This window comes from Phyllobates terribilis, unplaced genomic scaffold (assembly GCF_046119375.1).
Source record: "Phyllobates terribilis strain yellow unplaced genomic scaffold, ASM4611937v1 Scaffold_9__5_contigs__length_417890890, whole genome shotgun sequence".
In the NCBI taxonomy this organism is placed as follows: Eukaryota; Metazoa; Chordata; class Amphibia; order Anura; family Dendrobatidae; genus Phyllobates; species Phyllobates terribilis.
In genome coordinates, this window is record NW_027362769.1 from 240,237,896 (window position 1) to 240,526,253 (window position 288,358).

Below are 288,358 nucleotides of genomic sequence, written 5' to 3' on the forward strand. Positions count from 1 at the left end.
TGCATACCAGGATTGGGGATGAGGGGTGCCATGCATACCAGGATTGGGGATGAGGGGGCCATGCATACCAGGATAGGGATGAGGGGTGCCATGCATACCAGGATAGTGATGAGGGGTGCCATGCATACCAGGATCAGGGGATGAGGGGTGCCATGCATACCAGGATCAGGGGTGCCATGCATACCAGGATTGGGGATGAGGGGTGCCATGCATACCAGGATTGGGGATGAGGGGTGCCATGCATATCAGGATTGGGGATGAGGGGTGCCATGCATACCAGGATCAGGGGATGAGGGGTGCCATGCATACCAGGATTGGGGATGGAGGGTGCCATGCATACCAGGATTGGGGATGAGGGGTGCCATGCATACCAGGATTGGGGATGAGGGGGCCATGCATACCAGGATAGGGATGAGGGGTGCCATGCATACCAGGATCAGGGGATGAGGGGTGCCATGCATACCAGGATTGGGGATGGAGGGTGCCATGCATACCAGGATTGGGGATGAGGGGTGCCATGCATACCAGGATTGGGGATGAGGGGGCCATGCATACCAGGATAGGGATGAGGGGTGCCATGCATACCAGGATAGTGATGAGGGGTGCCATGCATACCAGGATCAGGGGATGAGGGGTGCCATGCATACCAGGATCAGGGGTGCCATGCATACCAGGATTGGGGATGAGGGGTGCCATGCATACCAGAATTGGGGATGAGAAGTGCCATGCATACCAGGATTGGTGATGAGGGGTGCCATGCATACCAGGATTAGGGGATGAGGGGTGCCATGCATACCAGGATTATGGGATGAGGGGTGCCATGCATACCAGGATTAAGGGATGAGGGGTGCCATGCATACCAGGATTGGGGATGAGGGGGCCATGCATACCAGGATAGGGATGAGGGGTGCCATGCATACCAGGATAGTGATGAGAGGTACCATGCATACCAGGATCAGGGGATGAGGGGTGCCATGCATACCAGGATTGGGGATGGAGGGTGCAATGCATACCAGGATTGGGGATGAGGGGTGCCATGCATACCAGGATTGGGGATGAGGGGGCCATGCATACCAGGATAGGGATGAGGGGTGCCATGCATACCAGGATAGTGATGAGGGGTGCCATGCATACCAGGATCAGGGGATGAGGGGTGCCATGCATACCAGGATCAGGGGTGCCATGCATACCAGGATTGGGGATGAGGGGTGCCATGCATACCAGGATTGGGGATGAGGGGTGCCATGCATATCAGGATTGGGGATGAGGGGTGCCATGCATACCAGGATCAGGGGATGAGGGGTGCCATGCATACCAGGATTGGGGATGAGGGGTGCCATGCATACCAGGATCAGGGGATGAGGGGTGCCATGCATACCAGGATTGGGGATGGAGGGTGCCATGCATACCAGGATTGGGGATGAGGGGTGCCATGCATACCAGGATTGGGGATGAGGGGTGCCATGCATACCAGGATCAGGGGATGAGGGGTGCCATGCATACCAGGATTGGGGATGAGGGGTGCCATGCATACCAGGATCAGGGGATGAGGGGTGCCATGCATACCAGGATTGGGGATGAGGGGTGCCATGCATACCAGGATCAGGGGATGAGGGGTGCCATGCATACCAGGATTGGGGATGGAGGGTGCCATGCATATCAGGATTGGGGATGAGGGGTGCCATGCATACTAGGATTGGGGATGAGGGGTGCCATGCATACTAGGATTGGGGATGAGGGGTGCCATGCATACCAGGATAGGGATAAGGGGTGCCATACATACCAGGATAGGGATGAGGGCAGTCTGCTGAATGCCCCTCATTACCAGCGCCTCTCTGACAACTCCTCCTGTCAGGCGAGAAAGAAATGGTAAATTGAGGTGGATTGGGGTGTGATCAGGGGCGTGGCCAAAGTTTGTAGCGCTACCTCTCTCTTCAAAAGTTGGGAGGTATGGGCATTTATGGGCAGGACAAGACTGCCATTGTGCAGTAATATAGAAAAGTGCATGTGAGGAGACTTCCCTGCCCCATACAGCGACCATAAGCCGCAGACGTGTGAGCTGAGTGTAAGGCCATTAGTTGTATAAGTTTTTCCTCTGCTTTTCACTGGTCCCTTCATTCGGATAAGGCTGTCTGGTGTGCGCACAATGCGGCCGTGCAGTCAGGGCTGCTATCTGCCACCTCAGCAGTTTCCCGCCTCCTGCACCTCAGACACTTCCCGCTGTGCCCGGCTGCTGCTGCTAAGTCTATGGCTGGAGCATCAGAGGATGTGGGAGCCGCTGCGGGAGGGGCCGTCACCATACCGCCCGGCAGAGGAGGGAGTGAGCGGCCATGATGACAGGAGGCTGGAATGCTGATGTCACAGGGGGAGGAGGACAGGAAAAGCCCGGAGGACACTTTTCTAGTGAGACAGTTTCTTCACTGGCTGCGATTTGTGTCTCTGTGCTCTGCCCTCAGGTGAGTGACGTGTCTCTGCCCTCAGGTACTGAGTGACTGATGTCGCTGCGGCATCTGCGTCCTGTGTAAGTTCTCTCAGACTTTGAGGTCGGCGCTGTAGTCCGGCCACTGCTGGTACATGGTGGCAGTGTGTGCTCTGGAGGAGCCGATACTGAAGTCCTGTGCGCCTGCAGCCACCTCTAAGGCTATGTGCCCACGTTGCATTTATGCAGCAGAAAATTTCTGCTGCATAAATGCAAGTCCTCTCCCGGAAAAACGCATGCGGAATTCCGCACGCGTTTATCGCGCATTTTTCGCGCGTTTATCACGCGTTTTCCACATGCGGAATTGCCTTGCGTTCTTTATGCATTGGACAAAGGCAATTCCGCTTGCGGAAACGCAAAATTAAATGACATGCTGCGGATTTTTGAACGCGGCATAAACGCTGCGGAAAAATCCCCAGCATGTGCATAGAAGTTGCGGAATCCCATTGGGGACCATGGGGTGCGGATATACATGCGTTTTTCAAGCGTTTACGCTGCGGAAATTCCGCAGCATATACGCTTGAAAAATGCTACGTGGGCACACAGCCTTATAGTTGTGTGAAGGGCGGACATGCCCCTGTGGCCTCTTCTGGTACAGGTGCTGCCGTATGCGATATGGGGGAGACTGCCACCGCCACTCTGCGCTCCGTTCCTCGCGCCCTGTTCCTCGCGCCCCGTTCCGCACGCCCCGTTCCGCGCTCTGTTCCTCGCGCCCCGTTCCTCGCTCTGCTCCTCGCGCCCCGTTCCGCGCTGTTCTTCGCGCCCCGTTCCGCGCTCCCCGTTCCTCGCACCCCATTCCGCGCTCTGTTCCTCGCGCCCCATTCCTCGCGCCCCGTTCCGCGAGCCCCGTTCCGCGCTCTGTTCCTCGCTCTGTTCCTCGCGCCCCGTTCCGCGCTATTCCTCGCTCTGTTCCGCGCTCCCCGTTCCTCGCCCCGTTCCTCGCGCCCCGTTCTCTCCTGCCATCTCCTTTGCTTGTAGTATGGGACAGTCCACAAGTAACTTTATTTTGGTGTCAGTCTATAATACCATATTTCTGAGTGTGGCGCAGATTGTTGTGTGTCTGAAGTGACGTGTACGGCCGGCACACCGCGGCGGCCACATGCACCATTCTGTAGGTAACACCTGTGAAGTCTTGCTCCTGTTGGCTGCCACGTGCAGGCGTAGTTTTAGCCATTTGTGAACACCACAGGTCTTGTGTGGTGACCCCGGGGGCAGTGGTTAGTACTTACTAAGAGTGGTCTGTGGGAATCGATTCTCAGGCTCCCGTGCCGATCAGTAATCTGTGGTCGCTGGACGTAGAGCCCCCTCTCACCTGACAGCACCCCGGCTCCACTCTTTGATTGTCCGGCCTGGTGTGACGTCATCGTTGTGGCGGTTGCACTAGCCCAACTAACAAAAAGCTATGGATGCCTGGAGGTAGGAGGTGGTGGCTCTCAGGGTTCCCACCCAGTAGCCATAGATCACTGATGTGGCTGATGGACGGGCTCCTGCGAATTGACTCACTAATTCTAGTTACCAGTGAATTGACGACCGGCAAAAATGCCCCGGGCTTGTGTGTACATGGAGAAGAAGGTCTGGCCTGTCTGACCACACAGAAGAGCTACTGTAACCCAAATTACTGCTCCCGTAAAGGTGTAAAGGTGTTAGCAGGTGTTAGTATTGATGCCTGCGGACTACGGGGCTCAGTATTCCCAGACCATTCGGAGAGTCCATGTGTTCCCCTGTCCACCGCCAAAAATGTGTACAGTGGGCACATAAACATCAGAACTGGATCATGGAGTAATGGAAGAAGGTCAGCTGGTCTGATGAACCACATTTCATGATGATGCCCATGGACATGTGACACTCCTTCCCAGAAAGGACATGTACCAGGTGGGCGGCGGAGGAAGCTTCATTCTCTGGGAAATGTTCTGCGAGGAAACCTTGGACCCTGGCAATGTCTACGGATGGTTCTGTGACAAGTAACGTGTACCTAAACTTTATTCCAGATCAAGAACCCTTCTAATGACAGCGGCCTTTTTCGGCAAGATAATGCCCCTGCTGCACTGCAGAACATATGCACAACTGGTGTAAGGAAATTGATAAAGAGTTCCAAGTGTTGACTCCAAGTTCCCCTGATGTTATTGTGATGGAGCATTTGTGGGAAGTGCTGGGAAACAACTCCAATCCGTGGAGCCGCACCTCACAATGTACTGGACGTGAAGGATCTGCTGCTTACGTCTTGGCAACGGTACCACAGGATCTTCAGAGGTCTTGTGTAGCCAATGTCTCAGCAAGGCTAAGCTGTTTTGGGGGTGCAAGAAGGAGCTGCATAATAATAGGCTGGTGATTTTAATGTTATGGTTTCTAGATGTAATTCTCAGTTATGGCTCGCTTCCGTACAGAAAACTAAGCGAACCTGCAAGAGACATTGACATGCTGCGCATTTGAAACACGCTCCGCAGGTGAGCTTATGTTGGGTAAGACACTCCTTTTTGACACATTAAAAAGATGCAATGTCAAAAAACACACCAAAAGATGAGTTTGGCAGCGGTTCGACACCCGGGATCTCCAACGATCAGCTGATATATTCTTTGGCAGGGCTTGTTTACACATGTTTTTAATGTGTTTTCAAGAGTGAAAAATACTGCACTTTACAGTACCAGCAAAATGAATGAGATTTCTGAAATCTCCTGCCCATGCTGCTTTTTTCCTTGTAGATTTGATGCAGTTTTATATCTGCAGCATGTCAGGTCTTTCAGCTGTTTTGCAGCGTTTTTAAAAAATTCCAATGAAAGGTAAAAAAAAAAAGCATCACAGCTTATTTCCTGCCAACACTATGGTTTTTGGTGCAGAAAAATCTGTTACAAACACTAGCTGTGCACATACCCTAAGCAGTGTGCAGGGCTGAGCAAAGCAGCTCCGTACATTTAGTGGCTGCGGTATCCTACTGCAGTTTATCCTCCTGCTCACCAGCCCACTGATCTCATAATGACCTAACCTATGGATAGATCATTGTTAATTTAGTCCCTGACAATCCCCTTATCATGGATGTCTCATGAGGACAACCCCTTTCCTAAATGCAGACCTGCTAGAGTTCAGCTGATTGTGGTGGGTTTGACAGCTGAAACCCCCAGGGCAGCTACAGTTCATCCCGATCTAATCGTATTGGTGACCGTATGTTTCCTGTAGTCAGCAAGTCACTTCTCTCCATCTGAGCTCAAGCCAGGAAAATCCAGTCTTGCAGAAGGAGGCACAAAGGACATTGGGACAAGGATAACACACTGCGTTATCGCAGGGCTCTGGAGGAGTCACATACCATCCTGATTTGTGTTATAACAGGACTGAACTTTCTTATTTGCATGCTGCAGCCCTTCAGCCCCAGCATTGAGATCTCGGGGAGATGTTTATGCTGTATATGACCATGGACCTGCTACAAACTGCAGAGTCTATGTTCCCCCTTGAGCTTTTGAGTTTTTGATGTTGCAGAATTTCTGCACCTATTATTTTCATTAGCTTACTTGCGAATTTCAATTGCGTATTTGTGTGCAATTTTTTTTTACATGCATTTTTATCGCGTTTTGGTCTCTTTATTGGTGTGCTATGCTTTAAATAAAGCTGCTTTGTTTTTGATACTTCCTGGTATTTGGCTTTGACAAAACTTGATTGACTTACTTAGGTACAGATTACATGCGTTTTCGCTACGGAAACATACTAAAACCGCATGTGCATTTTTTACCTGCGGAATTTCTGCACCTAATGTAAGTCTATGGGTAAATTCAGTACAGAAAACTCAGCGAACCCGCAAGAGAAATTGACATGTTGCTGACTTGAAACACGCACCGCAGGTCAGTTTACGCTACGTTAAAAAGAAGCACAGTGGGCAGGAGATTTCTATAAATCCTATGCACTTTGCTGGAACTGTAAGTCACTGCGTTTTTGCCGCAGCAAAAGTACGCAGCGTCAAATATGCACCAAAAAATCTTGGGAACGTAGCCTAAGAGATTCATTTTACAACTTAAAGGAAAGCTGATAACATGTCATTTGTATAATGCATGTTCATAGTACCCTGGACATTTGCCTAGCAAGCAAGAGTAGTGATACACTTGGTAGACTTCTCATTGAGGCTCAGTAATGTCTTGGACAATTTATGTAGCAGTCAGGAGCCTACCAGGGAAAAAAACAGCGTCCCTTCTTGAATACTGAAGATGGCAGACATTTTCCAACTTGTTTGAGATTCTTGTGGTCTATTGATGTTGAAATCGCTCATTGGATGTTGTTTTTACATAGCGCAAGAAGAACTCCCCCCATCCTATATCTAAATTCAAGAGCAAGTGGGCACAACTTTAACACTAAGGTCTGATTCATCAAAGCTTTCACTCCAAAATTCTGGCGTAAAAGCTTTAAAAAGTCGCAAAATTTAGGCGCGACTTGAAATTGTCCCTAAATGATGTAACTTTTGGTGTTTTCACTCAAGGTTCTCCGAGCTCCGCTAAAATGGGCGGAGTGGGGGTGGGATGGTAACCTGACGGTAGTGTGACACCACATCTTGTCTAATTCATGATGAGCTGTGGCATTCCAGGACTGGAGTGAGATTTCTGGCATAACTCACAGAGGCCCAACAACACTCGTCAGACAATCCATATCTATGAAGAGGGGTGCACCCCTTCATGGATCAGGAGCGTCTGACTCCAGCACTCTTCCTCATCAAGAACGGCGTGAACAATGCCGGTTTTGATGATTTTGGCCCTAACTCCATGATTGCATGTCAGTTATGATGAAAGGTATACTGAATTAAAATTCAATAAAGGGAACCTGACCGCCTATACTTGCTGCCTGTGTTTAGGGCATCAGGCACTGGCTATATGATTTTAGCCATATATGTTTGACTCTGAAACGTTGCGACGTTTCAGAGAGAAACATGCTTTAGAAGCTGGCAGAGACCGAGCTGCACAGGACACTAGTCGGACAATCGGGTCCCCAACGACTTCTTCCTGCCCACTGCCCTGGTGTTACAGGTCTCTCCATCCACGTGTGTATGGTGTGTCACTGGCATCGGGCGGGGAGTAGCTGCTGGGGACCCGCCTGTCACTGGCAACGGGCCGCCTGGGACCTGCCTTTCCAACTAGTCTCCTGGACAGCTCTGTCCCCAGTGATTTTTGTATGTTTTTCTTTGAAACGACAAAATGTTTGAGAGTTAAACATACCTGGCTAAAATCATTCAGCCACTGCTTGATGCATGCTGCTCGTGGATCGGGCAGAATGTATTCGCTGTCAGGTTCTCATTAAGATGCTTTTGACTGATCTTGAGGAGCCGGGGAGAATGAGCCGCTCCAGCGAGCGGGGCCGGGAGCTGCGCTGAGCTCAGTAGCGGTGTCCTGTCACTCAGTGAGCTCCGCTCAGTGCAGGGCCCCGCTCGCTCTCCCCGGCTCCTCGGCATCAGCTGTCAGAGGATTACAGCAGGGGACTTCTCCGGACAGGTGAGTATAAGGATTTTATCATTTTAATTCTTATGTTTACACAGGGACACTGCAGGAGCAGACTACTACTCCCAACGTTGTCTCTTGCTCGTGCTGATCACAGCGCAAGCAAGGAACAATGATGAGGGCAGCGTACAGCACCCCACGCTTGGGAACAGCGCTGATTCCCAGGCGCCGGTCCGTGTCACACTGATGCCACGCAGATGTCATCCGTGTGTGTTCAGCATGAGACATTTTGCGGACCGTGCATCCGGAAAAAAATGAACATGTCAGCGTGTGGAGCACACGGACACATGGTCCGTGGAAACACACTGACATGTGCGCAGACCCATAGATTTGAGAGATACATATGAAGTTGCTTATATTCATGTGTACTTTTGATTTATGGGAAAAATGAAAATGATTTACTCTTTCATCGGGCTATTGTGACATAGATTGTAGAGCCGGGACGGCGGCTCATAAGCAGGATTGTGCTCCGTTAGTACTACACATACACTGTATTCTGCAGTAATCATTGAGTTATCTCCTGCTATTTACTCTGCATCTATTGGTGATCAACCTGTGCTTTATTACAAGCTTCCATTTTAAAGGTACATAACCTGTGTGTGGATATATTTTGAAATTCTTCTTCCATATTTCTATTGGGTGTAAATCAAATAAAACATTTATTGAAAAATACTGAATGAAACCCTTTCTGCGACTGCTGACTTCTCTGTACTAAGCCTACGGTCAATGGCAGTATCCAAGGAAGGGGCAACCGAACACATACAAAGTGTACCCATACGTGTCCTCTTCCACGATTTTATCCTATATTCTGTAGTGCTTGCATATATGCAGGAGTGAGGCGTAGTGTATCAGTATGTTGTAAGCAGTGTTTGCCCAGCAGTCAGCACATTGATTATTGCTTGCCCCTGCCTCATGTAAAAAACCCATCTGCCTGGATTATGTCTTGTCGTGGATGGCTGCTCTGGCCTCTATACACAGCTGTTTACAAGAGCATGGATGACGTACCTGTATATAGTCTGCAAGGTTGTAGAGGGCGCAGAGAGGGTCCTTGGAGTGATTGTTGTCAATGAGTGACATAATTACTTGTCATCCACGACATTTACAGAGAATGTCATCCTCCTTTGTACTGCAAAGGGTTTTTTACTTCTCTGCATGGCATTGATGGTTGACAAACTATACCATTTGCGAGCGATTAAATGTAACTTTTTGCAGGTTATGACCTTCCTTGTTTGTATGGTGACGATGAAGTGTCAAGATGTGCTCTTTAATCCTGCGTACTTGCTAACATTTCTGCAGTGTGGGGCTTTATAGCTAATGATGTGCAGCACAAGTTTTTTGTATTGCAGCACTATAGGGAAGACTCAGGCAGAGCTTTGAGGCATAGCCTTATGTTACTTTGCTATATTAAAGGCAACTTGTCATCTGAGACCCAAACCACAGGCAGCACGACTCGGCGCGTGGCTGCATGATTGCTCCAGCACTTTAAAGAATATATACTTTTTAAAGATCTGGACTATAGCCAGAAACAAGACTAGTCTGGCGAAGCTTCCAGCCAGTTCTTCCCTGAGCTGCTTGAGATGGTATACATAGGGAGAGACCTGTCAATCACCACTATCAGCACTGGGAAGAGCTGGCCACTGGATTATTCTTATCTCCAGATATGGTCCCGTACAGATCTTTTTTAAAATGAAAATTTTTATTGAAATTCTAAAGATGATACATAATAGATGTACAACAAGATATGACAATATAAACAATTAAATGGAAACAAAGAACAGGGAGCAATAGGGGGGAATACAGGGAGTGAGAGGAGAAGCCTGAGGGGGAAGGTCAGATCTTTTGAAGAAAAGTTTGAGGGAAGTCCGGAATGGTGGAAGCCTGTCGCATAGTGGTGGTGTGGCGAAGGGGATGTGGTTGATATATTCTGACCAGGGTAACCAATTTTATATCCGAATTTATGCACTTTATCTGTAAGTATAGCAGACAGTTTATCATTGATCATATACCAAGAGATTCGTGTCTTGCCTGAGAAATCTTGTCCTGTTTTTTTTTTCCAGGCTGAGGCAAAGGTTAGTTTGGCTGCTAGGAATATGAAGGAGATAAGGGTTTGGGAGTGTTTGGGGATATTGTGGATACGTTTGTTAAGCAAGACTTCCCAGGGATCTTTTTTTAGGTTCTGATATGTAACTGATAAAATGAGAAAATATACCCTGATCCGGAGCCGGCTTGCTTTAGGACAGAGCCACCATATGTGTTACATGTCACCAGTGGATTGGCAACCTCTAAAGCATTGGGGTGAATAGTTAGGAACAGCTTTAGCAATTCTGCCTGGGGTCAGGGACCATCGCATCATAACTTTATAGTTTATTTTAACATCTACTGTAAGTATTAAGTATACCGCGGTGGAGGAGCAGATCTGGGTCCATTCTGTCGGTTAAGATGCCACTAATATCTGATTACCAACGAGAGGTGTACGTTAGGTTTCATCTATGTGTAGTATGATTTAAATGAGAGTAAAGAAGTGGGATGGTACCTGAAGCATGAGGGTGTCCCCGGCCAAATCTTTAAATCATAATTTCTCTGAAATGCCAGATTGTTTCAGCAAAAGATATACCTGGATGTAATCACGCAGCATGAATCGGATGAAAGGTTCCCTTTAAGTTATTTAAGTCCTCTTGTATTTCTTTTATTTAAAGGTATCTGCCACCATCTTTATCCTGCCCTCTCTGAAGGCAACATAAGGTAGTCACAGACATTCTAAATTAAAAAAAATAATGGAGTAACACGAGGCAGCTGATGAGGAATAGGAAGAATAGGTTTAGATCATTTATTGCTGCATGGATCCCAGGATTTGATCTGATTGGAGGAAAGCAGGCAATAATTTGTTAGGTTAAAGAGAACCTGTCAGTACGATTTTGTAATGTAAAGTAAAGACATGGCTGGAATAACGCTGTAACACTGATTACATTGATACCTTTGGTGAATAAATTCGCTTTGTCGTTGTTCTGTAATCACCATTTGAAGTTTTCTGCTAATTAGATTTCTTTGCACAGGGGCTGGATTGTGCGCTGGGTCTTCTCCTCCCAGTCTGTGATTACCCTGCCCCTCTGTCTGTCTCTAGTCTGTCCACTGCATATTAAAGTACTGTTAGCAATTACACTATTTTTCGCATTGTAAGACGCACTTTTTCCCCAAAATTTTTTGTGTATCTTATAATCCGAATGTAGCTTACCGGGGAAACAGCTGTGGTGGAGCGGGGTCCCAGGAGGCAGGGTCGCTGCTGCAGGAAGCTGGCGGCGGCAGTAGTGGGGTCATACGGCAGGGCGCCCCGGGCTGGGAGGAGGGGGTGTTCTGCGGTGTGAGGCTGCAGCGGGCCCCTGGCTCTCACAAAATTGTCGTCAGAGTCCCCGCCCTTCCTATCTTTTTCACTGCGGTGGAGTTTGGGAAAATGGCTGCAGGAGACTGGGCATGCACAGATTGAGATCTCAGCTCCCGGGATCTCAATCTGCGCATGTGTTGCCTCTGGCATCCATTTTCCTGAAGTCCACCGCAGTGAAAAGGATTGGAAGGGCGGCGATTCCGCCTACATTTTGCGAAAGCCAGGGGCCCGCTGCAGCCTCGCACCGGCGAACTCCCCCTCCTCCCAGCCTGGGGCCAGCATTAATGGTGCTCTAAAAATAAATATAATCTGCGTATAGCAGGCAGCTCCCACACCCATCCCCTATGCGGATGAGCACACGAGCCAGTGACCAAAAACAGTGCAAAAATTACAGTACAAAATTGGCTGTAATAGATGGTGAACGCCATGTCGCATTTGCAGAGCCCCTGATCTACATAAACTGTGGACAAGCCACAAACAAACATTATTCAGCCCCCTGTGTTGGTAGTGTGGATGCAAGTACATACATATTATAGCACAGGGCTCGACAAACCCAGGCGCCTGGTCGCCAGTGGCGCCTAGAAAATGTTGTCTGGCGCCTAGAAAATGTTGCCTGGTGCTTGAGGAGTTGAGGAGTTGAGAAGAAAAAAAAATACTCTCAATCCAATCCCACCTCCTGCACGGAGTCATCCAATCGAAGGAAGCAGGGACAGTATTGCTCAGGCCGCCTTCTCCACTTTGCTCCGCCCCCCTTATGCTCCGGGACTGGACAGGGAGAGTTGGGTTACGGGGGAAGGATCGCTGTGGCCGGGGGCCCGTTCTCATCTCCCGCTACCTGTGTAAGTACATACAAAGGCCATGCTCCCCGGGGAGACGCCGTGTGTGAGGGGGTCTATATGTACAGTTTGTCAACTGTGGACCAATGGTACTTCAGCTCTAAAATCACAAGGCATGTTCATGGCCACAAAAAGCAAAGTGAAAAACACTAGAATGTTGCCTAAAATCTAAAATATCAAAATATAATATTTATTATCTTTAAAAGTAAAATGTTGTTTATAACGTTTGTAATGTTTTTTTTGTTAAATTAAAAACCAAGTTTGTTTAAAAAAAATTCTGGCTCCTAAATTTTTTGGCTGGCTCCTAGATTCTGAACAACTTTGTCGACCCCTGTTATAGCATACCCTTTCATGGTGATGTAGGGTGGGTTATAATTTGAGATCCTCAGATATGGATATATATTACCATTGATTTGTAGGGACATTGGTTGGGGAACCATTTAATTCTGTGCTGTCTCATACTTTCCAGGATTTAGTGGGTCACAGCTACTCAAATTACAACTATAGCAGTAACCCAATATACTTCCTCAATTGGATGTATGTTCTATTAGGTATTTTAAAAGTGACACACCAGCTCTGGCACGTCAAGGTAAGGAGGCTTATTCACCATGCAATGCTCCTCTGGAAAGTTTAATATGCAAATTGCCTCTTCAGAGAAAAAGAGGACTTGTACTCTATAGCGCCACCTATTCGAAGTAACAATCCTACAAGTCACAATAAACCCTTTAACGAGTCGTGCAATATGACTTAGGATAATAGCCAAATCAGAATCTCAATTTGCAGACAGGAGCATTGCATGGCGAATAAGCCTCCTTACCTTGACATGCCAGAGCTGGTGTGTCACTCTCCATAAGGAGAAACGAATGTTGTAAAATTGATAAGGTAGCTTTATTCTTTGGGTCAGTACGATTTTTTGCGGGACAAGATGACATTGTCAGCGATACCATTTTCATGTACATTTGTCTTTTTGATCGAGTTTTAGCAGACTTTTTTCCAGCGGTATGATAAAAACCCATAATTTTATGCCACTTTTTTTTTTTTTTTTTTTTTTACGGTGTTCACTGTAGAGGTTAACTAGTGTGACAGTTTTATAGATTAGGACATTCCGGACGCAGCGATGTTAAATATGTGAAGTATTTTTTGTTTTTGTTTTTACATAAATACTTGTATTTTTTAAGTAATATTTTTGGTTATAAATTTTGTATTTTTTTTTTTTCAATCATCTTCTTAGCTTTTATTATTCTTTTACTTAGTCCCTGTATGGGAAATTAACTTTTATTAGTCTGATCACTGGTCTCATGCATTGCAATGCACCAGCACTGCAATGCATGAAACTTGTCATATTACACATGCAGATTGCCTGTTAGACCGTGCCAATGGCTGAATCTAACAGGCCACCATACCTGGCACACCAAGAGGTCATTGTTTGACCTCTGCCAGCGACAGCTGTTGGCATGGAGCTGTCACAGTGTGTTTTCACACAGTGACAGCTTAAAGTCATGAATGACATAGCACTTTATGAAGTGGGAACTGCAAAGGGGTTAAATAAGTTACTGCCTTAAAAACAAAACTCCGATAACAATGATGGAAAGTAGCAATGATTTTTTTTCCTGTTTTTCATTGTGTGATAGAATCAATGATGAAATTCAAAGCTACAACTTATCTTGCAAAAAAAAAAGCCCTCATACGACTGTCAGCAGAAAATACAAAAAGTGATGGCACAGGGGAGAAAAAAAAACAAAATTGCAAAATGAAAATTGGCTGCGATTATTTTTATATATATATATATATATATATATATATATAATTACATTACATGGTCCACAGCAGGACACACCTGAGAGGTGTATTTTATTGCATTGGCGGACTCAGACAGAAAAGGGCCCCTGTACAAACACAGTGTATAGGCCAAAACCTAAGCTAAAAACAAAGTGAGCAGATACCCTGCAGTAAATAAATAAATAGTGCATGAAAATAACATAGGTAATATCATTTTGATAGGGTCAAGGTGACCCTATCCGGGACGGTCCTAACCTCTAGTATTAAAACCTTACCATATGTCAAATGACATAAATGTGAATAAGGGCCGAGCAGGACTGAGATCCCTAGCCATTGGGAGCTATATAACACTAATGTCCAGCTTAAACAAAAAGGAGGCCACACCCTTATTGGTACAGGTGGACATTATGTTTATATAGCTCCCCATGGCTGGGTGTCCATTATGGAGTCAAAAAATCCCCCCTCTGTAATGCTGAAATGCAGATGGAAATATCAAAATGTTTTTTCCATTCTGCGCTGGAAAATTTCCTTGCTAATGTATATATCTCATAATTTACAACTGAAAGCAGAAAATGTAAATCCGGAGATCTATTTTTTGTACATTCATGTGTTTTTTCTTGATGATATATACCAGGATCACCATTCTGTGTCTGTTAGCTCTGTGCAGTATTTACATGATGGGTGAATTTGCTGAATATCTAGAAAGTTATCAGAAGCAGAATGTACTGGTAAAGGTAAAAGCCATGTACGCAGCATGTATTATTCACTCCAGCCTTCTGTTTCACTTACACCAGGATAATTTACTCCACTACAGTCCCAATGGTCTTGGTATCCTGGCAGCTCAAGTTATATTTTGTCCCTCTGTCTCTAGCTGATGTAACCTTATCACCATTAATAGTAAAACAACACCAGGGGATGAGACTCATTACTATAATCCCTTGGGCCACTATTGTTATAGACTAAACAGGTAACATGCTTTCATCCCAAAGACTTGCCTAGGGATTTCACAGCTTTGCACTACCTTGTGTTTCCTTTTTTTTATGTAAAATGTTGTGAATCGGGATCCATACCATGTTTGCACTAAAATCTGAAATTTTCTTCAGTACTTACACTTATCAAATTCGGGGTTTCGGAGCACCCTTGGTGTGGCCAAGAGTCCAGTGCACAGTTATGCTTCCTCATATGCATATTGAGGGCTTTTTCCCGCTTCTAATTGACAGGTCTCGCCACACTATACACTATTATGATTAGTAGCAGTGGGGATAATCACCTATTTGACGGAGTAAACTCAGGAGGTGTACGTATTTGCTCTCAGCCCTCTCCTTTTCTCTGAAGTCACTCTCTACACTTCTCTGGTCTATTAGTGCAGTGAATGGCATCAGCAGAAAGAAGCCGGTGTGTGCACCCACGCCTGGGCACATTACAATAGTGCTCACTCTAGGGAAGCACTGTCAATCTGAGGCGGGGAAAGGCCTTCAATATGCAAATGAGAAGGCGAAATGGTGGACTGAACTCTTGGCCACACCACCAACCCCTCATTTACATACAAAATAAGTTATTTTGTCAGGCACTGTACCAGATACAGTGCTAGTAAGAATTGTATAGGGGCCAAGTCCCCTATGTTACTGTTTAACTTATTTGCAATGCATTTTGGGGGTGACACACTCCCTTTAAGGCCGGTTTCACATGTCCGCATATCTCTGGTACCGGAAAAAACGGTACCGGAGATATCCGTGTCCCGTGTGCTAAACGTTTGGCAACCGTGTGCCGCATGAGTGCCAAATCAGGATCACATGGACGGCGCCTGGGAATCAGCAGTACAGTTAGCACTGTTCCCAAGCGCCGGTGCTGAACACTACCCTCATCATGGTTCCTGCCGGCGCTGTGATCGTCACCAGCAGGGACAGTGATGAGGGTAGTGGTAGTCTGATCCCGCAGTGTCCCCACCTGTAAAAATAAGAGTAAAATAATAAAATCCATGTACTCGCCTCTTCTAGGTGTCCCCAGCTGTAATCCATGCGACCGCTGCTGCAGAGGAGTCGGGGAGAATGAGCCGGAGCTGCAGCTCAGGAGCAGTGTCCTGTCAGTCACTGAGCGCAGCTCCGGCTCATTCTCCCCATCTTCTCTGCAGCAGTGGTCGCATGGATTACAGCGGGGGAAACTTACGAGAGGTGAGTACATGGTTTTTATTATTTTATTCTTATTTTTACACAGGTAGGCACTGCGGGAGCAGACTGCCACTACTCTCATCACTGCCCTGCTGGTGCTGATCACAGCGCTGGCAGGAACCATGATGAGGGCAGTGTTCAGCACCTGGCGCCTGGGAACAGTGATAACTGTACACTGATTCCCAGGCGCCGGTACGTGTCACATGGATGACACACGGAAGACATCCGTGTGGGACGTTTCGCGGACCGTGTATCCACAAAAAAACAGACTTGTCTCCGTGTGGAGCACACGGACACACGGTCCGTGAAAACACACTGAGATGTGTATCAGTGTCTCCGGTACGTGTGGAAACTGTCACCACTTGTATCGGAGACACTGACGTGTGAAAGAGCCCTAACATGGAGAGAAGGGAGTTCATATCACGCTCAGTATTTGGTCAGTGTTTTACATCAGTATTTGTATTTCAATAATTTTTATTGAATTTTTAACTATTTGTAAGCAAAAACCAGGAGTGGACAATCAGAAGAAAAGTATAATAGAAACACGTCACCACTTCTGCATATTTCACCTACTTCTGGTTTCAGTTTACGAATACTGATGTAAAATAGTGAAATTAAAGGGATCAAGGCACAAGGTAATATAAGATGCACACACACACCGCATATACAGTGGGGAAAATAAGTATTTCATACTCTGCCGATTATTACAAGTTTTCCCACCTACAAAGAATGGAGAGATCTGTAATTTTTATTGTAGGTACACTTCAACTGTGAGAGACAGAATCTAAAAATAAAAAACAGAAAATCACATTGTATGATTTTTAAATAATTAAATTGCATTTTATTGCATGAAATAAGTATTTGATCACCTACCAACCAGCAAGAATTCTGTCTCTCATAGACCTGTTAGTTTTTCTTTAAGAAACCCTCCTACGCTGCACTCATTGCCTGTACTAATTGCACCTGTTTAAACTTGTTATCTGTATAAAGACAGCTGCCCTCACACTCAATCAATCACACTCCAACCTCTCCACCATGGCCAAGACCAAAGAGCTGTCTAAGTACACCAGGAACAAAATTGTACACCTGCACAAGGCTGGTAAGGGCTACAGGACAATAGGCAAGCGGCTTGGTGAGAAGGCAACAACTGTTGGCACAATTACAACCCCTGGCAAAAATTATGGAATCACCGGGCTCGAAGGATGTTCATTCAGTTGTTTAATGTTGTTGAAAAAAAGCAGATCACTGACATGGCACAAAAGTAAAGTCATTTCAAATGGCAACTTTAGGGCTTTAAGAAACACTAAAAGAAATCAAGATAAAAAATGTGGTACTCAGTAAGGGTAAATCTTTTCAGACCACGTAGAGGGAAAAAATTATGGAATCATGAAAAACAAACACATAAAAGAACACTCCAATACATCACTAGTATTTTGTTGCACCACCTCTGGCTTTAATAACAGCTTGCAGTCTCTGAGGCATGGACTTAATGAGTGACAAACAGTACTCTTCATCAATCTGGCTCCAACTTTCTCTGATTGCTGTTGCCAGATCAGCTTTGCAGATTGGAGCCTTGTCATGGACCATTTTCTTCAACTTCCACCAAAGATTTTCAATTGGATTGAGATCCGGGCTATTTTCAGGCCATGACTGACCTTATGTGTCTTCTTTCAAGGAATGTTTTCACAGTTTTTGCTCTATGGCAGGATGCAATATCATCTTGAAAAATGATGTCATCATCCCCAAACATCCTTTCAATTGATGGGATAAGAAAACTGTCCAAAATATCAATGTAAACTTGGGCATTTATTGAAGATGTAATGACAGCCATCTCCCCAGTGCCTTTACCTGACATGCAGCCCCGTATCATCAATGACTGTGGAGATTTGCATGTTCTCTTCATGCAGTCATCTTTATAAATCTCATTGGAACGGCACCAAACAAAAGTTCCAGCATCATCACCTTGCCCAATGCAGATTCGCGATTCATCACTGAATATGACTTTCATCCTGTCATCCACAGTCCACGATTGCTTTTCCTTAGCCCATTGTAACCTTGTTTTTTTCTGTTTAGGTGTTAATGATGGCTTTTGTTTAGCTTTTCTGTATGTAAATCCCATTTCCTTTAGGCGGTTTCTTACAGCTTAGTCACAGACATTGACTCCAGTTTCCTCCCATTCGTTCCTCATTTGTTTTGTTGTGCATTTCCTGTTTTGGAGACATATTGCTTTAACTTTCCGGTCTTGACGCTTTGATCCTTTGGTCTACCAGTATGTTTGCCTTTAACAACCTTCCCATGTTTGTATTTTGTCCAGATTTTAGACACAGCTGACTGTGAACAACCAACATCTTTTGCAACATTGCATGATGATTTACCTTCTTTTAACAGTTTGATAATCCTCTCCTTTGTTTCAATTGACATCTCTCGTGTTGGAGCCATGATTCATGTCAGTCCACTTGGTGCAACAGCTCTCCAAGGTGTGATCACTCTTTTTTAGATGCAGACTAACGAGCAGATCTAATTTGATGCAGGTGTTAGTTTTGGAAATGAAAATTTACAGGATGATTCCATAATTTTTTCCCTCTACTTGGTCTGAAAAGATTTACCCTAACGGAGTACCACATTTTTTATCTTGATTTCTTTTAGCGTTTCTTAAAGCCCTAAAGTTGCCATTTGAAATGACTTTAGTTTTGTGCCATGTCTGTGATCTGCTTTTTTTCAACAACATTAAACAACTGAATGAACATCCTCCAAGCCCGATGATTCCATAATTTTTGCCAGAAACACAAGATGACTGTCAATCTTCCTCGGTCTGCGGTTCCATGCAGGTCCTCGGCTCGTGGGGTCAGGAATCAGCCCAGAACTACACAAGAAGACCTGGCTAATGACCTGAAGAGAGCTGGGCCCACAGTCTCAAACATTATTGTTAGTAACACACTGCGCGATCATGGATTAAATTCTGCAGTGCACACAATGTCCCCCTGCTCACGCCAGCTCATGTCCAGGCCTGTTTGAAGTTCACCAATGACCATCTGGATGATCCATAGGAGAAGATCATGTGGTCAAATGAGACCAAAATAGAACTTTTTGGTATCAACTCCACTCGCCGTGTTTGGGGGAAGAAGGATGAGTACAACCCCAAGAACACCATCCCAACTTTTAAGCATTGTGCGGGAAACCTCATACTTTGGGGGTGCTTTACTGCCAAGGGGACAGGACTACCATCATATTGAAGGAAGGATGCATGGGGTCTTGTTTTGTGAGATTTTGGCCTCCTTTCCTCAGTAAGAGCATTGAAGATGGGTTGTGGCTGGATCTTCCAGCATGACAATGACGTGAAACACAGCCAGAGCAACTAAGAAGTGGCTCCGTAAGAAGCATTTCAAGGTCCTGGAGTGGCCTAGCCTATCTCCAGACCTGAAAATCTTTGGAGGGAGCTGAATCTCAAAGTTACCCAGTGACAGCCCCAAAACCTGAAAAATGTGTATGGAGGAGTGGGCCAAAATCCCTGCTGCAGAGTGTGCAAGTCAAGTGGTCAAGAACTGCAGGAAACGTCTGACCTCTGTAATTGCAAACAAAGGTTTCTGTACCAAATATTAAGTTCGGTTTTACTATTGTATCCAATACTTATGTTATGCAATAAAATGCAAATTAATTATGTAAAAATCATACAATGTAATTTTCTGGATTTTTTTCTTCTTAAGATTATGTCTCCACAGTTGAAGTGTACCTACGTTAAAAATTACAGACCTCTCCATTAGTGTTGAGCGAGCGTGTGTTGGTAACCCTTTAATCGAGCACGCTTGGGTGTTTGCGGCGTGCTCGGCATCTGTTAGTGATGCGGCGGCTGCATGTGTCACGGCTGTTAAACACCTGTGACACATGCAGGGATTGCCTTTATGTGGCGTCTCAACTTTTCCCTGTTGCCAGAAAGGAAAGAAGGGTCGCCTATTTTGGATTTCAGCATATCTGAGCTTTTGGTTTTTAAGGGTGAAGTTTCTGGCAGTGGTTTACTCTCCTTTCAATAATGGGAAAAAAAACGCACTTTCTTAGCCGTGTCACTTACTCAAGCCTGTTCAGACCATTGTGTAATAACAGAAGACATGGTGTGTAGGGGAGTGCGTCCGGCCTTTATAATGCGGTTTTCCACCATTACTTCTACATTTGCTACCAAAAGGATGGTGGTTGTGTCACAGCCCTGGATTGTATGTTTTGGGTGGGTTTCCCTACTGCAGTTTACACGTAAGTACGATGCATTTGCATAGAGTTTATATTTCAGCCATGCAGCAAACTCCATCTGCTGCTGATTGTTATAAAGATTGGAACAGATTTCACTCATTGAAAACCTGTTTTAAAGGGGTTGTTACATCTGGGACAGTTAAGGCTTATCTTATTTATATGCCATAAATGTCGCAGAATGGAACGCCTCTTCAAATCTGTAAAGGGAAGAGAATAAACTACCTCAATAATTGCTCCATATTCCAGGTGGTAACTTGTGATAAGATATGAACTGTACAAAGTTCGCTTACCTTATTCTGCAGCTGTAAACGTATGTTACACTCTAGCAGCAAGAGTGATTAATCTGATTCCCAATAAAATTCCTGATTTACCTTTTTATTTTATTAGGCCACATGCTGAAAGTAAAGTACGGTAACTGCTTTTACTGGAGGTGCTAAGATTGGTGTATGAGATTTAGGATAAAATCGTACACTGGGGATTTTGTTGCGGAAGATAATGCAACTGTCCCATATATCTGAAACTACGTCATTCAGCTGGATGGAACTGATTGTCAGTCGCTGAAATTTCTGCCATAGAATCTGCAGCAAGGGAATTAACCCTTAGGCTGCGGTCAGACGGCTGTAGATTCTCTCATGCGAGATGTCAGAGTCGGAGCCACACCTTAGTGTCATCCGATTCTCTTGCATGAGAGAATAGTTTTGCAGGTGTGGAGAAGACGTAGAATGTAATTTCTCCATCTCCTCCATTGTCTGAGTCCACAGATGTCAGGCTACTGTCCGATGTTTCACACTCGCCCATAGACTTGTATGGGTGTGCTTGATCTGAATTCTGGAGCCACTTGCAGCAGGCTGCAATTCATTTTGACAAATTAGCATGAGAAAAAAATAGCAGATCTGGACTGCCCCATAGTATAGCATTGGTCCGACCGAGTGCTATCCGATGTTTAATCGGATAGCACTCGGCCGTGTTATACTCTCATATAAGCGAGCCCTTAAAGGTATTGTCCACTATTAGGCAACTGATGCTTAATCAGTAAAATCAATGTACACTCACTTCCTGCAGTGGCACCATTCGAGTGATGTTGGCAGGGGACGTGACACTATTGTGTCACATGCCCTCTGTACACAATCGTCGGCCACTGATTGGCTGCAGCCTTTCTGTTTCATCTGATCAATGATCCGCTCTGAAGAAATAGTAAACTCTACAGCCGGTCAGTGGTGGCTGATTGTCTGCAGCGGTTACGTGACAAAACCGTGTCAAATCACCTGCAAACATTACTGGAATGGTGGCACAAAAAGTTGGGACAAAATTTTTCTCTGCCAAAAGAAAGCTCTGGGTTAACTTTGAGTCTGTTTTAGGCTTCGAGAGTCTGCATCAGGATGATGGCTGCCCCAGCTTACAAGTTTGTCTCCAGGATGATGCAGATTAAAATGACCGTACAAGTGTCTGCCTCATGTCTGACAGGTATTAAAATATTGAGAGAAAGAGGGGTCGCTTCACTGTATCAAACTTCAGGGTGCTCTGAAGAAATGGGTCATTAAAATATCCGAAGAACTTCGGCACTCCAATATAGATGCGAAAATTGATTTTATTTAAAGATACCCCACAGAGGATAAGCAGGCCAACGTTTCGACCTTACATGGTCTTTCTCAGGGCCTTTGCTGTAGTAGAGGGGATTGTGAGAACCACGGTAAAACGCCGTGTCAGGTATTAAAATATCTACGTATGGGGAGTTGGTAGGTGAAGGACAGTGCATACATTGTGTATACATTGCAATGCAACTGCAATTATTGAAATGTTCTCTCCAGGACAGAGTTCAGTGGATATGTAATACATTTTTATAGACTGGGACACCCTTCTAATATGTAGAGCAAAACCTGAATGAGTCACGTCTGATATACACATTTCAATATGGTAAATCCAGTTCATGCCTAATTTTTAATAAATATTTTAAATTTTAAAGTGCCATTGATTCCATGCTGTTGTACATGGGTTTACATGCAAAATATAAATTACACTGAGCAAACTAACAATGACAAACTGGTACATAGGAGGAGAGGGCCCTGATCTCATGGGCTTACAATCTACATGGTAATGGGAAAGGAGACAGTAGGTTGTGGGGTTGCAGTAGCTCCAATATTAATGAGGTGGCAGCAGAGTTATTCCAAGCTGTATGCTTTCCTGTAGAGGAGTTTTCAGGTTGCATCTGAAGGTATCAAATATGGGAGATAATTGGACAAGCTGAGGCAATGAGCTACAGTGGATGAGGGATGTTCGGGAAGGATCTTGGAGATGATTCGTTGAGGAACGTATGAGAGAGGAGAAAACAAGGAGGTCTTGTGAGTACCAGAGAATACCTATGGGAAGGTACCAGAGATTAGTTTGGAGATGTATGGAGGAGATAGGTTATGGGTGGCCTTGTAAGTCATTGTTGGTAGTTTAAACTGGATTTGCTGGGGAATTGGAAGGCAGTTAAGGAATTGGTAGAGTAGTAGCGAGGGGAGGGGTGGGGTAATAATCAGGCAGCGGAGTTGAGGAAGGACTGGAGGGGTGTGATAGTCAGGAGGCCACAGAGGAGGATATTGCAGTAGTTGAGGCGGGAGATGATAGTGAACGCCATCATTTTAGTTGATGATGAGGATGATCTTTTCTAGTTGCATAGTCAGCCTGGTCCTAGATACAATAACTGTGACAAGTGCAGGAAAGAAAGGTAATAAACATCACAAAGACGCTGCATTTCTTAGTTGTTGCCTTCAATGTCTAAATAAAATGGAATAGGTATGTATTAAAAGAAATCTGTCGGTAAGATCAACCTTCTCCACCACATAACATGTATATATGGGCAAGCCTGGGAAACAGAACATGTAAAGGTGTCAATGGAGTTACGGTACATTTCACAGACCTGAAAAAACATGTTATGCATGTTGGGGAGGAGGGGGGGTTTAATCCAATTGACAAATTCCCTTTACGTATTTTTGAAGTCTAATTGTAATGTAAGAATAGCAAGATCATGTCAAACTAGCGGCAGAGTACACGCTGGACATAATGTGTATCTGAGTGAAATACAATTTGTAGATTTTATATGTGGAAACTCAATCAGGAAGCATTATACAGAGAGAAGCAATAACTTGTATGATGACCGCACAAACATTTTCCTCTTCCACATGAAAAGAAATACAGAAGCTTTGATGGTAAAAGATGAGGCACGTGGTGGTGAAGGGGTTAATCAACTGCACAATTAAAGTGCTACTTTTTTTCTTCTAATTTTTAAAAAAATGTGGAACCCAAAATAAATAGGCATTTTGCAATATTAGGCTATGTGCCCACAATCAGGAATAGGAACGTTTTGGACTCAGCGTATTTTCGCTGCGTCCAAAACGCGATTTAATCACGCTGTTAAACCCACATGTGTTTAGTGAACCAAGCGGATTTACTGCATCTAATGACATTCAATTGTAGAAACTTCTGTAGCGGAGACATGCTGCAGCTCATAAACCCACACTGTGGGTGAGTTAACGCAGCGTTAAATAGAAGTACAGTGGGCATGGGATTTCTATAAATCCCATCCACTGTGCCTGTAAATGTAGAACACAGCGTTTTGGACGCAGTGTAAATGCAGTGCATCCAAAACGCTGCTCTTCCTGATCATGGGCATGTAGCCATAGTCCAATAAGCGGTCAAGCAGTTGTATGGTATAAGGTGCGCTGTCACCGGACTTTGCCTGTCTATCAGTCTGCTGAAGAGTCTTAGTTTAGCAGATGCTTTGAGTTTTCCACTTCTAGGACAACCCCTTCTTATTCCATATGTTTGGCACTGTTAAAATAAAACCACTTCTACTTTCCTCCGGCACCGTTCCAGCGGTGTCAACACTCGCATTTCCCAGGACTCACATGAGGTTGTTATGAAACGTGAGCCCGGTGCCCAATCAGCGCTGGCATCACTGTCCCCACCTTTGGGCGTATACAAAATCAAGAGAAAATGAGTGAACAGCCGCAGCTCACCACCTCTTGGTTACTTATACGTCTGAAGATGGGGACAGTGGCGTCAGCGGTGATTGGGCGCAGGGCTCACGTAAGTCCCAGGAACGCGAGTGCCGACACCGCTGGAATGGCGCTGGTACCGGAAGTGAGTATGTGTTTTTATTTTAATGGTGTCAAACATGAGGAATGAGAAGTGGTTGTACAAGTAGTGGACAACCTCTTTATAATTGTACCTACCGAAATGAATAGTGCTTACTGTAAAAATGTTGATGGAGGAGGGATAATCATATAGGGCTGTTATTCAGGGTCTTGGCTAGACCTCTTAATTTCAGTGAAAGGTAATGTTAACGTCTACAGCATATATAGACCTTTCAGACTATTGTTTGCTTTCTGCTTTGACTGTTTTTTTACAGCATGATCGCCCCTGGCAATGACCCTGAGCACAAGTGGGGTCTATAAAGACATTGTCTGACAGATAATGGTGTACAGGAACTGGAGGGGCCTGCACGAGATCTGCCCGCAGCCCAATCGAACACCTTTGAAATGAGTAAGAGCACAGACGCGATGAGAAGTTCTGGCTTATAAAGTCTGTCACTGCCTTCCCAAATGAACCACATCTAGTGTACACTGTCTGTGCAGACACTGAACCAGCAAGGAATGTAGAGCACATTTTAGGTCTAAGCCTTGAATATTGGACATTTGGTACACAGGCTGGAGAAGGATTTTAGAAGATTTGCCATTCCCTAGAAATAAAGCTCCATCTACCCTTCCTCCTCCACCCTGAGCTTTTTGCATCTGAATACAAAGCTGTTGTTGCTATGTGAGCATCATGTGTAGCTTATTCTAGAGTAAACCCGTAAGGGTGCCATAGGGCTGGTGTACCAAACATGGCTTCTTATAGTACTAAATTTGTACCTGTAATGTGGCGCGAGGTTGTAGCCGTAGGCAAGGTACTCATCTCTTATGCCCTGGCACGTTACATGAAGATGGGGGTCCTGGCTGGGTGTGTGGACTTTGTCTAGAGGAGCCCTATGCCCTTATAGGCCTCTTGATGCCGGTTACTTCGACTGGCCAGGACCAGAAGTTGGGAAGTTCAATGAGAGAGACCACCACTCAAAAATAAACGGTCTTTTACTCAAGATTAACTTGGTGGGAACGATGTACAATAGATAGCAGGTGGATAACTTCACAAACGTTTCTTTCACAGTACTGACCATCTTCATACATGGTCTCTCTACCCTTCAAGTTTACTTGTTCCTGTCTCAAGTTTCTCTGTCTTCACCACCACCTAGCACAGTATTACAGTCCAGTTAATGAGTCCTGTCCTCAACCCTTGGTTCCACGTCCTCTTCCCTCTTAAGGTAACTAGTTTGTAAGTATGGCCAGTACTTGGCTTCTAAGCTTGCTGACTCCTTGGAACTCCCACCCGGGGCACTCTCTTCATCTCACATTCTCTGTTCCGTCCTGGCCCGTTACCTTTCTGAGTTATAAACGTGGGGCCATACTGCTGGGCGTCTTGTCTCAGGACACGTCTCCAGTACTTTACTCTGTTCTTTCGTCACGTCTCCCTCTTTCTCTGCTCAGGATCTTGCTATCCACTGCCTCAGTCTTCACGTGTCGGGGATACCCACGTCAAGCAACTCTTCTTAGTACTCAGACCATAGGTCTGCTCTAGATGCAAGCTAGGCCTGAATGGACCTTCTAACAGGACGCTGTCTCTGTCCCTTCACTTTAGTCCCTCCCACTCTGGGCTAGTCCCAATTATTAACATTGCCCCCCCCCCCCCCCCCCCCCCTGTTAACTACCTGTTGTTGGGCAGAGCACAACTCTTTCACTAACAGCACATGTCACAATACTCATTATACACCATAACAATACTCGTGTCTTCAAGGGGGAACGTGAGCAGTATGTCCATCTCCTTACATAACGAACATGCTTTAAAAATCTGTTGACTCCCAGTGTTCACATGACACGAAGTAACGTGAGCACTGCAGCCCTTCAGCGGCCTTTCTTCAGATGGAGTTTTGTATTTTAATAAAATATTCAGGATAATTAGGCTTAACAAGGCAAGATGATAAATTTAAAACATGAATAAAATAAGTGAGTAAAATAAAAATGTTGAAGTTAAATTTTTATTCTGAATATACAGTTCACTGCTATAAAGAAATCCTTCTTTTCCTCATGCCTGAAGACACCAACGTTGCCCTGAAAGTTTGCTCTTTGCCATCTCTTCAGTAAGCCATTAAAAGGTATCAGTTGATAGTAACATGCACCAGTTGGTGCCCAGAATGCACGTTCCAGCGATTTCTACTGATAAAATATGGTCGTGGCGGATACAGTAATGTGAGATCCAAATACCTGAGTAACAAAATTGGGAAAAACGTCAACAATTTGCTAATGGTACGTCTACACACCAGATTTGGGAGTACTCATCTTCAGTATTCATGAGCGTGCTGCTCCCCATCCTTCCGGTTTCCTGTTTGCCTTGTGGTGCTGTGCTCCTCATGATTGACAGTTCAGGCTGGAGGCATGGTTGAGCCGCTTATCTGAGCTCTTTTCTTCGATGCTGCAAGCAGTAGCCACATTTGAGCAACACCGGGGGCACTGAAGATGGCGGATCCAGGTATCTTGCCTGCTTCAGCGCAGAGCATGCAGACTTTTAAGCAAAGTGTTTGCAAGCATATGCTCATTGTCTAAGAAACCGGCCACTCATAGACTGTAGGGTGGCCGGTAACCTGGGCAACAAGCTGTAACTACAGAATTAAAAATCTCTCTGTTCTTGCACATAGAGTATTTTTTAATGGGCTGTAAATTACACAGTTGCTTGTTACAATAGCAATTTTACCCATTTAACAACATGACACTTCTCCTTTAAGCATACTGTGGTATAGATTTTAACACATCATTGGCTACAAACACCTGTAATGAAAATGAGAATTGCAAATATTGTTTGTAGTAACTGCTGTGGGAGAAATGTGATTCAGTGAGATTTATCTGAATGAGTCAATAGCAAATGCTCTACTCGCAGGATACATTTACGTGGCTTGCCGTTAATTGGCCGGCGATCAGCTACATGTTTTATGATTTGTCTGTTGTTTAATAGACTGTTTAAACCGGCCGACTTGATCAATTCTTGTTTGGTTTTTAAGAAAACCTTTCTCACTGTGCTGCACACCAGTTAGATAGGGAAGCATGACAGTCAACAGGGTTCACGTTCAATTAATTTTTTTTTCCCTGGCTGCAGTTTGCTATAAAAAAAAAACCCCACAAAAAAAACCCACCTCTCTGTACTCTCCTTCCCAGAGTCCACTGATAAGTCTCAGCCGCTGTTCCCGATATCTGGCATTGACTGCAGCACTATTGTCATATTGACAATGGCAGCCAATCAGTGAGCTCAGTGGCTCCAGCAGGGTGTTACTGTGTAGTTACTGAATCACTGAGCTCGCTGATTGGCTGCTGCACTGTTGATGTGACCTTAGTGCTGCAGCCAATATATACAGTGGTTTGCGAAAGTATTCACCTCCTTGGCTTTTTACCCATTTGGTTACATGAAAACCTGTGTTTTAAATATTTTTGTTATCCGATTTGTGAGTGATGCATCAGCAGTAAATAGTCTTAAGTTGGTGAAGGAAAGTGAGAAAAATATACGTTTCAATTTATGGGATCAAATAACTAAAAATTGCCATGTGCATATGTATTCAACCCCCTAAAGTCTGTATTTTGTAAAGCCTCAATTTGTGGCGATTACAGCTGCAAGTCCCTTTGGATAAGTCTCTATGAACTTTCCACATCTCGCCACTGGCATTTTTGCCCGTTCCTCAAGGTAAAACTGCTCGAGCTCCTTCAAGTTAGATGGTTTCTTCTGGTGAACAGCAATCTTCAAATCTGACCACGGATTCTCAATTCTATTAAGGTCTGAGCTTTGACCAGGCCACTCCAAAACATTTACACATTTCCCCTTAAACCACTCGAGTGTTGCTTTAGCAGTATGCTTTGGGTCCTTGTATTTTTTGGAAGGTGAACCTCCGTCCCAGTGTCAAATCACCGACAACAGGTTTTGCTCAAAAATATCCCTGTATTTCGCACAATCCATCTTCCCCTCGACTCGGACTGTTTTCTCTCTCCCTGCTGCCGAGAAAAATCCCCACAGCATGATGCTGCCTCCACAATGTTTCACTGTGGGGATAGTGTTATTGGGGTGTGGAGCTGTGTTGGTTTGGCACCAGACATAGCGTTTACATTGGTGTCCAAAAAGTAAAATTTTGATCTCATCTGACCACAGTACCTTCCTCCATACATTTGGAGAGTCTCCCACATGTCTTTTAGCAAACTCAAAAGGAGCCTTACAATTTTTGTATGTAAGTAAAGGCTTTTTTCTGCCCACTTTTCTATAAAGGCCATCTCTATGGAGTGTATGGCTTATTGTGGTCAAATGGACAGATACTCCAATCTCTGTGTGGGAACTCTGCACCTCCTTCAGGGTTACCTTTGGTCTCTGTGCTGCCTCTCTGATTAATGCCCTCCTTATCCGGGCTGAGAGTTTTGGTGGGCGGCCCCCTCTTGGCAGGTTTGTTGCGGGTTTTGTCCGTGTTTTGTTCATTTGACGATAATGGATTTGATGCTGCTCTGGGAATCATCAGACATTGAGATATTTCCTTATAACCTAACGCTCCAGTCTCAGAATCACTTTTTAGGGTGAACCTCCTGTAGGACCTCGCTCCTTATTATGTGATAAGACTCTGATCCCATGTGGCTTCTCCATGAAAATACAGGCAGATTACTGTATGTTTTCCACCTGCCAGTCTCCTAAAAGTATATACTTTGTTCTTCACTTGCTGGAACTAGAAACTTAGGGAGCCACTTGCTTTTCATCTGTTCGTCCCAGTCACAATCTCTACTTGTTGCCACTTTAGTCTGGACTTCAACAATGGACTCTAACCTCCAGTGCAGTCCATCCTCTCCATCTAGCTGAGGGGGTACATTGCTATTTCTAGGTACATTGTAAGGCACGCCAAATAGTATATCGTGATGTCAGCTTTTATATAATGGTGCGATGTCACAATAGCTACTTTCTTACTAGAGGACCTGGTATCCAGGAACGATTCTCCCAGATGCTGTGTGACCTGCTATAGAGACATCACACCAGTAATGAGAGTGAAAGGAGCGGCACGTCTTACAGAATAAAAGGTCTTTTCATCTAAATCTTTTTAATTCCCGTAACATTATTGCAGCCCGCGTCAATTAAACTGGGATGAGTTAAGTTAAATTGTCTAAATTTGATTATGAATGCTCGGATTCACACTAATGCAGGAAGCGCTCTGTTGAAAACTTTGATTATTTTTGGCGTTTCTGTGTTAATGAGTGGCAACAATCAATGTTATGACCTCAACTAAAAGCTGGTAATGGGCCCTGTTTATGTACGCTTTAGTAACCAGAACACTTCCACTTCCTCTTACAGATTGTTTCCTTTCGGTCCCATAATTTCAGCCTGAATTATTATAAATGATACAAGTATATTGATGGTTTTGAAATAATAGGATGCACTTTTTAGCACAAAATAAAAAAAAGTCCTTAGTAAAGTCTTATGGGGGCAGAGCGCATATAAAGGGAAGAGTACAGCAATTCATTTTCTGGAGTCTAGGGATGTACCGTAAGTAAATAGGATCCCCAGTGCAATAATGGGCTTCTGCATGTGTGCGGTCATTATTATCGACCACTTGTAAGGAATCAAGTGTCATCAGACTTTTGTAAATCTCTATATGACTCTGTTCACGTGAGTGTCATCTGTGGAAGAAACTGATATCACATGGACAGCACTTGGACCAATGTAATTCAATGTGGCTCTCCAGTAGACAGTTTGCAGCATTCAGTAGTCTTTTCCGTATTTCAGAAGATACTTGCCTATTCAGTGCTATAGGTGTACAAAAAAAAATGGATCCCATGCAGATTATCCGTGAAGCATCTGACTTTTCTGGATACATTGCAGTTTTTAAGGGTACGTGCCACGATCCGTAACAGCAGTTATACAGTAGAAGCACAGTGGATGGGATTTATAGAAATCCCATGCCCACTGTGCTTCTGTTTGACGCTGGGTAAACTCACCTGCGATGCAGCTTTATGAGCCACAGCAGCTCAATTTCTGTTGTGGAGACGCTAGTATAGGGTATAGGGTGCGGTAACTCCGCATGTGTTCAATTACTGTTATTGTGAACAGTTAAGCAAGTTGAAGATAAAATGATCTGTAAAACTCCCAAAGTTAAAGATGACACATTTTAAAAATTACAAAAGGAAAATGGGCCATTGCAAAGGTTTGGACACTCTTGGAAATTTGTGTGCTCAGATAACTTTGACCAAGGTTTCAGACCTTAATTAACCTGTGTCCTGCGTCCTCACCATAAAATTCAGCATCATAAGTATGCAAAAGAACATCTAAACAAGAATGATGCATTCTGGAAACAAGTCCTGTTAAAATCGAACTCTTTGGCCACAATGATCAAAGGTACGTGTGAAGAAAAAAGGGCACATCATTTCAGGAAAAGAACATCTCACCAGCTAATAAGCTTGGGTGGATGAATCATGCTTTGGGGTTGTGTTGCAGCCAATGGCACGGGGAACATTTCACGGGTACAGGGAAGAATGGATTCAATGAAATTTCAACAAATTCTTGATGCAAACATAACACTATTAGTAAAAAAGCTGAAATTGAAAAGAGGATGGCTTGTACAAATGGATAATGATCCTAAACGCATGTCAAAATCCACACTAGACTACCTCAAAAGGCGAAAGCTGAAGGTTTTCAAATGGCCCTCACTGTCCCCCGATCTGAATATCATTGAAAATCTGTGGCTAGTCCTCAAAATAGCAGTTCATGCAAGACAACACAGGAATCTCACATAACTGGAAGAATTTTCCAAGGAAAAATGGATGAAAATCCCTCCAACAAGAATTGAAAGATTCTTGTCTGGCTACAAAAAGCGTTTACTAGCTTTCAAAAGGGGGTGCTACTAGACACTAACCATGCAGGATGCCCAAACTTTTGCATTGGCCCATTTTCCTTCTTGTAATTAATATTTTGCCTAAAATACAAAGGAAATCTTTAACTTTAGGCCTTTTAGACATTATTTCATCTTTAACTTGCTTAACTGTTCATAATAACAGTAATTTTGATCAGGGGTGCGCAAACTTTTACATGCCACTGTACATGTCATACGCTCGTGGGTAATTGGCCTTAGGCTATGTGCCCACGATACAGAAATGCTCAGGACTTTTTCCTGAGCGTTTCTGCATCTCCCTGGCAGAAAAAAACTGATGCGGATTGTACATGCGTTTTTTCCTGCCAGGGACATGCGGATGTGAAGCGTTCTTCACTTGCATTTCCACATGCGGGTTGACAAGCGCTTTCCAAGCGATTTTAGCATCACTTGGAAAGTGCTTGTCAACTTGGTCACACTATATAAATCCATGCAAGCAGCATGGATTTATATAGTGTGACCCGAGAGAATGTCAAAAAATAAAAAAATAAATATACAGTGGTGGCCAAAAGTATTGGCACCCCTGCAATTCTGTCAGATAATACTCAGTTTCTTCCTGAAAATGATTGCAATCACAAATTCTTTGGTATTATCTTCATTTAATTTGCTTGCAAGGAAAAAACACAAAAGAGAATGAAGCAAAAATCAAATCATTGATCATTTCACACAAAACTCCAAAAATGGGCCAGACAAAAGTATTGGCACCCTCAGCCTAATACTTGGTTGAACAACCGCTTCCGGTAACCATCAATGAGTTTCTTACAATGCTCTGCTGGAATTGTAGACCATTCTTCTTTGGCAAACTGCTCCTGGTCCCTGATATTTGAAGGGTGCCTTCTCCAACCTGCCATTTTGAGATCTCTCCACAGGTGTTCTATGGGATTCAGGTCTGGACTCATTGCTGGCCACCTTAGAAGTCTCCAGTGCTTTCTCTCAAACCATTTTATAGTGCTTTTGGAAGTGTGTTTTGGGTCATTGTCCTGCTGGAAGACCCATGACCTCTGAGGGAGACCCAGCTTTCTCACACTGGGCCCTACATTATGCTGCAAAATTTGTTGGTAGTCTTCAGACTTCATAGTGCCATGCACACGGTCAAGCAGTCCAGTGCCAGAGGCAGCAAAGCAACCCCAAAACATCAGGGAACCTCCGCCATGTTTGACTGTAGGGACCGTGTTCTTCCCTTTGAATGCCTCTTTTTTTTCCTGTACACTCTATGTTGATGCTTTTTGCCAAAAAACTCTACTTTTGTCTCATCTGACCATTCTTCCAAAACGTTTTAGGCTTTCTCAGGTAAGTTTTGGAAAACTCCAGCCTGGCTTTTTTATGTCTCGGGGTAAGAAGTGGGGTCTTCCTGGGTATCCTACCATACAGTCCCATTTCATTCAGACGCCGACGGATAGTACGGGTTGACACTCTTGTACCCTCGGACTGCAGGGCAGCTTGAACTTGTTTGGATGTTAGTCGAGGTTCTTTATCCACCATCCGCACAATCTTGCGTTGAAATCTCTCGTCAATTTTTCTTTTCCGTCCACATCTAGGGAGGTTAGCCACAGTGCCATGGGCTTTAAACTTCTTGATGACACTGCGCACGGAAGACACAGGAACATTCAGGTCTTTGGAGATGGACTTGTAGCCTTGAGATTGCTCATGCTTCCTCACAATTTGGTTTCTCAAGTCCTCAGACAGTTCTTTGGTCTTCTTTCTTTTCTCCATGCTCAATGTGGTACACACAAGGACACAGGACAGAGGTTGAGTCAACGTTAATCCATGTTAACTGGCTGCAAGTGTGATTTATTTATTGCCAACACCTGTTAGGTGCCACAGGTAAGTTACAGGTGCTGTTAATTACACGAATTAGAGAAACATCACATGATTTTTCAAACAGTGCCAATACTTTTGTCCACCCCCTTTTTTAGGTTTGGTGTGGAATTGTATCCAATTTGGCTTTAGGACAATTCTTTTTGTGTTTTTTCATTGAAGACAAATTAAATGAAGATAGTAATACCAAAGAATTTGTGATTACAATCATTTTCAGGAAGAAACTGAGTATTATCTGACAGAATTGCAGGGGTGCCAATACTTTTGGCCACCACTGTATACTTACCCTCCGATGGCCCGCGCTGTCTTGCTTCGCTCGGTTCCGGCTGCCGGCAGCGGTAGACTGAAGGACCTGCCGACGTCAGCGTCGTGTGACCCGTCACATGACTCTGACGTCAGCGCAGGTCCTTCATTCCATTGCGAAGTGCCGGGAAGCAAGGAGGAGCGGGCCCCTAGAAGGTAAGTATACATTTATTTTTTATTTTATTCTTTTTTTACAGCTTTTTTAATGGTACCTGGGTCCGGAGGAGAGTCTCCTGTCCTCCACACCCAGGTACCATCCACACATTAGAACGCGCCAATTGCGCAAGTACAGATGCAGTCTTGCAGAATTGGCGCGTTCTAATGCAAGTCAATGGCGGCGAAAACGCAGCACTTCCGCAAAATAATTGGTAGTGCTGCGTTTTTTTCCGCAATGATAATCCGCAGCGGAAATTTCCGCAGCATGTGCACAGCACATGCTGATTATCATTGGGGGACATGGCAGGCCTTCTACCATGCGTTTTTTAAGCGTTTCTGTAGCGTTTTTGCCGCTGCGGAAACGCTTAAAAAACGCATCGTGGGCACACAGCCTTACAGAGGATTCACGTGCCATGGATTTTGTTGCAGAAATTCTCTAACTCTACCATTCATATTGGAATTTGCATAAATCTATGTGTTTACTCCAAAACAACATTTTAATGGACAAATGGATTTGATTTTTTAGATTTACAAACTTCTGCAACAAAATCTTCTTTATGTAAACCTCTATTTTAAGATGCCATCCCACTAACTTTTTTTTTTAATCAGTAAATGGATATGTACATGAATGTAACATTGTGTGAGTGTATTAATATACTCATCTACCCCTGCTCTCTCCGGTGTCCAGCATTGTTCTTCTCCGCTTCTCTGTGACGTCACCGATCTGCAGATTGGCCGGGTCACACTGCGCTCGTCAAGACCCTGGAGTCAATTTTACAATGTAAGCCTATGAAGCGTCAGAACAAGTCTCCATGTCCAAGTCAGAACAAGGCTCATGCATAGTGCATAGAACAAGCCGTCTAGTCACAATTGCGGTGACGTCACTCAGAAGCGGAGAAGATCTAGTTGGAGAGGTCCATAGTTTGGAGTTGAAAAATGATACTTTTCTCAGAGGCACCATCGTGCTGAGTGGAGCTTTACTTTGTGGTCAGGCGCTCTACCAAAGACTTTGGACCTTCTATTCTGGAAATAGGTTGAGGATGCAGCTCTTAGTCCTTTTTTTACTTCTTTTTGAAATATATAAAAACTCAAGTTAGGGTTAATTTTTCTCCTATAGTCTGTAGGTGCACATTCAGATTTAGACAAAAAATGAACCTGCTGATTTTGGCATGACCAGCTGAGTATTTCATGTCTGTGAGGGTGTCACGACTGTTTGTCCAACAGCTATCTTCTTATGGATCATCATGTCCAACACTAGATTACCATTGAATATTAAGCCTTTCTATATACCCTAGGCCACTTGGGGAAAATTGAACCAAACCCCACTTTTACTCTAGACCACCATGGTAAAAAATATGAGATTAGAAACAATTGAGTTCATCAGCTCAGCAATTTCAGGGTAATGACTAGGTGGGTGCGGTGCATGGACAAGGCGGTTCCCAAATAATGGATGAAGTAAAGATCAAAAGTAATTGCAAGGCCCTTTTGGGCTTGAAACGCGTAGGTCAAGTGTTATCTTGTAATTTCACATCTCTCATTTGAGCAACTTATCCATATATGATGTTTTAAAATTAGTTTTTCCAGATGCTGGAACCATTTACTTTCTGTAAAATATCAATCCCATTTTCTACTTTTGATCCCCAAGAAAGGAGGCCCCATCTGAGACCACCAAAGTTAGTGGGATTAATCCTCCACTTTACCAATAGGAAGTCCTTTTCCTTTTTCTGCTGTCTAAACCTGCGTCTTGTAGTATGATGCTTCTTCCAATTTGAAAACTACTGTAAGGATATAACCATGTCACGTTTTACTGCAAAGAAAGCAGCATTTTACTGTCCTAGGAAAGTGAATGAGATTTCGGAAATCTTATGTAGATGTTGCTTATTTTTTCCTTGCAGCTTTGAAGATTCATGTGTGCAGTGTCCACAAAAAATGAAGCCTGCCAACACTCACTAAGATGGGCGTTCGTTCAAAGCTCCAAGGAGCCCACTTGGAGGATTAACAGCAGAGAGGCAAACACACCGCGTCCAGTCCAGGGTGATGCACTTCAAGAGTTGAAGTTTATTCCGCCATCATATGGACTGGACGCTGTGTGTTTGCCTCTATCATATGTGCAGCATGTCAATTCTTACAGCGTTTTTGCAGCATTATTCCCCCATTCTAATGATTAACGCATAAAAAAGCATTGAAGACGTGTGATTTCTATGCAGTGATTTTCCTGCCAATACATGTTTTTGATTTATAAATGTCTGCAGCAAATACTTAAAGGGGTATTCACATCTCCAAAATCCTATCCCAATATGTAGTAGGTGTAATAATAATTATATTAGCAAATATCTCCAATTAGAAATGTAGTAATTTGTTAATATTATTATTACACTTACTACATATTGGGATAGGATCTTGGAGATGGGAATACTCCTTTAACATGTGTGCATGCCCTAATTCTGTATTGTAAACGGAAATGAAATGTGCCGCTTCATAATCCTATTTTGCTTCTCCAGTCTTTCCTCTAAAACATATATATAGTTTTAAAAAAATAATAGTATTGGGATGGGTATAAAATGTGCAGTTGAACTGTAGTACTGAAGTTCCTTTTTATAAGGACTGTTTTCTGGATTTCCTTGTATTGCTGCATTGGTGACATAATTGGAAAGCCTTGTGTATAGGACAGAGGCAAATAGGACCAGTTAATTATTTTGTCATTGTTGTTCCCCCTTTATGATTATTGTTGTGGGTCTGCTAAAACATCAGCCTAGTAGTGAATGTCCAGATGTTGTTCCATCGTTTTCCCCTTAAGGGAATCTGCCAGGAGGTTTTTGCTATGTAATCTGAGAGCACCATAATGTCAGAGGAGAGGCCCTGACTACAGGGATGTGTCACTTACAGGGCTGTGTTTTGCTCTTTCAATACAGTCAGTGTTTTATCAGCAGGAGATTATCACTACAGGACAACTGGCCTTGTGCGTCCTGTTCCAACCTCACCTCCAGCACTGATTAGCAGCAGGAAAGAAAACTGTGACTCTATCATAACTGCTGCACCCAGTGAACTAAGTGACACACATCCCTGGTATCAGGGTCTCTGTCTCTACCTCATGCTGCTCAGATGGCAAAAAGCTGCTGATGGCTTCCCTTTAATTCTGTGTGTGTGAGGGGCATATGGGGATGTGGAGCAGCGCAGCAGGGTTACAACACCTGAAAAATTGGTTTATACAATGAATCAGCGCATAATGTCCATGTTCTGGTCATACAGCATTTAGTGGAGTTTGTTACCATTGTTTCCTTTTATAAAATCATGGTAATTTCTGTGTGCAGTGCATACAGGAATGCATGGAAGGTCATAGACCTGCAAAATGGCAGCATGATAAATGGCTGATAAGCCAATATATTATTCTAAAGTTATCATTTTGCACAGATCTTTTCTATATAATTCTGTTATTAGTCTGAGGAAGATGAACACACACCAGAGGTGTATCTGTCCGCCTCTAGCTGTCTGCACACCTGGTTGTGGTTACTTTGTGCTAAATCTGGAACTTAAGCCCAAACCGCCTTGTTTGTGGCCTTCATCCCTCCTAATGTAATGCTTGTACTCCTGCCTTCAGAGCAGTAAGAGACGCTCTGTGCCACATACTACAATGTAGCATAACATTTCACCAAGATATCTTCAGGACCCGCATATTGTAAGGTTATTTACAGCTACATTTATGTCACTTACACTATATATCTGCTGCTTTACAGAACTAAATCAGTAAAATCCCCGTATAGAGAATCTCCTGCCATGTGTGCTTTGTACTTTTTCCTCCCGGCTTTGCACTTTCTATTGCAATGTAGCGCCCTGCAGAAGAGACACTTTATTTGTTGTGTTGGATCCAATAATCCGCAGTCATTAGTTTAATTGACCAGCGAACCTTACCGGCATTCATGAAATCTGCCAATCAGCATTTATCTCGGTTGGTCTAGTTTTACATTTTGGGCAGGGCTACTGTAACTTCATAGAGAATTAAGCCGACTTTTGTTATGGAAAATCTCCCATTTCCACCACCCACTCTCCATGTGATGATTAATGCCTTCCATTTCAGCAAATGCCCGGTGATCAGCTATTTATGAGCAGGCTTTCCATGCCAAAAATATACGCTGGACCAGTAACTGTTCGGACTATATTAGATATGAAATGGAGCTTGCAAAATATGACCATGTTTCATTCCCCTTACATACAGAACTGTGGAGCCTGTAAGCCAAACCTCCGACTCCTTAATTTCCACGACTCCGACTCCCTCATACATGGCTGATGTTTAAGTGATAAATTTACTGTAGCGCAGATTCATCTCAGCTAAAAGTCTAGACCCTTAGATCAGGAATAGGACAGACATTTATAGGACATTTCAGAACTTTCCCAAATTCTTATGAAAAAATATTCCCCACAAACTGAATTGAACTACTGTACCCAATTTATTATATATTTTAGGAATCGGCGTTGGTCCATTTTATACCGACTCCGACTCCACAGCCCGGATTACATATATACTGTATATTTTTTCCCCTGGTTTTTCCTCTGGCTGCTTTACTCTAATTTAGGATCATTCCCATTGTTAATTATTTTATTAAGAATATATGAGCGAATTTCTGTTTTAAAGAAACTCGCTCATACATGTAAAGCCACTGTTATAAGCTCAGATAAGGGGGTGGTTATTTTTGGCTAGGACCACGTGTTGTAAATCTTGCAGCATTGTAGATGTACATCAGCCTGAGAGTCCAGCACCGAGATGAATTCCTGATAAAATCCTTGATTTATTTGTTTCGAACATAAAAATCCATTACATAGAACCCGTTCAACCAGTTTATGAGTTTTACAAGAGTCGAAGTCATTGTAAATTAATGGCCGCAGGTTTAGTGCTCTCGCAATCTAGTTGGGAGCAGGTTTGGTGCCGGCTGGCAGAGACCGCCGGGGACATAGTTACATAGTTACATAGTTAGTAAAGCCGAATAAAGACTTGCGTCCATCAAGTTCGACCTGTTAGTTCTGTAATTGCTAAAGTTGATCCAGAGGAGGGCAAAAACCCCAAATGGTTTAGCCAATCTTCACCTGAGGAAAAATTCCCTCCCGACTCTGAAACCAGCAGTCAGAATAAATCCCTGTATCAACCTACTATTTTATTCTATTTTTAAGTATATGCTGAAATCTGCCTGGTATCTAGAAATGCATCCAGTCCCCGCTTGAACTGGTTTAGTGAATCCGACATTACCGTCTCCTCACTCAGTGAATTCCATATTCTCACTGCTCTTACCGTAAAGAACCCCTTCCTATGCTGGTGCTGAAACCTTTTCTCTTCCAGTCTTAGTGAATGCCCTCTTGTTACCGTAATATCCCTCCTTTTGAACAAATCCCGGGCAAGGTCTCTATACTGTCCCCTAACATATTTGTACACATTTATTATGTCCCCCCTCAACCTTCTCTTTTCCAGGCTGAATAGTCCTAATTTTGCCAACCTCTCTGGGTATTGCAGTCCCTCCATTCCCCTTATTAATTTTGTTGCCCTCCTTTGTACCTTTTCAAGCTCATTTATATCCTTTCTATATATTGGGGCCCATAACTGAGCACAGTATTCCAAGTGTGGTCTGACCAGTGCTTTGTACAGTGGAAGAACAATGTTCTCATCCTTTACAGCTATACCTCTTCTGATACATCCCATTACCCTGTTTGCCCTTACAGCAGCGGCCTGACTTTGGGCACTCCAATTTAGTTTGCTATCAATCAAGATGCCCAAGTCCTTCTCCATCTCTGAATTCCCCAATGATTTCCCATTCAGTGAGTACTGGTGACTTCCATTTTTCCTTCCCATATGTACATTTCTCCTCGTTAAACCTCATTTGCCATTTAATGCTCCACCTACCCAGCTTATCCAAATCCCTCTGAAGGTCTTCACTATCCTCTTTTGTATTAATTATTTTACATAACTTTGTGTCATCTGCAAATATTGATATTTTACTATTTATCCCGTTGACTATGTCGTTAATAAAGATATTAAATAACAATGGGCCTAGTACAGACCCCTGTGGTACCCCACTAGTGACGCTTACCCAATCTGAGTATATTCCATTTATAACCACCCTCTGCCTTCTATCCTTTAGCCAGTTAGCTACCCACTTGCAGACATTAGCTACCCCTAAGACAGGAGAGAAGCAGTTAAAATCAGTTCCCACTGTTGGACATGGAGATTGTGAAACGACAGGTATGAAAAATTGCTGGGCCTTAGCAGTCCTAGAGCACTGTGTGATAATGTCACTTTGAGCAGATTTCCCTGGAAACTGTAGTTTTATACCAAATCAATCTATAGGGAAAATTCATCAAGGCTAGCGATTCTTACTCCAGACAGATTTTCATCAAAACTGTTGTAAGATTGGCTAAATTCATTAAGAGTAACCACACATACATATGTGTGTATATATTAAATATAACCTCTTTGCAAATCACATTATTAGGAAATTTTGTTTTCATTCCTGTAAAATAAAAAAACATGCTTCCAACTCTCTCTGCTTTTCCACCAGTCTGCCTGCCTTTAGCTGCATTGATATCAGAATGTAGTTTGGAGTACAGGTGATGGCAGTGATGGGTCAGCTCAGCACCTGTGTCGTACTAAGGCCGGGGTCCCACTAGCGTATGGCATCTGATGCGAGAGCATCGGCTGCGATATGCTAATGACATTCGGCTGCTGCTCTGCGGCAAGCCAGAGCCGAGTGTCAGTTCTCCGTGCTCCAATCCTCTCGCACAGAATATCACAGCACAGCTGCGGAGGGGACGGAGAAAGTAATTTCTCCATCTCCTCTGTTGCTGGCATTGGCGGGAATCGCACTGCACTCGGGTTATATCCAAGTGCCGTGCGATGTTTCACACGCATCCATAGGCTTATATGGATGTGTTCGATCCGAATGCAGCATGCTGCGATTTTTTTTCAGCCCAATCACAAACCGATCGGCGCTGGAAAAAAAAGGCCACTGAGCACATCATCATAGGATGAAATTGGTCCGAATGCAATCCGATTTTTTTATTGGATTGCATTTGTCTTATTTATTCGCAAGTGAGAGGTAACTCTGAGGATAAGCTGCTGCAGGAGATTGTTCTGCTAAGCACAACACTCAGAGGAACAGACCAGGGCTGACCCATCACTGCCATGAGCTGTACTCCAAACTACATTCTGATATCAGTGCAGCTGAAGGCAGGCAAATACGCTATGGAAACAGCAGTGGCTTAGAAACCAACTGCATGCAATTTTTGCAGAAATTAAGACACATTACCTAATAAAGTGTTTTGGTAAGTGTCATCACTTTTCAGGTAGAACAAATTTAATTACAAAAATGTAATCAAAAGTTTTTAGTTTTTCTGTAATTAATTTTGTGCATCTTTTGACTGTCCAGAATCAGAAATATACTGTAGCTGTGAACAGATTTCTATGTACCCTATTCCTCTTTCCAGTGCAAATTATAGTGAATTTGGTGGACTGTGGTTGTCCCTGGCTCTCATAATTTTCACCCAGTCTCTCTCTCTCTCTTTTTTTTTTTCGACTTTTTTTTTCTCTCGCTCTCTTCTTTTTTTTCTCGTTTTTTTTTTCTCTCACACTTCTTTTTTTTTCTCTTTTTTTTCCTCTCGCTCTTTTTTTCTCTCGCTTTTTTTTCTTCTCTTTTTTTTTTTTTTTCTCGCTCTTTTTTTTCTTCTCTTTTTTTATTTTTTTCTCGCTCTCTCTTTTTTTTTCGACTTTTTTTTTCTCTCGCTCTCCTTTTTTTTCTCGCTCTTTTTTTCTCACACTTCTTTTTTTTTCTCTTTTTTTCCTCTCGCTCTTTTTTTTCTTCTCTTTTTTTTTTTCTCGCTCTCTCTTTTTTTTTCTCTCGCTCTTTTTTTTCTTCTCTCTCTTTTTTTTTTTTTTCTCGCTCGCTCTTTTTTTCCCTCTTCCCCCCCACCCCACCCTCCCCCGGAAATCCAAACACTAAAAAGAACTCCCGGGAGAAGTCTGTGTTCGGAGTTCAGGTACAAGCCCTGAACTTTACAGTTCGGGTTCACTCACCTCTACTTGATCATAGAGTAGGACCGGCTACTTGATTTTGAGCTTGAACATTGGGCAGACCAATAAATGACAACTTGCACAGAATAATTTCCTACAAAACTGAATATTTAGCTGCTCCTCGTGCCAGCGATCCCATGGTCATAACTTCATCATCTCGCCGTGCTTGAGATTACCTGGGTAGCACATGACGAGAAGCGCTGCACCCATACAAAGAGCATGCACCCGTCTTATAATCATAAATAGCTACAATAAATGTTTGTAGAAAAGTGCAGTGTATAATATCCAGAGCAGTTATTGAACAGTCAAGTAATCACTTTGTATCTATATTTTTTTCGGTTATATTTTCTTGTGTTTCTGCAGATCCTCTATGAATGATGCATGTAATAGTCAGAAATGTTTATTTCATTAGCTCATGCTGGCAGGGAATAATACGGGATGGATCATTTGTACGTATAACCTTTCGGAAAATTTAGAATAAAGCTCATGCACATATTTTGTCTTTGTTCTGTGCCTTTCAGATAAGAAACAGAAATGTCATCTGACTCCACCTCCCCTGTTACTGGCACATCCAGCGAGTCGCCAGTATCTCCCCAATCTCCGGAGTCTCCAAAGACCCTTAATTTACCAGGCCCTCGACGAATAAGAGATCGCTCTCCTTCTCCTATGAGACACCTCATACCCAGTCCGCTCCCAACCAGACGTACAAGAACATTTTCTGCGTGAGTCTATTTATCTTTTTTTTTTCACTTTTTAGGTCTATAACAGGTTATCATTTGTATATGGTGGCAGCTTCTTGATCTAGGTAAATGGCAAAATGAATTTGGTATTGTTCCATAACTGGTCATATTTAACATGGTATATAAAAGGAATCTGTCACCAGATTTTCGCTACCCCATCTGAGAGCACCATAGGGGCAGAGACCCTGATCCCAGCAATGTGTCACTTACTGGGCTGCTTGCTGCAGTTTTGATAAAATCTCTGTTTTATCTTCTGAATGCTGTATAACCTGTCCATACCACTGATTGACAGCTTTCTGTGTACACTGTGCATAGGCAGAAACCTGCCAATCTGTGGTGCTGGAGGGGTTATTCAGAGCTCATGAATATGGAGGACTACACGGCAGCAGCTTTACTAGTCCTCTAGTGATAATCCCCTATTAATAAACAGTGATTTTTATCAAAGCTACAGCAAGCAGCCCAGTAAGTGACAAATTGCTTGGATCAGGGTCTCTATCTCTGCATTATGCTGGTGACCGTTTCCCTTTAAAATAAAAAAAAAAAACATAACATGTCAGTGTTGCAAAATAAACAGTATTAGAAGATAAAAAAAACGAGAATCTACATTTTTCATCCTGCAGCATTGATCCAGAGTAATCTCTATAGTTATCATTCTTGTCTTGCATTCAAAGCAGATCTGCCAGCAGATTACACAATGAAAACTGCATTAAATAGATCTTGGACCTTAGGTGGCCGGTAGACTTGCTTTGAAAATCCAAGCTGGATCTGGTCTTCTAAATTGCTCAATTTATTATCAGGTGGTAAAACATTTAAAAAGGTCTTATTTTAACAATATAATGCAGCCTGGATAGGTCCCAACAGAGTGCAAGCCTGCCTACAAAATAATAATAAACTGTTAGTTCTACCAGGGAAGGACCCTATGTTTCCAAAGTCATACCATCCCATATCACTTATTCACAAGGACAGAAAAATATACAAAACTATGGCAGATTGTCAATCTTCTTAAATTGATAGGCTTCTGTCAGGTGGGTTCTGCAGCTTTTAATTTTTCCGTTGGTTTTGGATGTGGGCCACGCCATCCATCGGGTGAGTGGGGGGCCACCTATCGTTGCAGTCAGGAAAAGGAGACCATTAGCATGTATGCCACTTTTTCATTGTAGTTGAATGAAGATGACCATACTCTCATATGGCCACTTGTGCACATTGTCTACTCTTCTCCGTGTCCACAAAATGCACAATTAGTATCCATTTTTGCTTCCAAGCCATTCTTCTCTGGCATGAAAAATAAATGTAAGCAGTCACCAGCATATCTGAATGGCATCCTGGGTCACACGTGGCCCCCAAGCTGCAGGTTGTGCACCCCGTACTTTAGAGGTTAGATAATGGTGGAGCAGGAAGCCAAGTTTATCCCCTTGGATGGTTTGGTTGTAACTAGATCTAAAGAGAACCTGTCAGCAGGATTCAGCAATATAAAGTATGGGCATGGCCATAATGCCGCTGTTACACTGATTAAACTTGGTGAAGGAATCTGAAATCTGGTTCTTGTTTAATTTGCCTCTATAGTTTTCATCTAATGATCTCTCTGTGCATCAGGGTGGTACTGAGGGTAGGGTCGTCTTCAGCTCCTCTGCCTGCCTCCTGGGTTTCTATGGTTACTGATTGTTCAGTCTCCTTTTTGAACTTCCGCTCCACCGCCGTCCCTGGGGTGGGCAGCACGTGCGCAGTGCGATTCCACGACTGGTCTTCAATCAGCTGGCACTGGATGTGGCACACGCACAGATCGAGATTTTGGCTTAATGAAGATGACATTAATCCGTGATCTTGATCTGTGCATGCGCCACCTCTGGCGCCATTGTATTGAAGACCGGTCGTGGAATCCTAGTGTGCACGTGCTGCCCACCCCAGGGACGGCGGTGGAGCGGAACTTCAAAAAGGAGACTGAACAATCAGTAACCATAGAAACCCAGGAGGCAGGCATAGGAGCTGAAGACGACCCTACCCTCAGTACCACCCTGATGCACAGAGAGATCATTAGATGAAAAGTTTAGAGGCTGATAATCCGAAATCTGGTTCTTCTTGTTTAATCAGTAAAGCAGCATTATGGCCCTGTCCTTACTTTATATTGCTAAATCCTGCTGACAGGTTGTCTTTAACTGATGTGGTATTTTGTCAGTGACTAGTGGGAACCACATATTGCTGAAAAAGCATCTGTAAAAATGTGAGGACAATAAATAAAGATAATAGTATAAAATACACTTATTTATTTTAGCGAGGGAAAGGTGCCATGCCAGTACTCTAAATAGTACCAAAAATAATGCTGTGATGCGAACAACTGGAGAAATAACTCAACGGATTCCTGACATCCGTCATATAACAGGAGGCGTTGGAAGGATTTGTTTGGGCAAGATCAGGAGCTGACCATGCTTTATATGTGGCAAGGGATGACTTTTTAGGGTATGGGCACATAACACCTTTCTGAGGCGGTTTCCGTCTGAAAAAGCACTAAAAAAGTTAAAGAATGAACATCTGCATAGCACTATAGTGACTAAAGTGACTAGCGGTGTACAGGTCGCTTCTAACCGCTTCAGGCTATAAAAGCCGGAAAGCCGTTAAAAGATGAAGTATAGTCATTGTTTGGCTAGTTTCCGCATAGAAGCCTCTCACTATTTAACCCCTTTACGCCGCGGCCAATTTCCATTTTTGCATTTTTGTTTTTTTCTCCCCTTCTCAGAGCCATAACCCTTTTATTTTTCTATCCACTTAGACATATGAGGGCTTGTTTTTAGTGGGACAAGTTGTATTTTTCATTGACACCATTAAGTTTACCACATATTGTACTGGAAAACAGGGAAAAAATTCTAAGTGTGGAAAAATTGTGCAAAAATTAGAAGTTTGCATAAAAAAAATAAACTGGGTTTTGTCGCCATTTTCAGAGATCTGTAACTTTTTCATTTTTTGGTTGATGGAGCTGTGTGAGTGCTTATTTTTTACAGGGCAAGATGACGTTTTTATTGGTACCATTTTGGAATAAATGTGACATTTTGATAGTTTCTAATGTAGCACCCTGAGGATTCGGCTGCTACAGGGGTATTGCACCTCAACCCAGAGGTGTGATATTCCACTCCCGGGTAAGGATGGAGTGTGGAACTGAGCTCAGTTAGCTGCATGCACTACACACATCCCATTTCCGAGGAACAGACCGATGGTACTCCCACTAGAGAAATGTGCAGGTACGACAGTGTCTGTTCCTGGCTGGAGTGGGAGGGGGGTGGAACATCCCAGTAGTGTAGGGGCAGATAGGGGGAGCAGCCTGGGTAAAGCTAGGAGCTCATTGGGTGCTGGTCACCTGAGCTCACACATAGAGGGAGTATTTAAGGTGGGCACCATCTTAGATCAGGGTCAGTCAGTCTGAGAACCTGAGAAGCAGAGCAGAGGAGAAGAGCAGCTCCAAGGCCCAGAGAGAGAGAGGAGAAAGAAAGACCCAGAGGGGGAGAAAGAAGGAACTCCAAGAGCCCAAATTAGACCAGAGGGTGAAGAGTTGGCAACAGGGTACCGGATCCCAAGCTGGCAGAGGCTACAGCACACCTTAGCCAGGAACCGGAGGTCGTGGGCAGGATCGATCTGCCACGATCACCCACTAAATCCACCCGGAAGGCAGACCAGGAATAGGGTCAGGGAACCCAGAGACAAGGGTTTACCACCAAGAGGCCCGAGGGAGCCGGACATAGGTGGATCCCTGGTGGGGAAGGCCAGAGAAGAGGACAAGACAGAAAGGGAGCTCAGGACCACGCTCCAGAATCACCTGGGGGTTGGCCGAGTCCAGGACCTGGTGGACGCAGCACGGCTCGGGTGGTCACTCAAGGCCGGAGTGACCAGAACAACTGCAGTAAGTAAACAAACCCTGAACTGCACAGCCCGATTCTGAGTCTCATTTCCATCCCCGCTGCACCACCACAACCCCCATCCTCTGCAACTGACCCCCTGAGGCTATACCCCTCCCGTTGGGGGTTATACTACCTAAGCTGCACACACATCACCAGCCTCAGTGGACCCTGCTGCAGCGGCGGCCGTATTGACCGCAATTCAACGGGTGGCGTAGTCGACACAAAAGAACATCTAGTAACATCATAAGGACTGCCACACACTGAGTTTGACACCCTGGGCACGGACCGGGTCACAGCCACTCGGAGACTACAACCCCCATCTGATCCGGCTCCGGGTATCCCCAACAACACTGGCCCAGGGGGCGCGTCACTTACAGCGACCAAAAAAACGTAATTTTGGCATTCTTTAATTTTTTATTTTACTTATGGTGTTTACCGATTGAGTTAATTATTTTTATATTTTGAAAGATCAGACTTTTGTGATTGAGGCAGCACCTCATGGGTATTTTTTTATTTTTAGTAGGGAAAAATTAGCATGATTTGAGCATTTTATGTTTTTTTTTTTTTTTTTTAAACATTTTTTTTTAACTTTTTTCACTTTTCTTACAGAGTACATAGGAGACTTGAAGCTGCGATCGTCTGATCGCTTGTGCTATATACAGCAATTCCATAGCATCGCTGTATATAGCAGAAATCACAGTCTCCTTTGAAGCTCAGTCACTGGCAGGGTTTCACAGGAGCAGTGTAATAACAAGCACCGGGGTCTTCAGCAGACCACCAGTTGTTAAAGCAACCCATCAGAGCCTTGGGATCACGTCACAGATGCGCCGATGGGCGCATGGAATGATGCTTCCTTATGCTGACGCATGTTAAATGCTGCTGTCAAGCTTACAGCGGTATTTAACAGGTTAACAATCCTCTCCAACCGCAATTGTTAGAGGCAGGTCCTGGCTGTAACACGCACCCTGTGAGCCCGCTCCATACACGCTTCCGACTTGCATTGTACATGTACGGCGCATGTCATTGAGGGGTTAAAGTTTAAATGACATAAAAAAGACGTCGGCATCACTGCACAAATTCTGGTAAAAACGCCAATGAATACACTTCATCACTGACTGCGTTTTACTGGAGTGTCTTTGCCTTGGAAAACTCAGTGGGTTCGTCGGTATCTAAGAGATGCAGTGTGTACATAGCCTTATACTGACATCTACCTGCAACTGATGAGGTTGGACATGGCTCCATACTCAGCAGGTCAGCTGTGTCCATTACATCTACCTGGTTAGGGTGGGGGTCCCTCCACGATTTACCATGTCAGTCCACAGGCCCCTGCCATAATAGGAATTCATTAGGATGTTCAGTAGTACAATTATCAGAATACAATAGCTGCCTTTTGGTCATATTGCCTCCCTAAAAAAAAAAATGATCAAAATCTCTTATGAAATCCAAAATCCCAAAATAAAGCAAGAGGTTACACAGTCTCATTAGTACAATGGAATTGGTTTATGGCAACCAAAAAAACAAATTTATTGGTCTTGAAAAATTTGTTTTGTAAATTTATCGTCGACATCAGACCGGCACTCAGAATAAAGAGCGTCATTCTTACTGCACATAAAGAAAACCTATTTCCCATTCTTCTATTCTACCTTAAATACTCTTTTTATTGCCATCATTTAATTTACCATAGATTGTACTGAAAAATGACAAAAAACAAAACCACTATTTTGTCAGAAAACTAAAAAGCTTATGGCTCTTGTACATTCGGGATGAAAAACTAAAGGCAGAAAGCTGTCCATGAGGTTAAACTTCCCCTGACCTCATTCCCTTCCTCTACTGTTGCATCGATCTCTTGAGGGACTTTGCTTTCTGCTGCCGATCAGACGTGACTGCTGTTGTTGCTGCCACATTTTTGGTTCTTGTTTTGCTTTTGATTGACAAGACTAATATATCACCAGCAAATGAGTTCCCATCCATTCTCCTTGTCTGATCTGGTCTTCTGCCATATCTTTTCTGAGTAAACCATGGCTCAGTGGTTACACTGTTGTCCTTGTTCGGGTCAGGACCCCAGCCACAACATCTGCCTCAGGTTGTACATTCTCCCCGTGTTTGTGTGGGTTTCCTCCGGGTTCTCCAGTTTCCTCCCACACTCCGAAAACAAACTTTTAGGAAATTTAGATTGTGAGCCTCTATGGCGTTATGGAATATGTTAGCGCTATATAGGCAAGAGAAATAACTCAAGTGTTTAAGAGCTTTTGGTTGAAGACGTATTTTCCCAGCTTCTTGTAATGAAATGTTTGACTCCCCTGTTGTGGCTATAGGTTGATCTATGGGGGAGGATAGATTCATTGCTTGCACACTCAGAAAAGGTGCAATGCTGCATTTTGGTGATGTGTTGGTGAATGTGCCCCTCGTAATACAGTAAAATATTGCTTTCTATGTATTGGGGAGTGGGCCTGGATGATTGTGTACTGACGGGTCACTTCTATGTGTAATTGAAGCACTAAGATCTTGTGGCTACTAAGCATCACAGATGACTGTAACCATGACCGTGTCACTGTTTCTGACCATATGGGGAACAAATGAGATGTTTTTTGGTGCCTCAGGTAATAGGCTTGATTTTAGGCATATTCAGCCCTCTCAATCACAATGTCATTCTTTTTTTGTAGCAGTTCTCCTTTTTGAGATAATGTACAGTTGCCCACATAAGAATTTGGGATTTTTTGCTATATTCCTGGGTATATCACGTCATTAATGGAAAAAAATAAGGGCAGATTTTAAATCAACGACTGAAACTGACATAAAACAGGTTAAATATCTCCTTCAGCGTTTACCCTGACATGGGGGATAACAGTCTGTGAGCCGCCTCTAATGAGCAGGAATGTGCTGGGACTCGGACAAAGATCTCCTGTAGTAAATGAGTAGTCCTGCTGGTCTCTCACACTGGATATGTCCAACCTTGACTACCAGGTCTGTTTTTTTTTTATTCTAAGCATCTACAAAAATATGACTTTAACCAGGAATCTTTTATAGCTGTCAGAGATCCATTTTCTGCTCTATATACAGAATATACAATTCTGCCTGTACTAGGATTAGATCCTCAATCTTAAACCACCACTTGTTTCCAGGGAACCCCTAATGGCAGTTTCCATGTCATTACATATCATGTAACACAGATACATTGCTGTACTGAAAGGACCTTCCTTGCTTAAAGGGAGTCCATCACCCCTAAAATGCATTTTCAATGGCCTATACAGTGTTGTAGGGGATTTAGTCCCTATAACACCCATACTAGCACTGTACCCGTTACTGAAACGGCGCCTCAGAATGTAACATTATAACTTTTAATTCATATGCAAATGAGCACTCTCGGCATGGCCAAGTTTCATGCACAGTCATGCCTCCTTCTTTGTATATTGGGGCCCTTCCCCCACTTCTGATTGACAGTGTTCATGACTCACCCCCTGGGCCTAGCGTACACGTGTAGTGGGTTACCCGGAGCCGGGTCTCTGGGGGGTTGTAGTCTCCGTGGCAGTGACCCGGTCCCATGGCTCAGGGTGGTCAGGCCAATGGCGGTATTTTGTAGGTTTTAGGTTAATTGTCCGACTACGCCACCCGTGGATTGCGGTCAGTGCGGACCGCCGCTGCATGGCAGACCGCTGGGGCTGATGGTGTATGCAGCTGAGGTAGTGTGACTCCCCACGGGAAGAGTGCAGCCCCAGGGCAGAGAATGTGGATGATGGGAGTGATGGTGCGCGGGCGTCCCAGCACTAGTAGTGCTGGTGCGGCGATGAAGCACAGAGACGTGGGGTTGCAGTTCAAGTTCTTTACTCACAGTTCTTTATGTCCCAAGTCATTCCGCGGGCAATGACTGCCCAAGCCATGCTGCGTCCACCAGGCAGGGGGCTCGGTCAATCCCCAGGCAATTCCAGAGTGTGTCACAGGACTCCCTTCTACTCCTTTCTCTGGCCGTGCCCCACCAGTGACACTACGTCTGTCCAGCTCCCGCGGGCCTTCTCTTGGGAGGGCTTCGCGCTCACCTCCCTGACCCTATGTGGTGTGCCTTTCTAGTAGGTGTAGTGAGGGGTCGCACCAAGATATGATCGCGACCGCCGGTACTTGGCTGAGGATTAGTCGCCTCCACCAACTTGGGATCCGGTACCCTGTCCTGCCAACCCGTCACCCGCAATCTCCTGGGCCTTTAGGGTTCCTTCTGCCCTCGTGTCTCTGGGCCTCTCTGGGTGTTCTGTTCCTTCCTTCCTTTCAGTATCTGTCCTCCCTGCTGGTTCTGGCCTGCACTCCAGGCCTGCCTCGTGGAGCTGGGCCCAGACTGAGCCACAGCTCCCTGTCAGCCCTCTCTGGCCGAACTTTCTCTTCTCCAACTCTTTGCACTGACTTCTTCTCTTTCAGTGCTGGCTGGGCCTCACAGGCTAGGCCCGCCTCCGGAGCAGAGCCCCATGCAGAGGCCCTTACTCTGTCACTTCCTCTCTCAGACTGAACACTGATCTAAGATGGTGCCCACCTTATATACCTCCCTCTCTGTGTATGAGCCCAGGTGACTTTCAACCAATGGGCTCCTACCTATGCCCAGAAACCCTCCCCTCCTGCTCCTACATCACTGGGTTTTCCTCCCCCTCCCCACTCCAGCCAGGGACAGATTCTGTCGTACCTGCATTACTGTCTAATGGGACCACCGTAGAGCTGTCCCTCGGAAATGGGGTGTATGTGATGCATGCAGCTAAACGAGCCCTGGTCCACACTCCATCCTTACCCGGGAGTGGAATATCACACCTCTGGCAGAGGTGCAATACCCCTGTAGCAGCCGAGCCCTCGGGGCGCTACATTCACTTCTCAGAGCGAGCAGTGTCTGAACGGTGCCGGCGGGTGTGTGTGGCCGCACGCGTTCTCCCTGTCTCCTTTCTTCTGACGCTGCTCACTGCACTTCCAGGTGCTGCACACATGCCGGCACCATTCAGACACTGCTCGCTCTGTCAAACACTTGTCAATCAGAAGCGGGAGAAGGGACCCAATATGCTGATGAGTAGGTGTAAGGGTGCAGTGAAATCTCATCATTTGCATATGAATTACGTTATTTTCTCAGGCACTGCACCAGTAACAGGTACAGTGCTAGTATGGTTGTAATAGAGGCTAGGTCCCCTATATACTCCTGCCAAGAGACGTAGAAATGTCTGCAACAAATACATCAAAAATATAACTTATGCACATATCCTAAGTGTCTCCCATTTACATTAGTCATGCCCCCTCTGCTGGTGTCCCTCAAGGGTCTGTCATGGGACCTCTATTTTTCATCTATACCTTTTTGGCCTCGGACAGTGCATAAAATGTTATTACCTTCAGTACCAGATCTATACATATAATGCTCAAAACTCACTCTCTGCCCCGGATGATACTCTGCTACCCAGCATGTCTATTATATGTGTACTGCATTTCTCCTCTCTCTTTCTAAAACTCATCAGGAAAATAAAAGTAATTATCTTTCCATCATCTTGCTCAGCCCCACTAGAACTATCCATCACAATTAACTGCTCCCCGCTTTCCGGAGTGTGACAAGTCTGTTGCCTGAGGGTAACCTGCTACCTTCTCCAGCTTGAAAACGTTTCTCAAATCTACTATTTCAACTTTTAATAAACAAAAAATATTTGTACGAGCCCTCATCATTTCCCTCCTAGACTTCTGCAACACCCTTCTCTGTGGCCCCCATATAACAGTTTTTGCTGCAGCAAACCACTCTGAATTCTGCTGATTAATCCACCTTTCCTATTATTCCCCTGCCTGTGATCATAGACAATGATTGTTACCATTGCCCAGATAATTCAGTCCAAAATGCTGATCACATGGCTGCCCATAACCTGCCCCCCCCCCCCATACTTGTCTACCGTAATTTCCCGGTATCTCCCCACACAAGTTCTCTGGTCTTCACAAGATCTTTGCCCACTTCTTGTCTGCCCCTCACACAGTAGTCTCCAATGTATCCCATGCTTCCTCCATTATCTGGAATGCTTTACCCCGGCTGGTTAATCTCCTTCCCACCTCAACATTTTTAAAATCAACCTGAAAACTCAGTATTTCGGAAAAGCCCATGACCTTCAGTCACTACATGTGCTGTATGAGCAGCATCTACCCCAGTACCCATAGTGGTGCTTATTGTCCTTGTTTTCTACTCTATGTTCTATATTGTTACATGTATGTTATGTATTGTTAGCCCTGGAATAAAGGATCATTTACATGGCTGCCATCCTTCATTTCCCACAGAACTGTCCGAGCTTCTGAAGGACCGTTGTACAAAGGAGTTTGTAAATTCTTCTCCCGTTCTAAAGGACACGGCTTCATAACACCTGAAGATGGAGGGCCAGATATTTTTGTCCACATTTCGGAGTAAGTGTAATAACGTTCTGCTAGAAGTAAATCAGGACATGGATGATCTGAGCATACTGTGTTGTACTCGACACCCTCATGGTTCGTCTTTCATTGTGTAAAAGAATCATGGGAAACTTTGATTTTAAGGCTCGTTCCACTTCAGTGCCAGTTATTGCATTACCATTCATTATTAGCTGTGGGCTTACTGACTACTCGAAGATTGATAGCCCCACTTTAATGCCTGTGGGGCCGGGAAGCAGGCCATTATAGTTGATGATGGATCCACATCAATTATTTATAAGGTCATAAACCTCCACTTGTTTTATTAGTAACTGTCAACATTTTTCAAGTTTTATTTTTTTCTTAATTCTTATGTGGTTTGTTTTATTCCATATATGAATAGGTCAGAATAGCAGGTACTTAATGGTATAAACTGATCAGTTTATAATTTTTTTTTTTTAGTGGCACAAAAGACCCCAAAAATGGATTTACTCCTAACGTTATCCATTGTGAAATCATGTAGCATTCCTTTACTGATGAACCTCACTTTGTATATATGGAAATATATTGGGCTAATTTTATAATGCATTTTAGCATCCATCCAGCTGCAAACCATGCCTTTAGTCTACTTTCTTGATCCCACATACACCATACATGTGTAATAGGTGCGAGTCCCAAATATGGAAGAATCGGCCACATCTTTGCAGCTTCTGCAGAAATTTCGGAAAGCTACCCTAAGGATATGCCATTAATGTGTCATCAGAATACTGCTTTAATTTGCTATTACTCTATCACTGCAGGTATAAACTATAAGGAAATTACTGGCAGATATTCAAGAGTATTTTGATTACAGAAACCTTTTTTTTTCACCTTGACAGTATTGAAGGCGAATATGTCCCTGTAGAAGGGGATGAAGTCACTTACAAAGTTTGCACCATTCCTCCGAAGAATGAGAAGAAGCAGGCTGTGGACGTTGTGATCACCCATCTAACTCCGGGAACAAAGCACGAGACGTGGTCTGGACATATCATCTCCTCTTAGATCTAAATCACAACCACCTTTTATTATTTTTTTTTAACCGTTGTTAATAACATACATTGTGTGCTACTGCATAAAGTGATCACCGACAAACATTCCCACCATGGATGCACTGGACTCTATATTTTATGGTTTCACAACATGCTGCCTTATATTCCATAGCTCATAATACAAAATTAATGTCTAGGAGCAGAACTCTCCGATCTCTGATGCTGTGTCCTCAGATACTGTGCTTTATTGTATAGTTCAATCCAGACAGAACGGAGTACCGCTCTCTTGTAGCTTGTCACATGTTTATTTTCCTTTTCCACTTTTATTATGTACAAAAAAAAATGAAGGCTGCACATCAATGACTTCCAGCATGTGCTATTCCGATAGTGACTGACATAGGAGTAGCTAACTATTTTACAATGTTTTGCCTCCAATAAATTACACTTTATGAAATAAATGTCTACAAAGACTTTGAGTTTGAGATTTCATTTAGTTGAAAATAAAAAGTCTATTTTGGACATGTGCCTTAACATGTTGGACACCAACAAATATATTCTCTTGGATGTCACTGGTAGCGACAAAACAGCTGAGCAATGTTTAGCACACAGATAGTATAGATCATTTTTATGCCAAATCCTTCCTGTCTGGCAAGGAAAAAAAAACTTATAATGGACTGTATGTTATGTGTATGTAGTTACTGCAGAGAAGATAGCCTTTCATTACTTGGTATTAACTTTGCATTATGAGAAATATCTACTGTATTTTTGAACTTTAGTGCATCTTATAGTCTAGAGGTGGTTGCTTTTGATTGAGGTGATTGCTGGCACCGCATCCTTCATGATCACTGAAAGAAGTATGCAGCGGTACACAACTCTCTCCTCCAGCCCTCTACTGAGCAGCCTGATCGGTGCAGGGCAGGAGACAAAGAAGGGCGGACCAGCTCATCACTAAAGCTGCAAGGATGCTGAAGGACCTTTCATATGTCATGATCAGTCACATAAATGGAAGGAATTTCAAAATGTGGGTGTGGTGAGCTGTGTGCATGATTGTGTGTTGATGTAGCTGAGCTGTGTGCATCGTGTGTTGATGTAGATGAGCTGTGTGTATGATTTGTGTGATGATGTAGCCAAGCTGTATGCATGATTGTGTGTTGATGTAGCTGAGCATTTTGTGTGCACGCGCTGCAGAGTGTAAGTAATACCCATGATGCTGAGAAACACTAAGGCCTCGTTCACATATCAGTATTTGTATGCCAAAACCAGGAATGTCTCCAAAACACAAAACAGGTGTCAATCTTTCAATTATAGTTTCTTTCTGTATGCCAAAACCAGGAGTTGAATTTACAAACACTGATGCAAAATACTGACGTGTGAATGTGGCCTAACATGATATCTACACTGCTCAAAAAAATAAAAGGAATACTCAAATAACACATCCTACATCTGAATGAATGAAATATTCTCATTGAACACTTTGTTCTGTACAAAGTTGAATGTGCTGATAACAAAATCACACAAAAATCATCAATGGAAATCAAATTTATTAACCAATGGAGGCCTGGATTTGGAGTCACCCCCAAAATTAAAAAGTGGAAAAACACACTACAGGCTGATCCAACTTTGATGTAATGTCCTTAAAACAAGTCAAAATGAGGCTCAGTATTGTGTGTGGCCTCCACGTGCCTGTATGACCTCCCTACAACGCCTGGGCATGCTCCTGATGAGGTTACGGATGGTCTCCTGTGGGATCTCCTCCCAGACCTGGACTAAAGCATCTGCCAACTCCTGGACAGTCTGTGGTGGATGGAGCGAGACATGATGTCCCAGATGTGCTCAATCGGATTCAGATCTGGGGAACGGGCGGGCCAGTCCATAGCTTCAATGCCTTCATCTTGCAGGAACTACTGACACACTCCAGCCACATGAGGTCTGGCATTGTCCTGCATTAGGAGGAACCCAGGGCCAACCGCACCAGCATATTGTCTCACAAGGGGTCTGAGGATCTCATCTCGGTACCTAATGGCAGTCAGGATACCTCTGGCGAGCACATGGAGGGCTGTGCGGCCCTCCAAAGAAATGCCACCCCACACCATTACTGACCCACTACCAAACCGGTCATGCTGAAGGATGTTGCAGGCAGATCACTCTCCACGGCGTCTCCAGACTCTGTCACGTCTGTCACATGTGCTCAGTGTGAACCTGCTTTCATCTGTGAAGAGCACAGGGCGTCAGTGGCGACTTTGCCAGTCCTGGTGTTCTGTGGCAAATGCCAAGCGTCCTGCACGGTGTTGGGCTGTGAGCACAACTCCCATCTGTGGACGTCGGGCCCTCATACCACCCTCATGGAGTCGGTTTCTAACCGTTTGTGCAGACACATGCACATTTGTGGCCTGCTGGAGGTCATTTTGCAGGGCTCTGGCAGTGCTCCTCCTGTTCCTCCTTGTACAAAGGCGGAAGTAGCGGTCCTGCTGCCGGGTTGTTGCTCTCCTACAACCCCCTCCACGTCTCCTGGTGTACTGGCCTGTCTCCTGGTAGCACCTCCACCCTCTGGACACTACGCTGACAGACACAGCAAACCTTCTTGCCACATCTCGCATTGATGTGCCATCCTGGATAAGCTACACTACCTGAGCAACTTCTGTGGGTTGTAGAGTCCGTCTCATGCTACCACGAGTGTGAAAGCACAACCAACATTCAAAAGTGATCAAAACATCAGCCCGAAAGCATTGGTACTGAGATGTGGTCTGTGGTCCCCACCTGCAGAACTACTCCTTTATTGAGGGTGTCTTGATAATTGCCAATAATTTCCATCTATTGTCTATTCCATTTGCACAAAAGCATGTGAAATTGATTGTCAATCAGTGTTGCTTCCTAAGTGGACAGTTTGATTTCACAGAAGTTTGATTTACTTGGAGTTATATTCTGTTGTATAAGTGTTCCCAAAGTCTCCCTGGTTCTCTAACAAAAGTGAAGAAATCTGCAAAACCAATGACAGAATTGATATTCATCCGATGGAGCACAGGCGGCTGATTTGTCTTGGCAGATAATGTCTTATTGTTTCTACCAACAAAATGAATCAAAAGCTGACGCACAATGCCGGCACTTAGCTCCAAGACTTAGGAATGGAAGCTCAGTATTTGCACGTATTCACCAGCTGAGTTTAGATTACAGAGAAAACAGTTTCATGACTACAAGGAAATACACTTATGAAGTGGCATGTACAACCATTTGTCATTTCTTTAAACTGCCAATTTAATCTAATACCCCAACATACAGCACGTGACATAATACCACCTAGAATTTGGCCAACTCGGATGTCCACAATTTCTTGGTTCCTCCTTGGCACGTCATGAAAATAAACATTTACATTTTTGGAACAAGTTATTAAAAGTCAAAACACTTGTGTACAACAAGAAGGTAACCATTCAAATATTTTATTTAGCTGTTGGTGTGGGTGGGTAAGACATAACTTGTATCCATATCCACTATTTTTTTTAGTTTGTGCATTCCAAGTCACTTGACATGTAAAATCTAGAGCATATGTATTCTGTAATGATCCAGACATCACTTCAGAGCTGTATTCAAAATTCTGCTGGGTTCTCAATCTCATTGCGAGCACCGTCCAATAGGTTACCTTCTATAGTTTGTATTCCAAATTACAGGACTGTGCTTGGTCTAACTTCCCAGAAAGTACATGACCAGCGGAGGCTATCAAATAAGGCCACTCTGAACAGTAATACAGGCTGGAACTTGGGATCAGAATAAGGTAATAAAATGTTAAGCAAAGGTGAATTCATCCTTGAAGACATTTGTATGAGATTAGAAAAACATTTATGTATGGCTGGCTTTCCTGACCATGATCTGACTTCTCTATCCTCATCTCTTAGACATTTGAAAGACTATAAAGGCACCTTCTTAAAGCAAATCTTATTTGTTAAATAGGTGTTCTTACAAGGTGTGTAGGGAATATCCTTAGCTGTGTTCCTCACCCTAATATATAGAACATGACCCATTCCTCATCTATGCCACCACTTCTGGCTTATGCTTAAAACTGCAATGGGAGTTATTGCCTCATGGTCAATCGCTAAGCCAGCCCCCTTAGTCTATGCATTGGCTGTAACAGAAGGGCCTTTGTCTTAGCTATGGAAATTAATGTCAGCCCCCTTCGCACACCGACCTGATGACTATCCAACATGTGCATGTCACTTGTGCCAAATACAGACTGGATCAGAGCTGTGCGCACCGAGGCTGATGGCTGAAGAACAACACAACTTTGAAAATAAGAAGATAACAGAAATTTCTATACATTTACATTAGGTATACAGCTAAGGATTTCTATTTTTTTCAACTGCACAACCTCTGTAACTAACCGGTATCTGATAATCATTTCCTTACTAGTGTATAGGATGTGGCCAATATGGTTTCCTTAGCGTCTAGCCAGAAGCAGCCATCTATGGTGTTAGAAACATAATACAATATCTTCTGTGAGAAATTGCTTCATTGCCTTTATAAAGATCAATTCGTCAAACCTGTAGCCTGCGGACCCATGATGTGTGGCTCGTGGTGGCCTGCCAGCTGAGAGCGTTTGCAACTAACCACACAGAGAAGGTCTTCAGAGGGTGTCTACTGCGAGTAGCCTGCACAGAAGAGCAGATCTGGATGTGCGTATACTGGTGGGGAAGACATAGTGAACTGGAGACGAGATGATACCGCCACTAAGAGGGAGGATTATGCTGGTGCGACAGTGTGTGGAATGTGCTCCATGCGAGAATACCAAAGGTGGGAACCCCTGGCTGTACGTATGCTGCCTATAAGGGAGGAGGGCACAAGGTTTCAGTGTGCTTCCTAGGGACGCCTTGACTGTCCTTACAGGACTATGGGGCTCCTGTCACCATGGTGTAAGTGGTAGGGTTCCTGCTGAATGTGACTCATGACCGTCTTATCAGAGCTGAATGTGTCTCTCAAGGTAAGAAGGGTTGGGGGCCACTGGTGTAGAGGATTGTAGCTGGGATTAGCCGCTGTCTTATCTGAAGCATAACAGATATGATCGGGAGGTACCTGGATATTTCCATAGGAATATCCCCAAAATGGTAACAATTCCTGCAAATGAACTTGGGTGACCGTAGATACATTGACCATGTAACCATTCACACCATCATACCGGATATTCTATCGCCTACCACTCATTATAGGATACATGTAACAATATTGCCACTGAATCAGTAATAGAGTTTCGTCAAAAAGTTATCCTCATCAATCCCTATTTAATCTGTGTGGGCGGTCTTTGTACAAAAAAAATACATACATTGTTTGACTAACCCCCCCCCCTTTCTGCCGCCAGGACAGCGTTTATACTTTTTACATATTCAAAATGTGAATTAGGGTGAAAACACACATGCAGAATACTGAGCCAAGGGAGCGGTGGCTTCAGCAAGGATGGAGGCAGGACAGGCTTTGTACATGGTGAAGGACAATTGCTGGGGATGGTTCTCCTAGGTGCCCACATTGGATTTTATCATTGTTCCTTCATTGAGGTCAGTTAGGAAACTAGATGCAGAACTGTGGCCCATAACCGGGCTTAGTATGATATCAACAGAAAGTGTAACCCCAGGCCTTCCCTCCTAGCGCTCTGCATACAGGTAAATGAGCAGGTGGTCTTCCCTACATTCAGGTGTATCTGAGCCCTTCTCTCAGGACACACAGATGCAGTTATGTCCATCTAGCACTCAGAGAGCGGACCCAAGTGAGATGTCAAAAAGTATGTGGGTGTATATTCCAGACTAAACTCGTAAATTTACAATGACTGTAACGTTCTGTCTCCAAGTATTGCAGAAAAAATGCTGCTGTAACAAATCAAAAACTGGAGGTTTTATTCCGCTTGAGGAAATTGTATTCCAGAGCTGAATCCACAGCTGGAGCGGTGAGGACCTTGTGCGGGCGATGTCCAGAAGCCATATGGTGTCCTCACACACTCCGCTCATTGACCATGTAGATGAAGGTAGTAAGGTGCCAGGGTGCAGTGACTTATACCAATGACTTCTCACACAGTGTAGTAACCGTGCAGTAATAACAAGTAGCATTCACTAAAAGACACAATAACTAGAAAATAATGAATCCGTCACCATTCATTAAACCACTAAAAGGGACGACTTCCAATCAACTCTCCCGGTATCGTCATTATCCTTCAAGTAGACTTGTTTACTGCAAGAACAGCTCTGTGCAAAGTGTCTGAGTGTCCGCAGGCGACGTCACAGAATGACCAATTGTTCTGGAGTCTGTGAAGATTTCATAGTCATTACCACCCTGAAGACAAAGCCAGAGAGGGGTTAGCGCTACCACCAGTCACAATGGTAATTCATGACTATGCTTCATCTGTGGTATGGGGTTATAACTTGCATTACCTGCTAGCTGTACAATAATTGATTATGGGACTATTATATTTCTGTGTATGTGAGGATTACAGATGGGAATGTGTCAGCAGAAAATCACTTATGACATGATCTTTATTAGAAAAAAAAAAAAAAAAATGTAATCTTGCAATTTTCACACTGGGCATTGAAGCTTGTCTTAAAACGCTCTGTCCTTTTAGGAAGAGTTTTCAGCAGACTCCTTACCATCCGAGGCAAGATTACAATAACAGGTAACACCGCTCTACACAGCTGATATCACCTATTCTGAATGATGGATCCTGTGTTATCACAACTGACCCCCCCTCCCATTGCTTCACAGACTCAATCTAAAGCCACAGCCCCGCTATCAGTATTTGGTCAGTATTTTATCTCAGGAGTGGAGGCCAAAACCAGGTGAGGAACAATCAGAGAAAAGGTATAATAGAAACAAGTCACCAATTCTGCATTTATCACCCACTCCTGGTTTTGGCTCCCACTCCTGAGAAAAAAAACTGAGAAAAAATACTGACCAAATACTGATAGTGGGGCTGTGAACTAAGAAGCAGAAACAGAATTGATCAAAATACTGACTAAATAGTGACCAAATACTGATAGTGGGGCCGTGGACTTAAAGATTGCATCAGGATCCGACCATTGTGGCTATGTACATGTGTTGTTTCCTGAAACAACAGGATGCTAGACTTTCAAATAGCCCCAGTGGCCAGTAAGAAAATTGTAAGATTTCTAATTTTAATATAGATTGTGACAAATATAAAAAAAAAAAAATTACCAAAAATATAAAAACACAAGAATCTGATATAAATAATGGGTTATTTTCTAATGAAACCTCTTGCTAATAAGGACCCTGAACCACCGCACTATAATGTGATGGGGAGGAACCATTATCACTCACAGTGCCATAGGGTTAAGCAATAGGATATGAGATTCAGATATTCAATCATGGAAGAGAATTTTTAGGATATGTTCTCTTGGGTGGGTACATTTCAGATTTTTCAAGTAGAAAAAATCTGCAGTTTATCATAGAGGATTTTACCAAATACACATGCTCTGTAAAAAAATATATGTACAACATCTACACGGAAATTGACCTTAAAGCGTGTACATTTATACTGTGGCTTTTCCCTGCACTTGATGAATTCTGCAACAAAATAAAGGAGTGTCCATCTTTCGTCACCAGGTTGTTTTAGGTGCAGCCACCACTAGAGGGAGCAGTTATTAATGACTAGTGTTGAGCCACTCCCGTAGTGTTCGGTTCGGTTCGGTTCGTCGAACACCGGGATGTTCGAGGAACTGTTCGTCGAACACCTTAGAACACCGTCGAACACCGTTAAAACCAATGGCAGGCAAACAAAAACACATAGGAACACATAGAAAACACCTTCAAAGGTGTCCAAAAGCTGACAAACTGCTCAGAAGACGCTTTCTTTAAAAAAGCCGGCCGGCAATTCAGCAGCAGCATACACCGGTACCCGACAATTTAGACATGAAGGAATAGAGCATCACACATAGATTAGATAGATAGAAACATGTCAGTCACATATATATGAAGTACAGTGACAGTGTTGCTTACTGTACTTGTCATTTAGTGTAAAGGATTTATTAAAAAAAATAATAGTGTTTTCATGCACCGTCTCTTTAAGAAAGCCGGCCGGCAATTCAGCATCTGTACCCAACAATTTATAACAGACAGAATAGAGCTTCACACATAGATTAGATAGATAGAAACATGTCAGTCACATATATATGAAGTACAGTGATAGTGTTGGTTACTGTACTTGTCATTTAGTATTAAAATAAAGGATTTATTATTAAAAAAAATTGGCGTGGGGTTCCCCTTAATTTTAGTCTCTAGCGGAGGTTAAGCAGACAGCTGGGGCAGATGTTTGAAGCCTGGGAAGGGGGGTAATACCCACGGAGCTTCCCAGGCTACTAATATCAGCCCCCAGCTGAATACCTAGCCTTTACTAGCTATTAAAATGGGGGACCCCCCCAAAAAAATGACGTGGGGTCCCCCCTAATTTAATAGCTAGCAAAGGCTAGGCAGACAGCTGGGGGCTGATATTAATAGCCCAGGAAGGGTGCCATGAATATTGGCCCCCTCCCAGGCTAGGAACACCAGCCATCAGCCGCCCCAGAAATGGCGCATTCATAGGATGCGCCAATTCTGGCACTTAGCCTCGCTCTTCCACGCTGCCCTGTAGCGGTGGCAGGGGGTAATAGGGCTGGGGTTGATGTCATCTTATAATGCCAGCTGACATCAAGCCCAGGTTAGTAATGGAGAGGCGTCTATAAGACACCCCCATTACTAACCCCATAGTCAAAGTTAAAAAAAAACACAACACCCAGAATAAAGCCCTTTAATTGAAATAAACACACAATCCTTTATTGTTCTAAATTAAACCATACTTACCGTCACGCCCATTCCAGCTGAAGCCAACGATCTCCTGCAATAAAAGAAAAATAATAAAGCAACATCATCCTTACCTTTCCATGGTTCCCACGACAGCTTCAGCTCTGCTACATCGAGATGACAGGCTGGACCGCAGCAGAAAGCTGCCATCCAGCCTGTCATCCCGCAGACACTGAGAAGCGCAGGCTTGCTTGCGCTCTGCAGTGTCTGGCTGTGACGGCATAAAGATGAGACGAGTTCATGTCCAATGAACTCGGCTCACCTCATGCACGTCACTGACAGCGTGGGAAAATTCTCATGCTGAAGCGCTGAGTGCAGGAGAATTCTCCCACGCTGTCAGTGACGTGCATAAGGTGAGCTCATGTCCAATGAACTCAGCTCACCTCCTGCACGTCACTGACAGCGTGGGAGAATTCTCCTGCACTCAGCGCTTCAGTGTGAGAATTCTCCTACGCTGAAGCGCTGAGTGCAGGAGAATTTTCCCACGCTGTCAGTGACGTGCATGAGGTGAGCCGAGTTCATTGGACATGAACTCGGCTCATCTGGATGCCCTCACAGATAGACACTGTGGAGCGCAAGCAAGCCTGCGCTTCTCAGTGTCTGCGGGATGACAGGCTGGATGGCAGCGTTCTGCTGCGGTCCAGCCTGTCATCTCGATGTAGCAGAGCTGAAGCTGTCATGGGAACCATGGAAAGGTAAGGATGATGTTGCTTTATTATTTTTCTTTTATTTCAGGAGATCGTTGGCTTCAGCTGGAATGGGTGTGACGGTAAGTATGGTTTAATTTAGAACAATAAAGAATTGTGTGTTTATTTCAATTAAAGGACTTTATTCTGGGTGTTGTGTTTTTTTTAAATACTTTACTAGAAATTCATGGTGGTCATGTCTAATATTGGAGTGACCCCATGAATTTTGGGCTTAGGGCCAGCTGATAATGCCAAGCTGGCCCTAACCCCTTTATTACCCAGTGAGCCACCGCATCAGGGCCCTGGATGAGTTGGGTACAGCGCCAGAAGATGGCGCTTCTATGAACGCGCCATTTTCCGGGGTGGCTGCGGACTGCAATTTGCAGCGGGGGTGGCCCAGAAAGCTTGGGCCTCCCTGCGCTGCGGATTCCAGCCCCCAGCTGCCTAGTTGTACCTGGCTGGACGCAAAAACAGGACGAAGCCCCACGTCAATTTTCTTTAAATTATTTCATGAAATAATTAAGAAAAAAAGGGCTTCCCTATATTGTTGTGTCCGGCCAGGTACAAATAGGCAGCTGGTGGTTGGGGGCAGCCCGTTCCTGCCTGCTGTACCTGACTGGACACAAATATAGTGCGAAGCCCCACGTCAATTTTTTTTTAATTATTTCATGAATTTCCTGAAATAATTTAAAAAAATTTAAGTGGGGCTTCGCACTATATTTGTGTCCAGCCAGGTACAGCAGGCAGGAACGGGCTGCCCCCAACCACCAGCTGACTATTTGTACCTGGCCGGACACAACAATATAGGGAAGGCCTTTTTTTTCTTAATTATTTCATGAATTTCATGAAATAATTAAAAAAAAAAATACGTGGGGCTTCGCCCTATTTTTGTGTCCAGCCAGGTACAACTAGGCAGCTGGGGGCTGGAATCTGCAGCGCAGGGAGGCCCAAGCTTTCTGGCCCCCCCCCCGCTGCAAATTGCAGTCCGCAGCCACCCCGGAAAATGGCGCGTTCATAGAAGCGCCATCTTCTGGCGCTGTACCCAACTCATCCAGGGCCCTGGTGCGGTGGCTCACTGGGTAATAAAGGGGTTAGGGCCAGCTTGGTATTATCAGCTGGCCCCAAGCCCAAAATTCATGGGGTCACGCCAGTATTAGACATGACCACCATGAATTTCTAGTAAAGTATTTAAAAAAAACACAACACCCAGAATAAAGTCCTTTAATTGAAATAAACACACAATTCTTTATTGTTCTAAATTAAACTATACTTACCATCACGCCCATTCCAGCTGAAGCCAACGATCTCCTGCAATAAAAGAAAAATAATAAACCAACCTCATCCTTACCTTTCCATGGTTCCCACGACAGCTTCAGCTCTGCTACATCGAGATGACAGGCTGGACTGCAGCAGAACGCTGCCATCCAGCCTGTCATCCCGCAGACACTGAGAAGAGCAGGCTTGCTTGCGCTCCACATTGTCTCTCTGTGACGGCATAAAGATGAGCCGAGGTCATGTCCAATGAACTCGGCTCACCTCATGCACGTCAATGACAGCGTGGGAAAATTCTCACGCTGAAGTGCTGAGTGCAGGAGAATTCTCCCACGCTGTCAGTGACATGCATGAGGTGAGCCGAGTTCATTGGACATGACCTCGGCTCATCTTTATGCCGTCACAGAGAGACAATGTGGAGCGCAAGCAAGCCTGCTCTTCTCAGTGTCTGCGGGATGACAGGCTGGATGGCAGCGTTCTGCTGCGGTCCAGCCTGTCATCTCGATGTAGCAGAGCTGAAGCTGTCGTGGGAACCATGGAAAGGTAAGGATGAGGTTGCTTTATTATTTTATTTTTATTACAGGAGATCGTTGGCTTCAGCTGGAATGGGCGTGACGGTAAGTATGGTTTAATTTAGAACAATAAAGAATTGTGTCTTTATTTCAATTAAAGGACTTTATTCTGGGTGTTTGTGTTTTTTTTAACTTTGACTATGGGGTTAGTAATGGGGGTGTCTTATAGACGCCTCTCCATTACTAACCTGGGCTTGATGTCAGCTGGCATTATAAGCTGACATCAACCCCAGCCCTATTACCACCTGCCACCGCACCAGGGCAGCGTGGAAGAGCGAGGCTAAGTGCCAGAATTGGCGCATCCTATGAATGCGCCATTTCTGGGGCGGCTGACGGCTGGTGTTTCTAGCCTGGGAGGGGGCCAATATTCATGGCTCCCTTCCTGGGCTATTAATATCAGCCCCCAGCTGTCTGCCTAGCCTTTGCTAGCTATTAAATTAGGGGGGACCCCACGTCATTTTTTGGGGGGGTCCCCCATTTTAATAGCTAGTAAAGGCTATGTATTCAGCTGGGGGCTGATATTAGTAGCCTGGGAAGCTCCGTGGGTATTACCCCCTTCCCAGGCTTCAAACATCTGCCCCAGCTGTCTGCTTAACCTCCGCTAGAGCCTAAAATTAAGGGGAACCCCACGCCAATTTTTTTAATAATAAATCCTTTATTTTAATACTAAATGACAAGTACAGTAACCAACACTGTCACTGTACTTCGTATATATGTGGCTGACATGTTTCTATCTATCTAATCTATGTGTGAAGCTCTATTCTGTCTGTTATAAATTGTCGGGTACTGCTGCTGAATTGCCGGCCGGCTTTCTTAAAGAGACGGTACATGAAAACACTATTATTTTTTTTAATAAATCCTTTACGCTAAATGACAAGTACAGTAAGCAGCACTGTCACTGTACTTCGTATATATGTGGCTGACATGTTTATATCTATCTAATCTATGTGTGATGCTCTATTCTTTCGGTTCTAAATTGTCGGGTACCGGTGTATGCCGCTGCTGAATTGCCGGCTTTTCATGTTTCACTGTTGGCACTGTTCCCATCGATTTGGGCAACCACTGTAATGCCACAACCACCATGGCTGTGGCATTACAGTGAGTGGCAGACAATCCCTGCATGATTGGTGCTCTAAATAGCGCCAGACATGCAGGACACGCTTTTGGTGCACGAACAGTTATCGAACATAACCTCGAACAGCCGAATTTTTTGCAAATCGTTCGGGTTCGTCGAACAACTCGAACACCGCCCAAAACAGCTCGAATTTGAGATTGGCGAACAGTTCTAGTCGAACACCACTCATCTCTATTAATGACGTCAGTATATACAATATGCAGTAAGTTCTGACACTCCCTCTAGTGGCCACTGCAGGTAACCCATATTAGCTTCCAAATCTAACACTGGAATGTTTCATGGCTCATACACACAGGCTGCGATGCCCAGACCGGTCACGTGGCTGCTGACCTCAACAAACAGACTTCTATATGCCTTTGAGGCTGTTAGTTTGGGTTAGGAGACACACGGTCCGTCAGGACGTCTGAATTCGCTCTACAGTGGGGATTTGCTGTTCTGTACTTAGAAATTAAAGAGCTAGTAAAAAATATTTTAATTATATATAATTTTAATTACAAATATACAAACCCTCACCAGTAGCTTAAGAAAGGAGCCTGGTGAAGACCTCAAGCCGAGGTAGAAACGTGCTGCTCTTGTGTCAATAACGTCCATGTACTAATTTAGATTACTCATCCGGTGAATTGCGATGTCTATACCATTCAGTAAAAAAGGCTAGTTAGGAAGGCTATAAAGATAGCAATAAGTACATGGTGGCGGTCTGGGGGCCTGAGGATCCCTCAGATCCCTTTAAACATGCCTGTCATCAGCACAGCCAGCTATGAATGAGGGTAATCTCTGCAGACGGTGAGATTTCCACAGGGTATAAATGATCTAAAGCTTATATATCGCACGAAGGGGGAAGCGTTCTGCTCATGGACAGCCCACACCTGACTATGGTTTGGAGCCAAATATTATGATACGGTGGAGTAGATTATGAAGGATGGTCAGTCTCCCTTTCTCTTACCAAGCCTTAACTAAACGGGCTAGCCTCTTTTGGTAACATATTATTAATTTTTAAATACATATATTCGTAGTTAAATAACATTTTTGCAATTGGGTTTCATTAAAAGTTGGCTTTTACAAGCTCTTTTCTTCCCTGAACAGTCAACTTTGATATGGTCATTTATTACTGATCTCTCTATGAAGTGAGGTGACATAGATGAATGTACTGTATGAACAGACATTACCGTATTTTTTCGGACCATAAGACACACTTTCCCCCCCCCAAATTTGGGAGGAAAATGGGGGGGCGCATCTTATTGTCTGAACGCAACTTACCGATGGTGGTGGAGCGGGATCGCAGGGCGGCAGCGGAAGAAGAGGTGAGGCGAGCAGTTATCTGGCTGGGGGCTGGGCCTGGTCGGGTACCGGAGCCGGTGTCTGGATGGGAGGCAGAGCAGAGTGAGCAGCTTTCCGGTGGCAGCTGCCACGTTCCTGAAGCTGTGATCTATAGGAAAATAGCCTCCGGAGCCGGCACATGCACTCTGCCGCTCCGGTGACCATTTTCCTGTAGATTACAGCTTCAGAAAGATGGCCGCGGCCACCGTAAGCCGCTCACTCTGCTCTGCCACTCCGCTCACAGCAAGACACCAGGCCCCCAGCACCCCAGGTACAAGCATTCCTCCACTTCCACCGGCTTCCTGAAGGACCCTGCCTCCTGTGACCCCAGCTCCACCGCCCCCCCCAGGTAAGATACCTATTCAGACTATAAGACTGACTCCCATTTTATAAAAAATATTTTCCTATTTTCCAACCCAAAATTTGGGGTGCGTCTTATGGTCCGAAAAATACAGTATATAGTGTTAGAGCCTGAAATGGCTCCATTCAGACCACAAAAAAACTACACTGAATACTCACTGGCATCGTCTTATCTCCAAAGAAGTAGATTTGGGAAAAGGCCTCATTTTCAAGAATTCCTAGGCAGTACGTCTTGTCCCAGCCACTGGGGAACACATCAAAGCTGATCTGACCACCTATTAATAGCAAAAGAAAGGTTGGTTCAAGAAGAATAACCTCATTTACCAGTTAGGGCCCTTCCTACTTCGGACAGTGCAAGGACAATAATTCTGTACAGTTATGTCCTGCGGGGCCTGAGTGACAGCTTCATACGTTACCTATAGAAAACGTGAGACCTTTTCCAACAAACTCCTTACGCAAATCTGCAACAAACTTGTCTCGAAAATGTTCTTTCTAAGAAAGCAAAAAGAGAAGAACCTTCAAATCAATCTGCTGACATTAATCATCTTTAAAGGGGCTGTACACTTCTGGGACAGCCTCTTCTCAATCACTGTTCCCCCAAGGAAAATAATAGCAGCTATCATTTCCTCCCGTCTGGTACCCTTTTAATACTAGGAAAAATGGAGAAAAACTCCTAACCAAAACACGGCAGAAGATCAGACATGTGAAATCTCACGATGTATCTAGGTACAAAGACCTGAGGTTTTGCAAAGAGGTAGCTAAAAATGAATACCTAAGATAGAAGTGGTGTTAGGATGGCCTGGGGTGAGGTACAAACCCCTACATGCGTTTCGCCATAGCTTCTTCTGGGGGTTGACACATTTCTCAGGTCTGATTTTGAGCCGAGTTTTGGTTAATTTTTCTCCATTTATCTTACCACTGTTTGGTGTTACTATACACAGAATTCAGGCTGCAAATTGTGTCAGTCACTGGGTGAGTGGGGTTCTTTGTCTCACACTCCCATATATTTTATATAATTATTATATTCATTTTAATTGTCCTTTATATATGTCTAATAGAGATTACTATGATTTTTGGTTGTCTCCTTCCATATACTTTGGATTTATATTCCGTCAGAGCAGAAATCCGCTCTCATGAGATCGTAAAGGCTGCAGGTACAATCTGCAGCAGTCACGGGATTCCACAATGTCACGTCCTCTGCTGGGAACAGTAATGCTGCAGGTATGGGAGTAGAGATTGTTTTTTATTTACTATGGGGCTCTGAATTGTCCAGTAGTGGACAACCCCTTTAAGCTGAGAAATCACTAGATGTAGCAAAAAAATAAAAATGAACACTTCATCAGCCACTCAGATTGGTTACATTATAATTGTCCACTCTCCTAAAACTGGAGTGGAGTGATGTCAAAGGCTACCACTAGAGGGAGCTTGCTGTACATGTAGGTTTTGTGGAATAGGCTCCCTCTTGTGGCTACTATAGGCAACCAGAATCTTACAATTTGACAATGGCTATGTAAAATGCAGCACTCTGCTGTCACCCCAGTTTATATTACGCATAGAGAATGAAATCCTAATCAAGCATCCCTAAAACTTAATCATTAGCTTTAAAAAAAAAGAAGACCTTGCCTTAAAAATATTTGGCAGATTTATACCGCAGCATGTGTATAGGGTTTCATTCACATGCATTGCTCTATACTGTAATTTCAGATTCTGCACCAAAACGATCTACATTTAATCTATGTGCAAATAGGATCTAAAAGTTCTTTCCATTACGTCCATCCTGACGGCACTATGGAGGTCGTCCTTCCTATTCTTTACAGGGACAGGAAATGCGAGAGGTTAAAAGCCCCTCCCACCACCCTCTCAGTGTTTTTCCTGTCCCTGTAAAGGACAGGTGTGTGAGAGGAGAGCGCACGAAGAAAAAAGAAAACTCACTTGGGCCCAGGAGGATCGGGGGGTTCCGGCCTCTCCTTCCCCTGTGAAGAAGTCCGGAGGCCGACACCCCTCCCCACCTCAGCCATGTCCAAGTCGAGCAGAGGAGCTCCTGGGGTCTCGAGCCGCTTCCCCCGGAGTGTGGGCTCTCGACTCGCGCCGGACGGAGACACCGCTCATATGCACAGAGCGGCCGGCGGAAGTTAGGCGCACTTTCGGTGACGTCACCTGGGAGCGCGGACCATCCTCTTCCGGTCCCGGAGTGCGTTCCAGCGTGGAATGCAAGGCGGTTTGGAGGAGACATGAGGACCAAGGTAGGATAACAGCTACCTGGAGTCCGTAAAGGGGGGGAAAAATCCCAGAAAGCTGCACCATGGTCTGTGGCCCCAAAGGAACAGTCCCCGGTATCTGTGAGTAAAACACAGCGTATGAGGGGGCTGGGGGAGGGGAGAGTATTAGTATAGAGACTAATACGCCTATATTGATATTAGGACATGGCAACACCTACCCCATCCAAGGAGAAAGGATCAGTGAAGCCTAGGAGATGAGCTTTATGTAATAAGAAGCTTGGCGACCCCGGCAAGCCTCTATGTACAACCTGCACCTCAAAGATAGTTAGGGAAGAAAGATCTACCCTTCTAACCGAGATGAGATCCATGATTAGAGAGGAGGTGCAGGCTTCAGTTTCCAGCCTAATTCCCGCTCCTACAACTCAGCCGGGTCCCTGCGCCAAACGACCCAGGTGGGAGATGGAAGTGACGCGCCCCTGGGCCTGTGCTGAGTAGCGTTGCGCACGCGGGGGCCTACCCGTAGCCGGATCTGATAGGGGTAGTAGTTTCGTGGCGGTGACCCGGTCCGTGCCCAGGGAGTCAAACTAAGTGGCGGTGCTTGTCAGTAGATGTTATATTGCTCGACTACGCCACCCGTTGAATGCGGTTATGAGACCGCCGCTGCAGGGCAGACCGCTGAGGCCGGTGGTACAGTTGTGCAGCGTAGGTGGTATAACCCCCAACGGGAGGGGTATGGCCTCAGGGCAGCGGACGTGGATGATGAAACACTCAGACGGTGCGGTGCTGTTCAGGGTCTTTACTGGTGGCAAAGGGTAGACCCTCCCGGAGTACTGGCTAGCGAACGGGGCCTGGTCAGTCCGTGAGCAGATGGAATCTCCCCTGGCCAGGCGGAGTTGTAGGCCTCCCCAACTAATCGTACTCTTCTGGCTACCTTGCTAGAGGCGGGTAAAAGTAGCCCACGTCCCTGAGTGTACCGTGTGGTGCTCACCCGTATGGCCGGTGACTCGGGGCCTTCTGGTAGCTTCCGCTCCACGACGGCGGTGCTGGTCCCTTGCGTGTGACCGTGCCTTCGGGTTTCTTGGCCAGAGGACCTGAAATCCCCTGCCGGTCGGTTTCTGCTGCTGGGTAAGGATTCGTCCCCACAGCCTCGGACTCCGGGTCTGGTAAGAACTCTTCAATCAGGGCGAGCTCTACAGCTTCCAGCCCCTGATTCCTTTTAGCACTGCTCCTACTGAGCTCCTGATCTTTCTTTCCTATAGCCGCTCCTCTCCAGACCAGACTATGTCTCTGTCTGGGACTCCTCTTCTTCTCTTCTCCTCTAACCCTGCCTCAGCCCTAGTTTTATATAGGGGAAGTTCTTCCCCTCCCAGAACTGGGCAGGAGGTGTGGCATGCATAGGATTCCTGACCAGGAGACCTCCCACCTGCTCTCAGACGTAATATTGCTATTACTGTGGAAACCAGACCCCTGGGGTGCCACAGAAGCAAGTTCTGAAGATGTTCTGGCCCCTTCCTCGGATCCAGAGGAAGAAGGGGAGGTGGTGTCAGATACTCCAGAGATAGGGAAAAAGATACTTATTTTCGTCAGAACATACAGATAAACTCCTGAAGGCTGTAAGAAGTACCATGCAAGTTGAAGAAACCCAGAAGAATCAGTTGGTACAGGACGAGATGTTTGGCGGATTGCGGGTTCAGAGACAGAGTCTTTCCTGTAAACCACCATATCCAAGAGATTATCCTGGAGGAATGGGAAGAAGCAGAAAAAAGGCTGGTGGTGCCCCGAGATTTCAGGCTCAGACTCCCCTTTGAACCAGAGGACATCAGGACCTGGGACGAGGTTCCAAAAATTGATATTCCGGTGGCTAAGGTAGCCAAGAAGACATCCATTCCCTTTGAGGATTCATCAAGTCTAAAAGACTCGATGGATCGGAAGGCAGACGGACTACTTAAAAGAGCCAGGGAAGCGTGGGCGGCAACAATGAAGGCAAACATAGCTGCCACTTCAGTAGCGAGATCCATGTATCTGTGGATCGACCAACTGGAGGAACATATCAGAAATAAGACTCCTAGAGAGGACATAATAGATTCTCTACCATTGTTAAAATTGGCCATGGGGCTTATGGCGGACGCTTCCGCCGAGTCAGTCAGGTTCGCGGCTCTATGAAGACGTGGTCGGGGGATGTTCAATCTAAAAATAAATTATGTGCCATCCCATTTTCAGGTTTAAGGGTATTCAGGCCAATCCTAGATGATATCTTGGAAAAGGCTTCCGATAAGAAAAAGGGATTCCCTGAGGAAAAACCTAAAAGATTTCAGTCCTTTCAGAAATCCAACCCACCCCAGAGACAGGAGTATCGAGGGAAGGGAAAAACTGGTAGATGGAGCTACTCTAAATGAGGTACAGCCCCTCTCTTTGGTTCCAGATCTGAGTCCAAAAGGCAAAGACGCCATGAACCTGGGGGGGCGTCTCAGTTACTTCGCCAGAAGTTGGGCAGGGATAACTCGGGACCCATGGGCTCTAAAAACAAAATTTCCCAGGGTTATGCCCTAGAATTTATTCAACCGCCACCCGAAAGGTTCAGTCTAACAGACCTCCACTCCCATTCTTTAAATGGTCCCATGCAGACATAGATTCAGGACCTCCTGGATTTGGGAGTCATAGTGCCGGTTCCCTAACAGAAGATAGGTCGAGGGCATTATTCAACATTGTTTACAATAAAGAAACCCTCGGGAAAGTCACGCACGATAATAAATTTAAAACTCCTGAACCACTGGATAAGGTACAAGCGTTTCAGAATGGGAGTCGATAAAGACAACTATCCCGTTAATAGACAAAGATGCATTCATGTGTACAATAGACTTAAAGAATGCGTATTACCATGTTCCCATTCACCCCCCTTTGTCAAAAATTCCTCAGTTTTGCAGTAAGGGTTCAGGGAAGAACTTACCACTTTCAGTTTCAGTGCCTTCCTTTTGGCCTAGCGTCAGTGCCGAGAGTCTTCACGAAGCTGATTTCGGAGGTTGTTGCCTTCCTGAGGGAAAAGGACATCACCATAGTATCCTATCTAGACGACTTTCTTCTGATAGCCAGCTCAGAAAAAGAACTTCGGAGTCACCTGAACATAACCACCATGACTCTTCAGGACCTAGGCTGGATTATCAACTTGGAAAAATCGAATTTGATGCCAGGAACCAGGAATTTCTTCAGGGTTGTTGACCAACAGAAATCCAGGCATGCTCATCAAATTACAGAGAGCTACGTGCGATCTGGGAGGCGCTGAAGCGCACCCAAGCTCGGTTAAAGAATCAGCATGTGAAGATTTTGTCAGAAAACATGACTGCAGTTTCCTTCCTACGGCACCAGGGGGGCCCCAAGGCACCAAACGCTCCAGGACCTAGCCACAAGGATTTTTTCCTGGGTTGAAAGAACGATCTGGTCCATTTCGGCTGTACATCTAGGAACCAAAAACATAGCGGCAGACTATCTAAGCAGACAGAAGATCTTACCAACGGCTTGGGAGCTAAACAGCGAGGTGTTCCGGCAGTTGTGTGTCCGTTGGGGATTTCCCCAAATAGACCTTTTTGCAACAAGGAAAAATGCAAAGGTCAGGAGTTTTTTTTTCCCTAAATCCAGCAGACAGACCAGAGGGTGTGGACGCCTTGAATCACAGTTGGAGCCTGAGTCCAGCCTATGCATTTCCCACTATAGCATTAATATCACAGACTCTTCAGAAGATTCAGGAGAACCAAGCAAAAGTCCTCCTAATAGTACCCTACTGGCCGAAGAGGAGTTGGTTTTCCCTGCTGAGGAGGATGGCACAGGACGAACCCATTCTTTGGCCTTTGAGAGAGGACCTCCTCAACCAGGGCCCGGTATTTCATCAAGATCTAAAGAGATTCCAGCTATCAGCCTGGATCCTGAAAGGGAGATCCTAAAGGCTCGCAGTCTCTCGGACCAAGAAATATCCACGACGCAGGCAAGTAGAAAACCAGTCACCTCTGCAATCTATATGAAGATCTGGAGAAGGTTCTGTACTGAGAGTGGCAATGCAGAAATAGATTCTTCCCGCCCCAACATTCATAAAATATTAGATTTCCTTCAGGTGGGATTTAATAAGGGGTTGAGACCCAGTACGCTGAAGGTTCAGGTTTCGGCCCTAACGGTATTTTTTGACTATCCCTTAGCATCTCATCCGTGCGTGGTCAGATTCCTAAAAGCCATCCAGAGGCTAAGACCCGGAATTAAGAAATCTTTTGCTCCCTGGGATCTAAATTTAGTCCTTAATGCTCTATGTAAACACCCATATGAGCCAGCGGAAGATATTTCTATTGCAAATCTGTCCCTCAAACGGCTTTTCTAGTGGCGATAACTTCGGCGAAGAGAATAGGGGAAATACAGGCCCTCTCTATTCCGGAACCTTATCTTCGTATCTTAGATGACCGTATAGTGCTTAGCTTTAACCCAGCTTTTAGACCAAAGGTTGTCTCCACCAAAAATCTTAATCAGCAAGTAATTTTGCCCTCATTTTGTCAAAACCCTAGGAACCCCAAGGAACAGTCTCTCCATTCCTTGGATGTGTGACAGTCAGTAATTAATTACCTTCAGGCGACAAAGGGTTGGAGACAGGACCAAAATTTATTTCTCCAATATGGGGGTAAGAATAGGGGGAAGAAAGCTTCAAAACAGACTATAGCCAGATGGATTACTTCTACTATCTCGGGGGCTTATATTTCAGAAAATAGACCTCCCTCTAAGGAACTGAAGGCCCATTCCACCAGAGCAGTTTCCACCTCTTGGGCAGAGAGAGCAGGGGCTTCGGTGAAGCAAATCTGTAGTGCAGCCACATGGTCTAAAATAAGCACCTTTTGTAAACATTATAAGATGCTGTCTCAGGTCATCAGTTGGGGTTCGGCCGAAAAGTTTTACAGGCTGTGGTCGTGGTCCCTCCCTAGAGTTGCCATACTTTGGTATTCTCCATGGTGCCGTCAGGATGGACGTAATGGAAAACCGGAATTAGTCTTACTGGTAATTATGTTTCCAGGAGTCCATCCTGACGGCACAGTTAGTTCCCTCCCTTCTTGGTATATTGCAATGTACATCCTAAAATGTATAAAAATTAAAATAAACAAGATTTAGCATCCATCCAAGTGTGGTACTTGAAAAACCACTGAGAGGGTGGTGGGAGGGGCTTTTAACCTCTCACATTTCCTGTCCCTGTAAAGAATAGGAAGGACGACCTCCATAGTGCCGTCAGGATGGACTCCTGGAAACATAATTACCGGTAAGACTAATTCCGGTTTTTATATGGGCTGAATTTCAGCTGAACATACGTTCATTGGAATACACACACATATATACATATACGCATACACTACACACACTGCTCAAAAAAATAAAGGGAACACTTACACAATAGAATATAACTCCAAGTAAATCAAACCTCTGCGAATTCAAACTGTCCACTTAGGAAGCAACACTGATTGACAATCAATTTCACATGCTGTTGTGCAAATGGAATAGACAATAGATGGAAATTATTGCCAATTATCAAGACACTCAATAAAGGAGTGGTTCTGCAGGTGGGGACCACAGACCACATCTCAGTACCAATGCTTTCTGGCTGATGTTTTGGTCACTTTTGAATGTTGATTGTGCTTTCACACTCGTGGTAGCATGAGACAGACTCTACAACCCACAGAAGTTGCTCAGGTAGTGCAGCTCATCCAGGATGGCACATCAATGCGAGCTGTGGCAAGAAGGTTTGCAGTGTCTGTCAGCGTAGTGTCCAGAGGCTGGAGGCACTACCAGAAGACAGGCCAGTACACCAAGAGACGTGGAGGGGCCCGTAGGAGGGCAACAACCCAGCAGCAGGACCGCTACCTCCTCCTTTGTGCAAGGAGGAACACTGCCAGAGCCCTGCAAAATGACCTCCAGCAGGCCACAAATGTGCATGTGTCTGCACAAACGGCTAGAAACCGACTCCATGAGGGTGGTATGAGGGCCCGACGTCCACAGATGGGGGTTGTGCTCACAACCTAACACTGTGCAGGATGCTTTGCATTTGCCACAGAACACCAGGATTGGCAAAGTAGTCACTGGCGCCCTATGCTCTTTACAGATGAAAGCAGGTTCACACTGAGCACATGTGACAGACGTGATAGAGTCTGGAGACGCCGTGGAGAGCGATCTGCTGCCTCCAACATCCTTCAGCATGACCAGTTTGGCAGTGGGTCAGTAATGGTGTAGGGTGGCATTTCTTTGGAGGGCCGCACAGCCCTCCATGTGCTCGCCAGAGGTAGCCTGACTGCCATTAGGTACCAAGATGAGATCCTCAGACCCCTTGTGAGACCATATGCTGGTGCGGTTGGCCCTGGGTTCCTCCTAATGCAGGACAATGCCAGACCTCATGTGGCTGGAGGGTGTCAGCAGTTCCTGCAAGATGAAGGCATTGAAGCTATGGATTGGCCCGCCCATTCCCGAGACCTGAATCCAATAGAGCACATCTGGGACATCATGTCTCTCTCCATCCACCAACGTCACGTTGCACCACAGACTGTCCAGGAGTTGGCGGATGCTTTAGTCCAGGTCTGGGAGGAGATCCCACAGGAGACCATCCGCAACCTCATCAGGAGCATGCCCAGGCGTTGTAGGGAGGTCATACAGGCACGTGGAGGCCACACACAATACTGAGCCTCATTTTGACTTGTTTTAAGGACATTACATCAAAGTTGGATCAGCCTGTAGTGTGTTTTTCCACTTTTTAATTTTGGGGGTGACTCCAAATCCAGGTCTCCATTGGTTAATAAATTTGATTTCCATTGATGATTTTTGTGTGATTTTGTTGTCAGCACATTCAACTTTGTACAGAACAAAGTATTCAATGAGAATATTTCATTCATTCAGATCTAGGATGTGTTATTTCAGTGTTCCCTTTAGTTTTTTAAGCAGTGTATGTACATCCTTCTGGTTATATACACATGACAGATTTATTGCAGAAATACCAGATTTCTATACATGTGAATGGGGTTGCTTCTGGAGCATGTGCATGGGTTTCTTCAAACCCCATTCAGGTCAATGGGGTAGACTGCAAAAATTTTCAAAACAAAATCTCTCAGGTCTGAACTTACCCTTATAGTCAAGTATTAACCTGTGAAATCTGATTTTTTTTTTTCTTTTTTACAAATCTGGTGACTAGGGTCTGAATAATGCTGTTCATCTTCTTACAATGTTCCACTGACCTTGTCCAATTCATAGAACTCAATCCGTTCCTCCTGGGTGCAGTTCCTCCCAATGGGCGAGACATTCAGCATGCCATTCCGAAATTCAACAAATGTTCCCCTGAAATGACAAATCAGCAAGAAGTTCAGACTGTGTTATAAACATGGCTCTCCTAAGCGCTGACGCCGGGTCACAGCCCTGTTGGTTTGAAAGACCTCCCATATACAGGTTCATCATCACAAATGCTCCAGTAAAGCCAAGGCCAGAACAGTCCGGTCTCCTCGCTTGTGGCGACTGATAAAACACATGCACCAAAAGCCGATGGGCACAAATGTCAGGAAAAAACAAAACAAAACAAAAAAAAAAACCATATAGGAGGATGAAATACTATAAGAATGCATCAAAACTTCAGATAAACAGCACAAACAAAAACTGCATTGTATGGGGAACTCTTCATAATTCACTACAGACGGTCATGTAAATACCCGGCTCTAGGAGGTTTTTTTTTTCCTCTCTTCGAAAAATGCAACATTGTAATTGTACAATTATCACCAACCTTTTCTTTGGCAGCTTGAGCTTAGCAATATATGCCAGGCAGTAGTTGATGATTTCTTGTAACAAGTCCTCTCCCAGGTGGGCATGGATGCTCTGTGACAATGACATACATTAGTATGGTGATTAAATGAAAAGAACTTAGGAGTGGAGCTGAAAAATCAGTGTACGGCAGCGGTTTCCAACCTTGTGGCCCATCAATGCTGCAAAATAACTCACAGCATGCCCCAGCAAGCCGCACCTAACTGCATGCCAGGAGCTGTAGATCTGCAGGAGGGTCACAATGTACAGACACCAGAGACTGCAGCCGGATTCATCACTGGCACAATTTTCCAATATTAGGCATCTCGTCCTTTATTGGCCTTAACCCATTCACGACGTCCGCCATACATATACGGCGCAATTTGGAAGTGGGTGTATGGATGGAACGGGCTCACGCAGCGAACATGCCCCATACCTGGCCCGTCCGCGATTTTTAACCTGTTAAATGCCGCTGTCAATCTCTGACAGCGGCATTTAACAAGCGCCGACATATGCATGTGTCATTCTCTCTGCCCATCGGCGCTCCAGTGACGTGACACAGGTCGCTGATTTGTTGTCATGACAGCTGGGGGTCAGCTGATGACCCCTGTACTTGTCATTACGGAGCTCCTTAGAAACCCTACCTGTGGCCGAGCTCTGAAGGAGACTTTTTTCCTTTACGCAGCGACATCAATAGCACAAGTGATCAGACGATCACATCTTCAAGTCCCCTAAGGGGGCTAACAAGAACAGTGAAAAAGTAGTAAAAAGTTCAAATCACCTCCTTTTTCTCCCATTGAAAATAAAGATATTAACATTTAAAAAAAAAAAAATTACACATGTGGTATCATCGCATTCAGAAAAGTACGATCTGTCAAAATATAAAAACAATTAACCCGATCAGTAAACACCATGAACAAAAAAAAAAATTAAAAAAAAATCAAGAACGACAAAATTAAGGTTTTATGGTCACCACAATTCCACAAAAAGCAAGTGATCAAAAAGTCACATCTATCCTAAGATGGTATTAATAAGAACGTTGTCTCGGCCTGCAAAAAATAAGCTATCACCAAGCTCCATGATACAAAAAATAAAAATGTTACGGGTCTTGGAAAATGGTGACAACTTCCCCAATTTTGGATTTTTTTTTCCCATTACTAAAATATTAAAAAACTGGACATGTTAGATTTCACCATAATCATATTGATGAGCAGAATCATATTGTCTGGTCATTTTTACCACAAAATGTACACCGTAATAACAACGTCAGAATTGCGTTTTGCTTCTTTTACAAGTTCACAGCAGTTTTTTTTTTTTTCAGATTTTCCAGTACACTATGTAGTAAACTTAATGGTGTCATTCAAAAGTACAACTCGTCCCGCAAAAAACAAGCCCTCACATGGCCATATTGACGGAAAAATAAAAAAAAGTTATGTCTCTGGGAAGAAGGGGGGCAAAAAACAGAACCACAAAAACAGAAATTGGCCTCGTTGCGAAACGGTTAGAAAAAAAAAAAAAAACATAAAAAACCACACATTCCAAACTAAGTTACCGTCCATGTTTTCCGGGCTGATTTTTAACACTGATTACCATGTGTGTTCTGCACAAGAATCAGGGCGAATTCTCCCTCTTTATTAGGAAATAAAATAGAGAAAGTAAAAAATTGACATGTCCGTCCATGAGGTGGTTCCCAAAGGTATATTATGTTAATAAAGGAGTTTCCGTTTCAGAAAACTCCCGTGCCCAGACTGAAGTTTATTTAGAAAATCCTGGGGCAGCGGAGTGCACTGATTGCCAGTAGACATTAACCCCTCATGACCTTGCGATTTTCTGTTTTTTTGCACTTACGTTTTTTCCCCTTCTTCTTCCCAGAGCCAGAACTTTTTTATTTTTCCGTCAATATGGTCATGTGAGGGCTTGTTTTTTTGCAGGACAAGTTGTACTTTTGAGCGACACCATTGATTTTACCATATAGTGTACTGGAAAACAGGAAAAGAAAATCCAAGTGCGGTGAAATTGCAAAAAAAAAAAAAAAAAGTGCTTTTATTTTTTTTATTTACCATGTTAACTATATGCCAAAACTGACTTGCCATTAGAGGGACATGTGACGCGCTTCCAGCTGGCAAGTGTTAAATCCCAATGTCAGTGACTGACAGCGGCATTTAACTGGTTAACAGCTGCGGGTGGATCTCTGATCCAGGGGACAGTGTTTTTAAAAAATGGAAAAAAACCTCTTGAAGGCTATGAGTACGCCAACATGGAGTCTTTTTGTTACGTTTTTGTAGTATAAATTGAACGAAAACTAAAAGGCCTCAATTCATCAAATACATTTTGTCAGGATTCTGGCGTAAATTGCTTAGAAAAGTTGCAAAATTTATCTAAAAAAATTTAACGACTTTTGGCGTTTTCACATCAGTCTCTCTCTGCTCTGCCAAAATGGATGGAGCGGTGCTGAACGGGATCGTCCAATTCATGATGAGCTGCGATGTACCTTACGCCAGAAATCTAATTCCAGTCAGGGACTGCAGTAGGATACCTGGCGTGGTGCATGAAGGCGCCCGCCACTCGTCAGATGCTCCAGGTAAAGGCTGGTTTTGGCTTACAAATATTGATGTGAAATACTGACCACAATATTGCTGTGTGAACATAGCCTAATGAAGAGGCATGCTCATGAATCAGGAGCATCTGACTCCATCATGCCCTCTAGTCAACATCAGCAACAAAGTCCTGATGAATCAGGGACAACATTTTTCAAGAGTTTTGAGATTTAAGTTCTGTGGATTCTGCAAATCCACAGCAAAAATCAAAGCGTCACTCTCCAATTCCAGCCAAAGACTTTCTTTTGAATGAAAAGATCAGCCCCTTTCAGGCAGCAGTATTATTAGTATCAGGAGTTGTGACCAAAACTCAGAATAGCTGAAAACTGGATTAGAAATACTACTGCAAAATACATGAGTCTGAACGATGCCCAAAAGACGTGATACTAACTTGTTTGGAAAGGAACTTTCCATTCTTATACGCCACCAGGCCATTTTCAGGAAACACGAAGTCAAACTTCTCAATCACTGAAATCAAAATATGGAGAGGATAGAAAATTACTGAATATGTCTTTACAGGAGGGGGAGAGGCGCCCAGGCACAGAGGCGCACAGAGGCGCCCAGGCACAGAGGCGCCCAGGCACAGAGGCGCCCAGGCTCAGAGAGGCGCACAGAGGCGCCCAGGCTCAGAGAGGCGCACAGAGGCGCCCAGGCTCAGAGAGGCGCACAGAGGCGCCCAGGCTCAGAGGCGCCCAGGCTCAGAGGTGCACAGAGGCGCCCAGGCTCAGAGGTGCACAGACGCGGCCAGGCTCAGAGGCGCCCAGGCTCAGAGGTGCACAGAGGCGCCCAGGCTCAGAGGTGCACAGAGGCACCCAGGCTCAGAGAGGCGCACAGAGGCGGCCAGGCACAGAGGAGGCCAGGCACAGAGGCACACAGTGGCGGCCAGGCACAGAGGCGCACAGAGAGATATGCAGTTTGGGGTATTTTACCATCGTCTCCCAGCTGTTCTTTAATTTTCTCAAAATCGGACCCTCCGACAACTCCAACCTTCACTTTTTTTCGCAAATTCTGCAGGAACTCCGCCATGTCACTGGTGACTTTCTAAAACATAAAGCAGACTATGTTATCCGCCATTCTCAGAGCAGCTCACCTTCATAATCTTCCCATCACTGGCACATAAACCAAAAAAGACAGAAGAGAAAGTAACCACAGACAGGAAGAATCAGAAGGGGAGTCCAGGGCAGGGACTATAGCGCCCCCTACAGCACACACCCTACACACAGAACTGTCTGAGCCTGCCCGGCACACTCTGCCCTGCGGTACCAGTACCTGCCTAGCAGCTGTCAGTGTGCCGTCCACATCAAACAAGCAGAGCACCTCTCCCGCTCCGGCCATGGCTGCATCACTCAGTAGTCACTTATTTCCTTATGAATGGGATTGTCCTCACTCGGCTTCCGTCCTCCGGCCACATCACTACTTCCTGGTCACGTGAGAAGCGCTTCGAACTACGATTGCCATAAGCGTCGCGCTGCCTTCTGGGATTTGTAGTGACAGCAGCCTGTGTGGCCGGTGACAGGTAGGTGGTGTGTGGACCGTGCGCAGCGTGTCATGGTGACCTCTCAGCACTGCTGGGCGCCTGATCGCTGCCTGCCCTTCACAGGGAGGGGGAAAGTGCATCCAGCAGACAGGAAGGTGCCTGGGGTCCGGCGGGGTCTCTCAGGCAGGACAAGATCTGGAGACTAAAGTGTGACATTGTACCCCTCCCCCAGCACATCACCAGGAGGCCCCCCAGAAGCCCTGTATTTATGGAAGCAAGTCCGTCCCTGGGGTCTATTCTGGGGTCCGTCCCTGGGTCTATTCTGGGGTCCATAATAGAAATGGTTGGGGGAAGATGAGGTCCATACTGGATAGCAGAGCCGGTGTATATAATGATGCATCCATAGTATCCCAACAGGATTGTCTGAGCAGAATCCAGCAATGAATATATATATATATATACACAGTACAGACCAAAAGTTTGGACACACCTTCTCATTTAAAGATTTTTCTGTATTTTCATGACTTTGAAAATTGTACATTCACACTGAAGGCATCAAAACTGTGAATTAACACATGTGGAATTATATACTTAACAAAAAAGTGTGAAACAACTGAAAATATGTCTTATATTCTAGGTTCTTCAAAGTTGCCACCTTTTGCTTTGATGACTGCTTTGCACACTCTTGGCATTCTCTTGATGAGCTTCAAGAGGTAGTCACCGGAAATGGTCTTCCAACAATCTTGAAGGAGTTCCCAGAGATGCTTAGCACTTGTTGGCCCTTTTGCCTTCACTCTGCGGTCCAGCTCACCCCAAACCATCTCGATTGGGTTCAGGTCTGGTGACTGTGGAGGCCAGGTCATCTGGCGTAGCCCCCCATCACTCTCCTTCTTGGTCAAATAGCCCTTAGGCTGTGTGCCCACGATGTGTATTTCATGCGTGTTTGGTGCGGAAATTTCTGCAGCATAAACGCATGGTAAGCCTTCTGCCATGGTCCTCTACGCAATTCCGCACTTTCAATGCCCATGCTGCGCTCAAAAATTCGCAGCATGTCCATTAATTTTGCGGAAGCGCGGCGTAATCGCCGCCATTGACTTGCATTGAGACGCACATAATCCGTGTCAGTACATTTGTACTCACGGATTCTATGCGTTTCAATGTGCGGATGGTACCCAGTTCTGGAGGAGAGAAGACTCTCATCCAGACCTGGGTACCATTGTACCTGTAAAAAAAAGAACAAAATAAAAAATAAAGATTATATTCACCTTCTGACGGCCCCCGGTCTCCTTCCCTGTGCTTGCGGGCAGGACTGAAGGACCTGCGGTGACGTCACAGTCATGTGACCTCAGGTCTTTCAGTGCAGTGTCCCGCGATCAGCTGGCAGCCAGGAAGGAGCGCAGCTACACACCCCGGGCCATCGGAAGGTAAGTATATATATATTTTTTTATTTTTAACCATTTAAAGGTCACACTATATAAATCCATGCTGTTTGCATGGATTTATATAGTGTGACCTAGTTGTCAAGCACTTTCAAAGTGATGCTAAAATCGCTTTGAAAGCGCTTGTCAATCCGCATGCGGAAACGCATGTGAATCCGCATGTATTACGCAGGAAAAACGCACAATCCGCATGCGTTTTTATTCTGCCAGGGAGATGCAGAAATTTTGGGCTTCATTTCTGCATCGTGGGCACATAGCCTTACATAGCCTGGAGGTGTGTTTGGGGTCATTGTCCTGTTGAAAAATAAATGATGATCCAACTAAACGCAAACCGGATGGAATAGCATGCTGGTTCAGTATGCCTTCAATTTTGAAAAAATCCCCAACAGTGTCACCAGCAAAGCACCCCCACACCATCACACCTCCTCCTCCATGCTTCACGGTGGGAACCAGGCATGTAGAGTCCATCCGTTCACCTTTTCTGTGTCGCACAAAGACACGGTGGTTGGAACCAAAGATCTCAAATTTGGACTCATCAGACCAAAGCACAGATTTCCACTGGTGGTTTCCTAGCAGCTATTTGACCATGAAGGCCTGCTGCAGAAAGTCTCCTCTTAACAGTTGTTGTAGAGATGTGTCTGCTGCTAGAACTCTGTGTGGCATTGACCTGGTCTCTAATCTGAGCTGCTGTTAACCTGTGATTTCTGAGGCTGGTGACTCGGATAAACTTATCCTCAGAAGCAGAGGTGACTCTTGGTCTTCCTTTCCTAGGGGGGTCCTCATGTGAGCCAGTTTCTTTGTAGCGCTTGATGGTTTTTGCAACTGCACTTGGGGACACATTCAAAGTTTGCCCAATTTTTTTGGACTGACTGACCTTCATTTCTTAAAGTAATGATGGCCACTCGTTTTTCTTTACATAGCTGCTTTTTTCTTGCCATAATACAAATTCTAACTGTGTATCCACCTGACTTCTGCACAACACAACTGATGGTCCCAACCCCATTTATAAGGCAAGAAATCCCACTTATTAAACCTGACAGGGCACCCCCTGTGAAGTGAAAACCATTTCCGGTGACTACCTCTTGAAGCTCATCAAGAGAATGCCAAGAGTGTGCAAAGCAGTCATCAAAGCAAAAGGTGGCTACTTTGAAGAACCTAGAATATAAGACATATTTTCAGTTGTTTCACACTTTTTTGTTAACTATATAATTCCACATGTGTTAATTCATAGTTTTGATGCCTTCAGTGTGAATGTACAATTTTCAAAGTCATGAAAATACAGAAAAATCTTTAACCCCTTTCCAACCCTTGCCATATTAGTACGCACATTTGCGTACCCCCGGTTCAGTGAGGGCTGCTGCGCTGAGCCCTCACTGAACGGAGCACATGTCAGCTGATTCTTACAGCTGACATGTGCCCGCAACAGCCGCGGGTGGAATCGCGATCCACCCGTGGCTGTTAACATGTTAAATGCCGCTGTCAATCTCCGACAGCGGCATTTAACGCGCTCTTACGGGTTGCGCGTCATAAGCCCCGCCCATCGGCGACCCCGTCACGTGATCGCGGGTCACCGATGGTTGGGCATGACAACCCAGGGTCTGCAGCAGACGCCTGTGGTTGTCATGATCTGGTCGCTATGAGCGCCACCTAGTGGTCGGCGCTCATAGCACAGGACCATTTCTGCTATATGCAGGGGATCTGCTCGTCCCCTGTATGTAGCAGAGACGATCAGACAACTGCTGCTTCTAGTCTCCTATGGAGACTATAGAAGCATGCAGTAAGTGAAAAAAAAATGTTTTTAAAAATATAAAAAAAATATAAAAGTTTAAATCACCCCCCTTTCGCCCCATTCAAAATAAAATATAAAAAAAAAAACCCCACATAGACATATTTGGTATCGCCGCGTTCAGAATCGCCCCATCTATCAATATAAAAAAAGAATCCGATCGGTAAACGGTGTAACGAGAAAAAAATTCTAAACGCCAGAATTACGTTTTTTGGTCGCCGCAAAATTGCAATAAAATGCAATAACGGGTGATCAAAACATCGGATCTACCCCAAAATGTTATCAATAAAAACGTCAGCCCGGCATGCAAAAAATAAGCCCTCATCCAGCCCCGGATCACGAAAAATGGAGACGCTACGGGTCTCGGAAAATGGCGCTATTTTTTTTTTAGTTTTTTTTTACCAAATTTTGGATTTTTTTTTCACCACTTAAATATAAAATAACCTGTACATGTTTGGTGTCTACGAACTCGTAATGACCTGAAGAATAAGAATTGCAGGTCAGTTTTAGCATTCAGTGAACGTGGTAAAAAAATAAATAAAAAACAACTGTGGTATTGCACTTTTTTTGCAATTTTACCGCACTTGGAATTTTTTTCCCGTTTTCCCGTACATGATATGGTAAAACTAGTAATGGCGTTGAAAAGTACAACTTGTCCCGCAAAAAATAAGCCCTCACACGGCCATATTGAACAAAAAATAAAAACGCTATGGCTCTGGGAACAAGGGGAGCAAAAACGAAAAAGCAAAAACGACAAAACCCAAGGTTGCGAAGGGGTTAAATGAGAAGGTGTGTCCAAACTTTCGGTCTGTACTGCATATAGTGACGGCTGTCACGCTCGGGTCAGGAGAGCCGGCCGGCCGGTCCGAACATTGGGATGTCCGTTTTATACGGTCGTCTGATCGCGCCCTTACAGCGAGTTTTTGCTACGAGGTGGTTATGATCTTGACTCTGGATCATATATTTAATCCCGTGTATTACACATAATTAGCGTTTATTTGAATGAACTGTTATAGATTTTGTGGACATTGTCACTTTTCTGAATGTTTATGAGCCCTAGCTATAGTCTGAATGGTCGATATAATAGGTGGAGCAATGACATCGCTGCGGGATCACATGTAATACTTTTTCGATATTCCTCTTCAATTATGAATATTTTTCCACCTGAATGACCTCATTTATCTCATATTCCTATTTTTTAATTGCTAATTTTTTGCCATTTAATACCCTACCTGGGAAATACCATCCAGGCATCTGAGTCCAGCTCCCCCGTAGATACATTATGGCGGTATGGTTTTTGTTACGGTTTCTTTTTTTATAGAATTTCTGCCCCTTTCTACTTATCTGGATGGCGCAGCGTGCCTCCATTATACCCCTTGGTGGAGACTTGTGTGCCCAGCGTTACGTCTAGTGGGATTGGTACTGTCTGCTAGTATGTTATACCATACGGCATTGTTAGAAGGCACTGAGGTGCTGTGACTGTTATTACGTGCTATTGTCCCTAGTGACAAGAATATTAACCCTCTCTTATACCCTAGACCAAAGTTAGTGATGTTAACCTGCCGCAGAGGTGCTCTGTGCATGCTGGATAAATCCCCCAAATTTCCCTGTTCTATATACTGCAATAGCTTGTAATTCATATATTGGTGTAAAATAATGATCTCTTCCAGATAAGGGGGCAATTGGCGCACAGCCACTTAGCAACCTTGTGATTGAAAGAAACAACTTTGTGGTTAAAAAGCAGTGATCGGAGCCAGCTCTCGTTGCTGCTGTTAGTCAGGTGCTGGCTGTATAACACAGCTGGCACCTATCCTCTATGGACCAGTATCAGTTTCTGGGACCCAACATGTGATGTAAAGTAGGAGTTAAGGGAGTAAAAAAATAAATAAAATGTGCTCACCATAGGGGTGGGCTACAGGGCCCCATACTCATGAGATCCAGATCTAGTATACATTTATTGCACTACCTGTGTAGAGCGGACATCCCATCAAGATGTGCAATTCTGTTTCAATGTTCATTCCATTTAAAGGGAATCTGTCAGCAGGATTTTGCTACTTCATCTGAGAGCAGCATAATGTAAGAAAAGAGACCCTGATTCCTGCGAAGTGACAGATTACTAGGTGCAGCAGTTGTGACACAGAGTTTTTAGAAGCAGCATGTAGCAGAGCTTGAACAGCCGCCCCCGCCCAGACCAGGCTCTGTATATACAATGTCTATAGACAGTGAGCTGCTTATCACAGGAGGGGACGTGGTCCGTCTACCAGTCGTGTAAAGCTGTAGCCCGGACAGCTCATTGTAAGAAAACCGCACACTGGCAAACCAGTGACATATCCCTGATTTCTGTGTTCCAGCCTCTATCTCCTGCTGTGTTCAGATTACATAGCAGAACCTGCTGGCAGGTTACAACGTTTAAAGGGAATCCATCTATAACAGTTAGGGTTACACGACAGTTTTGACCGTAGCACAGGTCGTGTGGCCATAGTTGGCTACATTGCATCGCACTACAAGTAAGTAGGGTTGCATTGCGACCCCCTAGAGTACCATGACCACAACAAGCTAGTCGCAAACAATCCCACTGAGTCAAGTGTTTTACAACTTGCCTGTCACAGTGCCCTAAGGGACAAAGTAACAGTAACATATGGCAACTTTTCATCACGTGACATGTCGCGGCCAAATTTGCCATGTAGTCCAAGCCTTAAAGGGAATCTGTCAGTAGGATCAACCCTCCTAAGCTGTCTGTATGAGCATGTAGGTCATAGGAAGCTGAATAAAATGATACCTTGATAGCTGTGATCTGATGTCTTATTCCTGAGAAATCCACGTTTTTTCTTATATGTAAATGAGCTGTTCCAGGCTGTGGGGCGGACACTGATCTGCATGAGAATCCACCTCCGGAGATTATTTTACATGATGGGGGAGTTACCAGTGTGATGTGTAATGGCCGCTCTCTGCTCCACTGATCTCACTGCAGAGCTGTGTGTGATTATATCTGACATCTGCAGGTTCCTCTCAGCAGACAGGGAGTAATATGTTACAATGCAGCAGAGCTCAAGAGCTGCAACAAATGTGTTTGTAAGAAGACAAAGTTCAGTTCTGCTGTTCTGTGTTAGTTACATGTATCACACTGGTAACTCTCCCTTCATGTGTAATGAGCTCTGGAGGGGAGACCCATGCAGATCAATCATCCACCCATAGATCTCATCAGCTCATTTGCATATTAAGAAAAACATGGATATCCCCGGAATAAGACATCAGATCGCAGATATCAAGGTATCACTATATTCAGCTTCGTATTACCTACATGCCCATCTAGACTGCTTACAAGGGTTAATAGTACTGACAGATTCTCTTACACCTAGTAGCAGAATGGCTTAGTAGCCCAAAATCAAGTGCCAGATTTCCTTTAAGTTTTGGTTGCTATTCAGGAAGGGGAACAGACGCCCCTTCCTGAATCAGAATTAAGAGGATTGTCCAAGAAGACAACAATATGTCCACAGGTCGGCTGTGTGTATTATTGCAGCTCAGCCCTATTCATTTCAATAAAGCCATGCTGAAATCCCAGACACAATCCATGGACTCACATGGCACACTTTCTGGAAGAAAGAAGCCACCTCTTTCCAATCCTGGACACCATCTATAATGCAGATTTAGATTCCTGCTAGCGTTGGGTAGGGGTGTAGTCTACATCAGAGAAAACACAAAGTTCTCTTTGCTTGTTGTAGTGGTACCTGGTGAGGTGGGTGACTTCCATGTTCTTGTACTCCAGCAGGTCACATCTCTATGGCACAGCTCATCATTCGATCCTGGTGGCTCAGACCTTTATGCCAACAGTTGTGGAAATCTAATGTGCCTTACAGAACCTCCTGTATTGGATGTGGCAGAATTACTCACCCCTCACATAGAGAAATTTCCCAGTTATTGTCCTCTACAAATAAGAAGCAGTGGATAGAAACCACAAGTTTATTCCGAACAGCTTCACCTCTCAGCACAAAGACTGATGACTCCACCAAGTTTACACTGATCTACAAGTTTCCAGGAATCCGCTACTGTAGGGTGGTCTCCAGGCTGAAGCTTTTGCAGACCACAATGACCATATTGGTTCTTCCTCCCATTTATTATTTCTATTTGCAAGGACAACTCTCCCAGTTTTCTGCAGTTTACTGCACTGGAGCGGCTCTCTTTGCAGGTGTCATGCTGTATGGACTTAGCTATTACCTGCGTAGAATTATTGGGATGCTCTACGTGAACGACGACCTAACAACGGTGAAAGTTTCCTATATGACTTTTTGGGGAAACAGAAGAAATATTTTTGTTCCAATGAATGATGTAAAACCGCTTTCAGAAACAGGAGATAATAAGGGGGAGATTCTCCGTCAGTTTGCAAGATACAGCAATCCCGATATTCTGTATTTCACTACTCGGTATGGATTGGTTTTGGATAGAGAGAAGTTCTCTGCGGTTTTTGGAGAATAAAATATTAAATTGCCATTTCGACTGACTCAATTTGCAGACTTTATCCTATATTTGGTAAGCTCACACCGTAAGGCCTCTTTCACATGTACCAGAGACATTTACACAGGTAGACCCATTCAAATGGGCAAAACACGCTGACATGTCTGTTTTTTTGCACGCCACACAACGGCCAACACACGTGCACACTGCTGATACACACTTGACAGCCGTGTGTCATCAGGATCACACGTGCCGGTGCCTTGGATTCAGTGGTACAGTTCATGCTGTTCCCAAGCACCGTGTGCTGAAGGAATCTCTCATCATTGTCCCCTGCGATCAGCACGAGCAAGGGACAATGTTGAGAGTAGTATTCTGCTGCCGCGGTCTTCAAAAATAGTGTAAAAATAAGAATAAAATAAAAAAAATTATACTTGCCTGCCTTGACGCGACCGCCGAGGAGAATGACTGACTCGCTGCAGCGAGCTGGCCCCTGAACTGCGCTGTCACTCAGTAAGTTCAGCGCAGGTCACGGTCAATCTCCTCTGCTCCTCAGTGTGTGCGGTGGCCTCAAGCCAGGCAAGTAGGATTTTTATTTTATTCTTATTTTTACACATTTTGGAGACAGCGGCAGCAGAATACTACTCTCAACATTGTCCCTTGCTTACGCCAATCGCAGCGCAAGCAGGGAATAATGATGAGAGATTCCTTCAGCACCCGGCGCTTGGGAACGGCGATAACTGTACCAATGATTACCAGGGACCGGTACATGTGATCCTGATGCAGCACACGGTTGCCACACAGATATGGATATCTCCGGCACTGGTTTTTCCAGTACTGGAAATATCAGGACGTGTGAAACCTGCCTAAGACTCAGATTTAATTTCATATGTACACCTCCATTTACTCTAAAATGAGGAGTGCCCCATGCATTACCATTCCAGCATGCCTGTCCTTACACTGAACCAAAGGAATGCTATGCACTCAAGTAACGGGATCAGACCAGCTTCGGAGACACAGCAACAGTCTGATACAAGCAGTCCGGTTTCTGTATTCCGCGCTGTGGTCCTTACTTACCAGAACCCTGCTTTGACTAAAATAGGCTTAAAGGGTTAATCCCACATAATCAATCACAATCACATCTCAGGGGCCTAAAATTCTGAAATAAAGTTGTGAAATGCAAATGCTCCGGATATCGCCCCCTGAACACACAGAGGTCAGAGGCTTTTTCTTTCCTGGTTGTCTATAGATACCTACTGTAGTTATTTCTTGACCGGTCGCACCTGCTCCGTAGATACCGGCTATTCTCCCAGTTGGTATCCTCTACTGACTACACTGAGATGGCGCATGTGTACCTGCACGGGGTGGACATAGGTACTGTGCGCCAGCTCCCTCCTCTCCACCTGCGCTGCTCCTTGTGTGATTGATGGGACACCAAGTAAGAGCAGGAGCATCAGTCACTAAACTGGTTTTCCTCATTAAAAGCATGAATTTTTTTGTCCATATTTGTTATTATAGACGTATGCTACCTATAAATACAGCCGGGCTGAAATCTACACTGTCTAATACAGAAACGGTCTCTATTACTCAAAGCAACCAATCAGAGCTCAGCTTTCATTTTTTTAAACAGCAATAGTAAAATGAAAGCTATGCCTTGATTGGTTGCTATGTGCAATAAAGACAGGGTTTTGGAGGCAGGAGAGGGCACATGGAGGGAATATTTCTGAAACCCATACAGAACTGGAGGATTAGAAACCTTTATTCAGTGTGGAGAGATGACAATGATATGGATATAATATTAGAAACCGCACAGCAGCATGTCTCCGGTCAGCTCTACCCCGGGGGCCATTGGCAGATCACAGAGTGGTTAGCCAAGTAGCTAATGTTATCCGTGCAAGGAGCCTGGGAAAGAACATGGGTCTGTGAGAAATGTAGTTTACACTGGTGAAGGCATGGTGGAGTTACCTTAAAGGGGTTCTTTGCCTTTACAGAGTTTGAAAATAAATTTGGGAATTATCCTTTATTGTTGTAAGAGGAGCACTTGCATTGAATATGAAAGGAAATGAGTCAGACCTAAAGAAGGGATCCAAGAGATCTGCGGTACCAGAGTACCTAAGGGTACTTTCACATTGTGTTCTTGCCCACGTTCATTGGTCCCCCACAAAACGGGTTTCGGCCCTATGCGCCAACGGGGTCATAAACTATAATGGTGCCGACAGAGTCAAAGTGTGCTCTGGCTTCCATCATTGTCGGGCGTATACGCCTACTGGAGACGGACACCCAGATGCAGTCTACTACGTCGAAGTGTCCACCTTCCGTAGGCGTAGGTGCCTGAAAATGATGCACGACAGAGCACACATCGATTATAGTTTATGGCCCCGTCGGCACATACGCCCGAATCCCATTTTGCGGGAGGTTCGGATGCAAACCCCAACGGGGCCACTGAATGTGGGCAAAAACGCAATGTTTAGACAATCCTCGATTTTTATCTTGATTTTCAGTAGTGTTTTTTGTTAAAGAAAAATAAAAAAATTGTGCTGGAGGCAAGAGGATTATTCCATCAAGGTCATTGGGTTCCTTTGAAGATTGTTTGCTTTATTATTATTATGGACCGATCATGGAATATGTTGGCATTACGCAACAATTCTATATAGGCTATATCCTGTTCTAACACTACTACAAGAGAAGCCGGGCAAACAGAAGGCCAGATGTGTGTAGCCCTACTGGTCACCTCACATCATTACAAGAGGAGGCAAATAACCCTAAAAGCTGGTTGGTGCGTCAGTGTCTGCCATAATCTTCTACCAAAGAAGCCTGCCGAGTGAATACAGGGTGACAATCTGGTTTGTCCTGATGAAGTTCTATATTTCGAAACGCATTGATGAATAACTGATCTTCACTGTCCTTTTAAAGGAATAGAGGAATCCAAGTTATCTGTAAACAGAAAGATTGTGAGGGAATATTTAGCTAACATAAATGAGTTCAAGTCTCCAGGTCCAGATGAATTACACCCCAGAGTACTGAAGGAGATCGTAGAAGAAATTTTAGAACCACTCTCCATAATCTTTGAAAATTCTTGGAGAACAGGAGAAGTCCCAGAAGACTGGAGAAGAGCAAATGTTGTTCCTATCTTCAAAAAGGGGAAGAAGGTGGACCCAGGGAACTATAGGCCGGTGAGTCTGACTTCTATACCAGGAAAGATCTTTGAACAAATTATTAAACAACATGTATGTAAGTACATGGATAAGAATGAAGTGATTAACCAGAGTCAGCATGGGTTTGTAACTAACAAGTCATGTCAGACTAACTTAATTTCCTTCTATGACAGAATCACTGACTGGGTGGATCAGGGAAATGCTGTAGATATAGTATATCTTGACTTCAGCAAAGCATTTGACAAAGTATCTCACACCATCCTTATTGAAAAAATGACCAAGTATGCAATGGACCAGGCAACTGTTAGGTGGATTCATAACTGGCTTAGTGATCGGACTCAAAGGGTGGTTGTAAATGGCTTCACATCCAGCTGGATGAATGTCTCAAGTGGGGTACCACAGGGCTCCGTCCTGGGACCTGTATTGTTCAACATCTTTATCAATGATTTAGATGAAGGAATTGAGGGTAAACTGATTAAATTTGCTGATGACACAAAGCTAGGAGGGATAGCTAATACTAGAGAAGAGAGAGAGAGGATTCAAAAAGACCTAAATAAACTGGAGCAGTGGGCAGCAACCAACAGAATGGTTTTTAACAGGGAAAAATGCAAAGTACTACATCTGGGCAATAAAAATGAAAAAAGCATATACAGAATGGGAGGAATAGAGCTAAGCAACAGTACATGTGAAAAAGACTTAGGTATACTAATAGATCATAGACTGAACATGAGTCAACAGTGTGATGCAGCAGCAAAAAAGGCAAATACAATTCTGGGATGTATTAACAGAAGCATACAGTCTAGATCACGTGAAGTCATTATCGGTCTTTACTCCTCTTTGGTCAGACCTCATCTGGAATACTGTGTACAGTTTTGGGCACCACATTTTAAAAAAGACATAGACAAACTGGAGCAAGTTCAGAGAAGAGCGACCAGAATGGTGACTGGTCTGCAAACCATGTCCTATGAGGAACGGTTGCAGGATTTGGAAATGTTTAGCTTGCAAAAAAGAAGACTGAGAGGAGACTTAATAGCTGTCTACAAATATGTCAAGGGCTGTCACATTGTAGAAGGATCATCTTTATTCTCATTTGCACAAGGAAAGACTAGAAGCAATGGGATGAAACTAAATGGGAGGAGACACAGATTAGATATTAGAAAAAACTTTTTGACAGTTAGGGTGATTAATGAGTGGAACAGGCTGCCACGAGAGGTGGTGAGTTCCCCTTCAATGGACGTCTTCAAACAGAGGCTGGACAGACATCTGTCTGAGATGATCTAGTGAATCCTGCTTTGAGCAGGGGGTTGGACCAGATGACCCAGGAGGTCCCTTCCAACTCTACCATTCTATGATTCTATAAAACCACCTGAAATTGAATTGGCATCCTTCATCTTTTCTCCTTGGCAGTGCAGAATTACCCATTTGTTTTTCCAGTTCTATGCAAGACCAAGATTCAGGAACTGAGAAGGAGGCTGGCTTAACTAATAAACAGCCTAAATCCAGCACCCTTCATCACACGACTGGCGGTGATAACTCAGGAAGAGGGAGGGAGGTTCCAGCCTGTGTCATGTGGGAAAAGGACCAAACTTTCAGAATCAAGTTGGCGAGGACTGAAATCAGGAAATTTATGAAGCTTTGATAATCTATGCATATTTGTAAGTTATCTTTTATATTTGCTAAAGTAATTATTTTATTAGAAAATCTCTTTAATACTTACTCTGGTATGGATGTGTCCTGCTCTGCCCCCATCTATATTGAGGTCGGCTGACACAAGGTGAGGTTTTAATCAGGGCTGTGGAGTTGGTAAGCCAAACCTCCGACTCCTCAATTTCCATGACACCGACTCCAACTCCGACTCCCTCATACACGGCTCATGTTTAAGTGATAAATTTACGGTAGCAAAGATTCATCTCAGCTAAAAGTCTAGACCCTTAGGTCAGGAATAGGACAGACATTTATAGGACATTTCATAACTTTCCCAAATTCTTATGAAAAAAATATTCCCCACACTACTGTACCAATTTATTATATATTTTAGGAGTTGGAGTCGGTCCATTTTATACCGACTCAGATTCCGACCAAAAAGGACACAGACTCAGACTCCATAGCCCTGATTTTAATACAAGATAGGACTGTCCTGATTGGGTACACCTTGTCGTGGTGGAATAGCTTTTATGCTTTTTTGATCAAAATAGTGTTAACCAAGTACCCCATGTTATTTACATGTAGTATTACTATTTCTGACTACAGGGTATATGCTCATTTTGATTTTATCTCAGGTTTTGTCTGTTAAATTTCCACTGTGTGAACATGCTCCTACACATTGCATCTTTACCAACTTATGTCCTGACTCCTTTCCCTGATTTTACTCTGGTACTAGTCTGAAATAAAACTGCCGACCAGGATAATAAACTTACAAATACATTTTATTTCTTACCGATTAACACACAAAGCGGTTAAATCCACAGATTCCGGACATGAACACAGAAGTGCAGTTAGTCTCGACATGTTTGGCACTATTAGTACGCTGTAAACGGCTCGCTTGCTTTTATAAAGCACCTAGTGTAATCAGTCTTGTGTCAACTGGGTTAAAATTTCTTTTATATTTGGAGTACAGAAAAACATGGGCTCCTAAGTGTAAAAATGTTATATACATTAACGTCATCACCCCTCCAAAAAAAACAGCATAGTAATTACCGTACTTGTGTGGAAAGTCCACATTCATTACAAGCCTTGAACATGCCACATACACGTTAATCATGGTCAACAGAAGACTGCAGTTACTGGGGTCCTTACACTATTAGTATATCAAAAGTGGATTGTTTTAGGAAAAGCTCATTTTAGATAAGCGTAGATCTGCCATCAACTGAATGGAAAGTGCAGGAACTGTGGGCCATTACCATGAGACATGACATGCACCAGCCAAAAATTAAATGGCAAATGCAGCACTCTCATCCATTCGGATTCATCTCTATGGGCCTGTTAGGATGTGCCGCATACAATGTCTTGAGACGTATGGCTTACACTGCAGGGTTTGCAAAGACAAACACAAGATTCAGTTGATTTGTATTTGTGGCTTTTCTTTAAATGGCAATTTTAAGACATTAAAACATCCATGATCTCAGCAACTTAAATATTATGCAGATGGATTAAGCGCAAGACATTACATAACAGTGAATGGGACACACTGGCGCTCAACCCCATCATGATCGGGCTATTTTCCGATGATTTTTTGTTTTATTTTTTTTCTCCCCTTATTCAAAAAGCCATAAGTTTGTTATTTTTCAGTCCCCATAGCCATATGAGGGCTTTTTTGCAGGACAAGTCATACTTTTGAATAGCACCATTCATTGTATCATGTGATGTCCTGGAAAGCGGGGAAAAATTCCAAGTGCGTTGAAATTCCAAAATAAAAAAACTCCAATGTGGAATTGCTCTTATGTACCATGTTCACTATATGGTAAAAGTGACCTGATTCTCCAGGTCAATACGACTATGCAGATTCCAAATATGCTATAGTTTTTTTTAAGTGGTGAAAATAAAAAATTGGCAACAAAAGCAATTTTTTTTTTTCTTACAAATTTCCCATTTTCTGAGACCCGTAACGTTTTCAATTTTCAGGATAAAGAGTTGTGAGAGGCCTTATTTTTTGCGCCCTGAGCTGATGTTTTTACGGATACAATTTTGGGTTAGTTACAATGTTTTGATCGCCTCTTATTGCAATGTTGCATCGGACAAAAGAAAAATTCTGGCGTTTTGATTTTTTTTTTTTTAACACCATTTACCAATTGGATTAATTTACCTTATATTTTGATAGATCAGACTTTTCTGAACTTGGCGATACCAAATATGTATTTTTTTTATTTTATTTTTAATGGAGCAAAAGGGGGGTGATTTGAAATTTTGTATTTTATTTTTTTATATTTTTAAAAACTTTTTTTTTCTCACTTTTTACTTTGTTTGTTAGTTTCCTTAGGGGACTTGAAGCTGCAATCATCTGATCGCTTGTGCTGTACATAGCAGTGCTTCACCACTGCTATGTATAGCAGAAATCATGATCTATGACACAGGAGAATAGTCATGACAGGTACAGGGGTCTTAGCAGATCCCCGGCTGTCATGGCATCCCATCAGCACCCCACAATCACGTCACTAACACGCCGATGGAAGCATGGGATGACACGCATCCCTGCCGGCCTATGCGAAACACTGCTGTCAGAGATTGACAGTGGCATTTAACATATCAACAGCCGCGGGTGGAGCTGGGTTACAGGTAGATGATGGCTGAATACACTAAACCATCATCTGGCAGGAAAGATGTCAACTTGACTTGCGAGTCTGCCTTAAAGTCAGGGAATATGATGTACCGGTACGTCAAATGTCTGTAAGGGGTTCTCTGGTGAAAACAAGACATCAACTAGCCAAAGAATAGGTGATACTTATTGACCAGTGGGGGGTCCAACCCTTGGGACCTGCAAAGATGGGCAGAACAGGGAACTTAGAATGGAGTGGTAATGTGCAAGCCCAACTGCAGCTCTATTCAGTTCCTTTAGGTTTGCCGGAAAAAGTAGTACTCGGCAGCCCCGTAGGGAATGGATGGTGCTGCGGTTAAGTATGTGCACTGGCCCTCCATTCTAATGGGAATACAGGTTTTCAGTGTTAGTAGCAGATTTCTGCTCTGGCTCATGAAAGCGGTTGTGGAAATGCTGCCATAATGCCGGTCAATTTACACTACAGCGTCAAATCTCTAGAATACTGATCCTGTAATGCGCAGTAGATTTACCCTCTGAAAATGTAGACAGGAAAGTAAGATGCATATATGCACCAAGCGAACATGCCCTTATAACCTAGAGCGCAAGAAAAACAAAAGTGATCGCACAATGGCCACCTCTATTACATAGAAGTGACGTGTAATCCGGCTTTAAAGGGAAGCCGTTAGGTCCCCTGACTTTGCCCAGTTGTACAGATTCACATTTTTGGTTGAAGAATCAAACTTTGATGTGAAGCGTCACAGACACTAATGAAGCAGGACTAGTCCAGGAGGAGGGGCGTCTCTTCACCCGAACTAAACCTGTCTAAAATAACCACCCACCTCGAGAGCATGATTGACAGCCTACATACAATACTAGTTATTGTAGGACCATTATGCAGACTGTCAATTATGTCCAAGGGGGACAGGATTAGAAGACCTAAGACCGGTCTAGTCCTGGGGACACTGCAGGTGAAGAATTCTTGATTGATTCTTCAAACACTGCAGCTTTAGTAAATGAGCACCTATACTGCTATAGTAGCATTTGGGGACTCTCAGGCATCTGACAGGTTCATTTTAACAGCAGTTGACATTGAGGACAAATGACAATTTTTGACAATTAGAAATGTTCTCATTTCCTTCAATGTGTAATCTCCTGTCAATTCGCCAAACTGTGCAAATAAACTAAAATACTATCTAGATGTATCTGTATACATGGCTCAGTGTGATCTTTGTACAAAAAAGTGCTCCTTTAGAAGAAGTATACGGTATCACCTCTAGAAATATTTCTGATATTATACCTAAAAGCTACGAAATATCTATGTACAATATAACATGCAGAAAGCCATTATAGTCATAGCGGACCTGGGTTATCTTAAACATCAGGCTGTATGACGGTAGTAATTTATATTATCTTCTAACTATTGAAATCAAAGACTTGTAGGGAATTTCTCACAAAATGCTCACGTTGTAGCGACATTACCCGGGATAGGGCAGGCCCAAAAATTCCTTATTTAATTATTAATACAAGACAACACGAACACAGATCGGACATTATTTAAAGTATTAGTATTCATTTCACAGTCTGAGTGTTCCATAATTAACTTAATATTTCATATTCCATAACATCCCTGAACACAGCAAGGTGTACACTGAAAAAAAAAAAAAAAGTTAAATTTTCCTATGAAAATATATATATTGTGGCACATTAAAACTGCTTTTTATGGAGACACGGTTTTGGCTTGAGAGCAAAAAAACAATCTCCATCCGTTGTTGTGAGACCTGAACTGTGCGTATATAATAGTAGAGATTAATAGGCAGAACTTATTCCGTGACCTCTTCCTTCTTTTGGACTAAGGCAACAAAGCGGAATAGAAATCTACTTGAAATTCGCCAGGACGTCATTGAAGATGTTCAAGAACAAGTGTGCGTGGTGCTCCTTGAAAACCAGGCTTGGTCTGAACCGAATGGACCGATCGCCAGAACCTCCGAGCACAACACCTAAAAAGATAAAATATATCAGTAGGTTCACATAAGGTACACACAGAACCACGGATGGAGAGAAGCAGCAGAGTCCAGCAGTCACTGACTGTAGTAGAGCCGTGGTCACACACATGCAGTACTGCTCAATTCAAACCTTTCAGGAACCGGAGTTTATGACCCCTAATCCTAGTGACCGTGAGGGTCCCAGTGACAATAACTTTATTCCCTGTTCATGGCCCAATCCCTTTAAAGGGATTATCTGGTGCAAAGGCCGCTGTTCTCCTGAATCTTGTGTTGGTTTTTATTTTTTCATCTCATCACTCCTGAGCTATGGCTGCCTCTTTCCTGCATGTAAATCTAATCTTTTTTGTTCATCTGGGAGTGGCGTTCAAGATGATGCCCACGCCCACTTGGATAAACTACTCAGATTTATATACAAGGAAGTGAGGGCCATATCTCCGGACCGGAGAGGTGCAAGAACAAAATAAAAAAAATGACACGTTCAGGAGATCATGAACGTTTATACAAGGTAAAAAAAAATACAGTATTTTTCGGACTATAAGACGCACCCCAAATTTTGGGGAGGAAAATAGGAAAAAAAATGTATATTTTTTTATAAGATGGGGATCCGTCTTATAGAGTGAATTTAAGGTATCTTACCTAGGGGGTGGAGCGGGGTTACAGGAGTAATGGTCCCTTCCCCAGGAAGCCGGCGGCGGCAGCAGAAGTGGGGCAATGCCGCGGGCCCTGGGTGGGAGGAGGGGGTGTCCCAGCAATGAGATGCTGCGGGACCGGTGTCGGCGATGAGGTAGATCGGAGTGCATTGCTTTCCATGTGGTGGGCTTCAGGAAGATGGCAACCACTCACGGCACATGTGCAGATTGAGATTTCTGTTTAGCTGGGCAGAGTTCCCAATCTGCACATGCGCCGCCTCCGGTGACCACTGCTTCAGGAAAATGGCCCCCAGGAAATCAATGCACTCTGCACTGCTCACTGTCGACACCGGGCCCACAGCTGGCTTCCTGATGAAGAGACCCTGCCTCCTGTGATTCCGCTTCCACCACTGCCGCAACCCACCGGTAAGCTACATTCGGGCTATAAAACGCATCCCCCATTTTCCTCACAAATTTTGGGGGAAAAAGGTGCATTTTATAGTTCAAAAAATATGGTATTTATGGCAAGCGATTGATAGTCTTTAAAGGAAATTTGTCATCTTCATAAACACCATTTACCTGCAGATCTAGGAGTAATCTGGAGGTAAATAGCATTTAAATCATGGCGTGCTGACTTACTTGAGCAACTAAAAGGAGAAAGTGAAGTTCTATTCTCTGACACACATTGTCTAAGGGGTGAAGCTTCTCCTTATGGAGAGGGCCAAGATGGTGTAGGGAGACTTATAGGCCACGCAATGCTCTTCTAGGAGTTTAAATATGCAAATAGCCTCTTCAGGGTGGAAGAGAACAGAAACTATAGGAGGTAGCAATCCTAAAAGATCAATATAGGACTTTCTACTAGCTAAACAGAGACCAATATGCTCCATCAGAAGGTGCCATCTGGAATCCTACCCAAGTGCTGGATACACTTCCGCTTCCTGCACTCTATGATGCCACCATAGAGTCTGCGCACCTGACTTTGGGGCAGCCGGCATGTGTTTAGTCTACAGTCAGATACCAGGCTGTGTTACCTTGGTTTCTTGCTTGGGCTATCAACTTGGATCGAGTCGCATCATTTGGAGTGTCAAACGAACAGAATGTCCCTCTGCCCCTGGCTCTGCTCACAAGATGCGGATAGCGGGACTGTAAAGACACAGACGTTTCACATGGTTTTACACGACTTATTGAATAGGGTTCACCCCAAAAATATCATGGATTACAGTTCTGTACATCAAATTAAATTCATAAAGGAGAAAACTACATTTTAGGAGACTAGTTTGGACAGAATGAACAAAGTGTGAAAGCGATATTGGGGCAACATAAGAAGTATAATCACCATGTCTACACATAGCTCAGGTAGGTGGTGATCTACAGATCACAGGACAGAGGTGACCTATAAAAACATCACATCCTTGCTGCTTCAGAAACTTTTTGTGAACAGAAGTGGGGTCTTAATGTCAATCCATCTTCTTCCCTTATAAGAAGTTCTGTTATAGCTGGGGTATACAATTGTGCTGCTGAAGAACATCTTTTAACGAGAGACACAATTTTGCAGCCTACAACCAAAAGTATAAAGACCCACACGATTGCTCAAACCAAAGGATAGAAGCGCTCAGCTTACCTCCGGACCCAAAAGACTTTCAATTTAGACCATCTACCGCTCTGCGTAAAATTAAGCTGAGTGGTTCTGTCCCTAGGTTTGAGTAATTAGTGAGGGTCTCAATTCCTTTACTGATCAAAACTACTGAACAGAGGACAGAACATCAAAAATGTTTCAAAAGTTAGTCCACTTTTAGGATTTCACTGTATCGGGTGTCTGATTGGCACTGTCCAAGGCCTTTAAATAGTCACCTGCTGGCATAACGTTATTAGGACATCATACACATGCAAAATAAGTGTTGATAAAAATAAACTATCAATTAACAAAATGCAAATTGAATGAACAAAAGAGAAATCTAAATAAAATCAATATTTGTCGAGATCGCCCTTTGCCTGCTAAACAGCATCAATTCTAGGTACACTTGCACAAAGACAGATTTTTTAGGAATATAGTCCGGTGTATGAGCAGCTAATTATATCAAACATTTCATAATGATCGTCAGTTTCATATATAGGTTGAAACAGTTATTAACGAAAAGAGAGCTGTGACATAGGTTTAAAACTGGGTGAGGAACAGCCAAACTCTTCTACAAAAGTGAGGTTCTGGAAGACGGTATCATGTCACAGGTCATACACAAAGGCAAGGCTAAGCATGATAACAAGACACAAGGTAGTTATACTGCATCAGCAAGGTCTCCTTCAGGCAAAGATTTCAAAGCAGACTGCGGGATCAAGCTCTTTTGAAGACGCACCAAGAAATGGGCAATGTTAAGGACTGTAGGTATAGCAGTCTGCCACGGAAACTTAGTGCAGCAGATGAAAGACACGTGATTCTTACTTCCCTTCAAAACCGGAAGATGTCCAGCAGCGCCATCAGCTCAGAACTGACAGCAACCATTGGACCTAGTTACACCTATCTCATATTTGGAGAAGTCTGGCCAGAAGTGGAAGAATTGCAGCCACATGGAAACAAAGCCAAGCAACTCAACTATGCACGAAAACATAGTAACCGGAGTGCAGAAAAATGTAGCAGATGCTCTGGTCTGAGGAGTCAATACATGAAATATTTGGCTGTAACTGAAGGCAGTTTATTTGCATAAAGGCTGGAGAGCAGAATATTAATGAGCGTCTGCTGGCAACAGTGAAGGTTACTTGCAAGTCTTCATTTCAGTCCATGGAGTTGGGGATTTTGCAAAGATTAATGGTGTCCTCAGTGTTGAGAAATAGATATTATTCATCATGTAATACCATCAGAGAGGTGTATGATTGGTTCTAAAATTATTCTGCAGCAGGACAATGAACCCAAACACACAGCCAATGTCACTGACAACTATATTCAAAGTAAAGAACAACAAGGAGTCCTAGAAGTGATGATCTGACCCCCGCAGAGCCCTGTTCTCAACATTATCAAGTCTGTGTGGAATTGCATGAAGAGACAGAAGGATTTGCACAAGTCTGCATCCATGGCAAGAAGGCTGTTCCAAACATCTTGGAGGACTAACTACAGATCTTCTGAATTCCTTCAAAAAACTGTGTACCGACGCACCTAGTAGAATTTAAAGTTTTTGATGTTGTTTTGAAGACAAAAAGTGTTCACACCAAATATTGATTTGATTTAGATTTCTCCTTTTGTTAAGAATAGTATATTTTTACCAATTAACACTTTTTTTTTTTTTTACACACATTCCTACACTCCACACCTGGCTAAAACTTTTGCACAGTACTGTATATTATATATAATTTCTCTTCTCAGGTTGAAGAGGACAATCTGTAAACATGCCAATACGTCTAACTTACAGTATATTCCCTGGTACTATGCCACCTTGAAATTCATCCTTCATGGCAGACAGGGCAGCAGTGCATGTGCTTGTGTTTGGCACATAAAGGGAAGCCAACCATCGGATTATAAGTCGTATAATGCAGGGCCAGAATACACAAATCAATAAGCCATTATCTGACTGCAGCGTGTTTTTGCTACAGCTCAATGGACTATGAAGGGTTCAGAATGGAGTTAACAGGAACTGCGGAAGAGGCTGCACAAGGCACAATCACTTACTGCAGCAATAAATCTCAGCGAGAAGAAAACAGGGTCTTAAAAATACAACAAACACTGTTCTATGGCACAAACTGCAGAATGCGGATTAATCAGAGTCTTAACAGAGGATGAACATTGGATAACATGTCTAATAATTCTCTCCATTAACATTGCTAGTGGGATCATTCTTCATCATTATACCTATGTCATTAGTGCCACTACAGCGCAAATATTCCAGGAATACAGCAGAAAAACTAATATATAGTGTGTGGCAAAGTGTTATTCTGCCACATGGCCGCTCCTGCCTGGCCACGGCAATCATGTCTGTATCTGTGCCACTGTAGCGTTCGCGGTTGGTCGTATGTTGGTATAGTGCGCCATTGGTTCAGCAAGTTAAATGAAGGTAGGGTGAGATGCCTCCAACTCTGGAATTAACATTTTCCCTGCCAAACCAGAATTTTAGCTTTCAAATTAAAAAGGTAATCTGTCAGTAGGATCAACCCTCCTAAATAGTCTATATGTGCATGAAGGTCATAGAAAGCTGAATAACATGATATATTGATATCTGTGATATGATGTCTTATTACCAAGAAATACACATTTTTCTTATATATAAATGAGTTGAGATCTCTGGGCCGGATGTAGATCTCCCCGAGAAACGGCCTCCAGAGATTATTTTACTTTAAAGGGGGAGTTACCAGTGTGAGACATGTAATGACCAACAATCTGCTCTCATAATCACAGAGTTATATGTAGCTCATGAATATGAAAGGCTACATGGCAGTAAGTTTACAAGTCATTTAATCAATCTCCTGCTGATACAAGGATTTTATCAAAACTACAGCAATCATCCCAGTACATCAGGGTCTTGGTCTCTACATTATGCTGTTCTCAATAATTGCAGGATTTAAAAGTGAGTTTTTACAAATGTTGCCTAGAAGTTTATGGCAGATCTTTTATCCCTTCAAAAATGGATATTACATAATGGACAATCGGAATAGGGAATAATTAATATAAAGTGATGAGATTCTCCTTAAACATCACACTTAAAATAAGACAAATCTTTAAAATTAAATACATCTAAAAGAATAAATTAAAAGAATTCTCACCTGGAAATCTAGAAGTCCATCTAGAAGAGCTTTTCCTGCTTGGACAGCGTTGCTTAAGAGGTCTTCACGCTTAATGACATTTAGCACCTCAGCCAACAGGAGTGTTTTGGAGGGGTCCCCTAGCCAGGTGTTGAAAATTCGATATGGCTAATGGGATGTAAGAGACAAAATCCTGTGATTAACCAAATAGCAATCAATAAACCATATAATATTCACACACTGAAAGCCAAGCAGAAGAAGTGTGAGATAGAAATTAGACAGCTATGAACCACTCATGGTCCTCAGGCCGGCCATGGCTGTATGGTTCACCACTCAAATCCACCCTCCAGTAACCGGTTATAAAGGAGAAAACACCCTATAAAATGTATGAAGAAGGCTCTTGTATTTACAGCAAATTTCGGTGATTAGCGGGGGACTACACTCGCTTCTCCAAATAGGCTACAACATTCATAAAAATACTTGCCCAGACTGTGATACTTCTATAAATGATGTCCATCTGCTTCAGTCTTATAATTAACTGGTGAGATAACTTGCGTCTCCGGTGCTCGGACACCTCTGGTGGCCTCTACTTACTAATATACAGCAGAGCTCATGATTTATTAAGTGTTTTAGCCTCACACATACGTAAGTAATGCTGGATCTATGTCATCTTATCTGTTTGGATGTCACATGGACATTTGCTATTATGCCGGCTGCATTAATTTCCACCTCCAATGCGACCATCAAACAACCTTGGCGGGAAGGAGTAAGCGCCATCGAGTTCTCTACACCAAGGAATTATTTCACTTTCACCAGCTGCAGCCATAAGATAAGAAAATCATTGAGTCCTCACACAACGATCAATGCCTGAATCTCTCTTCAGGCTGAATGGTTTTTTTTGCAGAACGTTCAGCTAGGTTCACGTCACACTATTCATTTATGTTCCCTGTATATATACTGTGAATTCTCCGGCTTTATAGGCAGAACATAGTTCCTATTGTGAACGTCACGTGGCACAACCCCGTAATGAAAAAATGTGATAAATTATGGTCTTCAAAATAGAGACATCCCATAAAGAAACATATAGGGGCTTATATATAAATACGGTCTAATTTTTAGACAGTGCAAACTTAGTCTAGATCAGGGGTCTCAAACACACAGCCCGCATGCGGCCCCTCCGGCAGCTTTATGCGGCCCGCAGACACCATAGACCCCGATCGCGGCCTGGTCCAGAACCCGCCGACATCAGCTCTGTAGTGCAGTGTATTGCCGGCTCTCTGCACAGCAATACCAATGACAGCCGTCGGCCTATCAGAGGCTAGCAGCTGACATCTGCGTCCCAGCGCAGCGGTGTATGACGTCACTGACATGCGCAGATGTCAACTGCTGGCGTCTGATAGGCCGGCGGCTGGCACTGGTATTGCTGTGCAGAGAGCCGGTCTCTGCGCGGCAATACACTGCACTACAGTGCTGAGGTCGGCGGCTCCTGGACCGGGCCGCGATCATCAAGGGGTCTATGGTGCCTGCATGCTGCATGTGCAGAAGAACTCCGTGGGAACGGAGGACAGAATCTTTTTTTTTTTTCTCTGTTATGTGTACTATGGACACCTGGGTGGGGACGTATGGCCACCTGAGTGGGGACGTATGGCCACCTGGATGGGAACATTCCTACAATATGGGGACCTGGATGGGGGACGTTACGACAAGATGAGGACGAGGATGGGGCATTACGGCAAGATGAGGACCAGGATGGAGCATTGCTACAAGATGAGGACCAGGATGGGGCATTACTGCAAGATGAGGACCAGGATGAGGCATTACTGCAAGATGAGGACCAGGATGAGGCATTACTACAAGGTGAGGACCAGGATGGGTCATTACTGCAAGATGAGGACCAGGATGGGGCATTACTGCAAGATGAGGACTGACCAGGATGGGGCATTACTGCAAGATGAGGACTGACCAGGATGGGGCATTACTGCAAGATGAGGACTGACCAGGATGGGGCATTACTGCAAGATGAGGACTGACCAGGATGGGGCATTACTGCAAGATGAGGACTGACCAGGATGGGGCATTACTGCAAGATGAGGACTGACCAGGATGGGGCATTACTGCAAGATGAGGACTGACCAGGATGGGGCATTACTGCAAGATGAGGACTGACCAGGATGGGGCATTACTGCAAGATGAGGACTGACCAGGATGGGGCATTACTGCAAGATGAGGACTGACCAGGATGGGGCATTACTGCAAGATGAGGACTGACCAGGATGGGGCATTACTGCAAGATGAGGACTGACCAGGATGGGGCATTACTGCAAGATGAGGACTGACCAGGATGGGGCATTACTGCAAGATGAGGACTGACCAGGATGGGGCATTACTGCAAGATGAGGACTGACCAGGATGGGGCATTACTGCAAGATGAGGACTGACCAGGATGGGGCATTACTGCAAGATGAGGACCAGGATGGGCACATTACTACAAGATGGGCACATTACTACAATATGGGGACCAGGATGGGGCATTACTTCAAGGTGAGGACCAGCATGGGGCATTACGACAAGATGAGGACCAGGATGGGGCATTACGACAAGATGAGGACCAGGATGGGGCATTACGACAAGATGAGGACCAGGATGGGGCATTACGACAAGATGAGGACCAGGATGGGGCATTACTACAAGATGAGGACCAGGATGGGGCATTACTACAAGATGAGGACCAGGATGGGGCATTACTACAAGATGAGGACCAACATGGGGCATTGCTACAAGATGAGGACCAGGATGGAGCATTGCTACAAGATGAGGACCAGGATGGAGCATTGCTACAAGATGAGGACCAGGATGGAGCATTGCTACAAGATGAGGACCAGGATGGGACATTGCTACAAGATGAGGACCAGGATGGGACATTGCTACAAAATGAGGACCAGGATGGGGCATTGCTACAAGATGAGGACCAGGATGGGGCATTACTACAAGATGGGGGACCAGGATGGGGCATTACTTCAAGATGAGGACCAGGATGGGGCATTACTTCAAGATGAGGACCAGGATGGGGCATTACTACAAGATGACGACCAGTTCAAAAGCTGTATAGAAAAAAATGCTATCACTAAACATGTCACTTTGTCATGCAAAGAATGCGGTTCCCCAAATTCAATTTTTTTCCGTGTGCAGCCCATATACCCAGTTGAGTTTGAGACCCCTGGTCTAGATAGTCTTTAATTGCACCAAATTAATCAATATGGTCCAAGCCGTTTGATACATTTTCTTTAGACTGTCTAGTTGGCCAACCTTGTGCAAGAAAAGTGCACCAAAATTTTAACACAAATGCTGGAAGATGGGGTAAGTGTAAAGCCGAGATGCAAGAGATATGATATACAATAGGAAACCAAATGGAGTGTAAGGCTATGTGCCCACGATGCTGAAATGCTCCGGATTTTTCCTGAGTGTTTCTGCATCTCCCTGGCAGAAAAAACGCATGCGGATTGTACATGTGTTTTTCCTGCCAGGGACAAGCGGATATGAAGCGTTCTTCACATGCTTTTCCGCATGCGGGTTGATACGCGCTTTCCAAGCGATTTTAGCATCACTTGGAAAGTGCTTGACAATTTGGTCACACTATATAAATCCATGTAACCGGCATGGATTTATATAGTGTGACTGAAAGAATGGTTAAAAATAAATCTATACTTACCTTCCGATGGCCCCCGCAGTCTTGCTTTGCTCCGTCCTGGCTGCCGGCAGATCGCGGTACACTGAAGGACCTGTCGACGTCAGCGTCGCGTGACCCGTCACATGACTATGACGTCAGCGCAGGTCCTACAGTCCACCGCGATCTACCAGCAAAGGAGGACGAGTGCAGCGGGGGGCCATCAGAAGGTAAATATAACATTTATTTTTTATTTTATTCTTTTTTTCACAGGTTCTATTGTACCCGGGTCCGGAGGAGAGTCTCCTGTCCTCTAGACCCGGGTACCATCCGCACATTGGAACACATGGATTCCGCATCTACAGATGCAGTGATGCGGAATCCATGCGTTCCAATGCAAGTCAATGGCGGCGAAAACGCAGCGCTTCCGCAAAATAATTGGTATTGCGGCGTTTTTTCCCGTAATGATAATCCGCAATGGAAATTTCCGCAGCATCTGCACAGCAAATGCGGATTATCATTGGGGACCATGGCAGGCCTTCTACCAAGCGTTTTGTAAGCGTTTCTGCAGCGTTTTTGCCGCAAACCACAATAGAATACAGCTTGAAGAATCCGATAATATATGAACAATGCATTCAAAAAAGGAGGTGCGCAATAACGGACCTCTGTGGTCATATGACTAAACAAAGCACGTCATCGTATCAAATGCAACAAACATTTTGGCATACGGTGTCGCATTTAGACCATGTTCAAGCAAAAACAGTGTTTACCATATACCAGTGGTGAAACTAGAGTCCGTTGAGCCCTTATGCAAGATTTGGACCCCCCACATGGTGGTCAGATATAGGGTTTAGAACGCTATAAGTGTCTATACAAGGACAAACAAGTTGCATCTCCTCCCCTATTATGTAGTAATGTCCCCCATCTTGGGCTCCTGCCTGGTATATATGTCCCCCATCCTTGGCCCATCCTAGTATATATGTCTCTCATCCTGGTATATTTTTCCCTTATTTTGGGCCCCATACTGGTATATATCCCCCATCCTGGTATATATGTCCCCCATCCCGGTATATATGTCCTCCATCGTGAACCCATCCTGCTATATGTCCCCCATCCTGGTATATACGGTATATCCCTCATCCTGGCACTGGTATTTTCATTTTCTCTGATTTTTCTCTCTACAGGTATATTTTTGAGTAAAATATACATTGTTGTTTTATTCTATAAGCTACTGACAACGTGTCTCCGAAATTCAAAGCTAAAAATTTTGTATTTATCATTTGTTGTAAATAAAGCGTCAAAATACTAAAAAAAAGAAACAATGCTTTCAGACCTCAAATTACTTATGTTTTAACTGTGAAATCAATATTTGGCAATATTTGGTGGACTAACCATGATTTTTAATCCCAGCTTTCATGCGTCTTCCAATGCTTTCCACCAGTCTTTCCATGCTTTCCAATAGAAAACTGTTCAGTAGTCTCTTAATTTTTGCCAGAGCTATACATGTCCCTCATCTTGGTATATATGTCCCTCATCCTGGCCCCATCCTGGTATATTTTTTCCTTATCTTGGGCCCCTTCCTGGTATATATATCCCCCATCCTGCCGCTGTTTAATTCATAGAAAAAAAATTATTCTACTCACCTTCCCTCCACTCTCCTGCCGCGCAGCCTCCTCTTCTGAAGCCGGCAGCTGACTTTAGCTTGCAAAAGATGGGAGCTTAGGACGTTGGCCGGCAGCGTGTACTGCCATGCTCGGAGCCAGCGGGTCTCTGTGCCGCAATACACTTCAACTGAATGTGTGTCCGAGGATGTACATCCAGTTGAAGTTTGTGCTGCCGTTAGCGGGCCCCCTCACCTGCACGGGCCCTGTCGCGATTGTTATGCCCCTAAGTACCCTATGGTATTTATATGCACTATTGCTTTTACTAATTTAATTACAGCAGGGGATATGTTCATTTTCTTTCTGTCTTAGGGTTTGGATGTCTCCTTCCCGTTAGCCCACCTTTCTAGCAAAACCACTCATCTTTGTTGGAATAATTTCCAGAAATTGTCCAAAACACATAATAAACATGGTACAAGTCATGGAAGACAGTTTTCTGGCACGTGTAGCATAAGAAATCTCCCCTACTTTGTGTGTTATATCTTACCTTAAAGAGAACCTGTCATCAGGATCGTGTTAAGTAAACTACAGGCAGTGTCAGGTTGGCGCCATTACACTGATTAAAATGACAGGTCACTGATCCTTCATTGACCTGTCATTTTAATCACTGTAACGGCGCCAACCAGCCTCCTATTTTAAATACTGCACTTGCGCAATTCATATTGTAGTCTTTCTGCCTGTCTACAAGAAGAAATGTTAAGAAATGACCTGTCATTTAAGCCACAATGATGAATGCTAGAGCACCAAATAAAGCCCTGCCCAGAGGCCGCCCCGGAGAACGAGCATGTCATTATCTCCAAACTGAAAGTAAAGATTACACAATAACTACAGGACGGATTTCATCAACTAAGGTATCATTTTAATCAGTGTAATGTCGCCCACCTGACAGTGTATGTAGTTTACTGAGCACAATCCTGCTGACAGGTGCGCTTTAAGAACTTGACTGCTCAATGGCTTTGCACATCAGATCACTCCAATCAGGAAAAGCTTTTTCTCAGTCTTATTTCCGTCGGGGTTTATACACACAAGTCACACGCTCATTCATTGATCTCCTATCTATATTCACTTTCATTTCTATCTTATATTAACATCTATATCCATTTAACCTATTCTTTTAGGTTTTTCGGTGGCCTGTTGGTACGTTATAACCTTTCATTATTGCCATCTGTGTTTATGATGCTTTAGTAATAAATTTCTTGCGACTTCGGTTTATACCATATGGGTTATACCATATGGGTCACATGTTCATGATTGCTTTATTTGACATTTATACTTATATTTATTTGTCGAACGAGCACATTATTCTTATTGTCATTTAATTCTATTTTTTGTTATTGCCATCTTTTTACAATATTTGTAATATTTGGCTGTTACAATTTATATTCATGTTCAGCCTTATATATTGGCCTTAGGGAGTTTGTTTTAATCTTCATGTATATTACAATAGGGAAGATCAGATATTGTGCAAAAAAACCTTCTCCCCACTTGTTTTTTCCTTTTAATTTTTTTTAATGCCTTGTTGTTCACCACAATTATTTAATAAAATTCATCACTGATTTTCACATGCAGGCTGTCTCGTATTCTGATTTATTTTTGGGTTACTAGTGACTTTTTGTACACCCTTTCTTTGCCTTTCACGGTTTTGGGTGTACGGCACAGAACCCCAGGTTCAGGTTCATCAGCACTGCCGGTCTTCTTTTCCTCTTCCCTTACAGAAAGTGAAGATGCAAATGCATGTCAACTAGTGCACAGAAAAAATGGAGCAAGAACAGACATCACAGGGAACACCCACTGAGCTCTGAACTTGCCTGTCTACAACTGACATCACAGGAAACACCCACTGAGCTCTGAACTTGCCAGTCTACAACTAACATCACAGGGAACACCCACTGAGCTCTGAACTTGCCTGTCTACAACCAACATCACAGGGAACACCCACTGACCTCTGAACTTGCCTGTCTACAACCAACATCATAGGGAACACCCACCGAGCTCTGAACTTGCCTGACTACAACCGACATCACAGGAAACACCGACTGAGCTATGAACTTGCCTGTCTATAACAGACATCACAGGGAACACCCACTGAGCTCTGAACTTGCCTGTCTATAACAGACATCACAGGGAACACCCACTGAGCTCTGAACTTGCCTGTCTATAACAGACATCACAGGGAACACCCACTGAGCTCTGAACTTGCCTGTCTATAACAGACATCACAGGGAACACCCACTGAGCTCTGAACTTGCCTGTCTATAACAGACATCACAGGAAACACCCACTGAGCTCTGAACTTGCCTGTCTATAACAGACATCACAGGAAACACCCACTGAGCTCTGAACTTGCCTGTCTACAAGCAGGAACGTTAAGAAAAAGCAAATATATATAAAAAAAAAGACAATCAAAAAACCCACAGGCCACAAAGACATATCTAAAGAGATTTGTAAGGATATGTACATTAGCTTCCGCTTTCCTTCTATTGTTTCTAGGCTTAATAGAGGATTAGAAAATTAGATTACTTACTGCATCAGGCCTTAGTTCTTCCTTATGGAAAAAACCTCCTGTAATCATTTTCTTACTGAAGGAAACCACATCAGCTGGATCGTCCATGCCCCAGTGTTCATGGGCCCAGAATTTACCAGTTGCGCCACCTCCTGTTTGTACTTCATCCACCAAAAAAGCACATCCATGCTGGAAAACACATTTGTATTAGGAATGCCAACATAACACAAGAATTTACAGGTTTTCAGAATCATTCTCATTTAGGTTCTCTACTTAGTAAAAACATCAAGGATAAGGTACTTTTCCAAAGCTGACCTGTTCTGTTAACAAACATGCAAAAATGACATGGATTATAAAGAAAATCTCTTACTTTTCTGGCGATTACTCTCAATTTCCTGAAAAAGTCATCAGAAGCATGATTGTCACCCCCTTCTGACTGAACTGGCTCCACGACTATCCCAGCAACAGTCTTTTTCTTTTTCCTGTATTTTACAATCAGGTCCTCCACCTGTGAAGAAAACACTGAGCTTACATTGCCATTTGGATATTTGTTACATTTTTTTCCTGTGTTTTTTTACTCTTAATAAACTCCAAAGTTTAGATATTTTAAAAAAATACACTTTTCGCATTTATCAAACTGTGAACTTTATATCTCCGTTGCAAGGCACCTTGTCTTCAGCCTCTCTCATACTCCTTAAAACTTTTTCCTATGTCTTCACTGACCCAGAGTGTACTAGAGAAGAAGCCGGGTAGGAAAAAAAGCTGCTTCTGCAGAGTATCTTCAGTGTTCAATAAAATGACAGCAACTACCGTACATGTCAGTCACTGAAAATACTGTTTAAAGAAAATAAATATCTTGTATTGGGTTATTGTAAGTGATTAAGGGGTTGTCCGGCTTTGGGGTACAAGTCTGTAGCCAATTCTCAATGCGCATGCCCTGCATGCCTATGAGGATTCTCTAGTGGCGGCGCTGAGAGGTCATGTGACTGCAAGTATGTGATTTGCACACTGCCGGCCACATTCCAACTAGATGTGTCCGGTCTTGCTCAATACACTGGCATTGAGCAAGACCGCACAAGTCTAGTCTGCACATGACCGCATGTATGCAAATTGCAAACTTACGGTCACACGCCCGCTACTCTTGGCGACGGCACCAGAAAATCCTGACAGAGCGCAGTGCTCACACAAATTGCTTCGAAAAGTTGCACAATTTCTGCAAAGTTGTGGAAACATTTTGCAGCTTTTGGTGTTTTCACCCTAGCATCTAATAACTTAGCCAATATTGGAGGGACTGGGGCGTGACACAACAGCTCGAATAATTCATGACAATCTGTGGCATCCATTATGCCAGAAATCTGTACCTGACTGGAGTAAGATTTCTGACATTGGCCAGGGAGGTGCATGCAATTCGTCAGACACTCCTGATTCATGTAATGTAATCCATCAGCAGATATTGCTATATAATCTGACAGCAGCACGTGGTAGGGACAGAGATTCTGATTCCAGCGATGTGTCACTGAGATGACTGGATGCAGCAGTTATGATAGAGTCACAGTTTTTTCTCCCACAGATCGAGCAGAGCTCAGTTGTTGAGCTGTGTATAACCCGCCTACACTACAGCTTTCTCTGTATATTGTATAGTGACAGAGCGCTGCTAATCAGTGATTGGACCCGGAGGCACAAGGCCAGTTGTCCTTTAATGATCATCTCCTGTTGATAAAACACTGATCGTATTGAACCAGCAAAACTTAGCCCAGAAAGTGACACAGCCCTATAATCAGTGTCCCTGCTCCTACACTATGGTGCTCTCAGAATACATAGTAAAAACCTTGTGACAGATTCCCTTTAAGAGGCATGCAGGAACGTCTGATTCCACCATGCCCCCTCATCAAGGGCGCATGAAAATCATTGGTCTTGATGAATCGGGCAAATTGACAACGGGGAATTACCATTTCCCTTTACAAAGGGGCGTATCCTCACACCGTCCGATAAGGTCAGCATTGATTGAACAATATTGTGCGGGGACACACAGATTACCGGTAACACAACTCGTCAATTTATTAAAACGTAGGAATTGTGCCAATCTGTATATGACTGCTTCTAAGAATCGGTGCTCTGGAATATTTATTTTGATGATTCCTGAAGCAGACATGTCGGGAAAGTGGTCATTCCATCTTATGAGTTTTGTCATAAACGCTGTATAAATCCAATTTATGGAAAGGATTCTGAATGGATACCCCGATCCCTCCTGTAAATTGGATTTACACAGCTTTTACTACAATAAAACTGTAGAATGGAAACCCGGCCCTGATTTGGCCAAATTACCTCTTCCAAGCAGCGTGCCTCCTCGTCTTGGTTTTCCTTAACAAACTTCTCAAGTGGGTACTTTAGCCTTGGAAAGGGGGCAATCGGCCAGTCAAAGGACGGAATGTCTAATTTGTGTATCGCCTTAGAGTGCGTTGTAGCCAAGCAACCTAGAAGAATGACGATGAAAGACATTAGCAATAACTTATGATCGAAAGGCTAAAGGCCTCCCTTTATCATGTGGGAGAGCAGCATGCTCATATACACTGGCCGGCTAGCCACATGGGCCATTCTCCTTCTTTAGAGGAGACAAGTAGGAAGATTTGCTTAGAAGAATGAAGAAGGGGAGTCGGGGGCCACAGGGTAGGGACCTACCATCCACATGCAGCCATGGCCCACTAGGTGACAGCCACTGGTCTACACTCTTTGTTCCCTACTTTCTTCTCTAAGCTGAAGGATTTTTACAAACAACAGCAGGGAACGTGAAGCTTCCCGAAACCTCAACCACGATGTTCTAGCACATTTTATAGGATTTTTTTTTTTTTTACACAATAAATTGCATCAAACCATTGTTCAGCTGATCGTTTGGCCGGCAGCCATCTCTCCAGGCTCTCGCATATATGGGAATGCTCACCCTGTCCTCTATGAAAGAGCCGCTGCCAGACTTGTCTGGAGGCGGCTTATCTCGCAGACAAGAAAAGGATCCTGTATCCTTCTCTCTCCCAATATTAACTGTTAGAGGGGAGTCAGGAGGACCCATACACATTAGACTGTTGACCAGTCTAATATGACACCGATATGTGTAGGAGACTGAGAACAAAAAATTAGGCAGGTCTAAAACTGACTGTTCTCCTAATGGTGTAAATTTAGGCAGTTTTGAGAGATAGAAAAAAAAAAGTGTGTAAAATGCATAAAAAAAAATATGGCCTTAATTGTGGAGCATTCAGCTTAGTATATCATCCCGATGTTCTTACCCATTGTTCGTCCATGAAAACCTCCCATAAATGATAAAATGCTGTAGTCTGGACAACCTGGAGACTAAAACAAATTAATAAAATGTTAGGAAGAGGTAGAAAGCAGGGCCCCTCTAGAACATTTCAAAATCTCCATCATAGTGACCAGCAGCCATATTTAAAGAGAATCGGTCACCAGTTTTACGCTGGTGTGAGTGTATGTATGTGGAGGGGGGGGTGTTTGCAATTTTAATACACATTTTTCCCCATCTTCCAATACATTATATGATAAAATGAATGTCATCATTCAAATCTACAGCTCATTTTGTAAAAACACAAGACCTCATAGGTCTATATTGAAAAAAAAAAAAGATGGTTCTTGGGAAAGGAGGGAAAAAAAGGCAGAAAAAAAGTAAAATGCATGCAGAGTATGAATTTTTATTACAGTTTTCATTTAAGATGAATTTTTAGCTATTATACCTGATTCACCATGCAGGAGTCCAGTTCTTCCTTTGTTACATTGCTGTTTCCTCTTTCCTTGTTCTGAAAGACATTTAAGATAACACATAAAAAAACTGATTATTTTATGAATTATTAGTGTAAATGTAATTTATTATTAAGCCCCCTACTAAAGGGCCTGTTGAGGTGGATGACCCAACAAGTCTTTGGTTACATAGGCAGCACAATTCAAAGGAATTGAGCAATGCTTTATTTAGTGTATGATGTGGCTGCAGGGAACTGAAACATCTTGCGGGGTTCTGCCATAGACCCCAGCTGATGGCGGGTCTAACAGCAGTAAGACAGCCTATGATCAGCTTAATGTGAGAGGCCTTTCTAATAAATACAGAAAGCTTGGTAATGTTAAGAACTTCATGACATTTTTGACTATTTGTCAATAATGTTATAAACTCTGATATATTTATTTATTATATATTAGATTTTTTTGTTCATTTTAAATTAAGGGGGTGTCCAGGCTTGGGGCTCAAGTCTGCAGTCACTCTATGTGACTGCAGACTTGTGAATCCTCACAGCACGCACATTGCACGCTGTCAGGATTCGCCCCAGCCGGTGGTGGAAGCAGGTAGTCGTATAACTGCAACTATGCAATTCTGACAATATAAGTAAATTGAGTGAAGCTGTATACGTATAGAGCGAGGCCGTGCACTTCTAGTCGGCCTATGACCGCATGTATGCAAATTGCAGTCTTACGCCCACCCACTCCTGGCACCAAATAATCCTGACAGCGCACACTATGAGGATTCACAAGTTTGTGGTCACAGAGTGACTGCAGACTTTACCCTCAAGCCTGAATAACCCTTAAAGTGTGATCATTCTTTCCTCTACATTACTCTAAAGCTAATACTGTATATTATAACATTAATACACAGTTTTATTACATTAAAACTGTGTGACAGAAGCTGTGCAATTATTATCAGCAACTGTGATAGGAGTTTATGTCCCTCTTCTCATGGAGATCTTCTGTGGTATCATTTACGCAATTTCATGAAAAAATAACGTAATACTATATATTTATAAGAAAGGACTAATGACCGGTTGAATAAAAAAAAATAGAATGCTACTTTAGCTTGGTCAATAAAGAAATATGGTAGTTTGATACAAATTAAGTGATATTCCTTGGGATTCTCATGTAATTTTTTTTCTTTTTGCTTGAATGAGTACTGGATCCTACATTGCTTTATGCATATTTTAACTTACCCTATACCACATGAATATTAATTTAAATGCATTTTCATTGGAGCACGATCCACAAGACATGGTCATTATTTGGCTCAATCCTTTTGGTCCAACCTAAATAATAATAATAAAAAAACCCTCATAATACCAGGTTGTATCAACAATATCATTCTCTGTATTGATTACATGCCACACACAAATACTGGAGATTGCACAGCAAGGATTTGACTGATAATAAATGCTGGAAGCCACTTACAGATAACAAAGACTCCTCCAATTTCTCTGTGAAATTCTCAGGGGGCAGGATACCCAGGGCTGGTCTGTTGACGAATGCGCTCTAGGAAAAAATTCACACTTGTGAGTTTAACTGATAATGTCAATTAAGATCGTGATGTATTAAATGGGCATTGTTACCAGTACAGTGTGACTGTAATCACTATTAGGGGGCTGTTCTCATTACAATGTCAATTAAGATTGCTATGTATTCAATGTGCATTATTACCAGTACAGTGTGACTGTAATCACAGTTAGAGGGCTTTTCTCATTACAATGTCAATTAAGATTGCTATGTATTCAATGGGTATTATTACCAGTACAGTGTGACTGTAATCACTGTTAGAGGGCTATTCTCATTACATGAAATAGGTAAAATTGCAAAATACTTGGAAAAAAAATCAACTTTGAAATTTACATTTTATTAAAAATCCTCTCCATTCTTCAGAACAGAGGGATTTTATTGTTGACTCCTCATTGCCTAGGTTACCTGTCACCACTGCAGTTTATTAACAATGGCCGGTCTCCTAGGCAAGGAGCGCAGTGCTTACAAGCTCATTTCTATAGAGCTTGTAATCACTACTCTAAAGCTGGTGGTAGTGCACTATTAGCTTCTGATCCAGACAAATATAGTGTCATTCTCTTCAAATGCTTTAGAGGTAAAACTGCTGATCTGTACAGTCTGTGTCTTCAGATGGCTAGGTGGGTGGGTTGGTTAGGGGGTGCCATTTAAATTTTTGCTCCAGCCAGCAGAAAAGGTAAAATAGGTCCTGCACTGGAGGTATGCTTTAAATTGCACCCAATTCTTCATTAATTTTCATTGGCTTCTTCATAAGAGCGAGCTTTCCCAAGTCCTCTTGCTCCCTGTACTGTGCAATCATTCGTGTCCCTGCTCGGATACAAGGCTCTTGCAGTGGAGCATATATTAAAGACAAATGGCTGCCTGGTGTGACATGAATATGGATTTCTATTAGCGAGTCTCGGCTTTGTAAGAATATTTTGCACAGCATGACAAAATGATATAAAGTTCTCGCTTATTAAAAATTGTATTTGAAACGCGTGCATGTAATAGCTGCAGGGAAGTCAAGCGCAAAATCCTACAATGAATAAATATAATGAGGGACAACTTTGGGAGTTTATTTCACACTTTTCACAAGCTCTTAGGAAATAATTGGAAAAAAAAAACAAGTAAAATATTTCCTAACATCCTGACAATAATTAAAGGAAATCTTCATTGCAAAGTTATCCATTTAAAACGGGTTTTAAAATGTTTACGTGATCTATACACACAAAAAAAAAAAATCTTCAAAAGTGTTATTTTTTCACTTTGCCCAATCAAACTTATCTAGTTTTCGACAGCTTGCTTGTCAGCTTTTCTATACAGAATGGGTCAGAGTCTGCAGAGTCATCACATTAGCATAATCAAATTGAGAACTTTAATGACAGCTGTGTTGTACTGCAGGAAGCCTGGATAAGGCAAACCCTTTTATACTATACAGGCAGGCTTTGCATGTAGCTCCCGTGAACATCCCCGGTCATGAGTGGGATGTCCACCATCAATTACTGATAACTGGAGATGTCTATGAAATATTTCTACCATTTCAGATCCATAATCGCACACATCCCGCTATAAAGAAATCTCAGTATACAAGTGCATTTGTACAATCTGGTCACCTCAAAAGGACATTTTTAAAAATAAACCATATAAAAAAAAAAAGAACACATCTTCTGCTCTACATACTTAATAAAACCAAATTAAATACATGGGATGATCCCCTTAAATGCAGCTGGGTACTATTTTTATTCCTTGATTGCCTTATACGTTATAGGATTTTGTTGTATTACACTGCATCCAGTCCCACTATATCTCATTTATGTGTCACATAATGTGGAACATTATTATAAATCAGATGATAACCTTGATGCGAACCAAGATGATAATCATTCAATTAAGGCATTGTCAGAAAAGTGTTGAATATTTACCAGGTTTTGTGGCTGTTGCATAATTTTTATAAGGGCTGGATGGTTATAACCTGAAAAATACAATACACATAAAAATTAAGAACATTATAACCTATATACACATTATACATATGTTAGACAGGTATGGTAAAAATGCTGCAAAGATCAACATATGGTTTCCTTTGCCTTCAAAACAGCATTAAAAGGGGTTTTCCCATGAACAAAAGTTGATTTTAATCAATAGATCTTGGAATAAAAATAATTTCCACAATTGAATGTGTTTAAATAAAATGTTCCTGAGCTGAGATAATCTTATAAATGTGCCCCTGCTGTGTACTGTGTAATGGCTGTGTCTGACTGCAGGGACATGGTCTGATCATACCACATCTCCTGGGCAGGGGAGGAAGCAAAAGAGAGTATACAGACATTACAGCAGGGGATCACAGCTGCTGCTTTCTGTGAGGTAAAACATTTCCCTGCCTGTTTATAAGCAATGTTTTACCTCACAGAAAGAATCAGCTGTGATCCCCTGCTGTAATGTCTGTATACTCTCTTTTGCTTCCTCCTCTGCCCAGGAGATGTGGTATGATCAGACCATGTCCCTGCAGTCAGACACAGTCATTACACAGTACACAGCAGGGGCACATTTATACTATATCAGCACAGGGACGTTTTATTTAAACACATTCAATTGTGGAAATTATTATTCCAAGATCTATTGATTAAAATGAACTTTTGTTCGTGGGAAAACCCCTTTAACTCTTCCATGAACACTTGCACACAGTTTTTGAAAGGAACGCTGTTCTACAGCCAAATTGGTTAAGAGACAAAAACAATTGAACGTAACTAATTTTGTGGCACTGAAAACCAATATGATGCTTAAATTTGCTGATTGTCTTTAATTTTAAGATCCAGAGGAGGGTGTCATTACTTATGACATCTTTTATGCAGGCTTATAGAAAAATTGCGTCTTTATTATTTCATCATCATTATTGCACAGTAAATAAATGATGTAATAGACGAGCTACTAAGTCTATTGAGCCTTCAGTATTTTATCATCTTCGGGTGATCAATCAAAAAACACCAACTCAGCTCCAATGATGTAATCTTAATTGCAGTTGCATCACCTACTTTTATAAATGCACTCTGTGTAAGGTATTCAGTTTTAGGATTTCTTAGCTTAGTTTCTTAGCATATTGACATACTTTTATACATTTTTTCAGATATGCCTCGTTCTTGCATTAAAAATCGGATCGTTTTTGCTACATTTGTGGAGAAATCACCTTTGCGTCCCAAAGGCAAAACTTGACTACCATGATAAGGAAAGCCTACAACCTGTATTTTGGCTGCAGAATAGGGGATCAGGACAAGAGTTGGGCTCCACACACACATGCTGCAATACATGTGCATCACATTTTACTAAGTCGTTGCATGGAAAGAGGCAATCTATGTCTTTTGCAGTCCCAATGATCTGGAGAGAGACAACCAATCACATTACCAATTGCTATTTAATAATAATAATAATAATAATAATAACAATAATCTTTATTTTTATATAGCGCCAACATATTCCGCAGCGCTTTGCAAACATTTTTCATCGCTGTCCCCAATAGGGCTCACAATCTACATTCCCTATCAGTATGTCTTTGGAGTGTGGGAGGAAACCGGAGAACCCGGAGGAAACCCACACAAACACGGGGAGAACATACAAACTCCTTGCAGATGTTGTCCTTGGTGGGATTTGAAACCAGGACCCCAGCGCTGCAGTGCTAACCACTGAGCCACTGTGCTGCCCATATTTCTTCATGGAGCCCCCCATTAGGAAAGGAGTTTCAAGGAAGAAGAAGTGGACTTTACAGTATCCAAACATTCCATCTGCAATACATCCAGTACCACATACAGAAGAACTACCGGCTCCAAAAGCACCAGAAACATTTTCAGTCGAGTCAAGTGAGGAAGAAGAGGGCGCTTAGTGTCATGAAGCATCTTCCTCTCACAACCCAGACTTTGTCAGTAACCTCAACTGAAACACACCTTATACCACAAAGTGAACTGAACGATCTTGTTAGAGATTTGTATCTGCCCAAGAATAAGGTTGAGCTCTTAGGTTCCAGGCTACAGCAGTGGAATCTCCTAGTGGGCCATGTTCAGATTTCTTTGTTCCGCAACAGTGATAAAAATCTTGTCCAATACGGCATGGAGGGCGATCTTGTGGCAGGCAACAACATCAACAGTTTAATGGAAGCTCTGAAGAGAAGTCATAATCCATAGGAATGGAGACTCTTCATCGATTCATCCAAAACAAGCCTAATAGCCGCATTGCTGCATAATGGCAATGCGCTACCTTCAATTCCAGTTGTTTATGCAGTCTACATGCAAGAAACCTATGAGAACATGAAACAACTGTTGAGGTGCCTGGACTATGACCAACATTTATGGCCCCTCTGTGGTGACTCAAACGTGGTTGCCCTCATACTTGGTCTCCAGGGTGGATCCACAAAGTACTACTTGTGCGAGTGGGATAGTCATGCAAGTGAATATCACCACAATAAGAGACTGACCTCTCCGACATTCACTTCAGTCAGTGAGTAAAAATGTCCTGCATCCAGCACTTGTTGGCCCACATAAGATTTTGTTACCACCATTGGATATCATGTTGGGCCTAATGAAGAACTTTGTAAAGGCAATGGATAAAAATGCAAAAGCATTCAAGTATCTCATTGATACATTTAGAAGGTTCGCAATAGTGTTTAGACATGTTTTAGTTATCGGAATTGTTGCTAATTTTCCTCTAACTAAATATCAGAAAATTGGCATAACAAAATATTCTGCATCTTTAGATTTGCAAAACTAATAATTTTTCAAAGTACTGAAACTTTTGCATTAATTATATGTAGCAGCAAAAGGAAAACTCTTTGATATCATAGAAACAAGAGCCAACTAAAATTGTCATTGTCAGATTTGAATTCAGAAGGTCAAACTCATTAAGAAATGGCTGATTTCATAACTGAACCTGACATATTTTGAAAATATATAGAACAGTGAAATCGGCAGGAGGCAGTTCCAAACATCATTATCACCTGTTTAGTAGAATTGATTACTCATACCCCTGACTATAAGGCTATGTGCCCACGTAGCAGATTTGATGCAGAGCGTTTTTGCCTCTCTCTGGCAGAAAAAAACGCATGCAGATTTACATGCGTTTTTTCTGCCAGAGATAAGTGTTTTTTCAGCGTTTTTAGGCTACGTTCACACACTGCGTATTTCCTGCTTTTTTTTACGCACGGGTATTTTCTTGCAGTTTTTACCTGCGTTTTATTTCGCAGGTAAAAAAAAACACCTCCATTCACACACTGCGTTTTTTGCTGCGTTTTTTTTACACATGCATTTTTTTCTGCAGTGTACACTACAAAGACAGACATCATTTCTCCTGAACCTCCGTAAAAAAGCCCTGGAATTACGCAGTGTGCGAACACCGCTGCACAATTCCATCGCTTATAATGGGCACAATATGGGAGAAAGCGCAGGCTGCAGTGCGTAAAGAATTGACATGTCAATTCTTTCCGCAGCTGCGCTTTCGCGCTGCGTAAAATTACACAGTGTCTGAACGGCAAAGTGAATTTCCCATTCACTTTGCCGGCAGACACAAGGCACATTGCATATTTTGAAAAAGCGCGCGCAAAAAAGCGCGCAAAAATACGCAGTGTGTGAACGTAGCCTTACATGCGTTTTCGCATGCGTTTTTTTTCAAGTAGTTTTCCAAGCGATTTTGAGCATCACTTGGAAAAGTGCTTGACAAGGTGGTCACACTATATAAATCCATGCAACTGACATGGATTTATATAGTGTGACCAAGTAATAGTTAAAAAAAAGAATAAGAATGGTAAGAAATAAAAATAAAAAGATTATACTCACCTTCCGATGTCCTCCCGGTGTTTTGTCCACGCCGTCCGGTCTCTTGCAATGCTCGCGGTGGTGTGAAGGACCTGCGGTGACGTCATTGAGTCATGTGATGGGTCACATGACTCAGTGACGTCATGGCAGGTATACACTTTATTTTTTATTTTAAATTCTTTTTTTTACAGATTCTATGGTACCCAGGTCTGGATGAGAGTCTCCTCTCCTCCAGACTTAGGTACCATCCGCACATTAGAACGCGCCAATTACGCAAGTACAGATGCAGTCTTGCGGAATTGGCGCGTTCTAATGCAAGTCAATGGCGGCGAAAACGCTGCGTGTACGCAAAATCAATGGACATGCAGCGTATTTTTGAGCGCAGTATAAACGCTGCGGAAAAATACGCAGCATGGGCATTGAAAGTGCGGAATTGCATTGGAGACCATGGAGGGAAGGTTTACCAAGAGTTTCCCAAGCATTTACGCTGCGGAAATTCCGCAGCGTAAACGCTTGAAAAATGCATTGTGGGCACACAGCCTAACCCTACAACATCCCTGACCTTGTGCAGGTACCTAGAAGGAATGATGGCGATTTGAAGATAAAGGATAGTGATTTAGTTTGGATTTCTCTTTTGTTCATTGATAAAAATAAACTAGCTATTGAACCCGTTCTACGCCCAGGTGGCGAGGATTTTTATTGGTATATGGTCTCCCATGCTGGTATGTGCTGTCCCCCTCCTGCCATTTTTGCTGCTCCCATCCTGTCCCCACCATCCTATCCTGGTATGCATGGCACTCCTCATCCCCAATCCTGGTATGCATGGCACTCCTCATCCCCAATCCTGGTATGCATGGCCCCCTCAGCCTTATCCTGGTATGCATGGTACCCCATCCCTCATCCCTATACTGGTGTGTATGGTACCCCTCATCCTGGTATGCATGGCACCCCTCATCCCCAATCCTGGTATGCATGGCACCCCTCAACCCCAATCCTGGTATGCATGGCACCCCTCATCCCCAATCCTGGTATGCATGGCCCCCCTCATCCCCAATCCTGGTATGCATGGCCCCCTCAGCCTTATCCAGGTATGCATGGTACCCCATCCCTCATCCCTATCCTGGTGTGTATGGTACCCCTCATCCTGGTATGGATGGTACCCCTCATCCCTATCCTGGCATGCATGGCACCCCTCATCCCCAATCCTGGTATGCATGGCACCCCTCATCCCCAATCCTGGTATGCATGGCACCCCTCATCCTCAATCCTGGTATGCATGGCACCCCTTATCCCCAATCCTGGAATGCATGGCTCCCTTCATCCCCAATCCTAGTATGCATGGCACCCCTCATCCCCAATTTTGGTATGCATGGCCCCCCTCATCCCCAATCCTGGTATGCATGGCCCCCTCAGCCTTATCCTGGTATGCATGGTACCCCATCCCTCATCCCTATCCTGGTGTGTATGGTACCCCTCATCCTGGTATGGATGGTACCCCTCACCCCTATCCTGGCATGCATGACACCCCTCATCCCCAATCCTGGCAAGCATGGCACCCCTCATCCCCAATTCTGGTATGCATGGCACCCCTCATCCCCAATCCTGGAATGCATGGCACCCCTCATCCCCAATCCTGGTATGCATGGCACCCCTCATCCCCAATCCTGGTATGCATGGCACATCTCATTCCAAATCTGGTATACATTGCACCCCTCATCCTGGTATGCATGGCTCCCTCATCCCCAATCCTGGTATGCATGGCTCCCTCATCCCCAATCCTGGTATGTGTGCCCCCCTCATCCCTTATCCTGGTATGCATGGCACCCCTCACCCCCCAATCCTGGTATTCATGGTCCGCTCACCCCCCAATCCTGGTATGCATGGTCCCCTCACCCCCCAATCCTGGTATGCATGGAATCCCCTCATCCCCCAATCCTGTTATGCTTGGTACCCCTCATCCCCCAATCCTGGTATGTATGGTATCCCTCATCCCAATCCTGGTATGCATGGTACCCCTCATCCCCCAATCCTGGTATATGTGGCACCCCTCTCCGGCGAAGAGAGGTGCCGCGGTAACGCTCCTCCCGGTCAGGTAAGTATGCAAGTATGGCGCCGGAGATCGCGGTATGCGTTCAGTGTCTACGCATACCGTGATCTCCAGCGCCATACACACTCCTCTTACCTGTAACGGCTCGATGCGTTCTTCTATCTGGAGCCAGACTGCGCAGGTGTGTCGCGCTTGTGCAGTCTATAAAAGGCTTCAGACAGAGACACGCATCTCCGGTTATATTCTGGATGTGGTAGATCGGCTCACTCTGCTGTTCACAGAGGTAGACATGGGAACACTGTCTCTTTAAAATTCTTCCCTGGTTTATTATACAGTCATAAACCATGGTGAAGTAAAAATAAACAAGGCCCTTTGGGCAAAACAGGAGAACAAACGAAACAAAGTGGTCACACAAAGCACAGTCCTTGTGGTAGCCGGGATCCGCCCGCTGAGAGTTTAGCAACTTCACGTGGTTCAGGTTAGCTCAACACAAACGTCTCCTGTCTGGAGTTGCCTCTTCAGACCTACTGAACACTGAATACCTCAGCAGGCAGTCTATTTAAACTCCAGACCGCACCCTGGGGTGGAGATATGGTGAATGACCTCCCACCCACTATGGTCGTGCACAAAAACTTGCAACACAGTGTGTTGGGGAAACATACCTCCCCTCCAGCACTTTGCCAGTGACTTTGTCACAAATTATATGTATAGTACTATATATTATATATACATTCAAACAAACAATCTCCTGAGCAGAAAAGCAAATAACATCCAGAAATTGCATGTATATAGTCGCAGATAATAAATCATTTTGCTGAGCATTAGAGGAGGCCACTGACCTCCAACAAACTGAATTATGCTGTGTCAGATTTCATTTATTTACCAGGGAGAATCCATGATCATGGACAAATTTAACCCTGCAGAGGCAATTGTTTCAGTCCTAAATGTACAGGCACTTTTGAGAGATATTGTGGATACAGCAGATTAACAGCTTTAAATTTTATTTGTTAGATATCAAAAGTAATATTTGCACTGTTGTAATGGTGCTTTAATACCTATTTTAAAGAAATGATTTTTTTTTTGTTCGTTTGTTAACATCCAAGAGAGACATGTGTGCCAGGAACAAAATAATACACAAGTAAATGTTCATAAAAAATCTCAAATTTTATTTCAATACAATTTAAAAGAAAGACAAAAAAACATTTATGAACACAGGGAACAAGTAGATAAAATTTAGTGGGTGAGCTATGATAGGAAACCCCTTATGTGTGGTTAAATGTAATCACAAGTAAAATACATCATAAATAGAATATATACCTGTAATCATAAAAATATAAATACAAATATAGATAGGTACATACCATTGCACGCACACGTGTGCTTGAGAAATATACTGCTGGGAAAACCACTCTCAGGTAAATAATATAAAATACTGTAGGGAAAAATATTATGTAATGTATGGTAAGCACAGTATACAAAACCCTAGATAATGTCAGATATCAGAATTTCCAAAGTATGTGATATCAAAGGTAAAATACCAATATAAAAAAGCTCACCCGCCAAACACCCGACGCGCGTTTCACCAATGACGAAGCATAGTTTGTTAATAGTAAAGTGTGAAAAGTTTTTACATTTTTTTTTAGTCTGTATTTTAACTGTATTTTTTTCAGTTGCCAATCTAGTTTCCCCTATTTTGATCTGATCAAATTTAAGGGGTTGTCCAGACTTCGAGTGACTGCAGACTTGTGCCACGAGTGGGCGGTCCTGTGAACGCAAGTATATGATTTGCATATTTCTTGCCACATTCCGACTAGACGTCTCTGGCCTCGCTCAATATGCTTGAATTGAGCGAGGTTGCACTAGTAGGCATGTGATTGCAAGTATGCAAATCACATACTTGCAGTCACACGCCCGCTGCTTTCAGCACGGTACCGGAGGAGAATCCTCACAATGTGCAGTGTGCGATATGTGAGGATTCACAAGTCTGCAGTCACATAGCGTTTCTGTAGACTTGTAGCCTAAGGTCTTGCTCATAAGAGCGTATAACACGGCAGAGAGCTAGAAGATGTTTTATCAGATAGCACTCGTCCCAATGTTATACTGTGGGGCAGTGCTGAACAATGCTTTTTTTCTCATGGCGATTCGGCTGCAGGTGCATTCGATGATTGGACCATGCGCACCCATACTATGGGTGGATGTAAAACATCACACTGCACTTGGATGTCATAAGAGTGCAGTCCGATTTACGTGGACAATAGGGAAGATGGAAAAATTAAGTTCTCCGTCTTCTCTGCACCTGGGCTGAGACTTTCTTTCATGCGAGAGAATCAGATCACAGTAAGATGACACTTGACTCTTGACAGAGTTTGATCAGAGAGTCATTAGCATAATCGACCCAACTCTCGCACGAGAGAACATATGGCTGTCTGACCGCAGCCCTAAAAAAATATTACAACCATACAAAACATACAGGTTGAAGTCTCATTCATTCCGGCATATCTTGTGCAGTATATGTGAGCAAAGATCAGGAGGGAGTCAAAAGTATAGTAGATATGCAATTATACAAATACTAGATGGTGGCCCGATTCAAACGCATTGGGTATTCTAGAATATGTATGCGGTACACCGGGCGCAATCTGCACAGCGGTGTTTAAATTTGGCGCCAATATCGCTGATTGGTTGCGGCCGCCGGCAAATTGTGTTAGTGAGGACCGGGGAGCGGCGTTGCGTGAGATGACCGGCTGCGCCGCTTCCCGGTCCTCCCTTCACACTTGCCGTCGGGAGATCAGCGGCCGCTGATCTCCCGACGGTAGCCGCATGGAGGTCAGCCGGCGGCCACGACCAATCAGCGTCGTATTAGTGTGGGCCAGGGAGCGGCGCTGCTTGTGCGGGTACTTCCGCTGCGAGCAGCTGGGAGATGACCGGCTGCTCGCAGCAGAAGCATCCCGACCGGCGGTGCCGCTCCCCGGTCCTCCCTTCACACTTACCGTCGGGAGATCAGCGGTCCTAGCCGCTGATCTCTCGACGTTAGCCGCATGGAGGTCAGCGGCGCCGCCGGTCGGGGTAGTTCTGCTGCAATCAGCCGGGAGATGACCGGCTGGCGCCGGTCATCTCCCGGCTGCATCGCCGCTGACCTCCGTGCGGCAGATGAGCCGCTAACGGCTGCCATCTTTTTTCTGAAATCCCGCGTCGCTGATTGGCCGCGGCCGGACCAATCAGTGACGCGGGATTTCCTGGACAGAAGGACAGACAGACGGGATAAGACGATTATATATATTAGATATTTTGATACAACATTAGATCCACAATATTAGGAATATTCTACATTACAGTAATTAGGTGTGACCAGATGAGATTATGTTTTGCTTCTTCAAAATACAAACCAGAGATTCGAACCCCTATATCCGGATTTATGTAGAATGGGAGCGCATGGCTTCTTCTGCCGCATGTTACTGTCACCCTGAATCCTATCTCTCTGCAGCAGGCGGCTGCTTAATAATCTCATTTGATGGATGTATACAAGGTCTATGTAGCATTTATTAGCAACTGAATATAAAGCTAATGGAAAAGAGTACGACTATGAATAATGTACTATACGATGCTGTCCGCTCAGATCATCCAGAATGAGAAACCAAAGTTATTTCACCTAAATGGGTTTTCTACGCAGAAATGTTAAAAAAAAAAAAAATCTGATTAACATGGCAAAAAGAGACTGCGCAGAGTAAGTGGAGTACTGCCAAGCCTTTCCCTTCTGTGCAGATTAGCAGCAGAGAAATCAGGCACTTCCAATCTGCTTGTGTATTGGGCTGTGTACACACGTAGCGTAAATCCTGCGCTTTTTCAGCTCAGTTTTTTGCAGAGAATATCTGCTGCGTTTAACTGTCTGAGAAAAGTGGACAGAATTTAATGAAAACTCATGAACTGTGCATTTAAAGACGACATTGACCTGTGCGCATTTCGGAGCTTTTTTTTTCTCTATAGGGAGTCTGAAAAAAACAAAGTTGGGCTTTTTAAATGCAGAATCAAAGCTGAAAAAATGCATTAAATAATGTCGCTTCAAATCTTCATCAAAAAAAGCATCAAAGGGGTAAAACTCAGCAAAAAACACAATTATAAATACGGCATTTTTCTTCTGTTTTTTAGCCGCATGTTTTCTGCAGCTGTCCTCTCCATTACTCCTTATATTTGATGCGTTTTAAAAAGTTTTTAATACTTTTTTTTTTTTTAGTACAGAAGAAATTTCATTCTGCCCTTAAATAATGCAATGTATTTTTTTTTTAGGCTCCTTACAGAATCCTATACAGAAAGATGCTCCAAAATACGCACAGTTCAGTAGTGGGCAAAAGTTTTCATGAAACGCATCCACTTTACTTGGACAGTTAAATGCAGAAAATTTTCTGCACAAAAACAGTGGGGAAAAAATAAACGCAGCATTTATACTACATAGGAACTTGGCTTTATTGTGGATTTTTTTTGTTCACACCTGCAGAAAATATTAGGATAAAAAGCAGCAAAAAAACAAACAAAAAAAAAAAAACAGTAATTATGCTACATGTGGATACGGCCTTACACAGATTTTTATTTGAGAGTCTACGCATATCTGCATTGCAAACTTTTGGTGAGTGCTCTGTACGGGCAGGAACGGTTTTCTTTGCTGCAGATCTAGCAGTGCTCAGAATGCTGAGCTCTGTTTAACCCCGCCCACATCACTGATTGGCAGCTTTCAGTGTACACTGTGTATAGGCAGAAAGCTGCCAATCAGTGGTGGGAATGGATTTACACAGAGCAAGAGAACTACATGGCACGAGATACCTTGTCTTGTAGTGATAATCTCCTGCTGATAAAACACTGATTGTATTGAAACAGCAACACAAAGCCTAATAAGTGACACATCGCTAGGATCAGGCCCATAGCATATGATATGAAAGCATATGAAAACTACAAAAATTAGGCCCCACATACTGTGGAAAAAAAATACAATAATTATATGAATAGCCAAACAATAAAAAAATTTGACAGCTCTTTAAACCGCATGTAAAAAAAAATCATCAATACACTCTAGCATTGCTGCCTTTGCCAAAACAACATTATGTTTCTTCATTTACAACGCTATATTATTCATCCCCCTGTGCAGACTTTTAAAGTACATTGGAAATCAATTAATAAAATAGCAGGAAGGCACGCTGAGTTCTTACACCAACATCCTTATTAGAAGTGTTTGTTGTTCAAGTCTATGCAAATCAACTAATTTGTAAAATGCCAGGCAGACTGGATATGAATAGCTTTATTCCCATTCACCGGCTATTGACTTTGCCCTTATGTACAGTATAAAAGTTTTCATTTTATAAAGTGGCAGGATACACAGGCAAAATACACTCCTCAAATTTCAAATTGCAACACCATGAAAAAATATTCGTGGAATTATGGATTTCACAGGATGGATAGACAGGTTAACGCTGAATAAAATAGAAAACATCTCAATTTATTCAGCCTTGAGTATGAGCACCACATGCAGAAATACACTACAGGCTCCTACATGCCTGGGCTGCTATGAATGGATATTAATGGCTGTCTGAGAAATATTCTACCGAGATGAATGCACTTCGGCAAATCATCAAGATCCGCAGCTGGCAGCTCCTTGTGCAATTGCTGACAAATGGCATCCCAAATGTGCTTGATGGGAGACAAGTCCAGGGATGCTGTAGGCCATGGTGGCATGTTTAGGCCACTCACAGTAGCACAAGCAACATTAGGCCTGATGACGTTGGTGTTGAAAAATGGCTCCTGGGACACCTTTGAGAACTGGCCATACAGATGGTGGCACCACAAAATAAATGTAACGCCAAGCTGCTAGCGTACCTGGAATGAAGACTAAAGGGGTCCATCTACTGTACATTATGTAGCCGCACACCGCAATTCTGGGAGTAGGATTGGTGTGAGGATCCATCTTGAAGGCCTCCTTTTGGTGATGCCCGTGTGGTCTTGTCAGAATCGAAGAATGGATCACAGTGATCCAGTGTAGTGCAAGTGAAAAGAGACAACACATAACAAGCCCAAGGTGTAAAATAGTGTCTACACAAACCATCTAGAGGCGTTTGCATGACATGAGCTCTGCTTTTGCCTTGGATGCAATGATAGCCAGAGATTGGTCTGGAGACAAAGTGGGCAACGCAATGAAGAGGCCATCACGATGATACATGAAAGTGTCTCAGTAGCAGATTTTCAACACGACATCATCACACTGAATACATCAAGACTCTGAAAATGTTGTTTCCATTTTTTCATCATTTTCATACCATTTACTTGTCTATAGATCCTATAATTTTCAGATCTCCATGATTTTTCCTTCTTGGTGTTGCAATTTCAATGTTGAGGGGTGTAAATAGACAAACACAATTGGGATAAAAACATCGAGATTAGTTGATATCTTAGGCTCTGTGGCCCCAAGAAGAGATTCGATTATATATATATATATATATATATATATATATATATATATATATATATATATATATATATATATATATATATATATATATATATATATATATATATATATACACACACACACACATAAACTAGCTATTGAACCTGTTCTATGCCTGGGTGGCGAGCAATTTTATTGGTATATGGTGTCCCATGCTGGTATTTGTGCTGCTCCCATCCTGTCCCCACCATCCTATCCTGGTATGCATGGCACCCCTCATCCCTATCCTGTAAGGCGTAAGGCGTGGCACCCCTCACCCCCAATCCTAGAAGGCGTGGCACCCCTCACCCCCAATCCTAGAAGGCGTGGCACCCCTCACCCCCAATCCTAGAAGGCGTGGCACCCCTCACCCCCAATCCTAGAAGGCGTGGCACCCCTCACCCCCAATCCTAGAAGGCGTGGCACCCCTCACCCCCAATCCTGGAAGGCGTGGCACCCCTCACCCCCAATCCTGGAAGGCGTGGCACCCCTCACCCCCAATCCTGGAAGGCGTGGCACCCCTCACCCCCAATCCTGGAAGGCGTGGCACCCCTCACCCCCAATCCTGGAAGGCGTGGCACCCCTCACCCCCAATCCTGGAAGGCGTGGCACCCCTCACCCCCAATCCTGGAAGGCGTGGCACCCCTCACCCCCAATCCTGGAAGGCGTGGCACCCCTCACCCCCAATCCTGGAAGGCGTGGCACCCCTCACCCCCAATCCTGGAAGGCGTGGCACCCCTCACCCCCAATCCTGGTATGCATGGCACCCCTCACCCCCAATCCTGGTATGCATGGCACCCCTCACCCCCAATCCTGGTATGCATGGCAACCCCTCACCCCCAATCCTGGTATGCATGGCACCCCTCATCCCCAATCCTGGTATGCATGGCACCCCTCATCCCCAATCCTGGTATGCATGGCACCCCTCATCCCCAATCCTGGTATGCATGGCACCCCTCATCCCCAATCCTGGTATGCCTGGCACCCCTCATCCCCAATCCTGGTATGCCTGGCACCCCTCATCCCCAGTCCTGGTATGCATGGTACCCCTCATCTCTATTCTGGTATGCATGGTACCCCTTATCCTGGTATGCATGGTACCCCGCATTCCTATCCTGGTGTGTATGGTCCCCTCACCCCCCAAGCCTGGTATGCATGGTCCCCTCACAAACCAATCCTGGTATGTGTGGTACCCCTCATCCTGGTATGCATGGTCCCCTCACCCCCCAATCCTGGTATGCGTGGTCACCTCACCCTGCAATCCTGGTTTGTGTGGTCCCCTCACCCCCCAATCCTGGTATGCATGGTCCCCTCACCCCCCAATCTTGGTATGCATGGTCCCCTCACCCCCAAATCCTGGTATATGTGGTACCCCTCATTCTGGTATGCATGCTCTACTCACCCCCAAATCCTGGTATGTGTGGTACCCCTCCATCCTGGTATGCATGGTCCCCTCCCTCACCTCCCAATCCTGGTATGCATGGTCCCCTCACCCCACAATCCTGGTATGCTAGGTACCCCTCATCCCCCCAATCCTGGTATGCTTGGTACCCCTCATCCCCCCAATCCTGGTATGCTTGGTACCCCTCATCCCCCCAATCCTGGTATGCTTGGTACCCCTCATCCCCCCAATCCTGGTATGCTTGGTACCCCTCATCCCCCCAATCCTGGTATGCTTGGTACCCCTCATCCCCCCAATCCTGGTATGCTTGGTACTCCTCATCCCCCCAATCCTGGTATGCTTGGTACTCCTCATCCCCCCAATCCTGGTATGCTTGGTACTCCTCATCCCCCCAATCCTGGTATGCTTGGTACCCCTCATCCCCCCAACCCTGGTATGTGTGGCCCCCTCACCCCCCAATCCTGGTATGTGTGGCCCCCTCACCCCCCAATCCTGGTATGTGTCGCAACCCTCATCCCTTTCACGCTGTACACACATACAAAAAATAAACACTTATACTCACCTTTCTTCGGTGTGCTCCAGCGCTGCGGTGTCCTGTTCTGCCGGAGGCCGGGGGAGGAGTGCAGCGCCGGAGTACGCGAGTGCTCATACCCGCGCTGTCAGACGCCATTTTGCTGAAGACACACTGCAAATGTGTCTTCAGGAAAATGGTGCCAGACAGCGCTATGCGCATGCTCCAATCCGACACCTCACTCCTGCCCTGGTCTCTGGCGAAGAGAGGCGCCGATGCAAAGCTCCTCCCGGTCAGGTAAGTATGGCGCCGGAGATCGCGGTATGCGTTCAGTGTGTACACATACCGCGATCTCCAGCACAATACACCCCTCTTACCTGTAACGGCTGGATGCGTGCTTCTGGAACATCAAACTCCAAGCAGCTTGATGTTCCTGTGACTACAGTTGCACATATTATTCAGAAATTTATGATCCATGGGACTGTAGCCAACCTCCCTGGACATGGCCGCAGGAGAAAAATTGATGACAAATCAAAGAGACGGATAATACGAATGATAACAAAAGAGCCCAGGATAACTTCTAAGGAGATTAAAAGTGAACTTCAAGTTCAAGGAACACCAGTGTCAGATCGCATTATCCATTGTTCTTTGATCCAAAGTGGACTTCATGGGAGACAACCAAAGAGAACAACACCATTGTTGAAAAAAAATCATAAGAAAGCCAGACTGGAATTTGACAAACTACATGTTGACAAGCCACAAAGCTTCTGGGAGAATGTCCTATGGACAGATGAGACAGAAATGGAAGTTTTTGGCAAGGCACATCAGCTCTATGTTTACAGATGAAAAATGAAGCATATCAAGAAAAGAACACTGTCCCTACTGTGAAACATGGAGGAGGCTCTGTTATGTTCTGGGGCTGCTTTGCTGCATCTGGCACAGGGTGTCTTGAATCTGTGCAGGGTACAATGAAATCTCAAGACTATCAAGGGATTCTAGAGAGAAATGTGCTGCCCAGTGTCAAAAAGCTTGGTCTCAGTCGCAGGTCATGGTTCTTGCAACAAGATAATGACCCAAAACACACAGCTAAAAACATCCAAGAATGGCTAAGAGGAAAACATTGGACTATTCTGAAGTGGCCTTCTATGAGCCCTGACCTAAATCCTATTGAGCATCTTTGGAAAGAGCTGAAACATGCCGTCTGGAAAAGGCAACCTTCAAACACGAGACAACTGGAGCAGTTTGCTCATGAGGAGTGGTCCAAAATACCTGTAGAGAGGTGCAGAAGTCTCATTGATAGTTACAGGAATTGTTTGATTGCAGTGATTGCCTCAAAAAGTTGTTCAACAAAATATTAAGTTAAGAGTACCATCATTTCTGTTCAGGCCTATTTCATGAGTGTAATTTTTTAAAAATTCTGTGGAAGCAGGGTTGAAAAGCAATGTATGACTTTCATTTGTTAATTTTCATAGATTTTTAATTTATTATTATTTGTGTCAGATTCAAGTTACAGTTGGGCTCAAAAGTTTACATACCCCGGCAGAATTTTTCCTTTCTTGGCCTTGTTTCAGAGAATATGAATGACAACAAAAAAAACTTTTTCTCCACTCATGGTTATTGGTTGGGTGAAGTCATTTATTGTCAAACTACTGTGTTTTCTCTTTTTAAATCTTAATGACAACCAAAAACATCCAAATGACCCTGATCAAAAGTTCACATACTCTGGTGATATTGACCTGATAACATGCACAGAATTTGACACGAATGGGTTTGAATGGCTACTAAAGGTAACATCCTCACCTGTGACCTGTTTGCTTGTAATCAGTGTGTGTGTGCATAAAAGCTGAGTGAGTTTCTGGGATCCAGACAGACTCTTATATCTTTGATCCAAACACTGACATTTCTGGATTGTGAGTCATGGGGAAAGCAAAAGAATTGTGAACTGATCTATGGGAAAAGGTAGTTGAACTGTATAACACAGGAAAGAAATACAAAAAGATATCCAAGGAATTGATAATGCCAGTCAGCAGCGTTCAAACTGTGATTAACAAATAGAAAATGAGGGGCTCTGTAAAAACCAAACCACGGTCAGGTAGACCAACAAAAATTTCGTCCACAACTGCCAGGAAAATTGTTCGGGATGCAACGAAAAATCCACAAATAACATCAGCTGAAATTCAGGACTCTGAAAACTAGCAGTGTGGCTGTTTCAAGATGCACTTTAAGAAAAATGGGCTGCATGGTCGAGTCGCCAGAAGAAAGCCATTACTGTGCAAATGCCACAAAGTATTTCGCCTACAATACGCCAAACAGCACATAGACAAGCCTCAAAACTTCTGATACAACGTAATTTGCAGTGATGAAACTAAAATTGAACTTTTTGGCCACAACCATCAATGTTACATTTGGAGAGAGGTCAACAAGGCCTATGATGAAAGGAACACCATTCCTACAGTAAAGCACGGAGGTGGATTGCTGATGGTTTGGGGATGTGTGAGCTACAAAGGCACAGGAAACTTGGTAAAAGTTGAAGGATAGATGAATGCAGCACGTTATCAGCAAATACTGGAGGCTAATTTGTACTCATCAGCCTGGAAGCTGCGCATGGGACGTACTTGGATGTTCCAACATGACAACGATCCACAACACAAGGCCAAGTCGACCTACAGCAGAACAAAGTGAAGGTTCTGGAGTGGCCATCTCAGTCTCCTGACCTCAATATCATTGAGCCACTCTGGGGAGATCTCAAGCGCGCAGTTCATGCTAGACAGCCCAGGAATTTACAGGAACTGGAGGCTTTTTGCCAAGAAGAATAGGCAGCTTTACCATCTGAAAAAATAAAGAACCTCGTCCACAACTACCACAAGTCAGCGGGGCGTGGAAGGGAGCAGTCGGGGGGGGGCGTGGAAAAGAGCAATCGGGGGGGGCGTGGAAAAGAGCAATCGGGGGGGGCGTGGAAAAGAGCAGTCGGGGGGGCGTGGAAAAGAGCAGTCGGGGGGGCGTGGAAAAGAGCAGTCGGGGGGGCGTGGAAAAGAGCAGTCGGGGGGGCGTGGAAAAGAGCAGTCGGGGGGGCGTGGAAAAGAGCAGTCGGGGGGGCGTGGAAAAGAGCAGTCGGGGGGGCGTGGAAAAGAGCAGTCGGGGGGGCGTGGAAAAGAGCAGTCGGGGGGGCGTGGAAAAGAGCAGTCGGGGGGGCGTGGAAAAGAGCAGTCGGGGGGGCGTGGAAAAGAGCAGTCGGGGGGGCGTGGAAAAGAGCAGTTGGGGGGGCGTGGAAAAGAGCAGTCGGGGGGGCGTGGAAAAGAGCAGTTGGGGGGGCGTGGAAGGGAGCAGTCGGGGCGCATGGAAGGGAGCAGTCGGGGCGCATGGAAGGGAGCAGTCGGGGCGCATGGAAGGGAGCAGTCGGGGCGCATGGAAGGGAGCAGTCGGGGGGGGCGGAGGAGTCTGTCTTGAATGCTAGAATTGTTGTCTTTAAGGTGCAAATAGCAAGGAGAACTGGAGTAGGGAATTTGTGTAATTTCTGTGTTCGTACATGGCTACAGACAAGCAGTGGAGCTCCATTTTATTGTATCTTTTTTTAACTTATGGAAAAGTTACAATAAAGAAATTGAGAAGAGCAGATGAGTTGGGATCTTCTGACCTGAGGCTCGTCTCTCCTTTGACGACAGATGCGGACCGTGAGCCCCCACATTGTGGTCAGCGTTTCTCCACTTTGGATCTTGTAAGTGCATTTGGATTCTTCATACGTCTCAATTGTATTAGCAGCTCTCGCTTTCTTTTCTGGTTTAGGCTAGGCCTATATGGCAAGGATATGATGCACCATGACTCTGGCTTATTTTTAGGAGAGCAGAGAGACCTCTTTGGACCAGGAGAACTTCTGCCTGCAAATAGCTTTGTAACGCAGAAAGTTGTCCAAGCACGAATCGCATATACAAAGCTGCTGCCTAGCAGTCATCTCCAGGGCATCCGGCAGCGAAAACCACTCACAAGCAGAACCAGGAGCGAGGCCGGAGATCTTCATACAGGGATTTGCATGTTGATTTGTATTTCTGGAACACATCCACATTCAACTCCTTCCTACCCGGCATGTTTAATGGTTACTCAATGTGCCCCTGTTGGTCACCTCACTACCATAATGTGACATGCAAGTGAAATAATCAGTTCCCAGTCTCTAAAAACCCTGAACATAGTGCTGGATTTTCTGATTGCCAAGGAATCCCAACTCTGAATACCAATGACTGGGAGTAGGACGCTTCCATAAACCCAATCATCTGTACATTATTTTTTACATTTTGGGAAGCAAAATAATTACTCATGACCACCATTTTTTTTCCTAAGACAATGTGCACATCTCTGCTATCACTATGCATTGGAGAATAGGGCCATGAAAGGCCTTGGCCACTTTAGAGAAATCTTAAGTAGTGCATTGAAACATGAATTTACTAAATTGTTTCCAGACGTTCTGCACCGTTCCCATTTCTTCAGAAGCCACACACCCATATTAAGCCAATCATATCTTCCAAGCCATAGTCATAATATGATGGCGTGAAGGGGCGCAAGCGCCATTCATTCTCAATGGGACTACCGGAAGAAAGCAGAGTACAGCTTTCTCCGGCAGTCCCATACTCAATGAAGGTAGCGGAAGTAGAGCATGCTCACTTCTGCTGTACTCAAAACTTGATCTTGGGATCATGTCCTTAAAAGTGCTATTCCCCTCAAATAAATCAAGATCTCCTCTATCTATGGGAAAGGAAGTCCAACCATTGGGACCTTCAGTGATCAGCAAGTTACCTAAAATCTTATGGCTAGGGGAGAACTTGTTATTTTTTGGGGGGACGGGTGAGGGAGGGGAGGTTGGGGATAGCCCTTTAATTTTAATTTAGGGAGTCCGATAACTTGTCAAAATGTATTTGGACAGAATAGATTGACTATCAGAATATTTGACGCCATCTTTATCGAAGATCTACTTATTTTTAATGACTGCCATGATGGAAGCTTCTCTGGAAGTCTCCGTTCTGCTAACATGTTCTCTATTATTTTGTCTCATTTTCTTCTTTTGCAGAAATATATGAAGAATAATTTCCAATTTCAGCCCAAACGATTAAATAGGATTTCTTAGAAGGCTAATGTCATCTGCCAGCCTCTGTTACATTCATCATCGTTTCTTTCCTAATCAGGTGAAAGAAAGAAATTCTAGAGTAACATACTGATCATTATCTACAGAGTCTTCTTATAACTGCTTTGCATGCAGAGCCATTTTGCTATTAGGATATTAATACACTTCTTTGGCTCCGACTGCGGGGAGTCTGCGTCTCCTCACTGAGGAATGTGCCAAGAATTGACAGATTTGAAAACACAGAATGAAAAAAATAAACCAAAGAAGGAAAACACCAGATGTCACATACCAATAGGAATGGACGATATTTGGGAATACAGATCCAGCATTCGGTTGCCATCTACATCAACGAGATAATTTCCACGACTGTCTTCATAATTGCAGAAAAAGTTCACGGCGTCTGCATTCTAGGAAAAAAAAAAACATTATCTACGTTCACATTTTATCAAGTCTACGTCCAAAGACAAAAAAGCAAGATGAGCCCCAATCGGGTAGGAAGCTGAATGCCAAATGATTCACACCAAACATGGAAGATGACACCATAGGTAATACTGGATTCATTCTCGACATGACCTACTAAGGTACAAATTATATTTCAATATGTTTCTGATTTATAGGTTTGGGTAACACGTCAATTTCTCTGTATAATTGAAGTCGCAGGAGACCTTCCAACCCTACTTACCTGGATACCGTTCAACTGTTTGATGAGCTCCTAAAAATTAAAGTAAAAAACATTTTAGACTTTATAGTTATGGAAGCTCGGGCCATTGTAGGCCGTACGTCATTCAGCAACCCCACATGTCTTAGCCCCAGAGCATTGATTATGGGATCTCCTAATAAATTCAGTGTATAGGAGCTTAAAGGGAATTGGTCAGCAGGATTTAACATCCCAAAATATTTATATGCACGTGTAGCTCTTTGAAGGACATGTCCAACAATACCTTTACATGGCCAGTCCGTTCTTCCATTACTGAGAAATCAGTGTTTGAATTAATACGGAAATGAGACTGATGGCCTATGGTAAATCTGAAGCCTGTCAATCCAGCTCTATTCCCCACCCAGCACTGCCTCCTCCATCAATTCCTTTGCATGGCCAGTCCGTTATGGAGAAATCAGCATTTGAATTGATATGGAAATGAGACTGAAAGTCTATGATAGATCTGAAGCCTATGTCACTCCAGCTCTACTCCCTGCCCAGCACCGCCTCCTCCTACTTGACTGACGACTCCTTTACCTGAAGTCACACCTTGTAGAGGCTGTCAAGCTGAGCTGGGCAGGGAATAGAGATGGAGTGATAGAGGCTTCAGATCTACCATAGACCTGCAGTCTCATTTTCATATCTATCCAGAAACGGACTGTAACAGAGAAACGGACTGGCCATGTAAAGGAATTGATGGACTTGTCTTTGAAAGATAGGTGGATTTTGAGATGGTCTAGTTTTACCAGATAGGGATACTGAAGAAAAAAAAATATTTTCTTTTGTCATTTTTATGGTGGTACTATGTCTAGATAAAAAAAAATTCACATGGCTACTATTCTGATGGGCACTAGGCATCACTGCTCAGTGTGGTCTGTTAGCTCCCAAGCAGTTAGCCCTCCACCAATCAAAATTATGGCATAACTTATAAAAATGCAACGCAAATCTTTGATGGAAAATCCCTCTGATCATAAACCTTTCTTTGGGGACCTGAATTAATAGCAATCTCCAATATATATGGCGACAACATCAATTAGCTGAGGAAGGTGACATTATCCATAGCAGATCATGGTACCCTTCGAAGACTACAGGTTGGTGTAGCGGTAGAATCTCTCAGCTCAGTCTCTATTCCCTTTCTAATTACTATACAGATACCTTCAGTAAACCCATTTCTTTATTCTAGAGGAGAGATAACCTGCATACCCTTATTCCCAGGGAGCATTGCCTGGCCTATAAGACTCCCTACACCGGCTGGTGGTCTCCACAAGGAGAAACATTGCCCTCAAGCTGAACATCATGCAAAACAAGCAATCTTTTCACTTACTCTTGATCTTGGTCCTGGAACTTCAGTCTTCATTAATGGAGCTTCATACTCAAAATCAACATTCTTTTTAGCTGCAGCCTGACTGATATACCTACAACCTGAAAAATAACATGGGTCAGTCGTATTGGTCATCAGGATAGAGGATTGATGAAACTTAATTTCCAATTCTCCATTGAAATTGAAATTTGTTAACAAGCAAAAATGTGAGAACAGGAAACTAAAACCAAATTGGAGAAAATACACTAATTTGATGACTAGTTACCAATCGTATCAACGATTGACATAACTAACTAGTCAATCACATCTCTTTCGAACAGATGTCAACTGTGTTGGATATTTTTTGAGGAAGCCATAACACAAGTCAGAGCTCCTAAAACGTAATACACTGGTGGACCTTACTATACAATTTCTTACTACATCCATTCCTACAATTAGAACCAAACACACGTTTTGTGAACAGTCACTAATCGTGCCAATGCAGGACATGACTAGCCAACCACATGTCCTCCAAATAGATGTCAATTGTGTTGGATTTCTTTGGTTATTTTCAAGGGAGCCATATCACAAATTAGAACTCCTAAAAAGTCATATACTGGTGGGATTCACTATATAATTTCTTTCTGCAGTGATTCTTACAAAGTAAATATCTAAAACTGGAAAAACATTATTTTTAGAATGTCCCAATGGTTGGACCCCAGCAATCAATAGGATATCTCCTATGGGATAAGTTTTGGTCCTGTAAATACCAAATTACCATCCGCACACACTGCCAAAGCAGCTAGATATCTTGAAACTTGACACATCAATTAGAGCATGCTACATTGAACATGAACATGGGGTTTCAAGCTTCCGTTTTCCGCAACAAAATTATTTTTCGGCATCATGGTATAGGTCAGTGTTCCCCAATTCCAGTCCACAAGAGCCACCAACAGGAAATGTTTTCAGGATTTCCTTAGTATTGGACAGGTGATAAGTGCATCACTTCCACCGGCAATAATTCCACCACCAAGGCAATACTAAGGAAATCCTGAAACCATGACCTGTTGGTGGCTCTTGACGGCTGGAGTCGGGGAATATTGGTATAGGTGATGCACTGTGTGTTAAGCTAAAAATGCTTTATTTGTAGCATGGCAGCCTCGAGTTACTTTTAGGCCTCTCCTGTAAAGCTCCATGACTCCATGGTAGGACCACTCTTCACATTGAGTCCTTATGGTCTCCTGCAGGTGGAGAGGTGGCTCCCATGCACATGTTCATAATAGCATGTGGCACCATAGGGCATATATTATAAGAGTAGATGCCATTGGGCAACCCATTCAATACAATACTGAAAATAAAATTAAAAAACTCATCATCCACTATTGAAGATAGTAAATCTAAGACGTCACAATGATGAATAACTCCTGTCCTCTTTGTTTCTAGCACACAGACAAGAGGATTACAAGCAGTATTAAACTAAAACTACCTAAACAGCAACGCAGGACAAAACCCATGATGTACCCGTAAATGATGAGAATACTAAAGACCATTCACGCAGATCCATCCGGCACGCTACGGTTAGTGATTTCATCAATAGGCCATTTTCTTGATTTGAAGCACAAGGTCGTAACTCTCAAAGGGTCACACACACAAAAAAAAATCTAACTATGCAATATTAACTCTTTCGAGCCCTCGTCACAAGAACTCAACTGAGCCACAGAAGATGGTGAACGGCAATGGTTGTGCCAGTGATGCGGATATAATATATGCGGAAAGGGTTAAGAGAAGGAGCCAAGAAGTGAAGCAGAATTCACTGCAGGCGTCATCGTACCGCAGCCAAACGCTCCTGATGCAGAACGACACTTGTGTGCGCTAATCAGGGCTGTAAGGAGGAAAAAAAAGCCTGCAGATGAGCAGAAAATAAAGTACATTGAAAAAACATTGTAAAGGAAGACTGAATATTCATATTGAGTGAGGATTATTTGCCTCTGCACCTTGCATCATGTACAGCCTGGGATAAATATAGGCCACCTCATTAGATGCAGATTTCTATAGGGATTGCATATATACATGTACATGATAGAAAGACTGACTAATCAGAATCAGTTATGATTGTCAGAAGTGGCGCTCATCAAAGAGACATGTCCAAAGACCTTGTCAAGATCATGAAAAGCAGCGAGCACTCAAGCCCAGAATATCGAATAAGAAATTATAAAATAATATGACGCCGTACAATATGTAATACATAAAATATAATAGACGGTATATTATAGGCTACCGATGCCTAGAAGAATGTAGAGAAGCCACATCATAAGAGCAGGGCAACAATTACATTACAGGGATGTCTAAACAGATCACGCAAAAATAATTTTTGATATGTCAAAATTTTTCACCTGTGGGGGGTCTGGGTGCCGAGACCCCACCGATCACTGGAATGAACAGGCAGAAGTGTTGTGCCAATGCATTTCTGACTGGCTCTACTCAGATAGTTCAGCGAGCGGTGTACAAATTCACATCAATTCTATGGACCCCACAGCAAAAGCAATGCAGCGATTTCAATACTATGACATGAGACCAGCAGAGACTGCCTAAACTCATGTGCTCGATCAGGTGGATAGAAGAAATGAGTATTGCCTACTTTTTGATTATTTTTGTTGCAGTCCTTCGAAAAGTCATAAAGCCCCATAAGGCTATGAGCACATAGTCGCCTGAAAGAGCTTTCCCAGGCGAAACTGGTGTCTGTTTTTTGAAGCGGCTTTGTGGATGTTTTTGCTGGTCATTCTTGCAGCAATTCTGCCGCAAGTGTCTCTTAAGCCATTTCTTTTTTTCCCCAAGTATAAATGAGCAGGCTAAAAAAATCAGCATGTTACTTATACAAATTGCTTCAGGATTTTGGGCTCTGAAGCGGTTAAAAGACATGACATCAGACAGAGCATATCAATTTTATGGGATGCTTTTAAAAATACATCAAGGCCCTTTCAATGGATTTTCTTAATTTATGATTTAGATGCAAATTTTCCCTTCAACTGATGGGGCATTTACCACAGAACTTCTATGGGTGCGCGGCCATGGTTCGGTTTGCCAGCATCAGAAGAGAAAACAAACCTCACAAAGAAGTTCTGTGGTACACGCCCAGTTGGTTAAAGGGAAAATTTGCACATTATGGGTGGGAATCATAACTTTGGAACGGAGAGGAACAAAAGAATAAGAAAAAACTATTCCAGATTCAGTGGAGGAGCACAAATTGGAGGACTCATACATGAGCAGATTTTTTTTCCCACCGATTATGAAATTTGCTCATCTCTCATGGGTATTGCCCTAAATATTTCTCGGATTGGAGTACATTGGGCCCACCAGAGAGAATCATTCTTGGGGCCCACCATGCTGCCGTACTAGCAATACAGAAATATTACAAGATCACCAATTACACAGTACAATGTGCTAATATCTTTCCATAATATAAAAAGCAATTTACCCAATTTATCAAGTGTCTAAAAGATAAACTGTCTTTGTTGGCCACAGCAACCAATCAGAGCTTGGCTTTCTTTTTTTTTTTTTCAGACAGCTCTAGTAAAATGAAAGCTGTGCTTTGATTGGCTGCTATGGGCATTAACGACAATTTTTTTTCGTTTTAAGACAGTTGTGATAAATTTGCCTCAATGTTTAATAAGCAATAAATAACCAATTTAACATAAAGAATAAATAAATCAAAGAAACACTACAGGCAAAATAGATGATAGATAGATAGATAGAGGGTCGGACTGGCCCACCAGGAAATCAGAGAATCCTCCGGTGGGCCTGCCCCCTGGCCAGCACCGTAGCTCCTGCCTCCTTCCCCTCAGTGCCTGCTCTGTCCTGTATTCCCATGTTCTTCTACACCCGGGACCTGCGGCCGGCTGCACTGCTCAGAGATGTGGAGCGTGCCTTCTCACGACTTGCTGCTGCCGGCGTCTATTGATCTCATTGCGCCCCCAGCGGCTGAGAGAACGGTGCCCGCCATGAGATGAATAGAAGCCAATAGAAGCCTCGGCAGCAGCAGGTAATGAGGCTCTCTCTCCACATCTCTTGATGAACAGTGCAGCCGGCCACACGCACCGCACAGCCAGCACACTCAGGAGACGCCAAACTACACACAACCAAGCCTAACACGGATTGGCTGCAGCTTGGATGATACTCTCTATCCATTGGCTGCTCAGGTAAGAAGCTATCTGTGATTGGTGGAGCACCAGCCTGCTCCTCTGTCTCCCACACAGTAAGTGAAGCGCAGAGGGAAGTCCCGGCTCCGCTGCTTCTGGGCCAAATACAGTAAATGAAGTGTATCCCTGAGTGATATTATGGCTCCTCGCTGACTGGGGCCCCTCCCAGCCTCAGCACTGTCAGTGGGGGGACACAGTGAGGGCTGACTGAGTGCGCCCCCCTCTGGCTGGATTCTCTGTTCCGGCGCCAGGGGCAGGAGAGAACCGCTGAGGCAGAGCTGCTCCCTCTTGTCAGAGGAGCCTACCACTACTGTCTATTATCTATCATCAATCTATCTATCCCTCTCAGTGGGATCAGGGCTCAGAGAATAACTTTCAATAAGGAGCATATTAGTTTATTTCTTTTAAAGAATAGTAAAACTTGTATTTAACTCGACTACAGAAAATGTTATTTATCTTTTGAAACTAGTATAAGTCTCCTAAAATGAATCATTTTCATATATACAATCTACAAGTCAGTACAGAAGCCACAAACTCAATGAGGAGCCCCCGAGCAGCGAGCAATAACCTTACTACTGAGTATAGTATAGATCGAAGAAACGGCACAACTCGCATGACCAGGGGGTCAGTGCACCCGATTACCGAGCCTGCAGAGACGGCTATGGGAATGACACATGGAAGTAAATAGCGCAAGACGCCCAGAGGTTGACGAACCCTCCAAGTTCAAGGGGCAATGACCCTAAATATGCTCCATATTGGATGTTCACTCAACACTAGAGTTAAGCCAAATGATTCGCAGAACCCTGATCCAGAGGCCACTGAGGAAATCCAGAGCCTTGCAACCTTATTCTACCAGCCAACACGCTAGGCACCTATTCTCATTAGTATGCCCACCATGGAAATATGGCGTCATGCTGGTCCAACAAGAGGCCCTGGGGATATAGGTCGGAGAAACTCAGTCCCGGAAGTGTTTTTTCTCAACTCTTCTCCGTTGCCTAATTTGTGCAATATTTTGCAGGGTCAGTACAATTGTACCATGAATAAACATTGAACTGGCCAAACTGTAGTATAGATTTGTAAATGACACAAAAAAAACATCATTTCCAAATTTTGGCTACTTTTGTATTTTCTGATTTTAGTAATTTTCTAAATCACTTTTTCAGATATCCACAGCAACCAATAACAGTAAGAGTCACAGGCTTTCAATACAATTGGTTTTGAAAGTTTCTTCATTTCTTAACAGTATTTATTGTAATTGTTTTTATTTTATATTTTTTTTTGTCCAATTTTGCTACTCTCTATTTTCCTTATACTGATGTGGACAAACTTGTTGCTACCCTCCTGGTAAAGTAAGAAAAAACCCACAATAGTCACTGAAATAACTGAAAAAAGTTATTTTCAATTTCAATTTACTGAATATCAACTATTAAGAATCAGACATTGCCTTTGATTTGTACTGAAAATGGCCAAGACAAAAATGATGATAGCCCTAGAAAAGACTGAAAATAAATTGTCCATCGGGACATGATAAACTAACATGTGTCCTGAAACTATCATCACAGGTGTCTACAAACTTGTAATCAGTCAGTGTGCATATTTAAAAGGTTGAAAAGTAGTTACTGTGCTGTTTGTTATCATGTTGTGTATCACAATGTACATGGACCAAAGAAAACTAAGCAGAGGAGATTAGAAGATTATAGACAAACATGTAAAAGGTAAAGACCATCTCCAAACAGCTTCATGTTCCTGTTAGTACAGCTGCTAATATTATTTAAAAGTTTAAGGTCTATGGGACTGTAGCCAACCTCTCTGGACGAGGCTGCAAGAGGAAAATTGATGACAAATTGTTGAGATAGATAATATGAATATGAAAGACCCCAAAGAGATTAGTGGTGAACGCCAAGGTCAAGGTATATCAGTGTCAGACCACACCTTCTGTTGCTGTCTAGGCCAAAGTGGACTTCATAAAAGATGACCGAGGGGGAAACCACTGTTGAAAGCAAATCATAAAAAAATGGGACTGGAATTTGGCTAAATGTATATTGAGAAGCCACAAAGCTTCTGGAAGAATATCCTTTGGACAGAGGAGACAAAACTGGACTATTTTGCTAAGTCAAATCAACTCTATGTGCACAGATGCAAAAATTAAGCATACAAAGTGAAGAACATTGTACCTACTATGAAACATGCAGGAAGCTTGTTTATGTTTTGGGGCTGCTTTGTTTTATCTGACACAGGGGTGTTTTGAATATGTGCAGGGTACAATGAAATCTCAAGACTATTATGGCATTCTGCGAAAATGTGCTGCCCAGTGTCAATGATTTGATTTTTGCTTCATTCTCTTTTGTGTTTTTTTCATTGAAGACAAATTAAATGAAGAGAATAATACCAAAGAATTTGTGATTGCAATCATTTTCAGGAAGAAACTGAGTATTATCTGACAGAATTGCAGGGGTGCCAATACTTTTGGCCAGCACTGTATAATGGAGCTGTGGGGCCTCATACTATATACAGAGGAGCTGTGAGGCCATCATACTATATATAATGGAGCTGTGGGGCCTCATACTATATACAGAGTAGCTGTGAGACCATCATACATACCAAATGAAAATTGGAACTCTGGGACCTTGTGGAGTGTGTCAATGACTGCCTTCTGGACATCTGTCAAGTCAGCAGTCTTCCGCATGATTGTGGAGCCTACTGAAACAGACTAAGGGACATTTTTAAACACATTAGAAGCCTTTGCAGGTGTTTTTTGTTAATTATTTTAATTTACTGAGTCTCCAGACTCGGTCACGTCTGTCACATGTGCTCAGTGTGAACCTGCTTTCATCTGTGAAGAGCACAGGGCGTCAGTGGCGACTTTGCCAATCCTGGTGTTCTGTGGCAAATGCCAAGCATCCTGCACGGTGTTGGGCTGTGAGCACAACCCACATATGTGGACGTCGGGCCCTCATACCACCCTCATGGAGTCGATTTCTAACCGTTTGTGCAGACACATGCACATTTGTGGCCTGCTGGAGGTCATTTTGCAGGGCTCTGGCAGTGCTCCTCCTGTTCCTCCTTGCACAAAGGCGGAAGTAGCGGTCCTGCTGCCGGGTTGTTGCCCTCCTACAACCCCCTCCACGTCTCCTAGTAGCGCCTCCAGCCTCTGGACACTACGCTGACAGACACAGCAAACCTTCTTGCCACATCTCACATTGATGTGCCATCCTGGATAAGCTGCACTACCTGAGCAACTTCTGTGGGTTCTAGAGTCTGTCTCATGCTACCACGAGTATGAAAGCACAACCAACATTCAAAAGTGATCAAAACATCAGCCAGAAAGCATTGGTACTGAGATGAGGTCTGTGGTCCCCACCTGCAGAACCACTCCTTTATTGAGGGTGTCTTGATAATTGCCAATAATTTCCATCTATTGTCTATTCCATTTGCACAACAGCATGTGAAATTGATTGTCAATCAGTGTTGCTTCCTAAGTGGACAGTTTGATTTCACAGAACTTTGATTTACTTGGAGTTATATTCTGTTGTTTAAGTGTTCCCTTTATTTTTTTGAGCAGTGTATATATTTATTCATAGTGCTCTCATCTAAGTTTCTGCTATTGAAATTATTCCACCGGGGAGAAATAAGAAAATCAAAGCCTCCATCACTGCTCTGCAAAGCATCACAAGAATACACGTCTCCATTTTTTGCAGACAAAAACTAAAGCCTGGGTCTACTAACCGTTGCAATGAGTCATGCATGTGGAATTAGGATTTATCGTAGCATCAATGTAGCACTCTTACTTATGTCGAGGACCATTCTTATGTAATAATAATAATAATAATAATCTTTTTATTTATATAGTGCCAACATATTCCGCAGTGCTTTACAATTCAGACAATTTACAAACATTATTGGCACTGTCCCCATCGGGGCTCACAATCTACATTCCCTAACAGTTTGTCTTTGGAGTATGGGAGGAAACCGGAGAACCAGGAGGAAACCCATGCAAACACGGGGAGAACATACAAACTCCTTGCAGATGTTGCTCTTGGTGGGATTTGAACCCAGGACCCCAGAACTGCAAGGCTGCAGTGCTAACCACTGAGCCACCGTGCTGCCTTATGTTGAAGTATGATCAGTCCTGAAGGCATCAAACGACAGCGATGTTCAGTAACGGGTTGAGCTGCCTACAGACTCCGATATACTCAGCCCACAATAGAGGAGAAGCCTACATTGGTCACACCACGGACCTGTGCTGACTACCGAAAACATTCATGGCTCCCAATTCCGCACATTATACAATACTCTGATATACTCGGATAGGCGGCTGTTCCTCCTCTGTATTAACACATTAACCTACATAATAGGCTGTTCAACAGGAGAAGTGTCAGTTAACGTGTACTCATACAAAGCGGGGGGTTAATAGCCTCATCTAATGGAGAACTGTACTCTTGTATTTACAGGCCTGGAATTAGGACATTTCTAATTAAAACAAAATTACTTCAAAATCTTCATCTGCATTAAACAGCTCCTAAATTTGCCCATTATTTGGGATTTTTTTTTAATGAAAACTAATGGGAAATGTAAAGTGTTTCTTTATGCATATATGACCAACTACGGGGAGAAATACCACTAATGGGAAGTTCCCACAGTGAGTTTTTTACGCTCAATATTCTTGGTGCATAAAAAAGCGCAGCGCCTTCCAGCTCCAGCAGAGTGAATGGAGGTTATAGACATCTCGTGACATTGTGCCTTTATTTCTAAACTGATCCGAGATGCGTTTTTGAAGTCCGCAGTTTGTCAGGTTTTTTTTTTTTTGCAGATACACAAAGTTTTACATGTGGATTTTAAAGCTGCATTAAATACGAGAAAATCCTCAGGTTAAAAATACATATGCGCATAAGTATGGTTCCACTGCGTAAAAAACACTAAAACGCAGGTTATAAAACACGTCTGTATCAATACATATTTTTCAGCCTTCATAATCTTCTTTAGTTTTGAAGCTAAAACCAATAAGTTGTACAGGGTTGTGGATTGGGGCAATTACAGGATCGTATATACTAAAGGTAAGAGTCAGAATCAATAAACGGGGTTACCCTACCAAAGACGATCACCCCTCTACAAGAGAGATGAGAAATGTATGAAATTGGGAAGTTATTCACAAATAGATTACATATTGTTAATGGCTGCAAAACCATGCCGCCATTAACCACAAGAAAGTAATTTGCACTTAATTTCTAATTACACAGTGGAAAGATGCAGCAATATGATATCAACCCACTCAGCCCCTTGCAGTAATAATCCCCCATAGAATAATAAATCATTTCCCCCGATTATAATATCATACCTCCAAAACTGAACTTCTTGTGTTTACTCCCTTTATTAATCTACCTATACCTGATACAGCAATTTCCATGTGTGGCTCTACCATAACTCCCAAGCAGTACGCTTGTTGTCTTGGGGTTATATTTGACTTTCCTAAAGTCCCTATATCCAATAGCTCTTGTCATTTGCATCTTAAAAACATCTCCAGAATCCGACCTTTTCTCACCTCTTAAACTGTAAAAACTCTCACTGTCGCTCTTATTCACTCTTGTCTGGACTACTGCAACTCTCTACTGTTTGGTCTCGCTCTAACTAAACTTTTCTCCTCTCCAATCCATCTTGAATGCGGAAGCCAGGGTCTTATTTCTGTCCAGCCGCTAAACCGATGCCTCCATCTTTTACCAGTCATTGCACTGGTTGCCCATTTGCTACAGAATACAACAAACTTCTCTCTCATTCGCAAATCTCTCCACAGTTCTACACCACCCTATATCTCCTCCCTTGTCTTTGTATCACACTACCCAATTCTCCGCTCCGCAATTTATCTATGACTAACATCCTCAATAATCCAAACCTCACACCTTCATCTCCAAGACTTCTCTCGTGCTGTGCCAGTTTTCTGGAATGTACTACCTTGGACGATCTGACCAATACATAGCTCCCACATTTTTATGCATGCTTTAAAAAAAAATACATCTCCTTAGAAGGGCCTATCGTCTCAATTCACCAACCTAACTCTGCCATGTTCCCTCTTTCTAAATTTTCCTCAGAATCTGCTCCTTCCTACTCATCTGTCTCCACATCCTCCATGCACCCAATAGCACTTGGTAACTGTACTTAGACAGATACTGACTGATGACCGGATCATCCAGCTTATTTGAAAAGCCCTATTTATTGTAATGATGTCTGGACCATACATGACACACTTTACCCATTGTCTGCCCCCTATTTCCTTATAGATTGTAACCTTGCGAGCAGGGCCCTCACTCCTCCTGTAACTCTTGGACTGTGTTACTTTGTATTGTCTTTATTTATTTTTTTTTAAAATGTCCCCGCTTAATTAAAAAGTGCTGAGGAATATGTTGGCGCAATACAAATAAAATTATCATCATTATTATTATACCCCCTTTGTAGTGCTCAATAATAGAATAATTAATCCCTGTACCCAGATTATAACATATTCCCCTGCAGTAATCAGTCGCCTCCTCCCCTTGATTATAATCACATACCCCCTGTAGTATAATAGTCTCCCCCACCCAAGAGTATAATAACATCCCCCACATAGTGAACCTTGTTGTATAAATATACAAATATTTCACTAAAAGCAATCGCTATAACCCCCTATTCCAAAAGGTCCAGAACACTGCTCCACTAGTTTGTCACATTATACACATAACCGACTGAGTGCTGCCGCCAGTGTGAGTCAACCAGTAGCACACACTAGAGGCGCACCGATTGTAGCACTCAACAACCGAAGTACTAGTCTATAAATGATTGCTCTCTCCTGTCAGAGCCAGCCATGGACAATGGCATCTTCCGACCCATCAGCACTTCTCTCTGGCGGGTAGCATGAACAAGCATTCTGCTGTGTGGCCACTTCTTATAGAGTGATAAGGCTATAGATGGTTTACTGCTCTCAGCCTCTCTACACACAGCCCCATCCTGCAGTATATCACTCCTTTCAGCCCCTCTATACACAGCCCCCTCCTACAGTACATCACTCCTCTCAGCCTCGGCTATATACAATATCATCCTGCAGTACATGCCTTTGACCAGCCCCATCAATAGACAGTTCAATCTGGCAGACCATTGCCCCTCAGTCGTATCATGCAGCACATCATTCCCACCAGTCCCATAATATGTAGCTGCCATACACAACCCCAACCTGCAATATATCACTCCCCTCATCCCTCTAATAAACAGTCTCCTCCTGTAATATCACTCCTCAGGTATACAACCTTCTTCTTTAGTACATTGCTCCTCTCAGTCCCCTGCATACAGCCCCCTCCAGCAGATCACTTCTGTCAGCTTCTCTATATACTGACCACCTCCTACAGTAAATCATTCCTGTGAAGGAGTATCTTCAACCGTATGTACACAGTGAGCTACTGCATGAGTGCCTCCTAATAATACTACTGCAGATGCAGATTTAAAGCTACGGCGCTGCTAAAGAACTCGGCCACATCACAGTCGGAAAGATGTGCTACGCCTGTTACAGATGATGTGCTGCAGGTGGTTTAATGGTGCACATTGCTAAAACCCTCAGAAGCCCTAGGCAGGTAATAGCGAACCACCCCGGGGGAGGCGTCTTCTGCCCCAATCAGAAGAATTTAAGTCCCTGTTTCTTCAAAGTCCCAGCAATCTGACTCCCAGCCATCATGGATAGGTGATCAATGTTCATTTACATGGCTGATTTCCATCATGTATCTAGTCATTCACACGATCCTTCATATATTCCGTATTCCAGAATAGCTCGTGTAAGATTGCGAGGGATTGCAGCAGATTAGCGATGACGTGGTTGTTTTTCCCGTTTTCCACCGCATTGCCCTCTTTCTCGTCAGTTGCTTTCCCAGTTCTTTCCCTGAATGGGATTTCCTAGGTTACCAATTTGCTATGTTTGTTCTACTGAATAAAAGCTGAACAATAGCTGCCAAGTCAAAAAAAGGCAAATCAACGATTCCCACTTCTCATTTTTATTCATTTGATACAAGAGCGGACGTCTCGAACATTCGTCATGGCTAAAGACATGTCGAGGGTAACGGGTTTACTGTAGCCTCCTGTGATTTATCATCCCTGAACACCGTCACGGATACATTCACACACAACCACCTCCTGCCAAACAGATTTACCCATGTAAATGGGCTCATGCGGATGTTTCAAATGGGCTTCACCGGGTCGTCTTCGCCCCATCACCAATATCAGTGATCAGCAGAGGAAACATACAAATGTCTTCTTGTGCTAGGCGGCTGGGAGAGAAGTAGAACAATGCTAGAGGGGACAGGCTGAAATTTCGGCTGTACGATGTGATTTCCAAACGCTTGGCTGGTTACAAAGCAGAAGGAGTTCAGATACAATGTAAGAAAGTCCACCAAAACCCACGAGCCACTGTGTATTCAGAGTGGACATAAATCTTAAAAATAAATAAAAATATAATACAAATAAAAATTAAAAACAACTTGTAATATTCTATTACCCTACACAAAGGACTCAAAGTGTAGCTTGGAAATTTTTGCTATGTTAAGAGCTCGAAATCAGTAGCTGCCATCCAGTCGTTAATCCCCCAACAACCACTAGGGTGATAGGAAAAAAGGGATTTTTTTTTTATAGGATTCCACTTAAAAGAGCGATTCTCATAACCATAAAGAGTTAGGGTATGTGCACACGATGCAGAAATGAAGCAGAAAATTTCTGCATCATTTCTGCATCTCCCTGGCAGAAAAAACGCATGCAGATTGTGCATGCGTTTTTCCTGCAGAATACATGCGGATCCACATGCAGATTCACATGCGTTTCCGCATGCAGATTGACAAGCGCTTTCCAGGCGATGTTAGCATCACCTGGAAAGTGCTTGATAACTAGGTCACACTATATAAATCCATGCAAACAGCATGGATTTATACAGTGTGAACCGAGAGCGTGTATATACTTACCTCCGATGGCCCGCGCTGTCCTGCTCAATCTGTTCTCCCGGCTGCCGGCAACTTTGAATTGAAAGACCTGCCGACGTCAGCGTCACGTGACCCGTCACATGACTCTGACGTCACCGCAGGTCCTACAACTCACTGCAAAGTGCCGGGAACCAAGCGGGAGCGCTGCGCGGGCCGACAGAAGGTAAGAATACATTATTTTTTATTTTATTCTTCTTTTTACAGCTTTTTTAATGGTACCTGGGTGTGGATGAGACTCTCCTCTCCTCCACACCCGGGTACCATCCGCACATTAGAACGCACCAATTACGCAAGTACAGATGCTGTCTTGCGGAATTGGCGCGTTCTAATGCAAGTCAATGGCGGCGAAATCGCCGCGTTTCCGCAAAATTAATTGACATGCTGCGGATTTTTGACCGCAGCGTTAACGCTGCGGAAAAATCCGCATCATGGGCACAGCACATGCGGATTTCCATTGGGGAACATTGCTTCCCTTCTACCATGCGTTTTTCATGCGTTTCCGCGGCGTTTACGCAACTGCAAAAACGCCGCGGAAACGCATGAAATACGCATCGTGTGAACACAGCCTTAAACTTGAGACATTCTTGTAAAAACAAGCAACTCTGTAGTTTACTACTTATTAGAAATCCTCTTCTCGAACGGAGGGGATTTTTAGTTTTATTTTAGGTTTGTCACAGCTTGTTGCTTAGATTACGGGCCACCGCTGCAGTCTATCAGCGGTGGCTGGTTTCCTAGGCAAGGAGCACAGCACAAGCCATGTCCAATAGAGCAGTAAGCGCTACTCTAAAGCAGGCCACATTGCTTGATTAGGGCACAGTCAGACAGCCGTATAAATCAGACCGAGATCGGAACGCAGTGCACAGACTGGCTGGCAGCTCTCCCGGCCAGAGTGTGATGGCTGTATAGAAATACATGCTCAGCTCGGGAGAGCTGCCAGCCAGTCTGTGAACTGCGTTCCGATCATGGTCCGATTTATACGGCCGTCTGACTGCGCCACTGATGCTTTCAGTATTGGGGTGTGCACAGACCAACAGCACAACAATGCGCTGCCCAAACTGACAATCGGGAGCACTACTACGCAGCCAGCAAAAAGCAGGGAAGCAGGGGAGCGATGAGCTCCTGCAGGGGAAGTTGAGAAAACTTCTAAATCTTGAAATCTCTGTATATCTAGTCCTCGGTGAGATCCAAACCTAGACCTTTGGGGTAACAATGCTAACCACTGAGCCATGGTGTTGCTGCCTATATAAAAGCATTTGCCCGGCACATCCAGTACAGCACTATCTTTCCAGCTGATGTTATCTAAGGCAGGAGTCATGAATATACGGCCCCCAAATTAATTTCCCTATTACAGGTAATATATTAGAAAGGCAATTAAGTATATTACTTATAAATGAAGCATAGAATTCTATTTACCCAGTAAATCTCTAGAAACAAATATTAAAGTTGCTTGGTTTTATTTAGCAAATACGGAGGCCGCTCCTTCTGGTGTCTTTTATGGTCTGCAGCACTTACATCATATTGACAGCGCTGCAGGCAATCAGAGTCCAGCGGCTCTGCCCGAGTAGACAGCATGGCCGCTAAGCTTTTGAATGGAGTTCAGTGGTAAAGACAATAACAGACACTGGGCGCAGCGGAGACTCACTGATGGACGTGGGGAGGGTGATGAAAAAAAAGAACTAAACCTCTCCCCCCCAAAAAAAATAGAATTAATCCTTACCGGTAATTCGGTTTCTAGAAGCCTTCCACGACAGCATTGGAGGATGTTGTCCACGCCCTATCGGGGGACAGGAACACAGAGGTTAAAAGCCCCTCCCCACCATCAATCCCCAGTGTTTACCAAGAGCACCTAGAAAAATGGTTACCTGACAGTTATATGGAATCCATAGGGAGGGAAACTCGTGCGGTCGTGGAAGGCTTCTAGAAACCGAATTACCGGTAAGGACTAATTCTATTTTCTCAATACGCCTTCCACGACAGCATTGGAGGAATACCAACGATATTTTATTAGGGAGGGACAATAGCTTGTAGGACTTTCCTTCCAAAGGCTAAATCCCTAATGGACGATAAGTCTAATCTATAATGTTTAGAAAATGTGTGAAGGGAAGACCATGTAGCAGCCCTGCAAATCTGCTCCGTAGAAGTGCCCGCTCTTTCGGCCCAAGAAGTTGATGTGGATCTGGTAGAGTGAGCTTTTAAGGCGATCGGTGGATCCAACTGTTGATTGACATAGGCTTCCTCGATCGCTTTTTTAATCCAGTTTGCTATAGTGGATTTAGCTGCCTTCCTTCCCCTGTTATGCCCTGAGTGTTGTATGAATAGGTTTTCATCCAATCTCCAAGACTCAGTCTGTTGCAGATAATAAAGAACAACTCTGCGGACATCTAAGAGATGGAACTCTGCTTCCTTTGAATTAGAAGGCTTCTGGCAGAAGGAGGGAAGGATGACCTCCTGGGAACGATGGAAATCTGTAACGACCTTTGTGAGAAAGGAAGGGTCAAAACGAAGAGTAATTCTATCTTCAGTCACAGTCATGTAAGGTTCTCTGATGGAGAGAGCTTGCAGTTCTCCTACTCTCCGTGCAGAAGTGATGGCTACTAAAAAGGCAGTCTTATGAGAGAGAGTCTGTATTGTGCTGGAGGACAGAGGCTCGAAGGGAGAGAGGGTTAGACACCGGAGCACCACATTAAGATCCCAGGATGGGACATGGGATCGATTTTTTGGGTGAAGTCTGAGTGCCGAAGTTATGAATCTTTTGATCCATCTGTGAGAGGCCAAATCTTGGTCGAATATGGAACTTAGGGCTGAAATTTGCACCTTGAGAGTACTAGGTTTGAGACCCAACTCCAATCCATTCTGTAAAAAATCAAGGATCCGAGCAATGTTGGGGTGTGAGGTGTCAGGAATATCCAGGGCATACCATGATAGGAATCTTTTCCATATTTTGCCGTATATAGCATTGGTTACTGGTTTCCTACTTTGTTGAAGAGTTTTTATAACCATTTCAGAGAGACCTTTGGATTTTAGGATCTCGGCTTCAGTAACCTGGCTGCAAGGTTTAGCCACTGAGGATTTGGGTAAAATAGGGGACCCTGTGAGAGAAGGTCGTTGACCGGTGGAAGTATCAGGGGACCGTCCAGGCAAAGTTCCGTGATGGTGCCGAACCAAGGTCTTTTGGGCCACAGAGGGGCCACTAGAATTGTTGCCACCCTCTCTAACCTGACTTTCTGGATAGTTCTTGCTATCAAAGGAATAGGAGGAAACACATACACCAGTTTGAAATGCCAGGAATGGGCTAATGCATCTAGATTCATGGCATGAATGCAATGCAAAGAAGAGGGGAAGTTTTGCGTTTAGGCGACTGGCAAGGAGATCTACTTCAGCGAGACCCCATTTTGCTACCAGTGACTGGAATATTTGAGGATTCAAGCTCCACTCTCCTGGCTAAATGGTCTTCCCTGCTCAGAAAGTCTGCTTGAATGTTTTTTGAGCCTTTCAGGTGGATCGTCAAAATTGACAGGAGATGATGTTCTGCCCAGGAAATATTCAACTTGCGATTTGTTTTAAGCCGTCTACCCTCATACCTCCCTGATGACGCAGGAAGGCGACTGTAGTCACATTGTCCGAGAGTATCTAGATGTGAGTACCCTGGATTAGGTTGACTGCTGCTCAGAGCGTTTTTTCTACTGCCTTCAGCTCCCTGAAGTTGGAGGATCTGGCACTGATCCTGGGACTCCATCTGCCTTGAAAAGGAGTCTGGGCCACCATGGCACCCCATCCTTGTATACTGGTGTCGGCAGTCATTAGAGGGTCCTGGGTCCAAGAAATCCCCCTCCGAAGAGTTTGGGTGCTTAACCACCAAGAAAGGGAAGCTTTTATCCGGTCAGGAGTCCTGGTCTGTTTGTTTAATGAGTCCCTTTGTCTGTTCCATGATTTTAGGATATGATCCTGGAGAGACCTTGAGTGGGCCTGAGCCCATGATACTGACTGGATACAGGCCGTCATTGACCCCAATACAGACATTGCCGTTCTCATTGTTGGATTCTTCTGGTGTCTGAAATTTGAGATCTTGGTTCTGAGAGCTGTTTGATGCTCCAATGGAAGAAAGGACATTTGTCTGTTGGAGTCCAGTAAGACACCAAGGAACTTCCTCCTCGACGAAGGAAGGAGTTCAGACTTTCCCAGGTTCAGAACCCAACCTAATGAGCGGAGGGTTTTTAGGGCTATGGAGACATGAAGATTGAGAATCCCCACTGAAGGGGTGACGATCAGCATGTTGTCCAGGTATGGAATTATGAAGACCCCTTGTTTTCGGATGAGTGCAATGACTTCCGCCATAATCTTCGTAAACACCCGAGGTGCTGAAGAGATGCCGAAGGGCAGTACGTTGTACTGGTAGTGTTCTGTTATGTTGTCCCTGGAAATCGCAAAGCGCAGGAACTTTCTGTGGGTCGGATGAATCGGCACGTGGAAGTATGCATCTTTTAGGTCTATGGTTGCCATGACATAATCCTTCCCTATTAGGGGAATAGTTGACCTTATGGACTCCATCTTGAATCGCCTGTATTTGATGTGATGGTTTAGGGATTTCAGGTTGATTATGATGCATGGGATGCCTGACTGTTTCTTTATTAGAAAAATTTTTGAGTAGTGACCTGTACCCTCCTGGCCAGGGGGGACCGGAGACACAGCTCCGGATTTTAGCAGGTTTTGTAAACCAACTGAGAGCAACTCCCAAGCCCCCCGAGAGGGAAGGGACGTGACCCTCAGGACCCGAGGGGGGGCGACTCTCAAATTCCAATAGAAGACCCCCCTTGATAGTATTGAGGATCCACTGGCAGGAAGAAATTGCCTGCCACTGGGGGAAGAAATCCGAGAGACGTCCCCCTACACGGCGCAGGTCATTGCTTGTCCTGCTGCTGGTGTGGTTGCTGGGGAACAAGGATGTTACGACCCCTGCCGCCCTTAGGATAGCTCCAGCGCCCAGACTTTCCCTTTCCTCTATATTGTGAGGGGTGACTCTGGGAAGGTCGAAAGGGACGTTTTTTTAGGTTGTTTCTGTTCAGGAAGGGTTTTCTTCCTATCCGATGCCTTCTCCAGGATATCATCCAGTGCTGGCCCGAATACATATTTCCCTTGAAATAGAATGGAACAGAGTTCTCCATGTTTTGAGCCACAGCGCACAGCGGGCAGTATTGGATAGGACAGCTGCTCTAGCCGCGATCCGGACTGATTCAGCCGAGGCGTCCGCTAAGAAGCCCTTGGCTTTTTGAAGGAGAGGGATGGAGTCTAGCAGGTCAGCCCTGGAGGTGCCCTGAGACAGATGTTCCTCTAGTTGGGCCAGCCACTTGAAGAGGGATCTGGCCACACAAGTTGATGAAATATTCGTCTTGAGAGAGGCAGAAGAAGAGGTTTCCCATGATTTTTTAAGGACACTTTCCATTTTCCGGTCTAATGGGTCCTTCAGTTGGGATGAATCCTCAAAGGGAAGTGAGGTTTTCTTCACAACCCTTGCCACCTGGATGTGCACCTTAGGGACGTCCCAATCATATTCCTCACCTTCCAACGGAAATCTGTGCTTTAATTCCGAAGGGGTGGTGAGACGATTTTCTGGGGATTCCCATTCCTGTGAGATGAGATCTCTAATGAACTCATGAACAGGTAACCCAGTCTGCTTTTTTGATCTAAGGCCCCTAAACATTTCATCTTGAACGGAACAGGGGACCTCAACTTCCTCCAGCCCCATAGTGCCTCTAACTGCGTCCAATAATTCTTGTAAGTTGTCCAGGGAAAAATAGTATCTTCCGGTTTCAACTTTTTTGGCAGGCCCTAAGGATGCTACTTCATCCAACTCGTCGGAGGCAGAGCTACTAACATCAATAGAGACTACATCTGAGTCTAACTCTTGGATCTTCCTTTTCTTAGGGGGAAATGGCCCGGAGGAGGAGTAGACAGGCAGTGCAGCAAGAGAGGCTTGGACCTCCTGTCTAACTACTTGGACCTCATGTTTAACAAGAGATCTAAGTTCCTCAATTAGAGAGGGATTTTCTTCCTTAATTATTTTATCTGTACAGGGCCGGCACAATTTCTTCTTATAAGATGAGGATAACTTTTTAGCGCAGATACCACATCTACAGGGCTGGTCTTTATCCTTCTTAGAAGCGGGGGCCTTGTCTTCCTAAGAAAGGGGAAGAGAAGGGGACCCATGTAACTAGAAGGAGGGGAGATCTAGTGTCATCTAAAGGAGAGGCTAAGATAACCCCTTCGTGACCACCCAGGTACTACTCACTGTAGCAGAGGGCGTGCTGGGCTCTTCAGATGCAGGGATACTGGATCTGTCACCCTCCATGGTGGAGATAGCCTTACCTTTGGCATCTTCAGGTGGGTTTTTATATAGAAAAACCGTGCCTCCCAGCAAGGGACCTCAATCCCCTCCCCCTTCCGGTCACTTTGAGGGCCACTTCGATTCGATATGGGCCTTGAAGGCCCTGGGACGCGCTCAATCTCAGAGTCCCGGCATGGAGCACACAGGCCGGAAGCAGGACCTGCGGTGACGTCACTCAGGTGCGCGCGCGCCCAGACCGCGCCTGACGGCTCTGGGAGCACCCACACCGTGCGTCCCAGCGTGGAACGCACATGCCGGAAGAGACAGGACCTGATCGGACGTCACTTCCGGTGAGCGCGCCCAGAACGCTGGAGCAGGCCCCCGGCATAAACACACCCGGCTTGCTTTACCCTCTATGGGGCGCAGGAAGCCCGGAACGGTCCCAATGGGAGCAGCATAGAGGGAGGAGGGAGCGCCCCGACCGACCACTGCCCGGCAAGTATAGCCTGATACAATGCTGCCTGCTGGCCGACAGCACTGCAGTACCTCTCCATGCCCCCAAGGGGGGACAGGAAAACACTGGGGATTGATGGTGGGGAGGGGCTTTTAACCTCTCTGTGTTCCTGTCCCCCGATAGGGCGTGGACAACATCCTCCAATGCTGTCGTGGAAGGCGTATTGAGAAAAACACTGTTCTTTAAACGGTGCCTTGGGACTGATTTTTGGAAACCAGAAAACCCCCATTAATTTTTGACAGTCTTTTTGCGTAAAACACATTAAGGGTTATAATATTTTGATTACCATTTTCAAGATTGAAAGTTGTAAAAAAAATATATATCTATAATATAACCGGGGATCATGTCTCTGTCTGAAGCCTTTATAGACTGTGCATGTGCGACGCGCAGTCTGGCTCCAGACAGAAGCAGGCATTGAGCCGTTACAGGTAAGAGGAGTGTATGGCGCCGGAGATCGCGGTATGTGTAGACACTGAATGCATACCGCAATCTCCGTCGCCATACTTACCTGATCTGGAGGAGCTTTGCCGCGGCGCCTCTCTTCGCCGGAGATTGGGGCTGGAGTGAGGAATCGGATCGGCGCATGCGCATAGCGCTATCCGGCGCCATTTTCCTGAAGACACATTTGCAGTGTGTCTTCAGCAAAATGGCGCCGGACAGCGCGGTATGGGCACGCGAATACTCCGGCGCCACACTCCTCACCCGGCCTCTGGCAGAACAGTACACCGCAGCGCTGGAGCACAAGGAAGAAAGGGGAGTAAAAGTGTTTATTTTTTGTATGTGTGTACAGCATGAAAGGGATGAGGGGGCCACACATACCAGGATTGGGGGGGGGGTGAGAGGTACCACGCATACCAGGATTGCGGGGTGAGGGGACCATGCATACCAGGATTGTGGGGTGAGGGGTACCACGCATACCAGGATTGTGGGGTGAGGGGACCACGCATACCAGGATGAGGGGTACTACACATACCATTATTGGGGGATGAGGGGACCATGACTGCCAGGATTGGGGGGATGATGGGACCATGCATACCAGGATTCGGGACTGAGGGGACCATACATACCAGGATTGGGGGTGAGGGGTGCCATGCATACCAGAATAGGGATGAGGGTTACCATACATACCAGGTTTGGGGATGAGGGGAGCCATGCATACCAGGATTGGGGATGAGGGGAGCCATGCATACCAGGATTGGGGATGAGGGGTGCCATGCATACCAGGATTGGGGATGAGGGGTGCCATGCATACCAGGATTGGGGATGAGGGGTGCCATGCATACCAGGATTGGGGATGAGGGGTGCCATGCATACCAGGATTGGGGATGAGGGGTGCCATGCATACCAGGATTGGGGATGAGGGGTGCCATGCATACCAGGATTGGGGATGAGGGGTGCCATGCATACCAGGATTGGGGATGAGGGGTGCCATGCATACCAGGATAGGATGGTGGGGATAGGATGGGGGCAGCATATACCAGCATGGGAGACCATATACCAATACAAATGCTCGCCACCTGGGCATAGAACGGGTTCAATAGCGAATATATATAAGCAAGTCACAGAATACAGATATAGTTAATAAATCAGATCAAACCCAAACCTTCCAGTGCACTTCAGATATCAAAAGTATGTGAGCCCCAAAACTAGCGGGATATGATCGTACATTTTCTCAAGCAATTGCAAACTTAACTGTGGTGGGAAAACCATAAAAAATAGAAAGATGGACACCCAGGAAGAGATTGCATCACAATAGCTTATAAAGCAAATCTAGATAGACATAGAAATCCACATTTCTTTCTTCTGAATCTTGAGTCTTTAGATAAGGCAGCTTGGCTTCTATAATGCAGCAGTCTAATACATTACTCTTTTCAATCAGCCAGCTCATTTACTACGTGCTGAAAAACTGTCAAAGATAAGACATTTAAAAGAGGAGAGCCTGACAGCAAGATGACAATCCGAAGAACCTGTTAAGTATTCTGTAACGCCATCTTAATTATAAATCTGGAATAAGTCAGTAACGCAGCTGGGAGGAATTGTTTAGGAAAAGGGAATAAAAACTGTCAGCACACTGGTGTCACTGTCTAGAAGCCTGACCTCTGTGCATCATCACATGCCCATTGATATGAATGGGTGCTGTAAAATGCTCTTACTCTGCAGTCAAATTATCAGATCCCAAACAATCCAGTCATCGGAGCAATTGGACAATCAGAACAAGAATAGCTATAGGGAACCTTTCTTCTTAACGGTTTTGCATGGTGGCACAAAGTCCATATTAATATGCCATGGGACATCTTTATTCCAATAAGGTGTTTGACGTTCCATACTACCGCTGAAAACGGAGCACAATGAACTCTTAATCTGCAGCATAACAAATGCAATGAGGCAGGACTAGCCCAGAGGGCGTCCCCTCCCTGGGACTAGTCCAGCCTCAGACATGATTGACAACCGCCATTCAATCTCAGTTATAGAGGCCATCAATTAGGTCTAGGGAGATAGGATTAGAAAATCTGTAGCAAGTCTAGTCTGGAGAATGTAATGTCCTGCCAGCTCTAGTATGGATCATCAACAGCCCCCTAGGAATACAGAAATCTGCACTTATACAGTTATAGTAGAGGTTGGGAACAGTCAGCGGATAGGAAAAGTTTCCTTTAAGATGGATTCTCCAGTTTTGGATTTGTAGAGAATAATATTTTATATGATCCCTCATTGGTGAAAAAAAAATCATTGTTCAATTGAATGATCTCTTGATAGTCCATTTGTCTGCTTATACGGGGAGGTGAAAACCCATCCAGACACATCTGTTCCCCCAATCTCCTAACTGTGACCAGGAGTGGAGGGTAAATAAGGTGAAAATATATGCCTAAAATATCAGGCTCAAATCTCCAGCAAGTAAATGTAGGAAGACTTACATGGTACAAGCAATCTGGAGTTCTGCTGCAACGCCTGGGTCATGTGTAAGCCAAGCAACATAGAAGCCATCTTGGTTCAGAAAGAAATCAGCGACTACTGGATCAGTGGCCAATTTTTCCTGTAAGAAAAAAAAAAACATTTAGAATTTAGAAATAATAGTAACAGAACTTGTAGATGTCACAGTAGAGAAGTTCCTTCACCACCTACTACATGGACTTCATAAGCATTCAGCTTCAAAGACAAAATAAAATGTCAATGAGTAACCCCCAACATGCTGAGGTTCCATCACTGGTTCCTAACATTCTTATCATGGTCCTGTCTAAAATCGGTGGTTTTACCATGATGGAGAAGATTAATTTATTGTATAAACAGCTCACACCGCTTACCAAAAATAATTAGTCAGTGTCCAGACTGAGTATGCCCCTGGTTCCTTTACCGATGACCTGATAGAAAGTCAGTGCTAGCTCTGCCAAGACAGACAACAAAAGGTGGACAACTGACCACTGATTTCCATAACCAAGCCAGCCCCCTTCTCTGCTGAGCTGAGATATAGGGGGCCAACTTGGATCCAGTAGAAAAGAGTCAGCCATTCTCTATAGCCGGCATGTGCCAACACGGGAAATGTTGCCCAATGTCAAGAACAAGACCAGAAGCCAAGGGTGAAGATGAGAACCCAGAACTGAGCAAGATTGGGAATGGATACAACTCATTACTTACAGCTCAAGATCGTTTTAAGCTTCGGCTTATTTTTTAGGTATGCTCATCATAAGCCCAACGAAGACTTGGCTCAAATTCTTACTGTTCAATATTGTTTCCTTCTGTTTTCACAGGAAAAAAAATAGCAATGTTCCCAGTGATTTACGTGGATTTATTCTGATGACGTATACAAATTAGTTTAAATTAGTCCCAGTAATGGCAGGATATTTAGATGATTTGAAAAGACAGAACAGTGTGAATAAGGTCTTAGGGTATAAATGTTCACATAGATCATGAAGCAAATGGGAAAACCCTATGGCGGTTCATAAAAAGAAGCTTATGAGACCCATTCCCGTCCAATCAAATTTTAAAAAACTTGGCACTGAAAAAAAAAAAAATAGTAGCCACATGGATTTTTCTTGAACACTGATAAGCCAAAAAAGTGCAAAAAAATGAAAACAGTGGGGAAAGGGGGGAGGAAGCTTTAGTTTCATCAGATCACAAACCTCACAAAAACACACAAAAACACACACACAGGTCCCAATTTTCCACTTTTTTCTGGTGTAATTTATCTTTATTATTTGCGCCTTATTCTCTATACCTTTTGTATCACTTTTTACGTTTTTCTTTTTTAATTTCTCGACAACGTTGCTTATTTGGATTCTTTAGAACACACTCATTAAATGCAACTTTTTCCAAATATCTTAATTTAATCGCAGCATCTCACTCTAATCTCTGCTCGGAGTAAGGTTTCGGGAGGAGTTTTTATTTTTGCGTACTTGAAGACTAAAAAAAAATCATAAATGAAGAATTGAGGCCGTAGATTCCTGCGACTTTAGAAAACCATGCTGCATTTCTCAACGACCAAAAACTCTGTGTGAACATGCCCTAAAGAGATTTTCCCTATTTATGGTATATGGGTGGTAGCACCGCTGGAGGGCCCACCATAATGCTGAGAACAGAAGCACTGGGCCCTTTGTGTGCAGCATGGAGGCTGCTCCTTATCATTTTACTGCAGGGGACATAAACTCAGATGAGTGGATCAATGGGGGGGAGGGGTGGGATATGAAATTTACCTAGTGCAAACTTTACTCTTTTACGGGACAACTTTTCACATTTCCCAGTGACACATGGGAAGTTTTGATCACTGGGGGTCTGTATCCCCACCGCTGGGTCACGCCGATCACAATGACATGTGAGGTGCAGTCAGCCTTTAAGAGGACTGTAAAAAGCCAAAAACACCTTGTGCAATTTTTACGTTGTAACATTACTATTAGTTGTTCAATCATCAACTAGTCTACAATGAGTTATGGTTTTACTGCACCTGGCAAAATGACAAAAAGACAGAGTTCACAAACATGAACCCGAGATACCAAGGGCAAAAGATAAAAGGATAAAAAAGAAAAAAAAACAAAAAAGAACACACTTATAAAAATAATAAAAGAAAGGACTAAAACACAACATATTCATCATCGAGGTTAGTGTTTCTCACCTCCAGCCTCTCTATAGGTCCAATAGAGAGAATACCTATGGCAAAGGACGGGACGAATATAACCTGTTTCTCGATAATCGGGCTGTCTAAGCAGTCGCTCACCAGGGGAAATAAATTTTACACTTTCTTAAAAATCATCGTTCTCGGCAGCACTTATGAGTGTAAAAAAAAAAAAAAAAAAGTGTATGTGCTGCCGAGAACAATGGCAACTCACGTGCTTCATTACTGATTACTCTGTGGAGAATGAAAGTGTGGTCGGTTTGCCTAAACTGGCTAATAAAACAACTGCAGGTTTTGCAGTGTGAATATGCACTTACAGAGGTTTTTTGCAGTAGTTTTGATAAAACGATTATATCTGCTGTAGCTCTGTTAGTCTTCACAATGATGAGTCTCTGTTGTGTATTCATGAGCTTCGGGGGTCCCCGGCTCCCTCCACTGATTAGCATCTTGTTGCCCAGGCACAGTGTAGGCAGAGAGCTGTCAATCAATGTGGAGCCAGGGTTAGAGAGAGACCATCATTGAGAGGACTAGAATAATAAGCCCGGTAAGTGACCTCAGAGTCTGAACTAAAAATCAGGAATTTAACTTTCAGCATTGTTTTAATTTTTATTTCATAAATCAATAGAACACATGAAAATAAGAAACGTAGTAATACATCTTATCAGAGAAATCTGCTTCTTTCTCCTCCTGGACTGATCCTTCGCTCTCAATTCAGGGGTAAAATTCAGTGAAGCCAGACTCCGATACAGTAAAGGTTTTACAATGACCCTCACAGTCCCCTGATCTGAACATCCTTGAAAATCTGTGGCTAGACTTTAAAATAGCAGCACATCCAAGACGCCCCAGGAATCTCACAGAACTGGAAGAATTGGGTTATTTAATATTTGAAACATCACACTCTACTTACCACACCTGTACGCTGCAGGTACAGTGTTGCTGGCTGTGATGTTCTGATGGTGTAGCATTGGTTATCTTTATTTATCCCCTCACATCTGTACTTTACTCCCATTCATTTGAGGGCCTCTCAGGGTCATTCAGGGAGAGCTGTCGAGGAGCGGGGGCGCCATTTGCGTTCAAGAGGGTGCCAACCTCCGCTGACAGGCAGGGACAGATCAAGGGTCAGCTCAGGGCATTGCCCCTTCCCCATTTATCTGTATCTAATTATTTGAATTTTTTTGTTGGCATATTTTATTTATGTTTTTGCTTTTTCGAGGGTTTTTTTTGAATACTGGGAATTTTTAAATGATATCAAACTGTAAATTTTAAGTGGATTTTTCCTACATTATGAAGTAGCAAAAAACCTGGTGACAGATTCGCTTTATAAGGAATCAGTCAGTAATATTTTCTCTAGGATAGCAAATGTGGTGAGGGTAAGGTAGTGTAAAACATCTCCATGGATAGCTTTTCTGCCCAAAATAAACGCAAAGATAAAAAACAAAGAATTTACACTTTGTGTGAATACAGCCTAAGGGAAAATTTGCAGTATAGCATTTGGCCATTAAAAAGATTGGGATAGCATTTTTTCCAGTTTTATCCTACTGAAGTGACAGGTAGTGGAAATGATTAACTCTCAGTCGCGAAAGATTAGTGCTCAAAACAATTCCATTGCCAGCTGATTTAGGCTATGTGCCCACGTTGCGGACCTGAAGCATATTTTTTACGCTTCTCCCTGGCGGGAAAATCGCATGCGGATATTACATGCGGTTTTCCCGCCAGGTAGAAGCGTTTGTGAGGCGTCTTTGCATGCATTTCCGCATGCGGGTTATCAAGCACTTCTCCAAGCATCACTTGGAAAAGTGCTTGACAACTTGTTCAGAATGGTAAAAAATAAAAAAATAAACTTTATACTCACCTTCTGATGCATTCTCTGCCCCGTCCAGAGGCTTGAGCGGCTCACGCTGTTGTGTGCAGGACCTGCGGTGACGTCATTGAGTCATGTGGTGGGTCACATGACTCAATGACGTGGCAGGTCCTTCAGACAACAGCGCGACGGAGGGAAAACATCAGAAGATAAGTATAAACTTTATTTTATTCTTTTTTTTACAGGTTCTTTGGTACCCAGGTCTGGATGAGAGTCTCCTCTCATCCAGACTTGGGTACCATCCGCACATTGATTCCGCTGCGCTTCCGCAAAATTAATGAACATGCTGCGGATTTTTGACCGTAGCATATACGCTGCGGAAAAATCCGCAGCATGGGCATTGACATTGCGGAATGCCATTGGGGACCATGGGGTGCGGATATACATGCGTTTTTCAAGCGTTTACGCTGCGGAAATTCCGCAGCATATACGCTTGAAAAATGCTACGTGGGCACACAGCCTTAGGGAGACTCAAACATGGGGACATTGGTTCTCAGATATTAGGCTATGTTCACACACGTTACGTTTTTTCAGCGTATTTTGCTGCAGATTTTTATGAAAATATTTTGCAGTACCAGCAAAGTCTATGAGAAACCAGAATTCTCTGTTCACACATCTTTTTTTTTTTTTTCTAGTGCGTATTTTGTGCCTTGGTTGAGTTTTTGGAAAATAGAGCGTGTCACTTCTTTCAGCGTTTTTTCACCCATAGGAAGTAATGGGTGGTGAAAAAAAAAAAAAGCTGGAAAAAAGCACCGAAAAACGCAGGTAAATTTTTTCAGCGTGTTTGATGGCAAAATAGAATGGGGTTCTTTTTTTTTTTTTTCACAGAACTTTATGTACATGCATAAATAGCGACAGAAGGACAGTGAAAAAATGCTGGAAAAAAAAAAACGCATCAAAAAACGCAGCAAAACTTGCGTTTTTGACGCAGCTGATTTCCGGCCAGAGATCAGTTTTGCTGCAGATTTCTGACGTAAAAAAACACAAAATGTGGGAACATGGCCTTACAGCAAAGAAGTGGACTACGAAAAGTGCACAACTTTGGTAACAGATGGAAGAGGAGGATTTTTTTGCATAAACTTGGTAAAATCTGTTAGTGAATTACAACTGAAAAAAAAAAAAGAAAACCATTTCATTCACACTTTTTTTTTTTTTTTTTATAAAATCCCATTTTTATCTGCTGCAGATCCAGCAGTTCTCTAAATGCTGAGCTCTGTATAACCACACCCCCACCGGTGATTGGCTGCTTTCTGTGTATACTGTGCGCATAGGCAGAAAGCTGCCAATCAGCGGTGGGGGCGGGGTTATACAGAGCTCAGGAATACAGAGGACTACACGGCAGCAGGTTTTCTAGCCCTCCAGTGATAATCTGCTGCTGATAACCAGTGATTTTAATCACTATAGCAAGCAGCCGACTAAGTGACACATCACTGGAATCAGGGTCTCTACCCATACATTATGCAGATTTCAGATTAAGTGATAAAACCTGGTGACAGAGTCCCTTTAAATAAAATTTAATTGAAGCAAAGCTTAGAAGAGGCTGTGTTACTGGATGTAACACGAGCAATGACAGCAGCAGACCAGAATTGGACAAGGAAGTCGATTAAGATTAATCAGTACTCGGCAGGAATCTTGTAGTGCAACATTGTCTTCCTAGCAGAAGCAATCCCACTGGCCGTTCTTCGGAGAAAACAGCCTTTTTGTATTCAGAACCAATAGTCCGTTCAAGTCTATTTACCAGGAACAGCAAAGTGCTCCACAATTGTGCGGCAAGCGTTCGGAAAGCATTGTGGTCTGGCGTCTGTAACCCATTTAAGACTGAATATTTGAACGAGGATTAGCTTTGTTTGTCGACGGTTAAATATATTTGATGGGAGAATGCGCATGGAGGATTAAGCTAAAAGTGACAAGTCTAAGAATAGAGACAGCATACAGCACAATGATAAGGATCCTGCTCTTTTTTTGCAAAGCAATTTTTCACTTTGGACATACAAACGGCTAATAACAGCGGGGGAGGACGTCATAGTGCAGAGCATGGAAGAACAATGTACAAAAAAACATAGCTGGTTCCTTCTAGATGGAGATAAAACAGGATTAAAAAAACAACAAAAGCACCAAGCCCGAAGAAAGAGAAATGGAGCGAAAATAAATAATAGAACAAAATAAAAAAAAGAGATGAAAAAAAATAAAATAGATAACAGAGAATGTATTGCTCATCTATCCTTTATTCTGCGCCAAAAATTCATTGTTCACTTGTAACAACTCCAAGAACAAGTATAAAAGATTACAGAACTTATAGGTGGGTAAAGTAGAAGAGGCAGAGAGAAGAAGCCATGTCCACCTGAATTACAAATGTCTGCTGTTTCCACGTCCATATTACACAAAAATCACACATTGCCCAAGAAACAATTTGAAATGTACAAGATTTTTGCCTTTCTACCCAGTAGATTCTTCTCTATGTAGAAACAGGAAGTCTCTTTTCCCAGCAAAAATCATCCTCCTCTTCAACTCCAGACCCAGCTCACTCCTCCTGCCCTGCTGGGACTTTTGCAATGATGACTCATGCAGGGAAAATAGACCTCCTGTTTCTACATAGAGCTTAGAAGGATTCAGCTAGTCAGTTATTAACCACATGTCATAAACCTAATGAAAAGAGAAGAATTGCTGGGTAGAAAGGCAAAATGAGCAATTGTAAGTACACAGTGCTATATAATACCTGCAATATATTAAAGAGGATAAAAACTTTCAGGGGAGGAGGACGTCTTCCTTAAGTTGGTGGCTTCAATCATGGGTGATGACCACAGGAATAAGGCCGGCTTTCACACATCTGACATTGACGGGATAATACTAAAAGCTAGACTAGGCAGGTTTAGAGCTAGGCAAGGTTTATACAGCTCCCGAAAGTCTCCACCTCCGTGACTGAAGGAAGGTCATTTTTCATAAGGAGTCATGTAAAAAGGAGGCGTCACCAGACCATAACGGGCCAGTTTTTGATCTTATTTTATTACTGGCGTTTCACTGAGAATTTTTAACTCGCTAAATAGTTCCTGAGATACGGGTCTTTTTTTTTAGTGCTATATCTTTAAAGGTTTTTACAAGCAGGGGCGGTTCACAAATTACCTGGGGGCATGTCTTTAGGCTGTTCTGTATTATTCTGCAATGCCCCCTTGTAAAGACCCTAAAAATTAGTGCTAAATAAAGACGCCCATAATCTCTGGAACTGTATATGGTGGATTTAAAAAAACAAAATGCTCAGGTGATCAGTGAGAATAAAATTAGAGCAAAAGCTCGGCACTTTTAAACCTGGCGACAGGTCTTCTTTAGGCCATGTTCACACATGGCGATTTTGCAGCTTTTTTTTTTTTTTTTGCATCCAAAACCGACATTCTTGGCAGCAAAAACGTTGGGTATAAAACGCACTTATTTTACCTCTTCCATGTAACACTCACCAGGTCTAGGAAAGGATAAGGATAATAACCTCATGTACAAGTTCACACTTTGCACTTATTTTTTTTGGGGGGGGGGGGGGATTACATGTGCGGTTTGTCTACAGGACATGTTAAGCTAGCATTACTCATCGAAAACGTTGCAAAAACGCAGCACTGAAGTTATGCTGTATTTTTGCGGTTTCTCGTTACTTTCAATGGACAAACAAATGCTGCAGAAACTGAAGAAGAACCGACATGCTGCAGATTTTCAAAAACGCTACGGAGCTCAAAAAAGGAAAAAAAAAAAAACGACTTCCGAAATCTTTGGTACCCTAAAATGCAGCTTCTTCTCTGCGGAAAAAAACTGCAGCAAAAAAAAAGCAAAAATGCTTGACTGCGTTTTTCACTTTTTTATTACTTTGTATTGGTGAAGAAACACTGAAAAACATTCAAAGAATTGACATGCTTAGGATTTAAAAAATGCATGAGATTACTTTCCTATCCTAGACACATTTAATAATAAGTTAATTACACTGGCTTTATGTTTTTTAGAATAGGAAAGAGAACAAACATTCAAACCAGAGACCTCAAAAGAAAGGGTCAGCCAAAAAAGACAGGGACTGGAAGGAAATTAACTCCTGCCTTCTCAGCAAGATTTGTATAAGACTTTGATGAATTATATTGTCAGGTTAGAGAATAAGTTAATATACAAATACGCCTCCCATCTGTCTTAAGAACTGAAAAAGAGCAAGGGGCGCCCGTTGGAAGAAGCAATGGTAAAACGCGCGTTGGGCGTGAAGGCATCAGGTTCTTGGACAGCATTCTCCCTCTACTGTCATTTGTGAACTATGAGGGTGATTCACCCAGATAAGTAATTCTCTCACCGGTCTTGATGAGGGGCGTTTTTGAAGCAAAAGCTCAAGCCTCTTAATGAATCAAGTGAGGCACGTAGTGGTGTGGGCCTCGCCACAAAGCTCACTCCAGCCCCTGCTGAAGGTTTGTGGCCTAGCAAGCGCTGCCGCTCATCATGAATTTGACAAGTGGGGAGGGGTTCATCAAGCCCTGCCCCTTTAAACATGCCTAAAATCACATTTTTTTTGTGCAACCTCAAATTTCCACAAAAAAATACACAACTTATCAAAACTTTTTTCGTTGTAACTTTTTTGGGGCGTTAAAGCCTTGATGAATCGCCCCCTATGTATTTATATATAGAGTTCATTTTAGTAGATATTTTATATCTGTATATGATATGAAGAATGTAGTTCTTATTGGGCATGAGACTTTCTAAGCACTATTCACTTTGCACTAGCACTATATATGAATTTCATCAAGATCATGTGTATTAGGAATTAATTTCGCAACAATTTTCATGCATTTGAGTATTAATACTACTCATACTTTTTTTGCTCAATATAATACTACTTGTTTATATATACACATATATATATATATATATATATATATATATATACACACACACAAATATATATATATATATGATATAAACACAAGTAGTATTATATTGAGCAAAAAACGTATATATATATATATATATATATATATATATATATATATATATATATATATATATATATATATATATATATATATATATATATATACACACACACTCATGTATATAAAGTTGTGAGGTTTATGTATTTATATGAGTGACCAACTCATCCCAGACCCTCTTTATTATCACTTATGAAATTAACCACATTTTTATTTTCTCTAAATTATGTACACTTACCATGTAAACCTGAAAATAAGCCCTAGCATGATTTTACAGGAAGTTTGGAGTATGCTTGAAATATAAGCCCTACTCCAAAAATAATTCCTATTTAAGCTACAGTCAAGGCCGGCGTTATGGGGGGGGGGATACTGGGCAATTACCCAGGGCTGCCAACTCTTAGGGGACCCCCATATCTATTCCGAGGTTAAGACTGCTTAAGGACCTTTGGTAACTTCACAGTCACCAAAGGTCCTCTAATTGCGGGAGTCTAGAGGAACTGAAGAGGAGACAGGCTGGTATGTACCGCATGTGCAGTGTGTATATACATGTGTATGTATACTCCATGTGTGTGCATTGTAAGACAGTGAGGGGAATCATATGCGTTATGTATCCCCCAGGATGTGCTTAGAAGCATACTGAACCACTGGAGTGCATTGTAATCACAGCCACATCTGTGGCTACTATGCCAAATAAAAGTGTAGACTGGGTGAAGTTATTTTACCAAGTCAGTTTAAGAAAACCTGTCTTGGGCCTTTATTTTTGGAGAGATCTGTAGGACGGTAGTGGGATGGATCTCTCCTCCAGTCCGGGTCTTACAAGTGGCCCATGGCCACGGCTTTCATTTAAACCTTCAGTTAAGGTATGGCTGTGTCAAACGGTGTTTGGATTTCACATGCAGCAGATCTGAATGTGCTCTGGAAGCATGCCTGGCAGTGTGAAGCTAACGCAGATCACAACCAATGACATGGGCAACCACGATAGCACCAGAGAAGCTTACAGGCATGCAAGTGCCAGCGGCACCAGACTTTAGTTACATATTCCTGGCTGCAATCGGGAGTTGAGCAAAATTCATGTGTGCAGTATTTGGACAGTAAACGACGTTTTACTTATCTTGCCTGGGTCACTGTCTCACTAAATTCACTGGCGGAATGTATGTATGCATGTACAGTACAGACCAAAAGTTTGGACACACCTTCTCATTTAAAGATTTTTCTGTATTTTCATGACTATGAAAATTGTACATTCACACTGAAGGCATCAAAACTATGAATTACCACATGTGGAATTATATACTTAACAAAAAAGTGTGAAACAACTGAAAATATGTCTTATATTCTAGGTTCTTCAAAGTAGCCACCTTTTGCTTTGATGACTGCTTTGCACACTCTTGGCATTCTCCTGATGAGCTTCAAGAGGTAGTCACCGGAAATGGTCTTCCAACAATCTTGAAGGAGTTCCCAGAGATGTTTGGCACTTGTTGGCCCTTTTGCCTTCACTCTGCGGTCCAGCTCACCCCAAACCATCTCGATTGGGTTCAGGTCTGGTGACTGTGGAGGCCAGGTCATCTGGCGTAGCACCCCATCACTCTCCTTCCTGGTCAAATAGCCCTTACACAGCCTGTAGGTGTGTTTGGGGTCATTGTCCTGTTGAAAAATAAATGATAACCGGATGGAATAGCATGCCGCTGCAAGATGCTGTGGTAGCCATGCTGGTTCAGTATGCCTTCAATTTTGAATAAATCCCCAACAGTGTCACCAGCAAAGCACCCCCACACCATCACACCTCCTCCTCCATGCTTCACGGTGGGAACCAGGCATGTAGAGTCCATCCGTTCACCTTTTCTGCGTCGCACAAGGACACGGTGGTTGGAACCAAAGATCTCAAATTTGGACTCATCAGACCAAAGCACAGATTTCCACTGGTCTAATGTCCATTCCTTGTGTTCTTTAGCCCAATCAAGTCTCTTCTGCTTGTTGCCTGTCCTTAGCAGTGGTTTCCTAGCAGCTATTTTACCATGAAGGCCTGCTGCACAAAGTCTCCTCTTAACAGTTGTTGTAGAGATGTGTCTGCTGCTAGAACTCTGTGTGGCATTGACCTGGTCTCTAATCTGAGCTGCTGTTAACCTGCGATTTCTGAGGCTGGTGACTCGGATAAACTTATCCTCAGAAGCAGAGGTGACTCTTGGTCTTCCTTTCCTGGGGCGGTCCTCATGTGAGCCAGTTTCTTTGTAGCGCTTGAAGGTTTTTGCAACTAGCACTTGGAGACACTTTCAAAGTTTTCCCAATTTTTCGGACTGACTGACCTTCATTCCTTAAAGTAATGATGGCCACTCGTTTTTCTTTACTTAGCTGCTTTTTTCTTGCCATAATACAAATTCTAACAGTCTATTCAGTAGGACTATCAGCTGTGTAGCCACCAGACTTCTGCACAACACAACTGATGGTCCCAACCCCATTTATAAGGCAAGAAATCCCACTTATTAAACCTGACAGGGCACACCTATGAAGTGAAAACCATTTCCGGTGACTACCTCTTGAAGCTCATCAAGAGAATGGCAAGAGTGTGCAAAGCAATCATCAAAGCAAAAGGTGGCTACTTTGAAGAACCTAGAATATAAGACATATTTTCAGTTGTTTCACACTTTTTTGTTAAGTATATCATTCCACATGTGTTAATTCATAGTTTTGATGCCTTCAGTGTGACTGTACAATTTTCTTAGTCCTGAAAATACAGAAAAATCTTTAAATGAGAAGGTATGTCCAAACTTTTGGTCTGTACTAATTATATATATATATATATATATATATATATATATATATATATATATATATATATATATATATATATATATATATATATATATATATATATATATATATATACACACATATATACATATACACACACACACACGTATATATATTCCATATGTGTGTTTCTTGACTGGGTAGTGTAACCTTATACATGAGGTTAATTTTCCTATCCCTTCCTAGACCTGGCCATCGTTACATGGAAGAAGCAAAAACAATCCATTGTGACGGCAGCTGTAGGATTATATAATGGCCCTCTCTACTCCCATCATTATCCTAAGAATCACTACTATTCTTCTGCCTCCACAGTCACATTAGAGTCTACTTAGAAGAGATCTGAAGAAAACAACTGTCAGCTTCATCAAAGCCATCGCAGCTATTTCAAGCAAGATGTTCTTCATGAAGCCATCATGTAACAATGGACAGCAACGGGAGAGAAAATAACAGAATCGCACCGTTTACAAGTCACCATGGTTATACTTTGTGTTCTGTTACTACGACACCAACGATGGCTTTTTTTTGCATAGCTTGGCTTTTGTAAGCTTTGTGCTCAGAATTACTGGTCATCAGCGAAAGGTAGAACTAATGTACAATCAGTACAATAATGTACAATCAGTACAATAAGCACCATATGCATCTAAAAAGTGCTGTAACCCAAAGAATAAATACAGTATATAGACCACAGAAACAATAAGATGAAACTTATGGAGTAGAAGTAACTAACAAATAAATTAGCCAAATCATGTGCACCTGGTAGCCACGGTAAGGTGTTTCTTGTTACCAGGAACTTACCTAATGTGAACGAGAAACGCCTTACCGTGACTACCAGGTACACATGAATTGGCCAATTTATGCACTAAGATTTCTAAGTTATTTCTATTTTCTGAAGAAGTAATGCTATCAGGGCTGTGGAGTCGGAGTCTTGGAGTCGGTGTCCATTTTGGTGGAGTTGGAGTCGGTATAAAGTGGACCGACTCCAACTCCTAAAATATATAATAAATTGGGTACAGTAGTTCAATGCAGTTTGAGGGGAATATTTCTTTATAAGAATTTGGGAAAGTTATGAAATGTCCTATAAATGTCTGTCCTATTCCTGATCTAAGGGTCTAGACTTTTAACTGAGATGAATCTGTGCTACAGTAAATTCATCACTTAAACATGAGCCATGTATGAGGGAGTCGGAGTTGGAGTCATGGAAATTGAGGAGTTGGAGTCGGAGGTTTGGCTTACCGATTCCACAGCCCTGAATGCTATTCAAATTTCATATTTCATGTTCGCATACTTAGCGTTGCAGAGTGCTGCTTTATTTGTTAGCATTATAGGACCTGACACGTTCCCTTTAAAGGGTTACCATACACAAGTATTCTTTTCAGAATAAGAAGTCTTGTGTGTATACATGAGGATTAACAAATAATATAACTGACCATTTTATGACTTGTATTCTGCATTTTCCCAAGTTTTCTCCTCTGCAAGCTCTTACTAATTTGCAATCCACTCTGAGCTGGAGGGAGGAGACTAGTTATGATCTCTCCCAGACACGGCACAGCACACAGAGAGGGATTCCTGTTCTTCATTCATTTTTAACACACAAAGGCAAGCAGCAGCATAGAAGAAATTACTGTATACAATCAGGCTGATCAGTGTAAATGTGAATCAAGCTCTGGGGTAAAAGACTTGTTAGAGAGCTCAGCACAATCTTTCTGTGTCTCCCTCTGCCTGTTTCCTCCCTCTGCTCCTTTCTCTTCCTCCCCCCGCTGTAGAGCACAATGGGCTGTGTCACATGACACCACAATGAGCCTGCGGTCCGTCTTGTCTCAGTAACAGACTTGAACTATTTTTCTTCCACAGTGGATGATAATTTGAGGAAACGGGGAGGGAAAGAAAGCAGATTTCTCTGATACAATACATTACAAAGTTTCATATAATTTGCCAGTACTATTGATTTATGAAAGGTTTGTTGAAAGCCCAGTTCCAGTTTAATTTTTCTCTTTATGACATATTTTAAAACGATAAATGTTGTATAACACGTAAATAGTTTGGATATGTAAAATTATTGCACGATGCTAAAAGAAAGAATAAACGGAAAAAAATAATAAAAAAAAGTATATCAGGAACAGAGAGCAGAAGTCACTTGATAAAAGGCCATTTTTAAGACTGTATAAAAGCTGCAGAGTAGACCTTGTTCAGTATGAGCTACAATTCTTCACTTTGAGACAACTTATCTCAACAGGACAGGAAAATTAAATAGCAATCAAGGCCGTATTATGAATTACCAGTCATCGCTGCACCCAACATGACTATCCTAGAGGTACAACTATACGGTCATTTTCAATTAACAACAGATTTGGAAATTAAAAGGAACCGGTGATGCGCAAAAAAGTCAATTACCAGCAGATATAAGGATAACTCACAGGTAAATAGCAATAAACTTATATCCTTCCAGGAGCCGCTTGCTTAGTCACCGAGGCATGCACGGAGCGGCTACAGTCATCGCTCGCTATACTGTCATCGGTGGCTGTAATCACTCCCCGGCACATTGACAGCCTGCTCCATACATACACGCTGCACACATACGCCTTAGAGCAGGCTGTCAATCAAAGTGCGGGGTCGTGCTAACACTCAGTGTAGTGACAATTTTATTGAGAAGGATCATCTATAAAACATGATAAATAAAGGGGAGAAGTGACAATGAGTGCCACACCACCGGAGACATAAGGTTGCATACAAATAAATATTGATCAGATTGTTATTACATAAAAGTCCAGTGACACAGTGGAAAAAAGTACTACTTATAACCACCAATATAATTCATTAAGGGAAATAGATAGAACAGGGCAAACAAGCTCCTTATTCATTAAAGGAAAATGCAAAAATAATTGTAAAATGAAAGCAGGTGGCTAGGAGAAAAGTATTTCAATGATTACAAACAGATACTGATCAGAGGCGCTGTTGAATAATAAGCAGCTCGAAGGAGACGATGCGAAGCGCGCGTTGGGGTTGTTCTCATCCCACCACCAGGTTGTACTTTATGCTCATTATGTCTGAGACTTCTGTGACGTTTATATCTGGTTAATTTGAGCGCTTTCTACAGTTCTGATGACCATTTTCAGGGCATGTATGTGACAGCATATATTATATCAATATTTTGCTTATGATTTTCTCACACATATAGCACTTTACTACATGAATTCCTGTCACCTGCAGCTCTGATTATTATTCAACAGCGTCTCTGATCAGTATCTGCTTGTAATCATTGAAATATTTTTCTCCTAGCCACCTGCTTTTCATTTTACAATTGTTTGCATTATTCTTTAATGAATAAGGAGCTTGTGGGGCCCATTATTCTGTATGGAGGACTATGTGGGGCCCATTATTCTGTATGGAGGACTATGTGGGGCCCATTATTCTGTATGGAGGACTATGTGGGGCCCATTATTCTGTATGGAGGACTATGTGGGGCCCATTATTCTGTATGGAGGACTATGTGGGGCCCATTATTCTGTATGGAGGACTATGTGGGGCCCATTATTCTGTATGGAGGACTATGTGGGGCCCATTATTCTGTATGGAGGACTATGTGGGGCCCATTATTCTGTATGGAGGACTATGTGGGGCCCATTATTCTGTATGGAGGACTATGTGGGGCCCATTATTCTGTATGGAGGACTATGTGGGGCCCATTATTCTGTATGGAGGACTATGTGGGGCCCATTATTCTGTATGGAGGACTATGTGGGGCCCATTATTCTGTATGGAGGACTATGTGGGGCCCATTATTCTGTATGGAGGACTATGTGGGGCCCATTATTCTGTATGGAGGACTATGTGGGGCCCATTATTCTGTATGGAGGACTATGTGGGGCCCATTATTCTGTATGGAGGACTATGTGGGGCCCATTATTCTGTATGGAGGACTATGTGGGGCCCATTATTCTGTATGGAGGATTATGTGGGGCCCATTATTCTGTATGGAGGACTATGTGGGGCCCATTATTCTGTATGGAGGACTATGTGGGGCCCATTATTCTGTATGGAGGACTATGTGGGGCCCATTATTCTGTATGGAGGACTATGTGGGGCCCATTATTCTGTATGGAGGATTATGTGGGGCCCATTATTCTGTATGGAGGACTATGTGGGGCCCATTATTCTGTATGGAGGACTATGTGGGGCCCATTATTCTGTATGGAGGACTATGTGGGGCCCATTATTCTGTATGGAGGATTATGTGGGGCCCATTATTCTGTATGGAGGACTATGTGGGGCCCATTATTCTGTATGGAGGACTATGTGGGGCCCATTATTCTGTATGGAGGACTATGTGGGGCCCATTATTCTGTATGGAGGACTATGTGGGGCCCATTATTCTACATGGAGGACTATGTGGGGCCATTATACTGTATGGAGGACTATGTTGGGCCATTATACTGTATGGAGGACTATGTGTGGCCCATAATCCTGTATGGAGGACTATGTGGGGCCCATTATTCTGTATGGAGGACTATGTGGGGCCCATTATTCTACATGGAGGACTATGTGGGGCCATTATACTGTATGGAGGACTATGTTGGGCCATTATACTGTATGGAGGACTATGTGTGGCCCATAATCCTGTATGGAGGACTATGTGGGGCCCATTATTCTATATGGAGGACTATGTGGGGCCCATAATAGCGTATGGAGGACTATGTGGGGCCTATTATTCTGTATGGAGGACTGTATGGGGAAAATTATTCTGTATACTGGTTGGCCCATAACTTTGTCCAAGTTTTTCATTTTGGCCCTCTGTGCGTTTCAGTTTGACATCCCTGCTTTAACCGCTTCGCGACGGCCCACTGTAGATAAACGTCGGCGCTTGCTGGGCTCTGTGCAGCGCCGACGTTTAAAAACGGTGGGTGGTCTCGCAGCGCTCAGGACCCCCAGGGTCCTGCAAGCGCTGCGATTTCAGTGCAGAGTGTTAGCTCTGACAGGAGACATCATCGGGACCTGATTGGATCAGGTCCCAATGATGTTAACCCTTTGCTATGTTCTATAAGCCGCGATCTATAGTGATCGCGGCATATAGAAGATAGTCAGAGGAGAGGGGGTCATCTTACTTACCTCTACGACAGACCCCTGATACCTTCCAGGACCTGGCGTTGCTATGGCAGCTGGAGGTCACATGACCACCTCCAGATCCGCCATATATGGTGTCCTGCCTGGCTCAGCCTGCAGCTGAAGCCTGGTAGGGCACACTGACTGTGAAACAGTCAGCAAAGATCTCATGTAATGTAATACATGTCTATTACATTACATGAGATCAGTGATCAGAAAAATAAAAATTAATGTCCCATACAGGGACTAAGTAAACATGTAAAAAAAAAAGTAAAAAAAAAATGTGTTTAAACTGTTAAAAAAAAAAAATCACAAAATAAATAAAAATAAATAAATAAAATATTAAACCAATAAATCCGTATATTTATGCAAAACCTAAAAAAAGTACACATTTGGTATCGCCGCGTCCGAAACAACCCGATCACACTAATTAACTCCTTCTGTGCACACCGTAATAAAAATAAATAAAAAACGGAGCAAAAAATATGCTTTTTCATCATATCGCCAAACAAAACGTGGAAAAAAATGCGATCAAAAATCAAAATGGAAATAAAAATGGTACCGCTGAAAACGTCATCTTGTTCCGCAAAAAAAAAAGCCGCCATACAGCTCCATCAGCTGAAAAATAAAAAAGTTATAGCTCCCAGAATAAAGCAATGCAAAAAAAATATTTTTTCTATAAAATTGTTTTATTGTGTAAAAGCGCCAAAACATAAAAAAATATACAGTAAGTGTAGTATCGCTGTAAACGTACTGACCCGAAGAATAACGCTGCCTGATCAATTTTACCACACGCAGAACGGCATAAAAAAAAAGCTCAAAAAACAATTCCTGAATTGTTGGTTTTTGTTAATTTTACCTCCCAAAAAACGGAATAGAAAGCGATCAAAAAATGTCACGTACCCAAAAATGGTACCAATAAAAATGTCAACTCGTCCCGCAAACAACAAGCCGTCACATGACTCTGTCGGCCGAAATATGGAAAAATTATAGCTCTCAAAATATGGGGATGCAAAAACTAGATTTTGCAAAAAAAAGCGTCTCTTAGTGTGTGACAGCTGTCAGTCATAAAAACCCGATATAAATCTGGTATCTCTGTAATCACACCGACCCGAAGAATAAAGTAATTAATCAGTTATACCGCACGAGGAACGGCGTAAAAATTAAATAACACCAATTCTTCACCTGCTACTGATTTGTTTATTATGTCTCCCAAAGATCGCAGTAAGGCTCTGCTCACATTTATCCTGAGCCCTGCGCTGAGCACTTACGCCAGAGTTTCCGTGTAAATCTCTGAAATACGTGATTCAGACGGAACCCATGACGGAAGATTCCCTGTAATGAGGCAGATATAGGCCACTGTGGATGCCATCTGGCCTGTGATCCCACGGTGTCATTTGTTTTGTGTGCATAAAAGTGCGGTTGGCCACAGTTTTGTGCACTTCAGAAAAAAAGGACACCGCTAAACAGAGGCCAGACGGAGTCCAGAGTTACTTTGCTGCCTCATTACAGTGAATGGATCCCGCAGGGGTTTCATCTGAATTACATCACTTGGAAATTTAGATGGAAACCCCGATGTAAGTGCTCAGCCTAGAGCGCCGGATAAATGTTACGTAAAATGTTCCCAATAAAAGCTTCAACTCAGTCCTCAAAAAAAGCTAGTCCCCACTCAGGTCTGTCATCTGTTAAAAATATAAGGGACTTCCAAGTTACTGGTAGCAGAAAGGCTCTGGAAAAGCAAAATGGTCCTTGCCCCCCAAAAGAAATTCAGAAAATTTTGTGCTCCCAAATCCAAATGCCTATTCTACAATAATTTGTTCTCCAATTGTCAAATAGCGCTCCGTCCCCCCCAGATCTCGCCGTATGGCTAAGCGGTACGATACAGCCACATATGGGGTATTGCCACTTTTAGAAGAAATTGTGTGACACATTTCGGCACCATTTTTACCCATTGCCCTGTGTGAAAATGTAAAATCTGAGGGTAAAACATTTTTCTGTGGTAAAAATATAATTATGCTTTTTTCACTGCCCAATGGTATAAATTTAAAAATTTAAAAATACTCACTACTTCCTAGAAGAATTCCTTGAGAGGTGTAGTTTACAAAATGGGGTCACTTGTGGGGGTTTCTGCTGTTTCGGCATGTCAGCGACTCTTCAAATGTGACATGGTGTCTGCCACCTATCCCAGCCAACATAGCGCTCCTTTCTCTTCCGAACCCTGCCGTACACCAATGCAGTGGTTTTCCCACACATATGGGGTATCGGCATACTCAGGAGAAATTGCACAACAAATGTCATGGTGCAATTTCTCCTGTTATCCTTATGATAATGCAAAATTAGGGAATGAAAAACATTTTTTGTGGGAAAAATGTGAAAATTTTATTTTTATGGCTCAATATTATAAACTTCTGTGAAGCAGCTGGGGGTGCAAGGTGCTCACCACACATCTAGATAAGTTCCCTAAGGGGTCTAGTTTCCAAAATGGTGGCACTTGTGGGGGGTTTACACTGTTTAGGCACATTGGGGGCTCCCCAAATGCGACATGGCATCTGCTAATTATTCAAACAAATTTTACATTCAAAAAGTCTAATGGCGCTCCTTCCCTTCCGAACCCTGCAGTGCGCCCAAACAGTGGTTTTCCGTCACATATGGGGTATCAGCGCGCTCAAGAGAAATTGCACAAAACATTTTGGGGTCCATTTTTCCTGTTACCCCTGTGAAAATAAAAAAAATTGGGTCTAAAGTAACATTTTTGTGAAAAAAGTTAAATGTTCATTTTTTTCTTCCACATTCCAAAAATTCCTGTGAAGCCCCTGAAGGGTTAATAAAGTTCTTGAATGTGGTTTTGAGCACCTTGAGGGGTGCAGTTTTTAGAATGGTGTCACTTTTGGGTATTTTCTGTCATAAAGACCCCTCAAAGTGACTTCAAATATGATGTGGTCCCTAAAAAAATGTTTTTGTAAATTTTGTTGGAAAAATGAGAAATCACTGGTCAACTTTTAACCCTTATAGCTCCCTAACAAAAAAAAATTTTGGTTCCAAAATTGTGATGATGTAAATTAGACATGTGGGAAATGTTATTTATTAACTATTTTGTGTGACTTATCTCTCTGATTTATGGGCATGAAAATTCAAAATTTGAAAATTGCAAAATTTTCCAAATTTCCGATTTTTTCACAAATAAACGCAAGTGATATCGAAGAAATTTTACCACTATCATGAAGTACAATATGTCACGAAAAAACATTCTCAGAATCAGGGGGATCCGTTGAAGCGTTCCAGAGTAATTACTTCATAAAGTGACAGTGGTCAGAATTGAAAAAATGGGCCCGGTCACGAAGGCAAAAACAGGCTCTGGCGCGAAGTGGTTAAACTATAACAGCACTTTTATCAAACCTTAGACATGGCATAACGAAGAAGGAGAAGAGCTCAGACTCAGTCAATACATTTTCTATTGCGATGCAAGATAAAGGGGAATTAGGTTATGTGCACATAAAGTGTTTTTGCTGCGAAAACGCTTGCTAATCAGTCTGCTAGCTATTGCAATGGTAATCCCGATGTGCTGTGCACATGATGCGGAAATTTCCGCTCAGGATTACCATTGGAGAAAAAAAAGCAGCATGTCCATTCTTTGCACGTTTCCGCCGAGAATTTGCGCCCATTGACTTGAATTGAACCTGAGCAAATGCGCAGGTATAATATCTATACCAGCAGATTTGCTGCGTTTCAATTAAAGCCAATGGGCGCAAATACCTGGCGGAAACGCGCTGTGGGTGGTACCCAGGTCGGCAGAGGACTACTACTCCTCTCATCTGACTGCCACTCCCGCTGATAACAGCGAGAGAGGTGCGGCTGGGGGGAGCAGTAGTCTCCTCAGCAGACCCGGGCATGCCCACGGTTAAAAGAAGAAGAAAAAAGTAAAAAAATAAAATAACACTATACTCACCTGTCCGGCGCCCCCCAATGTCCTCCTGGTCCTCAGCGATCCTCTCGGCATCCAGCGGTACACTGCAGGAAGCGCGGTGTCTCCCAGGAGTGTACTGCGCTGCCAGGACTTGCAGTCACGTGACCGATCAGCTGATCGCTCTTGTGGCCTCACCGTGGGAACATTCTGAAGAAAGTTCCCACCAGTGACAGTGGTGAGCGGCGCTTTGGACGCATATTTTTTGCTGCGTCCAAAACGTTACTTTCTATTGAATGCAGATAAATCCACATATGTTCACTGAACCATGCATATTTACCACATTTAATACATTCTAGAGGTCAAATTTCTGTTGCGGAGACTAACAACTCCGCAAGAGAATTTGACATGCCGCGGTCCTGAAAGACGCGATAGTATGTCAGTGTCCACGGGTGATTAGCAGCCTCTGATGCACGCAGAGTGGACATGGGATTTCTAGAGATCCCATCCACTATGCTGTAACATCTGGACGCTGCGGGGTTGACGCTGTATAAACACGCAGCATCAAACCTGTAGTGGCTCCTGATCGTGGCCATGTACCCAAACTCACCCGCAGCATGTAAATTTCTGTAGCGGACATGCTAGTCTCCGCTGCAGATTTTGACCGATTGAAGGGTCATTATATGCGGTGGATTCATATGTACTGACAACAAAAGTGCAGCATTAGAACACAGCGTTTTGGGCGCAGCAAAAATACGCTGTATCCAAAGCGCTGCAGAGTGCTAATCTGGGGGACGTAGCGGCTAACGAAACAGCTGTGAACTGTTACTAATGGCTAGGGACCATGTTTGCCTAATGGCACCTTCCTAGGCTAAAAATAGCAGCTCACAGCTGCCCCAGAAATTACATGAATGGAAATGCTAATGAGATTGGGTGAATGGGATTAGCTGACACCTAGTTCTTTTGTTTGGTGATGACACGGTGTCAATTAGACCACCAAACCTAATTAAAGCAAAGTAAAGAGTTAAATAGAGACACAGACACAGAGCAAACACTTTATTTGAAATACAACAGACACATTCTTTAATCAATTAAATTAACCAATATACTCACCCCAGTTCTGACGGTAATCCAAGGGTTTAAGCAATGTCCCACCAAATAAATTTACTTAGCTCCAAAAAGCATTCATTGACGTACAAAAACACATCAACAAACGCATAAAAATGCGTGTTTTTTCCGCAGTATTTTTCCTGCCAACAAGAGGCAGAAACATTCAGGAAATTTCTGCTTCAAATCCTGAACGTGCGCACATAGCCTTTAGCAAGGAAATAGTTCACATTTGAAAGGATAGGTTGACAGGCTTTTCTTTGGCCCTATCCCCATAAATTCACTGAAACAAATATTTCTGTTCCATTATAGGAAAATAAAAATAAAAACCACAATGCTGGAGACATTTATACCACGTTCACACGTTCAGTATTTTACATCAAAATCAGGAGTGTAACAATCAGAGGTAAAGTATAATATAAGCACATCACCACTTATGTATGTATGGAGGACTATGAGGAGTGCAGTATAATGTATGGAGGACTATGGAGAGTGCAGTATAATGTATGGAGGACTATGGAGAGTGCAGTATAATGTATGGAGGACTATGGAGAGTGCAGTATAATGTATGGAGGACTATGGAGAGTGCAGTATAATGTATGGAGGACTATGGAGAGTGCAATATACTGTATGGAGGAATATGGAGAGTGCAATATACTGTATGGAGGACTATGGGGAACGCATTATTCTATATAGCCGACATACTGATAGGGAATCTAGATTGTAAGCCCCAATGGGGACTGTGACAATGTCTGTAAAGAGCTGAGGAACTAACGGCACTATATAAGTGAATAAAGTTAATAAAAATAAATAGGAGCGCATTATATTATATGGAGAGCTATGGGGAGCGCAGTATACTATATTGAGGACTATGGGGAGCACATTATACTGTATGGAGGATTATGGGGAGCACATTATACTGCACGGAGGACTATGGGGAGCACATTATATTGTACAGAGGACTATGGGGAGCACATTTTATTGTACGGAGGACTATGGGGAGTGTCATACTGTATGGAGGACTATGGGGAATGCATTATACTATATGAAGGACAATGGGGTGCAGTATACTGTATTGAGGATTATGGGGTGCAGTATACCATATGGAGAACAGTGGGGCCCATTATACTATATGGAGGGCTATGTGGGAGATATCATAATATTTAGAGGGCTATGTGGGGGCCATTATATTTCAAGGGTTATGTGGGAACCTTTATACTTTACTATATGGAGGGCTATGCAAGTAATTACACAGTGTGAAGGTTTGTGTTGGGTTCATCATACTGTGTGAAGGGCTAATGGGGGCCATTATATAGTGTGGTGATGTGTGGGGGCCATTATATTGTATGTAGGCACATTATACAGTACTGCATGGAGGGCTGTGTGGGGGTCACAGTTGGGGGATCATACTGTGATGGGGGTCACCATACTTTGCCAGGGGAGTTGAAGTGGGCTACAGTAGGGTCATCATACTGGCATGTGGAGGGTACTATGGAGTAATTCACTGTGTGTGACAGTATCAAAGTTTTTGGGGGGCACTTTTGTTGGCATCATACTTTATGGGTGCAATGAAAGGGGAATTTATGGCTTCAGCAGGAGGAAATTTACTTTGTAAACGCTGAAAAGTTGTGAGATCTGCTCTTCTGTGACCCCACCAAATATTTTTGTTGGGGAAGGAGGGCAATTAGAACTTCTGCTATGGGGCCCCATAATTTCTATGTACGCGCCTGCCATAAACATTAGCACAGAGTAAAAAAGTTTGTATCTCTGGAATCGTATGGCGGATTTTAAAAAGACAAAAAAAACAAAACAAAAATAGAATACAGTACTCGGCAGCAGAGGGAAAAAAAATAAGAGCAAAAACTGCAATTTTTGAACAAGTGACAAGTTCTCTTTAACGAACCACCAATAGGCTACGTGCAAACCGATTGTCTGGTTAGACAGGCCAACCTTACTTCTATGCACACAGAACGACAGTTAAAGGGGTTGTGCGCTACTAGGACAACCCCTTCTTGGAACTAAATGTTTGGTTCCGATAAAAAAAAAAAAAAAAAAACTATACTCCCTTTTAGTGCTGGCGCCGTTCCAGCGGTGTCAGCACTCGTGGTCCCGGGGCTTTGATGCGGTGTTATGACATGTGCTGCCCGGCGCCCAATCAGCTCTGGCATCACTGTCTCCGCCTTCGGACAAATCGAACATGAAGAGGAAGAAGTCTGGGCTGCAGCTGATCCAGGACTTCCTCTTCATGTTCAATTCCACAAATGGCGGGGGCGGGGACAATGACGCCGGCGCTGATTTGGTTCCGGGCACCACATGTCACAACACCGCATCACAGCCCTGGGACCGCGAGTGTCGACACCGCTGGAACGGTGCCAGAACCGGAGGTGAGTATAGATTTTTTTTATTTTATCGGGGCTAAACAACATTTAGCTCAAGAAGGGGTTGTCCTAGTAGTGTACAATCCCTTTAATAGGACAGTTCTGTGTGCTTAGCACAAAATATTAATTGGCAGCACATGTCCTGTTTACACAGGAAGAGAACGATTTATATTAGGCTTGTTAAAAACTCATCTAATTATTGTGCATTTTGTTCGTTAGTTGGGTGAATGTCGGCCTGTTTACACGTGATCATTTACATCTACTTTTTGCACGAGGAACTTGCATTTTGGAAGCAAGACAAGAAAGTAGCATCTTGAAAGTTGCATAATGAATTTATGTCAGATATTCTCTTGCATTTTAAAGAAGTAACGGTTTATAAGCAGCACACTGCCGTCACAAGTACATCACACCCGTGTGCAATCCTGTAATCTAAACGGTTCTTTGTAGTCTCCGCTCCAGCCTGTAGGATCCGAGCCCATTCTGTTCCGTGCCAACAAGGACACGGTGTGCAAGACGCCATTCCCTGGGTAATCCCTTTCATGCTGCCTTCTAATATAGAGCAAAGGAAAGTCTAGTAACAACTTCACACATTCAGAAGACCGATCTGCGGTTCGAAGAATTTGTAACAGATTGGTGGGGATAGCCGCGAATATTTATAAAGCATTTAACATGTCAGCATATCAAACTCTAGAGTAAACACAGTCTGTGTATAGTACAGCGCTAAGAGATAGGCGATATCCGCCGGCTAGGAATAGACTCATTGCTTAGGGATTATTAGATAATGAAACTGCATAGTAAATGCAAAATACACTTTGGAAGCTTTCCAGAGAAGAACGGGGAGAGCAGTCTATATACCAGACCTGTATAGATCCATACACCTTGTGTGGTGGAACTGGACGACCACACTCATCACTAGCGCTGTCCTGTCACTCCATGTGGTCTTCAAACTAGGAGGAGAAACGTTACAAAAGGGACAAGAAGCAAGTGAAAATACAGATGAAGTCATGGCCAAAATTTGGGTATTGACACAAATTTTCGTTTTCACAAAGTTTGCTGCTTCATTGTTTTTAGATCTTTTAGTCAGATGTTTCATGGTTACTTAAGTGCAACATTTCGTAAGTTTTTATACCTTTACTGCCAAATACATCAAGTTCATGTAAAGACTTAATATTTCCAGTGTTGAGCCTTATTTTTCATGACGTCTGCCTTACAACCTGACAGCTAGATATCAGCTTCTGGGCCAAATCCTGACTGATGGTAAGCCATTCTTGGAGTTTATCACAATCTCTATGAAATGGTTTCTCCACCCGCTGTTTGAGGATTGACCACAGGTATCAATGGGATTGAGATCTAGGGAGTTTTCTGGCCATGGACCCAATATTTGAAATGTTTGTTCACCAGGCTACTTATTTAATCACTTTTGCCTTGTGACATGGTCTCCATCAAGTTGGAAAAAGCATTGTTCATCACCAAATTGCTCCTGGATGGTTAGAGGAAGTTGCTCTTGAAGGATGATTAGATAGCATTGCTTATTCATGGCATGGTTTTTAGGCAAAACTTTGAGTGAGCCCACTCCCTTGGATGAAAACCAACCCCACACATGAATGGTCTTATGATGCATTACTTTTGGCACCACCCAGGACTCATGGTAGTGATCACCTTTTCTTCTCTAGACAATCATTCTTCCTGATGTCCCAAACAGTCTGAAGGGGGCTTCATCTGAGAAAATAGCTCAGCAGGAAGTACAGGGACTGGACAGCAGAGGACTGGGGTAAAGTCATTTTCTACGATAGAACCCGCTTCTGACTGTTTGGGATATCTGAAAGAATGACTGTCGGAGTCTCATTCACAGAAGCGGAGATCACTCCTCATCTTTAGAGCAACTCTAGCTGCCCACTTCCATCTTCTCACTTAGAAGTTAGTAACATTTCAAAGTCACCTAAAAACGCACATGGTGCAGCATTACATTAACCTCTCTTGAACCCTTCGAGGTCGTGACCTCTTAGTCTTTATAGGTTATATAACATCTCTTGTTTACAGATTTTGCAATTTTGGATCCAAGTCTTGAATCTGGAATCAAAAAGGGGCTGAAAACCAAAGCTTGGAAAAAGCTATGGGGCACCGGAGCCTATATGGTCCCATCCAAGGACAGATAAACAGTGATGCATGTGGAGAAATTCTACCTATTATGTCTAGGTTTCCAGTTTTGCCACAAATGTCACCCTTTACATGGCCAGTGAGAACTTGGCAGTAAAAGGGGATGTCCAAAATGGAACTACGCCTTCCAGAATGCTTCATAAATCATATTGTAGGGAAGATGCCCGTGACATAATGTATTATCACTTGGCACTTATTCATTCGGTTGAAGCTCCACAGCAACATTTGGTTGCTGCCAAGTCACGATAAAAATGTGGTAAACTAAATAATTTCAACCATTTATCAAAAAAAAACAAAAGCAAAAACAAAAACACCTTCATTCATGTTGAATGTTTTCTATAGCAGAATTTGGAAATCCATCTACAACTACAGATTTACAGAAAGAAAATAAAATGTTGGTCTTGGCCTTCCGGTACTTCCACAAAACAGGACGCTAATCTCAAGTTTTGCCCCCGGCTGTTTGTACACGTGACATACGCTTTACATGGAAACATGGAGAACGATAGGGATAACGTTCTCTAGGGTTTTTTTACTATTTTTCAGCAGTTGTCATGGAAACAGAGAGATTGGTGGGGGGGGATGTAGAAGGAGCAATGCACCGGAAAAGCTCAAATTCTTTAAATCACCGTGACAGCTTCTCAGATGAGCTATTACACAGTTCCCATAGTAACCATTTGGGAAAATCTCGATGGAAATCTGTAATTACTAGGAGGAGGAACGGAAGTTTCCTAGTTCAGTAACCAGCACATTGCAGCGATTACAGTGGTCATGAGATCTCCGGGAAAACAATGCTGCAACATGGGGAATATGACAATTTTTCTTTATTTTTAATTATTTTTTTTTTTTAAAGGTGAAGGGCATTTTTAATACACCTGCACGACTTTGGCATTAAACAAACTACCCTGGCAAATCTAACAGAGCAATATCTTAGGCCACGGCCCCACTGTCAGTATTCGGTCAGTATTTTTTCTCAGGCGTGGGAGCCAAAACCAGGTGAGGAACAATCAGAGAAAAGGTATAATAGAAACAAGTCACCAATTCTGCATTTATCACCCACTCCTGAGAAAAAATACTGACCTAATACTGATAGTGGGGCCGTGGCATTAGGGTATGTGCACACACAGGCTTTTTTAGAAAGAATTCAGCTGAAAAACACTACAAAGAATTAACATAATGCGCAGCAATGTCAAAGCGGCTAGCTGTGCACATGTTCTGCCTATTGACATGTTTTTAACCACTTTAGGCTTCAAAAGCCGGGATGCGGTTAAGAGAAGTAGCATGTTCATTCTTTGGAAGGCCTCCTTTTGGAAGTCGCTTGTTATTTAAAGCTTAAAAAAATTTTAAAAAAAGAACAACGCTGGAGCAAAAACGGAGGAAAAAAAAATCACCAAAGACACTACAGAATAATAACGCTGGTTCTTCCTGAAGCATCCTTGTCTTGGAAAACTTGCCAGGTGCGCCAGCGTAAAAAAAAAAACACACCGTGTGCACATATTCTTAAACGAAACCTGTCCAAACCATGGGCAGTAGGAAATTCAGACAGGCTCCATCGTTGCAGACAGCTAGGTTATAAAAGTTGAAGCGTTTCAGAGAAAACATGGCTTGAAAAAACTAGTTGGGCACAGGGAGAAGAGTCCGCTGGGAGGCTCCCGTTAGCTTCTGCTCACCCACTTTCATTGACTGTCTCATGCTCAGGAGACTCTTCTTCCTGTCCACCTTGTTTCGGAGTAAAACATAGCTCTCTTTTATAAAGGAGTATGGTTACAGGTACCCTTTACATAAATGGAATGTTTAAAGAATTTTAGTAAAGTTTTAAAAATGTAATTAAAAGTAATAGCTGATGAAAAAGCTTTGCTGCTTGGTCTAAACCATACATGTCAAACTCCGGCCTGTGGGCCAAATTTGGCCCGAAACACAAGAAACACCACCCCTATGTGGCGCAATTATTCTGTAGGGAGGACTATTAGGGGGGGCCCATGACTCTGTATGGAGGACTATTGGGGGGGGGGCCCATGACTCTGTATGGAGGACTATTGGGGGGGGCCCATGACTCTGTATGGAGGACTATTGGGGGGGGGCCCATGACTCTGTATGGAGGACTATTGGGGGGGGGCCCATGACTCTGTATGGAGGACTATTGGGGGGGGGCCCATGACTCTGTATGGAGGACTATTGGGGGGGGGGCCCATGACTCTGTATGGAGGACTATTGGGGGGGGGGCCCATGACTCTGTATGGAGGACTATTGGGGGGGGCCCATGACTCTGTATGGAGGACTATTGGGGGGGGGCCCATGACTCTGTATGGAGGACTATTGGGGGGGCCCATGACTCTGTATGGAGGACTATTGGGGGGGGGCCCATGACTCTGTATGGAGGACTATTGGGGGGGGGCCCATGACTCTGTATGGAGGACTATTGGGGGGGGGGCCCATGACTCTGTATGGAGGACTATTGGGGGGGGGGGCCCATGACTCTGTATGGAGGACTATTGGGGGGGGCCCATGACTCTGTATGGAGGACTATTGGGGGGGGGCCCATGACTCTGTATGGAGGACTATTGGGGGGGCCCATGACTCTGTATGGAGGACTATTGGGGGGGGGCCCATGACTCTGTATGGAGGACTATTGGGGGGGGGCCCATGACTCTGTATGGAGGACTATTGGGGGGGGGCCCATGACTCTGTATGGAGGACTATTGGGGGGGGGCCATGACTCTGTATGGAGGACTATTGGGGGGGGGGCCATGACTCTGTATGGAGGACTATTGGGGGGAGGGCCATGACTCTGTATGGAGGACTATTGGGGGGAGGGCCATGACTCTGTATGGAGGACTATTGGGGGGGGGCCATGACTCTGTATGGAGGACTATTGGGGGGGGCCCATGACTCTGTATGGAGGACTATTGGGGGGGGCCCATGACTCTGTATGGAGGACTATTGGGGGGGCCCATGACTCTGTATGGAGGACTATTGGGGGGGGCCCATGACTCTGTATGGAGGACTATTGGGGGGGCCCATGACTCTGTATGGAGGACTATTGGGGGGGCCCATGACTCTGTATGGAGGACTATTGGGGGGGCCCATGACTCTGTATGGAGGACTATTGGGGGGGCCCATGACTCTGTATGGAGGACTATTGGGGGGGCCCATGACTCTGTATGGAGGACTATTGGGGGGGCCCATGACTCTGTATGGAGGACTATTGGGGGGGCCCATGACTCTGTATGGAGGACTATTGGGGGGGCCCATGACTCTGTATGGAGGACTATTGGGTGGGCCCATGACTCTGTATGGAGGACTATTGGGGTGGGCCCATGACTCTGTATGGAGGACTATTGGGGTGGGCCCATGACTCTGTATGGAGGACTATTGGGGGGGGCCCATGACTCTGTATGGAGGACTATTGGGGGGGGCCCATGTCTCTGCATGGAGGACTATTGGGGGGGGCATGTCTCTGTATGGAGGACTATTGGGGGGGCCCATGACTCTGTATGGAGGACTATGGGGGGGGGGCCCATGACTCTGTATGGAGGACTATTGGGGGGGGCCCATGACTCTGTATGGAGGACTATTGGGGGGGGGCCCATGACTCTGTATGGAGGACTATTGGGGGGGGGCCCATGACTCTGTATGGAGGACTATTGGGGGGGGCCCATGACTCTGTATGGAGGACTATTGGGGGGGGGCCCATGACTCTGTATGGAGGACTATTGAGGTGGGCCCATGTCTCTGTATGGAGGACTATTGGGGTGGGCCCATGTCTCTGTATGGAGGACTATTGGGGTGGGGCCATGTCTCTGTATGGAGGACTATTGGGGTGGGGCCATGTCTCTGTATGGAGGACTATTGGGGTGGGGCCATGTCTCTGTATGGAGGACTATTGGGGTGGGGCCATGTCTCTGTATGGAGGACTATTGGGGGGGCCATGTCTCTGTATGGAGGACTATTGGGGGGGCCATGACTCTGTATGGAGGACTATTGGGGGGGCCATGTCTCTGTATGGAGGACTATTGGGGGGGGCCATGTCTCTGTATGGAGGACTATTGGGGGGGCCATGACTCTGTATGGAGGACTATTGGGGGGCCCATGTCTCTGTATGGAGGACTATTGGGGGGGGCCATGTCTCTGTATGGAGGACTATTGGGGGGGGCCATGTCTCTGTATGGAGGACTATTGGGGGGGGCCCATGTCTCTGTATGGAGGACTATTGGGGGGCCCTTGACTCTGTAGGAGGACTATTGGGGGGCCCTTGACTCTGTATGGAGGACTATTGGGGGGGGCCCATGACTCTGTATGGAGGACTATTGGGGGGGCCCATGACTCTGTATGGAGGACTATTGGGGGGGGCCCATGACTCTGTATGGAGGACTATTGTGGGGGGCCCATGACTCTGTATGGAGGACTATTGGGGGGGGCCCATGACTCTGTATGGAGGACTATTGGGGGGGGCCCATGACTCTGTATGGAGGACTATTGGGGGGGGCCCATGACTCTGTATGGAGGACTATTGGGGGGGGCCCATGACTCTGTATGGAGGACTATTGGGGGGGGCCATGACTCTGTATGGAGGACTATTGGGGGGGGCCCATGACTCTGTATGGAGGACTATTGGGGGGGGCCCATGACTCTGTATGGAGGACTATTGGGGGGGGCCCATGACTCTGTATGGAGGACTATTGGGGGGGGCCATGACTCTGTATGGAGGACTATTGGGGGGGGGAGCATGACTCTGTATGGAGGACTATTGGGGGGGGAGCATGACTCTGTATGACTATTGGGGGGGGAGCATGACTCTGTATGGAGGACTATTGGGGGGGGAGCATGACTCTGTATGGAGGACTATTGGGGGGGAGCATGACTCTGTATGGAGGACTATTGGGGGGGGAGCATGACTCTGTATGGAGGACTATTGGGGGGGGAGCATGACTCTGTATGGAGGACTATTGGGGGGCCCATGACTCTGTATGGAGGACTATTGGGGGGGCCCATGTCTCTGTATGGAGGACTATTGGGGGGGGCCCATGACTCTGTATGGAGGACAATTGGGGGGGCCCATGACTTTGTATGGAGGACTATTGGGGTGGGCCCATGTCTCTGTATGGAGGACTATTGGGGGGGGGCCATGACTCTGTATGGAGGACTATTGGGGGGGGGCAATGTCTCTGTATGGAGGACTATTGGGGGGGGCCCATGACTCTGTATGGAGGACTATTGGGGGGGCCATGTCTCTGTATGGAGGACTATTGGGGGGGAGCATGACTCTGTATGGAGGACTATTGGGGGGGGGCCATGACTCTGTATGGAGGACTATTGGGGGGGGCCATGACTCTGTATGGAGGACTATTGGGGGGGGCCCATGACTCTGTATGGAGGACTATTGGGGGGGGCCCATGACTCTGTATGGAGGACTATTGGGGGGGGGCCATGACTCTGTATGGAGGACTATTGGGGGGGGCCCATGACTCTGTATGGAGGACTATTGAGGGGGCCCATGACTCTGTATGGAGGACTATTGGGGGGGGCCCATGACTCTGTATGGAGGACTATTGGGGGGGCCCATGACTCTGTATGGAGGACTATTGGGGGGGCATGACTCTGTATGGAGGACTATTGGGGGGGAGCATGACTCTGTATGGAGGACTATTGGGGGGGGAGCATGACTCTGTATGGAGGACTATTGGGGGGCCCATGACTCTGTATGGAGGACTATTGGGGGGCCCATGACTCTGTATGGAGGACTATTGGGGGGGCCCATGTCTCTGTATGGAGGACTATTGGGGGGGCCATGACTCTGTATGGAGGACTATTGGGGGGGCCCATGACTCTGTATGGAGGACTATTGGGGGGGCCCATGACTCTGTATGGAGGACTATTGGGGTGGGCCCATGTCTCTGTATGGAGGACTATTGGGGGGGGCATGACTCTGTATGGAGGACTATTGTGGGGGCCCATGTCTCTGTATGGAGGACTATTGGGGGGGGGCCATGACTCTGTATGGAGGACTATTGGGGGGGGCCCATGACTCTGTATGGAGGACTATTGGGGGGGGCCCATGACTCTGTATGGAGGACTATTGGGGGGGGGCCCATGACTCTGTATGGAGGACTATTGGGGGGGGGCCCATGACTCTGTATGGAGGACTATTGGGGTGGGCCCATGACTCTGTATGGAGGACTATTGGGGTGGGCCCATGTCTCTGTATGGAGGACTATTGGGGGGCCCATGACTCTGTATGGAGGACTATTGGGGGGGCCCATGTCTCTGTATGGAGGACTATTGGGGGGGCCATGACTCTGTATGGAGGACTATTGGGGGGGGCCATGTCTCTGTATGGAGGACTATTGGGGGGGCCATGTCTCTGTATGGAGGACTATTGGGGGGGCCATGTCTCTGTATGGAGGACTATTGGGGGGGGGCATGACTCTGTATGGAGGACTATTGGGGGGGGCCATGACTCTGTATGGAGGACTATTGGGGGGGCCCATGTCTCTGTATGGAGGACTATTGGGGGGGCCATGTCTCTGTATGGAGGACTATTGGGGGGGGGCCCATGTCTCTGTATGGAGGACTATTGGGGGGGGCCCATGACTCTGTATGGAGGACTATTGGGGGGGGCCCATGACTCTGTATGAAGGACTATTGGGGGCGGCCATGACTCTGTATGGAGGACTATGGGGGGGGCCCATGACTCTGTATGGAGGACTATTGGGGGGGCCCATGACTCTGTATGGAGGACTATTGGGGGGGGCCCATGACTCTGTATGGAGGACTATTGGGGGGGGCCCATGACTCTGTATGGAGGACTATTGGGGGGGGCCCATGACTCTGTATGGAGGACTATTGGGGGGGGCCCATGACTCTGTATGGAGGACTATTGGGGGGGGGGGCATGACTCTGTATGGAGGACTATTGGGGGGGGCATGACTCTGTATGGAGGACTATTGGGGGGGGAGCATGACTCTGTATGGAGGACTATTGGGGGGGAGCATGACTCTGTATGGAGGACTATTGAGGGGGCCCATGACTCTGTATGGAGGACTATTAGGGGGGCCCATGTCTCTGTATGGAGGACTATTGGGGTGGGCCCATGTCTCTGTATGGAGGACTATTGGGGGGGCCATGACTCTGTATGGAGGACTATTGGGGGGGGGCCCATGTCTCTGTATGGAGGACTATTGCGGGGGGGCCCATGACTCTGTATGGAGGACTATTGGGGGGGGCCCATGTCTCTGTATGGAGGACTATTGGGGGGGGCCATGACTCTATGGAGGACTATTGGGGGGGAGCATGACTATGTATGGAGGACTATTGGGGGGGGCCCATGACTCTGTATGGAGGACTATTGGGGGGGCCCATGACTCTGTATGGAGGACTATTGGGGTGGGCCCATGTCTCTGTATGGAGGACTATTGGGGGGGGCCATGACTCTGTATGGAGGACTATTGGGGGGGGGCCATGTCTCTGTATGGAGGACTATTGGGGGGGGCCCATGACTCTGTATGGAGGACTATTGGGGGGGGCCCATGTCTCTGTATGGAGGACTATTGGGGGGGGCCATGACTCTATGGAGGACTATTGGGGGGGGGGGCCATGACTCTATGGAGGACTATTGGGGGGGCCCATGACTGTATGGAGGACTATTGGGGGGGGCCCATGACTCTGTATGGAGGACTATTGGGGGGGGGGCCCATGACTCTGTATGGAGGACTATTGGGGGGGGGCATGTCTCTGTATGGAGGACTATTGGGGGGGGCCCATGTCTCTGTATGGAGGACTATTGGGGGGGCCATGTCTCTGTATGGAGGACTATTGGGGGGGCCATGTCTCTGTATGGAGGACTATTGGGAGGGCCCATATCTCTGTATGGACGACTATGGGGGACCCATTATTCTGTATGGAGGACTATGGGAGCCCATTATTCTGTATGGAGGACTATGGGGGCCCATTATTCTGTATACTGGTTGGCCCGTGACTTTGTCCAAGTTTTTCATTTTGGCCCTCTCTGTGTTTGAGTTTGACATCCCTGGTCTAAACTGTCCAAGCAAACGTAAATAAAATTTAAATTCTGAAAGCTGGCTTCCTAACTTTTGGCTACAAGATTCTTTCTTTTAGCTCTGGCAGTTCAACATCATAAGGACAATTGGGCTCACACCAATTTTGTTCGAGCTGGGAGACATATTGCTGAGGATTACAGCTAAACACCTGTTAAGAAGAAGGAAGGCTTCATGCTCAGATATATGTGTCTGGTTCTCCCTTAGAACTGAATGCAGCGCTATGCATATGTGCCCACCAGAACATAGCCGGAGCAGTCACAAATCAACATCGCAGGGTTTAGATTAGTCTAAAGGCTCCAGCTATTAGAAAAACATGGACCCTAGCCAAAGACAGTCTTGTGAAGCAGATCAACAAATCTGTTAGTGTTTATGTATAAGAGAACATTGCAAAATCACTACACAGATTTTGTTCCAGAAGACAAAAAAAAAAAAAACACCAAAAAAAGTTGAGGCAAAACATTGTACAAAATCTATGTTGCCGTTGGGACTGCTGTCCAAGTGTGAGCAATAACCCCCTTAAAGTCACTCGGCCAATTCACATGTGCCATTTTCCGCATGGATCGTTTCGCCTGGGCAGGGGAAAAAAATAAATAAAAAATAAAATCACAGTATAGGCTCATACACACGACCGTATTTTCGGCTCTAGTGCTGTTCGTGGAAAAAGTAAAAAAAACGGATTGTATACAGACAGCACATGGATAAGAAAGTAAAAGAAAAAACAAATAAAATAACGCCCCACTGTTCTGGTAGAAAATCTGAATGATTTTTATATGCTTGTGTGAACCTTCCCTATGTGTTACTTTGGTCCGATTTCAGTTGAGTTGTCCCCAAAGTCAATAGGGCCACTGAAAAATGGAAAGCACAAGAACACAGGACTGATCCAATTCAAATAGAAAATCGTCCATTTTTCACAGATGTTCGCAGAGCGGCTTTGTTAAAATCATAACTTATACATTTCTATTCAACAACATTAAAATACTATAGTTCTCCTAAAGAGACTCATCAGTGGGACAGCACGTGGACCATTGTATCAGATTACTCAGCAATGAAGAAGTCATTTATATGTTGTGTAATATCAAGAAGTTAAAACACTAATTGGTAAAACATTAATATCCGAGCTACTGGATGACCAAGGTCTGCAAACAATCTGCTCAAATTCTGGACCTTGAACGGCTTTTACAGGATTGCTTACTGTGAAAAAAAAATCCTAGTAAGCCATAAATTCCAGAAAACCAGTTACCTAGAAAACTAAAGGACAATCTGTGCTCACTATACATTTAGTATTATATATAAGTAGCAAAATAATTATTTGTACATATGCACTCAGACATAATGTAGTTGTGCCAATAACTTACTCCCCTTATGTAGGTGTTATTCATGCACGTGAACAGAATATGGACCGATTATACTCAAAGGGAATGTTCATGTGCCAGTTTTGCGTCTTTTTTGTGTGGGGGTTTTGCAGGCCAAATGTCAGGCATTAAAAAAGTGTTTCGTTTTTTTAAATCTGATTTGCGAATCAAACTCACCCTTTCAAGTTAATGGATTTATTACAAAATAAGGATAATACTCACATGTCATCCAAGTGCTGTCCATTTTTAACTGTCTAATGTAGGGGTGGGCAAACTGCCGCCCATGGGCCACATCCGGCCCTCTGGCTGTTCCAGTCCAGCCCGAGGACCGAGACAGCTGAGGGGCTGAAACAGTGGCCCACAGGCTGCACCGTGCCCTCCCCCGGCAACCGTCCATCCACCGCCTTCACGGCTATATGTATCCTCGGAATGCAGACAACGGTGAACACATTGGTGGAGGAGGGGCCGCTGGACTCATGCTGAGTATAGGAGGCTGCGTGTGGGCTCATGCTGTATACTGGAGGCTGCGTGGGGGATCATGCTGTATATAGGGAGGCTGCGTGGGGGGCTCATGCTGTATATAGGGAGGCTGCGTGGGGGCTCATGCTGTATATAGGGAGGCTGCGTGGGGGGCTCATGCTGTATATAGGGAGGCTGCATGGGGGCTCATGCTGTATATAGGGAGGCTGCGTGGGGGCTCAAGCTGTATATACGGAGGCTGCGTGGGGGCGCATGTATATAGGGAGGCTGCGTGGGGGCATGCTGTATATAGGGGAGCTGTGTGCGGGCTCATATGGTATATAGGGGGGTGTCAGCATACTTCATTCTGCTCAATATGAAGTAATACAATATTCATATAAAATAATTATAATTAATATGTTAATACTAATATTGAGTGACATTTCAGCCTATTGGTTTGGCTTCCACAACAGTCATTGTCTCTCATGTGGCCCCTTGGGGAAATTAATTGCCCACTCCTGGTCTAATGGATAGCATTAGCATGGGAATGTTCTTTTTTTTTTGTTGTTTGCTTACTAGAAAGACAGATAATGAACCGATAGTAAAAGCGGACATGTGGACCAAAAGTGGTTGAAAATTGGATTCAGTAGACTTTCTTGTATGTAAAAAAACAAACATGTTTGAATGAGGCTTATATACTATGCAGGGCTTAACATTTTATTTTCTTAAAATATAAGACCAACTTTTAGTTACCCTATTAGTACTAGAGGTGGATGGGGGTCTTCCTAACAGTGCCCCCTATTGAGCGGTTAGATAGGAGTGATCACTGTGTGCAGCATAGAACGGGGGTCCAGAACGGAGACCGAGGAGGGCACCAGATACTTTTGCTCTACACGTCCCATTTATAGAGAGGATTCAGACCTTTGACTGGAGGGTCGCTTTACACAGGACACCCATTGATATGATCAGGACTGTGAAACGCTGTATATTTCTGTGCAGGCAAAGTGAACGCTTACTACATAGATTACCACTGATCACAAGAGGCCCAATAGGGACAGTTTTTCATTTATTTGCTCGAAATTAGAACCCTTTCACAAATGCAGAGGAAAAAGATTAAAAAAAAAAACATCTTGCTCAAAGCAATGAAAGAACTATGATTTGTTGGAGAGACAGCCAACAGCAATGGCCAAACACATTCAGATTTTTTTCATTATAACAAGAGATCTTGTAACTACATCGAATGCATGTCTATTCAATTGTGACTGCTGTCTGCCTCTATGTCCCACTTTACCCCTTACACTAAATTAAGGAATTGGTCAGCTCATTCTACCCCTCCCCCTAAGAGATTACATGTACAGTACAGACCAAAAGTTTGGACACACCTTCTCATTTAAAGATTTTTCTGTATTTTCATGACTATGAAAATTGTGCATTCACACTGAAGGCATCAAAACTATGAATTAACACATGTGGAATTATATACTTAACAAAAAAGTGTGAAACAACTGAAAATATGTCATATATTCTAGGTTCTTCAAAGTAGCCACCTTTTGCTTTGATGACTGCTTTGCACACTCTTGGCATTCCCTTGATTATCTTCAAGAGGTAGTCACTGGAAATGGTTTTCACTTCACAGGTGTGCCCTGTCAGGTTTAATAAGTGGGATTTCTTGCCTTATAAATGGGGTTGGGACCATCAGTTGTGTTGTGCAGAAGTCTGGTGGATACACAGATGATAGTACTACTGAATAGACTGTTAGAATGTGTATTATGGCAAGAAAAAAGCAGCTAAGTAAAGAAAAACAAGTGGCCATCATTACTTTAAGAAATGAAGGTCAGTCAGTCCGAAAAATTGGGCAAACTTTGAAAGTGTCCCCAAGTGCTGTTGCAAAAACCATCAAATCGCTACAAAGAAACTGGCTCACATGAGGACCGCCCCAGGAAAGGAAGACCAAGAGTCACCTCTGCTTCTGAGGATAAGTTTATCCGAGTCACCAGCCTCAGAAATCGAAGGTTAACAGCAGATCAGATTAGAGACCAGGTCAATGCCACACAGAGTTCTAGTAGCAGACACTTCTTTTCAACAACTGTCAAGAGGAGACTTTGTGCAGCAGGCCTTCATGGTAAAATAGCTGCTAGGAAACCACTGCTAAGGACAGGCAACAAAGCAGAAGAGACTTTATTTGGGCTAAAGAACACAAGGAATGGACATTAGACCAGTGGAGATCTGTGCTTTGGTCTGATGAGTCCAAATTTGAGATCTTTGATTCCAACCACTGTGTCTTTGTGCGACGCAGAAAAGGTGAACGGATGGACTTTACATGCCCACCATGAAGCATGGAGGAGGAGGTGTGATGGCATGGAGGTGCTTGGCTGGTGACACTGTTGGGGATTTATTCAAAATTGAAAGCATACTAAACCAGCATGGCTACCACAGCATTTTGCAGCGGCATGCTATTCCATCCGGTTTGCATTTAGTTGGACCATCATTTATTTTTCAACAGGACAATGACCCCAAACACACCTCCAGGCTGTGTAAGGGCTATTTGACCAAGAAGGAGAGTGATGAGGTGCTATGCCAGATGACCAGGCCTCCACAGTCACCAGACCTGAACCCAATCGAGATGGTTTGGGGAAAGCTGGACCGCAGAGTGAAGGCAAAAGGGCCAACAAGTGCCAAGCATCTCTGGGAACTCCTTCAAGATTGTTGGAAAACCATTTCCAGTGACTACCTCTTGAAGCTCATCAAGAGAATGCCAAGAGTGTGCAAAGCAGTCATCAAAGCAAAAGGTGGCTACTTTGAAGAACCTAGGATATAAGACATATTTTCAGTTGTTTCACACTTTTTTGTTAACTATATAATTCCACATGTGTTAATTCATAGTTTTGATGCCTTCAGTGTGAATGTACAATTTTCATAGTCATGAAAATACAGAAAAATCTTTAAATGAAAAGGTGTGTCCAAACTTTTGGTCTGTACTGTATGTAGGTGAGAAGAACACAAGTAAATCCTTACCTTTATCAACCAAAACTGCTGCTGTATTGCAAAGAAATCCCTTCTAGAAGGGATATGCAAATAAGTCTGGAAGTGCTGTGGGCGGGACAGAGCACTTCCACTGCCTCCCATCTACATTCTCATCCGGATGCCAACCTCTAATGATTGACAGAACAAATTTAGAGTGTCTATCAAAGTGGGGTGCAGAGTTAGACTAAGATTGGAGCTGGGAGGCAGTGGAAGTGCTCTGTCCTGCCCACAGCACTTCCAGCCTTATTTGCATATCCCTTCTAAAAAGGGTTTCTCTGCAACATAGCAGTTAATTTGCTTAATAAAAAGGTATGGATTTACTTGAGTTCCTATAATATACAGACATGTAATAGGTTTCAGAGGGGAGGAAGACGTAAAATGAGCTGACAGATTCCCATTAAAGGGAATCTGTCACCACATTTAACCTATCTAAACTATTAATATGGGCATACAGGCTATAGTCTGCTGAGGAAAGTGATCCCTGCATGCCTCATGTCAGATGCCTTGTTGCTGAGAAATCATCTTTTATCACTTTATATAAATGACTTCCTCCAGCTTATGGGGAGGACGCTGCCTGGAAGATAACTCTGCCTCCAGGGCTTATTTTACACGAAGGGAGAGTTACCAGTGTGAGACAGGTAACTAACACAGAACAGGAGAAATTAAATTTGTGTTCTTGCAAACACATTTACTGCAGCGCTCACAGCTCTGCTGTATTGTAACAATACTACACCCTGTCTGCCTGTGAGCTGGAAGCTGGAGCTGAGAGGAGCATACAGATGTGTCAGGTATAATCACACACAGCTCTGCAGTGAGATCAGGAGAGCAGAGAGCGGCCATTACACATCAGACTGGTAACTCCCCCATCATGTAAAACAAGCTCTGGAGGCAGAGTTAATCTTACAGGCAGCGTCCTCCCCATAGCCTGGAAGAGGTCATTTATATATAGTGATGAAAGATGTTTTCTCAACAACAAGGCATCTGATATGAGGCAAACGGGGATCACTATGGGCATACAATCTATAGTCTGTATGCCCATATTAATAGTTTAGATAGGTCAAATGAGGTGACAGATTCCCTTTAAGCCTTACAGGAAATTGAGATGTGCCAAATTGTTTGGCAGGGGTCCAATCACTCGAGAGATAAAGGTCATCTGGGATCTTCTTTCATGGGCTAAGAAAAAATAAATAAAATAGTGACCCAGACGGATAGAAAGAAGCCAGTAATAACACCCTACACCTACATATACCGCAGCTACATTGGAGGTCGCAGGTTGTGAGCAGAGTTGGTCAACGTGATTTACATCCATGATGCGCTTCTGCTTCTGAAGCAAAACAAGTACAGCTCTCCTAGAAGCGTCCCCTCCTCCTCCGCCAGCGTATATCAGGGAACCAGTCCATAAATCCCCAACTCACATTCCAAAGAGGACTGTACATGGGTTTCTGGTTTACATAGAAGTGAGCACGCTTGTGACTGGTGGCAGCATTACAGGAAAGAACTGCGTGAATGCAGTAAACAGTTCTAGTGAGCGCCAGGATGCCAATGGCACTGCTGTGTGGCGGCGATCGTTTGGTAATCTAATGTCTATTCTTAATATAAGAAGCAAATAACTAGGAACACATTTCATCATGTTGAAAATATTAAATTTAAAGTGGTTTTCTGGGACCATTTTATTTTTTACTATGAGCCCAAGAACTAACAGGCAGGTGCTTGCTATGTGTTTTTCACGGACCGTTGGATAGAATTTTGAGAAACCACCATTTTTTTTTCCTTGTAAAAAAAACTGATGAAACTCTAACCAAACTCTGAATGTAAAAACCAACTCACCGACAAAACATACTGATGAAACTCAGACCAATTTTTGCATACGGGAAAAGTCAGTGATGTCTGAATGAGCTCTTAAAACACATACTAAACACTGAAGGTCTCAATGCCTAAAATCTAAGGTGGACACCTTTACTGATCCAAAAGCAAGAGAAGTCCGCTCGAATATGTTGAAAACAATATAAATAATTATCAGAAGTTATGGTTTTCTGTAGAAAAATGAAACAAAATGAAAGTTTTTCAGGCTTCTAGATCAGCAGTATGGTGGTGCTGCAATACCTGCAGTAAAGCATAGTGGTGGCGCAGCAGTAACTGCAATAAAGCATGGAGGAGGATGATGCCTGCAGTAAAGCATGGGGTCGGCACGGTGATGCCTACAGTAAAGCATGGTGGTGACTTGGTGATGCTCTAGGACTGCTTTGGTTCCTCTGGCACTGGAAACCTGTTGTGTGTGGAGGATAAGATGGATTCAATCAAGCATCAGGAATTCCTAAGAGAATATGGCGGCTGTGAGGAAGCTGGTAGCTGTTTATGAGTCAGGTTTCCAGCAGGCCATAAACAGCCAAAGGTGCTCTACTAAGTACTAAAGCCGCTTGTCATGAACGGGTGAATAATCCTAAGACTGCAGTAGTCAGTAAAAGTGGCATTTTGTGTTGGATTTGGAGAAACCTCTTGTTTTATTAGTTGTCTTGAGCTATATACAATGTTCTTGTTTGATTGGTTTACTGCAAACAGCAGAAAGTTTCACTAATAAAACTAATTGAATACATTTGTTTGCAACTGTATATTAAGCATTGTGCGATGCCTTATTAAGGATAAATTCAGTGGAAGTAACATTCATTGGCACATTTCCTTCTAGCCAAATCTCTGGCCTTGTGCCGTACACCGCTGGTGCCAGTGATTGACTGCAGTGGTTATGTGAGCTATATAGCACGTCACCACTACAGCCAGCATAAAACATGGGAGGAGGGTAGGGGGCACAGAACTGCAATAACAGGGAGTGAATAGGAGAATATACATTGTACACTTAGTTGCGACATATTTTGCTGACCTTTTAAACACCTTTCAAAACCCCTATATGTCACTGTCCAGACTTCTCTAAGGCACTGTTCACATTACATTTTTCTTTACATCTAGCATGTAAGCTGCTAAAGGGTCTGTCAGATAAAAGTTAAAACAAATGTTCTTTTGGATCCTGGCTGGAGTCCAGTTTACTCCACTGTGCACATTTCTTACACTAGAAGCCTATAGTTTCCGGATACCCCTGTGTGACAGACCACCACTCGCTCCCCCCTCCCTCAATAAAGGGACTGGGCACATCACATTTGTTTCTCTCCATTTTAGGCTTATGGCGATAAAAGCTCTGAATGCATTCATTACATGGAGACTAGAACAGATGCCCAAGAGGCGCCTCTACCACCCAAAGGTTACAATGGCCTCTACTGTATATAATGGCACAGAAAGATCACAATGCATCATTTCAATGGATGATATCATTTACTCCGGGTGATGGACACCACTGTTGGGAACCAGTCATGCCCTCTGTTTAACATATTCCTCAAAAGTTTTAAACAGATAAAAAGTGGGATGTGAATAGGGCCTAAAGTGTAGCATATAGTCATTATTGATGGGGGGTTCTAAATATACATTCTAAATGAATGACTGACCACCTTTTACAACACCTTGATGCCTCATCAGCTAAAATCAATGGGACTCAGGCTTTTGTTATGTAATCTGAGGGCAGCATGAGGTAGGGGCTGAGACAAAGATTTCAGGGTTGTGCCACTTATTAGGCTGTGTACTGTTTCCATACAATGAAGGTTTTATCACCAGGAGGTTATCACTGGCCATACTAGCCCCCTTGTGCCAAGTGGTCCAACCACACCCCCTCCTCTGATAAGCAGCTTACTGTCCATAGACAATGTACACAGAGAGCAAAATTGTGAAAAAGACACATATATATATACTCAATTTAATTTAAAAGATATATAAATGGTTAAATATATCTGAGTGTGTCCACGTACAAGTGAAAACCACCCCCGATTTGAACTGGAGAACCAACAAAGAATTTCCGAGAAAAGGTCAAAGGATATTTAGATGAAGGGACATTTGGAGTAAAAACAGCCTTTATTGCAAAATATAGGGCATGTGGTGGCACAGAAGGCGCTCACAAAAAAATATGAAAATACATGATGTAAAAAATGTTTATGCTAATAAGGGACAGCATAAATGCACCATATATTATATGAATGATACAATATCATAAAAAAAAAAACACAACATGAATTTCGGAACAGACCTTAGTCACCCCCTGATGAAAGTCTGGTCCGAAACGCGTGTTGGGGTTTGGCGCCATGCTCAACAGCCCACCATCCATACTGGTATGTACTTTAACATCATGCTACCTACCAGCATTTATGACTGATATCTATACATCTTAACAGTTTAATATGCAGCATACACTTTTCTGTTACTTGACAGGTTAAAAAAAAAATTCTATTTGATCATGCAATTTTGCATCGGTTTGGTTTACTTATGCTAGCAGTACTAAGAATCCATATTGACTCATTGTTATACATAGGAAGGTCTTATTTTTATCCATTCTGACCTCTACTTGTATGGATGTGAAGAAGTTCATAATACATAATCCATTAATAATACAGACTCTAATCTATAACAATCCAAACTATTGAGTCTTTCTTGATTCTAATATAATATACACTGTGCTCCAAATTATTATGCAAATATTTTCTCAGATTTTCCCAAATTACCTATATGAATTGCAGTCATTGTAATTTTCCAGTCAAATAACTATTAGAGTACAATTGAAAGGTTTTTGTACAAACTGCCTAGGATAACAGTATATTTTAAAAAAAATAAAAAAACTCACAACTGCACTCAAAATGCATGTTCCAAATTAATATGCACAGCAGAGTTTTCAACCTTTTCATTTTAATAAAGAACAAAAAAATGGTCATTTTTGAAATTATAAACATTAGCAGGTTATTACAAACTGAAATCAAACAGTTTTCAACTCAAAACTTTATTCTAGGTGATGTTACATTTGCACATAGGACCCCTTGTTCGAAAGGAGCTTCTGAACTCTCTCGTCCATTGAATTTGTCAGGTTTTGGATGGTTTCTGCTTCAATTGTTTTGCATGAGGACAGAATACCCTCCCAGAGCTGTTGCTTAGATGTGAACTGCCTCCCGCCATCATAGACACTCCTTTTGATGATGCTCCAAAGGTTCTCAATGGGGTTGAGGTCAGGGGAGCATGGGGGCCACACCATAAGTTTGTCCCCTTTTATGCCCATAGCAGCCAGAGATGCAGATGTTGTTATGTGCAGCATGAGACGGGGCATTATCATGCATGAAATGATCTCGATGGTCCAGATGGATGGAGTGGAGGATGGCTGGTTGATGGACACCCCACGCAAACACGGCTACAGCGCCAACAAGGAGGAGGTGGAGTAATGTTTTGGGCTGGAATCATGGGGAGAGAGATTGTCGGTCCTTTTAGGATCCCTGAAGTGTTAAAGATGAACTCCATAATGTATGTTGAGTTTCTCAAACAGCACTTCCTTCCATGGTTCAAGAAGAAGAACCGTGCATTCTGCAGCAAGATCATTTTCATGCATGATAATGCCCCGTCTCAGGCTGCACATAACACATCGGCATCTCTGGCTGATATGGGCATAAAAGGGGACAAACTTATGGTGTGACCCCCATGCTCCCCTGACCTCAACCACATTGAGAACCTCTGGAGCATCATCAAAAGGAGTGTCTATGATGGCGGGAGGCAGTTCACATCTAAGCAACAGCTCTGGGAGGGTATTCTGTTCTCATGCAAAACAATTGAAGCAGAAACCATCCAAAACCTGACAAATTCAATGGTCGAGAGAGTTCAGAAGCTCCTTTCGAACAAGGGGTCCTATGTGCAAATGTAACATCACCTAGAATAAAGTTTTGAGTTGAAAACTGTTTGATTTCAGTTTGTAATAACCTGCTAATGCTTAGAATTTCAAAAATGACAATTTTTTTTGTTCTTTATTAAAATGAAAAGGTTGAAAACTCTGCTGTGCATAATAATTTGGAACATGCATTTTGAGTGTAGCTTGAGTTTTTTATTTTTTAAAAAATATACTGTTATCATAGGCAGTTTGTACAAAAACCTTTCAATTGTACTCTAATAGTTATTTGACTGGAAAATTACAATGACTGCAATTCATATCGGTAATTTGGGAAAATCTGAGAAAATATTATTTGCATAATAATTTGGAACACAGTGTAATATAAATTAATATATATATGTTTTTGTTTTTTTTCATATATGATGGCTTATTTATTTTTCATCAAATCTCTTTGCTGCTGGCACGTTGCACTTGTTTTTAATAAGATTGTATGATTCATATAATAACAACACGCAGAGATGCTTTCTGATGCACCTTGGCCACAATCAGAGGCTGTTCTCTCTTTAGCCAAACCAATTGTAGAGGGGGTAAACTGGACACCTTGAGTAAAGAAGACATCACCGACTGAACTGCGGTTTCTTTTTTACTCATCATGGAGACATATCTCCCCCCGTCTCCGAGTGTATAGGCTGCCGTACACAAGGCTCCTACTGAAAAGAATTATGCATCAATTGCAACATTACACATATCGTGGATTAAGTACAAAGACGTCAGTCAAGTCAGGGGTAAGGAGAAGACTTTCTCTTGATGCGCACTTTCTTGTCATTACATTAGAAAGCCTTTAGAGTGTCTAAGAATTAATGTCTAAATGGAGCACTTGTACAGATGAGCGACTCCATTATCTATGCGATCCACTTCTGTAGCCTGAAGGATTGTTCTGTTCTTGACCGAGAAAAGCAAAAAACAAACCTATGTAGCTAAAAGATGCTCATAACGTAAACCATGCTATTCTATCATAACATAGCAAGCGGGGAAATGGCCGGTCTACGAAGGGGTTTCCCAACTGGAAAAAGTTGTTTTTTGGGGGTTTTTTTCTTCTTTAAACTAAAATGTTTTTAATCATCTCTTGTTCCCAATTAAAAAAAAATAAAAATAAAAAAAGATATTTAGAATCATTGTGTCCATGCAAGTCCGATCTGTTAAAATTTAATATTGTTTAACCTGGATAAAAAATAAAAATTGAAAAATATAATTATTCATTTATTTATTTTTTTGGATAGTCACTTTCCCCAATTTTTTTTTCTAAAAGGTGTAAAAAATGTCCTATGTATGCCAAAACGCTAATCAACAAAACTACAGATTGGGGTGCAAAAAAATGACTTACACAGACCCATCTACAGAAAAATAAAAAATGCAAGTCTTAAAAAAATGGAGACAGAAGCCAAATGGCTTTAACCCCAATCTCCTGCTGTCCTCAGATTACAAAGCAAAAACCTGCTGACATATTCCCTTTAAGTGTTTGGTATCGCTGCCGTTGTACAGACCTGGAGAATCGTGATGCCAGTTGATTTTTACTGTACAATGAATGCCATAAAAAGAAAATAATGGAGGAACTCCGGTTTTTGTTTTTCCTCACCATTTCGACCCACTTGCAAATTTTTTTTCTATTTTTTCAGTCATTTGTATGGTAAAATGAATAATATCATTCATAACTACAACTCGTCTCACCAAAAAAAAAAAAAAAAAAAAAAAAAAAAAAACACACCACTATGGCTCTTGGAATACAGGGTGGAAAAAAAAAACAGCACAAAGTAATTACCCAATCAGGAAGAGGATAGAAAGAGATATCTCTGGAGCCACAGAAACCAGGACAAAATAATAAAAAATATTTTAGGTGTCAGTAGCAAAATTTCAAACACTGATGGATACAATTGTTTAACAAGACCAAACAGAAGAGAAAGATTCAGATATCTGATTCTCCAAAAATGTTAACGGCGGTGGGGTTGTTATTCACTACTGGGCAACCCCCTTACTAGTAGCCACTGTCGTCCGACTGTCAAGTCACGTGACCGCTGCAGCCAATCCACTTTGACGGACTAGGGTCAGATGTTCGAATCTTTCTCTTCTGTTTTCTAAAAGTAACAACAGAAATAAGAGCCCTTGCTTGTCACCCATGTTTTCTACACTGCTTCCAGTACGCTTACTTCTGCAGTTTAAAAAAAAAAAAAAGCTTCAACTATATGGCACAAAGCCAAGCACTGTCCGAATAAAACATCTTGCTAGCCAAGATAGATCAGCTATTCTCAGAATTTCTGGAAGAAGTGAACATTTAATGTGGAAACCCTGGATAACATTCCAAGAATGCATCACAGGACGTCTTGAGATATTTAAGCCTCGGAACACAAAAACAAAACAGATCCAAGAAATAACTTTACCATTACCCCATTTTAATAGTGTCTACTGAGGTTTTCATGTTTGGACACACCAGCTTATACAATGGTTTTCCTTGTTCTTATTGAAATGTGCACATTGTAGATTCAGACTTAAGGTAGCATGAACAAACATATCAGGAAATAAGGAGTAAAGAAACATGTGAGAAACAAACCAGAATATGTGTTCCTCAAAGTCCCCCCTCTTACTCCGATGACAGCTTTACACCCTCTTGGCATTTTCTCCAGCAGCTCCATCAGGTTTTCATCACCTGGAATGGCTTCCAAGAGTCTTTAAAGAGTTCTCAGAAGTGCCGAGTACTTGTTGGAAGCTTTACCTTCAATTTGAGGACCAACTCATCTCAAACTATCTCAAATGGGTTGAGGTCAGGTGATTATGGAGGCCATGTCATCTTACGGTGCAGTCAATCCCTCTCCTTCTTGGTCACATAGCCCTTATATAACATGGAGGTGTATTTTGGGTCATTGTTCTGTTGGAACACACATGATGGCAGTTGGTACTAAAAATTTTAAATTTGGACTCATCAGACCACAGCACATATTTCCACTGACCTAATGTGTAGTCCTCATGTTGATTGCCCCAAATACGTCTCTTCTTCTTGTATGCAGTCCTCAGTTGTGGATTCTTTGCAGAAATTAAACCATGATTAGAGCAGCACTTGAGGATACCTCCAAGGTTCTAGCAATATGAATGACCTTCATGTTTTAGACAGTAATGATGGTCCATCATTTCTTCACTCATTTGAGTGGTTCTTGTCATATCATAGCTTAGAAAAGTTGTGGAATAGGACTCAGCATTGTATAAAAGTGTACCAACATTGGTTCTGCAAAACTGGATCTAATGATCACAAACCCTTTCTGAAGGGAGAGGATTCCAAAAGTCACCTTTTGACGCAACATACTTGTTCATTAGAAGTAGGAATGAGCAGACCCGTGGAAGTAGACTAAAGTTCAGGTATCAGAACTGTAGAACTCAATGGTGACCCAAGCTGGAAAATCTCTCTCCCGAAATGTAAAACAGACTTCCAGGAAAAGTCAGTGTTCGGAGTTCAGCACCAGAACAGACCCTGAACGCTCATTTCCAATTAGAAGCCATTCCTGGCGACTCCCTAATAAAGCTGCTTGAGAGAAAGCCATGGGTGTACAATACCATATAATGTTATATGCAGGATTTAAAAAGAGAAAATACAGCAGTGATTTTTCCTTTTCCCTTTACAAGTGCATCTCACTAAATTAGAATATCATCAAAAAGTTAATTTCAGTTCTTCAATACAAAAAGTGAAACTCATATTATATAGACAGAGTGATCTATTTCAAGTGTTTATTTATGTTAATGTTGATGATTATGGCTTACAGCAGGGGTCTCAAACACGCGGCCCGCGGGCCGCATGCGGCCCCTGAGGCTGCTTTATGCGGCCCGCAGGCACAGACCCCTTGACGATCCCGACCTGGTCCAGGAGGAGCCGCCGACAGCAGCGCTGAATTGCCACACACAGACTGTTTCCCAGCACTGCATTTCCAATGCCAGCCGCTGGCCAATCAGAGGCCAGCAGCTGATATCTGCGTGTCGGCGCAGCGAGTATGACGTCATTGCCATATGCAGATGTCAGCTGCTGGTCTCTGATTGGCCGGCGGCTGACATTGAAAATGCTGTGCTGGGAGACAGTCTCTGTGCGGCAATGCAGCGCTGCTGTCGGCGGCTCCTCCTGGACCAGGTCGGGATCGTCAAGGGGTCGGACTCTGTGGTGCCTGCGGGCCACATCTGCAGGAAGGCCGCCGAGGGAACGGAGGACAGGTGAGAATCATCTTTTTTTTTTCTATTTTATGTGTGTGAAGAACAGCACAGGGGGCACAGAGCCACAACATGGGGACCGGGATGGGGCACAGAGCCACAAGAGGGGACCTGGATGGGGCACATAGCCACAAGATGGGGACCTGGATGGGGCACATAGCCACAAGATGGGGACCTGGATGGGGCACATAGCCACAAGATGGGGACCTGGATGGGGCACATAGCCACAAGATGGGGACCTGGATGGGGCACATAGCCACAGGATGGGGACCTGGATGGGGCACATAGCCACAGGATGGGGACCTGGATGGGGCACATAGCCACAGGATGGGGACCTGGATGGGGCACATAGCCACAGGATGGGGACCTGGATGGGGCACATAGCCACAAGATGGGTACCTGGATGGGGCACATAGCCACAGGATGGGGACCTGGATGGGGCACATAGCCACAGGATGGGGACCTGGATGGGGCACATAGCCACAAGAGGAGACCTGGATGGGGCACATAGCCACAGGAGGAGACCTGGATGGGGCACATAGCCACAGGAGGGGACCTGAATGGGGCACAGAGCCACAACATGGGGACCGGGATGGGGCACAGAGCCACAAGAGGGGACCTGGATGGGGCACAGAGCCACAAGATGGGGACCTGGATGGGGCACATAGCCACAGGATGGGGACCTGGATGGGGCACATAGCCACAGGATGGGGACCTGGATGGGGCACATAGCCACAGGATGGGGACCTGGATGGGGCACATAGCCACAGGATAGGGACCTGGATGGGGCACATAGCCACAGGATGGGGACCTGGATGGGGCACATAGCCACAGGATGGGGACCTGGATGGGGCACATAGCCACAGGATGGGGACCTGGATGGGGCACATAGCCACAGGATGGGGACCTGGATGGGGCACATAGCCACAAGATGGGTACCTGGATGGGGCACATAGCCACAAGATGGGTACCTGGATGGGGCACATAGCCACAGGATGGGGACCTGGATGGGGCACATAACCACAAGAGGAGACCTGGATGGGGCACATAGCCACAAGAGGGGACCTGGATGGGGCACATAGCCACAAGAGGGGACCTGGATGGGGCACAGAGCCACAACATGGGGACCGGGATGGGGCACAGAGCCACAAGAGGGGACCTGGATGGGGCACAGAGCCACAAGATGGGGACCTGGATGGGGCACATAGCCACAGGATGGGGACCTGGATGGGGCACATAGCCACAGGATGGGGACCTGGATGGGGCACATAGCCACAGGATGGGGACCTGGATGGGGCACATAGCCACAGGATGGGGACCTGGATGGGGCACATAGCCACAGGATGGGGACCTGGATGGGGCACATAGCCACAGGATGGGGACCTGGATGGGGCACATAGCCACAGGATGGGGACCTGGATGGGGCACATAGCCACAGGATGTGGACCTGGATGGGGCACATAGCCACAGGATGGGGACCTGGATGGGGCACATAGCCACAGGATGGGGACCTGGATGGGGCACATAGCCACAGGATGGGGACCTGGATGGGGCACATAGCCACAGGATGGGGACCTGGATGGGGCACATAGCCACAAGAGGGGACCTGGATGGGGCACATAGCCACAGGATGGGGACCTGGATGGGGCACAGAGCCACAAGATGGGGACCAGAGCCACAACATGGGGACCTGGATGGGGCACATAGCCACAAGATGGGGACCTGGATGGGGCACATAGCCACAAGATGGGGACCTGGATGGGGAACATTGCCACAGGATGGGGACCTGGATGGGGAACATAGCCCCAAGATGGGGACCTGGATGAGGCACATTAGTACAAGATGGGCACCAGGATGGGGAACGTTGCCACAGGATGGGGACCTGGATGGGGCACATAGCCACAGGATGGGGACCTGGATGGGGCACATTAGTACAAGATGGGGACTTGGATGGGGAACATTACTACAAGATGTTTTCCATTATTACTATATGATGCTAATTGTAAGACAATATTACTGTATGTGGCCAATTGGGGGAAATAAAATTGTAAAAAAAATAAAAAAATAAAAGCATGAAAAAATATTGGGCACTAAAAATGCTGTTTTATATGTAAACTAAAGTAAACACAAAAAAGTGCACGTTTATTATCGCCACATCCATAACGACCCAAGCCATAAAAAAATAAACACGGCAAAAATGTTCAAAAGGTGTATACAAAAAAAATGGTATCACTAAAAATGTCACATTGAACAAAGAATGCAGCCCCCCAAATTCAAATTTTTTCCATGTGCGGCCCATATACCCAGCCGAGTTTGAGACCCCTGGCTTACAGCCAATGAAAACACAAAAGTCATTATCTCAGTAAATTAAAATAATTAACAAAAAAACACCTGCAAAGGCTTCCTAAGCATTTAAAAAGGTCCCTTAGTCTGTTTCAGTAGGCTCCACAATCATGGGGAAGACTGCTGACTTGACAGGTGTCCAGAAGGCAGTTATTGACAAACTCAAAAAGGTCCCAGAGTTCCAATTTTCTTTTGGAAATCAAGGTCCCAGAGTCTGGAGGATGATTGGAGAGGCCACAATCCAAGCAGCTTGAGGTCTAGTGTGAAGTTTCCACAATCGGTGATGGTTAGGAGAGCCATGTCATCTGCTGGTGTAGATCCACTGTGTTTTATCAAGACCAAAGTCAGCGCAGCCGTCTACCAGGAAATTTTAGAGCACTTCATGCTTTCCTCTGCCAACAAGCTTTTTGGAGATGGAAATTTCATTCTCCAGAAGGACTTGGCACCTGTTCACACGGCCAAAAGTACCAATACCTGGTTTACAAACAACAGTATCACGGTGCTTGATTGGCCAGCAAACTCGCCTGACCTTAACCCCATAGAGAACTTATAGGATATTGTCAAGAGGAAGATGAGAGACACAAGACCCAACAATGCAGACGAGCTGAAGGCTGCTATCAAAGCAACCTGGGCTTCCATAACACCTCAGCAGTGCCACAGGCTGATCGCCTCCATGCCACGCTGCATTGATGCAGTAATTGACGCAAAAGGAGCCGCGACCAAGTATTGAGTGCATTTACTGAACATACATTTCAGTAGGCCAACATTTCGGATTTTAAAAACATTTTTCAATCTGTTGTTATAAAGTATTCTAATTTACTGAGATAATGACTCTTGTGTTGTCATTGGCTGTAAGCCATAATCATCAACATTAACAGAAATAAACACTTGAAATAGATCACTCTGTTTGTAATGACTCTATATGATATATGAATTTCACTTTTTGTATTGAAGAACTGAAATAAATTAACTTTTTTATGATATTCTAATTTAGTGAGATGCACCTGTATATTGTTTACTGCAACAATTCCAATGGTCCCACCATGATGTGGCTTGAATGGAGGCTGTCAATCATGTACAGGGAGGTGCGATTAGAGGAGCGGTCAAGGGGAACAGACGCCCCACTGGACTTCTCCTGTCTAATAAGCATGTGCCGAGCTGTGGAATAAAAGTAGCTTTTTAAAAGACGCCAACATTAGTAATAAACATAGAAGACCTTATCAGAATAAAAGAGTCAGCATGTATACCGCTACAGCAGCGCTTCAGGACAGGGACATGTCAGTACAGGTTCGCAATAGTGGTCTTTACCTTATGTATATTTTTATTATATTTATAGTCTTACAAGTGGACTCGGACCATGCAGATGTTACTGGGAGTACTGGGGATTGCAGATGAGGGGGCTATATTATGCCCCCCAACTGCAAAGACAACCCATCAGCAAAACACAACTGTGGCCGATGAGGCGACAGCGGGAACCCTTTTGACTAACAGCTTAGACCCTGCAGTCACTATTTATTAGGGCATCTAAGGGGCCAATCTGCCTGGATCGGACATACCTTTTATGCAGGAACGTGCGGCAAGAGCACGGCCGGGTATCGCCGCCATAAATCGCTCTCTCTCTATATACATATCCATCTATCTAGTATAGTCTACCATCTTATTAAAAGTGTGGCTGGAAAGGGACCATGCACTTCACATGTTTAGTCACCAACCTGGTGCCCTCCATTTGCCTCGCGAAGCCCCATTCTCTCAGGCCAGCTTTCCTTTCATCCCACTTCCAAGGTGGCTGAAAATTGGCTTGAGAAGTAAAACAACAAGTCTAAACCACCTCCCCTGCCATTTTTATGACATGGTATAGGAATGGCAGGGACTGACCGATTACTGCACTCCCTCAGCCACTGCGGCGGCCATCTTGGAAGTGGCAGGAAAGGAACCCTGGCCTCAGAGAAAGGCATCAGGAAGCAAACAGGCCACTAGGTTGGTGACTGTACATGTGAAGTGAATAGTTACTTTTCAGTCCCTGAGTGGAGGGTTGCTTTAAAGGGTTATTTTCAACATTTAAAAGATATCATCACCTATCCGGCCGCTGGGATCATACGGATCAAAAGGAACGAGGGGCATCTGCTCTAGTCATTCTCTATGGCACTGCCAGAGACTGCGGTGTATAGCGGGTAGAGCTCGGAGCCATGCGAATCCACAAGTTATCACCTTACCTGTGGGAACCTGAAATGTTGGCATTACTATCGAAGACCTGATTTAGAGAATTCATAAGAAGTGTACATGCTACTGGCAATCAACTGGGCATAAGTTTCTGACCTACAGACATTACTTCATTTGCACTTCTTGCAGGCAAATTCACACATCAGTGTATCATGAAGAGAGTATGGACCACGAATCCCGGACTAACACACGTGGCAGCCAGCAGCACTCGCCCAGGAATCTACTGTGGTAGAATCCACAGACAAGTTTGGTTTCTTTTTAATATGAAGCAAACAAATAGGACAAAATACCTGAAAACTTCAGTGTGCATAACTATTCACACCCCCCCTAAAGTCAGTACTTTGTAGAACCTCCTTTTTGTGGCAATTACAGCTGTAAGTCACTTTGGATAAGTCTCTATGAGCTTTCCACATCTTGCCACTGGCATTTTTGCCCATTCCTCAAGGCAAAACTGCTCCAGCTCCATTAAGTTAGATGGTTTCCTCTGGTGAAAAGCAATCTTCAAATTTGACCACAGATTCTCAATTGGATTAAGGTCTGGGCTTTGACTAGGCCACTGCAAAACATTTACACGTTCCCCCTTAAACTACTTGAGTGTTTCTTTAGCAGTCATTATGCTATGGGTCACTGTTTTGTTGGAAGGTGAACCTCTGTCCCAGTCTAAAATCACTGACAGACTGAAAGAGGTTTTGCTCAGGAACATCCCTGTATTTTGAACCATCCATCTTCTCTGTCCCTGCTGCCGAAAAACCTCCCAACAACATGATGCTGCCATCACCATGTTTCATTGTGGGGATGGTGTTCTTATCGTGATGAGCTGTATTGGTTTGGCACCAGACAGAGTTTACCTTGGGGGCCAAAAAATTAAATTTTGGTCTCATTTGACCACACCACCTTCCTCCATACATTTGGGGAGTCTCCCATATGTCTTTTGGCAAACTCAAAACGAGCCTTACAATTTGTGTGTGTATAAGCAAAGGCTTTTTTCTGCTGAATTTTCCATAAATGCCGCCTGTATGGAGTGGACGGCTTATTGTGGTTGTATGGACAGATTCTCCAGTCTCTGCGTGGGAACTCTGCAGCTCCTTCAGGGTTACCTTTGATCTCGGTGCTGCCTCTCTGATTAATGCCCTCCTTGCCCGGGCTGAGAGTTTTGATGGGCGGCCCTTTCTTAGCAGGTTTGCTGTGGTACCATGTTCTTTCCATTTGATGATAATAGATTTGATGGCGCTTCAGGAGATCATCAGAGATTGGAGTATTTTTTTATAACCTAACCCTGACTTGTACATCTCAACAACTTTGACCCTGGCTTATTTGGAGATCTTCTTGGTCTGCATGGTGTTGTTGGTGGTGCCTCTTGCTAAATGATTTTGAAGCCTCTGTGGCCTTTCAGAAAAGGTAAAGTGTATATACTGACAGGCTGTGTGACACTTAGATTGCACACAGGTGGACTTCCTTTCACTAAGCATGTGACTTGTGAAGGTAATTGGTTGCACCGGAAATTTTTAGGGGCTTCATAGCAAAAGGGGTGAATACATATGCATATGCCAATTTTTTTTATTATTTGATCCCATAAATTCAGTTTATGCCTATATTTTTCTCACTTCACCAACGTAAGACTATTCAGTGCTGATGCATCACACACAAATCGGTTACAAAAATATTTAAACACAGGTTGTAATGTAACAAAATAGGTAAAAAGCCAAGGGTGGGGGGGGGGGGATGTATGTACTTTCGCAAGACACTGTATTAGATATGTTGCGACCCAACCTAGGTGTTTATTAACCCCTTCATGACATGCGCCGTACATGTGGTGCGGGCTCCGGCGTTGAGCCCGCACTTTTCCGGGCACATGTCAGCTGATTCTCACAGCTGACATCTGCCCACAACAGCCGCAGGTGGAATCGCGATCCTCCCGCGGGTGTTAACTAGTTAAATGCCGCTGAGAACACTGTCAATATATACAAATTTGTAATGTTCACATGTCCACCATTTAAACTATGCTCCTATAGACATGACATGAGAACTATAGTATTTAAGACGTAGCATTTATTATTAGAATAGATTAAAATCACATAAAAAAAAAATCACAAAAAAGGGAAGAGGACCACATAGCAGAGAAGATCAGACTGGGGGGTAGATAAATAAATACAATCGATAAAACATCCCAAAGGCACCATTCATGTATTAACCTCTAACAGGCGCTGTTCATGACAATATACTGGCTTTAACGAGGATATCCTCGTTAAAGCCAGTGGCAAAACGCGCGTTGGATCCGATCAGCACTCAGGGGTTAGTAACACTTTATACCATGCATCTTTATTTCACCTTCTCAATATGTTATTATGATAGTAATATCTAATGTGACCTGTTAACTGATGACAATTTTGCCATTATTTGCATCAAACACTTTATATATGCCATAGTTCTCTGTGTTGGAGGTTTATGGAGAAAGGTGGAGAGTGGGGCTGTATGCACTAAGCACTTTACTCTGTGGGGCAGTGGTATATTTTCATGAACAGCGCCTGTTAGAGGTTAATACATGAATGGTGCCTTTGGGATGTTTTATCGTTTGTATTTATTTATCTACCCCCCAGTCTGATCTTCTCTGCTATGTGGCCTTCTTCCCTTTTTTGTGATTTTTTATGTGATTTTAATCTATTCTAATAATAAATGCTACATCTTAAATACTATAGTTCTCATGTCATGTCTATTGGAGCATAGTTAAATGCCGCTGTCAAACTCTGCCCATCGGCGACCCCGTCACGTGATCGCGGGTTACCGATGGGTTGGCATGACAGCCCAGGGTCTGGATGAGACCCCTGTGGTTGTCATAGCCAATCTGCTATGAGTGTCACCCAGTGGTCGGCGTTCATAGCAGATGAGCACTTTTGTTACACATAGTAGGGGCTGAAGACCTGCTATGTCTAACATAGGCGATCAGATGATCGCAGCTTCAAGTCTCCTATGGAAACTATTGAAGCATTTAAAAAGTAAAAAAAAATGTTTTTAAAAAAATATAAAAGTTTAAATCCCCCCCTTTCAACCCATTCAAAATAAAACAATAAAAAAAATTCAAATATACACATATTTGGTATCGCCGCGTTCAGAATCGCCCGATGTATCAATATAAAAAAAAATTAATCATCATCACACTGGACTGGGTTCTGGTCACCTGTCATCATCACCATCACACTGGACTGGGTCCTGGTCACCTGTCATCATCATCATCGTCATCACACTGGACTGGGTCCAGTGCACTGATTGACATCATCCTTGGCTGAGTACTGTACACCCATCATCATCATCACCATCACACCGGACTGGGTTCTGGTCACCTGTCATCATCATCATCACACTGGACTGGTTCTGATCACCTGTCATCATCATCATCATCACACTGGACTGGTTCTGGTCACCAGTCATCATCATCATCATCATCACACTGGAATGGGTTGTGGTCACCTGTCATCATCATCACCATCACACTGGACTGGGTTGTGGTCACCTGTCATCATCATCACCATCACACTGGACTGGGTTGTGGTCACATATCATAATCACACTGTACTGGGTTCTGTACACCATCACCATCATCATCACACTGGACTGGATTCTGGTTACCCATCATCATCATCACACTGGACTGGGTTCTGGTCACCTGTCATCATCATCATCATCACACTGGACTGGTTCTGATCACCTGTCATCATCATCATCACACTGGACTGGTTCTGGTCACCAGTCATCATCATCATCATCACACTGGAATGGGTTGTGGTCACCTGTCATCATCATAACCATCACACTGGACTGGGTTGTGGTCACCTGTCATCATCATCACCATCACAATCACACTGGACTGGGTTGTGGTCACATATCATAATCACACTGTACTGGGTTCTGTACACCATCACCATCATCATCACACTGGACAGGATTCTGGTTACCTATCATCATCATCATCACACTGGATTGGGTTCTGGAAACCCATCATCATCACACTGGACTGGGTTGTGGTCACCTGTCATCATCACCATCACACTGGACTGGGTTGTGGTCACCTGTCATCATCATCATCACACTGGACGGGGTTGTGGTCACCTGTCATCATCATCATCACACTGGACTGGGTTGTGGTCACCTGTCATCATCATCATCACACTGGACTGGGTTGTTGTCACCTGTCATCATCATCATCACACTGGACTGGGTTGTGGTCACCTGTCATCATCATCATCACACTGGACTGGGTTGTTGTCACCTGTCATCATCATCATCACACTGGACTGGGTTGTGGTCACCTGTCATCATCATCATCACACTGGACTGGGTTGTGGTCACCTGTCATCATCATCACACTGGACTGGGTTGTGGTCACCTGTCATCATCATCACCACACTGGATTGGGTTCTGGTCAGCTGTCATCACCATCACACTGGCCAGGGTTCTGGTCACCAATCATCATCACCACACTGGATTGGGTTCTGGTCACCCATCATCATCACACTGGACTGGGTTCTGGTCACCAGTTATCATCACACTGGAATGGGTTCTGTGCACTGATTGACATAATCCTCGGCTGTGTACTGTACACCGGTCATCATCATCACCATCACACCGGACTTGGTTCTAGTCATCATCATCACCACACTGGATTGGGTTCTGGTCAGCTGTCATCACCATCACACTGGCCAGGGATCTGGTCACCAATCATCATCACCACACTGGATTGGGTTCTGGTCACCCATCATCATCATCATCATCACACTGGATTGTGTTCTGGTCATCCATCATCATCAACATTATCATCACACTGGATTGTGTTCTGGTCATCCATCATCATCAACATTATCATCACACTGGATTGGGTTCTGGTCACCCATCATCATCATCATCATCATCATCCCCACAATGGATTGGGTTCTGGTCACACATCCTCATCACACTAGATTGGGTTCTGGTCACCCATCATCATCATCACACTAGATTGGGTTCTGGTCACTCATCATCACACTGGATTGGGTTCTGGTCACTCATCATCACACTGGATTGGGTTCTGGTCACTCATCATCACACTGGATTGGGTTCTGGTCACTCATCATCACACTGGATTGGGTTCTGGTCACTCATCATCACACTGGATTGGGTTCTGGTCACTCATCATCACACTGGATTGGGTTCTGGTCACTCATCATCACACTGGATTGGGTTCTGGTCACTCATCATCACACTGGATTGGGTTCTGGTCACTCATCATCACACTGGATTGGGTTCTGGTCACTCATCATCACACTGGATTGGGTTCTGGTCACTCATCATCACACTGGATTGGGTTCTGGTCACTCATCATCACACTGGATTGGGTTCTGGTCACTCATCATCACCCTGGATTGGGTTCTGGTCACTCATCATCACCCTGGATTGGGTTCTGGTCACTCATCATCACCCTGGATTGGGTTCTGGTCACTCATCATCATCATCATCATCATCCTGGATTGGGTTCTGGTCACCTATCATCATCATCACACTGGATTGGGTTCTGGTCACCTATCATCATCATCACACTGATTTGGGTTCTGGTCACCTATCATCATCATCACACTGGATTGGGTTCTGGTCACTCATCATCATCATCCTGGTTTGGGTTCTGGTCACCTATCATCATCATCACACTGGATTGGGTTCTGGTCACCTATCATCATCATCACACTGATTTGGGTTCTGGTCACCTATCATCATCATCACACTGGATTGGGTTCTGGTCACTCATCATCATCATCCTGGTTTGGGTTCTGGTCACCTATCATCATCATAATACTGGATTGGGTTCTGGTCACCTATCATCATCATCATACTGGATTGGGTTCTGGTCACCTATCATCATCATACTGGATTGGGTTCTGGTCAGCTGTCATCATCATCACACTGGATTGGGTTCTGGTCACCTATCATCATCATCACACTGGATTGGGTTCTGGTCACCTATCATCATCATCACACTGGATTGGGTTCTGGTCACTCATCATCATCATCCTGGTTTGGGTTCTGGTCACCTATCATCATCATCACACTGGATTGGGTTCTGGTCACCTATCATCATCACACTGATTTGGGTTCTGGTCACCTATCATCATCATCACACTGGATTGGGTTCTGGTCACTCATCATCATCATCCTGGTTTGGGTTCTGGTCACCTATCATCATCATCACACTGGATTGGGTTCTGGTCACCTATCATCATCATCACACTGATTTGGGTTCTGGTCACCTATCATCATCATCACACTGGATTGGGTTCTGGTCACTCATCATCATCATCCTGGTTTGGGTTCTGGTCACCTATCATCATCATAATACTGGATTGGGTTCTGGTCACCTATCATCATCATCATACTGGATTGGGTTCTGGTCACCTATCATCATCATCATACTGGATTGGGTTCTGGTCAGCTGTCATCATCATCACACTGGATTGGGTTCTGGTCACCTATCATCATCATCACACTGGATTGGGTTCTGGTCACCTATCATCATCATCACACTGGATTGGGTTCTGGTCACTCATCATCATCATCCTGGTTTGGGTTCTGGTCACCTATCATCATCATCACACTGGATTGGGTTCTGGTCACCTATCATCATCACACTGATTTGGGTTCTGGTCACCTATCATCATCATCACACTGGATTGGGTTCTGGTCACTCATCATCATCATCCTGGTTTGGGTTCTGGTCACCTATCATCATCATAATACTGGATTGGGTTCTGGTCACCTATCATCATCATCATACTGGATTGGGTTCTGGTCACCTATCATCATCATCATACTGGATTGGGTTCTGGTCAGCTGTCATCATCATCACACTGGATTGGGTTCTGGTCACCTATCATCATCATCACACTGGATTGGGTTCTGGTCACCTATCATCATCATCACACTGGATTGGGTTCTGGTCACCTATCATCATCATCACACTGGATTGGGTTCTGGTCACCTATCATCATCATCACACTGGATTGGGTTCTGGTCACCTATCATCATCATCACACTGGATTGGGTTCTGGTCACCTATCATCATCATCACACTGGATTGGGTTCTGGTCACCTATCATCATCATCACACTGGATTGGGTTCTGGTCACCTATCATCATCATCACACTGGATAGGGTTCTGGTCACCTATCATCATCATCACACTGGATAGGGTTCTGGTCACCTATCATCATCATCATCCTGGATAGGGTTCTGGTCACCTATAATCATCATCATCACACTGGATTGGGTTCTGGTCACCTATAATCATCATCATCACACTGGATTGGGTTCTGGTCACCTATCATCATCATCATCACACTGGATTGGGTTCTGGTCACCTATCATCATCATCATCACACTGGATTGGGTTCTGGTCACCTATCATCATCATCATCACACTGGATTGGGTTCTGGTCACCTATCATCATCATCATCACACTGGATTGGGTTCTGGTCACCTATCATCATCATCATCACACTGGATTGGGTTCTGGTCACCTATCATCATCATCATCACACTGGATTGGGTTCTGGTCACCTATCATCATCATCATCACACTGGATTGGGTTCTGGTCACCTATCATCATCATCATCACACTGGATTGGGTTCTGGTCACCTATCATCATCATCACACTGGATTGGGTTCTGGTCACTCATCATCACACTGGATTGGGTTCTGGTCACTCATCATCACACTGGATTGGGTTCTGGTCACTCATCATCACACTGGATTGGGTTCTGGTCACTCATCATCACACTGGATTGGGTTCTGGTCACTCATCATCACACTGGATTGGGTTCTGGTCACTCATCATCACACTGGATTGGGTTCTGGTCACTCATCATCACACTGGATTGGGTTCTGGTCACTCATCATCACACTGGATTGGGTTCTGGTCACTCATCATCACACTGGATTGGGTTCTGGTCACTCATCATCACACTGGATTGGGTTCTGGTCACTCATCATCACACTGGATTGGGTTCTGGTCACTCATCATCACACTGGATTGGGTTCTGGTCACTCATCATCACACTGGATTGGGTTCTGGTCACTCATCATCACACTGGATTGGGTTCTGGTCACTCATCATCACACTGGATTGGGTTCTGGTCACTCATCATCACACTGGATTGGGTTCTGGTCACTCATCACACTGGATTGGGTTCTGGTCACTCATCACACTGGATTGGGTTCTGGTCACTCATCACACTGGATTGGGTTCTGGTCACTCATCATCACACTGGATTGGGTTCTGGTCACTCATCATCACACTGGATTGGGTTCTGGTCACTCATCATCACACTGGATTGGGTTCTGGTCACTCATCATCACACTGGATTGGGTTCTGGTCACTCATCATCACACTGGATTGGGTTCTGGTCACTCATCATCACACTGGATTGGGTTCTGGTCACCTATCATCATCATCACACTGGATTGGGTTCTGGTCACCTATCATCATCATCACACTGGATTGGGTTCTGGTCACCTATCATCATCATCACACTGGATTGGGTTCTGGTCACTCATCATCATCATCATCATCCTGGATTGGGTTCTGGTCACCTATCATCATCATCACACTGGATTGGGTTCTGGTCACCTATCATCATCATCACACTGGATTGGGTTCTGGTCACTCATCATCATCATCATCATCCTGGTTTGGGTTCTGGTCACCTATCATCATCATCACACTGGATTGGGTTCTGGTCACTCATCATCATCATCATCCTGGTTTGGGTTCTGGTCACCTATCATCATCATAATACTGGATTGGGTTCTGGTCACCTATCATCATCATACTGGATTGGGTTCTGGTCACATATCATCATCATCATACTGGATTGGGTTCTGGTCACTCATCATCACACTGGATTGGGTTCTGGTCACCTATCATCATCACACTGGATTGGGTTCTGGTCACCTATCATCATCATCACACTGGATTGGGTTCTGGTCACCTATCATCATCATCACACTGGATTGGGTTCTGGTCACTCATCATCATCACACTGGATTGGGTTCTGGTCACCTATCATCATCATCACACTGGATTGGGTTCTGGTCACCTATCATCATCATCACACTGATTTGGGTTCTGGTCACCTATCATCATCATCACACTGGATTGGGTTCTGGTCACTCATCATCATCATCATCATCATCCTGGTTTGGGTTCTGGTCACCTATCATCATCATAATACTGGATTGGGTTCTGGTCACCTATCATCATCATAATACTGGATTGGGTTCTGGTCACCTATCATCATCATCATACTGGATTGGGTTCTGGTCACCTATCATCATCATCATCATACTGGATTGGGTTCTGGTCAGCTGTCATCATCATCACACTGGATTGGGTTCTGGTCACCTATCATCATCATCACACTGGATTGGGTTCTGGTCACCTATCATCATCATCACACTGGATTGGGTTCTGGTCACCTATCATCATCATCACACTGGATTGGGTTCTAGTCACCTATCATCATCATCACACTGGATTGGGTTCTGGTCACCTATCATAATCATCACACTGGATTGGGTTCAGGTCACCTATCATCATCATCCTGGATAGGGTTCTGGTCACCTATCATCATCATCATACTGGATTGGGTTCTGGTCACCTATCATCATCATCACACTGGATTGGGTTCTGGTCACCTATAATCATCATCATCACACTGGATTGGGTTCTGGTCACCTATCATCATCATCATCACACTGGATTGGGTTCTGGTCACCTATCATCATCATCACACTGGATTGGGTTCTGGTCACCTATCATCATCATCATACTGGATTGGGTTCTGGTCACCTATCATCATCATCATACTGGATTGGGTTCTGGTCACCTATCATCATCACACTGGATTGGGTTCTGGTCACCTATCATCATCACACTGGATTGGGTTCTGGTCACCTATCATCATCACACTGGATTGGGTTCTGGTCACCTATCATCATCATCATCATCATCATCATCTCCTGGATTGGGTTCTGGTCATCTATCATCATCATTATCTCCTGGATTGGGTTCTGGTCACCTATCATCATCATTATCATCATCACACTGGATTGGGTTCTGGTCACCTATCATCATCATCACACTGGATTGGGTTCTGGTCACCTATCATCATCATCACACTGGATTGGGTTCTGGTCACCTATCATCATCATCACACTGGATTGGGTTCTGGTCACCTATCATCATCATCACACTGGATTGGGTTCTGGTCACCTATCATCATCATCATCATCACACTGGATTGGGTTCTGGTCACCTATCATCATCATCATCATCATCATCACACTGGATTGGGTTCTGGTCACCTATCATCATCATCATCACCACCACCACACTGGATTGGGTTCTGGTCACCTATCATCATCACACTGGATTGGGTTCTGGTCACCTATCATCATCATCATCACACTGGATAGGTTTCTGGTCACCTATCATCACCACCACCACCATCTCCTGGATTGGGTTCTGGTCACCTATCATCATCACCATCTCCTGGATTGGGTTCTGATCACCTATCATCATCATCACACTGGATTGGGTTCTGGTCACCCATCATCATCATCACACTGGACTGGGTTCTGTGCACTGATTGACATCATACTCGGCTGTGTACTGTACACCTGTCATTATCATCATCACACTGGATTGGGTTCTGGTCACCTATCATCATCATCATCACACTGGATTGGGTTCTGGTCACCTATCATCATCATCACACTGGATTGGGTTCTGGTCACCTATCATCATCATCATCATCACACTGGATTGGGTTCTGGTCACCTATCATCATCATCACACTGGATTGGGTTCTGGTTACCTATCATCATCATCACACTGGATTGGGTTCTGGTTACCTATCATCATCATCATCACACTGGATTGGGTTCTGGTTACCTATCATCATCACCCTGGATTGGGTTCTGGTCACCTATCATCATCACACTGGATTGGGTTCTGGTCACCTATCATCATCATAATCACACTGGATTGGGTTCTAGTCACCTATCATCATCATCATCATCATCACACTGGATTGGGTTCTGGTCACCTATCATCATCATCATCACACTGGATTGGGTTCTGGTCACCTATCATCATCATCACACTGGATTGGGTTCTGGTCACTCATCATCATCATCCTGGATTGGGTTCTGGTCACCTATCATCATCATCACACTGGATTGGGTTCTGGTCACCTATCATCATCATCACACTGATTTGGGTTCTGGTCACCTATCATCATCATCACACTGGATTGGGTTCTGGTCACTCATCATCATCATCATCATCCTGGTTTGGGTTCTGGTCGCCTATCATCATCATCATCACACTGGATTGGGTTCTGGTCACCTATCATCATCATCACACTGGATTGGGTTCTGGTCACTCATCATCATCATCCTGGATTGGGTTCTGGTCACCTATCATCATCATCACACTGGATTGGGTTCTGGTCACCTATCATCATCATCACACTGATTTGGGTTCTGGTCACCTATCATCATCATCACACTGGATTGGGTTCTGGTCACTCATCATCATCATCATCATCCTGGATTGGGTTCTGGTCACCTATCATCATCATCACACTGGATTGGGTTCTGGTCACCTATCATCATCATCACACTGGATTGGGTTCTGGTCACTCATCATCATCATCATCATCCTGGTTTGGGTTCTGGTCACCTATCATCATCATCATCACACTGGATTGGGTTCTGGTCACTCATCATCATCATCATCATCCTGGTTTGGGTTCTGGTCACCTATCATCATCATAATACTGGATTGGGTTCTGGTCACCTATCATCATCATACTGGATTGGGTTCTGGTCACATATCATCATCATCATACTGGATTGGGTTCTGGTCACTCATCATCACACTGGATTGGGTTCTGGTCACCTATCATCATCATCACACTGGATTGGGTTCTGGTCACCTATCATCATCATCACACTGGATTGGGTTCTGGTCACTCATCATCATCATCCTGGATTGGGTTCTGGTCACCTATCATCATCATCACACTGGATTGGGTTCTGGTCACCTATCATCATCATCACACTGATTTGGGTTCTGGTTACCTATCATCATCATCACACTGGATTGGGTTCTGGTCACTCATCATCATCATCATCATCCTGGTTTGGGTTCTGGTCACCTATCATCATCATAATACTGGATTGGGTTCTGGTCACCTATCATCATCATCATACTGGATTGGGTTCTGGTCACCTATCATCATCATCATACTGGATTGGGTTCTGGTCAGCTGTCATCATCATCATCATCACACTGGATTGGGTTCTGGTCACCTATCATCATCATCACACTGGATTGGGTTCTGGTCACCTATCATCATCATCACACTGGATTGGGTTCTGGTCACCTATCATCATCATCACACTGGATTGGGTTCTAGTCACCTATCATCATCATCACACTGGATTGGGTTCTGGTCACCTATCATAATCATCACACTGGATTGGGTTCAGGTCACCTATCATCATCATCCTGGATAGGGTTCTGGTCACCTATCATCATCATCATACTGGATTGGGTTCTGGTCACCTATCATCATCATCACACTGGATTGGGTTCTGGTCACCTATAATCATCATCATCATCACACTGGATTGGGTTCTGGTCACCTATCATCATCATCATCACACTGGATTGGGTTCTGGTCACCTATCATCATCATCACACTGGATTGGGTTCTGGTCACCTATCATCATCATCATACTGGATTGGGTTCTGGTCACCTATCATCATCATCATACTGGATTGGGTTCTGGTCACCTATCATCATCACACTGGATTGGGTTCTGGTCACCTATCATCATCACACTGGATTGGGTTCTGGTCACCTATCATCATCACACTGGATTGGGTTCTGGTCACCTATCATCATCATCATCATCTCCTGGATTGGGTTCTGGTCATCTATCATCATCATTATCTCCTAGATTGGGTTCTGGTCACCTATCATCATCACCATCTCCTGGATTGGGTTCTGGTCACCTATCATCATCATTATCACCATCACACTGGATTGGGTTCTGGTCACCTATCATCATCATCACACTGGATTGGGTTCTGGTCACCTATCATCATCATCACACTGGATTGGGTTCTGGTCACCTATCATCATCATCACACTGGATTGGGTTCTGGTCACCTATCATCATCATCATCACACTGGATTGGGTTCTGGTCACCTATCATCATCATCATCATCACACTGGATTGGGTTCTGGTCACCTATCATCATCATCATCACCACCACCACACTGGATTGGGTTCTGGTCACCTATCATCATCACACTGGATTGGGTTCTGGTCACCTATCATCATCATCATCATCACACTGGATAGGTTTCTGGTCACCTATCATCACCACCACCATCTCCTGGATTGGGTTCTGGTCACCTATCATCATCACCATCTCCTGGATTGGGTTCTGATCACCTATCATCATCATCACACTGGATTGGGTTCTGTTCACCCATCATCATCATCACACTGGACTGGGTTCTGTGCACTGATTGACATCATACTCGGCTGTGTACTGTACACCTGTCATTATCATCACCACACTGGACTCTGTTCTGTACACCCGTCATCATCATCATCATCATCACACTGGATAGGTTTCTGGTCACCTATCATCATCATCACCATCACCCTGGACTGGGTTCTGGTCAATTGTCATCATCACACTGGATTGGGTTCTGGTCACCCATCATCACCATCACACTTGACTGGGTTCTGGTCACCTATCATCATCATCATCATTATCACACTGGACTGGGTTCTGGTCACCTATCATCATCATTATCACACTGGACTGGGTTCTGGTCACCTATCATCATCATCATTATCACACTGGATTGGGTTCTGGTCACCTATCATAATCATCATCATCACACTGGATTGGGTTCTGGTCACCTATCATCACCATCACGCTGGACTGGGTTCTGGTCACCTATCATCATCATCATCATCATCATTATCACACTGGACTGGATTCTGGTTACCTATCATCATCATTATCACACTGGATTGGGTTCTGGTCACCTATCATCATCATCATCACACTGGATTGGGTTCTGGTCACCTATCATCATCATCATCACACTGGATTGGGTTCTGGTCACCTATCATCATCATCACACTGGATTGGGTTCTGGTCACCTATCATCATCACACTGGATTGGGTTCTGGTCACCTATCATCATCACACTGGATTGGGTTCTGGTCACCTATCATCATCATCATCATCATCATCACACTGGATTGGGTTCTGGTCACCTATCATCATCATAATCACACTGGATTGGGTTCTGGTCACCTATCATCATCATCATCATCACACTGGATTGGGTTCTGGTCACCTATCATCATCATCATCATCACACTGGATTGGGTTCTGGTCACCTATCATCATCATCATCATCACACTGGATTGGGTTCTGGTCACCTATCATCATCATCATCATCACACTGGATTGGGTTCTGGTCACCTATCATCATCATCATCACACTGGATTGGGTTCTGGTCACCTATCATCATCATCATCATCACACTGGATTGGGTTCTGGTCACCTATCATCATCATCATCATCACACTGGATTGGGTTCTGGTCACCTATCATCATCATCATCATCACACTGGATTGGGTTCTGGTCACCTATCATCATCATCACACTGGATTGGGTTCTGGTTACCTATCATCATCATCACACTGGATTGGGTTCTGGTTACCTATCATCATCATCATCACACTGGATTGGGTTCTGGTTACCTATCATCATCACCCTGGATTGGGTTCTGGTCACCTATCATCATCATCATCACACTGGATTGGGTTCTGGTCACCTATCATCATCATAATCACACTGGATTGGGTTCTAGTCACCTATCATCATCATCATCACACTGGATTGGGTTCTGGTCACCTATCATCATCATCATCACACTGGATTGGGTTCTGGTCACCTATCATCATCATCATCATCACACTGGATTGGGTTCTGGTCACCTATCATCATCATCATCATCATCACACTGGATTGGGTTCTGGTCACCTATCATCATCATCATCATCATCACACTGGATTGGGTTCTGGTCACCTATCATCATCATCATCATCACACTGGATTGGGTTCTGGTCACCTATCATCATCATCACACTGGATTGGGTTCTGGTTACCTATCATCATCATCATCACACTGGATTGGGTTCTGGTTACCTATCATCATCATCATCACACTGGATTGGGTTCTGGTTACCTATCATCATCATCATCACACTGGATTGGGTTCTGGTTACCTATCATCATCACCCTGGATTGGGTTCTGGTTACCTATCATCATCACCCTGGATTGGGTTCTGGTTACCTATCATCATCACACTGGATTGGGTTCTGATCACTCATCATCACCACACTGGATTGAGTTCTAGTCACCTATTATCATCATCATCACACTGGACTGGGTTCTGTGCGCTGATTGACATCATCCTCGGCTGTGTACTGTACACCCGTCAACATCATCATCATCATCATCACACTGGATTGGGTTCTGGTCACCTATTATCATCATCATCATCATCATCATCATCATCACCACACTGGATTGGGTTCTGGTCACCTATCATCATCATCACACTGGACTGGGTTCTGTGCACTGATTGACATCATCCTCGGCTGTGTACTGTACACCCGTCAACATCATCATCATCACACTGGATTGGGTTCTGGTCACCTATCATCATCATCATCATCATCACACTGGACTGGGTTCTGGTCACCTATCATCATCATCATCATCATCATCACACTGGATTGGGTTCTGTGCACTGATTGACATCATCCTCGGCTGTGTACTGTACACCCGTCAACATCATCATCATCATCACACTGGATTGGGTTCTGGTCACCTATCATCATCATCATCATCATCACACTGGATTGGGTTCGGTGCACCTATCATCATCATCACACTGGATTGGGTTCTGTGCACTGATTGACATCATCCTCGGCTGTGTACTGTACACCCGTCATCATCATCATCACACTGGATTGGGTTCTGTGCACTGATTGACATCATCCTCGGCTGTGTACTGTACACCCGTCATCATCATCATCATCATCACACTGGACTGGGTTCTGTGCACTGATTGACATCATCCTCGGCTGTGTACTGTACACCCGTCATCATCATCATCATCACACTGGATTGGGTTCGGTGCACCAGTGACCTTTACATTGGATGGGACCTAGGTACTGTGACTTTATCTCTCACTAAGACTGGGTTCTGTACAGTCATCATCACATTTCATAGGGTTCCATACAGTCGTCATCATCATCACGACCACCACACATTGGTTGGGACCTGGGCTCTGTGCCGGTCACCCTTGCTCTGTACATGCTGAGCTGACAGCCTATGCCATTTCTGGGTCCAGACACACAGACGCAATCACACACAGGCCATCGTACACACACCACCATCTGCGGCATTGCTGGGACCAGTAGTGCCCTGCTCCCCCAGCACGCTGTGTCAGGGACACCGCTGCTCTGCACTACACCTCCGCACTACACCTCGGCACGGGCAGGTTGCGCTCTGCTCAGTGTAATCCCGGGAGCCGCAGTCCCTGCTCCCCGTATAACGGGCTGCCCAGTGATGAGGGGAGATCGCCGCCGTCAGCACGGAGCACATACCGGTGCACACAGCCGCCCCTCACCTGTCCGTGCGCTGCGGAGACTCCGACCCTCCGATCTGCAGAGCTGACAGGCGCCACCCGCTCACGGGCAGTTTTATCGCAGGCAGCTCCTGCAGTTCTGCTCGGCGATCACCGCCTGACGTCAGGAGATCACATGACACAGCCGGTCACATGGTCCGGGACTCACGGGGGCTTGTTTTTTGGGGGAACGGAGCGACGTCACTACTGGGATTACTTAGCAGTGAGGGGCTGGGGATGGTACTCTCTGGGAGGGAGAGGATGGGGGTTGTAGTGCTGCTCTGTAAGTGCGAGCACTGCCCATATCTGACCCCTGGGATCATGTGCAGTCCGTGTGATGTCCGATCCTAACACGTCCGTGAAAAAACAAAAGCAACAAGGAAGACACTGTAAGAAACCTGCTCCTATTCTCAGGGATGGATGGATCACGGGACACCGCTGGGGGTCTGCAGGAGACCCCTGCCTGTTATCAGGACCTCACTGTGAATGTCGGATTGTGACCAGTGTTCATAGGAGATTGTGATCTTTGCTATAGATAGCAGTGCTGGAGCCCTGCTGCACATAGCACAGGCGACTGGATAATGGCAGCTCCAAGTCTCCTGAGCAGACTATTAAGGCAGTATAAAAAAAGGCTTCAAAAATGTTACAAAACTAAAAAACACAAAAGTTCAAATCTGCCCCATTCAAAATAAAACAATTAAAATAATGAAAAATTCACATATTTAGTATCACTGCGTTCAGAATCGCCCGATCTATCAATATATAAAGAGAATTTATCCGGTCGGTAAACGGCGTAACGAGAAGAAAAATCAAAACGCCAGAATTAAGTTTTTTTGATCGCCGCAACCATTGCAATAAAATGCAATAATCGGATGTACCCCAAAATGGTAGCAATAAAAACGTCAGAGCGCAAAAAAAGAAAAGCCATCACCCGGCCCCAGATCCCGAAAAATGAGAATGTTACAGGTCTCGGAAAATGGCGACATAATCAATTTTTTTTTCTTACCACTTAAAAAAAACAAAATTATACATGTTTGGTATCTGCGATCTAATAATGACCTGGAGAATCATAATGGCCGGTCAGTTTTACCATATAGTGAACGTGGTAAATAAAAAAAAATTGTGGAATTACACTTTATTTTTTGCAATTTCACCGCACTTGGAATTTTTTTTCCCATTTTCCAGTACATTATATGGTAAAAATCAATGGTGTCGTTCAAAAGTACAACTCCTCCCGCAAAAAAAACAAGCATTCCCACGGCTATGTGGATGAAAAAATAAAAATGTTATGGCTCTGGGAAGAAGGGGATGGCAAAACGGAAACTCGCAAGGTCATGAAGGGGTTAAAGCTCCTGCATTTTAAGCAGTAGCAGATTGAGTACTTGGGTATCAGAGATAGATAGCCAACAGCAGTGCTTTATTTCGGCTTTGGTTAGGGTCACATAACAGTGGTCCACACCAAGCAGTGCCTGATAGTTTCTGTCAGAATCCCCAAAAACAGTATTTCGATAGGAACCCCAACAGGGCCCTGATGGAGCCATTCCCTTGCATGAAGCCACCGGAGTCACTGTGGACGCTGTCCGGCCTCCATCCTCGCCACATTCATCTTTCTTTCAGACATGAACAACTGGGATATGAAAGATCAGGAGGACGGTCTGTTAACTCTAATCAGGAATCAATACATCTTTATTATGAAATATGATAAATATTCTACTATGATCAAGAAACAATATGAAAGAATTGGGGAATTTAGAAGCAAAATCCAAAATGTGGGGTTTTGTTTCGGACTGAACCTGACGTTACAGATATCGGATGGGGAAATCTATTGCCAATAGATTAATTAGGAATGATGTTATAGCTGTATCAATCGGACTAAGATGGGAACGCAGTGCATGGACTGGCCAGCCCGAAAGCATAGAAATACATGAAGCCGTCATGCTCAGATAGGGAGAGCTGCCAGCCAGTCCATGCACTGCGTTACCATCTTAGTCCGATTTATATGGCCGTCTGACTGCGACCTAAGAAAGGATCTCGCCCAGCGAGTTTGGCTACTTGTATATCTTAGTTATCACATCTTCAACTCTATTATTTAAGAAGAGGTGTTTCACCATCCAATGAAAATACATAAAATTGTTATTCCTGGATCTTTTTTTTACTTGTGGCGCAAAACATGTAATTTATTTTTTAAAATGTCCTTGATGGACGAGTTTATACAGGACAGACGTCAAGGCAGATGGATGTCAGATTGAATGAGCATAGGTCTACTATTAAATCGTACAAAGCGCAGGCTAGCCTGGCAGACCATGGTGAGAGTGGCCCAAGATTTGGTGATACTTCTGATACTAGACACTTCCATGAATTCCAGCATACAGTAAAACGCGTTGACCAATAGGGAAAAGTTATTACGGTGAGAAGTTTACTGCATTATACAATTATATGCTATACACCCAATGTGTTAAATGAGTGCTGTAATTTTAGCAGGATCAACTCTCCTTAGATGTTTATATGGGCATGTACAGTGGGGAAAAAAAGTACTTAGTCAGCCACCAATTGTGCAAGTTCTCCCACTTAAAAAGATGAGAGAGGCCTGTAATTGACATTATAGGAAGACCCCAACTATGAGAGACAAAATGAGAAAACAATCCTGAAAATCACATTGTCTGATTTGGAAAGAAAGTTTTTTCAAATTTTGGTGGAAAATAAGTATTTGGTCAATTACAAAAGTTCATCTCAATACTTTGTTATATATCCTTTGTTGGCAGTGACAAAGGTCAAAGTCTTCACAAAGTTGGCACACACTGTTGCTGGTATGTTGGCCCATTCCTCCATGCAAGTCTCCTCTAGAGCAGTGATGTTTTGGGGCTGTCGCTGAGCAACACGGACTTTCAACTCCCTCCAAAGGTTTTCTATAGGGTTTAGATCTGGAGACTGGCTAGGCCACTCCAGAACCTTGAAATGCTTCTTATGAAGTCACTCCCTCATTGCCCTGGCAGTGTGTTTGGGATCATTGTCATGCTGAAAGACCCAGCCATGTTTCATCTTCAATGCCCTTGCTGATGGAAGGAGGTTTGCACTCAAAATCTCACAATACATGGCTCCATTCATTCTTTCATGTACAGTACAAGACCAAAAGTTTGGACACACCTTCTCATTTAAAGATTTTTCTGCATTTTCATAACTATGAAAATTGTACATTCACACTGAAGGCATTAAAACTATGAATTAACACATGTGGAATTATATACTTAACAAAAAAGTGTAAAACAACTGAAAATATGTCTTATATTCTAGGTTCTTCAAAGTAGCCACCTTTTGCTTTGATGACTGCTTTGCTTTGCACACTCTTGGCATTCTCTTGATGAGCTTCAAGAAGTAGTCACCAGAAATGGTTTTCACTTCACAGGTGTGCCCTGTCAGGTTTAATAAGTGGGACTTCTTGCCTTATAAATGGGGTTGGGACCATCAGTTGTGTTGTGCAGAAGTCAGGTGGATACACAGCTGATAATCCTACTGAATAGACTGTTAGAATTTGTATTATGGCAAGAAAAAAGCAGCTAAGTAAAGAAAAACGAGTGGTCATCATTACTTTAAGAAATGAAGGTCAGTCAGTCCAAAAAATTTGGCAAACTTTGAAAGTGTCCCCAAGTGCAGTTGCAAAAACCATCAAGCGCTACAAAGAAACTGGCACACATGAGGACCGCCCCAGGAAAGGAAGACCAAGAGTCACCTCTGCTTCTGAGGATAAGTTTATCCGAGTCACCAGCCTCAGAAATCGAAGGTTAACAGCAGCTCAGATTAGATATCAGGTCAATGCCACACAGAGTTCCAGCAGCAGACACATCTTTTCAACAACTGTTAGGAGGAGACTTTGTGCAGCAGGCCTTCATGGTAAAATAGCTGCTAGGAAACCACTGCTAAGGACAGGCAACAAGCAGAAGAGACTTGTTTTGGCTAAAGAACACAAGGAATGGACATTAGACCAGTGGAAATCTGTGCTTTGGTCTGATGAGATCTTTGGTTCCAACCACCATGTCTTTGTGCGACGCAGAAAAGGTGAACGGATGGACTCTACATGCCTGGTTCCCACCGTGAAGAATGGAGGAGGAGGTGTGATGGTGTGGGGGTGCTTTGCTCGTGACACTGTTGGGGATTTATTCAAAATTGAAGGCATACTGAACCAGCATGGCTACCACAGCATCTTGCAGCGGCATGCTATTCCATCCGGTTTGCATTTAGTTGGACCATCATTTATTTTTCAACAGGACAATGACCACAAACACAACTCCGGGCTGTGTAAGGGCTATTTGACCAAGAAGGAGAGTGATGGGGTGCTTCGCCAGATGACCTGGCCTCCACAGTCACCAGACCTGAACCCAATCAAGATGGTTTGGGGTGAGCTGGACCGCAGAGTGAAGGCAAAAGGGCCAACAAGTGCTAAGCATCTCTGGGAACTCCTTCATGATTGTTGGAAGACTATTTCCGGTGACTACCTCTTGAAGCTCATCAAGAGAATGCCAAGAGTGTGCAAAGCAGTCATCAAAGCAAAAGGTGGCTACTTGGAAGAACCTAGAATATAAGACATATTTTCAGTTGTTTCACACTTTTTTTGTTAATTCATAGTTTTGATGCCTTCAGTGTGAATGTACAATTTTCATAGTCATGAAAATACAGAAATATCTTTAAATGAGAAGGTGTGTCCAAAGTTTTGGTCTGTACTGTACACGGATTAGTTGTCCTGGTCCCTTGGCAGAGAAACAGCCCCAAAGCATGATGTTGCCACCCCCATGCTTTACAGTAGGTATGGTGTTCTTTGGGTGCAACTCAGCATTCTTTCTCCTCCAAACAAGACGAGTTGTGTTTCTACCAAACAGTTCTACTTTGGTTTCATCTGACCATATGACATTCTCCCAGTACTCTTTTGGATCATCCAAATGCTCTTTAGCAAGCTTCAGACTGACCCGGACATGTAATGGCTTAAGCAGGGGGACACGTCTGGCACTGCAGGATCTGAGTCCCTAGCGGCGTAGTGTGTTACTGATGGTAGCCTGTGTAACGTTGATCCCAGCTCTCTGCAGGTCATTCACTAGGTCCCACCGTGTGGTTCTGGGATTTTTGCTCACCATTCTTGAGATCATTTTGACCCCATGGGGTGAGATCTTGTGTGGAGCCCCAGATTGAGGGAGATTATCAGTGGACTTGTATGTCTTCCATTTTCTAATTATTGCTCCCACAGTTGATTTCTTCACACCAAGCTGCTTGCCTATTGCAGATTCAGTCTTCCCAGCCTGTTGCAGGGCTACAATTTTGTTTCTGGTGTCCTTCGACAGCTCTTTGGTCTTCACAATAGTGGAGTTTGGAGTGTGACTGTTTGAGGTTGCGGACAGTTGTCTTTTATACTGATAACAAGTTCAAACAGGTGCCAGTACTACAGGTAATGAGTGGAGGACAGAGGAGCCTCTTAAGAAGTTACAGGTCTGTGAGAGGCAGAAATCTTGCTTGTTTGTAATTGACCAAATACTTATTTTCCACCAAAATTAAAAAAAAAATTCTTTCCAAATCAGACAATGTGATTTTCAGGATTTGTTTTCTTATTTTGTCTCTCATAGTTGAGGTCTACCTATGATGTCAATTACAGGCCTCTCTCATCTTTTTAAGTGGGAGAACCTGCACAATTGGTGACTGACTAAATACTTTTTTTCCCCACTGTAAGTATACAGCAGCGCACAGCTTGATATGTAACACATAGTTGAAATCTGTGTTTTAACCCTTACATTATGCTGTTCTCAGATTACATAGCAAAAACCTGCTAACTGATTCCCTTGAAACATTTACAAAGAAAACAATGGTTATACAATACTGCATATACATATTGTAACAATCCAGTGCATGTCTTTAAAAACCAATGCTCAGGACTGAAGAATAAAGGATATAAAGCAAATATAAATTGTCTTATAGAAGCTGGTATAAGTGCTATGAGAATTGCACAATAATTATGACAATGAGGCCATGTCACCAAGAAGCATTGAATAGTTTAACCAAGGAACACAGTGCAATGACAGAAAGAAAGAAAGAAAGGAAAGAACAGAGGAGTAGACGGAGAGGAAAGGGTAGAAAAAAGGGGGTAGGGGATATTGGGGCGCATGATATCCCCACATGCCCCTGACGCGCCCCTGGGCCTGTGTCGCGCAGCGTTGCGCGCGCGGGAGCCTACCCGGATCCGGATCAGATAGGAGTAGTAGTCTCGTGGCGGTGACCCGGTCCGTGCCCAGGGAGTCAGACTGAGCGGCAGAGTTTAGCAGAAGATGGTACGGTGTTCGACTACGCCACCCGTTGAATGCGGCTATGAAGCCGCCGCTGCAGGGCAGACCGCTGAGGTTGGTGGTAAGGTTGTGCAGCGTAGCTGGTAGAACCCCCAACGGGAGGGGTATGGCCTCAGGGCAGCCGACGTGTTTGAAGGGGGTAGCAGGAACCACTCAGAGACGGTGCGGTGTAGTTCTGGGTCTTTACTGGTGACAAGGTAGACCCTCCCGGAGTACTGGCTAGCGATCGGGGCCTGGTCAGTCCGTGAGCTGATGGGATCTCCCCTGGCCAGGCGGAGTTGTAGGCCTCCCCAACTAATCGTACTCTTCTGGCTACCTTGCTAGAGGCGGGTAAAAGTAGCCCACGTCCCTGAGTGTACCGTGTGGTGCTCACCCGTATGGCCGGTGACTCGGGGCCTTTTGGTAGCTTCCGCTCCACGTCGCGGTGCTGGTCCCTTGCGTGTGACCGTGCCTTCGGGTTTCTTGGCCAGAGGACCTGAAATCCCCTGCCGGGCGGTTTCTGCTGCTGGGTAAGGATTAGTCCCCACAGCCTCGGACTCCGGGTCCGGTAAGAACTCTTCAATCAGGGCGAGCTCTACAGCTTCCAGCCCCTGATCTCTTTTAGCACAGCTCCCACAGAGCTCCTGATCTTTCTTGTTCCTAAAGCTGCTCCACTACAGACCAGACTGTGTCTCTGTGTCTCTGTCTGTGTTCTCTGCTCTTTTTCTCTCCTAACCCTGCCTCAGCCCCAGCTTTATATAGGGGAAGTTCTTCCCCTCCCAGGACTGGGCAGGAGGTGTGGCATGCATAGGATGTCTGACCAGGAAACCTCCCACCTGCTCACAGACGTAATATTGCTATTACTGTGGGAACCAGACCCCTGGGGTGCCACATTCCCCCCTAGTGAAATTTAGTACTCCGGGACTAAACATATTTTTGTAAAACATAACACATTAAGATGGTCACGGCATGTCCGCAACCGGGTGCAGTCTTTGAAGAAAACAAAGGTGTCCATTTCACCATGAGACCGGGAGCCGTAACCAGGTAGGGGTCTGTCCTGCCCCAAGTCTTTAACAGTCTTAGTCCTTTCTTGGGTTACGCTCCAACATATGTACAAAGGATTCTGGATAATCCATAAACGACATCTATAAAATAACTAGAAATACACAATTATTTACAAGTAACAGAAAACAGATAAATACACATAAACAGTCTAAACACTTAGATCCTCCAACGTACGGGCAACTGGCCTCTAGTGGCTCTAGTGGACCTACGGAGCTGACTGACTGGTCCTGAGCTACGGGGTGTAGGAGCTGTCAAAGGTAAACTGGGCAGCTGTCTACGGGCTCTTTGGCTCACTAGGGGTACGGCAGGCTCACTATAAGCAGAGGGTTGATCCTCCTGGTCTGCTTGTGTGGGGTCTTCTGCCTCCTGGACCGGCTGCTCTTCCAGCTCTACCTGTTTCTCCGTAGGTACTTGAGATGCTGGTTGGAGGAAGGTGAGGACGGGTACCACAACAGCGCCATTGACTTGAGTCCAAGACCGAGGGAAGTCTCCGAGCACAGTACTGACCATATCTTCCCTTTCCTCTGCGTGTCGAGGGTCTTCTTGTTCTTCTTCAGGGTTCCGTAGCTGTTCGGGACACTTCTTCAGGTGATCTCGGGATACAATGGCTGTGGTTTCTCCTCCATCCTTACTGATTGTGCAGACTTTCGGGTTCTCATGGCTTGAGGGCAGTACGGTGTACGGGTCCTTCTCCCACTGGTCGTCCAACTTGTGGAGCCGTCTCTTCCTCTTCAAGACCTGCTCTCCAGGTACCAGGGGAACAGCGGGAGCATACTGGTTGTAAGTCTTCTCCTGTCTTTCTCTAGCTTGACAGAGACTTCGCTCCACGCTCTCCTGTACTTTCCGGTACTTCTGCTGCCTCTCTGTGTCCCAGTCTGCTTCTGGTGAAGTGTCCTCGGGTGTCAGGACTCCCATATCCAGGTCAACAGGCAGCTTACCAGGTCTTGCTCTCATTAGGTAAGCCGGGGTACAGTTGGTAGAACCTACCGGGATGTGGTTGTATAGGTCCACCAGATCAGGCAGTTTCTCAGGCCACAGACTGCGTTCTTCCAGGGGCAATGTTTTTAAAAGGTCTATCACCACCTGGTTCATTTTCTCACAGAGTCCATTGGTTTGCGGATGATAGGGTGTTGTTCTTATCTTCCGGCAGCCATACAGAGTGCAGAACTCCTGGAAGACTTCCGCTTCAAAGGCAGGTCCCTGGTCCGTCAGCACCTTCTCTGGGTATCCGTGTGGACGGCAGAAGTGCTGCTGGAAGGCTCTAGCTGCTGTTTGAGCCGTTAAGTCCTTGACGGGGACGACAACCAAGAACCGGGAGTAGTGATCCACGATGGTTAACGCATAGACGTAGCCACTTCTGCTGGGGGTCAGTTTTACATGATCCAAGGCTACCAGTTCCAACGGCTGCTTGGTGACGATGGACTGCAGGGGAGTCTTCTGGCTAGCACGGTCCTTCCTTCTTAGGTTGCATGGGCCACAGTCTCTGCACCACCTCTCGATGGTTCCTCTCATGCCTACCCAGTGGAACCGCCCGCGCAGCAGGAACTCCAGCTTCTTCCATCCGAAGTGCCCAGCTCCGTCGTGGTATGCCTCCAGTACCATAGCCGCGTCTCTTCTTGGCACCACTACTTGCCAGATCAGTTCATGCGTCCGGGAGTTAACCATTCTGCGGCACAACTTCCCCTTGTAAAGGAACAGTCGACTCTTCTCAACCCACAGTTGCTTGGCCTCCTCCGGAGCGTCTGGGTCAAGGCGGGCATCTGGCTGAGTCAACATCTCCTTCACCAGTCGGACGGCGGGGTCACTGTCTTGCGTTTCCGCCCAATTGTAATGAGGTAAAGGGTTGAACGTAGCGGATTGCTTACCCCTTACACGGTGGGAATACTGGGTAGTCCCATGCCGGTGGAACGCGGGAAGTTCAACTTCTTCCAGTCCCTCTGGATCTTCCCCCACGTCCGGTAGGTTTGGCATTCTGGACAAGGCATCCGCGTTGGTATTGGAGCGTCCTGCCCGGTATTTGATTGTGAACTCAAAGTTGGACAGGCGGGCCATCCACCTCTGCTCCAGGGCACCGAGTCTTGCTGTGTCCAGATGTGTCAACGGGTTGTTATCCGTGTACACTGTAAACCGGGAAGAGGCGAGGTAGTGCTTAAAGCGTTCGGTGACTGCCCACACCACTGCCAGGAATTCTAGCTTAAATGAGCTGTAATTCTCAGGGTTTCTTTCGGTGGGTCGCAGTTTTCGGCTGGCGTAAGCAATTACCCGTTCTTTCCCCTGCTGGATCTGGGACAGTACGGCTCCTAGCCCGATGTTACTTGCGTCGGTGTAGAGGATAAAGGGCTGGCTGTAATCAGGGTACGCCAGGATTTCATCCCCCGTGAGGGCCATCTTCAGCTGGCGGAAGGACTCTTCTTCCAACTCCTCCCATCTGAAGGGCGGCTTCTGGTTCTTGGCCTTCCTGGACTGGCCTATCAGGAGGTCCTGCATAGGAGCTGCCTTTTTGGTGAAACCGGGAATGAACCTTCGGTAGTAGCCTACCAACCCGAGGAACTGCCGCACTTCCTTTACGCTGGAGGGGCTTGGCCATCCCTTAATTGCTGTGATCTTATCAGGGTCGGGAGCCACTCCGTCAGCACTCACCACGTGTCCCAGGTACTGCACCTTTGGTTTCAGGAGGTGACACTTGGAGGGTTTCACCTTTAGGCCGTAGTTTGCCAGGGCTTCGAACACTTCTGCCAGGTGTTTCAGGTGGTCCTCGTAGGTCTTGGAGTAGACGATAACATCGTCCAGGTATAACAGGACCGTCTCGAAGTTTCGGTGTCCCAGACAGCATTCCATCAATCGTTGGAAGGTTCCTGGTGCGTTGCAGAGTCCGAACGGCATGCAGGTAAACTCGCTAAGTCCCATCGGGGTGGTGAATGCGGTCTTCTCCCGGTCCGCCTCTGCTACAGGAACCTGCCAGTACCCGCTAGTGAGATCCAAAGTGGAGAAGAAGTTAGCAGATTTTAAAGCAGCCAAAGACTCCTCTATCCTTGGTAAGGGGTACGCATCTTTGTGTGTGATACGGTTGATTTTCCGGTAATCTACACACATTCTCATGGTGTTGTCTTTCTTTTTAACCAAGACTAGTGGAGCTGCCCAGGGGCTACAGCTATCCCTGATTACCCCAGCCTCCTTCATGTCTTTAAGCATCCCCTTGGCGTGTTGGTAGTGTGCAGGGGGTACGGGTCGGTATCTCTCCTTTATGGGAGGATGGTCTCCCGTGGGGATATGGTGTTCTACCCCCTTTACTCGCCCGAAGTCTAACGGGTGTTTACTAAACACTCTCTCGTACTCTTGAACCACCCGATAGACCCCTTGTTTCTGGTGTGAGGGAGTGGAGTCAGTACCCAGATGTAGTTGCTGACACCAGTCCTCCATTGGTTTCTTAGAGCCGTTACCTTCCTCTGGTTGGGATGGAGGTAAGGGTTCCACGGCCTGTACGGAATTCTGATTGATGGTATACAATTTGGCTAGCGTAGCATACCGGGGCAGGTGTACTTCTCTCTTCCCGATGTTTATTATGCGAACGGGCACCCTCCCATGGCGTACATCAACCACCCCCCGTGCTGTCAAAATGGTGGGCCTACTGTCTGAGTAGACGGGTTCTACCATTGCTTGGTAGTCTCTACCTCTTAGACCAATAGCTGCCCGGCACCAAATCATCATTTCACTTTTTGGGGGCATGGCAATAGGGAAAGGGTCACACATTCTCACGCTTCCAATCTCACCACCGGAGAGTTCCACCTGTTGCCGTCGCATCAGTGCCCGGATCTCTTTTTGGAGCACTCGCTGCTGGCCGGAGCTGGCGTTCTTGGCAACCTGCTGTAAAATGAAAATCACCTCTGCAAGACAATTTTCAATCACATTAGTTCCTAGAGTTATCTTTGGGTGACTCTCGCGCTTGTCAATGTCTACAATGATCAGTCCCTGTGCTGCCAGTTCGACTCTACCGATTTTAATGGTCATCTCTTTGAATCCGATCTGTGGCACGGGTTGACCATTGCTGGCGATGATACTCAAGTCGTCGTCTGGGTAGCGGGTTATATCCGAGTCATTCCAGTACTGCTTGAAGAGCACGTACGGGATGGTGGTGACCTGTGACCCGGTGTCAAGTAGGGCACTCATAGGAATGCCATCCAGTACCTCAGGCAAGACTGGACGTCCTCCCACATATTTGTCACGCCAGTTCGATGGGCCTGGTGATCTTATTCCTGGGGGTTGGCCCTCTACCCCAGGTTGTGCCAGTTTAAAGGACAGTACCTTGCCATATGTCCAGGTTGATTGCAGCGGCGGCAGATGGGTTGTCCGTCCTCGTTGTATCGGTCGCTGGGTCTTCCTCTGGCCGGTGGGGTCCTCCTTGGTCGACGCCACGGGATGTCCTCTGGTCCGGATGCCAGCTGGATCTTCCCTGGAGCAGCAACCTGTAAAGACTGCACAGTTCGGGTTAGCGCGGCTACGCTTTTAGCTAGCTCTTGGACCTGATGGTGCAGGTCTGGAGGCGGGTCATTGTTCAAAGCCTGCGCATCAGCTCCCACAGGCCCTGCCGACAAGGGCGCCGCCCCCTGGTGGTAAGCGGTAGTAGGGCGCCTGTGGGTCACAACGCCACCCGGTGCCGGTTCTCGGAGCACCCGGATGGCTCTGTCCTTGAACTGTGCAAAGTCCAGATGAGGATCCTGTAAGGCCATTGCCCGCAACTGGGTTCGGTGGGCACTGCACAGTAGACCCTCAATGAATTGTTCAGTCAACAGCTTATCTTCATTTCCCACGCTGTCAGGGTCGGCCTGCTTAATGGCCCTCAGGGCCTCTTGTAGGTTTAGTGCATAGTCCCTTATATTCTCATGTGCTCGCTGTTTGCACCCGTAGAAACTAAGCTTTATCTCAGCTGAGGTGCGGGTATCAAAGGTGTCCTTCAGCCGGGTTAATATCCCTGCTACAGTCCTCCTCCCAGGTGGCCAGGACTTTACCTCCCTTTGGGCTGCCCCGGTTAGTTGGGCCACCAGGATGCTCACTTTTTGTTTTTCTGTGAGGGGGTACACCTGGAAGAGGCTATCCAGCTTTTCTCTAAAGTCATTCAGGGTATGTGACTCCCCTGAGTACTGAGGTAGCCAGGCTGCCCCCGGGATATAGGGCATAGTGAAAGGCATGACCGCAGCAGCGGTGGCGCTGGCGGTGGCTGCGGCAGTGAAGCTCTCCTCCGTATCCGACATCCTCCTCCCCCCTAGTGGACCGTGGCCTACCTTGCGATGATCCTCTTCCGTAGGCCGCGGCTCCGCAGTGGATCGTCAGGGTCGAGGACCTTCCGTCGCGCTCCTATGACGTCGGCGTCTGCTGGGCTCCTTCCAGGACCTTACGCAACGTCCGGACGTGAGGCGGGGCTTCAGTTCTCGCGGGCTTTTCGGAGTCCACGCCCCTCTTCTTCCCACGCGGCGTCTTCAAGATGGCGTCCAACGGCGGGAAAACTCCACGGATGGCGGGAAGAAGGCAGAAGATGGCGCCGGATGGCGGGAAAACTTCACGGATGGCGGGAAGAAGGCAGAAGATGGCGCTGGATGGCGGGAATCTTCACTACTGGTAAGTTTAAAAGTCTCTTTTTCAGGCACGCAGTACCCGGTGGTTGCGGGCACGAAATCCTGCCGACTACGCCAAAAGTTGACGCGCCCCTGGGCCTGTGTCGCGCAGCGTTGCGCGCGCGGGAGCCTACCCGGATCCGGATCAGATAGGAGTAGTAGTCTCGTGGCGGTGACCCGGTCCGTGCCCAGGGAGTCAAACTGAGCGGCAGAGTTTAGCAGATGATGGTACGGTGTTCGACTACGCCACCCGTTGAATGCGGCTATGAAGCCGCCGCTGCAGGGCAGACCGCTGAGGCCGGTGGTAAGGTTGTGCAGCGTAGCTGGTAGAACCCCCAACGGGAGGGGTATGGCCTCAGGGCAGCCGACGTGTTTGAAGGGGGTAGCAGGAACCACTCAGAGACGGTGCGGTGTAGTTCTGGGTCTTTACTGGTGACAAGGTAGACCCTCCCGGAGTACTGGCTAGCGATCGGGGCCTGGTCAGTCCGTGAGCTGATGGGATCTCCCCTGGCCAGGCGGAGTTGTAGGCCTCCCCAACTAATCGTACTCTTCTGGCTACCTTGCTAGAGGCGGGTAAAAGTAGCCCACGTCCCTGAGTGTACCGTGTGGTGCTCACCCTTATGGCCGGTGACTCGGGGCCTTTTGGTAGCTTCCGCTCCACGTCGCGGTGCTGGTCCCTTGCGTGTGACCGTGCCTTCGGGTTTCTTGGCCAGAGGACCTGAAATCCCCTGCCGGGCGGTTTCTGCTGCTGGGTAAGGATTAGTCCCCACAGCCTCGGACTCCGGGTCCGGTAAGAACTCTTCAATCAGGGCGAGCTCTACAGCTTCCAGCCCCTGATCTCTTTTAGCACAGCTCCCACAGAGCTCCTGATCTTTCTTGTTCCTAAAGCTGCTCCACTACAGACCAGACTGTGTCTCTGTCTGTGTTCTCTGCTCTTTTTCTCTCCTAACCCTGCCTCAGCCCCAGCTTTATATAGGGGAAGTTCTTCCCCTCCCAGGACTGGGCAGGAGGTGTGGCATGCATAGGATGTCTGACCAGGAAACCTCCCACCTGCTCACAGACGTAATATTGCTATTACTGTGGGAACCAGACCCCTGGGGTGCCACACCCCTCTTAAATCCTCTGCACGAATATCACATATTACTGTAACATCCACTAAGCTTGAAATTGTTGTGAGTCCCAAAATAAGGACCAATTGGACTAAGCATTGGAAAACTGATTGTAGAAATCATGGTCTGTTGCCCTTCAATGGAATCTATAAACACCAATAAATCATTTGGGCCAAATATACAATCAGCAAACACTAAAATAACTAAGGCAACAACCAACTACATAGCCCAGGTTGAAAAATTGCCAATACTTTAATGAAAACATATAAAAGACACAAGTACATGAGGCATTTCCTGTGCGAAACGCGCGTCGGGTGTGTGGTGGGTGCCTGGACCATTGACCTACGCTCTTTGGTAATTATAGTTACTTTCTCTGGTTATGTTTGGTAGTCCTTATAGGTATTACTTATTTATATATGCAGCTTTACTCGGACATTGTATTCATAAAAGTTATTTATTCATATATTTATATATTCATATCTAGGTGGAATTACTTTATGCACTTATGCATTTATATTTATTTACTTTCTATATGTAGTTTGCCATCTATGTATTTTATGCTGTCCTATGAATTTAATATGTAAAGTTCTATCATACCATATACTGGCTGTTATACAGCTACCTGTTGGAGCTATATGAATGATACACTGGTTACCTTATACATTATTTAGGTCCAGGTACTCCACCTTTTTTCATCTGTGGTGTGCCTTGTTTTAATAATTCTCGTGTACTTGTGTCTTTTATATATTTTCATTAAAGTATTGTCAATTTTTCAACCTGGGCTATGTAGTTGGTTGTTGCCTTAGTTATTTTGGTGTTTGCATTCAATGGAATCTGTCAGCAGGTTTTTGCTACTCCATCTGAGAGCAGCATGATGTAGGAGCAGAGACCCTAATTCTAGCAATATGTCACTTACTGGGCTGCTTGCTGCAGTTTTGACAGAATGACAGGTTTCTCTGCTACAGATTTAGCTTTTCTCTGAATGCAGAGCTCTGTATAAGCCCGCCCACACCCCTGATTGGCAGCTTTTTGTCTATGCGGAGTGTACACAGAAAGCTGCCAATCAACGGTGGGGGCGGGGTTATACAGAGCTCATGAATATGGAGGACTACCTGGCAGTAGGTTTACTAGTCCTCCAGTGATTAATCTCCGGCTGATAAACCAGTGATTTTATCAAAACTACAGCAAGCAAAAAACTGGTGACAGATTCCTTTTAACTCCTCCATATGCACTGTGTCATTTAAATATTCCATAAACTCAAGTTTAGAGGGGGTCAAGGAAGAGGTGCTGCTGGGTGGGCAACAGAGCTGGAGTGACAGAGGCTTCAGATCTACAGCCTTATTTGCATATCAATTCAAAAGCTGATTTCTCACTTTTGGAGGAACGGACCGGCCATGTAAAGGTATTGTTGGTCTTTGAAAGAGCTACATGTGCATGTAAAGGTTGTGGTGAAAAATCCTGCTGAAAGATTCCCTCTAAACCTGTTGTGGATACAGCCTGGTTTAAATAAGGGTGTTTTCATATCTAATTAGAAGGAGAAGGGGTCTCTGCGTATCCATGGGCACCTAGGGGTTGTCACATAATGAGGCGAAAGGCCCCAGTACAGAGGATGCAATGTGTGCCATAGTTTAATCTGTTTAAAGCGCACCTGTCAGGAGGACTGTGCTTAGTAAACCACATACACTGTCAGTGTAACGGGTCCGGGAGGCGGAACCTCTGAGCTACTATACAAGGGGGCGGCCCTTGTAAGGGAGCGGGTGGCAGTCTCTGGATGAACGGACAGGGAGATACGGCAAGTGATCAGGGCAGTCTCTGGGTAAGGGGTAGGTACGACCTGTGATGGCAGAGCCTCCGGGTAGGCTAGCAGGCAGATGGTAGATTGGTGCTCCCAGGTGAGCAAGCGAGAGTCTCTGGAATAGCAGGTGGTCACGGCACGTGACGGCGGAGCCTCCGGGCTGGCAGGCAGGCAGGTAACGGAGAAGCGCTCCCAGGTGAGCGGGCAAGAGTCTCTGGAATAGCTGGTGGTCACCGCACGTGACAACGGGACCTCCGGGCTGGCAAGCAGGCAGGTAACGGAGATGCGCTCCCAGGTGAGCGGGCAAGAGTCTCTGAGATAGCTGGTGGTCACAGCACGTGACAACGGAGCCTCCGGGCTGGCAAGCAGGCAGGTAACGGAGAAGCGCTCCCAGGTGAGCGGGCAAGCTGGTCCATAGACAGACTGACCGGAGTAATAAGGCAGACCGTCGGACCTCAGGCAAGCAGGCAGGTAGCTGATATGCGCTCCCAGGTGAGCGGGCAGGCTGGTCCTTAGACAGACTGACAGGAGTAGTAAGGCAGACCGTCGGACCTCAGACTGGCAGACAGGTAACAAGTATTCAGGCAGGAATCAGGCAGGTAACTGGCAGGTAACTGGCAGGTAACTGGCAACGGGACCTGAGGGCTGAAGCACAGGTGAGACACAGGTGCAAACAACATTGCTCGGGCACCTCCATTTTGGAGGAGGTGCCTTATATATGATGAAGTCCTCCGGCCATTGGCCGGGGACTCCTTAGGGCGGCGCGCGCGGCCCCTTTAAGAGGAGGGGAGCGCGCGCGCGCGCGCCCTAAGCACAGGGGCCGGGAAGGGGCGCGCGCTGAGAGCAGAGCGGGAGGAGGACGCCGGGAAGGAGCGCGCGCTGACAGCAGAGCGGGGAGAGGACGCCGGGCACGGAGCAGAGCGGTGAGGGGAGCAGCGTCCCTGCCTAGCAGAGGGCAGGGACGCCAGCGCTACAGTACCCCCCCCTTTAGGCCCCCCCTTTTTTAGGCCAGACAGAAATTTAGCTAGGATGAGAGGGGCATGGATGTTCTCCCGGGGCTCCCACGTTCTCTCCTCAGGACCAAACCCCTTCCAATCTACCAGAAAAAAGGTCTTTCCTCTTACCCTTTTGGTGGCAAGAATGTTCTCTACCTCAAACTCGTCCTCAGCAGAAACCGGAGCAGGAGGCGTACCTGTAGACTTGGAAAAAGAGTTAAGTACCACAGGTTTGAGGAGAGATACATGGAAGGAGTTAGGGATCCGTAAGTTGGCCGGGAGTTTCAATTTATAGGCCACCGGGTTGATCTGACTGATGACCTCCAGTGGGCCGATGAACCGAGGCCCTAACTTATAGGAAGGGATCTTGAGCCGGACATATTTGGACGAGAGCCAGACTTTATCCCCAGGGCGGAATTGAGGAGGGTCCAGACGTTTTTTGTCAGCGTGTCTTTTCATACGCTCGGATGACAGAAGGAGTGCGGACCGGGTACTCTCCCATATGGAGGAAAATTTGTTAACAAGAGATTCCGCAGCCGGATTGTCCGCCGAGGTGGAGACGGGAAACGGGATCCGAGGATGCTGACCGTAGACTACAAAAAACGGGGATTTGGAGGAAGACTCGCTCTCGTGATTGTTGTACGAGAATTCGGCCCATGGCAGGAGATCCACCCAGTCAGAATGGTGGGCATTAACGAAGTGCCGAAGGTAACTGGTCAGGTTCTGATTGATCCGCTCCACTTGACCATTAGACTGTGGGTGGTAAGCGGAGGAGAAGTCCAGGGTGACGTCCAGCAATTTACAAGTGGCTCTCCAGAAACGGGAAGTGAACTGTACCCCACGATCCGACACGATGTGACGGGGCAGGCCATGAAGACGGAAGATGTGGCGGATAAAGTCTTTAGCCAGCTCGGGTGCAGACGGAAGACCTGGCAGTGGAATGAAGTGAGCCATCTTGGAGAAGCGGTCAGCGACCACCCAAATGACCGTACAACCGGCAGAGACGGGCAGATCAGTAATGAAGTCCATCGCTATATGCTGCCAGGGGGCAGCAGGTACTGGCAGAGGTAGGAGGCGGCCGGCCGGCAGGTGTCTCGGAACTTTGTTGCGGGCGCAGGACACACAGGCAGAAACAAAGTCTATTACATCCTTGTGCAGGTTAGGCCACCAGTAGTGCCGGGTAATAAGCTGGAGGGTCTTTTTCTGACCGGCGTGGCCAGCTAGTTTAGACGAATGACCCCAGTGTAGGATCTTCTCCCGATCAGGTACTGGTATGAACGTCTTACCAGGAGGAAGACGATTTAGACTCACGGGAGCCACCTGCATTACTCTGGCGGGATCGATGATATGTTTCGGATCCTCCTCGAGATCAGACACCAGAAAGGATCGAGACAAGGCGTCCGCCTTGACGTTTTTGTCAGCCGGGCGAAAATGAAGGACAGAATCAAAACGAGCAAAAAACAAGGACCACCGGGCTTGGCGCGGGTTAAGTCTCTGGGCATGCTGGAGGTAAGCCAAGTTCTTGTGGTCAGTGTAAATTATTACCGGGTGAAGAGCCCCCTCGAGCAGGTAACGCCACTCCTCCAATGCCAGTTTGATGGCCAATAACTCTCGGTCTCCTATGGAATAGTTGCGCTCAGAGGAGGAGAAGAGTTTAGAGAAGAAGCCACAAGTTACCATCCTCCCGGAAGATGATTTTTGAGTAAGTACCGCTCCGGCTCCAGAGGAGGAGGCGTCAACTTCCAGGAAGAACTGCTTGTTGCCATCTGGGCGATGCAGCTCCGGGGCGGAAGAGAAGGCCTGTTTAAGGGAAAGAAAGGCCTCCTCTGCTTCGGGTGGCCACTCTTTGGGATTAGTACCTTTACGGGTGAGCGCAGAAATTGGGGCCGTCCGGGAAGAGAAGTGTGGTATGAAGAGGCGGTAGTAGTTGGCGAAGCCCAGGAATCGCTGAATGGCCTTCAACCCCTCCGGTCGGGGCCATTTCTCGATGGCAGACAGTTTCTCAGGATCCATTTGTAAGCCGGTCTGAGAGATAATGTAGCCCAGAAACGGAAGCGAGGTCTGCTCAAAGAGGCACTTCTCAAATTTAGCGTAGAGATGGTTCTGCCTTAGCCTGAGCAGGACCTGACGAACGTCCCTCCGGTGAGTCTGGAGATCCGGAGAGAAGACCAAGATGTCGTCCAGGTACACCACTGCGCAGGAGTAGAGAAGGTCCCGGAAGATGTCATTGACCAACTCTTGAAAGACGGCAGGAGCGTTACAGAGACCAAAGGGCATTACCAGGTATTCATAGTGGCCGTCCCGGGTGTTGAATGCCGTCTTCCATTCATCCCCCTGACGAATACGAACCAGGTTGTACGCCCCACGAAGGTCCAGTTTGGTGAAGATCCTAGCCCCCCTCAGACGATCAAATAATTCTGGAATGAGCGGAAGGGGGTACTTATTCTTCACCGTGATCAGGTTTAGGCCTCTATAGTCTATACAGGGACGGAGAGAGCCGTCCTTCTTTTTGACGAAAAAGAAGCCTGCTCCCGCCGGGGAGGTAGATTTCCGGATGAATCCTCTGGCCAGATTCTCCTCAATATATTCGGACATTGACCGGGTCTCAGCAGCGGATAAAGGATAGATACGCCCACGGGGAGGAGTAGTACCGGGTAGCAGATCGATGGGACAGTCGTATGGTCTATGTGGTGGTAATGTCGCTGCCTCCTTTTTATTAAAGACATCTGCATAAGACCAATAAGGAATCGGAAGTCCAGGTAGATTAGCTGGGGTAGGAGAGGGACGGACGGGATGGACGGGAACCAGGCAGGTTTTATGACAGTCTTGTCCCCAGCGAAGGACCTCTCCGGTTTGCCAGTCTAGCACGGGTGCATGTCTCTGGAGCCAGGGCAGACCTAGCAAGAGGGCGTGAGAGAGTCCAGGTAGAACATGAAAGGAGATACTTTCAGAATGCAGCATTCCCACCTGCAGGGTAATGGATTCGGTGATGAGTTGAATGGGGCGAGGTAAGAGGCCCCCATCCACGGCAGCGACAGACAAGGGTACAGCCAGAGGTTTGGTGGGGATGCGGTACTTCTCAACCAGGGACTGTGAAATAAGGTTCCCGGCTGCTCCAGAGTCAAGTTGGGCTAGTTCGAAATAACGGTTCTCCCCGTAGATGATCGAAACTGACAACAGCAGGGATGGAGAGGATTTATTCTTGTCTAGGTTGACCTCTCTGAGCGAACCTAGACACAGGCGTTTCCCGACCTCTCCGGACAGGCACGGATCCGGTGCTCCTTACTGCCACAGTAGAAGCAGCTCCCCTCGGCACGGCGTGAGTCCTGACGGGTTTTGACCATCTTGGTCTGGTCGACCTGCATAGGCTCAGGAGAGTGTACCTGGGGAGAAATGGAGGGAATGACGGGTTTCTGGAAAGTAGGAGCTAAACGTGGAATCCTTCTCTCACGGGTGACCTCTTTGGCACGCTCCTGGAACCGTAGGTCAATCCGGGTGGCAAGAGTTATTAAGTCATCGAGAGTGGTAGGAATGTCCCGACCGGCAAGTTCATCTTTAATACGGCCGGACAGACCCTCCCAGAAGACGGAAACCAGAGCGTCGTTATCCCAGGCCAGCTCCGAGGCAAGGGTACGGAACCGTATGGCATATTGGCCCACGGTGAGACTCCCCTGACGGAGGCGTAGCAACGATGATGCAGATGAGGTCTTCCGTCCGGGTTCGTCGAAGACTTTCCGGAAAGCCGTGAGAAAAGCAGGCAAGTTGGACACCAGGGGGTCTCCTCTCTCCCATAGAGGATTCAGCCAGGCCAGGGCCTCCCCGGTGAGATGGGACATGATGAAGGCAATTTTGGCCCGGTCGGAGTTAAACTGGTAGGACAAAAGTTCAAAATGCAGGGTGCACTGATTTAAGAAGCCCCGAGCCTGGACGGGGTCGCCTCCGAAGCGAGGAGGTGCAGAAAGCCGGGGTCCGGGGTAGGATACCATAGTATTAGTGGGCAGCGGAGCTGCCGGATTGCAAGATATGGCACTGGCGGAGGTTGTTGGTGGATCAGACAGAGTGTTCAGGCGAGTATTAACATTCCGCAGGTGACCCAGGATGGCCTCCTGTTGGGACCTCTGACGGGACAGTTCTAGACAGAGGTCCGAGAGCGAGGGAGCTTGGGTGCCACCGGGTTCCATGGCCCGAGCAAACTGTAACGGGTCCGGGAGGCGGAACCTCTGAGCTACTATACAAGGGGGCGGCCCTTGTAAGGGAGCGGGTGGCAGTCTCTGGATGAACGGACAGGGAGATACGGCAAGTGATCAGGGCAGTCTCTGGGTAAGGGGTAGGTACGACCTGTGATGGCAGAGCCTCCGGGTAGGCTAGCAGGCAGATGGTAGATTGGTGCTCCCAGGTGAGCAAGCGAGAGTCTCTGGAATAGCAGGTGGTCACGGCACGTGACGGCGGAGCCTCCGGGCTGGCAGGCAGGCAGGTAACGGAGAAGCGCTCCCAGGTGAGCGGGCAAGAGTCTCTGGAATAGCTGGTGGTCACCGCACGTGACAACGGGACCTCCGGGCTGGCAAGCAGGCAGGTAACGGAGATGCGCTCCCAGGTGAGCGGGCAAGAGTCTCTGAGATAGCTGGTGGTCACAGCACGTGACAACGGAGCCTCCGGGCTGGCAAGCAGGCAGGTAACGGAGAAGCGCTCCCAGGTGAGCGGGCAAGCTGGTCCATAGACAGACTGACCGGAGTAGTAAGGCAGACCGTCGGACCTCAGGCAAGCAGGCAGGTAGCTGATATGCGCTCCCAGGTGAGCGGGCAGGCTGGTCCTTAGACAGACTGACAGGAGTAGTAAGGCAGACCGTCGGACCTCAGACTGGCAGACAGGTAACAAGTATTCAGGCAGGAATCAGGCAGGTAACTGGCAGGTAACTGGCAGGTAACTGGCAGGTAACTGGCAACGGGACCTGAGGGCTGAAGCACAGGTGAGACACAGGTGCAAACAACATTGCTCGGGCACCTCCATTTTGGAGGAGGTGCCTTATATATGATGAAGTCCTCCGGCCATTGGCCGGGGACTCCTTAGGGCGGCGCGCGCGGCCCCTTTAAGAGGAGGGGAGCGCGCGCGCGCGCGCCCTAAGCACAGGGGCCGGGAAGGGGCGCGCGCTGAGAGCAGAGCGGGAGGAGGACGCCGGGAAGGAGCGCGCGCTGACAGCAGAGCGGGGAGAGGACGCCGGGCACGGAGCAGAGCGGTGAGGGGAGCAGCGTCCCTGCCTAGCAGAGGGCAGGGACGCCAGCGCTACAGTCAGTACACTGAGTAAAATGATACCTTTGTTGATGAAATCCGTCCAGTGGTTCTTTTATAATCTTTACTTCATTTCAGACTTAATGATATGCATGTGCTCTGGTGCTCTGCTTATGTATTCATGTATTCATATCTCTGCCTTGTGACAGGTCACTGTGCTTTCAACTAACGGGAGATGCTACTGCGCATGCACTGGCCACGGCCATTTTGGGGGGCATGTAAATTTCACTTTGTGACACAAATTACACAGTCAGTATGTAAAATAGTAGGCACGTCACTGAAAGCACAGTGACCTGTCACAAGCCAGAGATAGGCATGCATGAATACATAATGAGAACACCAGAGCACATGCATATTATTAAGTCAGAAATGAAAGTAAAGATTATAAAAGAACCGCTGGATGGATTTTATCAACAAAGGTATCATTTTACTCAGTATAAGGGCGCCCACCTAACAGTGTATGTGGTTTACTAAGCACAATCCTGCTGACAGGTGCGCTTTAAGTTTGTAGAATTCTCTATGCAGCCTATGTATAGAGCGGTACCCATGACCAAGCTGCTGTCCAGGTTCGTTTTGGCACTTTACAGATAAACAGTGACCCAGTCCCAGTGTGCTGTAGGGTGTGGGGTGCATCACACTCACTTTGTAGGTTGCAGGCCTCCACTGTCTCCAGGCCTCCATCTTCAGGAGCCGCTACACACAACTCGGGGGACACCAAGTTCATTTCCACAAGCAAACGTTTACTAGTCAGTTCAAGTTCATCAAGTTGTAACATGTGGGATAAGACACAACACTTCATATTCCTTACTTGTGTAGTAAAACACATCTACAGCCCTACCACTCATTTGTCCTGGACTATCCTTAAGCCCACTGACTCCATCAGCTTCAGGGATTTCCTGTCCATTTCAACATGCACCCAGGACCAGCCACCTGGTATTATCTACAGTGTAGATTAATATATTTTATATGTTAATAGACCAGACTTTTATGACTAGATTTAACCAAGAGAAATAGAGGTGATTCAAATTTTTATATTTTAAAAACTTTTTTTTAGTTTATACTTTACTTTTTAGTCGCCTTACAGGAAGGACTTCAACCTGAGAGTCTCTGAGAACTTGTTTCAGTAGTGCAGTATATAGTGTAAGTCAGTGTATCATATGAAGCCCATCCTGTTGCTAGGCTCCACAAAAGATCAAAGATGGCTTATGGGGAACTTCAGCTGTGATCCCATACTGTCCTCTCTGTATACTCTTTTCCTTCCTCTCCTGCCCAGGAGATGTGGTATGATCAGACCATGTTCCTGTACGGTCAGACACAGCCATTACACAGTACACAGCAGGGACACATTTATAAGATTATCTCAGCACAGGAACATTTTTTAGCGCATTCGATTGTGAAACGTATTATTATTCCACGATCTGTGAATTAAAAAGTACTTAGTACTTGGGTCAACCCCTTTAAGCTAACAGCTTGCTGTTTCAATTCACTTGTACTGAAAGAGTCCGCACACGTCTAGTAGAATGTAGCTGGAATTATGTACAGCTGAAACCAGAAGTTTACATACACTATATATAAAGACACATATGCATGTTTTTCTCAATATTTCACATGAAATCAGAATAAACCTTTCCCGTTTTAGGTCAGTTAGGATTACCATCATTTTTAATATTTTCCAAATGGCAGAATAATGAGAGAGAATGTTTTAAGGCATTTTTATTACTTACTGCAAAGTCAAAAGTTTGTGTACATTTCATTAGTATTTGGTACCATTGCCCTTAAACTGAATGACTTGGGTCAAACGTTTGGGATATCCTTCCACAAGCCTCTCACAATAGTTGGTCGGAATTTGGACCCATTCCTCCTGACAAAACTGGTGTAACTGATCCAGGTTTGTGGGTCGCCTTGCTCGCACCTGCCTTTTCAGCTTTGTCCATAAATTTTCAATAGGATGGAAATCAGGGCTTAGTGATGACCACTCCAAAACATTGACTTTGTTATCCTTAAGCCACTTTGTTACCATTTTGGCAGTATGCTTCGGGTCATTGTCCATTTGGAAGACCCATTTCCGCCCAAGCTTTAACTTCCTGGCTGATGTCTTCAGTATTGCCACATAATCTTCTTTTCTTATGATGCCATCTATTTTGTGAAGTGCACCAGTCCCACATGCAGCAAAACAACCCCACAACATGATGCTGACACCCCCGTGTTTCACAGTTGGGATGGTGTTCTTAGGCTTCTTAGCTTCTCCCTTTTGCCTCCAAACGTAATGATGGTCATTATGCCCAAAAAGTTAAATTTTAGTTTCATCAGACCACAGGACATGTCTTCAAAAATTAAGGTCTTTGTTCCTGTGTGCATTTGCAAACATTAATCTGGCTTTTATGTTTCTTTTGAAGTAATGGCTTCTTAAAGGCAGAGTGGCCTTTCAGCTCATGTTGATACAGTACTCGTTTCACTGTGGTTATTGACACAATCTTACCAGCTTCCGCCATCATCTTCACAAGGTCTTTTGCTTTTGTCCTTGGGTTGATATGCACATGTCGGACCAAAGTACGTTCATCTCTAGGACACAGAACCCGTCTCCTTCCTGAGCGGTATGATGGCTGCATATTTCCATCTTGTTTGTTCTTGCATATAATTGTTTGCACAGATGAACGAGGCACCTTCAGGTATCTTGAAATTGTACCCAAGAATGAGTGAGACTTGTACAAGTCCACAATTCTCTTCCTGATATCTTGGCTGATTTCTTTAGACTTTCCCATGATTCTACACAAAGAATCAGTGTGTTTCAGGTGTGCATTAAAATACATCCACAGGTGTGTCTCTAATTAACTCAGATGTTGCCAAAAAAAATCAGAAGCTTCCAAACACATGACATCATCATATGGGCAGTTCAGAATCGTTTAAAGGCATAGTAATCATAGTGTATGTAAACTTTTGACTTTGCAGTAAGTAATAAAAATGTCTTAAAACATTCTCTCTCTCATTATTCTGGCATTTGGCAAATATTAAACATTATGGTATTCCTAATTGACCTAAAATGTAAAGGTTTATTATGATTTCATGTCAGATATTGAGAAAAACATGCATATGTGTCTTTTTATATAGTGTATGCTATATGACCACATGGTCTCGCCACACTGTGCATGATGTGAGGATTCACAAGTCTGTGATCACATACAGTGACTGCTGACTTTCGTTCTAAAACCTGGAAAACCCCTTCAATGGTGGAAGACGCTTGAAATATGGTTATGCTACTTCTTTTAGCCGCTTCACAGCTTTTGAATCCTGAAGTGAAAAAAGACAGGGACAGACTTGCACAGCAAATTGTTTTGATACTATTATTTTATTCATTATTTTTGGATTTTTAGCGCTTTTCTGCTGGATTATAAGTGTTATTATTTTAGTTGGTGGTGGGGGGGCATAGAGATTCAGAAGGGCTTGTCCCATTAAATAAGTTTTGGAGGCAGATTGTCAGGGAGATCTATGTCCGGCCCAGAGATCTTAACAGCTCATTTACATATAAGAAAAACATGGATATCTCTGGAATAAGACATCGGATTACTGATATCAAGGTATCATTTTATTCAGCTTCCTATAACCTACAGGCCCATATAGACGGCTTAGGACAAATGATCCTACTGACAGATTCCCTTTCATACCAGCCTGCCATACACTGCTCTTGATAAAGCTCCCTCACCATTCCTACTCTCATTTTTAGAGTTACTGTGACATCTAGTGGTACATTTTGGTATTGTCTTTATAGGCAATGGCGGGAGGTTTGAGTGGGCAGAGTACAATAATAAGGCTGGGTTTTCCAGTGTCGTTTGAAGAGCTGTAATTATAGTTCACGCTCACCTTGGCGCTAACAATGAATAGTTAAAAAGGACCTGTTTACAATCTTACAGAGGTTGTCCACTACTTTAACATTGATGACTTCTCTTTAGGATAGGTCATCAATGTCTGATCAGTGGGGGTGCGACACCCGGCACCCCGCCGATCCGCTGTTCCCAGTGTCAGCAGTGGTCGGAGCTGCTCATTTATGGAGCTGCATAGTACAACTGTGTCTATTGTATAGTGCCATGGCCCGGTACTGGACATCTGTCTCCTACTCAAATCAACAGGGGGCTGATGGGCAGTACTGGGCCGCAGCTACTATTCCATCGATGGAGCTGTGCAGCTCTGTAACTTGGCATTTTTGGTCGCCACTGACACCGAGAACAGCTGATCGGTGGAGTGCCGCGTGTTGCACCTTGACCCATCAGATATTGATGACTAGTGTTGAGCGAACATGCTCGACACTGCTCGGTACTCGCCCGAGCATCTCACTACTCGGGATGTTTGGCGAGCACCGAGCATTTCCGGGTTACTCGGGCGGGAGCTCGGGTCTCTGCCCTGCACGTTTGACGCTCTTTACAGAGCCAATGAACATGCAGGGATTGCCAGCCAGTCACTGTAATGCTGCAGCCATGTTGTTTGTGGGCATTACAGTGATTGACTGGCCACACAGCGTCACCTCGAGTATTTAAAACCGGGCGCCGCCATCTTGGACACAGATGCCCTGGATCAGACAGTGTAGGGAAAGTTCTGATGAGTTAGGGAGAGATATATAGTGCAAAATAGGTAGTGTAGGGTCTCTAAAGCCTGCCAAATCAAACAAACAGTCCTTCTGAGGACTAATATCCATCCCAGATATCAGGCAGGCAGGCTGTATTGGAGACGCAGTGGTTATACCAACAAACGCTACATTACAGTCCTGTGTGGTGCTGCTCAAATTGCTAGACTTATCACCCCGGTCTCAGGGGCCAGGAAAAATCCTTTTTTTTTTTCATCTAAATCCTCTTTTTTTTTTCCCTCATCAAGACTGTACAAATACCTGTCTTATTAACCTTTTGGTGTCCCCCCCCCCCCCCCCCCCAAAAAAAAAAAAAGAGTGTGTCTTTGAGTGTTCAGACACAAATATATCTGTTTAAAAGTGGCAAGGGACGTGGAACTGAATATTCTGGTGATGGTGCATGTAAAGGACGGGGCCATGGCCCCAAGGTGAAAATGTGCCACAACCAACAGCCACATCTTTTCGCTCCCACTTCTTGACCGAATTACTAGGGAAGCACACTACAACACCAGTATTGCGAACTGATTCAGTGTGAACAGGTTATTAATTGGATAGCAGATAATAATTCCAGTTACCTGGGCACCACCACCACCTGTCTGTCTTCCACACGGTCAAGTGTTAGTAGCCGTGAGTCTCGACCGCATACTCCTCCTCACCCTGATGCTCCTTCCTCCCACCATGCCGAGTGTCGTCAGACAGCAACTGATCCCACACTTGGACACTCTGAAGAGCTGTTCACTGGTCCATTTCCATTTTTGTGCCCCTCGCCTGCTCCGCTTGAAGTGGTGGAAGAGGAGATCCCATGTAGCGATGGCCAAATATTTGAACAGCCACGGCCACAGGAAAGCGAAGCTGGCAATTTGTCACAAGAGGTGGACGATGATGAGACACAATTGCCACGAAGTGAGGAGGAGGATCGTGGTGCGCAAGTGGAAGAGGAGGAGGTGGTGCATGATCTAGTAACTGACCCAACGTGGCAGGAGGACACGCAGAGCGAGGCCAGCAGCACACAGGGGGAGGGAGGCAGAGTACCCCAACAGGCAGGAAGAATCAGTGTGGTGGCTGAACACAGAAGGCGGGCAACCGTTCCCCGTAACACCAACACGAGGGACGTTGCCAGTAGAACCGGTAGGTCTTTCAGAGTCTGGAAGTTTTTTAAAGACTCTGATGATAACCCCAAAAAAGCCATTTGTACCACCTGCCATGCCAGCATCAACAGGGGTGACAAAAGTACCAGCCTGACCACCACCAGCATGATCAGGCACATGGCAGCAAAGCACCCGACTTTGTGCAGCGAACCCCAGGGTCCACGACCAGTGTCAGCGGGTGTCACCACTGCTTTTTCCGCTGTTGTGCCTGTAAGAGAACCCCCTGTTGTGCGTGCAAGGCAATACCCTGTCCATACCGCATGCAAAGATGCCCCCTCCTCTCAGTCTTCACTTGTTATGGCAGTTTCTCAAGAAACAGCATCAACGTCCACGTCCCACCGCAGCATTCACTTGTCCATATCCCAGACCTTTGAACGAAAGCGAAAATTCGCAGCCAACGCCCCACTGGCCACAGTCCTACAGTGCTGGCCAAAAGTATTGGCACCCTTGCAATTCTGTCAGATAATACTCCGTTTCTTCCTGAAAATGGTTGCAATCACAAATTCTTTGGTATTATTATCTTCATTTAATTTGTCTTCAATGAAAAAACACAAAAAGTATTGTCCTAAAGCCAAACTGGATATAATTCCACACCAAACCTAAAAAAGGGGGTGGAAAAAAGTATTGGCACCCTTTGAAAAATCATGTGATGCTTCTCTAATTCGTGTAATTAACAGCACCTGTAACTTACCTGTGGCACCTAACAGGTGTTGGCAATAACTAAATCACACTTGCAACCAGTTAACATGGATTAAAGTTGACTCAACCTCTGTCCTGTGTCCTTGTGTGTACCACATTGAGCATGGAGAAAAGAAAGAAGACCAAAGAACTGTCTGAGGACTTGAGAAACCAAATTGTGAGGAAGCATGAGCAATCTCAAGGCTACAAGTCCATCTCCAAAGACCTGAATGTTCCTGTGTCTTCCGTGCGGTGTCATCAAGAAGTTTAAAGCCCATGGCACTGTGGCTAACCTCCCTAGATGTGGACGGAAAAGAAAAATTGACGAGAGATTTCAACGCAAGATTGTGCGGATGGTGGATAAAGAACCTCGACTAGCATCCAAACAAGTTCAAGCTGCCCTGCAGTCCGAGGGTACAACAGTGTCAACCCGTACTATCCGTCGACGTCTGAATGAAAAGGAACTGTATGGTAGGATACCCAAGAAAACCCCACTTCTTACCCCGAGACATAAAAAAGCCAGGCTGGAGTTTGCCAAAACTTACCTGAGAAAACCTAAAACGTTTTGGAAGAATGTTCTCTGGTCAGATGAGACAAAAGTAGAACTTTTTGGGAAAAAGCATCAACATAGAGTGTACAGGAAAAAAAAAGAGGCATTCAAAGAAAAGAACACGGTCCCTACAGCCAAACATGGCGGAGGTTCCCTGATGTTTTGGGGTTGCTTTTCTGCCTCTGGCACTGGACTGCTTGACCGTGTGCATGGCATTATGAAGTCTGAAGACTACCAACAAATTTTGCAGCATAATGTAGGGCCCAGTGTGAGAAAGCTGGGTCTCCCTCAGAGGTCATGGGTCTTCCAGCAGGACAATGACCCAAAACACACTTCCAAAAGCACTATAAAATGGTTTGAGAGAAAGCATTGGAGACTTCTAAGGTGGTCAGCAATGAGTCCAGACCTAAATCCCATAGAACACCTGTGGAGAGATCTCAAAATGGCAGTTTGGAGAAGGCACCCTTCAAATATCAGGGACCTGGAGCAGTTTGCCAAAGAAGAATGGTCTACAATTCCAGCAGAGCATTGTAAGAAACTCATTGATGGTTACCGGCTAAAGGTTGTGCAACCAAGTATTAGGCTGAGGGTGCCAATACTTTTTGGAGTTTTGTGTGAAATGATCAATGATTTCATTTTTGCTTCATTCTCATTTGTGTTTTTTCCTTGCAAGCAAATTAAATGAAGATAATAATTCCAAAGAATTTGTGATTGCAATCATTTTCAGGAAGAAACTGAGTATTATCTGACAGAATTGCAGGGGTGCCAATACTTTTGTCCAGCACTGTAAATTCGCACATTTTACGACTGCTTGCGTTGGAAATGCTGCCTTTTAGGCTGGTGGAGACGGAATCCTTCCCCAACCTTAAGGCGGTGGCCGTCCCTCGGTACTCGGTCCCAGGACCGGCTCCAGGTTTTTCTGGGCCCCGGGCGAAAGAGTCTCAGTGGGCCCTTTTAACACATACACGATTCATGATGTACAGATACCACAGAGAAATATATATATATAGTACACAGGGCCCAGCCTGCCACCTCATCCTTCACATATGCTGACATGCGCACACACACGGTACGCAGACATATGCACGCACACACACACACGGTACGCAGACATATGCACGCACACACACACATGGTACGCAGACATACAGTACAGACCAAAAGTTTGGACACACCTTCTCATTTAAAGATTTTTCTGTATTTTCATCACTATGAAAATTGTACGCAGACATATGCATGCACGGTACGCAGACATATGCACGCACGCACGGTACACAGACATATGCACGCACGGTACGCAGACATGTGCACGCACGCACGGTATGCAGACATATGCACGCACGGTACGCAGACATATGCACGCACGCACGGTACGCAGACATATGCACGCACACACGGTACGCAGACATATGCACGCACACACGGTACGCAGACATATGCATGCACACACGGTACGCAGACATATGCACGCGCACACGGTACGCAGACATATGCAGGCACACACGGTACGCAGACATATGTACGCACACATGGTACACAGATATGTACACATACAGACATAAACACATTTTTACACAAATTCTTAAAAACATATATAAACCAGACAAATATATATACACAGTTATACACACTAACATTCACATACATGCTCTCACACAGACCCATTACAAATATTTTAAATATGGGGATTGGGGAAGCCTCACTCACCTGTCCCCCGTCCAGTGTCCTGTCCAGCAGCTCCTCAGGTATGGGGCAGTGCAGGGCCCCCGGCGTGTAACAGACATCATGGCCCTGGACCATTAGAGGGGCCCACTTGCGGTCGGGTCCGGGCCGCTCCCCCCCATCTGTGCAGGACCTCCGACGGTGCTTGATTGCCGGCACTCCCCAGACATGGCCGCGCGCTGTGCGGCTGTGTCTGCTAGTAACGACGAGGCAGGGGCGACATACAAGCACAATTAAAGGTGCAGTGCAGTCGACCTTGCCGTATCATTACTAGCAGACACAGACGTACAGCGCGCGGCCATGTCTGGGACTGGGGGAGTGCCGGCAATCAAGCAGCGCCTGCGTCACTGAACAGGTGCCGAGGAAGCGGCCAGGGCCCCGACAGTGAGTGGGCGGTGGGCCCTGACAGTGAGTGGGCGGTGGGCCTCTCTGATTTTCCAGGGCCCCGGCACTTGCCCGGGTACGCCGGGTGCTGACGCCGGCCCTGCTCGGTCCCCAGCCGACACTATTTTGCCCAGTGTGCCATCCCCACACTACACAAGCACGTGTCCCAAAACATCTGCCGTGCCCTCAACAACGCACTTACTGGGAGAGTCCACCTGACAACGGATACGTGGACAAGTGCTTGTGGCCAGGGACGGTACATCTCCCTGACGGCACACTGGGTAAACATAGTGGAAGCCGGGACCTTGGGACGGAACACATCCTCCCCGCACCGAGGATTGCGGGCCCTATGTCAGTCAGAGTTGCCCCCACAGTGTACAGCCCCTGTGCATCCTCCTCCTCCTCCTCCTCATGTTCAGCCTCCATCTCAGATATCACCACATCAGTTACAAGCTGGAAGCACTGCAGTACTGCCTCCGCCAAGCGGCAACAGGCTGTGCTGAAACTCATAAGCTTAGGTGATAAACCTCACACTGCTTGTGAGTTGTGGTCAGCTATGAAAGAGCAGGCAGATCTGTGGCTGAGACCGCTGAACCTACATCCAGGCATGGTCGTGTGTGACAATGGCCGTAACCTGGAGGTCTCCTCCAACTCTAACATTCTATGATTCTATGATAGGTGGGAGGTGCTGAAACATCAGCACTTCACTGCACGTTCACTGCCGGGAGTTCAGCTCAGCTGCCAACGAGCTCCTGTGGTAACAGCCAGGGCCGGTACCCACACTGCCCCTGGTTAATTAACCTTCCAGATGTCGCGATCAATAACTTTCATGGCATTTAAAAGGTTGTGAGAGGGCGAGGGATCCCTCTCTCACCTTCATCAGCACTCCCGCAACAAAATCATGAGGAGCCAATGGTTGCCATGGCACTGGAGATCAAAAAATGACCTCCTGGTGTGTGAGGTATGGTGGCCTGTTAGACACAGCCATAGGCAGTGTAATCTGATAGTTCTCATGCACTGTAGTACATTTGTATTGCAGTGCATAAGACCAGTGATCAGCCAAGTAAAAGTTAAAGACCCAAAGAGGGACTTAATAAAAAAAAGGTTAAGAAAAGGATTGAATAAATTCTTAATGAAACAAAAAAACACCAACTAAATAAAGATCAAAAAATATCACACCAATAAATACGCATATTTATAAAAACAAAAATAAGCAAATAAAATGCACATATTTGGCATCACCACATCCAGAATGACCCGATCTATAAAACTGTCAAACTATTTAACCCAACAGTAAACACTGTAAAAAAATAAACAAAAGAACATGGCAAAAACCTATGCTTTTTCAAAAAGTGGAATAAAATGCAATAAAAAAATGACGAATATAAATAAAAATGGTATCGCTGAAAACATCATCTTGTCCCCCAAAAATCAAGCTGCCATGCTGCTCCATCAGTGGAAAAATAAAAAAGCTATAGCTCTAAGAATATAGTGATGCAAAAGCAATTTTTTTCTATAAAATTGTTTTTATTGTGTAGAAGCGCCAAAACTTAAAAAAATTATATAAATATGGTATCTCTGTAATCGTACTGACCCTAAGAATAAAGCTACCTTATCACTTTTAACATACTGTGAAAAACGGTATAAAAAAAAATCAAAAAAACAATTTCTGAGTTGCGGGTTTTTGTTAATTTGCCTCCCAAAAAATCGGAATACAAATTGATAAAAAAAATTATGTGCCCGAAAATGGTACCCATAAAACCGTCAACTTGTCCCGCAAAAAACAAGCCCTCACATGACTCTGTTGGCAGAAATATAGAAAAATTATAGCTTTTTATATGTGACAATGCCATATTTTTTGCAAAAAAAAGTGTATTTAGTGTGTGATAGAAGCAAACCTTAAAAAGCCGATATAAATCTGCTAGCACTGTAATGACTTATACCACGCAATGAACGGCATAAAAAATAAATCAAACCAACTATTGACCTGCTGATGATTTGCTTGTTCTGCCACCCAAAGATCGCAGTATGGCTCGGCTCACATTTATCCTGCGCTCTGCACTGAGCACTTACACCGAGGTTTCCGTATAAATCTTTACACTATGTGATTCAGATGGAACCCCCAAAGGAAGATTCCCTATAATGAGGCAGATGGGGACACTGTGAACGCTGTCTGGCCTATGATACGCCGGTGCCCGTCTTTTTGGGCATGCTAAAAAGCACAGTTAACCACAGTTTTATGCATCTCTTAAAAGCTATTATAATAGGGGGAGAACAACTCAGCATATAATGCAAAAATTTAATTTATTAGTGAAATATACACATAAAAAGTATAAATAGAAAAAGAAGAAACCAAGAGATGCCTGGAAAGTAGCTTTTCAAGCCAAGTACATTATTAATAGTGAGATCATAATAGACCTATGAATCTATAGGATTGCACATTTGCCCAAAATAGTAATAAAATATAACAGAATGGTGAACATTCAATACCATAAGTGGCTATGGGAAAAGACACAGAAATCAACCCAAATACATAGAAGCCCACTAGTACTAGCAAGAAACACCCTTTTCATAATTTTCTCTACTAGTCCATTATTGCGGAAATCTTCTTTAAAATAATCATCCTCATGTGGAGAGCAGAGAGATTGAAACTACGCTGGGACTATTTTCGATAGGAGCAACGATGTATTTGGACCTATGATCATGATTGACCATATTACCTAGGCTACTCTATATGTACCTAATTGTGCTTGTAGTTGATCATTTGTTCCTTGTTGTACTCATCATTGTTGCTCCTATTTCATATTTATTGTTCCATCATATCTGCTCCCCATCTGGCCCTTTAATTTCAGCTGTGCCGATGACTCACGTGGTGCGCGCGTGCTGGTGCGGGGGGGAATCGCGTCACGCGCGCGCCTGGCCGTCTCTATGCTGTGCTCCCTGACCCGCGCGCATGCGCCGTAGTGGCATCTGTTCCACGTCATGTGATCGGCGGGGCACGCCCCCAGCATAGCTGGTCACTTCCAGGTGCGTGCCCCGCTTCACAGCTGTCCACACTTGGGGCCATTCAATAGGATGCTTAGTATATATATAAACGCAGTATAGGGCACCACAATGACATCACCTGCCCTTGAGAAAGCGGTTAGATACACCGCGAAACGCGCGTTGGGCTCTTCTGACCACCCCCCCCCCCCTCTTTTTGGGCTGTGCTTTTCTGCCAGGTAATTAGCTCATGGAACTATAATGTGTGAGCACTTTGATTCTGACACAGATTCTCCCATAACATAGCAAGGGTGTTTCTTGCTAGTACTAGTGGGCTTATATGTATTTGGGTTGATTTCTGTGTCTTTGCCCATAGCCACTTATGGTATTGAATGTTCACCATTCTGTTATCTTTTATTACTATTTTGGGCAAATGTGCAATCCTATAGATTCATAGGTCTATTATGATCTCACTATTAATAATGTACTTGGCTTGAAAAGCTACTTTCCAGGCATCTCTTGGTTTCTTCTTTTTCTATTTATACTTTTTATGTGTATATTTCACTAATAAATTAAATTTTTGCATTATATGCTGAGTTGTTCTCCTTTTATTATGTCTTCTCAGCATGCTTAGGGACAGACGTTTGTCATTTGACATGCTATTTGTCCATTTCTTGTATATTTGATGGCATCCTTTGTGTACTTAATCTTTTAAAAGCTGGATACCGCCGAACAGAAGCCACACAGAGTTCAGAGTAACTTTGCTGTCTAATTAGTGGATGGATTCCTCGGGGGTTTCATCTGAATCAGGTATTTTGTACATTTAGATGGAAACCACGATGTAAGTCTTCAGGGTAGAGCAAAAGATAAATGTAAACTAATCCAAAATGTTTTGTACCCCAAAATGCGACCATTAAAAGCTTCTACTCAACCCAAAAAAAACCAAGTCTCCACTAAGGTTTGTCATCTGTTAACAGAAATATAGGGGTAGCACATAGGCTCTGGAAAAGAAATCCAGTGAAATCTGCGCTCCAAATCCAAATACTACCTCCTACTAAGCCCTACAATGTGTTTAAACAACAATTAGCATCAACATGTTTGGCATTACAGTAGCAAGGAGAGCCACTTAATTTACATGGTGCGTGTCTCCAGAAGCACAATGTTCGGGCACTACAATGACATATTAGCATTTTCACTCTACCACATCCATTGCTGCTTGTTTCTGAAAAACACCAATGGAGTTAAAATCATCACTACACACATAGATGAATTATGATAGGGATGTAATTTCCAAATTGGGGTCAGTTAAGGGGGTTCTCTGCTCTTTTAGCACTTAACGGCTCTGAAAAATGGAGTCTGTAGCCTATCCTAGGAAAATTTCCATTCCAAAAGTCCTGGGGGGTCCTGCTGTTCTGACACCTCAAAGGCTCTGCCAAAGTGACATGGCACCTAAAAACCATTCCAGAGAAATCTGCACTCCGATATAGCACTCCTTCCCTTCTGAGCTTTGCATTGTTCCTCAAAAGTAGAGAAATTGCATAACAAATTTTATGGTCCATTTTATCCTATTAACTCTTTTGAAAATTGAAAAGTTGGGGCTAAACCAACATTTTAGCGGTGAAAATAATTTTTTTAATTTTCACAGCCAATGTTAAATAGTTCTGTAAAAAGCCCGTGGGTTAAAATGCTCACTACACGCTAAGAGGAATTCATCAAGAGGTGTAGTTAGCAAAACGGGGTCACTTGTGGGGATTATGCTGTTTTTGAACTTCAGCAGCTCTCAGAATTAGAGATGAGCGTTGTTCTACTCGAACTGTTCGCCAATCTCAAATTCGAGCTGTTTTGGGCGGTGTTCGAGCCGTTCGGCGAACACGAACAATTTGAGAAAAATTCGGCTGTTCGAGGTTATGTTCGATAACTGTTCGTGCACCAAAATCATAACTGGATTTTTTATCAGTAATGATGAAAATTAATGTTAATACGCAGTTTGAGTGTACAGCGGGGTGGGGGGAGGGGCAGGGGATGGATCTCTGCAGGAACAATGAAGATCTCCATTTTTTTTTTCTCTTTCCCGCATTTACAGTGGGGAGGTGCAATCTGTCAGCCTATCAGCAGCGCACACACGGAGCGAAGTGCTTTTTTTCACACAAGCAAGGGCATGTATCATTGGCAGTGTATGTCACATGTTCTTGCCCTATAAGACCAAGCCATTTTCCCCGTCGCCACCATTTTCTCACTGCTGCAGCTGCGTGTTAGACGGCACCGCTGTTGCTGTGTGCGCTATACCTTGTTAATTTCAAGCCAATTTTCGCACAAATCTACAGATAGCTTGGGAGTAGGGAATAGTTGTGATTGCAGTCCTTTTAAGGACTAGGTTACAGCATTTCCTATGACTTTTATCAGGCAGGTCTGTGCTCTTAAATAGATAGGTTGGGAGTAAAGACTAATTGTAATTGGAGTCCTTTTCAGGACTAGGTTACATCAGTTCCTATCAGTTTTTGCCAGGCAGGTCTGTGCCAGTGCTGTGCAAGTTTTTTTCACAGCATTTGGCTGAATCTAGCAAAGCTAATCCTTTTTGGCCTATTGCAGAGTGTGTTAGTCAGTGGAGTAGCCTATCTGTGTTGCAAGATATACCACCTGTGTATAGAATACCAATTTTTTTACTGCACCTAGTGAAGTAAAATCTTTTGAGCATAGCATCATTCTATTAGTCCATCTATACTGACCTCCATCAGGTTGCAAATTGAATATAATTTTTTTCTGCATCTAGCTCTGAAAAAATATTGGGCTTCTAGCTGTGTGTGGGACTTGTTGTATTAGTCCATCTATACTGACCTCCATCAGGTTGCAAACTGAATATATTTTTTTCTGCATCTACCTCTGAAAAAATATTGGGCTTCTAGCTGTGTGTGGGACTTGTTCTATTAATCCATCTATACAGACCTCCATCAGGTTGCAAACTGAATATATTTTTTTCTGCATCTACCTCTGAAAAAATATTGGGCTTCTAGCTGTGTGTGGGACTTGTTGTATTAGTCCATCTATACTGACCTCCATCAGGTTGCAAATTGAATATAATTTTTATCTGCATCTAGCTCTGAAAAAATATTTGGGCTTCTAGCTGTGTGTGGGACTTGTTCTATTAGTCCATCTATACTGACCTCCATCAGGTTGCAAATTGAATATAATTTTTATCTGCATCTAGCTCTGAAAAAATATTTGGCCTTCTAGCAGTGTGTGGGACTTTCTCTATTAGTCCATCTATACTGACCTCCATCAGGTTGCAAATTAAAAATAATTTTTATCTGCATCTACCTCTGAAAAAATATTTGGGCTTCTAGCTGTGTGTGGGACTTGTTCTATTAGTCCATCTATACTGACCTCCATCAGGTTGCAAATTGAATATAATTTTTATCTGCATCTAGCTCTGAAAAAATATTTGGCCTTCTAGCAGTGTGTGGTACTTTCTCTATTAGTCCATCTATACTGACCTCCATCAGGTTGCAAATTAAAAATAATTTTTATCTGCATCTACCTCTGAAAAAATATTTGGGCTTCTAGCTGTGTGTGGGACTTGTTCTATTAGTCCATCTATACTGACCTCCATCAGGTTGCAAATTGAATATAATTTTTATCTGCATCTAGCTCTGAAAAAATATTTGGCCTTCTAGCAGTGTGTGGGACTTTCTCTATTAGTCCATCTATACTGACCTCCATCAGGTTGCAAATTAAAAATAATTTTTATCTGCATCTACCTCTGAAAAAATATTTGGGCTTCTAGCAGTGTGTGGGACTCATTGTATTAGGCCATCTATACCAAGCTCTACCAGCTTTGAAATTAATAATAATTTTTAGCTGCATCTAGCCCTGAAAATAATTTTTCCCAATAGTGGTAGCAATAGAAATATGGGGCGCGCGCCTGGCTAACAAAAATATACGCTTCATAACACAAAACACCAGCCTAGCGCACTGCATTAATAAGATGGCATCATCGTCTCTCCCAGTGCTAGGCCTACTACGCAGGCTAGTATTCCTGTGCCTAAAACACAATGTATGGGTCCGCGCTAGCCACTATGCTGAGGGGTATAAAGCTGCTGCTAACGCTTTATAACAATTCAATTGGCAGATTTTCACAGAGCTCTTCCACAACGCCCACCCATCGGGCAACAGTTGCCCACCCTCCCTATGGGATCTAGTGGCGAATAGTTGATGCCATTAATCAGAGCGTCAGTTGCCCCGTCAACGTGGCAAGCATACGGTAAGGCATGGGAAGAGTGGACACGACTAGTAGCAGGCAGACGAGTTGACCAATGTGAACAAGCCAGATCACAAGTCACCATAGAATTTCTCCACCAGCTAATGATGAGGGGCATATCAGGGGCGTCAGCGCAGCGGTGTTTGACCGGAGTGGCATTTCACTTCCAACTACTGAATTGGGGAGATGTGACAAAGATTCATCATCAGACAATCCATAAAAGGGTGGAAAAGGGGTCAGCCAAGTCAGGAATGTAGACGTCCCGTCCCGTGTCACTAAAACTGATTTCTCACATCTTATCCCTAACACCATTAACATGACACTCACAATTTGAAGCAACACTAATGTCTACTGCATTTGTGATCGCCTTCTTCGGGGCGCTATGTATAAGCGAATTAGTCCCTCAATCCAAAATTACCACCAGTGGACGCTTATTACACCAGAAAGTAGTCATAGCCAATAATGCAATACGTGTACGCATACACCAATCGAAAACGGTTCCAGCGGGCAGGGGTACTTGGGTACTTCTGCAACCCACAAACGGTACACTGAGTCGGGTAACAATAGTAAAAACATATCTAACCATCAGATCACAAAGTAATTTCTTCGTATCACACATTGATGGAACGCCATTATCAAGATACCTGTTCCAAGCTATATTTAATAAATGCATAACATCGGCAGGGAACCACCCCAAAGATTACGGGACACACTCATTCCGCATAGGTGCGGCCACGGAAGCAGCAAGAGCAGGACTGTCAGAAACGGAAGTTCAGAGGATAGGGAGATGGCGATCCACGTGTTTGGCGAGATACATAAGACCGGACTTGTTATCCTAACGTGGTTTGTTTCTTTTACAGGTGACGCTAAGCCAACAGTGTGAGTGATAGGCCACTCGTATATATATTGGGCACAAAAAAGGGCGAAAGTCCGCCCAGGCGGGAGGAAATTAGAGTTTCATAACACATATTTCAACTGGAGAGGTATTAGAGGCCTGCTATGGCCACAGGTACTAATGGAGGTAATCAAGGTGGGGAGAGAGGCAAGAGGTCCGGTCATCTTAGTTATACAGGCCGGGGGAAACAACCTAGGTCATCACAAGAGCGCATAACTAATGGCAATAATGAAACTAGACACTGAGCGCTTCAGAGAATTTTTCACAAAATTAGCTATAGTATGGTCAGAGATTGTGCCGATAGCGGTATGGCAAGGTGCGCGAGACATCACGGCCATCGAATGGACAAGGCGGGTAATAAATATTCGGATGGCAAAATTTAGAAGAGACAGAGGCGGTGTAGTGATACGACACCGACAACTGGAAGGAGATAAAGCAGGCCTCATACGGCCCGACGGTGTTCACTTAATAGATATTGGACTGGACATATTCCTGTCAGGACTCCAGGACGGAGTGGAGCAAGCGTTAAGAGTGATGGGTGGGGGTCAGAGTCCTGCATACGAGTACGCTGGATCCTCCGTGGCCTGGAAATAGAAAGGACATGTTGGAGAGTTACACTTGTTGGCCAACTTGCCGGAGTGGGGACCCAGGGCATGCTGCAACAAGCTGAATTATTTTAGAAATAAAATGCCTTTCTAATGGAATGAGTATAAAGAGTTAATAAAGCTGTGACCGATCCTCACCCATCCAGTTGTAAGAGTTACATTATTGGGTTGTCCATGAAAGGGGGGCGGTAGGGGGGCTGAGCATCTGGGTTTGGTTGGGGGTCCCCACAGTCTGCCTAGGCTAGATTAATTTAAAATTCTTATTAGATACACAGGCGGTGCAGCTTGCTTCGCAGCTGGGCTACTACGCCCAAAGTATTGCCTAGGCTAGATGCAGTTAAAACTTCTACGCTGACTAGCAGACACTGAAGATTTGGAGCAGACCTCTGAGTAAACAGCTCTTCAGACTCAACCATCTGTGTTACCCCAAGCCATAGTGTATGTAGTTTCTTACAGTTAAAAGGGGGAGGTGCGACCCAACCCACCTGGAATTGACGATGCCAACGTCACATAAGACACAGCAAGGGGACTCCCAAAATTGTGGCACAGACACCACTTAACCCTAGAACGCATACCTGTGGCCTTGCAGGCCCGCCCAGTTAATTGTTTTCTATTTTCTGCAAGATTGCTTTAGTTAGAATTTTGAAACTCTAGGTATTCTTCATGTATATAGTTGTTTGTCATTTGAGTTTGAGTTATTCCATGTTATTTGCACACGGGCCTAAAGGGCCCCAGGTATGTGAAAGTGTAGATTTTTATGGTCATGCGTTCTAGGGTTAAGTGGCATCAATTGCCCCACTGTTGCTTAAAACAGTTGGTGAGGTGATTTTACCAAATCCCCAAGCTTTTAGTCTCCCAAGGATGACACAGGGGTAGAAATTTCCTTGCGAATCCATGATTTGATCATCTTTATGAACGTGAGTCTGTCTACATTCTCAGTGGACAGCCGCGTGCGCTTATCTGTCAGCACACCACCAGCAGCGCTGAACACACGTTCAGAGAGAACGCTGGCTGCATGGCATGACAAGATCTCCAAGGCGTGAGTGGCGAGCTCCGGCGATTTTTCAAGATTGGAATACCAAAATGAGCAAGGGTCCAGTGACACAGTAATGGCTTCGATGTTCACTTGGAGATTCTCCTGTACCATCCTCTCTAGGCATTGACTATGTGTCAGACTTCTTGTCTCCTGTGGCCTTGCAAAGGATGGTCTAAAAAAGTGGTGAAACGATTCCACAAAATTGCTGTTACCAGCAGATACTGTGTTACTGTTACTGTTTGAGTGATGAAGACTCGACAGTCCCACCGTTGGCAAGTTAGAACTGTGAGATTCACTACGTGCACCACTGGTGTTTTGTGGAAAAGCACATGTAAGATTCTGCAACAGATACTCCTGCATTCGTCAATACCTTTTTATGGCAGGAATTATTTTGGCAAATATACTTTTGTACCGGGGATCTAAGAGTGTGGCAACCCAGTAGTCGGGATTACTTTGAATTCTGACAATCCGGGGGTCATGTTGCAGGTAGTGCAGCAAGAAGGCACTCATGTGTCTTGCGCATCCAGAAGGACCAAGTCCTTGTTGTGTTGGTAGCGAGGTAAGAATCATGCTTCCTTCCTCTGCCCTCTCCCTCCAACCTCGCACAACAGAAATGTGATCAAGGTCTCCCTCATCTGATGAGTCTTCCATGCCCATTGCCAGTTCGTCCTCCACTTCTTCCTCGGCTCCTGCACCTTCCTCAACAGTTTGGCTGCTACCATGCGCCCTGGTTAATCCCTCTCCCCCACCCTCCCATGCCTGCCGCCTTGGTGCTGCCAACCGTCTGGACCTTGGAGATGTTATCCCTTCCGCATACGACTCCTCCTCTACTTCCTCCACCTCCTCTTGTCCCACCACTTCACTCCGAATTCTGTTTAACATGTGCTCCAGCATGTAAATCACCGTAATAGTCATGCTGATAATGGCATCGTCAGCACTAAACATCTTCGTCGCCATTTCAAGACTGTGCAGAAGGGTGCATAGGTCCCTGATCTGAGACCACTCCTCCAGCGTGATTTGCCCCACCTCTGGATCTCGTTGGCCCAGGCTATATGTCAGAACGTATTACACCAGGGCTTGTCGGTGCTGCCACAGTCGCTGCAACATGTGCAGAGTTGAATTCCACCGTGTCGGCACATCGCATTTCAGCCGGTGAACTGGCAGGCCCAACGACTTCTGTAGAGATGTAAGTCATTGAACTGCGGGATGCGAACTGCGGAAGTGAGCACACAGCGACCGTACACTCTGCAGAAGGCCATCTAGTCCGGGATAGTGGGCTAAAAATTGCTGGACAACCAGGTTCAACACGTGAGCCATACAAGGCACGTGTGTGACATTGCCCCGGCGAAGTGCCGCACCCAGGTTTGCAGCATTGTCGCACATGGCCTTCCCTGGTTGCAGGTCCAGTGGAGACAACCTTTCATGAAACTGGGTCTCCAGAGCTGACCAAAACTCCTCAGCTGTGTGACTCACATTTCCCAGACATTTCAAAGTAAACACTGATGCGTTGAGCCCTGCTGCCAGCATAGTAAGGAGGTGTGCAGGATTCCTTCTGCGCAGTTAGAAAGCAGGTGGCATTACCAGACAGGCTTTGGGTGCAGGTGGAGGACCGAGAGGAGGCTGAGGAGGCAGAAGCAGTGGAGGAAGTTCAAGATAAAGAGGATTAACACACAACTCGTGGGGACGGTAAGACTTGGACAGCAGCCCCTTGTCCTGCTGTCACCATAGTTACCCAGTGCCCAGTCAGCGACATGTAACGCCCCTGTCCATGCCTTCTCGTCCAAGTGTCTGTGGTGAAGTGCACCCTGTCACACACAGAGTTTCTCAAAGAAGCGGTGATGTTGTGTGCGACATGCTAGTGGAGCGCAGGCACACCTTTCTTTGAGAAGTAGTGCCGACTGGGCATCTGGTACTGGGGCACTGTGACGGACATAAGGTCTTGAAAATCCTCTGTGTCCTCCAGGTGGAAAGGCAGCATTTCTGTAGCCAACAGCTTGCAGATGGTGAAATTCAACCTCTTAGCTTTCTCATGGCTAGGAGGAAATGGTCTTTTACTTTTCCACATCTGAGGGACCGAGGGCTAGCTGTTGTGCTTAGACGGTGTTGAGTAGGGTGTCCCCGGCAACTGCCGGTCTGTGAGGAAGATGCAGGCGGACATGTTAGGTTGCCTTGATCCAAAAGTGGTGCTCTCGATGTCGGAGAGCGCTCAACACTAGCAGGTGTTTCCACTTCCCAATGAACTGACGACCTGCCAATCACACTGGCTGTTGCGGGTAAAGAGGTGGCAGGTCTGCGTCCAAAAACATGTGTGACTGCTGTCCCCCCAGTCACAGAGGATGAAGAGGCTGCGGATGCACAAGATGGGGCAGACGGTGGTTGGCCCAGCTGGCTAGGCCGCATTGTAGCACAGTGAGCTTCCCACTGCAACTTATGCTTCATATCCATGTGACGGTACATGCATGAAGTACTCAAACTATGTATTTTTTGGCCTCTACTTAGCTTTTGCTGACAAATATTACAGATAACACGAGTTGGGTCATCCTTATCGATCTGAATAAATGCCCAGGCTATGCAAGGCTTAGAGCCCATGTGACCTGAAGAGCCACTACGACTTGTGGTCAGAGGCAGAGTTGTGGTTGAGGATGCAGTTGTTGACGTGCTTCCAGTACTCCGTCTCTGTTCAGGAAGGCGCAACCTAACCTCGTCGTCAATAGCATCTGTGATGCCCCGCTGCGCTTGGTATCACAGATCCTACAAGAGTGCATTGATGGAATCCTCCACAAGAGGCCCCCATAAACATTCACACATCTCCACCTTCCACCTCAGACCAGCAGAGGGAGCCCGTTAGGGATATAAATAGGGAAGGTGGAGCTAGGCAGTTCAGTTCCTCTGAAGAGTTCCTGCAGTAGAGAAGCCTAAGAGAGGTCAGTCTGCAGTGGAGCTCAGTCTAGTCTAGAGAACGCAGTTAATAGTTCAGCAGTGGAGCACGAGGCTCCTGCTTGCTAGATTCAGGGAGCCCAGATAGAGCTTAAGGTGTGCCGGTGCCGTAAGATCAGTGAAGCGCGGCAAGCTGCCGTTAGTGTGTATAGCCTAGTGAGGGCCCGAGTAGGCCGAAGGCGAGTGGCGAGTTAGTACATAAGGGGCAGAGGAGCTTAACCAGCTCACCCCGAAGCATTTACCGGACACAGGATCCGAGCTTACCGGTATCTCTATGACCCAGTAAGGCATAACCGGAATCCCTGGAGAACTACAAGTCCCAGGATCGCTAAGGTGCTGATATGTAACAGAGCCAGGAGACGCTTAGGCCCCGCATACTGGGAGCGTGAACTCCAAGAGAAGGCCCTACCACAAGGTCAGCCAGCGCAGGACAGAGACAAAGTTAGGCCTAGCTCCAGGCAGGTCAGAAACTTACTACGCAGAGGCAAGAAACAGGAGGCCCTACACCCGCTCATTGGGGAGGATCCTGATATGCACCCTTCACCCTACAGTGCTCCGGGATGTGCCTGAATTTCCACCAGTAAAAGGTACTGAAGTGACTACCGTGTCCGTTCCCGTTCTTGCTCTGACCCAGCTGGGTCTCGCCTGTCCTGCATTCCCCTGCATACGCTGCCCTGAGACCTAGCTCCACCTGTGGGGAGCTATACCATCGAGCTGCCTTATCACCGGCCTCAGTGGACTGCTGCAGCGCTGGTGCTTGTCACCAGATACCACAGGTGGCGTCATGAACTCTTATAAAATTAACAATTATCCACCCTTTTAAAGAGAGACCCCAGGGTACGGGCCAGGGAGCCGACCACCGCGACATCCCCAAGGCCAGGCAAATGCCCGGGTACCGAGTCATCCCCATCCCCAGGGCTAGTCACATCCTCCTCCACCTCCTCTGCTGACCTCATCGACTGTCTGACTGTGGGTTGACAGTAAGTGGGATCTCCAACCTCGTCATCATCACCCTGTGTGTTATCACACTCGTCGCCCTCAGAGCCAACCTCTTCCTGCCCTGACCGAAAAGTCAAGTTGTCGCTCCAATCAGGTATTTGAGTCTCATCATCGTCTTCATCATTGTCTCCACCAACAGGAGTTACAGTTTGGGAACAAGGGTCTACATTATGCTCAGAACCTTCTTCATCTGGTCCTGGATCCAACTTATAAAGATTCTGGGCATCGGATCAGATCATTTCCTCATCTGGATTAACAGAAGCTCTGGAGCAGACCTCCGTTTCCCAGGCTATAGTATGAGTAAACAGCTGGGCAGACTCAGCCATCTGTGTTACCCCATACTCAGACGGGCAGCTGGAGACTTGGGAGCTGTGAGGAAGCAAGTGCGATTGGGGTGACACCTCTGAGGACTGGAGTATTTGTGATGTTGAAATTGAGGTGATGGAGAGCCCACTTGAAGGAGCACTTGATATCCGTTGAAGCACCTGCTGTTTTTGTGCCTCATCTAGAATTTGTAGCGATGGGCGTGTCCGTAAGAATGGGATCGTATCACATTGTCCACGAAAAGAAGTCGACATCTTAGTTTGGCTGGAAGATGGTCTTTCTTCTGCAGATGTTACTCCCCCCCCCACCGTGGGGGGCCTCGACCCACCGGCGGACAGGCACCAGTATTGGGATAGGGGGGCTGGCCGTCAGGGTCCACCGCGGCTCTGGCACAAACCCGTCGACACAGAGGTGGCACAGGCAGGAACGGACTGGCCATGTCGGCTTCTCACTTTTTGGATTTTAGAAGGGCATGACATGCCTATATCTGTGTCTCCCCCTCCTTTTACTCCTCCACCTCTTTTCTTTTCGCATGACTATATGTACTTGTCACGTTTCCATGTGTTAGTTGTGTCTTCTGAGCAGTTTGTCAGCTTTTGGACACCTTTGAAGGTGTTTTCTATGTGTTTCTATGTGTTTTTGTTTGCCTGCCATTGGTTTTAACGGTGTTCGAAGGTGTTCGACGAACAGTTCGACGAACAGTTCGGCAAACACACGGGTGTTCGACGAACCGAACCGAACTCGAACACTACGGGGGTGGCTCAACACAACTCAGAATGTGCAAAGGGGGCCAAAATCTATTCAAGACAACTTTGCACTTAAAAAAATCAAATAGCGCCCCTTCCCTTCCAAGCCCACCGTTTGCCCAAACAAGAGTTTCTGACCACAAATAGGTATCCATGTACTCAAGAAAAATTGCACAACAAATTATTTGGTCCATTTTCTCCTGTTACCCTTGTAAAAATGAAAAATTTGGGACTAAAAGAACATTTTTAGGTAAAAAACTTAATTTTTAATTTACACTGTGCAATGTTTTAAAATTCTGTGAAGCACCTGTGGGTTAAAATGCTCACCGCACCTCTGGATAATTTCTTTGAGGGGTGTAGTTTTCAAAATGGGGTCACTTTTGGGGGGTTTGCACTGTTTAGGCACATTAGGGGCTCTCCAAAAGCGACATGGTGTCCACTATCTATTCTAGCCAATTTTGCACTCCAAAAGTCAAATGGTGCTCCTTCCTCTCCGAGCCCTGACGTGTCTCCAAACAGTAGTTTTTCCACACATATGACATATCGGCATGCTCAGTATAAGTTGTACAACAAATTGTATGGTCCATTTCCTCCTGTTAAAATTGTGAAAATGAAAAATGTGGTGCTAAATCAATATTTTTGAGGGAAAAATTTAAATTTACATTTTTTCCTTCCACATTATTTTAATTCCTGTGATGCACCTAAAGGGTTAATAAACTTCTTGAATGGGAAATTGCGCACATTTAGAGGTGTAGTTTTTAGAATGATGTCACTTTTAGGTATTTTCTGTCATATAGGCCCCTCAATCACTTCAAAATGTGCTGTGATCCCTACAAAATAGGTGTTGTAAATTTTGTTGGAAAACTGAAAAATAAACTGAAAAATTGCTGACAAACTTAACCCTTGTAACTTCCTAATAAAAAATAATTATGTTTAAAAAATGATGCAGATGTAAAGTAGACATGTGGTAAATGTTATTTATTAATTATTTTGTGTGACATAAGGCTATGTGCCTATGTTGCAGAAATGAAGCAGAAAATTTCTGCTTCATTTCTGCAAGTCCCCTCCCGGAAAAACGCATGCGGAATTCCGCACGCGTTTATCGCGCGTTTATCATGCGTTTATCGCGCAATTTCCACATGCGGAATTGGCTTGCGTTTTTTAATGCATTGCAAAAGGAAATTCCGCTTGCGGAAACGCAAAGTTAATGGACATGCTGCGGATTTTTGAGCGCAGCATAAATGCTGTGGAAAAATCCGCAGCATGTGCATAGAACTTGCGGAATCCCCTTGGGGACCTTGGGGTGCGGATTGCCTAGCGTTTCACAAGCGTTTACGCTGCGGAAATTCCGCAGCATAAACGCTTGAAAAACGCTACGTGGGCACGCAGCCTAACTCTCTGGTTCAAGAGCATAAAGATTTAAAGTTTAAAAATTGCAAAATTTTCAATATTTTTCACCAAATTTCCGATATTTTCACAAATAAACGCAAGTAATATCGAACAAATTTTACCACTAACATAAAGCACAATATGTCACGAAAAAACAGTCTCTGAAACAAAGGGATCCGTTGAAACGTTCTAGAGTTATTGTTATGCTCATTGGTGGCGCACATGGTTCGTGGACCTACTGTGCCACGGACCGGACTTACCCTGGAGGGGCGTAACTAAGCAGCTACCTTAGTGTTTGCTGCAGCCTCTAGTAGTCAGGTCGGCAGTAGCAATTGAGCCCAAAGGTCAACAACGTTAACTCAGATTCTTAGTTAGGGCAGGATGGCCACTTGGGACAGGAACTGACTATTTAGACAGGACGGCCACTGGGACATATTCAGACAGGTCTCGGGATAGCAGACAGGTACCACTGATGCTGTTTCAGGATACGGACACCGCCGAAGCGGTCACAGAAACATGGACAAACTATACTAGAGTAATTGGACACAGGATACGGAAATACCTTTAACAAACTAGGGATGGGGGAACTGGCAACATATAATTGCACAGAACAAACCACCTAACAGTAACTATAGGGGTTGCTCAGGCACCTCCCTATTGGGGAGAGTGTCTTTTATTTTTTTGTGGAAAAAAGGGACATTTTATTGGGTCCTGTCCCTTGATTCCTAAGCAAAAGGAAACTCGATTAACCCTTGGTAGTCTGGAGTTGGATAATCCTCAACCTTCAGTTCTCAGTTTGTTCTGACAGCAGAGGTGGTGCTAGAGAGCAAAACTGAGAAAATTTCTGTGTCTGTTTACAGTGGAGCTGTAGTCATCATGGTTGATGCTGAGTTTGTGAGAACTCATGGTCTTGCTTGCTGTACTTTAGCTAAGCCCATTCCTATCTTTGCCATCAACTCAGTGCTACTTGCACAGAAAGCTCTGACTCAGATTGCACATAATATAAGACTGAGGGTGGGGTCGGTTCATTGTTAGCTAATTCCTAGCTATGTCCTAGATGATCTTCCAACTCCAATTGTATTGGGTCTACCCTGATTGGTGAAACATAATCCGTTGGTGGATTGGCAATCCAGAGAGATCATTGAATGGGGAGATTACTGCCATGAAAACTGTTAAAACATTTGCCTTTCTACAGTCTCTACAGAGACCTTACCTGCATTTTTATCTGTTTTTTTCTGAGAGGGGGTGTCAGGATTTGCCTCCTCATCGTGCATATGGCTGTCCTATTAACTTGACCCCCGGAGCTAAACTACCAAAGTCCAGACTGTATAATATTTCTGGCCCTGAGAGACAAGCCATGAAGGATTTCATTGCGGAAAGTATGGAGAAAGAACATATCAGACCCTCATTTTCACCAGTGGCAGCAGGGATCTTCTTTGTGAAGAAAAAAGATGGCGGTCTACGTACTTGTTTAGATTTCCAGGAATTGAATCAAATTACCATCTGAGATCCATACCCTCTTCCTCTGATTCCAGATTTGTTCAACCAGGTTGTGGGAGCTAAGGTGTTCTCCATGCTGGATTTAAGGTGAGCCTCCAATCTGGTTAGAATCAGAGAGGGGGGTGAATGGAAAACAGCATTTAATACCCCTGAAGGGCATATCAAGAGTCCAGTTATGCCTTTTGGTCTGACTAATGCACCTGCGGTGTTCCAGCATTTCATTAATGATATTTTCCATCATTTGGTAAGCAGGTTTGTGGTGGTCTATCTGGATGATATTTTGGTTTACTCACCTAATTTTGAGACACATCAGGGGCATGTTAGACAGGTGCTTCAGATATTAAGGGATAACAAACTATATGCCAAACTAGAAAAGTGTGTTTTTGCCGTCCAAGAGGTGCCGTTTTTGGGGTACCTGTTGTCATATTCGGATTTTCGGATGGATTCTTAGAAGATCCGTGCTGTCCTTGATTGGTACCATCCCAAGAACCTGAAGACTCTACAGCGTTTTCTGGGCTTTACTAATTTTTACCAGAAATGTATCCAAAATTATTTGGTAATTGTGAAACCCCTCACAGACATGACAAGGAAGCGGTCTGATCTTTCCAGATGGTCGGATGCTGCCCTGCAGGCTATTTCCTCCCTAAAGAGTTGTTTTGCCACTGCACCTATACTCATTCAACCTGATGTTTCCCAACCCTTTATTGTGGAGGTTGATGCGTCGAATGTCGACGTTGGGGCTGTGTTGTCTCAGGGTTCGTCCCCTGGTAAATGGCATCTATGCGCTTTCTTTTCTAAAGAAATTATCTTCGGCTGAGTGAAATTATGACGTGGGTAATAGGTAGCTTTTGGCGATTAAATTGGCATTTGAAGAATGGCGACATTGGTTGGAGGGGGCTGTCCATTCTGTTACTGATATCACAAACCATAAGAACCTGTCATAGCTTCAATTGGCTAAACGTCTCAACCCTATGCAAGCTAGATGGTCCCTGTTTTTTACTAGGTTCAATTTTGTTGTCACTTTCCTTCCAGGGGTCAAAAACGTCAAGGCTGATGTTTTATCCCTGAGCTTCCCTGGTGTTGGTGACCATGAGAACCCTGCCCCGATTTTGCAGAAGGGGGTAGTCATTTCGACGTTGTATCCTGAACTTGAGGGTGAGGTGTTGGAGGCTCAGGGGGACGCCCCTGCCTCCTGCCCTTCAGGAAGGTTATTTGTACCATCTAATCTGTGCCGCAAAGTAATTAGGAAACATCACAACTTTGTGCTTGCTGGTCATCCAGGTGGTAAGGCAACTGTGGACCTCCTTTCTCATCATTTTTAGTGGCCAGGGTTGCATGGGGATGTGATTGAACATGTGTCTGCTTGTAGTATTTGTGCACATTCTAAAGTATCGCATACAAATCCGTCTGGTACTCTTCTTCCGCTACCTATTCCAAGCAGGACATGGACACACTTGTCCATGGATTTTATTACTGACCTACCGGTATCTGCAGGTGAAACCGTGGTTTTGGTGGTTGTAGATAGGTCCAGTAAAATAGTTCAATTTGTCACATTACCGGCACTTCCGAATGCCAAAACTCTTGCTCAGGTGTTTATAAATGACATCATGAAGCTTCACGGAGTTCCCTCTGATGTGGTGTCAGATCGGGGGACCCAGTTTATTTCTAAGTTCTGGAGAGTGTTCTGTTCTCAACTGGGGCTGCAGCTGTCATTTTCCTCTGCCTTTTATCCTCAGTCAAATGGACAGACCAAGCGCATTAATCAGAATTTGGAGATTTACCTCAGGTGTTTTGTCTCCAAAAACCAGGAGGATTGTGCATCTTACTTACTGCTGGCAGAATTTCCTATTAATAATCATCGCCAATAATCTACCGGCAGGTCACTGTTCTTTGGTGCATATTGTTTCCATCCACAGTTTTTTATTTTTAGTGGGGCAGGGGCTTTGGGAGTTCCTGAGGAGGAATGTTTTGCATCGTCTCTCTCCTCTGTGTGGCTGGGGGGTTCTGAGTAATTTGAAGATCATGGGGGACAGGTACAAACGTATAGCTGACTGGAAACGCGCTCCAGGTCCGAACCTGAGTGTGAATGACTTTGTATGGTTGTCTACCAGGAATATCAAGTTGAAGGTTCCTTCCTGACATTTGGGACCTAGACTTATTGGTCCCTATAAAATAGCCACCGTTATTAACCCAGCAGTGTTTCGTCTTGTCCTACCTCAGGCCCTTAAGATCCACAATGTCTTTCACTGGTCTCTGCTCAAGAAATATGTAGAACCTCTTGAGTTCTCTCCCCTACTGCCACCCCAATCATGTTTGATGGTGATTTGGAGTTTCAGATTTCGAGGATTGTAGATTCTCGTCTCCAGCGTTGTTACCCACAGTACTTGGTGCACTGGAAGGGTTATGGTCCAGAGGAAAGGATGTGGGTTTCAGCATCAGAGGTTAATGCCCCCAGGTTGGTTCATGCATTCCACACCTCTTATCCTGAGAAACCTGGTCCTGAGTGTCCAAATGCCACTCGTAGTAGGGAGGGGACTGTCACGGGTGTGTCAGGTGTTATAGACATTTGCTCTGGATCTGGCTGTAGAAGGTCACTGTGCTTGGCATTGCAGATGCCTTCTTAATCCTTCTTGCTTTAAGACCCAGCAGCAACCTCCCTCCTGGTGTTAATTGACACACCCTTTTCTTTGAGTTAAAAACTCTCAGTGTGCTGCAGTGCAGGAAATCGCCAGTGATACTTCTATGTACCTTTGTGCATGCTTGGAGCACTACCTGTTGGCTGGCTTCTTCTCTGGTGCCCTTGGAGGACAGTTGACATTACTCCTCTGGTGTCTGTTCAAGCTAAGTTTATCCCCTTTGTTTGTCTACCTTGTTGTCTTTAGTTTGTAATGGGGCCTGACCAGTACTCACCCCCTCGCCCTCCCTATCTAGGGCCAAGCTCTAGAGATATACAGGGTTTAGGGTCCTGCTCTGTGATAGGTGTGGAACCTATATAGGGATGGTTGGGTAGGCAGGGTGATAATAGATCTGCCTAGGGGTCTCCATTCCCCTTTCCCTAGTGTTTGGGCTTCCTCCTCCTCTTCCCTCTGTGTTGTACTTAGTCTTTCCCACACCTTGCATGACATGCTGAGAAGACGGGGACTGCAGCATCGCCCGACTCCTGCTGCAGCCGCTGCCTACCTCCTGTATCTGTGACCCCGCTCCACCGATGCCCCCCCAGGTAAAATACTGTACCTTTGCATTATAAGACGCACCCCCTTTTTCCTCCCAATTTTTTGGGCTAAAAAAGTCCTTCTTATAACCTGAAAATATGGTAAGTGATTTAGACATTTATGGATATTGTACTTTTTTGACTGCAGCACAACTCTGATGTCCAACACAGTCACTGGCAATGCTCCAGAACTCTCTCCATAGAATGACATCAGTCAAGTGACATACATGTAGATGGCATGTCGAGAAGTGGATATATTATTTTTAAACACAACACCACTTATACCCTAGTTTACATATGTGTGAGAAAACGGGATGATAAATAATTAGCTATGTGTGATGGTAATGACTATATAAAGTAGTCCAGTGCTATGTATATTCTGCTATATTGTAAAGATTCATAAAAGAAGACTCAGATATACATGATATATGCTGACTTCTTTATTAACTTTATTCAAGTTGGATAATGTGGAATTTTCCATTAGAAGTCAGGACAATAGTCTTAAATGTGGCGTTGATGATGATGGGCCTTTAACTCACGAAGAGTCGTCCTTTTGCACTCAGGAGAGGAAAAACCCCAATGGAGGAAACCTCTAGGGAACCATGGTTAAAGGAGTGCCTTTCCCTTGGGCTGTGGCTAGGTGAGAGCAGAGACCGAGCCCGGAATCTGCCTCTTCTTACAGCAGGTACCTCACTTGTGTCGTGAGTACACTTGGCTGCTGAAAGTCCGGTAAATGTCATACACTATGGTGAGAGCAGAGACCGAGCCCGGAATCTGTCTCTTCATGCAGCAGGTAAGTCACTTGTCCGTGAACACATCTGACTGCGGAAAGTCCGGTAAATGTCATATCCATGGGTGAGAACAGAGACCGAGCCCGGAATCTGTCTCTTCATGCAGCAGGTAAGTCACTTGTCCGTGAACACGTCTGACTGCGGAAAGTCCGGTAAATGTGATATCCATGGGTGAGAACAGAGACCGAGCCCGGAATCTGCCTCTTCATGCAGCAGGTAGTTCACTTGTCCGTGATCACGTCTGACTGCGGAAAGTCCGGTTAGTGTCATATCCTTGGGTGAGAGCAGAGACCGAGCCCGGAATCTGTCTCTTTTTGCTTAATCACAGGTTGCCTTATTCTCACATGGTAGCCACCATGTAATGGAGTTGAGGCGGAGTCATCACCTTCTGCTGGATTTCTTATTCCTTGTTGGAGCTCGGCGAGCCTTCTTTCTCGATTTTTCTGCAGAAACAATAATGGATTATAACTAAACATGGAGCAACAGAATATTACATATAAAACGGATAATATACATTTCTTTTAACACAACATCCCCTTAGGAGAATCTAGATAATATTACAACACCCAATGGACCTATTGCAGAATCCAGTTTGATATAAATGACAGTTTGCATCCTATAGATCAGATCTCGGAGCTAATCTATAGAAAGTATAGACTTTTATACAAAACTAATTCCTAGCTTTAATGGGGTATTCCCATCTCATCCGTTTATGGCATATCCACCCAATAGTTTGTAAGAGAAGAATTAACTATTGAAAAGAAAAAAAATTGGATGAAGCAAGTAATACACTTAAGAAATTAGGAACTAATTTCTTTGCAATATCCACTGTAATCATAAAAATAATGGGACAGTTAAATCATGTGGTATTCTGGAATACAGCGATGTAACTTTGCATGTCAATCATTTAACAATGGACAATATTTGCAGAACATCTATACTGCACCTTAAATATCCTGAAATCTCTCGCCTTA

At 44.6% G+C, this 288,358-nt stretch overlaps 4 protein-coding genes across 17 annotated transcripts; 2 read left to right on the plus strand and 2 right to left on the minus strand.

Annotated features, from left to right (window-relative positions):
- The first annotated feature begins 1,931 nt into the window (after positions 1–1,931).
- Positions 1,932–54,178, plus strand: CARHSP1 (calcium regulated heat stable protein 1). 5 transcript variants are annotated; one of them, XM_073647766.1, is made up of 4 exons: positions 1,932–2,065; positions 42,205–42,405; positions 52,575–52,697; positions 53,558–54,178. In XM_073647766.1, the coding sequence occupies exons 2-4, from the start codon at positions 42,218–42,220 to the stop codon at positions 53,718–53,720; spliced, it is 474 nt and encodes a 157-aa protein (XP_073503867.1). In that variant the 5' UTR covers positions 1,932–2,065; positions 42,205–42,217; the 3' UTR covers positions 53,721–54,178. The 5 variants fall into 5 exon arrangements, with proteins under 5 accessions (XP_073503867.1, XP_073503865.1, XP_073503864.1 ...); XM_073647764.1 differs by lacking the exon at positions 1,932–2,065 and adding an exon at positions 2,240–2,481; XM_073647763.1 differs by lacking the exon at positions 1,932–2,065 and adding an exon at positions 2,272–2,456.
- A 5,287-nt stretch (positions 54,179–59,465) lies between these two features.
- On the minus strand, positions 59,466–81,908 carry PMM2 (phosphomannomutase 2). Of its 2 annotated transcripts, none has more exons than XM_073647759.1 (8): positions 81,746–81,908; positions 81,406–81,517; positions 80,868–80,944; positions 77,863–77,954; positions 77,327–77,426; positions 68,286–68,361; positions 68,029–68,144; positions 59,466–60,010 (listed from the first exon to the last, which is right to left on the minus strand). In XM_073647759.1, exons 1-8 carry the CDS (start codon positions 81,809–81,811, stop codon positions 59,906–59,908), a joined length of 744 nt encoding a protein of 247 aa, XP_073503860.1. In that variant the 5' UTR covers positions 81,812–81,908; the 3' UTR covers positions 59,466–59,905. The 2 variants fall into 2 exon arrangements, with proteins under 2 accessions (XP_073503860.1, XP_073503861.1); XM_073647760.1 differs by having other exon boundaries at positions 81,750–81,897.
- On the plus strand, positions 81,862–89,890 carry TMEM186 (transmembrane protein 186). 2 transcript variants are annotated; one of them, XM_073647761.1, is made up of 2 exons: positions 81,862–81,992; positions 88,945–89,890. In XM_073647761.1, the coding sequence occupies exon 2, from the start codon at positions 88,959–88,961 to the stop codon at positions 89,649–89,651; it is 693 nt and encodes a 230-aa protein (XP_073503862.1). In that variant the 5' UTR covers positions 81,862–81,992; positions 88,945–88,958; the 3' UTR covers positions 89,652–89,890. The 2 variants fall into 2 exon arrangements, with proteins under 2 accessions (XP_073503862.1, XP_073503863.1); XM_073647762.1 differs by having other exon boundaries at positions 81,884–81,992; positions 88,948–89,889.
- Positions 89,891–96,219: 6,329 nt separating this feature from the next.
- On the minus strand, positions 96,220–234,621 carry ABAT (4-aminobutyrate aminotransferase). Of its 8 annotated transcripts, XM_073647772.1 has the most exons (18): positions 166,852–166,916; positions 164,474–164,574; positions 163,756–163,874; positions 155,725–155,781; positions 140,855–140,952; positions 139,516–139,545; positions 139,123–139,240; positions 119,425–119,474; positions 117,425–117,505; positions 117,190–117,282; positions 115,954–116,016; positions 115,495–115,558; positions 114,542–114,690; positions 112,587–112,724; positions 112,238–112,405; positions 104,410–104,556; positions 100,698–100,809; positions 96,220–99,031 (listed from the first exon to the last, which is right to left on the minus strand). In XM_073647772.1, the coding sequence occupies exons 3-18, from the start codon at positions 163,823–163,825 to the stop codon at positions 98,910–98,912; spliced, it is 1,560 nt and encodes a 519-aa protein (XP_073503873.1). In that variant the 5' UTR covers positions 163,826–163,874; positions 164,474–164,574; positions 166,852–166,916; the 3' UTR covers positions 96,220–98,909. The 8 variants fall into 8 exon arrangements, with proteins under 8 accessions (XP_073503873.1, XP_073503872.1, XP_073503869.1 ...); XM_073647771.1 differs by lacking the exons at positions 164,474–164,574; positions 166,852–166,916 and adding an exon at positions 234,440–234,621; XM_073647768.1 differs by lacking the exons at positions 164,474–164,574; positions 166,852–166,916 and adding an exon at positions 234,463–234,620.
- Between the last annotated feature and the right edge of the window lie 53,737 nt (positions 234,622–288,358).

Excerpts from the sequence above, each read along its gene's own strand:
- CARHSP1 (XM_073647766.1), top strand. The coding sequence starts at position 42,218 with ATGTCATCTGACTCCACCTCCCCTGTTACTGGCACATCCAGCGAGTCG. Across the intron at positions 42,406-52,574 it reads CGTACAAGAACATTTTCTGC|AACTGTCCGAGCTTCTGAAG; the intron begins GTGAGTCTATTT and ends CATTTCCCACAG. Across the intron at positions 52,698-53,557 it reads ATTTTTGTCCACATTTCGGA|TATTGAAGGCGAATATGTCC; the intron begins GTAAGTGTAATA and ends TCACCTTGACAG.
- PMM2 (XM_073647759.1), bottom strand. The coding sequence starts at position 81,811 with ATGGCCGGAGCGGGAGAGGTGCTCTGCTTGTTTGATGTGGACGGCACA. Across the intron at positions 68,145-68,285 it reads AGGTCTCACGTTTTCTATAG|GTGGTCAGATCAGCTTTGAT; the intron begins GTAACGTATGAA and ends TGCTATTAATAG. Across the intron at positions 60,011-68,028 it reads TTGGAGATAAGACGATGCCA|GGTGGTAATGACTATGAAAT; the intron begins GTGAGTATTCAG and ends CTTTGTCTTCAG.
- TMEM186 (XM_073647761.1), top strand. The coding sequence starts at position 88,959 with ATGGCACAGCTCATCATTCGATCCTGGTGGCTCAGACCTTTATGCCAA.
- ABAT (XM_073647771.1), bottom strand. The coding sequence starts at position 163,825 with ATGGCTTCTATGTTGCTTGGCTTACACATGACCCAGGCGTTGCAGCAG. Across the intron at positions 117,506-119,424 it reads TGCAACAGCCACAAAACCTG|AGCGCATTCGTCAACAGACC; the intron begins GTAAATATTCAA and ends ATTTTTTCCTAG. Across the intron at positions 112,725-114,541 it reads AGGCACGCTGCTTGGAAGAG|GTGGAGGACCTGATTGTAAA; the intron begins GTAATTTGGCCA and ends TTTTCTTCACAG.